General features: G+C 38.0%; 2 protein-coding genes across 6 annotated transcripts; one reads left to right on the top strand and one right to left on the bottom strand.

Moving 5' to 3' along the window:
• Window positions 1–3,080: 3,080 nt before the first annotated feature.
• On the bottom strand, window positions 3,081–135,717 carry SPRY3 (sprouty RTK signaling antagonist 3). Of its 2 annotated transcripts, none has more exons than XM_045995193.1 (2): window positions 135,404–135,717; window positions 3,081–4,149 (listed from the first exon to the last, which is right to left on the bottom strand). In XM_045995193.1, the coding sequence occupies exon 2, from the start codon at window positions 4,044–4,046 to the stop codon at window positions 3,180–3,182; it is 867 nt and encodes a 288-aa protein (XP_045851149.1). In that variant the 5' UTR covers window positions 4,047–4,149; window positions 135,404–135,717; the 3' UTR covers window positions 3,081–3,179. The 2 variants fall into 2 exon arrangements, with proteins under 2 accessions (XP_045851149.1, XP_045851148.1); XM_045995192.1 differs by lacking the exon at window positions 135,404–135,717 and adding an exon at window positions 9,928–10,298.
• Window positions 135,086–225,118, top strand: TMLHE (trimethyllysine hydroxylase, epsilon). 4 transcript variants are annotated; one of them, XM_045995189.1, is made up of 9 exons: window positions 135,086–135,244; window positions 137,624–137,677; window positions 152,453–152,634; window positions 164,498–164,674; window positions 170,849–171,128; window positions 181,823–181,942; window positions 185,601–185,837; window positions 221,947–222,085; window positions 222,721–225,118. In XM_045995189.1, the coding sequence occupies exons 3-9, from the start codon at window positions 152,454–152,456 to the stop codon at window positions 222,850–222,852; spliced, it is 1,266 nt and encodes a 421-aa protein (XP_045851145.1). In that variant the 5' UTR covers window positions 135,086–135,244; window positions 137,624–137,677; window position 152,453; the 3' UTR covers window positions 222,853–225,118. The 4 variants fall into 4 exon arrangements, with proteins under 4 accessions (XP_045851145.1, XP_045851146.1, XP_045851144.1 ...); XM_045995190.1 differs by lacking the exon at window positions 137,624–137,677 and having other exon boundaries at window positions 135,087–135,244; window positions 221,947–222,112; window positions 222,721–222,857; XM_045995188.1 differs by lacking the exon at window positions 137,624–137,677 and having other exon boundaries at window positions 135,089–135,244; window positions 222,721–225,115.
• Window positions 225,119–228,041: the final 2,923 nt, after the last annotated feature.

Genomic DNA, 228,041 nt, shown 5'->3' with positions numbered 1-228,041 from the left:
AAGATGGGCTGGAATCAAAGGAAAACTCTTGACTAAGCCATGTGAAATAAATATATCAAGGAAAAAATATGTGGAAAGTAGTAGAATTAGGGGGTAACAGATGACTTAACTGCAAAAAAATGCTAAGCAGGAAACATCTTCTAAATATTCCTGCTTATACAGTACATGACACAAGGTAGAAAAATAATGAAAACAGACACTTTCTGCAGGATTTAGACTTCTTTTATATATATTTTAAATATACATGTGCAATACATTAAAATATATAGAGATGTGTGAATATATATATTTACACACACACACACACATATATATATACACACACACACATATATGTGTATACATATATATATATAAAATTTCACAGAAGGGTACATACGCACACTCACACATCTGTACACATACCCCAACAGGACCCATCTATACGTAAACCAGATGCAGCCCGTATCAGGCCAACTTGGACACAAGGGAAAGCCCTGACTCAGCAGCAGATTGCACATTGCAATTGCATTTGAGTAACCCTTCAGTTTCTTCTACCAAGTGTAAGGCCATTTAGAAATACACTGAGAAGAGCTCTTCTGGGTGTATGGCAGAGCCCAGGGCCCCTCTGGCAGTGCACAATTTGCCTGAGTAAGGACTGCAGGATTGGGATATCAAGGAGCTGTGAAGGAGGAGGGACTCGTGTTGTTTTGGGCCCTTAAACTAATAAGCAAACATCCATAGAATAACTTTAGCTCCAGGAACAATGCACTAGGGTCATAGAACCCTTATATGTCTCAGCTCTAAGCAAATTTCAGGCATAAGCGGGGAGAAGGGTGTGTTGCTACTCATCACCATCCAGCTGGATCCAGCCAGAGAACTGGGCACAGCTTTTAGGAGTAGATAAGTCAAAGTTCAATCAAGCAGACTCGTTAAGATTTTCAAAAGTTACTTAAAATGGAAGAATCTGAAAGCAACTTAAGAGGTTACAGGTATTGGTTTGGGTTTATAATGTTCCAAGAAGCCAAACCTTATATATGGCACCATTTGCAGCAATATCATTAACATTGTTAATAATCATCATAACATATTTATATATACAAAAATAGAGCAAAGCAATTCTAGAAGAGGAGGCGCAAGTGAAAGCATGGGGAAGATTCAGAGCCGACACAAAGTGAGTGGCACATATTTCTATAGCATATATGCAACAAAGGGATGCGGACGTTCCCTTCTTCCCCCTGTGTATGACTGTACATTTCTCCACCTCGCCACTCTGCAGTACACATCCATGCACACTTTAAAAGAGATGATCTATAAAGGTAGAGTCTGGAAGTCTTAAACTAAGTTGGAGCACCTTGATTTCAAGCAAGTGCCCTCAATCTCTGAATTCCTTAGTGAATTTTGGATTCACTTACAGAGGGAAACTGGATCTAATTCCCCAGTGCAGCCTTTTCCCGTTGAAGTGGATTCACAGCACAGGCTCTTGGTGTACTTTTAAAAGAGAAGTCAGTTCTCTGCTTTCTATGTCATTCATCTCAGTTTTCCAGCTGCTGAAATTTAGGTTCTCAGGCGATTGCCATTGCAGACAAAGCCAGGAGCGAGCACGACATGTGCAGCAAAAAGGAGGCGAAGATACAGCTTGGTTAGGGATTCCTTGTTTTTGTTTTTGTTTTGTTTTCCACACTTGAGCTTCTACAGGTGACAGAGTCAAAGGTGATGTCCACACCTGATAGTTAATTAGCTACCCACCATGCGCTGCATAAAGACCACCACACCAACTTGGCGTGGTTCCAGAAAAATTGAACGACAATGGCTTTCTGTCACTGTTAATAGAGTCCTAAGAGAAAAGTCCCAGGACCTAATGTGATGTAGAGTAGAGAATATTGAACTAGGAGTCAGAAGACTTTTTTCCCAGTCTCAACCCTGCTATGAACTCAGTGTGTGGCCTTGGGAAAAATCCCTTCCTATCTCCAGGCCTCAGTTTTCCCATCTGCAAAATAAGGGCATTGAACTAGATGAACAGTGAAGATCCCTTCCAGCTCTAAAGTTCTATGACTTTTTATGTCCATAATTAAGGCCTGAGCCATGCAGTCTCAGGGCAGTTAGCTTCTAAGAGAGAACAGACCTCTGTAATATCCCTTGCTTTGTTCATTTAGCTATAAAGCACGTCTGCCTTTGGCACTTGGGTCAGACATACAAAGTTATGAGCATCCTGATTTACTATCCTACTCTGCATGCTAGTGGAATCTGTCAGTACTATGAGTTGATTATTGGGAAAGGGAGTAAAACTCCAGCTCCTTAAACCTGGAAATGTAAGATTAATTTTTGCCTCGTGTGTTCACAAACAGGTGAGTGTGGTTATGAGTGCACACACACATGTCAGGATATAGACTATTGCTAGTGATCAGTTCATTACAGTAATCCATTTCCCTTAATACAATTTAGTAAATAGTATAGCATAGCAAAGTTTGGCGTCAAAGGAAACACCTATGGAAAAACAGCACTTTTCGACGTAGTTGAGAAAGGACAGGTAGAGAGAGACAAAGATAGATCAAACAAGATGGAGATACAAGTAGAGAATGGGTCGGTCTGAAAGAGAGAGAGGAAAGGAGTAGAAGGAAGGGAGGGAGAAAGAAATGGAATGAAAAATAAGAATCAGGCTGGAATGAAGGGGGAAGGAACAAAGAACAAGAGGAGAGAGGGAGAAGACGGAAGAAGAGAAGGGCAGTAAACAGGGGCAAGGGGTCGGATTCCCTGGAATATCGAACACTGTTCCACATGCACCCCTGAAAACCGTCTTAGAAGAGAGTTTCCAAAGGCACTGTGGACAGTGGAGGGAAGCTCAGAGCCTGCATCAAGAGGCATTATGTTGGGGAGCCCCTAACCCTCCACGTTGCTGGCTCTGTCAGTCCTCGGTGTTCGAATCTCATGCCTATGTATCACCTGAATTTGCCAGGACAGCCACGTGGCTAAAATGGCAAGGTGTAAGAAGGGTGAAAAGAAGTGGGATAGATACGGTGAGAAAGAACAAGGCATCCTGCGCCAGGATGTACTCAGCCATTCCCTGGCCCTGCAGGAGCAGAACTGGTGAGGCCCTAGCTTTGGCTGCTTCACTCCTTCCCCCGCTCTTCGAAGATGAGGCCTGCACTTTCCTAACGGGCGCAAGAAGGAGAAAGCTCTGGATCCATGTTGCGGGAAGGTCATACGGACTTCTCCTGGGCCTTGGGGAATGGTGCGCTGCCAGAAGAGATTTTTCTGCACACAGTGTTGGTGTGCCTCTTACAGCGGCAGCCTGGTCGCCGGAGGCTGTCGTAGCCCTGCTGGCACAGACGGAGGCAGCCCCGGGTGGGCAGGTAGCAGCACAGGCAAGGGAGGAAGAGGGAGATGAGGCTCATGGCTGCCCAGCGGACGAAGCAAGAGCTGGGCCCGCAGGAGCAGGGCTCGTCAGCGCAGTTGTCTTCGTCGTCGGTGGAGCAGTGGTAGAAGAGGCCCTTGACGCAGCAGAGACAGGTGCCGTAGTCGAGGAGGCTCTCGGCGGAGCAAAGGCAACGCTGGTTGCACAGCCAGCAGGAGGGGAGAGGACGAGCCGCTGTGCAGAGGACACATTTGCAGCGCCCACACTCCTCGCAGATGAAGAGGTGCTCCCCGGAATGCCCTGCGGATGGCTCAGCTTCTCCCTTCAGAGCACCGTCGACCTTTGGGTGGGCCCCTGCTCCGGGCTGCGTTCGGACGATGGACTGGCCCGAGGGCGAGGGCGTAATGCTGGCCAAGAGCCTTTGGTCGGAGGCAGTGGTGCTGTGGGACATGGAGCTGGCGAGGCTGGACTGGCTCAGGTGCTGAGGCAAGGGCTGCAGCTGGTGGCACTGGCTGAGACTGCGGGGAAGAGCAGGAGGCATGGTGGCCAGGGACCAGTCGGACTTGTGAGCGTGCACTGCAAGGGAAGGGCTGGAGAGGGCCTGTTTGCAGGGGACCGGAGGCCGCTCCACGTAGTCATTGCTCGCGTGAGTAGAGCGCAGCTGCTCAATAGGGAGGATCTGTTGGAAGTCGTCGGGCACGGCAGCATCCATTTTCCTTTGATTCTTGAGTTCGGAGTGGCTCGGGGTCAGGGTGGCACTTGCGGTGATAAGCAGCCCTTCTAGTTACGTGGGCCACAGGGCACATCAGAAAATCCTGGAAGAGGAGACAGACGCAATGCATGAGAAGACACAGGCAGGGCTACTTTGCAGGGAACTACCAAAGCTCAGGCCCTAACTCTACCACGACCTTCAGTCACTTTAGGGGTAGGGTTAGGGTGAGGGTTAGGGTTACACCTCTGTTCTGTAGTGGACCTTACCGACTTCTGTACAGGCAAATCTGCTCAACGCATCCGGACTAGAAAGCTCTCTGGGAGCAAAGTTCACATCATCGATTCCTTTTGTATTTCATCACACGACCAGGGTCACGGGAGCAGCTAGACCATTCAGATGCTTGCTAATGGAGAAAATCTAGGCCCTGAGCCTCAAAATTCTAATAAAACTGGAAGCTAATTTCCAATGCAAAGGCTACATCCTGTAGTGATGCTCATGTGAAACAAAAAGAAAAAGCCTCAAAGTCTTCCGTGAGAAGTTACAGGCGTCTGTGTATGAGACATTATACACATGTACATATATATTTTTGATTGATGGGATATAGGTATACATATGCTCCTTTCTGTACAATTTCTGATAAGCATAATAAACAGATGAGAAAGAAATTGCTTGATTCAGTGACTACAAGCAGGCAGGATGCAGTAACGGCAGTGATATGGCAGAGAAACCGAGAGCGCAAATCAGGCTATTTGTAGAATAACAGGAAAAAGCCACCCCACCGTGTATGGAAGCCAAGACTAATCATCCTGCAGTTCTCCTCACCTTTAGTCTGCTTTAACTCCTTGAGGAGATAACTCTTTCTAAGCGGTAGTGCAGCTCCAGAATCAAACACTGGGGATGGGAGAACAATGTAAGATGATCCCTGAATTGTTTGAAATGTCACCTGTATCGGTACCTATTTAAACCAAGTTGAATATCTAGAAAGCACCTACTTGTGTCTCCACGGTACCACAGTCAGGAAGAGTTGGGCGGTCATTCCCTGAAGGATTTGATGGAGCTTAATACTGATAATGGTGACTATGAGGAAAATACGCTACAAACAGTAGATCACTGTATCGCACCTGGAAGACTGACCGGCCAAAAAGGTACACACAAGAAAACCTAAGCACAAATCCAAGAGTCATCCTGGAGGCATTAGGACCTAGGACACTAGCAGGAATAAAGCATATATTTGAAATCCATCATATTTCAGGCCTCCTCAAAATAGATCGATTACTCACACTACTGTATGGAATGCAAAGCTTGAATGAGTAATAGAAATGAACAAGTGAAAGAGGATAGTGCTTGATTAGGGTTCCATAAGCAAGCAAACATGACACCGAAATGTGCCCAAAGCTCAATGACAGGAAAGAGAAGGGTGCCGCTCACAAAGGACTCGGTGGCTAATAATATGACCAGCCTCATCGCCTTTTGAGGCTATATCCCCATGTAAACCTGTTTAGTTGAATTTACATCTGTTCGTTTTTTGAAAAGAAGATTTAATTTGGTTAAAAATAACTTTTCTGGCACATCACGGAAAAGAACCAGTCTGACTATAATTTCACTTTTTAGCTAGTTGTTTTGGTGTTATTTAATGCAAATAAACACTATGGACATTCTAGGACTCAAATATCTATGAAAGTTTTGTCAAATCACTTGCTTTGTTTGGGCCTCAGTTTCACTATCTATATAATTATAGGGGGAAACTAGGTGATTTTGAAGGACTCTGCCCCATTATGGTCTTTAGTTCTATAACTACACAATTTGACAAAAATATCTCTTCATCTACACCTTCTATATCTTCAATTCTTGAGGGTAAATTAAGGTACATGCCCTTTTTCATTTCAGCATTCAAAAGCAAAATTTATGTCTCTTTTTTAAAAACTATTTTATTTATTTATTTGACAGAGAGAGAGAGACAGCAACAGAGGGGACACAAGCAGGGGGAAGGGCAGAGGGAAAAGCAGGCTTCCTGCTGAGCAGGAAGCCTGATATGTGGGGCTCAATCCCAGGACCCTGGGATCATGATCTGAGCTGAAGGCAGCTGCTTAACAACTAAGCCACTCAGGCACCCCATGTCTCTTTTATTTACTTGGACTCACAGCCCCCTGAAACCTTCCATATCTACCTTTAGTGAACTTGGTTGAGATTCATAATCTCAGCATTGGAAAGGAAAAAGTAGTTTTCATTCGAACACCTAAATAAACAAAGACACGGGACATCTGGGTGGCTCAGTTAGTTAAGGGTCTGCCTTTGGCTCAGGTCAGAATCCCAGGGAGCCCCACACGGGGACTCCTTGCTCAGTGGGGAGCCTGCTTCTCCTCTGCCTGCCACCCCCCCTGCTTATGCTCAATCTCTCTCTCTGACAAATAAATAAGTAAAATCTTAAAAAAAAATAAACAAAGACACATTGTTCAGCTCACTTGCAGAGTATGTGCGTGTGGAAACTTTGCATCAGGAAGAGTCTTTTGGCAAATTTATAAGAAATAGATTTATTCCCCATTGATCAGATAAGAATGCACGGGGCCCTTTGTGTCCTTTATAAGAACAGTAACAAACACACTGGAAGCATTTTAGACTCATTGATTTCCCAAAGGAAATTAGACTCAAAACATATTGGAAATTCTAAGAATCAATAACTCAAAGGAAGGCGTACAAGGTCTCAAAGTTACAAAAGATGATCCTCTGGGATTCCAAAGATATCACTAGGTATCTCAGGGACATGCCCAGAAGGTTGAAAAGCTAAGCTTGGAGGAATCTAGGTCATAATAGAAATGACTCAGAACCATGTTCAAAGGGGATCCTGTCTTGGCAGCAGAAGGGTATATGGTGCTTAAGTTGAGAAGGTGTATCTGGATATTGATTAGATTGCTGTAAGACTGAAAAGTTGCGATGCTGGTTGGATAATTAAAGGAAACTTTGGGCAATGGTCTGGGATGATGAGGTACTATCGCCTTGTTTACAAGAGGCTTAACAGAATGAACTCTTGCCCTACCAAATCTTTTATCAGAATGGACTGTGGAAAATCTGCAATATAGGCGGAAGGAGGACCTGGGCAAAATTAGAAGAATAAAACAGGACTGAATGACAATAAAATGTTTGCTGATTTGATCCGGCTAACAGGAGGAACCCAAATAGATACCATAGGGGAAGGTAAGGGGGGGGGGGGACTGAGAAGCAAATAGGCCAGAGAGACTGTTACAGCACATAGATTAGATGAAAAACTACGACTGCATGCATGTTTATGATTCAGAAATCCACCCGCTAAAGGGCAATTCATTGTGAGCAAAACCAGTTAAGAAACTGTGCTGTTGGTCAGTTCCATATTCTATTTAATGAGAGAGAGAATATGCATATCACATATTATTAAATAAGAGCCAAGGTGATTACAAGTCTTGGCTGCACATTGGTGGGATCTAGTGATTTCTGTCACGTAGTGCCTCTGCAGTAATGAATGATGCATTGTAAACCCACTCCCATCTCAGTCCCTCTGGCCAGGTGCTCAGAGCTTTCTCAACAGTTTTCCTGTAGCCCTGAAATTTTCTGTTCAATCTAAACAGAAATTTCTTTTCTTATGCCAACTTAGGGACTAGAGAGCTAACCTATTCAAGAAATTCTGTTTGTTAATGAAAGGAAAATGTATTTACTCCCTGGAACCAAAATCTGCCATGTTGAAACCAAAGTTGAAAACTTCCCTAATCTGAAGTCCTACAATGCTAACAGCCTTAGACAGTTCTGATTTTTCTGGTAAATCCTTTCTGATACAATATGACTCAACCTCAATTTCGAAGAAGAGGAGGGAAGAGAAGGAGAGCTTGGCTCCTGTTTTATCCCACTCCCATGGGTTCAATGCTGTTTTGTACCTTACTGTGTAACAGCTCTGGGGTGTGTTACTTTTTTCTGTGCTCTGCTGTTACATACACTCCTTCTCAGAATAACTGAAAGCAAACATAGGGGGAATTTCTGCTATGGCTTTATATGTTTTCTTAGTTCTACTGTTCCAAAGTCTGCTCTCCAAAAATCCCTCTCTGTGCAAAAGCATTTGCATCTCTATCAAAGCACTTCCCCCTTACAAATACCAAGTTGTATATAGTTTACATTACTAACCTCTCAGCCACTGACTGGGCCTCCCTCCTACCACATACATCTTGCTGGAGCTGCCAGGTTCTCACCACATTTAACTCTTAACTTGTCACTTTGCTACCCTAGCTCTATTCATTACTTTAATAGTTTCATTAAGACTCGAACCAGAGAGTCTAGCAGTTTAAAGACCTTGCATTTTTAAAGATGTAGGTGTTTTAGTGATGAGCAATACAGGGAAAATTGCAATAGCGAATGAATTCACATACTTCTAATCCTGAAGAAAATGCTAGTTGTTCACTTAAGAAGTGGGATTTTCTTTAAATTCATACCCTTTTACAAGATACGTGAAATTTAAGTTCCAGTCTTAACTACTTTGTTGCGTGACTGTGCGCAAATGACTTCTACCCCAAGCCTCAGTTTATCTGCAAAACGAGAGGCACGAAACGGGGGCTTTTAAGGCCCCTTCTTGTTTTGATGCTCTACATTTTTTATACTGGGTTTGTTGGTTGTATTTCTCTGTCTCAAAAAGTCTTTCATGAAGAATTAGTCTCCTTCCTTGAGGTTCTTTCATTCCTCACTACCCAACTCCTCTACCCTGAGTAAAAACCTTCTAAATCCAAGTCACTCAGGTCACTATCTAGATTGTTTCACAGCTAGAGAGACCTAAAAACAGAACACGAAGAAACCAAAATGCATAGAATAAAGTCTTAGTAAATGTTTATTTAGAGATACAAGGAACAAGACTAATACTCCCTTATGGATAAAATGCTAGTCAGTACCTTATTGGTTATGTATATATGCGGCTGACTTGTTGAGAGCATGATTTAACACCTGGTATATCCAAATTCCTGTCATAGCACATTATGTTACAATGAGGTTTTAATGTACCCAAAAAAAGCAACAATAGTTTGCATTTCAAAATAGATTTTCTGTTTGAGAGTTCAAGGTCTGTTTTCTGTTCATCCAACTTGCTTTGCGGCATGCAGAGGTGAGGCTGATTATACTTGGCTAGAGGAATGGCAGGAGTGTGAAGCACTGTAGTAGGTCCTATCAAATGCCTATTGGTTAACTGGACATGGTCACAGGTTCTCACTTTCGACAAAATTTCCGTATGCCACACGGAGACATGTGCACACACACCCAGGCATGGATCCAGAGATTTCTAAATCATTGCTCTGACTCAATGTAAGTAGGGGGTTATGCCGTGTCAGCTTGCGCCATTTCTACCCAGGGCAAGGTGATGTGATGAAATCTGAACGATGCACAGCCCAGACTTGTGAGCCAATAGCAGACTAGCCCCACGCTGACAGGATGCCCGCTGGGCAGCCAGACTGGCCTCAGCACGGGCTCTCCCTACGTCCTCAGCTTGGGTGGTTAGGCTGCGCTATAAGGGGCTTAGGCAAGAACCAAAATGCATTTAAAGGTCAACAGGCTGAAAATTAAATTGACATTTGGCTACGAAAGGGTTATTTTGAAGTTCCATTTTGATTTATAAATTTCTAATACGGATAATTTTTTGCAAAAGCTGATTCATTTAAATGTCATTTAAATGGTTTTCGTTTTATTTTACCCATGCGTTTGCTCTGGTACGCGTGCACACACACGAACGCGCGCGCGCACACACACACGAACGCGCGCGCGCGCGCGCACACACACACACACACACACACACACACACAGGATGGCTGGAATGAATGGCAATATATGCATTGCACAGAAAGAATTCTAGGGTTTTTAAGAGCTAATCTCTATGGCTTACCTTGAGGAAAGGGTTTATCCATGCTGAGGAAAGCAGAAGAACTAATGCCCCATTTGGCTCAAAAGACCTCTTCTTCTCCTGAGTCTTTAGGTTTCTCCACCTCTCTTCGGAAAGTCTGAATGAAAACTCCTTCACTGGCAGTGGAGCCAGAAACAGATAGTTCTGTGTCGGTCTTTCTGACACAGCAGAGAAAACGGAAAGAAAAAAAAAAAAAAGAAAGAAAGAAAGAAAAAGAAAAAGAAAAAACGGTGGTGCGGGGTGGGGGCTGGGGAGGAGAGTCAGACCTGTAGTGGCAGATACTTTGTATAGATTTTACATGGAGATCTCAATCTTGATGCACGTATTCCCCAAAGAAAGCTCAGCGGGGTAAGTTGTTCATCTCCTCCTCCTCTTTCTCCTCCTCCTCCTCTTCTTTCTCCTCCTCCTTCTTCTATTTCTCCTCCCCCTCCTCCTCCGCCTCTTTCTCCTCCCCTTCTCCTCCTCCTCCTTTTTCTTTTCCCCCCCTCCTTCAGCGTTTTCCTTCCCCTCCTCTTCCCTCCCCCTTCCCTCCTCCCCTTCTTCCTTCTTTACCTCCTCCCCCTCTTTCTCTTTTGCCTCCGCCTCCGCCTCCGCCTCTGTCTCCTCCAATCTGACGGATGAACCGAAGCAGCAGAAACTGCAGTTGTAGACACAGGGTATCTCAACAGAGCAATAGATACCGCTAGTGTGTGATTATTTATACAGCTCAGGGTGTGCTGGTATATAATCTGCAGAGACGGGGGGAGGGGAGTGAGACTGCAGTGTGTTCAGCTCAGCTAGCCAGCTGTTTTGTGAATGTAGGTGATTTCTGAAGGTCTTGTGAATGGATTATAGGGCAGGATGGGAGGAAAGGGATTTATTGCTCCTTGTTATAATTTCTTTCTCTCCCTCTCTCTGTGTCGTTGGCTTTCCCGGAGCCGTAGCTCTTAATGCTTAGCTAAGTGGCGTCATCCAGCTGAAATTGAATCGACCCATTAGAACTCCCCATAGGAATCTCTGTATCCGGTCCCTGGGTAATGACTGAAACAAAATTTAAAGGGGAATAGGGGGTGGGGTGGAAAGTAACGATTTTAAGGAGGCCTCATTTAAATATCTCTGCCGAGTGATTGCAGCTTCTATCAGACAGAGCTTCTCCTTTGTTTAAGGGTTTCTCCCACCTCTTACCCACATTCATTCCCACTAACCCTAATAATGATTATCCATCCATCATCTGCTGGGAAACCATTACCCACCTTACTTTCCCTTCCTGCCTTTAGTATGCCATATAGGCAACAACAACAAAAATGTTGTGCCTTCTTTTGCGCTGGGTATTGTGGATTCAATAAGGAAGACAAAATCCCTGCCTTCATGCAGCCTCCTTAGTGCTGCCAGTCTTCTGAAAATAAAGCAGCTTTGGACAATTTCTCTTAAAGTGAAGGACAAAGTTTCTGTAAATTATCCTCAGTCCACTATTTAATTCACTAGGAACGAGTCTTTGTTTTGGGCATCAAGACAGAAGCACTTGGTTGAAAACAAGCCTCATATTTAAAATAAAAGAGATCTGATTTCAAGTCCTGCTTCAATGGACAAGTAGCAGGAGCTTGATCATCAACATTCTTAGGATGCCTTGCTTACCCCATCTATAAAATTGAGATGGTAAATGGTGACAGGTCAGAGTAAAACAAACCTGTGTGAGTCACGAACCTGAGATCCTTAATCTTACTCTAACTCCTTGTGTGACCTTTGCAATTTACTTTCCCTCTAGTGTCTCAATTTCTACATTTACATGAAAAGATCTGATTAGGTAATTGCTAAGGTCCCTTCTAGCTCTGACATTCTGTTATTTACACCTTCTCAAGAGGATTAAGAAAACAGAAGAAAGCATGGGATTAAAAATATATATGCTTGTGTGGGTCTACATACTCATATGTGTATTGTGTGTCAAAGGTTCTCCAAACTCTTTTGTTGCTATGTAGGTATGCATAGTGTATACACACACACACACACACATACACACGTGTGTGTGTGGATGCGTATAATTTCTAAGCAAATCCAGATCTCTTCCTAATCAGAATTTCTAGAGCCATGAGATTTGCCTATGTAAATTTTTCTCTTTCATGGTTCAAACATTTTCTTTACTCTTAATATTGGCTTGAGCTTATCAAGATCATGAAAAACATTAATCTGTAGTTTCATCAGCGGAATAGGATAGATTTACTGATATATTCATTCACCCATTTTTTCAACAGGTATTTATTGCACATCAACTATGTGCCAACTACTGTACTAGCTAGATTTGGGTCAAACAGATCAGGGTTCAAATTTTTGCTCCTAACTTTATGAGCTATCTGACTTTGGGCATGTCACTTTACCTCTCTGAACCTGTTTCCTCCATTCGTCTATAAAATGGAAGTAACAATTGTCCCCACATCACAGGATTGTGCTATTTCCTATCCACTGAATAAGGTCTTGCATATGAAAGGTTTATCACGTGTCTGGCATATAGTAAGTGCTCAATGAAGAGTAAATATGAAAATTAATAAATTGTTCTCACCCTAATGAAGCCCACAGAAAAGGCAGGAGATGATTTCAATGATTGAAATCCTTTTATTACTTTAAGCTCCAGTTTTAAATTTAAGCAGATATATGCCAAATATATCTTTCTTAAATGTGACTTATTTTCATACTTTATTCCTTTGTTCAAAAACTTATTTCTAATTCCTACAGCATTAAGTTTAAATTGCTTTGCTTGTCAATCAAGTTATTCTCTGACTCTATACATTCAATCGCTTCTCAACATATCTTTTAACATAAGAAAAGTTGAATGTTTCACTCTTCTAAAATATCAGCGCACATGGCTACCAATCCAGCTCTCCATATGTATCCTTCACATGATTGTATATATTTATTCATTTTCTACATCAGGGTCCTAATTCCTCTGCGAATACTTCCCTGACTCTAAGGCTTCTTTCTGTTCTATGATAGTTTTTACTAATACCCTAACTTACTTCTACATTTGTAACTCCTATAACACTTTCATTTATGTCCTGTCCTGGTGATTCAGTAGACTTTGTTAAATACTTAACCTTTTTCTCAAAATCTTTTTGACTTAGCTGTCATATCAGAAATGATTTGGGGGCGCCTGGGTGGCTCAGTGGGTTAAAGCCTCTGCCTTCGGCTCCCGTCATGATCCCAGGATCCTGGGATCGGAGCCCCACATCAGGCTCTCTGCTCAGCAGGGAGCCTGCTTCCTCCTCTCTCTCTCTCTGCCTCTCTGCCTACTTGTGACCTCTCTCTGTCAAATAAATAAATAAAATCTTTAAAAAAAAAAGAAATGGGGGCGCCTGGGTGGCTCAGTGGTTTAAGCCTCTGCCTTCGGCTCAGGTCATGATCTCAGGGTCCTGGGATCTAAGCCCCGCATCGGGCCCTCTGCTCGGCGGGGAGCCTGCTTCCCCCTCTCTCTCTGCCTGCCTCTCTGCCTACTTGTGACCTCGCTCTCTGTCAAATAAATAAATAAAATATTTTAAAAATAATAAAAAAAAATAAAAAAAGAAATGATTTGGACAACCAGTTGTTGTAAGTATGGAAGAGTATATTTAATTAATTATAAAACTATAACTTAGAGATTTCTAAAACATAGTAGTAAGGAAGATATTTGGAGGGCAGAGTGATTTATCTGGTGTTCTTCAAGGTTACTTATTTTTTGAAATTGCTGGCTTTTAGATGTAGGTGTGTTGATCTGTGCTAAGACAGTATGTCTAAATTCAGCTGGATTTGAGTTAATGTCAACAAGGTGTCTATAAAGAGAAAAAAGCCATTGGACTGGGAGGCACGAGGCCTGTGTTTGCTTCTAGGCCAACACTTTCACTAACTAGTTGTATGATTTTAGACAATTCAATGAATATGTCTAAATGCGTTTCCTGAAAAGCACACCATTAACTAAAGAGCTAAGAAAGCATGTTTCCTGAAATACACTGATTCTAACCAGTTTGTAAATCAAGTTGTCAGATATCACATAGTGAATTCTGTAATGTCTCAACACCAATTTCTGTATATAATTGTACTATCCCAATATCTTTTCAAAAATCATGAAACTGCAAATAATCTTTCAGAAACACAACAGCTTAAAGCACAAATAAAAATATTTATGTTGATTACCAAGAGTCAGTTATTTATTCATTTAATAGGCAATAATTGAGTAACCAAGTGTGCCACAGCAGCGAAGACAAATATGTTGTGTTATATCTACCTTCAGAGAGATCACTGTCTAGAGTGGGAGACAGATAATTATAATTAAGGGTTATAAAGAAAAGGAAAGATACCTAAACAGTATATAATGACCTGGAATATTCAGGGATATCAAGTAACTTGGAAAAGTTAGAGCAAAAATCCTTGAAGAGATTTACAGATGAGAGGGTTCTCTGGTGTAGTGATTTACAGATGAGAGGGTTCTCTGGTGTAGTGATTAAAAGTTTAAACTCTGAAATGAGTCAACCTGAGTTGAATTCTAGATCAGCCACTTGCCAGCTATATATCTTTGGCCAAGTTACTTAATCTCTTTGGGCCTTGTTTTCTTATTTGTAAAATCAGTACAACTTACAAATATACTTCATAGAATTGTTGTGAGAATTATAATGGGTTAAAACATGTGAAATGCTTAGAACAGTATCTGGCACAGAACAAACATCTTTCCCTACCCACTTGAGTGTCAACTCCGCAAGAGTAAGAAATTTAGTTGTTGAATAATCAGAACTTAGTGAGTGGCCCATAGAAGACAGTGTTGAATGAATGATCATTAACCTAATTATCATTTTTTATGGGTATCATCCTAAGAGGTGAGAAGTTTGAATAATCTCAGTTATTTTCATTGGTGCCTTAATACAGGCTCACAGTATAATAATATAGTAATAAATTAATATATAGAATAAATTAATTCTATGTCATTAATATAGATACTACGTTATATATGCTATTAATATATAATTACTCAATGAATCCCTGGTCTCAAGGGGTTCATAATTTAGTAGGAAAGGTAGCAAACAGACAAGTATAATAAAGGATACGTGTTATGTAAGGGAGCAGAGAGGAAATACACCTAATCCAATATTGAAGGTGTTATTGAATGCTTCCTAGAAAAAGTGATATTTAAAAATAAATTTGAAGGATGGGAAGGACATTAGAGCCAGAGGGCAAAAACCAAGAGGTAAGAGAGGGGATGACAGAATGAAGTGCAAAAAGAACCATCACTGAATCTCCCAAATTTAGCATAATGCCTGGCACAGAGTAGATGCTCAGAAAATATTTGATAAATAAAAGGACGAATGAAAACAATTACAAGCAGATATAACAGAACTAATGAAGATACAAAGATATGAAAACAATATGTTTTATAAACCATTCTAAAAGGGTCCCCTATACTCATAGTCTGAACAAATTAGGAGCAGAAATTTTCTCTAGAAGGCATGGCCCATGTATTTTCTTCATATTCCTAGAATGTACTGAGCTTATTTAGGTTTCTTACTTAGGTCTTACTAAATTGTAGCGAGTAGAAATAGATTATACATAAAGAAAAATTTTGTATGATGGTCCAATATGGTGTCTAAAATAATCATTATCAGAATCTCCATCCATAAATCCAATAAAATATCAATTTCTCTCACTTATAATTATAACCCATACTCTCTTAATTTGTCTACATAAAACACATATTCTACACAAATTCTGAAAGTCTTTCCCCATTCTGTTTTTCCCAGACTGCAACTAAATCCATTTGAGAGCCAGTTCCTACATAAGGCCAGTTTTATCCATACCCTACTGAAATCAAGAGGAACTCTTTATAAATGCCAGATGAAAAGCTGACCTATGGTCATCCTGATTCAGCAGTGATGATGCCAGAAGTAAACAATGCCAAGGAAATACAGATTCTTAACCAAAAGCCTATAGGGATGGTGATAATTATTTTTCCCCATTGAAGCTGGAAAACAAATATAGGAGCAATATGACCAATAATGAGAGAATGGTATAGAAAAATTAGAGACAAAAAGAAATGTGGGAGAGCATAAAGGGGTAGGAGGTAGGTACAAAGTTGTTCTGTGGAAAGAAAACTTGACTAAGAGTAAGGAAATGTAAATTTTAGTTTCTTAGTCTTTGCAGTTTTGGCAGGTCATTTTTCATCTATAGGCCCATTTTTTTCTCATCTGTAACATAGTAAGTTTCAGTGTAATTCAGTAAAACAAACATATACTGAGCACCTACTTAATGTCAGGGAATACACTAGATGTGAAAGATATAGAGATGAATACATACTGGTTGAATGAGTAAATGAGTGGCCTTAGCCTCTCATTACTCACAGTCTGATAGAATAAATGGACATGTAAACATATAAACTACAACATAAACCTGTCACTAAATCGGATGAGAGATAATTGTGGCCTGACTCAAGGTAGGGGCAGTGTGGATGAAGAAAAGCAGATGATATGCAGACTATAGAATAAACAAGACTTAGTGACTCATTAGATGTGAGGTATCAATCATGCCATTTACTGAAATATGGAAGGAACATTAAACAATTAGGTTTGAGAATGTTGGGTTTGAGGTCCCCATGTAGTATCTAAATGGTAATCCAGGCAAAATTATACATGGATTGAAGATATATATCAGTTTGATACTAATTTTAGGATTATTTGTACCACCTCTGTGAAAAATGTTGGTGGTATTTTAGTAGGTATTGCATTAAATGCGTAGATTGCTTTGAGGTAATATAAACATTTTAACAGTATTTGTTCTTCCAATCCATGGGCATGGAATGTTTTTCCATTTCTTTGCGTCATCTTCAATTTCTTTCATGAGTGTTCTATAGGTTTCAGAGTATAGATCTTTAGGTTGATTCCTAGTTGTCTTATGGTTTTGGGTGCAATTGTAAATGGGATCAATTCCTTGATTTCTCTTCCTGTTGTTTCATGATTGGTGTATAGAAATGCAACAGATTTCTGCACATTAATTGTGTATCCTGCAGATTTACTAATTTGTGCATCAGTTGTGGCAGTTTCTTGAAGGAGTCTTTAGGGTTTTCTACATAGAGCATCATGTTGTCTGCAAAGAGTGGAAGTTTGAATTCTTCCTTGCCAATTCGAATGACTTTTATTTCTTTTTGTTGTCTGATTGCTGTGACTAGGACTTCTAGTATTATGTTAAATAACAGTGGTCAGAATGGACATCCCTGTCTTGTTCCTGACAGTAGAGGAAAAGCTCTTAGTTTCTCCCATTGACGATGCTATTAGTATCATTTCTCATATATGGCCTTTATGATGTTCACATATGTTTCCTCTACCTCTACTTTGTTATGGGTTTTTTAAAAATATTTTATTTATTTGACAGAGAGAAATCACAACTAGGCAGAGAGGCAGGCAGAGAGAGAGGAGGAAGCAGGCTCCCTGCGGAGCAGAGAGCCCGATGCGGGGCTCGATCCCAGGACCTTGGATCATGACCTGAGCTGAAGGCAGAGGCTTTAACCCACTGAGCCACCCAGGCGCCCCTTGTTGTGGGTTTTTTTAAAAAAAATATTTTATTTACTTGACAGAGAGAAATCACAACCAGGCAGAGAGGCAGGCAGAGAGAGAGAAGGAAGCGGGCCCCCCGCGGAGCAGAGAGCCCGACCAGGGCTCGATCCCAGGAACCCGGGACCATGACCTGAGCCTAAGGCGGAGGCCTCAACCCACAGAGCCACCCAGGCACCCCTTGTTGTGGGTTTTTAATCAAAAATGGATGTTGTACTTTGTCAAATGCTTTCTCTGCATCTATTAAGGGGATCATATGGTTCTTATCCCTTATTTTGCTAATGTGGTAGGTCGTGTTGATTTGTGAATATCGAACCACCCTTGCAACCCAGGAATAAACCTCACTTGAACGTGATGAATGATTCTTTTGACATACAGTTGTATTCAATTTGCTAGTATTTTGTTGCGAATTTTTGCATCCGTGTTCAGCAGGGATATTAGACTGTAGTTCTCTTCTATTATTGGAATCTTTGTTTAGTTTCAGAATCAAGGTAATGCTGGCCTCCTAGAATGAGTATGGAAGTTTTTCTTTTATTTCTATTATTTCATTTCTTTAAGAATAGGTATTAACTCCTTAAATATCTGGTAGAATTCCCCTGGGAAGCCATCTGGCCCTGGACTTTTCTTTGTTGGGAAATTTTTTATTATGGATTCAATTTCTTTTTTTTAACTATTGTGTTATGTTAGTCACCATATAGTACATCATTAGTTTTTGTTGTAGTGTTCCATGATTCATTGTTTGTGTATAACACCCAGTGCTCCATGCAATATGTGCCCTCCTTAATACCCACCACCAGGTCACACATCCCCCTCCACCCCGTGCCCTCTAAAACCCTCCATTTGTTTCCCAGAGTCCATAGTCTCTCATGGTTCATCTCTCACTCTGATTTCTCCCCCTTCATTTCCCCTTCCTTCTCCTGACGTCCTCCATGCTATTCCTTATGTTCCACAAATAAGTGAAACCATGTGATAATTGACTTTCTCTGTTTGACTTATTTCACTTAACATTATTATGGATTCAGTTTCTTTGCTGGTTATTGAATGGTCTTTCAAGTTTTCTATTTCTTCCTGTTTCAGTTTTTCCAGTTAACATATTTCTAGGAATTTATCCATTTCTTCCAAGTTTTCCAGTTTGTTGACATATATGTTTTCATAATACCCTCTCATAATTGTTTGTATTTTTGTGGTTTTAGTTACTGTTTCTCTTCTCTCATTTGTGATTTAATTTATTTAGCTCCTTTCCTTTTGATAAACCTAAGAGTTTATAAATTTTATTAATTTTTTCCAAGAACCAGCTCCTGGTTTTGTTGACCTCTGAATAGACAAAGCAATCTTGAAAAAGAGAATGAAAGCTGGGGACATCACAGTTCTGGGCTTCAGGTTACATTATAAAGATGTAGTGATCGAGACAGTATGGTATTGGCACAAAAACAGATACATATATCAATGGAACAGAATAGAGAGCCTCAGCTCTATGGTCAACTGATCTTCAACAAAGCAAGAAAGAATGTCCAATGGAAAAAAGACAATCTCTTCAACAAATGGTGTGGGAGAAACTGGGCAGTCACAGGCAAAAGAGTGAAACTGGACCACTTTCTTATGCCACACACAAAAATAAACTAAAAGTGGATGAAAGTCTAAACACGAAACAGGAAGCCATAAAAATCCTAAAGAACAAAGGCAGTCAACATCTTTGACAGTGGCTGTAGCAACTTCTTACTAGATATATCTTCTGAGGCAAATGAAACGAAAGCAAAAATAAACTATTGGGACTTCATCAAGATAAAAAGCTTCTGCACAGTGAAGGACACAATCAACAAAAGTAAAAAAGGCAGTCTACAGAATGGGAGAAGATATTTGTAAATGACAAATGTAATAAAGGGTTGGTATCCAAAATATAAAGAACTTACACAATTAAACACCCAAAAAACAACTAATCCAGTTAAAAAATGATCAGAAGACATGAAGAGACCTTTTTCCAAAGAAGACATCCAGATGGCTAACACAGACACATGGAAAGATATTCAATATCACTCATCATCAGAGAAATACAAATCAAAACCACTATCAGATATCATCTCACACCTGTCAGAATAGCTCAAATCAGTAACAGAGGAAACAAGAGATGTTGGCAAAGATGTGGAGAAAAAGGAACCCTCTTGCACTGTTGATGGGAATGCAAACTGGTGCAGCCACTCTGGAAAACAGTATGGAGGTTCCTCAAAAAGCTAAAAGTAGAAGTACCCTACAGCTCAGCAACTGCACTACCAGTTATTTACCCAAATGATACAAAAATACAGATTCAAAGAGGTACAAGCACCCTGGTGTTTATAGCAGCATTATCAACAATAGCCAAATTAGAGAAAGAGCCCAAGTGTCCATTGACCGATGAATGGACAGAGAATATATATATATATACTAATCTTCACAAAAGCAGGAAAGAATAAAAGAATATCCAATGGAAAAAAGTTTCTTCAACAAGTGGTGGTGGAAAACTGGACAGCCACATGCAAGGGAATGAAACTGGAAAACTTGCTTATACCATACACAAAAATAAACTAAAAGTGGATGAAAGGCAATGGAATGGAATAATATTCAGCCATAAAGAAGATGAAAAATTGCCATTTGCAACAATGTGGATGGAGTTGAATGTATTATGCTAAGTGAAATAAGTCAGTCAGAAAAAGACAAATATCATATGATTTCACTTATATATGGAACTTAAGAAATGTAGCATGAACATGGGGAGGAAAAGAGGCAAACCATAAAATAGACTCTTAACTATGGAGAACAAATTGAGGGTTGCTGGAGGGGAGGCGGGTGGGGGGATGGTTAAATGGGTGATGGGGATTAAAGAGGACACGTGTTGACTAGCACCAGGTGTTGTCTGTAAGTGATGAATCAATAAATCCTACACCTGAAATTAATATTACACTGTATGTTAACTATCTAGAATTTAAATAAAAACTTGAAAAGAGAAGATATGGATCAGGAATGGCAATATGGGCACCAGTAGTACACAAATTTAAGTCATGTGAATGGATGAGCCTAGTAGGAGAGTGTGTGGAAGAGTGACAGAAAGGAAGGCAAACTTTGGAGATCATACATATTTAAGGGACTGGCAGGAAAGAAGTCCATCAAATAGACTGAGATGGGATGGTCAGAAATATGGCAGGAGAATCATGACAGTGTGATGCCTGGAAGCCAAGGAAGTAAAATGTTTGAAGTTGAGTGATCAACTATCAATTCCAACAGAGTGGTCAAATGAAATATATAAAGTATCTGCTGGTTTGGCATTGTGGAGATTACTAGTAAATTTTGTGAAGGTGCATGTATCTTTCAAGCAGTTGTTCTTAACCATGACTGCACATCAGTATGATATGTGGAACTTTATCAAGCTACATATTCCTAAGTCTCACCTCCAGAAATCATATTCAAAAGATCTTGGGTGAGACCAACAAATCTGTGTTTTCAAAAACTCCCACATGGTCCTTGAATATACCATGTTTTCCCTTACCTCTAGACCATTACAAACACTATTATCCTTGCTTGCAGTGCTGGAAACTCCCAAATATGATCCAGACCTCCTAGATGAACTCTAGACCAAGATATATCTAACAGTTTATCAGAAATCTCCACCCATCATCTTTCTTTATCCAATAAACTTGATATAAAGTAAGGCAGCCACTATTTGATGTATGGTAGTCATGGAAAGTCTCTCTCATTAGATGGCATTAGATAAGTCTCCAAAAAAAGTGAGAGAAAAATCCATTTAGCTATATGGGCACAGCATCTCCCACATGGAGGGTAGAGTAAATGCAAATCCCAAAGTCAGAATGTTCTTGGAATGTTCTAGGAAGAGCAAGAAGGTCAGCATGCCTAGACTGCAAGAAATGAGGGGATACTGGTAGCAAAGGAAACCGGAGAAGTAGGAGAAGGCTGGATCCAGAGGAGTTGAAATAATCTGACTAGTAATATTAAAAGTATCTCTCTGGCTGCCCTGTGGGGTACATATTCAGGATAGGGCCTTAGGGTACAAGCTAAGAGGCTGTTGAAACAGTCTAGACTAGAGAAGGGTAACAGGGGAAGTGATAAGATAAAATTGAAACTTAGAATTCTGGAACTCTGGTTGTATTTTCTTCCATGGGGGTACCTGCCTGGCTCAGTCTGCAGAGCATGTGACTCTTGATTTTGGGGTTGTGAGTTTGAGTCCTGTGTTGGGGGTACACTTTGCTTTTAAAGAAGTAGATCTCCCATTGAAATACCTATTTTATCTCGGGGGTTTTTTTTTTTTTCCCATTTCAGTGATCACCTATACTTTCCCAACACAGTGAGTGAGTGTGTGTGCGTATGTGTAAATGCACTTTAAGTCTCTGTCTTTTCCTAATGTAGACTGACCTTGGCCTGTCTGCCATTGTGTATGCATGACCTCTCCACAGGATTTATCTCAATGCTACTTAGAGTGTACCTCAAGTATATCCTCCTATATGGCTTATCATACTTCCTTCTGGGCCCCTATGTTCACATTCATGTATTGTAAGTGTACCATGGAAGTAGCAAATACTGTATTAAGCATCTGGCCACATGGTGTTTAGATTCTGGATTTTATTTAGCAGGACACGTCCCTGCCCCACCATATATACTAACATACATTTCACTTTCTCCAGCTATGCTACTTTTCCCCCACATATTAATCAGAAGTTGAAGTTTTAAAACTTGATAATGGAGCAAAGCAAGTCTTTGTCAATGTCAGGAACTCTGAGGTAGCTGATGTGTCCATGTTCCTCGTTCCCCTGGAAGGGAGGCCAGCTTGCTGCAGGTGACAACAGCACAGAGGATTACATTTGGTTCTGGGAGCAGTTTATTTTCAGAACTGACATCCTACCCAGTACTAAATATAGCCAGTCTCTTCCTTTCAAACAAGGTTTCTTTTCTGTTAAACTTCAATAAAGCTCTTAGCTCTGTATTACAAGGTCGGCCTCCCTCCTCTCTCATTCTCTCTCTCTCTCTCTCACTCTCTCTCTCTCTCTCTCTCCAGCCCCCCCAAACTCATGAACCTTATTCTTGTTCTATTCCCTCTCCCCAACTACCTTGTTTGCTCTATCTGGCCTCCTCAGTTTCTTCTGTTTCTAACTTTCTTCTCTTCCCTATTCCTCTTCTCTGCTTTCTTGGTGTCCTTCACTATCTCCTCTGGGCACTTTCCTCTTCATGTCTCCAGGTTGTTTTTTTTTTTAAAGAACATTTTATACATAGCTGTCCAATTTTCCCAGTTAGAATGGCAAAGATTAACAAGGCAGGAAACAACAAGTGTTGGAGAGGATGTGGAGAAAGGGGAACCCTCTTACACTGTTGGTGGGAATGCAAGTTGGTGCAGCCACTTTGGAAAACAGTGTGGAGATTCCTTAAGAAATTACAAATAGAGATACCCTATGACCTTGCAATTGCACTACTGGGTATTTACCCCAAAGATACAGATGTCGTAAAAAGAAGGGCCATCTGTACCCCAATGTTTATAGCAGCAATGGCCATGGTGGCCAAACTGTGGAAAGAACTAAGATGCCCTTCAACGGATGAATGGATAAGGAAGATGTGGTCCATATACACAGTGGAGTATTATGCCTCCATCAGAAAGGATGAATACCCAATTTTTGTAGCAACATGGACGGGACTGGAGGAGATGATGCTAAGTGAAATAAGTCAAGCAGAGAGAGTCAAGTATCATATGGTTTCACTTACTTGTGGAGCATAAGGAATAACATGGAGGACACTGGGAAAAGGAGAGGAGAAGTGAGTTGGGGGAAATCAGAGTGGGAGATGAACCATGAGAGACTGTGGACTCTGAAAAACAAACTGAGGGCTTTAGAGGGGAGGTGGTGGGGAGTTGGGTGAGCCTGGTGATGGGTATTAAGGAGGGCACATATTGCATGGACCACTGGTGTGGTGCATAAACAATGAATCTTGGAACACTGAAAAATAAAATAAAATTACAGTTTAAAAATTTACTTATCCTTATCAGATACATGATTTGAGAACATTTATCCCATTCTGTGTGTTGTATTTTCACTTTCTTGAAGATATGTTTGGTAGCAAAAAGTTTTGATTTTGGAGAAGTGCAATTTATTTTTTCTTTTGTCATTTGTGCTTTTGTTGTTTAAGGAAGTTTTGCATAATCTAAGTTCATAAAGATTTACTCCTATACTTATTTCTAAGAATGTTCATGTAGCTTTAGCTCATATGTTGTTTTGATAATCCATTTTGAGTTGATTTGTGTATATGGTTTGAAGTAGATGTCCACCTTTATTTATTTATTTATATGCAACTATCTTGTCCCAGTGCCACTTGTTGAAAAGACTATTTGTTTCCCCCATTAAATTATCCTGACACTCTTATAGAAAATCAATTGACCATAAATGTAAGGGGTTATTTCTGGACTCCCAATTCTACTGCATTGATATATATGTCTATTCTTATGCCAGTACACTGTCTTGATTCCTATAGTTTTTGTAGTAAGTTTTGAAGTTAGAAAGATTGAGTACTCCTATTTTGTCCTTTTCAGGATTTTTTTTTTGCTATACTGTGCCCCCTTGAATTTACATATAAATCTTTGGATTCATCAACTTCTGCAAAAAATCCAGCTAGGATTTTGATAGGGATTGTGTTGAATCTGTTGGGGACTATTGCCATCGTAATAAGACTAACAAGTTTGATAAGAAGACTTATTAGGTCTTCTGATCCATGAACACGGACTGCCTTTCTATTTATTTAGGTATTCCTCAATTTTTTTTCCAAAAATATTTTGCATTTTCCAGGATATAAGTCTGTGCATTTCTTTTGTGAAATTTAATTCTAATTATTTTATTCCTTATGATGCTATTATAAATGAAATTTTTTCTTAATTTCATTTTCAGATTCTTGATAGCTAGTATGTAGAAACACAATTTATATACTGATCTTACATCTTGTCATCTAGCTGATTGTGTGTGTATGTTTGTGTGTGTGCATGTGTGTGTGTGTGCGTGTGTGTGTGTTTTAGATAGAGAAGTTGCTCAGGAAGTCTGTTACAAATAATAATCATGGGCTATTGGCAGTGGAGAAAAGCAAGTCATTTGTGTTGTTGAATTTTAATCCATTGTATGGATATAACCACTCCACCACTCATCCCCTGTAATTGGTACAGAATTTGCAATAAAACTAAAAATTATTTGGGTCCTGATGAACTCATATAGTCTAACTGGAGAGTAAAGAGATTATCAATGCCCAATATTCAGAATAAGTAAAAAAAAAAAGTGAAAGCAAAACCCTTTCCAATTCTTTCCTGTTTAACTTCAGTTTTTCTGAATTCTTTCATATTTTGCTTTAGTAAAAGCAAAAGTTAAAAAGAGTACAATCTTCTCAGTCAGCTGAAAGCTACTTTAGATGTACTTATTCTTCCCATTTTTCCTTCCCTCTTTATTTGCTCACCCTGCTCCTTCTTTATTTACAAGTCATGCAATAGATATCAGTCCTACTCTAGGGAAGAGGTATGGCATGGAAGTTAAGTTTGTAAGTTCTGGAACCAGACTGCCTAGGTTCAAATCTCATTTATGCTATGTATTTGTTGTTTGACATGAGGTAACTTAGCTTAGTTCTCTTGGCCTCAGTTGTCCCATCCTAAAATGGAGGTGATTTTGGTGTCTTAACATGGAGGATTTTTATGAAGAATATATGTATCAAGTATTTAGGACAATGGTAACAATACATTGTTAATGCTCAATAGATGCTAGTATTTCATTAATATTATATGTCAGTTTACACATAAAGGGACAGACATAGTTATCTCCAGGCTGGGAATATTTAAAAATGAGTAAATAAAATAACCCATTTTAGCCTTAGGCACCTGTATTCTCTTGACCTACTGAGGCAGGAGTTTCCTAAAAGATTCATTTTTATTTTAATTTTTATTATTTTTAAAATTTTTTATTGTGTTATGTTAGTCACCATACAATACATCATTAGTATTTGGTGTAGTGTTCCAAGATTCATTGTTTATGTACCACGCCCAGTGCTCCATGCAATCCATGCCCTCCTTAATTCCCACCACCAGGCTCACCCATTCCCCCACTCTCCCCAAAAACTCTCAGTTTGTTCTCAGAGGCCCCAGTCTCTCATGCTTCATCTCCCCCTCTGATTTCCCCCAACTCCCTTCTCCTCTCCATCTCCCCAGTCCTCCGTGTTATTCCTTATGCTCCACAAATAAGCAAAACCATATAATTGGATATATTTTTACTAAGATCTATCTAGGTATGCACCATTCTCTCCATCCTTCCTTCTTGAGACTTGGTGGGCTACATATTTATTTAATGTATTTAAAAATTTTTAATTGCAGCATACAGTGTTATATTAGTTTCAGGTGTACAATACAGTGATTCAGCAATTCTATACATTACTCAGTGCTCATCATGCTACATGTATTCTTTTTTTTATTTGTTTATTTTCAGCATAACAGTGTTCATTGTTTTTGCACCATGCTACATGTATTCTTAATCCCCTTGATCTATTTCGCTTAACTCCCCTCCCTCCACCCCTCCCTCTAATAATGGTCAGTTTGTTCTCTATAGCTAATAGTCTGCTTTTGGGTTTATCCCTTTTTCCTTTGCTTGTTTGTTTTCTTTCTTAAATTCCACATATGAGTGAAATAATATAGTATTTGTATTTCACTGAATGATATATTTCCCTTAGCATTATACTCTCTAGATCCATTCATGCTGTTGCAAATAGGAAGATTTCATTCTTGTTTATGGCTGAATCATATTCCATTGTATATATATACCACATCTTCTTTATCCATTCATCTATCAATGGACACTAGGTTGCTTCCATAATTTATCTATTGTAAATAATGCTGCAATAACCATAGGAGTGCATATATCTTCTTGAATTGCTGTTTTTATATTCTTTGGGTAAATACCCAGTAGGAGAATTACTAGATCATATGGTAATTCTTTTTTTAATTTTTTGACGACCCTCTATACTGTTCTCCACAGTAGTTTCACTAGTTCGCATTCCCACTAACAGTTCAGGATGGTTTCACCATCCTTGCCAACATTTGTTTCTTGTGTTTTTTATTTTCACCATGCTGACAGGTGTGAAGTGATATCTCATGGTGATTTTGATTTGCATTTCTCTGATAATGAATAATGTTGAGCATCTTTTCATGTGTCTATTGGCCATCTGTATATTTCCTTTGGAGAAATGTTTTTTCATGTCCTCTGCCCATTTTTAATTAGGATTATTTGTTTGGGAGATGTTGAGTTGTATAAGTTCTTTATAAATATTGGCTACTAATCATTTATTAGATATATCATTTGCAAATATTTTCTCCCATTCAGTAGGCTGTCTTTTAATTTTATTGATTGTTTCCATCACTGTACAGAATTTTTTTAATTTTAATATAGTCCCAATACTTTATTTTGCTTTTTTGCTTTTGTTTCCTTTGCCTCAGGAGACATATCTAGAAAAATGTGCCTATGGCTGATGTCCGAGAAATTACTGCCTGTGATCTTGTCTAGGATTCTTATGGTTTCAGGTCTCACATTTAGTTCCTTAATCTGTTTTGAGTTTATTTTTGTGTATAGTGTAAGAAAGTGGTCCAATTTTATTGTTTTACATGTAGCTCTCCAATTATCTTAACAGTATTGGTTGAAGAGACTTTTTTCTGTGCATATTTTTGCCTTTGTTGAAGATTAATTAACCGTATAATCCCAGGTTTATTGCTGGACTTTCTATTCTGTTCCATTAATCCATTTTTGTGTCAGTGCCATGCTGTTTTCATGACTACAGCTTGGTATACCTTGAAATCTGGGTTTGTGATACCTTGTTTTGTTCTTCTTTTTCAAGGGTGCTTTGGCTCTTCAGGATCTCTTATGCTTCCATACAAACTTTAGGGTTGTTTGCTCTAACTCTGTGAAAAATGCATCATTACTTTTATAGAAATCACATTAAATCTGTAGATTGCTTTGGGTACTATGGGCATTTTAACAATATTTGTTCTTCCAGTCAATGGGCATGGAATATCTTTCCATTTGTGTCATCTTCAGTTTCTTTCATTAAAGTTTTATAGCTTTCAGACTACAGGTCTTGCACCTCCTTGGTTAAGTTTATTCCTACAAATTTTATTACTTTTGGTGCAATTGTAAATGGGATAGATTCCTTAATTTCTTTCTGGTACTTTGTTATTAGTGAATATAAATGCAATGGATTTCTGAATATTGATTTTGTATCCCACAATCTTCTGAATTCACTTATTCTAGTAGTTTTTTGGTGGAGTATTTAGGGTTTTCTATATAGAATAGTATGTCATTTGCAAAGGGAGACTGTATGTCTTCCTTACCAGTTTGGTGTTTCTTTTTGCCATCTGATTGCCGTGTCTAGGACTTCCAGTACTATGTTGATTAAAAGTGGTGATAGTGGACATCTTTGTCTTGTTCCTGACCTTTGGGGCAAAGCTCTCAGGTTTTCATCATTGAAACCCATGATGTTCCCCATGGGTTTTTCACATATAGCCTTTATTATGTTGAGGTATGTTTCCTCTAAGTCTACTTTGTTGGGGATTTTTATCATGAATGGATCTTGTACTTTGTCTAATGCTTTTTCTGCATCCTTTGAAATGATAACATGGTTTCTCTTTTTTATTTATTATTTTTATTAACATATAATGTATTATTTGTTTCAGGGGTACAGGTCTGTGATTCATCAGTCTTACACAATTCATAGCATAATATGGTTTCTCTTGTTAATGTGATCTATCACATTGATTGATTTGCAAATATTGAACCAGACTTGTATTCCAGAATAGATCCTACTTGATCATGGCGAATTATTTTTTTAATGTATTGTTGGATTCAGTTTGCTGATATTTTGTTGAGGAGTTTTGCATCTATGTTCATCAGAGATATTGGCCTGTAGTTCTCTTTTTCTGTAGTGTCTTTATCTGGCTTTGGTATCAGGGTAATGATGGCCTCACAGAATAAATTTGACAGATTTCCTTCCTCTTTTATTTTTTGGAAAAGTTTGAGTAGAGTTAAGTGTTAACTCTTCTGTAAATGTTTGGTAGAATTCCCTTGTGAAGCCATCTGGTCCTGGGGTTTGTTTGTTAGGAGTTTTTTGATTACTGATTCAATTTTATTGATGGTATTCTGTGTGTTCAAATTTTCTATTTCATCCTGATCCATTTTGGGAGGTTATATGTTTCTAGGAATTTGTCTATTTCTTCCAGATTGCCCAATTTGTTGCCATAAAATTTTTCATAATATCCTCATAATCCTTTGTATTTTTGTGGTATTGATTTTTATTTCCCCTCTTTCATTTCTGATATTGTTTTTTGAGTCCTATCCTTTTTTTATGAGTCTGCTTAAAGGCTTGTCAATTTTAAAAATAAAAAAGACTGGGAGACCAAAAAAAATAGACATCAATTTTGTTGATCTTTTTGAAGAACAAGCTCCTGGTTTCATCCATCTGTTCTATTTTTTGTTTTAAATTTCTGTATCATTTATTTTACTCTAATCATCATTTTTTTCCTTCTACTTGTTTTGGGTTTTTGTTTGTTCGTGTTTTTCTAGCTACTTTAGTTGTACGATTCAGTCTTTTGAGATTATTCTTACTTCTTGAGGTAGTCCTGTATTGCTTTAAACTTCCATCTTAGAATTGCTTTTGCTGCATCCTGAAGATTTTGGACTGTTGTGTTTTCATCTTCATCTGTCTCCAGTAATTTTAGATTACCTCCCTGAGGTCTTGTTTAATCCATCCACTGTTTAATAACATGTTACTTAATAGCCATGTATTTGTGTTCTTTCCAGATTTTTTCATGTGTTTGATTGCTAGTTTCATAGCATTGTGATGAAAAGATGCATGGTATGATTTTCATCCTTCTGTATTTGCTGAGACTTGTTTTGTGGCCGGATGTGTGACCTATTACAGAGAATGCTCCATGTGCAATTGAAAAGAATGTGTATTCTGCTGTTTTAGGATGGCCTATTCTAAATATATATTAGACCCATCTGGTCCAATGTGTCATTCAAAGCCACTGTTCCTTGTTGATTTTCTCATTGGATGATCTGTCCATTGATATAAGTGGAGTGTTCAAGGCCCCTACTACTGTTGTATTACTATCAATTAACTCCCTTATGTTTCTTATTAACTGCTTTACGCACTTGGGTGCTCCCATGTTGGCTTCACATTTAGAATTGTTATATCTTCTTTTTTTAAAATTTCTTTTCAGTGTTCCAGAATTCATTGTTTATGCACCACACCCAGCCATACAATATGTGCCCTCCATAATAACCACCACCAGGCTCACCCAACCCCCACCCCCTTCCCCTCCCAAACCCTCAGTTTGTTTCTCAGGGTCCACAGTATCTCATGGTTCATCTCCCCTTTCAATTTCCCCCAACTCTCTTCTCCTCTTCATCTCTCCAGTCCTGTGTGTTATTCCTTATGCTCCACAAATAAGTGAAGCCATATGATAATTGACTCTCTCTGTTTGACTTATTTCACTCAGCATAATCTCCTCCAGTCCCATTTATGTTGATACAAATGTTGGGTATTCATATTTTCTTTTTTTTTAAATTTATTTATTTTCAGTGTAACAGTACTCATTGTTTTTGCACCACACCCAGTGCTCCATGCAATACATGCCCTCTCTATTACCCTCCACCTGGTTCCCCAACCTCCCACCCCCCACCCCTTCAAAACCCTCAGGTTGTTTTTCCGAGTTCATAGTCTCTCATGGTTCATCTCCCCTTCCAATTTCCCTCAACTGCCTTCTCCTCTCCATCTCCCCATATCCTCCATGTTCTTTGTTATGCTCCACAAATAAGTGAAACCGGATGATACTTGACTCTCTCTGCTTGACTTAGTTCACTCAGCATAATCTCTTCCAGTCCCGTCCATGTTGCTACAAAAGTTGGGTATTCATCCTTTCTGATGGAGGCATAATACTCCATCATGTATACGGGCCACATCTTCCTTATCCATTCATCCGTGGAAGGGCATCTTGGTTCTTTCCACAGTTTGGCGACCATGGCCATTGCTGCTATGAACATTGGGGTGCAGATGGTCCTTCTTTTCACTACATCTGTATCTTTGGGGTAAATACCCAGTAGTGCAATTGCAGGGTCATAGAGAAGCTCTATTTGTAATTTCTTAAGGAATCTCCACACTGTTTTCCAAAGTGGCTGTACCAACTTGCATTCCCACCAACAGTGTAAGAGGGTTCCCCTTTCTCCACATCCTCTCCAACACTTGTTGTTTACTGTCTTGCTAATTTTGGCCATTCTAACTGGTGTCAGGTGGTATCTCAAAGTGGTTTTGATTTGAATCTCCCTGATGGCTAGTGATGATGAACATTTTTTCACGTGTCTGTTATATCTTCTTTTTGGGTGTCCCCTTTATGATTATGTGACTTTCTTTGTCTCTTAGTCTTTTTTTTTAGTCTATTTTGTCCAATATATGCATTGCTGCCCCAGCTTTATTTTCACTTCCATTTGTGTAAAAAATGTTTTTCATCTCTTTGCTTTCAATATGCAGGTGACTTTAGTTCTAAAATGGATCTCAGGGTGCCTAGGTGGGTCAGTCAGTTAAGCATTCAACTCTTGGTTTTGGCTCAGGTCATGATCTCATGTGTTGTGGGTTTGAGACTCACATCAGTCTCTGTGCTCAGTGGGGAGTCTGTTTGAATATTCTCTCACTCTACCCCTCTCTCCATTCTTTCTCAAATAAATAAACCTTTAAAAACAATCTAGAATAGGTCTCTTATAAAAATTCAATAAAAAATAATAAATTAAATAAAATAAAACAAAAGGGGTCTCTTGTAGGCAGCATAAAGATGGTTTTTTTCTTTTTTATCCATTTTGTTACCTTATGTCATTTGATTGGAGTGTTTGGTCCATTTACATTTAAAGTAATTATTGATAGGTATGTATTTATTGGCATTTTGTTTCTTATTTTGTGGTTGTTTTTGTAGTTCTCTGCCCCTTTCTTCTCCTACTCTCTCTTTTCACAGTTTGTTGGCTTTCTTTAGTGATATCCTTGAATTTCTTTCTCTTTATTTTTTGCATATCTATTACTGGTTTTTGATTTATGCTTACCATTAGGTATGCATATAACATCTCATGCTTACCATTATGTATGCATATAACATCTCATGCATATAACAGTCTATATTAAATTGAGGGTTGCTTAAGTGTGGACCCCTAATGTACTCCTCTCCCCACCTCCATATGTTAGGTGTATGGTATCATATTTTATATACTTTTATTTTGTGAATCCCTTGACTGATTTTTATAGATATACTTGTGTTTACTGTTTTTGTGCTTCTTTCTTTTCTTACTCCTACTTATGGTCTTTCATTTCCACTCAAGGAATTCACTTTTACATTTCTTGTAGAGCTGGTTTGGTGGTTATGAACTCCTTTAGTTTTTATTTGTTTGGAAAACTCTTTATCTCGCCTTCTATTCTGAATGATAGCCTTGCTGGATAAGGTATTCTTTTGGCTGCAAATTTTTCTCTTTCAGTACTTTGAATATGTTATGTCAATCCCTCTGGCCTGCAAAGTTTTGGTGAAAAATCAGCTTATAGCGTTAGGGGGGTTTTGTATGTAACTATCTTCTTTTCTCTTGTTGTTTTAAATTTTCTCTTTATCATCACTTTTGCCATTTTAAATACTATGTATCTTAGTGTGGAACTCCTTGGGTTGATTTCCTTGGACACTGTCTGTGACTCCTAGATCTGGATTTTTGTTTTTTTCCCCAGATTCAAGAATTTTCCTGCCATTATTTCTTCAAATATAATTTCTGTTCCCTTTTCTCTCTCTTCTCCTGAGATTTTTATAATGTGAGTATTATGCTTGCTTGTGACACTGAATTCCCAGTCTGTTTTCATTTTTTATTTCTTTCTTTCCTCTCTTCAGCATGATTTCTTTCCATTACTCTGTCCTCCAGGTCACTGATCCATTATTCTGCTTCCTCTAGTCTACTATTTATTCCATCTAATTGAAAATGACTGAAATAAAAATACCCAATAAAAATTAAAATAACCAATCTCTGATTGGTTCCTTTTTTATATTTTCTATATCTTTGTTAAGGGTCTCACTGAAGTCCTCCACTCTTTTACTGAGTCCAGTGAGTATCTTTATGATCATTACTTTAAATTCTCCATTAGGCATACTACATTTGGTTTTGTTTATCTCTCTTGCTGTGATTTTGGCCTATTCTTTCATTTGGAACATATTCCTCTGTCTCCTCATTTGGTTTAACTCTCTGTGTCTGTTTCTGTGTGTTCAGAAAGTCAGCTATGTCTCCTGCTCTAGAAAGTAGTGACCTTATAGAGAAAATGTCCTGTATTGTCCTGCAGTATAGTGCTCTGAAGACCCTGGTGCTTCAGGAGTATATACTATGTGTGTCGAGTGTGCCCTTCTGTTGTGGCTGAGCTACATTTTCCTTTAATGAGGCCATCTGAAATGGCTCTCATTGCTTGTTGTGGACAGGGTGTGGTCCCCATGTTGTTTATGGACCAGTCTGGGGTTGCCTTGGGCTTGAGTTTAGTCAGATCAGGCATTTGTTATACATCCAGTAACACTGTACTGCAGGGCATTTTCCCTGAGAAGCTTTTGCTGGTGGGTGGGGCCTGCAGTCAGATGTCTGCACCTAGCCTACTGCTTGGGCTGAAGTCAGACTGGTGTGTGTGGTTATCTTCCCCTCTTCCCAGAGTAGGAGTCACTTTGGCATGATGTTGGCCCCTGTCAGGGTTGCTTGCACACTCCAGGCTTGTGACACTGCTTTGGATGGGCTCTGGCCAAGGGCATATTGGAGGGGACAGGTCTGCAGGAAAACATCAGGGTGGGGCACATGGTGCCATTAAGGTCTATTTCAGTCTGCCTTGGGATGGGACCTGCAGCCACTGGGAACCAAGGCAGGCCAGGTTGGAGGGGGCAGGTCCACAGAATCATGCACATGGGCAGGACATATGGTGTTAGCAAGGTTTGTGCAGATCTGCTGTGTGGGGGGAACTGGAGCAGCTTTAGAAAACATAGGGCCAGAGGGAGCATGTTCACAGGAGGATTTGGGAGTACGGTGCACTTTTAACAAGTTAAGTAGTGAGTGTTGGCACTGTGCTGGTTTCTGCAAGTTCCTGTATCAAGGTAGGGGGCTGGAGAAGGAAATGGCACTGCCAGTTCCTGGAGAAGTCTCCCAGTGATCCCTGTTCCTCCAGCACATGCTCTAAAATTGGTAAATAAATCTCCTTTCCATACCCCCCAGGTGTTTTTCAAACTGCTGCTTTTATGATATATCTCATCAAGTCCATCTATTGTGCTATCTCTTTAAGGGTGGGAACTCAAATTCCTATCACCCTCCCAGCTCTCCCAGAGCAAAACACCACTGATTTTTAAAGTTCCAGGTGTTAGGCCCCACTAATTATAAGAACTCCTGAAATTTGGCCCCTCTGATTTTCAAAGCCAAATGTTATGGGGATTTATCTTCCCCCTGTGGGTTCCCCATGCCTGGGTGCCTGGAGTAAAGGTCTGTTTTTGTCCCATCTCTATGCCCAAAGCATCCCTCCTTTCTATGGGCAGTCTTAAAGACCTATTTAGCTCCTGACTGTATCTCTGCCCTTCCTACACTCTTTGATGTGGTCTCTTCTCTACATTTAGCTATGGAGAGTCTGTTCTGCCAGTCTTTGGGTCATTTTCTGGGTTAGTTACGTTGATGCCGTGTTATCTAGTTGTAGCCAAGGGATGAGGTGAACTTAGGGTCTTTCTGCTCCACCATATTCTCTAGAAGTCCCTTGATGGACCCTTTAAATCTGAAGCTATAAGACATTCTTCAATTTAAGGACATTTTAGTATATAGTATTTCTTTGATTCCTTCTTCCTTCCTTCCCTTTCCTTCTTTCCCTTCCCTTCCCTCTCCCCTCCTCTCCTTTCCTTTCTGTCTTTCTGTCTTTCTATCACTCTCTCCTTCATCTTTCCTTCTGTCCCCTTCCTTTCCTTTCTGGAACTATTATTAAATAAATATTGGGATTCTCATAAAGATCTGCATGTCTCTGAATTTTTCTTATCTTTTTGTTTTTTGCTTTTTTGTGCTGCATCTTGGAAGAATCTCTGTGTTCAATCTTCAACTAAAATATAACTCTGGTTTTAGTTGTATGCATACTCATTCCTTTAGAAATGGGTAAATTTTTGACAATTTTGTTTTTAATTTCTAAAAATATCTATAGTAAATATTTGTCATATTGTGTTTGACCAGCATATCATGAATGGCCTTTTGATATTTGGGAAATTCTTACATTATAATTTTTACCTATCAAATATAAAAGTCAAAACTCAAATTTCTAGTCTGTGTTGAAACTAAGATGTAGGAATATGACTTAGGGTCTACCAATTAGATGCATGACATATGAGAGTTTGATTTGGAATTGGAGACATAAATAAAATGGTACTGTGTGGTTTCTATTTTCTGGAATAGGTAGTATTGAAGGAACTTGGCTTTGAAGGATGGCAGAGACTGCAAGGTCAAGTTCTTAATAAAGTAGTGGCAGCGGGGCTGGCAGCAATAGCTGTTACAGTAAAGTCAATTTGTTGACATATAATGCAGAAGCAACAGTTTTTCAAATCCAGCCAGTTCTGTGGCATTGGCCCTGGGCAATTGTTTCTGGAAACTGAGTCTTAAAATTGGTTTTCCAGCTTTCCTTTAATAAATAACTTCCCTAGGTATACAGCTTCAATTTTAACATCCCCCTTCTCAAGCCATTTTCCCCTATCTTTTTCCTTACTCCTTGTAATACCTCAATTTCAACATTTTCTTGACCTTTCTGGGAACTCCAATCCATTGACCTTTTACTACTACTTTCCTTTTTATAATTTTATATTTCATGGTCCATTATTACAACAACTCCCAGGCATATACTGTTTACTCACTCATATACCGTTTATTCATTATACTCACCAGAAAAAAATAATCTCAAACCTGTTTAAACCCAATTCTTCATTTCTCTGTTTTCATTTTACCTGGTTTGATCTTCCATTAATTTTCATCTTCAAATTCATGACCATTAACCTCAGAGGGCCTTTAGTGTTGCCTAGCAATGCTATGACATTTTCATAACATGTTATCTAGATGACTATTGTATACCATCTACTCTCTTCTTAAACCTCCAATATCTAGGGGGTGTAGGAAGGTAGTAGTGGAGTAGGAGGATCCTATGCTCACCTCATCCCACAACTTGATAACTATCAAATCATCCCAAACTCTCCAGAAATCGACCTGAACACTGACAGACAAAATTCCATAACTAAAGGTAGAGAAGAGGTCATATCAAGAAGGTAGGAAGTGCAGAGACATAGTTTGGGAGAAAAACAGATCATGGCCACTGCAGTGGGGAGGGATCTTCAGTCATGAAGGTGTAGTGAAGACCAGCACACAAGGAAGCACATGGGGAAAATGAATCCCCATAGCAATTGGCTTGGAAAGCAAGAGAATTTCATGAGTTCTTACAATGAGCTGAGCTTAAAGACCTGAGTTTTAAAAGTCAGCAGGCTTGGCTAGGATATAGAACCCTGAGGGTATTATGCTGCTCTTGGAGGAGACAGGGGAAACAGCTCACAGACATACAATGTGGAAACAGCAATTTGAAGAGCACAAGGACACAGTGGGGAGGTAATTTGCACATCTTGGAGCACATCCCAGAGAGGCAGCATTTAAGAGCGACTCCTCTGGGGACAAAGGCTGGCCAGAAACAGTTCCCTCTTACCCTTCAGCATAAGCACAGGCAAGCCACCTGTGGGAACCAGTGCAGCACTGATTCTTACTACCGAACTTGCTTACACCAAGCCCCAACTACTCAGTCTCTGGGCTCCCATAGAACTACCCCTCCCAGTTAGTTTGCCTCAGTCCCAGCATGTAGACCCCCTCCCCAAGACTGTCCCAAACCTCTGTTCACACTACATTTCTTGGTTAAGAGTGGAGCCTCATTCCAGTGGGGGTTACAACAGGTCTCATTTCACAAACAGACCAGAATACACCTAGTTGAAATGTACCACATTCAGACCAGGAACAAAACACTGCCCATAGCAGTCAAAGAGATCCTCTGCAGATGACTGGCCTGAGGGGGAAAACGTCCAGAACAAAGCAGCAGAGCACATGCAGCATACATTAGAGACACTCAGAAGCTCCAGACCCTGGCGAAGAGGGAACACTACAGAGGGAACACTACTTGAGGCCATTACCCTCAAGAACAGGAGACTTAGCTGACTTTCCTAACACAAAGAAACAGGCACAGAGGCTTAGACAAAATGAGAACACAGAGGAATTTATCACAAATGAAAGAACAGAATAAGACCACCACCAGAGACCTAAGTGAAACAGGTATAAGTAAAATGCCTGAAAGAGAATTTAAAGTAATGATCATAAAGACACCCACTGGATGTGAGGAAAGAATGGAAGACATCAGTGAGACCCTTAACACAGAGATAAGGAATAACATAGCTGAGATAAAGAGCTCAGTAAACAAAATAAGAAACACATAAGGGAATGTACAGCAGGTTGGAAGAAGCGAGGAATGAATTAGTGACCTAGAGGACAGAGTAATGGAAAGTGAGCTGAACAAAAGAGAGAATAAAGAATTGCACAAAACAAGAGTAGACAAGGAACTCAGTGATTCCATCAAATTTAATAATTTTAAATAATATAGGAGTCCCAGAAGAAGAGAGAGAAAAAGGAGCAGAATATTTGAAGAAATAATAGGTGATAACTTCCCTTATCTGGTGAAGAAAACAAATACCCAGATCTAGGAAGTACAGAGAAATCAAAATCAAGAAAAGCATATGCACACCAAGATATATTGTATTTAAATTGGCAAAATATAGTGATAAAGACAAAAATTTTAAAGCAGCAAAGAAGACAGTGATTTATAAGGGAAAACTCATGAGGCTTACAAGAGATTTCTTGACAGAAACTTTGCAAGGCAGATGGAAGAAGCACAATGCTAAATGAAAAAAATCGGCACGCAAGAATACTCTATGCAGCAAGGCTATCATTCAAAATAGAATAAGAGATAAGAGTTTCCCAGACAAAAAAAAAAAAAAAACTAAAGTAGTTTATGACCACTAAACAGTTCTGCAAGAAATATTAAAAGGGGAGAGGGAGGAGTCAAGATGGCGGAGGAATAGCAGACTGAAATGACATCAGGTCCCAGGAGTTCAGCCAGATAGTTATCAAACCATTCAGAACACCTGCAAACTCAACAGGCGGTAGAAGAGAAGAAGAGCAGGAATTCTAGGAACAGAAAATCGACCACTTTCTGGAAGATAGGACATGCAAAGAAGTGAATCCAAAGCGATGGGACGATAGACCACGGCAGGAGGGCTGGCTCCTGGCAAGCGGTGGAACAGCATAGCACAAAATCAGAACTTTTAGGAGTCTGCTCCATTGAGGGACATCACTCCAGAGGCTAAGCAGGGTGGGTGGAGCCCTCTCACGGACAGTTTAGTCTCAGGACCCATGGGGTCACAGAAAGACCAGGGGTGTCTGAGTGTGGCAGAGCTCCCAGGTATCAGAGTGGAGAGGCTGACTACTGAGAAGGAGCTGAGGAGTGAGCTCTCAGATCTGGGTTACCTTAAACTGTGATCCAAGGCACGGCTGGGCCACGGCTCTTTGAGCACGGACCCCACAAGTGGCAGATCTGGAGCGACCTCCTCTTTCCTCCTCCAGGAGGAGCAGTGTGGAAGCACACAGCAGGAATCTGCTGGGTTTGGAGACTCCAAACGGGGACATGCGCCAGAGACAGAATGCTGGTAACTGATGGTTACCAGAGGGGAGAGGGGTGGGGGGGGGATGAGTTACACAGGTGATAGGAACTAAGGAGAGCACTTGTGATTAGCACCAGGTGTTGTATGGAAGTATTGAATCACTGTATTGTACCCCAGTATCTAATATTATGCTATGTGTTAAATAAAAACTTTAAAAAAAGAATTTGTAGTATTTCTGAAAATGAATATGAGCATACAGATCAAAAGAGAAGGGCCAGTTGAATATCCACTTAAAGAGTATTTAGAATGCCAAATTTCATCTTTACCTCAGCTGGGTGGATGGTTGCCATGTTTATTCTCACGCCAAAGTCGACTGAGGTTTTATTCTCTGGAGAGGTCTCTGAACTGCAGGACAATAGGCCCATACACTCACACTGACCCTAAACCTAACCCTGACCCTTATGCAAGCCATATGTCAAGCCCTACTCCAAGATCTGAGGAAAGAAAAGACTTGGCGTATATAGACAATGTTATATTACTCAGCCATGAAAAAGAAATCTTGCCCTGTGCAAGACATGGATGGAGGTAGAGAGTAAAAACCTAATCCTAAACCAAACCCTAATGCTAACTCCAAACTGCTAACCACTAATCCCTAACCCTAAGCTCTCACCATGACCATAACCCTGCCCTAAACTTAGCTCTCTATAGAGGTCTCTGAACTGCAGTACAATAGGTCCATACCCTCACCACAGCCCTAACCCGAACCCTTACCCTTATTCCAGACCAACACTGAACCCTACTCCAAGGTCTGAGAAAAGAAAAGATGTGAGATATATATATATATACACACACACACACACACACACACACACACACTGGAATATTATTCAGCCATCAGAAAGGATGAATACCCAACTTTTGTATCAACATGGACAGGACTGGAAGAAATTATGCTGAGTGAACTAAGTCAAGCAGAGAGAGTCAATTATCATATGGTTTCACTTATTTGTGGAGCATAACAAATAACATGGAGGATATGGGGAGATGGAGAGGAGAAGGAAGTTGGGGGAATCAGAGGAGGAGACAAACCGTGAGAGACTGTGGACTCTGAGAAACAAACTGAGGGATTTGGAGGGGAGGGGAGTGGAGGGTTGGGTGAGCCTGGTGGTGGGTATTAAGGAGGGCATGTATCGCATGGAGCACTGGGTGTGGTGCATAAACAATGAATTCTGGAACATCAAAAAGAAATTTAAAAAAATTTTTTTAAAGATTTTATTTATTTATTTGACAGATGGAGATCACAAGTAGGCAGAGAAGCAGGCAGGGGGGAGGGGGCGGGAAGCAGGCTCCCTGCTGAGCAGAGATCCCGATGTGGGGCTCGATCCCAAGATGCCGGGATCATGACCTGAGCTGAAGGCAGAGGCTTTAACCCACTGAGCCACCCAGGTGCCCCTAAAAAAATGTTTAAGTACATAAAAAAACTTTTTTAAAAAAGCCTTTAATATCTAGTATTCCATTCTCACCCTCAACAGATAACCCTATTTAACAAATTACCCTTAAGTTTATAATAACCTCCATATTGCTAATATCAAAGGTTAATTATTAGTCTTCGTCTTAGTTGACCTGTCAGTATTACCTACATTATCAATTACTCCCCCTTTCTTGGAACACTTAATTCATTTGGCCTCCAGGACACCTCTTTACACTTCTCCTATCTCACTGGTTATTTCTCCACCATATCCTCTGGTAATATTTTAGCCCCCAGCTTCAAAATAGTGAAGCAACACAAGACTCAATCCTTGGTCCTCTTCTTTTTTTTTTTTAAAGATTTTATTTATTTATTTGACAGAGAGAAATCACAAGTAGGCAGAGAGGTAGGCAGAGAGAGTGAGAAGGAAGCAGGCTCCCTGCCAAGCAGAGAGCCCGATGCGGGACTCGATCCTAGGATCCCGAGATCATGACCTGAGCCGAAGGCAGCAGCTTAAACCACTGAGCCACCCAGGCGCCCCCTTGGTCCTCTTCTCGTTTCTGTCCCCACTCATTCTTTAGCTGTTATCATCCAGTCTCATGACTTTAAATGCCTTCTATATATAGAGGGCCGTCAAATTAATATCTATAGCTTAAGATCCCTCCCCTGAACTTCAGAATAATATATCCCACTACCTACTCAATGTCTCCACTTGGGTGTTCAATAGATGTCTCCTGCTTAACATGTCCAAAACCTCAGTTCTTCATTCTCCAACAAAAATAAGCCAGTTCTCCTGTAATTTTCTCCATTATAATAAATAGTACCTTAGCTACTCTACTTCCTCAGGCAAAATATTGGAGTTATTCTTGTCTTCTCTCTCTCATTCCCCAAATTTATGTCACCAGCAAATCCTGTCCGTATTTCCTTTTAAATATATCCAGAGTCTGACCATATATCCTCATTCCCACTGGTAACACCGTGCTCTAAGCCACAATCACCTCATTTCCATATCACTATAATAACCTGCTAACTGGTCTCCCTACTTATACTTGTGTTCCCTCTAGCCTATTGTCTATACAGCCACCAATGTGAGACTATTAAAATGTATGTCAGATTACGTCAGTCTTCACCTAGTAACCACACAATGGATTTCCAAATATCTCATTTTGAAACCGAAGATACGATGATTTACAAAATTTTATATAACTGGGCCTGCTCTTACTGCTTTCATTTCAACTCTACCACTCTTTATTCAGTGTGATGAAGACACACTGGTCTTCTTACTATTAATTAAAAACCCCTACACACTCCTTTTCTTAGAACATTCTTCATCTATCCTCTTGGTTCATCTTATCAGTTTCTTTCATTCCTGGCTCAAATATTACCTTATCAGAGAGGTCTGTTCTTGTTGTTCTATCTACAATAGCATACACAATGTGCTCACATACTCATAGACATACATACATATGCCCCTGTCATTTGCTGTCTCCCTTATTCTGCTTGATATCACTACCTGAATCATACGCTTTTAAAAAAAGAGATTTATCTATTCATTTGAGAGGGGGAGGAGCAGAAGGAAAGAGAAAAGTGGGGCCCAATGCAGGGTTCAGTCTCACTATCCTGAGCCAAAACCAAGAGTGAGACACTTAACTGATTGGCTACCCAAGCACCCCTTGAATCATACAATTTTGTAGTCTTTAGATTTTCACTGAAATATAAGCTCTATAAGAAATGAACTTTGTTTTACTTGCTGCTGTATCTCCTATCTCCAATGTCTAAAAGAGTAGCTGGCACATAGGAGCCACTCAATAGCCATTTTCTTATGCTTAGACAAAGCTATATGGATTATATTATATTATTATATTATATTATATTATTTACAAATAAGAACCCTGATTATTTCCTTTTTTTGAACAGGAGTTTATTTTTATTTTATGAATGTGAATTATTTAATGATGTATTCTAAGGGTGATGAAACTTTCTCTAAATACTATTTAAGCATATTTATAGTTCTTTTCTGTTTTCTCCATTTACTATTTCCTTGAATATTAGTTATCATATTAGTTGAGTCTGGTGACTCCCTTTAATGTTTTTACTTTTCAGTAAATACTTCCTTCTCCTAATGTCCTCCATGTTATTCCTTATATTCCACAAGTAAGTGCAACCTGTTAACCTTCAATGTCAGACTTCATTTTTAAAAGTTTCATCCTGAAGCAATCACCAGTGACAGAGGAGGGCAAATCATGTAACTGTTCCTCAGTTCTTTAATTAAATATATCATCTATCATTTTATGGCCCATTCCCCTCTATCCAGGGTTCTGGAAAAATTACTTTTTGGAGGGTCTCTCTTTTGCTTGTGTGGTGATGCCACTTCCTGAACTCTATTTCTGGTGATTACCTAACTGAAAAAAATGATGTTTGATACAACCTACCACCAAGCAAACATATTTTCCCTTACACATATGATTAGCAAAGAGTTGAGAAGCCCTGCATTAGAGTGTCTCAATAATGCTTTTGGTGTGGTGGCATAGTTTCCTTTCTTGTATTACCTTTGTCTTACTCAGGGTTGGCCTTTATGCCAAGGGACTTGGCTGATTTCCAGGCAGTTGTTTCCACATAGTATAATAGCTATAGCCAGTGAACTGAAAGTGCATTTCCTGCCACCATACTATAAAATTATAATTAATGTAATAGGAGAATGCACTTCTGGTTTTGGCACTGATATTTGGGATGCTGCATCAGGGTTGGTAGCTTTAAAGAGCAGACAGTATTTTGGAATATGGATTAATGGAGATAGAACCACTATGAATACTTCCTGTTAAAATGTGCCATATGTGATCCATTTAGAGATAAATGTACAACATTTTGATAGTACAACATTTTAAATGAAAGTAGGGAAATCTTGGGCGCCTGGGTGGCTCAGTGGGTTAAGCCTCTGCCTTCGGCTCAGGTCACGATCTCAGGGTCCTTGGATCGAGTCCCGCATCGGGCTCTCTGCTCAATGGGGAGCCTGCTTCTCCCTTTCTTTCTCTCTGCCTGTCTCTCTGCCTACTTGTGATCGCTCTCATTCTGTCATATAAATAAATAAAATCTTTAGGAAAAAAAGAAAGTAGGGAAATCTTATTTTGGACTATAAATTTTTCCTTAAAGAAAACTTAGGGAGGTGGGTCTTATTTTAAGAAATATTTTTATAACAACTAATAAAGTAGTCTTCCTTACCAGGTAAGTACTCAATTAGAGACTGATTTACAAACTATCATTGATACTGCAATAATGAATCCTTCAATGAGCTGAAAATTAGATTAAGCTCTAGGGCCCTTTTCTCTTTTTTTAAGATTTTATTTATTTATTTCACAGAGAGAGACACACCAAAAGAGGGACTACAAGCACGGGGAGTAGGAGAGGGAGAAGCATGCTCCCTGTGAGCAGGAAGCCTGATGTGGGGGCTCAATCCCAGGACCCTGAGATCATTACCTGAGCCGAAGGCAGTTGCTTAACGACTGAGCCACCCAGACGTCCCTCTAGGGCCCTTTTCAAAGCAAGATTCTATAATTATGCACTGGGGTAATTTAGGCATCTAAGGAAAAAAAAAACTAATTTTGAATCAGGAGCATTAAATGTGAGGACTTGTGATTTGCCTTTAATTTAGAGAAAAATTATCTTATGCTTCAGAAAGGATGCAATGCTGTGGGCAATTAAGGGCTAAAAATTTGCTTGGAGATATATGTGGTCCATAGTTTGGAGCCAAAAGGAGACAATAAATAATTCAAAGCAGTAAATGAAAAATAAAAGTACAGAAATATAGTACCTGGAAACTTTGTGTGTAAAGTGAACATTTCCAGTAGCATTCTTACAAAATTCTGACCATTCAATCATCCAACCTTCAAAAACAATTCCCGTGCTTCTAGCCTAGAATTAGTTGCAGATTATTTGAGAGTTCATTCATTAAGGGTATACAGCAGTCCATTATAAATAACCAGTTTAGTCCTTCCAGAAGTTGAGGGCACTCTAGTGAAGAAAGACTAATGTAGATGTACAGTTATTTATTAATATTAGAGAATGTAATACTCCAAACACAGCAGGGTAAAGTAGAGTGAAAAATAACTGGTCACTATCGGAACCATCTTAAGGCTTGACAAATACATAAGAGAAAATGTTTTTTTCCTCTGTACAATTATAAATTGAAGATTAACAGATATCCAAGTTATTATTGGAGATATGAAATCCTAGAGAATAGAAAAGTTAATTTAAAGTGAGGAGATTTTCCAACTGTTTATAAAGCCTTTGTGTTGTCTTTTGTTCATTAAAATGAAAATATGTAATGACAATATTAGAACAATATTAAAAGAAATATTAGAAGTGTGTTGCTAATGAAACTATTCTCTACTGAAATAATTTCTTAAAATCAAAGCAATAGGAAAAAATTAATGTCAAATTTCCCATAGTGTCTAAACCAGTTCATTTCTATAAATTATTCTTGACCAAATGTCGCAGAAACAAATCAATGTAAAAGATTATTAAGATTTATTTGCTTACAGGTATGAGAGAAAGTAATGTGAAATGCTTTTTGAAGAGAAGAATTTTGTTATGAGCCAATTCATACTGCTGCAAATATCTTGGATCCAAGTCTGAAAGGCAGAAATGCAAATAATGATAGCACTGCTGCCGCTGCCCTAGATTGAATTACAAAACAAGCAGCACATTTAGAAATTTATGCTGGAAAAATCCTTTCAAATGTGTCTGAATACAGAACAGTTACAGTGTTTGTGCAGTCATGCAGTTTGGTCCTGTGCCAAGTGTAACGCTCTTATTCCTGGTCCCACCCTCCTGATGAGGAATCTGAAGGCCAGGTTACAATTCAAGGTCTCTATGGCTGGCTCAAATTCCTACCCAGTGTTTCAGAGCCTTCAGCCCCACTAAATTTGCTAGTGAAAATAATATTAATAACCTTCGGTCCTTACTATGCACCAAGCATTATGCAAGGTTAATTACATATTTTGTCTCAGTTAAGCTTCACAACAAATTTATAAGGTAAACACTCATATTAGGGATATTGATGATAGGGAAATTGATGATCAATGGGGTTAAAAAATCCTCAAGGCCAAATTGTTTTATGTGTTCAAATGTAAGTCTACTGAGATATTAGTAGTCAATTCTGAGGTCAAGGATGATTTTTGTCTGGAAGACAAAGCCAGGTATGTTAGTATAGTAAGGTCTCCTAAGCCTGAACATGTAGTTTCTGCTCTCACAGGTGATCCCTGCTGACTGGAAGTTTTTGTTATTCCTGTTGATTGCTTATACCCAAATCTTTATTTTTTAAAAAATTTTATTTCAATTCAAATTAGCATTTAGTGTATTATTAGTTTCACGGCTATAATTTAGTGATTCATCACTAGCATATAACACCCAGAACTCACCACATCAATCCTCCTTAATGCCCACCACTCACTTACCTCCATCCCCCCATCCCCTTCCCCTCCAGCAACCCTTGTTCTCTATCCTTAAGAGCCTCTTACGGTTTGATTTCTCCTGTTTTTATCTTATTTCACTTTTCCTTCCCTTCCCGGTGTTCATCTGTTTTGTTTCTTAAATTCCACATATTATTGAAATCATATGGTATTTGTCTTTATCTGACTGACTTGTTTCGCTTATAGCATAATACAGTCACACCTTTAAAAAGTTGTCAGTGGCTCTCAATAGCTATGCTTCCTGATGGTCCTTGTACCAGTCCCCAGTCTTATGTGTTCCTCTTTAATAATGTAACTTATTACAACAGGGTCTCTGATGCACACTTACTGACAGAAACAGTTAAGTAACAGGTGAAAGACCCTTTCCACTTTCCAAGAAAACCAACCTATGGAACACCAACTAGCATATCCCTTCTAATTGCCTACTCTTTGATTTAAGCAAAATTTAGGGAATTAAAGTTGGTCTTGGATGAGGTGAGTTTCTCCAGCTTAGAAAAAGATGGTTTTCTCTAGAGCCCTTTCTGAGACTGGAGTTGCATTAGATCTCTCTGTTCTCCATAAGAAATGTTTGAGTGGTGGCAAGAAACTAGGAATTGAAGGGTGTTTCTATGTTCCTTAGACATGAATTCAGACATTATTGGAAGTTGGTAAAGGAGTTTTGCAGTCAGTACTTTGCCATTCTAGTCTTCCTTGATCCCATGTTTTTCTAAAATACAATTAGATCAATCCAATCCAATGAATTGAGGCAGCCTGAAAATATAGGCATTACCTGGAAAGTCTGCCAAGAAACAATCCACAAGTAGAATGGCCCAGGCCAAGCCAAAGGAGTCCATTACTAAGATTGGTACAGCAGATTTCTGTGGAAGACTTTGTTTCCCTCTATAATGTGAGCAAAGATTGTGTGAAGCTGTGGCTCTCTCTGACTTTGGTGTTCTGGGTCTGTACTCGTATCAGACTTTTTTCTTCTTTTTGGTGTGTGTGTGTGTGTGTGTGTGTGTGTGTGTGTAATTCTCTCTGTGGGATTAGTATTTTTCTATACAACATGATACCGAGAGAAACATTTTAAAATGCATCTGCTAGGAAACATCCCTTCCCCTTGGAATCTGAAGTGAAACCAACACCACACTTTGCAGAGATATAGATGGCAGGAACGTTGAAGGGAAATGTCACCCCAACTGCCCTAGGAAGCAGGAGCACTTTGGTTGCTGATTAACCACTTCTTGCCCATTACTGTGGCAGGTTGGCTTCTTTCACACAAATTAACTTAGATCTTCCAGATAATATTGTGCCTGACCTTGCAAGTGCACATTATTATAAGATGTTACCTGTTCACGCTGTTCTTATTTATCCAACACTCTTGCTTATTCATAGCATCTGTCTGGAATTTTTATAGTAGGAACATGCACGCGTGCGCACGCGCACACCCACACCCACACACACACACACACACACACACACAGAAACCAGAGTTTCAGAGTTGTCTGGAATTACGCTTTTTGAATATTGAAGCAAATTTTCCAGACCCTCACTTCCCTTACCTCCAAAGTCCCAGAGTGGCAAGATGACTTGAGTGTTAGGCTCTCTTCTTTCTTCTCTTCTCTGTACCCCTCTCTTGCCAAAGTCACTGGGCTACATAAAATTGCATGCCTTGCTGTGTTGCATTATTTCTGTGGGCAGTCCAGCTCCCAAGAAGAGAAGCGAAAATTGGGCTATGCAAACACACCTTTTCCTTAATATAAATATATAAAATACATAAAATATATAATATAAACTGAAACATGAAATATTGCCCTTTTGTGTCTGGCTTATTTTCCTTAGCATAATGTTTTCAAGGTTCACTCGCATTGTAAGGTGTGTCAGAATTTCATGACTTTTTAAAGCTGAATAATACACTATTATATGGACAGACCACATTTTCTTCATCCATTCATCTGTTCGTAGACATTTAAGTTGTCTGCCACTTTGGGATACTGTAAATAGGAATCCTGTGAAATTTGGTGTACAAGTTTTTGCTTAAAAATCTGTTTTGACTTCTTTTGTGCATATAATTAGGAGTGCAATTGCCATGTCATACGGTAATTCTATGTTTAACGTTTTGAGGAATTGTTAAATTGTTTTTCACAGTGACTGAATCATTTTACATGTTCATGTACATGTACCAGCAATGTGCAAGGGTTCCAATTTCTCCACAGCCTCACCACTTGTTATTTTCCATTAAAGAAATTATTGTGGCCATCCTAGTTGGTATAAAATGGTATCTCATTGTGGTTTTGATCTGCATTTCCCTAATAGAGGAATGAGTGAGAATCAAAGAAAATATAGATATGTTTTTGTTTTCCTTTCATGTAAAATATACCAGGAAGAACTGTTTCTCTCAGAATAGATTAATGAGATAGGAACTATTATTGCTTTTATAAATAAGGAAACTGAACTCAGCTAAAATTATTTACCCAAGGTCACACAAACAGGTGATAAAGTCATGTCACCCATGAAATTTGACCTCAGAGTCTGTATGTTTAACCACAATGCTGCAATGACTCTGAAACTAAACTAAAAGGTACCTAGGAACAGACACCATGTGTCTTCTATGCTTGCTCCACCTCTCTCACAAACTAGACAATACTGGACTTTGCACACAAGAAGAACTCTAGAAATATTTGTTAACCAATCATGAAAATACCAAAAGCCTTGCTGAAGGGCTCAGAATTGTTGAAATGGAAATTGTATGAGTAGAGTAATTGTAACTAGAAAGAGTTTTATTAATACTTCCTGATGCAGTTGTTCTAATCCGAGTGGTTCTTATCTGTTTTCTCCCTGGGAGATATGTTTTTTTTTCCTTCAGGACCTACATTTTTCTGTGTACTGTGTAAATAAAAGAGGAATTCAAAAACCCCATCTTGTGGGAAGACATTCTTCCTGCCTAAAGTTCAAACTTAAAACCAGTCTTGCACTTTTCTCTAGCTTGTATGATAGGAAAAGAATTGAAATAAAAGTACTTACAACTTACACTCCACACTTCCACTTAGAATTATACCCTTGCACACTCTGTTCCTGGACTTTGTTCCAAAGATCAGGATAATGGTTAAGAGAGAGAAATGAAACAAGCCAGGATTTGTTTGATTTATATTGGAAAGAGTAGACAATTACTAAAAGAAGGAAAAATTAACTTGGGCTAGATACCAGTGTTTTAGGTAATTTTGAAAGAGAGATTAGAGTATCTACTATACCATGATGAGTGGGGATTTCAGGAAGTAAGTAGGTGAAATTTTTTTTTAAAGATTTTATTTATTTATTTGACAGACAGAGATCACAAGTAGGGAGAGAGGCAGGCAGAGAGAGAGAGAGGAGGAAGCAGGTTCCCTGCCAAGCCGAGAGCCCGACGCGGTACTCGATCCCAGGACTCTGGGATCATGACCTGAGCGAAAGGCAGAGGCTTTAACCCACTGAGCCACCCAGGCGCCCAATAGGTGAAATTTTTTAAAGATATTTTTCTGTGTGTTGTGAAAGGCATATAAGAGGCAAAAATCAAATGTAATTTTTTTACTTTCTTTTTGGATTTTAGACAAGTGTGTATTTGAACATGACACCATGCTGAAACTGCCACAAGGTGGATTGATTTTTTATAGGTTATATTTGGAAGATAAGATCTAATTTTAGCAAGGGTGTGGGGAAATAATGGAGATACAAATTGGTACAGCCACTTTGGGGTATAATCTGGCAGTTATAGTAAAGTTCAAAATGTTAATCTATGACACATCAATTTATTTCCTCCCCTGAGAAAAATATACATGTGTATTAGAAGACATGTACAAGAATATTTTCTATAACACTGCAAAAACTTGAAAACAGCCTGAATGTCCAATAACAGAGAAATAGTTAAATAGAAATTGTATATCAAATGGAATGTCACAGTCACAATAAATTTATTAAAGCTATATATATATCAGTATGAATATATCTTTTTTTTTTAAGATTTTATTTATTTGACAGACAGAGATCACAAGTAGGCAGAGAGAGGGGAAGAAACAGGCTCCCTGCTGAGCAGAGAACCCGATGCGGGGCTCGATCCCAGGACCCTGGGATCATGCCCTGAGCTGAAGGCAGAGGCTTTAACCCACTGAGCCACCCAGGCGCCCCTGAATATATCTTTAAGATATAACATTGACTAAAAAAAGCAAGCTACAGAATGACACACACCACATGGTAACATTTATGTAGAAAGCATGCAAAAATAATACCATATATTTACACATATTTTTGTAAGTGCATATATGTATGCATAAAATAAAAAAGAATTATGAAATGGTACACACTAAACTTATAGCAGTAATGACTTCTGGGGTGGAGAAGTGAATGTAATCGGAAATAGTGACCAAAAGGGACTTTAGACTTATATGTGATGTCTTAATTCTTTTTCTTTAAAGTCAGTATACCTTTAATATAATACTACCCTTAGTCTCACCTTATATTTCTATATCACATTATAGTTTTACAAATTTTTTCATTTATCTCACAATCTTCATAACAGCCCTCTTAAGTAAGCAGAATAAGAAAAATGGTCGCAGTTTTTTTGGTTTTGTTTTTTAAATTTTTTATTTATTCATGAGAGACAGAGAGAAGCAGAGGGAAAAGCAAAAAGCAGGCTTCCCACAGAGCATGAAACCTGAAGCAGGACTTGATCCCAGAACCCTGGGATCATGACCCAAGCCAAAGGCAGACGCTCAACTATCTGAGCCACCCAGGTGCCCATGACTGCTGTTTTATAGAGAGGGAAAATGAAGCTAAAAGAGATTAAGTGACTTGCCTAAAATCCTATAGTTAATAAGGACAGAGATAAGAACCCAAATGTCATGTCTCCTGACCTCATAAGATCCCACCCCACCACAGGTGTCTCCAGACCTGACATTCTTAAAAGTTGCTATTATTTGAAGCATATTTGGACTTGTCTTTATCGCCTTAAGTGGCAGGTAGTAAATATACAAGAAAATAATCTTAACTGTTCCAAAGCTACATCTTATGTCTGACTTAAAATTATATGTCCCATGTGCTTTATTTACAAGTATAAGACTCTGATGATGCATAACTGTTTTTAAAAATCAGATTGACCTTCAGAAGAGAAATAATCTAAAATATACCTCAGATTATGGTGATATTTTAAAACAGGAGTTATACATTTTTCAATGCTAAAGTGTTTGCATTGATCAATGCAGTTTTTTGTTCAGTTCTCTTTATGACCAAAATAATTTGACATAGTTACAGTTAGAACACAGTAGTTTGTCTTGAGAAAAAAATAATACGTGTCACAACTGAGCGTTGAATTCAAGGTTTTTATTATTAATTTTCTTAAGTGTTTCTTCACAATCTAGGAAAGTATTCTTTTAAAACTTATTTTGAAATGGGAAGCTACAAAAATAGTCCACAAAATTTTGTGAACCCTTCTCCCATCTTCCCCTAATGGTGACATCTTATATAATTTATTATAACATCAAAACCAGGAATCTGACATTGGTAAAGTACTGTAATATCACAGATTTTATTCATTTTTCACCATTTTAAAATCTGCATCTGTGTGTGTTGGTTCTATGCAATTTAATTCCATGCATAGTTTTGTGTAAGCATCACAACAATCAAGATACAAAGCTATTCCATCACCATAAAGGAACTACTTTGTTCTACCTATTTGTATTCTCGCTCACCCCCTACTACACCCCACCTCCATCCCTGTCCCCTGGGAACCATTAATCTGTTCTTTACTTCTGTAGTTTAGTCATTTTGAGAATGTTATATAAATGGAAACATACAGTATGTAACATCTTGGAATTGGCTTTTTCTTTAAGCATAATACCCTTGACGTGCATCTAGGTTGTTGCATGTATCAATGGTCCATTCATCTTTATTGCTGAGTAGTATTCCATAGTTTAGATCTAAAATAGTTTGCTCAATCATTCACATGGTTGAACAGCATTTGAGTTGTTGCCAGTATTTTTGTATTTTTACTTATTATTATTAATACTAATGTGCAGGTTTTTATATGAATATAAGTATTCATTTCTTTGGATAAATGTACAGGAGTATAAATGCTTGGTTTTATGGTAATTGAATGTTTATAAAAACTGCAACAGTGGTTTTCATAGAGCCTTTACTATTTGGCATTCACACCAGTAATGTATTAGACATCTAGTTTCTGTGTATCATCACTAGCATCTGGTATTATCATTACTTTTCATTTGACTATTATAATAGGTCTGTAATGATATTGCATTGTGGTCTGAATTTGCATTGCCCTTATGGATAATAATATTGAACCTCTTTCCATGTGCTTATCTGTCATCTGTATATTAATCATCCTCTTTGGTGAAATGTCTGCTCATGTCTTTTAACGATTGAATTCCAATTGAATTGACTGTTTTTACTGTTGAGTTTTGGGCACACTTTATATATTGTAGATAGAAGTCCTTTGTCAAACACATGGTTTGCAAATATTTTCTTTCAATCTGCACCCTGAGTTTTCCTCTTAACATTATTTTCACAGTGCAAAAGTTTTTAATTTCGATGAGGTCCAATTAATCCATTTTTTCTTTTATGGGTTGTGCTTTTGCTATCTTGTCTGAGAATGCTTGGTCTATCACTAGGTCCCCAAGATTTTATCCTGTGTTAACTTTCTAAAACTTTAAGTGTTACATTTTATGTATAAGTCCATGATATATTTTGAATTAAATTTTGTATAAGGTGTGAGAATAGTTTTATATATTATTTGGATAATTCAAATTGAATTAAAAATAAAATCAGAGGTGGTATTAATATAGGATTAAAGATATCCTTATTTCCTTACTCCAATTCATTTTCCATTTTGAAGGTAGAATATCTTCCCTTTTTTTCTTTAGTTTTTATTTAAATTCCAGTTAGTTAACACCAGTGTAATATTAGTTTCAGGTATACAATTTAGTGACTCAACACTTACATAAAATACCTGGTGCTCATCACAAGTGCCCTCCTTCATCTCCATCACCTATTTAATTCATCCCCCCCACCCATCTCTCCTCTGCTGATCATCAGTTTGTTCTCCATAGTTTTAAGTCTGTTTCTTGATTGGCCTTTCCCTTTCTTTCCCCTATGGTCAACTAATCTTCGACAAAGCAGGAAAGAATGTCCAATGGAAAAAAGACAGCCTCTTCAATAAATGATCATTTCTTTTGTTTCTTAAATTCCGTATGAGTGAAATCATATGGTATCTGTCTTTCTCTGACTGACTTATTTCACTCAGCATAATACTCTCTAGCTTCATCCACATCTGCAAATGGCAAGATTTCATTCTCTTTGATGGCTGAATTATATATATATATATATATATATATATATATATATATATATATATATATGGCACATTTTTTTTCTTTACCCATTCATCTATCAATAGGCATTTGGGCTTTTTCCATAATTTAGCTATGGTTGATAATGCTAACATCAGGGTGCATGTATCCTTTGAATTATATTTTTGTAGTCTTTGGGTAAATATCTATTAGTACGGTTGCTGGATCATAGGATCATACCGGCGCCCAAACAGGGACAGTCTTTTCTACTGTCACCCCCTGCTCCCATTCTCTTGCAGCTGACTTATTTGTGCCTCATTCTTCTCCCATGCACTGTCAGGAGGCGGCAGTAGTTCTATTCTTGACTTTTTGAGGAACCTCCATACTGTTTTCCAGAATGCCTGCACCAGTTTGCATTCCCACCAACAGTGTAGGAGGTTTCTCTTTTCTCCACATCCTCACCAGCACCTGTTGTTTCCTAAGGTTAATTTTGGCCATTCTGACAGGTGTGGTGTGATATATCACTGTAGTTTTGATTTGTATTTCGCTGACCATGAATGATGTTGAGCATCTTTTCATGTGTCTGTTGGCTGTATGGATGTCTTCTTTGGAGAAGTGTCTGTTCATGTCTTCTGACTATTTTTCAATTGGAATATTTGTTTTTTGTGTGTTTAATCTAACAAGTTCTTTATATATTTTCTAAACTAACCCTTTATTGGATATACTATTCGCAACTGTGCAGAGCTTTTTATTTTTACGTACTCCCAATAGTTTATTTTAGCTTTTGCTTCCCTTGCCTCTGGAGATATATCTAGAAAGAAGTTGCTATGGCTAATGTCATAGAGATTATTTCCTGTGATCTCCTCTAGGATTTTAATAGTTTTCTGTCTCACATTTAGGTCTTTAAGCCATTTTTTAATTTATTTTTGTGTATGGTGTAACGAAGTGGTCCAGCTTCATTCTTTTGTATGTGGCTGCCCAGTTTTCCCAACACCACTTGTTGAAGAGACTGTCTTTTCCATTGGATAGTTTTTCCTGCTTTGTTGAAGATTAATTGACCATACAGTTATGTGTTGGTTTCCAGGTTTTCTATTCTGCTCCATTGATCTATGTGCCTATTTTTGTGCCAGTACTATACTGCCTTGGTCATTACAGCTTTGTAATATAACTTGAAGTCCAAAATCATGATGCTTCCAGTTTCCCTTTTTTTTTTTCCCAATGTTGCTTTGAATATTCAGGGTCTTTTGATTCCATATAAATTTTAAGATGGTTTGTTCTAGCTCTGTGAAAAATGCTTTTGGTGTTTTAATAGAGATTGCATTAAATGTGTAGATTGCTTTGGGTAATATAGACATTTTAGCAATATTTGTTCTTTCAATCCATGAGCATAGAATGCCTTTCCATTTCTTTGTGTTATCTTCAATTTCTTTCAACAGCATTTTATAGTTCTCAGAGTACAGATCTTTTACCTCTCTGGTTAGGTGTATTCCTAAGTATCTTATTAATTTTTGGTATAATTGTAAAGGGGATTAATTCCTTGATTTCTCTTTATGTTGCTTCATGATTGGCATATAGAAATGCAACAAATTTCTGTACATTGATTTTTGTATCTTGTGACTTTACTGAATTTGTGTGTCAGTTCTAGCAGGTTCTTTGGTGGAGTCTTTCTGGTTTTCTATATAGAGTATTACATCATCTGCAAATAGTGGAAGTTTGACTTCTTCCTTCCCAATTTGGATGCCTTTTATTTGTTGTTGTTGTTGTTGTTGTCTGATTGTTGTAGCTAAGACTTCAGTAGAGAATCTTTCTGATATACAGTTAAAATCATGTCACTCACCAGTTTAATTTTTTTCAATGGCTCTTTACTTATCTTAAGATGAATTCCATACTCCTTAATATGAACAAGACTTCACATAATTTGGACTTTGTCCAGTCTCATTTCACGACCCTGCCCTCTAGTCCCAGATCACATTGCACAATCCAGCTACAGTGAAATTCTTTAAGTTCCTAAAAATGCGTTGCTAACTATCACCTCCTGTTCTTCAGACATGTTTAAAACTCTTTTTAATTCCCCTTTCCCTGGTTAGCTTCTATTCATCCCTTAGGTCTCAGTTTGGTCATAATTTTCCCAATAAAATCTTCCCTGACTACCTAGTCTGTATTATCTGTCTTTCCTATGTTCTTACATAAAACTCTTTATGATCCTTACGATGGCACTTTTCAGATGGTGTTATAGCTGTCTGTTTAATTGTCTGCATCTTACTTCCAGATTGTGAGTCTCACAAGACCAAAGATTGTTTCTGTTTTGTTCATCATTATTTCACAGGTAACTAACACATTGCCTGAATCATACTGATTTCAACAAGTATTTGTTGAATGAATAAATAATAACATAGAATAATATAATTAATTAACAATGTTGAACAAAGTTAGCATATTTTTAGAAGTTATTTGTAAATGTCTATAGAAAAGTTATAAAATTTATTGTATAATGTGCTATGAGGCAAACTCAAAAATTTTAAAAATAAGAGTTAAGGGACAAATGCTCTGACCACATTTAATTAAGATAAAAATTAAATAAAAAACAAAATGGAAACACCTCGAAGATTTTAAACATCACTTTAAATATGTTGGGCAGACATAGTTCTTAAAACATAATTACATTTAAACAATCATAAAAATTAAAAACACTTCTGGTTTCTGGACTGACATGTGAATAGGTTGGAAGTCACCATTCCTGTTCTCACAACAAGAAAAAAAATCCTGAAAACTGAAAATGAACAACACTTCTTAGATACATCAGAGAATTGAATTCACAGGGCAAGACAACTCCACAAAAACTGGAAAGGCAGAGAAGACAGGTGGATATAGAGAATTATAGTTTAGTGGGAGCAGAAACTACACTGAAGCCAGTATGATATACAAACACAAGTTAATTGGCTGGTTGTTGGAGACTAAACATGGATTAATTTGAGAGATTAAAAAGTTCTAGAGGTCCATCCTTAGGGGAGACTCCACACTTTCAAGGGTTTTACCACTGGGAATCCAACCATGGTAGAGATCAGAGAAAAATCCCCTCGTGTTTCCTTCAGAAGGAGGAGGAAAAATAACTATTTTGAAATAGACCCAGAGTATTCTATACTCCTTAACAAAGTTCTGTCCTCAGGAGAAACTACTTTATCAGAACTACAATGAGATATCACCTCATACCTGTCAGAATGGCTGAAATCGGGGCGCCTGGGTGGCTCAGTGGGTTAAGCCTCTGCCTTGGGCTCAGGTCATGATCTCAGGGTCCTGGGATCGAGTCCCGCGTCCGGCTCTCTGTTCTGCGGGGAGCCTGCTTCCTCCTCTCTCTCTCTGCCTGCCTCTCTGCCTACTTGTGATCTCTGTCTGTCAAATAAATAAATAAAATCTTTAAAAAAAAAGAATGGCTGAAATCAACAACACATGAAACAACATGTGTTGGTGAGGGGAACTATCTTATTTTGGGTGGAAGTACAAACTGGTGCAGCCATTCTGGAAAGAAATATGGAGGTTCCTCAAAAAATTAAGACTGGAACTACCCTACAGTCCAGCAATTGCACTACTAGATATTTACCCAAATAATACAAAAATGCCAATTCAAAGAGATACATGTACCCCTATGATTTTAGCAGCATTATCAATAATAGCCAAACTATGGAAATAGCCCAAGTATCCATGGACTGATAAATGAATAAAGAAGATGTAGTACATGTACACAATGGGAAGTTACTTGATCATAAAAAGAATGAAATCTTACCATTTGCAATGATGCAGATGAAGCTAGGGAGTAGTATAATGCTAAGTGAAATAAGTCAGTCAGAGAAAGACAAATACCATATGATTTTACTCATGTGTGAAATTTAAGGAACAAAATAAATGTACAAAAGGAAAATAGAGAGAGAGAAAGTCAAACCAAGAAACAGACTCTTCATTATAGAGAACAAACTGAGGGTTACCAGAGGGGGATGGTTGGGGGGATGGGTGAAATAGGTGATGGGGATTTAGGAGTGCACTTGTTGTGATGAGCACCAGCTCTTGTACGGAAGTGCTGAATCACTATACTGTACACCTGAAACTAATATTATATTCTATGTTAACTAACTGGAATTTAAATTAAAAGATTTAAAAAGAGAAGCAACTTAACCAGAGTGTAACCAGTGTGGATTTTACCAGAGTCTAAATGATTTGAGGAAAAAGAAATACCAAACTCCAGAATTTTCTATTCTTCCTGGTGGGAGGAGATAAATACCCCATTCTAGGCTGAAGCACTTGTGAAAGTCAGAGCCCAGAAGCACATACTCACTAAAAGACTAAGATGGGAGATTTCTAACATAGCTATATTTGCACATTATTTTCAATATACCATTCAATTCAACTTGTCAATATTTTATTTATTTATAATTTTAAGGCATAATCTATAGGTAAAATAGATTTATAATAAAGTTATTGGTGATATAGTTCTTGGCATTCTGTGTTAGGGTTTTGCTAGCTTCATAAAATGAAGTACCTTTCAATATTTCCTTGTGTTCTGGGATAATTTCTATAGGTTTTGAATTAACTTCCCTTGACATTTTCTAAAATTTATCCAAAAGTTTGTAGGGCTCAGGTCCCCTTTTTCTTTGTTGGTTATTGGTCCATGAATTTTTATATATCTTTACTGAATTTAGGTAATTTACATTCTTACAAAAGATTGTTCCTTTGAGATTTTCAAAAGTATATATTTTTATGTATTGTAATTTTCCCTCTGTATCTACTATATTATTCTTCTTTCCAATTAACTGGAGTTACTGATAATAATCAATAATTTTTTACATTGACTATATTTGCCTGAGATTTGTCTATTTCATTGCCTTTTTTCTAAGATCACCTTCTTGGAATTATTTATAAAACATTTTTTGTTTCATAATTTACCTATTTTGCTTTTTATATTTGTCATTTTCTTCTTTTTGCTTTATTGTATTGTTTTCATAACCTTTTGAGTTGACTTACATTTTGACTTTATATCTGGATAGAGCTTTCATAGTACTTCATGAATTTAATTTAGTTTAATTTTTCAATACTTTATTTGACTCTAGTTTTTAGAACAGTTGTAGATTTATAGGGTCAACTTCAGGAATGAGCACAGAGCAGACATTACTTAACTTGCTTACACCAAGCCCTAATTTCCCATGCCTCAATGGAACCACCCTTCACAGTCACACTCGCCCCAGTTTGAGGGAGACAGACCCCCACCCCCAGAAGACTGGACCAAACCCCTGTTCACATGACATCTCACAACCTGGAAGTTTTGTGAAGCCTCAGTTCTGGCAGGGTTGTGACAGGTCTCATTTCACAAACAGACCAGAGCACACCTAGTTAAAATGTACCACATTCAGACCACAGACCAAACACTGCCCACAATAGGCAAAGAGAGTCTCTGTAGACAACTGGCCTGCAGGATAAAGCAGCCAGGAAAAAATCTGCATGTGCCACATACATTGGAGACACTCCTGGAAGTGCCAGGCCCTGGAGAACAGGGGACACTACATGGCAGGGCAATATAGGACCTCTGCTTCCTAAGTCTATTACCCTTAAGAAAAGGAGATGTAGCCGACTTTTTCAAAACAAAGAAACAGGCACAGCTACCTAGACAAAATGAGAAGACAAGAAATTTATCCCAAATGAAAGAACAGAACAAGACCATGGCCAGAGATCTAAGCAAAACAGATATAAATAACATACCTGATAGAGAATTTAAAGTAATGATCATAAGGATGCTCAATGGACTTGAGAAAAGAGTGGAAGACATGAGTGAGACTCTTCACACAGAGATAAGGAATAGCATACAGAGATAAAAGGCTCAATAAATGAAATGAGAAACACTCTTGGTGGGATGAACAGCAGGCTGGAAGGAGCAGAGGAATGAATTAATGATCTAGAAGCAGAGCAATGGAAAGTAATCAAGCTGAACAAAAGAAACAAGAATTACACAAAATGAGAATAGACTTAGGGAGCTCAGTTACTACATCAAATGTAATAACATTCATAATATATAAGTCCCAGAAGAAGAGAGAAAAAAGGAGGCAGGCAAAACATTTACTTAAAGAAATAATAGCTGACAACTTCTCTAATCTGGACAAGGAAACAGATTTCCAGACCCAGGAGACACAGAGAACTCCATCAAGATCAACAAAAGCAGACACACACCAAGATATATTATAATTAAATTAGCAAAATGTGGTGATAAAGAAAAAAAATAAAATCAGCAAGACAAAAGAAGGCAGTAACTTACAAGGTAAAACTCATAAGGCAAGCAGGAGATTTTTCAGTGAAGCTTTGCAAACCAAAGGGAGTGTCATGCTACTTTCAAAGTTCAGTATGGGAAAAATCTATAGGAAAGAATTCTCTGTTCTGAAAGGTTATAATTCAGTATAGAAAGAGAGATAAAGAGTTTCTCAGACAAATAAAAACTAAAGGAGTTTGTGGACACTAAACCAGCTCTGCAAGAAATATTAAAGGGGACTTCTTGAGTGGAAATGAGAGACCAAAAGTGATAGTATGGATGTAGGAAACACAAAAGCTATAAAATGAGTATTTCTGTAAAAATCAGTCAAGGAACTTGCAGAATAAAAGGATGTAAAATATGACAACATACACCTAAAATGTGGGGAAGAGAGGCTTAAGGATGGGTTCAAACTTAAATAAACATTAGCTTAATATGGACTCTTAAATGCACAAGATTTTGTATACAAACCTAATGGTAGTCATGTATCAAAAACCACTAATATATATATAAAAAATAAAGAGAAAGAAATCCAAAGAAAATACAAAAGAAAACCAGCAAGCCATGAAAGAGACAAAGAAGGATCAAAGAAAATATGAAGGGAAAAAAACAAATAATAAAATGACAATAATACATATCTATTAATATTTAATTTGAATGTAAGTGGACAAAATGCTCCAATCAAAAGAAATAGGGTCACAGAATGGATAAAAACCAAGATCCATCTATATGTTGCCTACAAGAGACTTATTTCAGACCTAAAGTCACCTGTAGAGTGAAAGTGAGGAGATGAAGATCTATCATGCAAATGGATGTTTAAAGAAAGCTGGGGTATCAATACTTATATTGGACAAAGTAGACTACAAAACAAGCACTATAACAGGACATAAAGAAAGACATGGTGTAATAATAAAGGGGACAATCCAATAAGAAGGTATAACAATTGTAATTATATTATACACCCAAATACATAAAACAGTTAATAACAAACATAACAGAACTATTTGACAATAATACAATAACAGTAGGGGACTTTAAAGTCCCACTTACATCAGTGGACAGATCATCTAAACAGAAAATAAACAAGGAAACAATGGCTTTGAATGACACTCTTGAACAGATGGATTTAACAGATATGTTCATCCTAAAACAGAAGTCTATCCTAAAACAGAAGAATACACATTCTTTTCAAGTACACACAAAACATTCTCCAGAATATACCACATATTAACCCACAAAACAAGCTTCAACAAATTCAAGGTGAAAAATCATACCATACACCTTTTGTCATCACAATGTTATGAAACTAGAAGTTGACCAAAAGAAAAAATCCTGGAAGGAAAAATAAAGAAGTTAAATAGCATGCTACTAAACAATGAATGGGTCAACTAGGAAATGAAAGGAAAAAATTTAAAAATACATGGAAACAAATGAAAAGAAAACACAATAGTCAAACCCGTTAGGATGGGTGGTTCTGAGAGTGAAGTTTATGGCAATACATGCCTACCTCAAGAAGCAAGAAAAATCACAAATAAACAACCTAAAATTACTCCTAAAGGAACTAGAAAAATATCAACCAAACCTAAAACCAGCAGAAGGAAGGAAATAATGAAAATAGAGCAGAAATAAATGATATAGACATTTTTAAAAAATCAATAGAACAGATTGATGAAACCAGGAGATGGTTGGTAAACTTCTACCAGATTTTTCAAGAAAAAAGAGAAAGGACTCAAATAAAATCACAAATGAGAGAAGAGAAATAACAACCAACACCACAGAAATACAATTATAAGAGAATATTATTTTAAAAATTGGGTCAACAAATTGGACAACCTAGAATAAATGGATAAATTCCTAGAAACATAAACTATGAAACCTGAAACAGGAAGAAATACAAGATTTGAGAGACTGATAACCAACAAAGAAATCAAATTAGTAACTGAAAAAACCTCCCAAGAAACCAAAGTCTAGGACCAAGTGGCTTAACAGGTGAATTCTACCAAACATTTAAAGAAGTGTTAATACATATTCTCAAATATGCCAAAAAATAGAAAAGGAAGGAAAGCTTCCAAACTCACTCTATGAGGCCAGCATTATTACCCTGATACAAAAACCAGATAAAGATGCCATTAAAAAAAGACAACTGTGCGTTAATATTCCTGATGAATATAGCTATAAAAATGCTCAACAAAATACTAGCAAACTGAATCCAACAAATACATTTAAAATATCATTTATCACACACAAGTAGAATTTCTTCCGGGTTTGCAAGCATGGTTCAATATTCACAAATCAATTAACATAATACATCACATCAATAAGAGAAAGGATAAGAACTATGTGGTCATTTCAATAGATGCAGAAAAAGCATTAAGACAAAGTACAACATTCATTCATGATAAAACCCTCAACAAAGTAGGGATAGAGGAAACATACCTCAATATAATAAAGGTCATGAAAAACCCACAGTAAACATCATCCTCAATGGGGAAAAACTGAGAGCTTTATCCCTAAGGTCGGGAACAGACAAGGATGTCTACTCTCACCATTTTTATTCAACATAGTACTGGAAGGCCTAGCCACAGAAGTCAGAGGAACAAAAAGAAATAAAAGGCATCCCAATCAGCAAGGAAGAAGCCAAACTTCCACTATTTGCAGATGACATGATACTCTATAGAAAACCCAAAGACTCCAAGAAAAAACTGTTAGAACTGATCAAAAAATTCAGTAAAGTCACAGCATACAAAAATCAATGTACAGAAATCTGTTGCATTTCTATATACCAATCATGAAGCAGCAGAAATAGAAATTAAGGAATCAATCCCATTTACCATTGCACCGAAAATAATAAGATACCTAAGAATAAACATAACCGAAGAGGTGAAAGACCTGTACTCTGAAAACTATAAAACACTGATAAAAGAAATTGGAGACATCACAAAGAAATACATTCCGTGCTCATAGATTGGAAAAACGAATATTGTTAAAATGTCTACATTACCTGAAGCAATTTACACATTTAATGCAATCCCCACCAAAATACTAACAATATTTTCTCAGAGCTAGAACAGACCATCCTAAAATTTGTATGGAACCATGAAAGACCCTGAATAGTCAGAGGAGTCTTGAAAAAGAAAAGAAAAGCCGGAGGCATCATAATTCTTGGCTTCAAGTTATATTACAAAGCTGTATTAACAAAAACAGTATGGTACTGCCACAAAAGTAGACACATACATCAATGGAAGAGAACAGAAAACCCAGAAACCTACAACTCTATGGTCAACTAATCTTTGACAAAGCAGGAAAGAATATCCAATGGGAAAAAGACAGTCTGTTCAACAAATGGTGTTGGGAAAAGTTGACAGAAACATGCAAAACCTGAAACTGGACCACTCTCTTACACTAAACAAAAAATAGATTCAAATGGATTACAGACCCAACTGTGAGACCTGAAACCATAAAAATCCTTAGAGACAACACAAGTGGCAGCAATTGTTTTCCAGCTATATCTCCTGAGACAAGGGGAACAAAAGCAAAAATGAACTATTGGGACTTCATCAAAATAAAAAGCTTCTGCATGGTGAAGGAAAAAATCAACAAAATGAAAAGAAAACCTACAGAATAGGAGAAGATATTTGCAAGTGACATACGTGATAAAGGGTTAGTATCCAAAATGTATAAAGAACTTTCAAAACTCAACACCCAAAAACAAATAATCCAATTGAGAAATGAGCCAATTCTATAAACAGAGATCTTTCCAGAGAAGACATACAGATGGTCAACAGACACATGAAGAGATGCTCAACATCACTTACCATTAGGGAAATGCAAATCGAAACTATGATGGGTTGTCACTTCACACCTATCAGAATGGCTATGATCAGGAACACAAAGAAACAACAGGTGTTGGCAAGGATGTGAAGGAAAAGAAACTCTTGCACTTTTGGTGGGAATGGAAACTGATGCAGCCACTCTCGGAAACAGTATGGATGTTCCACAGAAAGTTCAAAACAGAACTACCCTGTGATCCAGCAATCACATTACTAGGTACTTATCCCCAAACTACAAAGACACTAATTCAAAGGGATACATGCATCCTGGTTTTACAGCAGCATTATTTACAATAACCAAATTATGGAAGTAGCCTAAGTGCTTATCAATAGATGAATAAAGAGAAAGTGGTACACGCGCACACACACACACACACACACACACACACACACACAGAGTATTCAGCCATGAAAAAAGAATGAAACTAATATAACACTGTATATTAACTATATTGGAATTAATATTTTAAAAAAGAAAAAGTCTGGGTGGCTCAGTCATTAAGCATTTACCTTTGCCTCAGGTCATGATCCCAGGGTCCTTGGATCAAGCCCCACATCAGGCTCCCTGCTCAGTGGGAAGCCTGCTTCTCCCTCTCCTTCTCTCCCTGTTTGTGTTCCTTCTCTCACCGTGTCTCTCTGTGTCAAATAAATAAATAAAATCTTTAAAAAATTTTTTTAAAAGAAAAAGAAAAAATCTTAGAAGAAAATATAAGAGTAATCCTTACTATCTTGGGTCAGGCAATGGTTTCTTGGATTGATGACCAAAAACAGGTAACAAAATAAAAAAAATCATTTGGACTTTATCAATATTAAAATTTTTGTGCTATCAATGCTACAGTCAAGAAAATGAAAAGAAAACCCTCTGAATGAGAGGAAAATTTTGCAAATCATAAACTGATAAAGGACTTTTTAAAAGTTTTAATTTAAATTCTAGTTATTTAACATACATGTAATATTAGTTTCGGGTGTACAAAAGAGTGATTCAATGCTTCCTTACAATACCTGGTGCTTATCACAAGTGCCCTCTTTAATCCTTTTCACCTATTTAATCCATGCCCCATCCACCTCCCCTGGTAACCATTAGTTTGTTCTCTGTAGTTAAGTGTCTCTTTCTTGGTTTGCCTCTCTTTCTTATTTTCCCTCTTTGCTCATTTGCTTTTTTTCTTAAATTCCATATATGAATGAAATTACATGACATTTGTATCTCTGAGTGACTTATGTCAGTTAGCATTACACTTTCTAGCTCTATACATGTCACTGCCAATGGCAAGATTTCTTTTTTTTTCTCCAAATTTTTATTTAATTCCAGCTAGTCAGCATACAGCATAATATTAGTTTCAGGTGTAGAATTTAAGGGAAGGGAGGGAAATCCAAAGAGGGAAAAATCAGAGAAGGAGATGAACCATGAGAGACTATGGACACTGAGAAACAATCTGGGGATTTCAGAGAGGAGAAATGTGGGTGATGGGTATTGAGGAGGGCATATGCTCTGATGAGCACTGGGTGTTAACTAACGAATCATTGAACATTATATTAAAAACTAATGATACAGTGGCTAACTGAACATAAGAAAATTAAATAAATAAGCAAATAAATAAATAAAAATAAAAATTTGAAACCCATTTGTGTATTTCTTGTCTACAGAAATATAATTGAATTTTCTATCCTGACTTAGTAATTTATGACCTTGCTAAACTCATACGTTAGATCTAGGATCTTTTTTTGTAGATTCTTTGGTATTTTTTTCATTAAATAATTATGTCACCTGAAAGTATAGACAGTTTTATTTCTTCTCTTTCAGTCTCTTACATTTTATTTTTGTTTCCCCTTATTGCATTGATTGGGACTTCCAGTATTTTGTTGAATAGGCATTAATTATAAGAGAGTATTTCCCTGCTTTGTTTTGCATCTCTGAGAAGTATGGTATTAACTGCCAGGTTTGATTGTAGCCCCTTTACCATGCTAAGGAACTTTCCCTCTAGTCCTATCTTTCTGGGAGTTTTTAAAATATCATGAATAGATGCTTAATTTTATCAGATGCTTTCTCTGCAACTGTTTAATCATCATATACTTTTTCTTATATTACTAATATGGTGAATTACATTGATTTTCAAATGTTGAACCAGCTTTTCATTACTAGAATAAACCACTCCCACCCTGGTCATGTTGTATTATGCATTTTATACATTGCTATATTTGATTTGCTAATATTTTATTGAGTATTTTTGCATTTATATTTATGAGAAATATTGGTTTTTAGTTTCTTTTTGGCAATATATTTGATTTGGTATTAGAGTAATGCTTGCCTCATAAGTTGAGAAGTATTTCTTCTTCTATTTATAAAGAACATTATATGACTGAGAATCTTAAATTTATTGAGGTTTGTTTTATGACACAAAGTATGATCAATAATGGTGAACATTCCATGTGCACGTGAAAAGAAATTGTATTCTACTTTTGTTAGGTGGAGTGTTTTATAAATGTAAACCAAGTCTTGTTGTTCAGTTCTTCTTTTTTTAAAGATTTTATTTAGGTGTTTGAGAGAGAGAAAGAGAGACAGAGTACACATGAGCAGGGGGAAGGGATAGAGAGAGGGGGAGAAGCAGGCTACCAGCTGAGCAGGGAGCCCATGTGGGACTTGATTCCAGGACCCTGGGACCATGACCTGAGCCAAAAGCAGATGCTTAACTGACTGAGCCACACAGGCACCCCTGGTCTATATTCTTACTGATTTTCTGTTCACTTGTCCTACCAGCTACTACTAAAGAAGTGTTGAAGTCTCCAACTATTAGATTTATATACTTTTTTAGTAGATTTATATACTTTTAAAAATTATAGTAATTTATGATTTTTCCTTATGGATTCTGAAGCTCCATTGTAAAGAGTGTAAACACTTAAGATTATGTCTTTTGGAGAATTTATTCTTTCATCATGTGTGATGTCCCTCTGTATCCCTGTTAATATTCCTTTCCTGAAGACTTTTTTTGTCTGATAGTGAGGCCACTATAGTTTTATTTTGTTTAATGTTTGCATTATATATCTTTCTCCATCCTTTTACTTTTAACTCATGTATGTCTTTATAATTAAAGTAGTTTTCTTGTAAACAGCATAGTTGGGTCTTGATTTTTTTAAATTCAATATGACACTCTCTGCCTTTAAACTGGTATGTTTAGACTTTTCACACATAATGATTACTATGATAATTGATATTATTGAATTAAAATCTGCCATTTTGTGGCTAACAGACACATGAAAAAATGTTCAACATCACTAGCCATTAGGGAGACTCAAATCAAAACCACATTGAGATACCACCTTATACCAGTTAGAATGGCCAAAATTAACCAGACAGTAAACAACATGAGTTGGAGTGTATGTGGATAAAGAGGAACCCTCTTACACGGTTTGTGGGAATGCAAGTTGGTGCAGCCACTTTGGAAAACAGTGTGGAGATTCCTTAAGAAATTACAAATAGAGATACCCTATGATCCTGCAATTGCACTGCTGGGTATTTATCCCCAAAGATACAGATGTAGTGAAAATAAGGGCCATCTGTACCCCAATGTTCATAGCAGCAATGGCCACAGTCGCCAAACTGTGGAAAGAGCCAAGATGCCCTTCAACAGATGAATGGATAAGGAAGAGTGGTCCATATACACTATGGAGTATTATGCCTCCATCAGAAAGAATGAATACCCAATTTTCATATCAACATGGATGGGACTGGAAGAGATTATGCTGAGTGAATAATCATATGGTTTCAGTTACTTGTGGAGCATAAGGAATAACATGGAGGACATGGGGAGATAGAGAGGAGAAGGGAGTTGGGGGAAATTGGAGGGGGAGATGAACCATGAGAGACTGTGGACTCTGAGAAACAAACTGAGGGTTTGCGGGGGGAGGATGGGAGTTTGGGTGAGCCAGGTGGGTATTATGGAAGGCACATTTTGCATGGAGCACTGGGTGTGGTGCATAAACAATGAATTCTGGAACTCTGAAAAGAAATTAAAAATAAATCTGCCATTTTGATAGCTGTTTTCTAATTGTCCTATGTCATCTCTGTTTCTTTATTCCTCCTTTTCTGCTGTCTCTTCCTTTAGTTGAAAATTTTAAACTTCTATCTTATCTCCTTTTGATGTACTATTTATACCCCCATTTTAATACATTTTTAGTGGTTACTCAGAGTATGATTTTATATTTTAATCAGACTCTACTAGCAAATATTATTTTCCCACTTCACAAGGTGTATAAAACTTTTACAACAGTATATTCCAGTATATTCCTAATTAATCCTTCCTATACTTCATGCTTTAGTTGGAATAACTTCCACTTTTATATATGCTATGAAAACATAATAAATTGTTACTATTTTCCCTAGATGATGAATTATCATTTAGGTCAATAAACATAAGAAAAAATAAGTAATACAATTTTACCTTCATTTATTCATTTTCAGCATTCTTTATTTCCTTCTGTAGTCAGTCCCACATTTATCCACTACAGTATTATTTCTGCATTAAAAACTTCCTTTTATCTTGTAGAGTGGGCCTTCTGACAACGAATTCTCTCAATTTTGGCTTGTCTGATATGGTATTTTACCTTCATTTAAAAAAAATTCTGGGCAAAGAATCCTAGATTGAAAGTTTCTTCTTTCTACACACTAAAATAATCCCTCATTGTTTCCTGACTTGCACGGTTTCCAACAGGCAGTCTGTTGTTATTCTTTTTTCTCTGCCTTCAAGATTTTCTCTTTGTCTTTTGTTTCCAGCTGTTTGAATATCATATGCTTGCTTCTTCATTCCTGTTTGGAGTACTCTGAGTTTTTGGAAAAGTGGTTTGGTGTCTGTCATTAAATTTCAAAAGTTCTAAGACATTATTTCTTTAAACACCTTTTCTGCACCACTCTTTCTCTGCTCTTTCTGAGATTCTAACTAAAATGACGTGAACTGAAGTTTTGTTGTTGTTGTTGTTATTGGTATTGGTGTTGCTGTTGTTTTTTTTTTCTTTTTCTTTCTTCCTTTCTTTTCTGGACAAAATGACAAGACAGAAATTTACCCCAAAAGGAAGAACAGGAGATAGTACTCATTGCCAGGAATTTAATCAATATGAGTAAACTAGAATTTGAAGCAATTATAAAGATACTAGCTGAACTTGAATAAAGTATAGAAGACACAAGAAATCCCTTACTGTAAAGATGAAAGACCTAAAATCTAGTCAGACCAAAATTAAAAATGTTATTACTGAGATGCAGTCCCAAGTGGATGCTATAGAAATGAGGATGAAGCAGGAGAATCTGTGATATAGAGGATACAAAGATGGAAAATAAGGAAGCTGAAAATAAGACAGAAAGAGAACTATCAGATTGTGAAGGGAGATTTGTAGAACTCAGCAATTCCATAAAGTGAAATAATTTCCGTATATTAGGGGTCCCAGAAGATGAGGAGTTGGAGAAAGAGGCAGATTTATGTCAACAAATTATTAGTGGGAACTTTCCTAATCTGAGGAAGGAAACAGGCATTCAAGTCCAGGAGGCACAGAGAACCCCCTCAGAATCAACAAAAATAAGTCAACAGCTTGCAGAAGCTTGCAAATTTCAAAGATAAAAAGAAAGTCTTGAAAGCATCTTTTGACAGGAGGTCCTTAGCCTACAAGGGTAGACACATAAGGCTGGCAGCAGACCTGTCCACAGAGACCTCCCAGGCTAAAAAGGACTGGGATGATGTATTAAATGGGATAAAATGGGAAAAATAAGAAACTAGGAATACTTTATCCAGCAAAGCTGTCATTAAGAATAAAAGAAAGATAAAGTGTTTCTGGGACAAACAAAAAATTAAGAAATTTGTGAACACTAAACCCTGCAAGAAATATTAAAGGGGATCCTTTGAGTGGAGAGAGAGCCCAAAAGTAACACAGATCAGAAAGTAAAGGAGACAATATATAGGAACATTGACATTACAGGTTAATACAATGGCACTAAATTCATATCTTTCAAGAATTACTCTGGGGGCGCCTGGGTGGCTCAGTGGGTTAAAGCCTCTGCCTTCGGCTCAGGTCATGATCCCAGGGTCCTGGGATCAAGCCCCGCATTGGGCTCTCTGCTCTGCAGGGAGTCTGCTTCCTCCTCTCTCTCTGCCTGCCTCTCTGCCTAGTTGTGATTTCTCTCTGTCAAATAAATAAAATATTTTAAAAAATAATTACTCTGAATATAAATGGACAAAATGCTCCAATCAAAAGACATAGGGTATCAGAATGGATTTAAAAACCCAAGACCCATTGATATGCTGCTTACAAGATACTCATTTTAGACCCAAAGACACCACCATATTGAAAGTGAAGGGGTCAAGAACAATTTATCATGCCAATGGACCTCAAAAGAGAACTAGGATGACAATCCTTATAGCAGACAAACTTGATTTTAAACCAAAGACTGTAGTAAGAGATGAAGAAGATCATTATATCATAATTAAAGGGTCTATCCAACAAGAAGTTCTAACAAATGTTAATATTTATGCCCCTAACATGGAAGCAGCCAAATATATAAACCAGTTAATAACAAAATTCAAATTTGTAAGGACCACCAATACATGGAGGTTAAAGAGCATCCTACTAAAGAATGAATGGGTCAACCAGGAAATTAAGGAAGATTTTTAAAATACATGGAGGCAAATGAAAATGAAAACACAACAGTTCAAAACCTTTGGGATACAGCAATGGTAGTCCTAAGAGGGAGTTATATAGAAATACAGATCTTCAAAAAAACAAGAAAAGTCTCAAAAACACAATTTAAACACACACCTAAAGGATCTGGAAGAGAACAACAAATAAAGCTAAAATCCAGCAGGAGAAAAGAAATAACAAAGATTAAAGCAGAAATCAATGACAGAAGTAAAAAACAAACAAAGAAAAAACACAGTGGCACAGATCAATGAAACTAGGAGCCAGTTTCTGAAAGAATAAGATCAATAAACCTCTAGCTAGATTTATCAAAAAGAAAAGAGGATCCAAATAGATAAAATCATGAATGAAAGAGGAGAGATCACAATCAACACTGAAGAAATACAAACAATTATAAGAACATATTATGAGCAACTATATGCCAGCAAATTAGACAATCTGGAAGAAATGGATGCGTCCCTAGTGACCTATAAACCACCATAACTGAACCAGGAAGAAATAGAAAACCTGAACAGACCCATAACCACTAAGGAGATTGAAGCAGTAATCAAAAATCTCCCAACAAACAAGAGCCCAGGGCCAGATGGCTTCTCAGGGGAATTCTAACAAACATTTAAAAGAATACCTATTCTCCTGAAACTTTCCAAAAAATAGAAATGAAAGGAAAACTTCCAAACTGATTTTATGAGGCCAGCATTACCTTGATCCCAAAACCAAAGACCCCATCAAAAAGGAGAATTATAGACTAATATCCCTAATGAACATAGATGCAAAAATTCTCACCAAAATACTAGCCAATAGGATCCAACAGTACATTAAAAAGATTACACACCACAACCAGTGGGATTTATTCCTGGGTTGCAAGGGTGGTCCAATATCTACAAATCAATCAATGTGATACAATACAATAATAAAAGAAAGAACCAGAAACATATGATCATCTCTATAGATGCAGAAAAAGTATTTGACAAAGTACAGCATCCTTTATTGATCAAAGCTCCTCACAGTGTAAGGATAGAGGGTACATACCTCAATATCATAAAATTCATCTATGAAAAACCCACAGTAAATATCACTCTCAATGGGGAAAACCTGAGAGCTTTTCCCCTAAGGTCAGGAACACGACAGGATGTCCACTTTCACCACTGCTATTCAACATAGTACAAGAAGTCTTAGCCTCAGCAATCAGACAACAAAAAGAAATACAGAGCAACCAAATTGGCAAAGCAGTCAGATGATATGATACTTTAGGTGGAAAACCCAAAAGATTCTACCCCAAAACTGCTAAAACTCATACAAGAATTCAGTAAACTTTCAGGATATAAAATTGATGCACAGAAATCAGTTGAATTTCTATACACCAATAGCAAGACAGAAGAAAGAGAAATTAAGGAGTTGATTCCATTTACAATTTTACCCAAAACCATAAGATACCTAGGAATAAACCTAACCAAAGAGGCAAAGAATCTGTACTCAGAAAACTATAGAATACTCATGAACGAAACTGAGGAAGACACAAAGATTTGGAAAAATGTTCCATGCTTATGGATTGGAAGAACAAATATTGTGAAAATGTCTATACTACCTAGAGCAATCTATACATTCAATGCAATCTTTATCAAAATATCATCAACTTCTTTCAAAGAAATGGAAAAAATGATCCTAAAATTTGTATGGAACCAGAGAAGATCCTGAAGAGCCAGAGGAATGTTGAAAAAGAAAACCAGAGCTGGTGGCATCACAATTCCAGACTTCAAGCTCTATTACAAAGCTGTCATCATCAAGACAGTATGGTACTGGCACAAAAGCAGACACATAGATCAATGGAACAGAATAGAGAGCCCAGAAATGGACCCGCAACCCTATGGTCAACTAAACTTTGACAAAGCAGGAAAGAATCTCCAATGGAAAAGACAGTGTCTTCAACAAAGGGTGTTGGGAAAATTGGACAGCCACATGCAGAAAAATGAAACTAGACCATTTCCTTACACCACACACAAAAATAGACTCCAAATGGATGAAAGACCTCAATGTGAGACAGGAATCCATCAAAATCCTTGAGGAAAAGACAGGCAGCAACCTCTTCCACCTCAGCTACAGCGACTTCTTCCTAGAAACATCGCCAAAGGCAAGAGAAGCAAGGGCAAAAATGAACTATTGGGACTTTGTCAAGATAAAAAGCTTTCACAGCAAAAGAAACAGTCAACAAAAAACAAAAGACAACTAACAGAATGGGAGAAGATATTTACAAATGACATATCAGATAAAGGACTAGTATCCAAAATCTAAAAGAACTTATCAAATTCAACACCCAAAGAACAAATAATCCAATCAAGAAATGGGCAGAAGACATGAACACACATCTCTGCAAGGAAGACATCCTGATGGCCAATAGACACAAAAAAGTGCTGAACATTACTTGGCATCAGGGAAAAACAAATCAAAACCACAGTGAGATACCACCTCACATCAGTCAGAATGGCTAAAATTAACAACTCAGGAAACAAAAGATGTTGGCGAGGATGTTGAGAAAGGGGAACCCTCTTACACTGTTGGTGGGAAAGTAAGCTGCTGTAGCTATTCTGGAAAACAGTATGGAGGTTCTTCAAAAAGTTGAAAATAGAGCTACCCTACAACCCAGCAATCGTATTGCTGGGTATTTACCCCAAAGATAAAAATGTAGTGATCCAAAGGGGAACATGCACCCCAATGTTTATAGCAGCAATGTCCACAATAGCCAAACTATGGAAATACCCTAGATGTCCATTGACAGATGAATGGATAAACAAGAAGTGGTATATATCTACAATGGAGTATTATGCAGCCATCAAAAAAGCCCCATGAAATCTTGCTATTTGCAATGAAATGGATGCAACTAGGGTATTATGCTAAGCGAAGTAAGTCAATCAGAGAAAGACAATTATCATATGATCTCACTGATATGAGGAATTTGAGAAACAAAGCAGAGGATCATAGAGAAAGGGAGGGAAAAATGAAACAAGATGAAACCAGAGATGGAAACAAACCATACAAGACTCTTAATCTCAGGAAACAAACTGAGAGTTGCTGGAGTGGAAGGGGTGGGAGGGATGGGGTGGCTGGATGATGGACATTGGGGCGGGTATGTGCTATGGTGAGTGCTGTGAATTGTGTAAGACTGATGAATCACAGACCTATACCCCTGAAACAAGTAATATACTATTTTGTTAATAACAAATAAAAATAAAAATAAATCTTTAAAAAGTTCAAAAAAATCAATAGGGTTTAACTCTGGGAGAGCTGCTGGGCTATAGGAAACTGAGTCTCCATCCTTAAAGAGCCAGATAGCTAAATAACATGGCCCAAAACACAGCACAGAAGAATCAGAACCTGGGGTATACATGAAGGGGAGTTATCAATTAATTTCAGGACATGTGCCAGAGGGGCAGATAGCTGTAGGAGCATTCTCTGGGAACAGGAGTTCCAGTTTTCTTAAGGATAAGGGTCACAATCATCAACCCAGAATTTTCCAATATCCATGTCTTTGGGGGAGTTATATCTTTTACCTAAACCAGGAATTTGGTTGGATTGTCCATACTGCATTTGAACATTATGGGGTAAAACACAAAATAAAGGTTACGGTTTTGTTGGTGATGGCTATGTTTATCTAGCAACTTAAACTTTATTTCATGACAAAGTTACTGTCAAAGTCAATAAAAGTGGGTCTAGACATGGGGATCCTGAGACTACTCTTTCCCCAATTACATTAGGCTTTGATTTGGTTGAGCAATATCAATTATAAGAATATAAAAGATTATAAGAATAGAATTATGAGACTGATTTCAACACATGACTTCTGGGGAAATAATGGTTCACATTTAAAAGATTGCTCATGATATTCTTGGAGTCCGTGTGAATGTATTTTGATCATCTTAGACCTCGATGAATATACTGCTAAATGGTTACACTCAGTCATCTATCTCTTGGGGGTACAAATAGAAATTTCAAAATATCAAATTTACCTTTAAGTCATCAGGAAGATTCTGTGTCTGAACCTTCTGCAACTGAACCTTAATCTGAAGGTTTTCAGATATGGCAACATAAACCCCCTTCTAGACCAATTTTCCCCACAAGCAGCAACTATTAAGTTTAGACCTCTTCACACACATACACAAGAAAACCCTGAGAATCCTGAAGTATGAACAAAATAAGACATATAAAGTAAGGTAGTCAAAACTTAGAAAAGCAACTGGCAATAAGGTGAGTTTCTTGTTTTAGTATCTGATAAAACAAAACATCAACATTCTTCAGATAACTCTAACAGAACCCAGAGCCTCTAAAACATAATGTCCATGATATTCAGGGTACAATCTAAAACTAATGTACACACACACACACGTGACAATGTGACCAATTCTCAAGGGAGAATAAAATTAGCAGAGGCCAACCCTGAGATGACCCAGATGTCAGAATTATCATACAAGGACTTTAAAGCAACATTATAACTATATTCAATGAAATAAAAGAAAATGCATTAGAAATTAATTAAAATTCAGGAAACCTCAACAGGGAAATAGAAAATATTTTTTAAAAAGAACCAAAAGAAAATTTTAGAAATAAGAAATGCAATAGCCCAAACAAAAACTTTATTAGATGAGCTTAAGAAAATAATAGAGTTGACAGAGGAAAGAGAAAATGAGCTTAAATACAGATTTATAGAAATTATACAATCTGGAAAAGAGAACAGCTTGAAAAGATGAACAGATTTTCAGAGATTTGTGGGACAGTATAAAGAGGTTTGGTTTATATCAAAATGGAATCCAAGAAGAAATGAAGAAAATGTGGCAGAAAAAAAATGTGAAAAAGTAATGGCTGAAAGCTTCTTAAATTCAATGAAAGATATAAAATTTAAAATCCAGAGAATTCCAAACAGAATACATTCAAAGAAAATCAATCCTAGGTACATAATAACAAAACTACTGAACAAAGAAAGACAGAAAGAGAGAAAGAAAGAGAGAGAGAAATAAGTAAAGAAATAGAGGGAAGAAGGGAGGGAAGGAGAAAGGAAGAGGGAGGGAGGGAGGAAGGAAGGAAGGAAAGTGAAAGTCTTAAAAGGATAAAGAGAACCATGACACATTAATTACATAGAAACAATGATCTGGATGACTGCAAATGTCTTATCAAACACTGTAGAGACCAGAAGATAGTTTCTTGACATCTTTAATGCATGGAAAGAAAGAAATGCCAGTCCATAATTTTATAACTTGTGAAAATATTCTTCAATAATGGAGATGAAATAAGACATATTCAGTAAGTGGAAAACTAAGAGAATTCATGCCCCATAGACCAGCACTACAAGAAATGCTGAAAGAAGTTCTTGAGGCTGAAGGGAAACATGTATCTTCAAAAACAAGAGCATCAGAAGTGGTAAATAATTTCTCTAAAATACATATGCCTCATAATTTCTCTAAAATACATATGCCTAAATTCTACACTAATGTGTAATATTGATATGATATGATACACTATATGTTAGTACTATAGTGTAGTATTGAAACTAATACTATACTGTATGTTAACTAACTAAAATTTAAATAAAAAGTTGAAGAAATAAAAAATAAAATACATATGTCTATTTAAACAAAAATTATGGGGCACCTGGGTGGCATAGTAGGTTAAGCAACCGACTCTTAGTTTTGGTTCAGATGGTGATCCCAGTGTCATGACATCAAGCCCTATGTCAAACTCCATGCTCAGAGCAGAGGCTGCTTAGAGTTTCTCTCTCCCTCTCCCTTCTGCCCCTCCCCACTCTCTCTCTCTCTAAAGTAAATAAATAAATCTTTAAATAAATAAATAAAACAAAAATTATAACTGTTTTGTCATGTTACCATACAGTGTATCATTAGTTTTTGATGTGTAACTTTTTTTGAAAAACACATTTTTATTCATTTTCATCAATATCAATCATGATGATATATTTCTCGAATGTTTTAGTTGATAAAATAATGATATATATAACTTTAATATCATTTAATCCATTTCCCTTAAAAAAAGCAATTTACTAAAACCTTATTTGACAGTAATGATAAGTCACCATTGTCCCACTTAAGCAGACATTTATAGCCAAATGATATCTTTAAAATAGTACAATTTGGGCTTTTTCCCTAGTCTCAAAAGTTACAGTAAGCCCAGGAAAATAGAACTAAAAACATTGATAATCTTTTTTTCTTTTTCAAGTTTTTGTTTAAATTATAGTTAGTTAACTATAGTGTAATATTGGTTTCAGAAGTAGAATTTTGTAATTCATCACTTACACATAACACCTAGTGCTCATCATAAATGCCCTCCTTATTACCCATCACCCATTTACTTGAAAGTTCTTTAATGTATGTAGTTTTAATACTTCTGAGAACCAGAACATAAAAAAACAATCAGGAGATGTAAAGAGATCTATATATTTCCAAGGTGTCTACATTTTCCAAGAAGGAGTACAATATTAACTGTAAGTGGACTATGAAAAACTGATAATGAATATTTTAATCCCTAGAGAATCCATTAAAATAAAACACATATAGACCACAGAGACCAGTGGAACAGAGTAGAGAGCCCAGATATGGGTCCTCAACTCTATAGTCAAATAATCTTCAACAAAGGAGGAAAAATATACAGTGGAAAAAAGACAGTCTCTTCAATAAATGGTGCTGGGAAAATTGGACAGCTATGTGTAGAAGAATGAAATTCAACCATTCTTACACCATACACAAAGATAAACTCGAAATGGATAAAAGACCTCAACGTGAGGCAGGAATCCATTAGAATCCTAGAAGAGAACATAGGCAGTAACCTCTTCGGTATTGGACACAGCAACTTCTTTCAAGATATGTCTCCAAAGGCAAAGGAAACAAAAGCAAAAATGAATTTTTGGGACTTCATCAAGATCAAAAGCTTCTGCATAGCAAAGGAAACAGTCATCAAAACAAAGAGGCAACCTACAGAATGGGAGAAGACATTCGCAAATGACAATACAAAGGGCTGATATCCAGGATCTGTAAAGAACTCCTCAAACTCAACACATACAAAACAGATAATCATGTCAAAAAATGGGCAGAAGACATGAACAGACACTTCTCCAATGAAGACATACGAATGACTAACAGACACATGAAAAAATGTTTATCATCACTAGCCATCAGGGAGATTCAAATAAAAACCACATTGAGATACCACCTCACACCATTTGGAATGGCCAAAATTAACAAGATAAATAACAACATGTGTTGAAGAGGATGTGGAGAAAGAGGAACCTTCTTATACTGTTGGTAGGGATGCAAACTGGTGCCGCCACTTTGGAAAACAGTGTGGACATTCCTTAAGAAATTACAAATAGAAATACCCTATGACCTTGCAATTGCACTACTGGGTATTTACCTCCAAAGATACAGATGTAGTAAAAAGAAGGGCCATCTGTACCCCAATGTTCATAGCAGCAATGGCCACAGTCACCAAACTGTGGAAAGAACCAAGATATGTCCTTCAACAGATGAATGGATAAGGAAGATGTGATCCATATATACTACGGGGTATTATGCCTCCATCAGAAAGGATGAATACCCAACTTTCGTATCAACATGGATGGGATTGGAAGAGATTATGCTGAGTGAAATAAATCAAGCAGAGAGAGTCCATTATCATATGGTTTCACTTACTTGTGGAACATAAGGAATAACATGGAGGACCTTAGGAGAAGGAAAGGAAAACTGAAGGGGGGGGGGAATCAGAGAGGGAGATGAACCGTGAGAGACTGTGGACTCTGAGAAACAAACTGAGGGTTTTGGAGGGGAGGAGGATGGGAGGTTGTATGAGCCTGGTGGTGGGTATTATGGAGGGCATGTATTGCATGGAGCACTGGGTGTGGTGCATAAACAATGAATTCTGGAACACTGAAAAAAATTAAAAAATAAATTTAAATGTTTTAAAAAGAAAAAATAAAACACATACAGACACACAGACACACAGACAACACATTATCTAAAAAGACCATAAATAAAATTTAATACTTAAAATACTGCAAAAATCTAAAAGAAAACAGGAAACAGAGGAACGACAAAATAGAGGGGACAAAATAAAAATATTACAATGGTAAATAAACTCAGTCATATTAATAATTAATGGTCTAAACACTCTAAAATTCAGAGATTATCCATATGTATAAGAAATATAATTATATTCTACCTCAAAACAGCACATTTTAAATATAAAGATGCAGGTAAGTTGAAAGTAATTGGATGGAAAAGATATATTATACAAGCAGTAAGCATAAGAAAGCTGGCATGGCTATGTTGATATGAGATAAAATAGACTTCAAGTTAAAGAGTAATGCCAGAGATAGAGAGGGACATTTCATAATGATAAAAATAATGATTTATCAGAAGGACATAATAATGATATATGTGTATTCTCCTCAAAATGCATGAAACATATTTTGATAGCAATAAATGGACAATCTCACAATTATTATAGAAGATTTTAACACCCATACTTCAGCAACTGACACAACTAAAAATAGAAATCAGTAAAAATGTATATAACATAAGCAACACTATCAACTACCTTGATTTAATATTTGTAAAACACTATACCAAACAATTGTATAATACACATCATTCTTTTAAAGTACACATGGTACACTCACAAAGGTAGACTATATTTTAGACCATAAGACATGTTTCCATAAATATAAAATGATTGAAATTATATAAAGGAAGTTGTCTGGCCATAGTGGAATTGGGGCACCTGGGTGGCTCAGTGGGTTGGGCCGCTGCCTTCGGCTCGGGTCATGATCTCAGGGTCCTGGGATCGAGTCCCACATCGGGCTCTCTGCTCAGCGGAGAGCCTGCTTCCCTTCCTCTCTCTCTGCCTGCCTCTCTTGTGATTTCTCTCTGTCAAATAAATAAATAAAAATCTTTTTAAAAAAATTATAAATAAATAATAATATACTGAAAAAAATTTAATATTTGAAAATTTAAAACACACTTCTAAATATAAATCATGATTCAAAGAATAAATGAAGGAAATTAGAAAATATTTCTAGCTGAATGATAATGAAAATGCAACATATGAAAAACTGTATAATTAAAATAATAGGTTAGAAGAAAAATTAAAGGTTTAAATTTGGGGAGAAAAGATAAAATGTCTAAAATTAATGATTGATAAGCTAGAAAAGGAAGAAAATGCTAAATGAAATGTCGCTCAGAAAAAGACAAATACCATATGATTTCATTCATATGTGGAATTTAAGAAACAAACAAACAAAAGTGGGGGAAGAGAAGGAGGCAAACCAAAAAAACAGATTCCTTTTTTTAAGATTTTATTTATTTATTTGACAGAAAGAGACAGTGAGAAAGGGAACACAAGCAGGAAGGGTGTAAGAGGGAGAAACAGACTGTGCTCCATCTCAGGACTCTGGGATCATGACCTGACACAAAGTGCTCAACAGCTGAGCCACACAGGCACCCAAAAGGTTATTTTTTTTCTGTCAATTTTTAAATTCTTTTGTGCTTTAGTCTTTTCTTCTTTTAAAAATTTTTTTATTTTTAAAATTTTTTACATTTATCCATTTTATTTTATTTCTTTTCAGTGTTCCAAAATTCATTGTTTTTTTTTATTGCAGTGTTCAATGATTCATTATTTAAGTGTAACACCCAGTGCCAATCACAGCACGTGTCCTCCTCAATACCCATCACCCATTACCCCTTCCCCTTCACCCTCCTCCCCTTTGGAACCCCAAGATTGTTTATCCAGGTCCATAATTTCTAATGGTTCATCTCCCTCTCTGATTTCTCCCCCTTTGGATTTCCCTCCCTTCCTCTATATTCCTCCACGGTACTGCTTAGGTTCCACATATGAGTGAAACCATGATAATTGTCTTTCTCTGTTTGACTTACCTCACTTAACATAATCCTCTCCAGTTCCATCCATGTGGATGCAAATGGTGGGTATTCATAGTTTCTGATGGCTGAATAATATTCCGTTGTATATATGAACCACATCTTCTTTATCCATTCATCTATTGAAGGGCATCTCTGCTCCTTCCACAGTTTGGCTATTGTGGACATTGCTGCTATGAACATTGGGGTGCATGTGCCCCTTCTTTTCACTAAATCTGTATCTTTGTGGTAAATACCCAGCAGTGCAATTGCTGGGTCAGAGTGTAGCTTTATTTTTAACGTCTTGAGGAAACTCCATAATGTTTTCCAGAATGGCTGTACAAGCTTACATTCCCACCAAGAGTTTGTATGCCCCTTCTTTTCACTACATCTGCATCTTTGAGATAAATACCCAGTAGTGTAATTGCTGGGTCACAGGGTAGCTCTATTCTTAACATCTTGAGGAACCTCCATACTGTTTTCCAGAGTACTGTACTAACTTGCACTCCTTCCAACAGTGTAAGAGGGTTCTCCTTTTCCCACATCCTTGCCAACATTTGCTGTTTCCTGCTTTGTTACGTTTTGTTATTCTAACTGTTGTAAGGTGGTATCTCATTGCAGTTTCAAGTTGTATTTCCCTGATGGCTAGTGATGTTGAACATTTTTTCATGTGTCTGTTAGCCATTTTTATGTCATTTTTAGGGAAGTGTCTGTTCATATCTTCTGCCCATTTTTTGACTGGGTTATTCGTTTTTTGAGTGTTGAGTTTGAGAAGTTCTTTATCAATCTTGGATATCAGTCCTTTATCTGTAATGTCATTTGTGAATATCTTCTCCCATTCTGCTGGTTGACTTTTGGTTTTTGTTGACTATTTCCTTTGCTGTGCAAAAACTTTTTATCTTGATGAAGTCCCAAAAGTTCATTTTTGGTTTTGTTTCATGTGCCTTCGGAGACGTGTCTTGAAAGAAGTTACTATGGCCAGTGTCGAAGAGGTTACTGCCTATGTTCTCTGGGTTTTTGATGGATTCCTGTCTTATATTGAGGTCTTTCATCCATTTTGAGTTTATCTTTGTGTATGGTGTAAGGGAATGGTTCAGTTTCATTCTTCTGTATGGAGCTGTTCAATTTTCCCAGCATCACTTATTGAACAGACTGTGTTATTTCCATTGGATATTTTTCCCAATTTGTCAAAGATTAGTTGACCATAGTGTTGAGGGCCCATTTCTGGAGTCTCTATTCTGTCCCATTGGTCTATGTGTCTGCTTTTTGCCAATACCATTCTGTCTTGCTGATTGCAGCTTTGTAATAATGTGATGCCCTCAGCTTTGTTTTCTTTTTCACCCTTCTCTTGGCGATTTGGGGTCTTTTCTGTTTCCACACAAATTTTAGGATTGTTTGTTTCAGCTCTTTGAAAAATGTCAATGGTATTTTAATAGGGATGGCATTGAAAGTGTAAATAGCTATGGGGAAGATAGACATTTTAACAGTGTTTATTATTTTAATGTACTATTGGATCCTATTAGCTAGGATCTTGTTGAGTATTTTGGCATCCATGTTCATCAAAGATATTGGTCTGTAACTCTCCTTTTTGATGGGGTCTTTGCCTGGTTTTGGGATCAGAGTAATGCTGGCCTCATAGAAGGAGTTTGGAAGTTTTCCTTCCATTTCTATTTTTTGGAACAGCTTCAGTAGAATAGGTATTATTTCTTTTTTAAATGGTCTGTAGAATTTCCCTGGGAAGCCACCTGGCTCTGGATTTTTATTTTTTTTGGAGTTTTTTGATTACTGCTTCAATTTCATTACTGGTTATTGGTCTGTTCAGATTGTCTATTTCTTCCCTATTTCAGTCTTGGTAGTTTGTAAGTTTCCAGGAAGGCATCCATTTCTTCCAGGTTGCTTAATTTGTTGGCATATAGTTGTTGGTAATAATTTCAAATAATTGTTTCTATTTCCTTGGTGTTAATCGTGATCTCTCCCCTTTCATTCATGCTTTTATTAATTTGGGGCCTTTCTCTTTTCTTTTGGATAAGTTTGGCCAGTGGTTTTAATGATCTTATGAATTCTTTCAAAAAACCAGTTTCTAGTTTCATTGATCTGTTCTACTTTTTTTTTCTAGTTTCTATTTCACTGATCTCTGCTCTAATCTTTATTATTTCTCTTCTCTTGCTTGAGTTAGTTCTTATTTGCTGTTCTTTCTCCAGCTCCTTTAGGTGTAGGGTTAGCTTGTGCATTGGGGATTTTTCTTTTTTGAGAAAAGTTTGGATGGCTTCGTATTTCCCCCTTAGGACCAACTTTGCAGTACCCCACATGTTTTGGACTGATGTGTTTTTGTTCTCATTGGTTTCTATGAATTGTTTATGTTCTTCTTTAATTTCTTGGTTGACCTATTCATTCTTTAGTAGTATGCTCTTTAACTTTCAAGTGTTTGAATTCCTTCCAAATTTTTTCTTGTGTTTGAGTTCCAGTTTCAAGGCGTTGTGGTCTGATATCATGCAGGGAATAATCTCAGTCTTTTGGTATTGGCTGAGACCTGATTTGTGACCCAATATGTAGTCTATTTTGAAGAAAGTTCTGCGTGCATTTGAGGAGAATGAGTCTTCTGTTGTTTTAAGGTGGAATGTTCTGTATATATCTACAAAGTCTATCTGGTCCAATGTGTCACTCAAAGCTCTTCTTTCTTTGTTGAGCTTCTGTTTAGATGATCTATCCAGTGCTAAGAGTGGAGTGTTAAAACTTCCTACTGTTAATGTATTATTGTCCATCTGATTCTTTGCTTTGGTTAACAGCTGGCTTATGTAGTTGGTTGCTCCCATGTTGGGGGCATAGATATTTACAATTGTTAGATTTTCTTGTTGGATAGACCCTTTAAGAATGATGTAGTGTCCCTCTGGATATGTTATTACAGTCTTTGGTTTGTCTGACATAAGAATTACTAACCCAGCTTTCTTTTGAAGTCCATTGGCATGAAAAATGGTCCTCCGTCCCTTCATTTTCAGTCTGGAGTGTGTTTAGTTTCAAAATGAGTCTCTTACAGACAGCATATGGATGGGTCCTGTCTTTGTATCCAATCTGCAACCCTGTGCTGTTTAATGGGAGCATTTAGGCTCTTCATGTTGAAGGTTACTACTGAAAGATATGTGTTTATTGCCATCCTATTATCTGTACAGTCCCTGTTTCTATGGATTGTCTCTGTATATTTCTGGTCCATATTACTTTTAGAGTCTTTCTTCTTTTATAGAATCCCCCTTAGTATTTCTTGCAGGGCTGGCTTGATTGTCACATATTCTTCTTCTTTTTTTTTTTTAATGTTAGTCACCATACAGTACATTATTAGTTTTTGATGTAGTGTTCCATGATTCATTGTTTGCATATAACACCCAGTGCTCCATGCAATACATGCCCTTCTTAACACCCAACACTGGACTCACCCATCCCCTCTCCTTCCCCTCCAAAACCCTCAGTTTGTTTCCTGGAGTCCATAGTCTCACAGTTTCTGCTGGTCCTAGAAGGTCTTTATCTCTCCATCCATTCTGAATGACAGTCTTGCTGGATAAAGTATTCTTGGCTGCATCTTCTTCTCATTTAGTACCTTGAATATGTCTTTCCAGCCCTTTCTGGCTTTCCAGGTCTCTGTGGACAGGTCTGACTTTATTTTAATATTTCTCCCTCTGCACGTTAGACATGTCTTCCCCCTAACTGCCCTTAGGATTGCTTCCTTGATTCTAAGATTTGTGAGTTTTACTATTACATGCCGGGGCATTGGTCTGTTCTCCTTGATCTTGGGAGGGGTCCGCTCTGCCTCTAGGTCATGAACGCTTGTTTCATTCCCTAGTTAAGGAAGTCTCAGCTAAATTTACTCATATATGTCTTCTAGTCCTCTCTCTCTTTCCACCCCCTCAGGGATCCAAATAATTCGGACACTGGAATGTTTCATGGTGTCACTGATTTCTCTAATCCTGTTCTCATGGATTTTAAGCTGTTTCTTCCAGGCCTCCTCCTTTTCCTTCCTTTCTATCAGTTTATCTTCTAGATCACTAATTCATTCTGCTTAATTTACCCTAGCATTAGAGTATCTAGTTTAGACTGTGTCTCATTCAGAGCATTTTTAAGTTCAGCCTGATTAGCTCTCATTACTGCCCTTAGAGATTCTATGTTGCCATTAATGGTTTTCTCAAGCCTAGCTACTACTGTCTTCATAATTGCTACCCTGAAGTCTACTTCAGATATCTTGCTTATACCCATATCTATTAGGTCTGTGGGAGGCATTGTCACCGGTTCTTTTCTTTGACCCAATAGATTCTTAACCATAGAGAACACACACTGATGGTGGCCAGAGAGGAGGTGGGTTGGGGGGAATGGGTGAAACAGGTGATGAGGATGGAGTGCAGTTGTCATGAGCACCAGGTGTTGTACAGAACTGTTGAGTCCCTAAATTGTACACCTGAAACTAATTACATTGTATGTTCACTAGCTGGAATTTAAATAAAAACTTAAAAAAAAAGAACAAAGTAAACCTGAAGTAAGTAGAAGAAAAGAAAAAGAGGAGAAAATAATGAAATAGAAAACAAACAATAGACAAATAAAAATGATAAATTTCCAGTTAGACACAGAAAATAAAAAAGAAAACTAGCCACTGATCTATGTGTCTGTTTTTGTGCCAGTACCATGCTGTCTTGATGATGACAGCTTTGTAATAGAGCTTGAAGTCCGGAATTGTGATGCCACCAACTTTGGCTTTGTTCTTCAATATTCCTTTGGCTATTCGAGGTCTTTTCTGGTTCCATATAAATTTTAGGATTATTTGTTCCATTTCTTTGAAAAAAATGGATGGTATTTTGATAGGGATTGCATTAAATGTGTAGATTGCTTTAGGTAGCATAGACATTTTCACAATATTTATTCTTCCAATCCAGGAGCATGGAACATTTTTCCATTTTTTTGTGTCTTCCTCAATTTCTTTCATGAGTACTTTATAATTTTCTGTGTATAGATTCTTAGAGCCCAGAAATCGACCCTCAACTCTATGGCCAACTCATCTTCGACAAAGCAGGAAAGAATGTCCAATGGAAAAAAGACAGCCTCTTCAATAAATGGTGCTGGGAAAATTGGACAGCCACATGCAGAAAAATGAAATTGGACCACTTCCTTACACCACACACGAAAATAGACTCCAAATGGATGAAGGACCTCAATGTGAGAAAGGAATCCATCAAAATCCTTGAGGAGAATGCAGGCAGCAACCTCTTCGACCTCAGCCACAGCAACATCTTCCTAGGAACAACGGCAAAGGCAAGGGAAGCAAGGGCAAAAATGAACTATTGGGATTTCATCAAGATCAAAAGCTTTTGCACAGCAAAGGAAACAGTTAACAAAACCAAAAGACAACTGACAGAATGGGAGAAGATATTTGCAAATGACATATCAGATAAAGGGCTAGTATCCAAAATCTATAAGGAACTTAGCAAACTCAACACCCAAAGAACAAACAATCCAATCAAGAAATGGGCAGAGGACATGAACAGACATTTCTGCAAAGAAGACATCCAGATGGCCAACAGACACATGAAAAAGTGCTCCACGTCACTCGGCATCAGGGAAATACAAATCAAAACCACAATGAGATATCACCTCACACCAGTCAGAATGGCTAAAATTAACAAGTCAGGAAATGACAGATGCTGGAGAGGATGTGGAGAAAGGGGAACCCTCCTCCACTGTTGGTGGGAATGCAAGCTGGTGCAACCACTCTGGAAAACAGCATGGAGGTTCCTCAAAATGTTGAAAATAGAACTACCCTATGACCCAGCAATTGCACTACTGGGTATTTACCCTAAAGATACAAACATAGTGATCCGAAGGGGCACGTGTACCCGAATGTTTATAGCAGCAATGTCTACAATAGCCAGACTATGGAAAGAACCTAGATGTCCATCAACAGATGAATGGATAAAGAAGATGTGGTATATATACACAATGGAATACTATGCAGCCATCAAAAGAAATGAAATCTTGCCATTTGCGACGACGTGGATGGAACTAGAGCGTATCATGCTTAGTGAAATAAGTCAATCGGAGAAAGACAACTATCATATGATCTCCCTGATATGAGGACATGGAGAAGCAACATGGGGGGGTTGGGGGATAGGAGAAGAATAAATGAAACAAGATGGGATTGGGAGGGAGACAAACCATAAATGACTCTTAATCTCACAAAACAAACTGGGGGTTGCTGGGGGGAGGTGGGATTGGGAGAGGGGGAGCGGGCTATGGACATTGGGGAGGGGAGACGAACCATAAGAGACTATGGACTCTGAAAAACAACCTGAGGGTTTTGAGGGGTCAGGGGTGGGAGGTTGGGGGAACAGGTGGTGGGTAATGGGGAGGGCACGTTTTGCATGGAGCACTGGGTGTTGTGCAAAAAGAATGAATACTGTTACGCTGAAAAAATAAATAAAATGGAAAAAAAAAAAAAAAGAAAACTAGCCAGCCATATCAGAAATGGAAAAGAACACATCACCACATGTCATATAGACAAAGTGTAACAAGTATATATTGTAAATAATTTTATGCAAAAATATTTGAAAATTTAGATGAAATGGACAAATTCCTAAAAACATACAACCTACAAAAGTGGGCAGAAACTGAAACAGAGAATATGAATGATCTTATATGTATTAAATAAATTAAATTTGTCACTAAAATTTTAAGAAAGTCTTCAGTCCATTTTGAATCTATTTTTGTGTATGCTGTAACAATGTGGTCCGGTTTCATTCTTTTGCATGTAGCTGTCCAGCTGTCCCAGGACCATTTATTGAAGAGACTGTCTTTCTCCCATTGTATATTCTTGCTTCCTTTGTTGTAGATTGATACACTTATAAATGGTATAAGTGTAGGAGTATCTCTGGACTCTCTATTGTGTTTGGTTGATCTATTTGTCTATTTTTGTGTCAGTAACTTGCTGTCTTGATTACTACAACTTTGTAGTATATCTTGAACTCAGGAATTGTGATAGTTCCACCTTTGTTTTTCTTAATATTATTTGGTTATTCAGGGTCTTTTTTAGTTCCATTAAAAAATACTGTTTGTTCTAGTTCTGTAAAAAATGCTGCTGGTATTTAGATGGGGATTGCATTGAATACGCAGATTGCTTTGGGTAAAATGTACATTTTAACAATATCAATTCTTCTAATGCATGAGCATGGCACATTTCCCTATTTATTTTGTTGTCTTCAATTTCTTTCATCAATGTTTTATAGTCTCCTGAGTACAGATTTTTTTGCCTCCTTGGTTAAGATTATTCCTAGGTAGCTTATTATTTTTGGTGCAATTGTAAATGGGATTGTTTCCTTAATTTCTATGTCTAATAGTTTCTGGTGGAGTCTTTAGGGTTTTTTGCATATAATATCATGTCATCTGCAAATAGTGACAGTTTAATTTCTTCTATACTGACATAGATGTCTCTTATTTCTTTTTCTCATCTGATTGCTGTGTTTAGGACTTCCAGTGCTCTGTTGAATAAAAGTGGTGAGAGTGGACATCTCATTTAGTGCTCTTAATCTTAGAGGAAAACCTCTCCATTTTTCCCACTGAGTATGATATTAGCTGTGTTTTTACATATGTGGCCTTTATTGTGTTGAGGTGTGTTCCCTAAAGCTACTCTGTTGAGAGTTTATTTCACGAATAGATACGAATTCCATCAAATGCTTTTTCTGCATTGATTGAGATTAATCATTTGACTTACAACCTTCATTTTCTTCATGTGGTGCATCACGTTGATTGATTTGCAAGTATGAAACCATCCTTACAATTCTGAAATAAATCCTACACGATGGTGGCAAATGATCCTTTTAAAGTATTGTTGGATGCAGTTTGTTAATATTTTGTGGAGGATTTTGGCATCTATGTTAATCAGGTTTATTAGTCCATAGTTTTCTTTTCTTGTGGTGTCTTTTTCTGGTTTTGGTATGAGGGTAATACTGGCCTCATAGAATGTATTTGGACACTTTCCTTCCTCTTTTATTTTTTCAAATAGCTTGAGGAGAAAAGGTATTAACTCCTCTATATTTCATAGAATTTACCTGTGAATCCATCTGGTCATGGACTCTTCTGTTTTGGTGGTTTTTTGATTATCAATTCAATTTCATTAATAGTAATTGGTCTGCTCAGATTTTCTGGTTTTTTTCTTGATTCTGTTTTGGAAGATTGTATGCGTCTATAAATTTATCCATTTCTTCCAGGTTGTCCAATTTCTTGGCATACAATTGTTTGTAGTATTTGCATAATTCTTTTAACACCATAATTTTATTTTTTCAGTGTTCCAAGATTCATTGTTTATGCACCACACCCAGGGCTCCATCCAATATGTACCCTCCTTAATACCCACCAACAGGCTCACTCATCCCCCTATCCCCCTCCCCTCCAAAAGCCTCAGTTTGTTTCTCAGAGTCCACAGTCTCTCATGGTTTTCCCCCCTCCAATTTCCCCCAACTGCTTTCTCCTCTCCTTCTCCCAATCTCCTCCGTGTTATTCCTTATGCTCCACAAGTAAGTAAAACCATATGATAATTGACTTTCTCTGCCTGACTTATTTCACTTAGCATAATCTCTTCCAGTCCCATCCATGTTGATACAAAAGTTGGGTATTCATCCTTCCTGATGGAGACATAATACTCCATTGTATATATGGACCACATTTTCTTTATCCATTCATCTCTTGAAGGATATCTTGGCTCTTTCCACAGTTTGGTGACTATGGCCATTGCTGCTATGAACACTGGGGGTACAGATGGCCCTTCTTTTCACTACATCTCTTTTTTTTTAAGATTTTATTTATTTATTTGACAGAGAGAGATCACAAGTAGGCAGAGAGACAGGCAGAGAGAGAGAGGAGGAAGCAGGCTCTCTGCTGAGCAGAGAGCCCGATATGGGGCTCAATCCCAGGACCCTGGGAAGGCAGAGGTTTTAACCCACTGAGCCACCCAGGCACCCCTACATCTGTAACTTTGAGGTAAATACCCAGTAGTGCAATTGCCAGATCATAGGGTAGCTCTATTTGTAATTTCTTAAGGAATTTCCACAGTTTCCCAAAGTGGCTGCACCAACTTGCATTCCCACCAACCGTGTAAGAGGGTTCCCCTTTCTCCACATCCTCTCCAACACATTTGTTTACTGCCTTGTTAATTTTGGCCATTCTAACTGGTGTAAGGTGGTGTCTCAACGTTGTTTGATTTGACTCTCCCTGATGGCTAATGAGGATGAACATTTTTTCATGCGTCTGTTAGCCATTTGTATGTCTTCTTTGGAGAAGTGTCTTTTCATGTTTTTTCTTTACTTTTTTAGTCTTTGTATCATTTATTTTTGCTCTGATCTTTATTATTTCCCTCCTACTACTGACCATGTGTTTTGTTCTCTTTTTTCCAGTTCCTTTAGGTGTGAGACTACATTGTTTATTTGAGCTTTTTCCTGTTTATTTAGGTAGGTCTGTATTACTATATAATTTCCTCTTAGAACTGCTTTCACTGTTTCCAAAGATTTGGACTGTTGTGCTTTCATTTTAATTTGTCTTAATGTATTTTTTAATTTCTTATTTGATTTTTTCATTGACTCATTTGTTTAATATTTTAGTCTCCATGTGTTCATGTTTTTTTCCAATTTCTTTCTTGTGACTGATTTCTAGTTTCATACCTTTGTTGTCTAAAAAGATGCATGGTATGATTTCTGTTTATTAATGTATTTTCTTCTTGGATTGATCCCTTTATCATTATGCAATATGCTTGTCTCTTGTTCCAGTCTTTGTTTTAAAGCCTATTTTGTCTAAGTATTTCTATCCTGGCCTTTTTTCCCCCAATTCCATTTTCATGGTAAATGTTTTCTCATCCCTTCACTCTCAGACTGTGCCTTTAGGTCTAAGGTGAGTCTCTGGTAGGCAGCATAAAAATGGGCCTTGTGTTTTTATCCATTCTACCACAACACTTCTTTTGATTGGAGCATGCAGGAATTTATAATTGAAGTAATTATTCATAGGTATATAGTAATTGCCATTTTGTGGTTTTCTGGTTGATTTTGTACTTCTTCTCTGTTCCTTTCTTCTTCTCTTGCTCTTTCTTTGTGATGGACTAATCTCTGTACTGTATGTGTGGCTTTCTATTTTTTGTGTATCTCTTACAGGTTTTGAGTTTGTGGCTGCCGTAAGGTTTATATATAACATCCTAAGTATATAGCAGCCTATATTAAATTGACTGTCATTTAAGTTCAAACATATTCTAAAAAAACTGTTTTAATCCCTCCTCCACAATTTAGTACATGCTGTCATACTTTACATCCTTTTATTCATAGTTTTCTTATGTCTACTTAATGGTCTTTTCTTTTCCACTTAGAGAAGTCCCTTTAACATTTTTGTAAGGCTAGTTTAGTGATGATAAACTCATTTTAACTTTTATTTGTCTGGGAAATTCTTGATCTCTCCTTGATTATGAATGATAACCTTGACAGACAGGGTATATTTGGTTGTAGGTTTTTGAATTCCCTTCAACACTTTTAATATATCATTCCACTCCCTTCTGGCCTGCAAAGTCTCTCCTGAAAAATAGGGTTTCTCTTGTAGGTAAGTTTTTGCTTCTTTATTGTTGCTTTTAAAATTCTCTATCTTTTTTTTTTTTTTCTCATTTTATTTTTTTCAGCGTAACAGTATTCATTCTTTTTGCACAACACCCAGTGCTCCATGCAAAACGTGCCCTCTCCATTACCCACCACCTGTTCCCCCAACCTCCCACCCCTGACCCTTCAAAACCCTCAGGTTGCCCCAACTTCCCACCCCTGACCCTTCAAAACCCTCAGGTTGTTTTTCAGAGTCCATAGTCTCTTATGGTTCGCTTCCCCTCCCCAATGTCCATAGCCCGCTCCCCCTCCCCCAATCCCACCTCCCCGCAGCAACCCCCAGTTTGTTTTGTGAGATTAAGAGTCATTTATGATCTTGATGAAATCCCAATAGTTCATTTTCGCCCTTGCTTCCCTTGCCTTTGCCGTTGTTCCTAGGAAGATGTTGCTGCGGCTGAGGTCGAAGAGGTTGCTGCCTGCGTTCTCCTCAAGGATTTTGATGGATTCCTTTCTCACATTGAGGTCCTTCATCCATTTGGAGTCTATTTTCGTGTGTGGTGTAAGGAAGTGGTCCAATTTCATTTTTCTGCATGTGGCTGTCCAATTTTCCCAGCACCATTTATTGAAGAGGCTGTCTTTTTTCCATTGGACATTCTTTCCTGCTTTGTCGAAGATGAGTTGACCATAGAGTTGAGGGTCGATTTCTGGGCTCTCTATTCTGTTCCACTGGTCTATGTGTCTGTTTTTGTGCCAGTACCATGCTGTCTTGATGATGACAGCTTTGTAATAGAGCTTGAAGTCCGGAATTGTGATGCCACCAACTTTGGCTTTGTTCTTCAATATTCCTTTGGCTATTCGAGGTCTTTTCTGGTTCCATATAAATTTTAGGATTATTTGTTCCATTTCTTTGAAAAAAATGGATGGTATTTTGATAGGGATTGCATTAAATGTGTAGATTGCTTTAGGTAGCATAGACATTTTCACAATATTTATTCTTCCAATCCAGGAGCATGGAACATTTTTCCATTTTTTTGTGTCTTCCTCAATTTCTTTCATGAGTACTTTATAATTTTCTGTGTATAGATTCTTAGCCTCTTTGGTTAGGTTTATTCCTAGGTATCTTATAGTTTGGGGTACAATTGTAAATGGGATTGACTCCTTAATTTCTCTTTCTTCAGTCTTGTTGTTGGTGTACAGAAATGCAACTGATTTCTGTGCATTGATTTTATATCCTGACACTTTACTGAATTCCTGTACAAGTTCTAGCAGTTTTGGAGTGGAGTCTTTTGGGTTTTCCACATATAGTATCATATCATCAAGATCAAAAGCTTTTGCACAGCAAAGGAAACAGTTAACAAAACCAAAAGACAGCTGACAGAATGGGAGAAGATATTTGCAAACGACATATCAGATAAAGGGCTAGTATCCAAAATCTATAAGGAACTTAGCAAACTCAACACCCAAAGAACAAACAATCCAATCAAGAAATGGGCAGAGGACATGAACAGACATTTCTGCAAAGAAGACATCCAGATGGCCAACAGACACATGAAAAAGTGCTCCACGTCACTCGGCATCAGGGAAATACAAATCAAAACCACGATGAGATATCACCTCACACCAGTCAGAATGGCTAAAATTAACAAGTCAGGAAATGACAGATGCTGGAGAGGATGTGGAGAAAGGGGAACCCTCCTCCACTGTTGGTGGGAATGCAAGCTGGTCCAACCACTCTGGAAAACAGCATGGAGGTTCCTCAAAATGTTGAAAATAGAACTACCCTATGACCCAGCAATTGCACTACTGGGTATTTACCCTAAAGAATCAAACATAGTGATCCGAAGGGGCACGTGTACCCGAATGTTTATAGCAGCAATGTCTACAATAGCCAGACTATGGAAAGAACCTAGATGTCCATCAACAGATGAATGGATCAAGAAGATGTGGTATATATACACAATGGAATACTATGCAGCCATCAAAAGAAATGAAATCTTGCCATTTGCGACGACGTGGATGGAACTAGAGCGTATCATGCTTAGTGAAATAAGTCAATCGGAGAAAGACAACTATCATATGATCTCCCTGATATGAGGACATGGAGAAGCAACATGGGGGGTTAGGGGGATAGGAGAAGAATAAATGAAACAAGATGGGATTGGGAGGGAGACAAACCATAAATGACTCTTAATCTCACAAAACAAACTGGGGGTTGCTGGGGGGAGGTGGGATTGGGAGAGGGGGAGCGGGCTATGGACATTGGGGAGGGGAGGGGAACCATAAGAGACTATGGACTCTGAAAAACAACCTGAGGGTTTTGAAGGGTCAGGGGTGGGAGGTTGGGGGAACAGGTGGTGGGTAATGGGGAGGGCACGTTTTGCATGGAGCACTGGGTGTTGTGCAAAAAGAATGAATACTGTTACGCTGAAAAAATAAATAAAATGGAAAAAAAAAAAAAAAAAAAGAGTCATTTATGGTTTGTCTCCCTCCCAATCCCATCTTGTTTCATTTATTCTTCTCCTATCTCCTACCCCCCCATATTGCTCTCTATCTTTAATCTTTGTTATTGTATGTCATGGTGTGGACCTTGCTCAGTTCATCCTGTTTGGAATTCTCTGGTGATTCTTGAAACTGGATGTCTAGTTCCTTCCCTAGGTTACTGAAGTTTTCAACTATTATTTCCTCAAGTAAGTTTTCTGTCTCTTTCTTCTTCTTCTGGGGTCCCTGTAATGTGAACATGTGTTTGTTTGATGTTGTCCAAGAGATCCCTTAACCTATCTTCACGTTTCCAAATTATTCTTTTCTCCTTTTGCTATTTGCTTTGGGTGCTTTCCATTACCCTGTCTTCCAGATCACTGGTATGTTCTTCTGTATCTCCTGACGTACTGCTGATTCCCCCTAGCATATTTTTTATGGCAGTTATTGTATTCTTCAACTCTGATTGGTTCTTTTTTATATTTTATATGTCTTTAATAAAGGTTTCACTCAGTTCTTCCACTCTTCTCTTCAGACCGGTGAGCTCTTTACAATCATTACTTTAAATGTTTTATCAGGCATATTGCTTATCTCCATTTCATTTAGTTATTTTACTGATGTTTTATCTTATTCCTCTTAGAGAAATAAGAAATGTTGCCTTGTCTCCACTTTTGTTTAACTTTCTATGTTTGTTTCTATGCATTAGGTGGAACAGCTACTTCTAAAATTGAAGGAATGGCCTTGTGTCTGGTTGCCCCTGTGTAGACTGTGTATGCTACACAGGCTGTGTAGCAGAAATGTGATTTCTGCTAGGTGGCTGGAGCTGAGGCTGGCATGAGTTGGGGGTCCCAGGGCTCTCCACACAGTGAGCACCCTGTCAGAAGAGCTAAAGCTTCAAGTGGGTGCAGGTCAGTATAGTCCCTGGGCTCTCCACAGAGCAGGTGGGTGCTATCCAGGGTATTTTGAGTTTTCCATGTGTGTGTGGGGGTGCCCTGGCAAGGTGGCTGGAGCTGGGACTGTGTGGGCCGGAAGGTCCCTGGGCTCTCCATTCAGAAGGTTCCCTGACAGGATTAGCTGAAACTGAAGGAGATGCAAGCCAGAGGGGTGGGGGGGGGGGGCGGTCCTGGGGACCTATGCAGAGAGGCCTTCTTGGCAGGACAGCTGAAGCTGAAGTGGATATAAACGAGGATGTTCCGGGACTCTGCACAGAGAGTACCCTGGAAGGGCAACTGGAGCTAAGGTAGGGTATGTGTCAGGGGGTCTTGGAGTGCTCCGTGCAGGAAGGCATCCTGGTAGGATGGCTAAATCTGAAGTGGACATGGACTGGTGTGATCCCTGGGCTCTCCCCATGAAGTGTGTCCTGTGGCACAGCTGAAGGTGGGTGCAAGCTGATGTGTCCTGGGGTACTGGATGTAGTGGGTGCCTTGCCCAGGTGAATGGAGCTGAGGCTGGCATGGACAGGGGTGCTATAGGGTGCTCCACACAGGAGTACCCTGGTGGGGCAGCTGGATCCAAAGCAGACATCAGATGGGAGGTTCCAGAGCACTCTGCTTTGGAGGTTCCCTAGCAAGCTATCTGAAGCCAAAGTGGTGTGATGTGATCCTGGAGTGTTCTGGGTGTCTTGCACCTGTGTCACCTTGGCACAACGGCTGGAGCTGTACTGAGCACTAACTGGGGGTATCCCTGTGGGCACTGCTCTGTGGCCACCTTGCTGGGATGGCAGGGCTGATGCGGGCTAGAGGCCTGTGGCTCGCTGAGGCAAAGCAGACCAAATTGGTGCCAAGACTGGGTACTGGTCTGTGCTCTCAAGGTGGAGTGGGGAGAAGAGACCACATCTGTCAGCCTCTCCTACCCAGAGACTGTTCCAGTAGCTCCCTCACCATTTGGCGGAGTTTTGGTGGTGGCTCTTTTATATGCTCAATTATGCTCTTTTAAACTGTGTTTTGTGTGTCTGTGTGTCCCAGGAGTTCAGGGCTGATGTAAGGTAAGGGATCTGGGGCTCAGTGAAACCTCAAACTGGCTGCGGTGTCCAGACTGTCCTTAGGTCAGTGCTTTCAAGGGGAAGGGGGAGCATAAACCAGGTCGCTTATCAGTTCCTCTGACCCAGAGCGTTCCAGCAGCTATTCTGTTGTTTGGTGGAGTTCTAGTTCTATTTTGTGAGCTAGTTTCTCTTTTAAACCATGGCTTTTTTTCTGTGCCCAAGGATAGATGACTGTGCTCCCAGTCCCTCAGCACTGTCTCTCACCACTGCAGTTTGCAGCATCTGGGGTAGGGGTTCCCTCCATTACTGTGTCTCCACCTCTCCTGCTATTGTCTTTTGCTGTTCTATCTTTTTTTGTGAGAAGCTGTTCAGTTGGCCCTCAGTTCCTCCTCAGGAGGAATTGCTCTGTAAATAAGTGTCATTTGGTGTGTTCCATGGAAAAGGAGAGTTCGGGGTCTTCCCACATCACCATCTTGGACTGAAACTATGGGGTTGTTTTCTTAATTTCCTTTTTGGATAGTTTATTGCTAGTGTACAGAAATGCAATTTATTTATGCATGTTGATTTTGTATCCTGCCACTTTACTGAATTTATTAGTTCTAATGGATTTTTTGTGGAGTCTTTAGGACTTTCTACATATAAAGTTATGCCATCCACACACAGGTGATTTTATTTCTTCTTTTTTTTTTATTTGCGTGCCTTTCCTTTTTTCTTTCTTTTTTGTCTAATTGTTTTGGCTAGACTTCTAGTACTATGTTGAATAGATGTGGCAAAAACTGAAAACAGGATCTCAAAGAGATATCTGTACTCCCATATTCACTGCAGTATTATTCACAATAGCCAAGAGATGGAAACAATCCAAACATTCACTGACATATAAATGGATAAAGAGAATTTGGTATAGTGTTCCTTGGTGACTCAGTTAAGTGTCTGCCTTCAGTTCGGGTCATGATCTCAGGGTCCTAGAACTGAGTCCTGCATTGGGCTCTCTGCTCAGCAGGGAGTCTGCTTCTCCCTCTGTCTCTCCCTCCACTCATGCTTTCTCTCTCTCTTGATCTCTCTCACAAAAATAAATAAATAAAATCTTTTTTAAAAAAGAGAATGTGGCATATATAAGTATATGTATATATATATATATATATATATATATATATATATATATACAAATATACATAAACACACACACACACGCAGAGAGAGAGAGAGAATGGAATATTTTTCAGATTTAAAAAAGAAGAGATCCTTGCTTGTTCTTTGCAACAACGTGGATGAAGTTGGAGGATGTTATGCTAATGAAATTAGCCAGTCACAAAAGGACAAATACTGCATGATTCTACATATATGAGATATTTAAAATAGTTAAACTTGTGGAAGCAGAAATTAGAATGTCGGTTGCCAGGGCTGGTGGAAGAGAATAGGTTTTATTCAATGGGTATAAAGTTTCATTCATATGAGTTGAATAAGTTCTAGAGTTCTCCTGTACAACATAGTGTCTACAGTTGGCAATACTTTATTGTACACTTCAAAATTTGTGAAGGGGATAATCTTATATTAAGTATTCTTAACATACACACACACAAACACAAACACAGAGGCACAAGAAAACTTTTGGAGATAATGGATATACATCTATTACTTTAATTGTGGTGATAGTTTAATAGATATATGCATGTGTCCAAGCTCATCAAATTGGGTACATTGAATATGTGTATTTTTTGTATATTAATTTTACTTCAATAAAGCTGCTTTAAAAAATAAAATAAAATGTACTGGAGAGATAAATGTAAAAGATAGAACTGTAGAACTTCCAGAGGAAGCATCAGAGAAAATATTTTCAATTTTGTGGAGGACAATACTCCTTAGATAAGACACACACAAAATCATACACCATAAAATAAAAACTTTACAAGCCTAACTTTATCAAAAGAAAAACATTTGTTCTTTGAAAAACACTAGTAAGAAATGAAGACAGATACAGACAGGGAGAAAACATTCACTATACATGTACTGATAAAGATGTATCCAGAATTGATACAGATACATCCAGAATATCAACAAAATAAGAACGCAAACAACCTAATTTTAAAAGAGGCAAAAGGGGCGCCTGGTGGCTCAGTTGGTTGAGAGACTGCCTTCGGCTCAGGTCATGATCCTGGACTTCCAGGATCAAGTCCTGCATCAGGCTCCCAGCTCCTTGGGGAGTCTGCTTCTCCCTCTGACCTTCTCCTCCCTCATGCTTTCACTCATTCTCTCTCAAATAAATAAATAAAATCCTTAAAAATTAAAAAAAATAAAAGAGGCAAAAGATCTCAGCAGAATCTTCACAAAACAATGGATAATACTCACATGAAAATATGTTCATCATCACTAGTTTATTAGGGAAATGTGAGTTGAAACCACAACAGTGCACCACTACACAGCCAGTAGGATGGCTATAATAATTTTTTTAAAAATTGTAAGAAATATTGGTGAGATTGCTGAGGAACTGGATCTCACACAATTGCCTAAAAGAATGATAAATGTTAAAGACATTTTGGTGAACAGTTTGGCAGTTAAAAATACAAGTATAAGAGTCTCATGCTGTAGCCCAGAAATGGGCCCTCATCTCTATTTTCAACTAATCTTTGACAAAGCAGGAAAGAATGTCCAATGGAAAAAAGACAGCCTCTTCAATAAATGGTATTGGAAAACTTGGACAGCCACATGCAGAAGAATGAAAAAACCATTTCCTTACACACACACAAAAACAGACTCCAAATGGATGAAAGACCTCAATGTGAGACAGGAATCCATCAAAATCCTTGAGGATAACATGGGCAGCAACCTCTTCCACCTCAGCCACAGCAACTTCTTCCTAGAAACATCGCCAAAGGCAAGGGATGCAAGGACAAAAATGAACTATTGGGACTTTATCAAGATAAAAAGCTTTTGCACAGCAAAGGAAACAGTCAACAAAACCAAAAGACAACGGACAGAATGGGAGAAGATATTTGCAAATGACATATCAGATAAAGGGCTAGTATTCAAAATCTCTAAAGAACTTATCAAACTCAACACCCAAAGAACAAATAATCCAATCAAGAAATGGGCAGAAGATATGAACAGACATTTCTGCAAAGAAGACATCCAGATGGCCAACAGACACCAGAAAAAGTGCTCAACATCACTCAGAATCAGGGAAATACAAATCAAAACCACAGTGAGATACCACATCACACCAGTCAGAATGGCCAAAATTAACAAGTCAGGAAATGACAGATGTTGGAGAGGATGTGGAGAAAGGGTAACCCTCTTACACTTTTGGTGGGAATGCAAGTTGGTTCAGCCACTCTGGAAAACAGTTTGGAAGTTCCTCAAAAAGTTGAAAATAGAACTACCCTATGACCCAGCAATTACACTACTGGGTATTTACCCCAAATATAAAAATATAGTGATCTGAAGGGGTATGTGCACCTCAGTGTTTATAGCAGCAATGTTCACTGTTCACAATAGCCAAACTATGGAAAGACCATAGATGTCCATTGACAGATGAATGGATGAAGAAGATGTGGTGTGTGTGTGTGTATATATATATATATTCCATTGTGTATATATGTATATATACATATGTACACATTCCATTGTTTATACACACACACACACACACACACACACACACACACACACACACACACAAAATGGAATACTATGCAGCCATCAAAAATGAAATCCTACCATTTGCAATGATGTGGCTGGAACTAGAGGGTATTAGGCTAAGCGAAATAAGTCAATCAGAGAAAGACAATTATCATATGGTCTCACTGATATAAGGAAGTTGAGAAACAAGACAGAGAATCATAAGGGAAGGGAGGGAAAATGAAACAAGATGAAACCAGAGAGGAAGACAGACCATAAGAGACTCTTAATCTCAGGAGACAAACTGAGGGTTGCTGGAGTAGAGGTGGGTGGGAGGGATGGGTTGGCTGGATGATGGACACTGGGGAGGGTATGTGCTACGGTGAGCACTGTGAATTATGTAAGACTGATGAATCACAGACCTGTATCCCTGAAACAAATAATACATTATATGTTAATAAAAGAAAATACAACTTTAAGGTCCAGAAATTCCCCTTTTAAATGTTTACCAAGAGAAATGAAAACTTATCTCTTCATGAAGAGTTGAATGTGAATGTTTAGCAATTTAGTTTTAATAGCCAAAAAAGAGAACACCACAAATATTCATCAACTATTGATAAAATATTGTGTATAAATTCAATAGAATACTACTCTGAGAAAAACAGAAACAAATGATACTAAAAGTAACATGAATAATCTCAAAAAAGTATAGTAAGTAAAATAAGTGACATATAGAAAACTATATACTGTGTAACTGAATTTATATAAAAGCCTAGTGTATGCCAACTAATCTATAGTGAGATAAAACAGATCCATAATTTCCAGGGTATGGGGTACAGGGATGGAGGGATGACAAATGTACACAAGGAACCTTTTGGGGTTATAGAAATGTTAAGTATCCTAATTTGGTGATAATTTCATATATGTATACCTTTCTCAAAACACTTTAAATTGAATATTTTAAATATGTGCTGTATAAAATGTATCTCAATAAGGGTAATTTTAAAAGAAATTAGAGATAATAGATTTATAGAAAACTAGATGATTAATTGAGAAATGTAAGTCTTAATTAAGCTTTCTATTATATTTAAGGCAAATTATTTGGAGAAACAAAGAGAGATTCAATCCACCACCTGTAAAAGTTTTCTTACTCTTGTCTCCCAGTTCACATATATAGCCTAGTGTCATGTAGAAGTTTGAGATTAAATTTAGATGCCTGGTCTGTTGGAGATCATGTCATTAATATAATGATCTTACATAGTGATTTCCCTGTGCTTGTTCTTGTAGTCCAAAAATCTTCAGGTGGTTTTTCCTCTATGTGCTGAAGGTTTGGGCACCTGCATGCCAATTACTATCTGCACGCCAGTTTGCAACCCTAGTATATTTCTTTGACCTCATCTATGGATCTTCCACTTACTTCTCCCATTTGCCAAATCCTTGGGCTGGGGGGCTTCCTCTCTAATTCATTCATCCACTGAAGAAACATCTGTTGAATGTTGTATCAATTAGGATGGACTAGACTGTTGCTGTAATAAATATCCTCCAAATGACTTTGCCTTAATGCAACAAAAGTTAGTTTCTTCCTCATACCACATATCTAAAAATGGTCAATAGGGTTGTTATCTTTATACAATCACTTAGAGACTCAGAGTAATGAAAGCTCTACCATCATCTAGCTATACTATCTGGAACATGGTCTTCTTGGTTACCACCACAGGGGAGACATAACTGGCTATTTTTACATCAATAATCAAAATTTTGGTGCACTGACAAGAACTAGTCACATGTCCACACTTAGCTACAAGGCAGCAGGGAAACATAATCTTCTCCTATGCTTAGAAAGAGAGGAAAAGTGGAGATTGGGGAATACTAGGAATTTCTAACACAAGTGTCTACTATATTCCAGGCTCTTTTCTAGGTGCTAGAGATATAGCAGAAAAAAGACAAACAAGGTCTCTTCTCTCTTAGACCTTACCTTATAGTTTGGGAGCTATCCAACAAGTAAGTAAACATATTCTAAAACATTATCTTTCCTTGATTTCTCTTGTTACCATATTCTCCTGGTTTTCTACTTCTCTGGATATTCTCTGCAGTCTTTTTTGTAGAATTACTTTTTTTTCTCTATCCCTTAAATTTCAGTGTTCCTCAAGGATCTAGGCTTTCTCTTCTTTAAAAAGAAATTAATACCTAAGCATACATGAACACATTCTCATTGTAACAACCACAAATGTTATAGATAACATAAATGTCTCCTTTTTGTGCATTTTTACTTAAATTCTAGTTAGTCAACATACAATGTAATATTAGTTTCAGGTGATTCTAATACTTCAAAGTGATTCATAGTGATTCAATACTTCAAAACAACACCATGTGCTTATCACAAGTGCCTTCTTAAATACCCATCACCTATTTAACCCATACCCCTACCCACCTCCTCTCTAGTAACCATCAGTGTATTCTCTGTAGTTGAAAGTCTGCTTCTAGGTTTGCCTTTCTCTACGTTTTTTTTAACCTTTTATTATTTGTTTCTTAAATTACACATATGAGTGAAATCATATAGTATATGTCTTTCTGTGAGTGACTTACTTCTCTTAGCATTAATACTCCAGCTCTTGAGATGCCTGGGTGGCTCAGGCAGTTAAGCATCTGCCTTTGGCTCAGGTCATGATCCCAGGGTGCTGGGATAAAGTCCTGCATTGTGCTTCTTGCTCAGCAAGGATACTGCTTCTCTCTCTGCCCGCCACTCCCCCTGCTTGTGCCCTTTCTCCCTCTCTCTCTTTCTGACAAATAAATAAATAAATAAATAAACTCTTTTTAATTTAAATGTTATTCTGCTGCTGCTGCTGCTGTTGCTCCAGAAATCAGACTTTTAGACCTCCAGGTGTAGAATATATCTATTCATTCTTTCTCTCATTATCTATTGCCTCTTTATCCAGTAATGCCACCCTGATTTTACTTACGGAAGATCAACCTTGATGATCAGTGATGTGCTTTGTTTATGTGCTTTGAGTACTAACTTTAGCTTTGGTTTCCAGAGTATACATGTAACACAGGCCAGGCCAATCATTCCAAAGTCACAATATGTGATTAGAATATGGGCACATGACTTAAGTAAACCATTCTGTTTCAATCAGAGATAATACTAGGAACATTGTTCAAGAAAATAGAGAAAGAAATTCTCTCTATTCTGCTGGACTTAAAGTCATGACACTGTAAATGAGAAGTTATTGGTAACCCTCTTGCCATGATGGGGGAAGAAGGTACATGAAAATGAATACAATGTTAGGAAAAACATAACTGAGAAATGGAGAGAGCTCATGTCTTGATGAGATTATGAGGTCCTGGATTAGGTCATATTACCTAAAACTTGATCTATCCCTGGACTATTCTGTTACATGAGCCAACAAATTGCTCTGTTGATAAAGCCAATTTTAGACTGAGTTTCTCACCAGTTGCAAATGTGAGTCATAGCTGAAATACCACTCAGTCTTATGAGTAAAGATAATTATTTCTGTTGGTATTAAGGTATCTTGAGGCCTGCAGCAAGTCAGTCTAGCCTACACTGACAGGTGGAAGGCAGATGGGTCAGAGACTCAGAGTTAAGTAAGCCAGGTTAAATCTGGAACATTCCCTGGTTAATTTCCAAATGATGTTCAGTTGTAAATGTATCATAGAACACCAGAATTTGAAATATCTCAAACCAGCACAACTTTTTTTCTGATATCCCCTCATGAGGGGATTCAATGTAACTCCAAACTCATAAGTGAATACTGTAGTACAAAGAGAGATTCAGAGGAAGTCTGAGTTAAGGAGTAGAAAATGTAATACCTAAGCTCAAGAATGGGGAAATCTCTCATTTTTGCCTCCTTTTATTCCATTAATTTGTGCCCCAAACAACAGGCAATCCTGTGGCTGTAACATTGGCTGGCAAGGGAGGTATATAGGAGCCAATACTCAAAGAGGGGAATATTCCCTTCCTTTGGATGGAATTGTGGATCCAAAAAGGCAGAAATAAATCCCACTACTTTTTTTTTTCCTTTTCTTTGTCTTTTTTCTCCTTGACTCTGGAATGGTACAATCATGGAAGTGAGTGGGTAGGTTTTGGGTGAAAGACTAAAAACAAGATTTCACAACCAAAACCATGAGGTCCAGAAGGAAGTGCACAATCTTTCAAGTGCTGAAATAAAAGAACTGTCAACTCGGAATCCTAAATCCAATGAAAATGTCCTTAATAAAGAAGGTGAAATAGGGGTGCCTGGATGGTTCAGTGGGTTAAAGCCTCTGCTTTCGGCTCAGGTCATGATCCCAGGGTCCTGGGATTAAGCACCACATTGGGCTCTCTGCTTGGCAGGGAGCCTGCTTCCCTTCCTCTCTCTCTGCCTGCCTCTTTGCCTACTTGTGATCTCTGTCTGTCAAATAAATAAATAAGATCTTTTAAAAAATAAAACAAAGAAGCTGAAATAAATATATTCTCAAATGAAGAAAAACTAAGAGAATTTGAAACAGGAGAACTGTTTTAGAAGAACTGCTAAAAAGTTCTTCAGAAAGAAAATGATACCAGAAGAAAAGTTATAACATCAGGAATGAAAAAAAGGGAAACAGAAATGGTAAATACCTGAGAGGGATTTCAATTATGTAGATATAAGACAACTACAGCATAAATATGTGGAAGGTAAAGGTATTTATATGGTGGGATGATTTCTACATTTCAACTGAATTATTAAGATATTGATTTGAATTTATTCTAAATTTATTGATTCTAAATAGTGAAAAGTATACATTTGGTAATCCTTAGAGCAACCACTAAAAATTTTGTTCACTACTTAAAAAATACTACACTATAACTAAATTACAATGCAATACTAAAAAATTTCAAAAATAAAACAAAATATAAAGCAGTAGACATAATTCCAAATATATCAATAATTGCATTAAATGATCTAAACACACCAATTAAAAGAGAGAGATTATAAGGCTGGATCAAAGAAAACATGACCCAAATATATGCTACATGTAAGAACAAAGCAACTCAAATGTTCTTCAATAGGTGAATGGATAAATAGTGATACATCTGTATAATGGAATATTACTCAACAATATAGAAGAACAGCTATCAATTCAAAAACTTGACTGGTTCTCAAAGGTATTATACTGAGTGAAAAAAGCCAGGCTCAAGAGACTACATACCAATTCCATTTATATGGCATTCTGTAAAAGAAGAAACTATAGGGAGAGAACAGATAAGTGGTTGACAGGGATAATGGGTGGGGAAGAGGATATGACTAAGAAAGGGAGAGCAAAAATGAGATTCTTAGGGTAATGGAACAGTACTACATCCTAATTATGGTGATGATTACATGAATCTAGACATGTGCAAATTTTACACAAAAATTGAAAAACAGATTTTAAAAAGAGCACCAATCACAGTATGTGGACTTTATTTACATCCTAACCTTAAAAAACTCCATAAAAATGTTTTACATTTATAAGACAATTGGAAATTTGAATGTATACTATATATTTAATATTAAGTAAATTTTTTTTAGGATTTTATTAATTTATTTGACAGACAGAGATCACAAGTAGGCAGGGAGGCAGGCAGAGAGAGGTGGGGGGGGGGAAGAAGGCTCCCTGCTGAGCAGAAAGCCTGATGCAGGGCTCAATCTCAGAACCCTGGGATCATGACCTGAGCCAAAGGCAGAGGCTTTAACCCACTGAGCCAATCAGGCACCCCTAAATTGATTATTTTAAAATGTAGTTATATTTTAAGTCTTTAAAAATAAATATATATCTTTTATAAATACATATAAGTAAACACTGAAGTTTTTATTGATAAAATTTTTTGAGTACATAGGTGAAGTGTCAACAATAACAAGATATAGAGTCTGCTCACCATCTCAGAGCTCAGCATAGGACCTGCAGGGAGGAACCAGGGTGTCACCAACAGGACAGACTTCTAAATAGCCAGGATTGGAGTTTCCAGCTGAAGCATATGTGTGGTAGGGGGAAGATAGTGTTGGATGCCAGCAGACAGAAAAAGCACAGATAGAGGTGGCCTGCCAGGAAGAGACAGAAAACCCAGGCCACCCCCACCCCACCCTGAGCCTCTGCCTGAAGGCCCAGAGTGCCCACCAGAGTAGCCTCCATAGTAAAGCAAGAAAGAATCCCACACTCACTGGTGAAGAGTTGCTAGATGTAAGGAAAGCCACTGCCAGAGCTACCCAGGAAGATGCTGGCCATGATCCATATAAGGCCCTTCGTGACAACCAGGACCACAATGCAATGAGGGCCTGGAGGCAGGACAGACAGGGTCAAGAACACCTCAGTTGTCAGTGAGCACCTGAATGACCCTAGTACTTTGCCCCCCCCCTCAGAAGACCAGCACAAATACCATCAATACCTGATCTCCCAACCTGCAGGATTTGCATGATCTCAGTTATGGCTATGGCAGAAGTTCTCATTAAACAAGCATACCAGCATATACCTTGTTTAAATGTGCCTCACCTCCACTAGGGACCAAACACTGCCCACAATAGGCAAAAAGAGATTCTTAAGACAACTGGACTGAAGGAAAAAGAGACCAGGACTAAAAAGCAGAACATACACAGCACACATAGGAGATACTCCCTGAAACTCCAGGGCCTGGGGAATAGGGGACACTGCACTCCAAGGCACTACAGGACCTCTTCTTCATAAGGTCATTACCGCCAAGAGCAAGAGACATAGTGAATGTTCCTAATACAGAGAAATAGGCACAGAGAGATAGACAAAATGAGGACACAGAAATATGTCCCAAATGAGAGAACAGGATCAAACCACAGCAAGAGATGTAAGCAAAAAATGGTTATGACTAATACACTCAGTAGAGAATTTAAAGCAATGATCATAAAGATACTCACTGGACTTGAGAAAAGAGAGGAGGACATCAGTGAAAGCATTAACAAAGAGATAAGAGAAGAACCAATCAGAGATGAAGAACACAATATATGAAACTAAAAATGCACTTGATGGAATAAACAGTAGGCTAGAGGAAGCAGAAGAGTGAATTAGTGACATAGAAGACAGAGTAATGTAATCAGGCTGAGAGGAAAAAAAAATATGCAAAATGAGAATAGTCTTAGGAAACTCAGCCACTCCAACAAGCATAATAACATTCACATTCTTGGGATCTCAAGAGAATAAGTGAGAGGAAAGGGAACAGAAAACATTTGCAGAAATAATAGCTGAAAACTTCCTTAATCTGGGGAAGGAAACAGATATCCAGATGCAGGAATTACAGAGATCTCCCCAAAAAAATCAACTCAAGGAAGTCCACACTAAGACACATAGTAATTAAAATGGCAAAAAGTAGCAAATGATGGAAAAACATTCCATGCTCATGAATCACAAGAATAAACATTGTTAAAATGTCTATGCATGGAGCACTGGGTGTTGTGCAAAAAGAATGAATACTGTTACGCTGAAAAAATAAATAAAATGGGAAAAAAAATTTAAAAAAAAATGTCTATGCTGCCCAGAGCAATCTATACTTTCAATGTCATTCCAATCAAAATACCAGCCGCATTTTTCAAAGTGCTGAAACAAACAATCCTAAAATTTGTATGGAACCAGAAAAGACCCCAAATCACTAAGGAAATGTTGAAAAAGAAAAACAAAGTTGGGGGCATCACACAGCCTGATCTCAAGCTTTATTACAAAACTATGATCACCAGACAGCATGATACTGGCACAAACATATAGACCAATGGAACACAGTAGAGAGCCCAGATATGGACCCGCAATTCTATGGTCAAATAATCTTCAACAAATCAGGACAAAATATACAGTGGAAAAAAGACAGTCTTCAATAAATGGAGCTGGGAACATTGGACAGCTATACATAGAAGAATGAAACTTGACCATTCTCTTACACCATAAACAAAGATAAACGCAAAATCGATGAAAGACATCAATGTGAGGCAGGAATCTATCAAAATCCTAGAGGAGAACATAGGCAGCAACCTCTTCAACCTCAGCCACAGCAACTTCTTTTAAGACACGTCGCCAAAGGCAAAGGAAACAAAAGCAAAAATGAACTTTGGGGACATCATCAAGATCAAAAGCTTCTGCACAGCAAAGGAAACAGTCAACAAAACAAAGAGGCAACCCACGGAATGGGAGAAGATATTTGCAAATAACACTACAGACAAAGGGCTGATATCCAAGATCTATAAAGAACTCCCCAAATTCAACACCCAAAAAAAAGATAATCATATCAAAAAATGGGCAGAAGATATGAACAGACATTTCTCCAGTGAAGACATACAAATGGCTAGCACACACACAAGAAAATGTTCATCATCATTAGCCATCAGGGAGATTCAAATCAAAACCACATTGAGATACCACCTTTCACTAGTTAGAATGGTGAAGATTAGCAAGGCAGGAAACAACAAATGTTGGAGAAGATGTGGAGAAAGGGGAACGCTCTTAAACTGTTGATGAGAATGCAAGTTGGTGCAGCCACTTTGAAAAACAGTTGGAGGTGTCTCAAAAAATTACAAATAGAGCCACCCTATGATCTGGCAATTGCACTACTGGGTATTTACCTCAATGATACAGATGTAATGAAAAGAAGGGTCATATGTACTCCAATGTTCATAGCAGCAATGTCCATAATAGCCAAACTGTGGGAAAAGCCTTTCTTGAATGGATAAAGAAGATATGGTCCATATATACAATGGAATATTACTCAGCCATCAGAAAGACTTTTGCACAACATGGATGGTACTGGAGGAGATTATGCTGAGTGAAATAAATCAAGCAGAGAAAGTCAATTACCATATGGTTTCATTTACTTGTGGAACATAAGGAATAACATGGAGGACATTAAGAAAAGGAAAGAAAAAGTGAATTGGGGGAAATCAGAGGGGGGAGATGAACCATGAGAGACTGTGGACTCTGAGAAACAAACTGAGGGCTTTAGAGGGGAGGTGGTGGGGAGTTGGGTGAGCCTGGTGGTGGGTATTAAGGGGAGCACATATTGCATGGAACACTGGGTGTTGTACATAAATACAACTGCATTTTGGAAAATTGCATCAAAAACTAATAATGTATTTTATGTTGACTAACATAACTCAATAAAAAAGTAGCAATAAAGAAAAAATATAAAAGCAGCAAGAGAAAATAAGACAGTTACATACAAAAGAAACCCCATCAGACTATCAGCAGATTTTTCAGGATAAACTTTGCAGGCCAGAAGGGCCTGGCATGACTTATTCAGAGCTCTAAAAGGAAAAAAATCTTCTGCCAAGAATGCTCTATCCAGCAAGGCTATTGTTCAGAATAGAAGGAAAGATAAAGAATTCTCAGACAAACAAAAACTAAAGGGGTTCATGACCACAAACCAGCCTTATAAGAAATATTAAAGGGAACTCTGAGTGGAAGGAAAGACCTAAACTGAGAGCATAAAAGGTAAAAAAAAAAAAAAAAAACACAAAAGCAGTAAAAATAAGTATTTCTCTAAAAATCATTCAAGGGATTCATAGAATAAAAGAACATAAAATATGACACCATATACCTAAAACATGGGAGAGGAGAGAAGAAAAGAATAGGCTCAAACATAAACAACCATCAACTAAATATAGACTTCTATACGCAGAAGATATTACATGCAAACTTAATGGTAAATATAAATCAAAAACCAGTCTAGAGCAATCTATACTTTTAATGCCATTCCAATCAAAATTCCACTGGTATTTTTCAAAGAGCTGGAACAAATATTCCTAAAATTTGTATGGAATCAGAAGGGACCCTGAATTGCTAAGGAAATGTTGAAAAAGAAAAACAAAACTGGCGGCATCACTTACCTAATTTCAAGCTTTACTACAAAGCTGTGATCACCAAGACAGCATGGTATTGGAATAAAAACAGACACATAGACCAGTGGAATAGAGTAGAGAGCCCAGATATGGACCCTCAACCCTATGGTCAAATAATCTTTGACAAAGCAGGAAAAAACATATAGTGGGAAAAAAGACAGTCTCTTCAATAAATGGTGCCAGGAAAATTGGACAGCTATGTGTAGAAGAATGAAACTCGACCATTCTCTTACACCATACACAAAGATAAACTCAAAATGGATAAAAGACCTCAATGTGAGACAGGAATCCATCAGAATCCTAGAGGAGAACATAGGCAGTAACCTCTTTGATATCAGGCACAGCAACTTCTTTCAAGATATGTCTCCAAAGGCAAAGGAAACAAAAGCAAAAATGAACTTTGGGGACTTCATCAAGATCAAAAGCTTCTGCACAGCAAAGGAAACAGTCAACAAAACAAAGAGGCAACCTACGGAATAGGAGAAGATATTTGCAAATGACAGTATAGACAAAAGGTTGATATCCAGGATCTATAAAGAACTTCTCAAACTCAACACACACAAAACAGATAATCATGTCAAAAAATGGGCAGAAGACATGAACAGACACTTCTCCAATGAAGACATACAAATGGCTATCAGACACATGAAAAAATGTTCATCATCACTAACCATCAGGGAGATTCAAATTAAAACCACATTGAGGGGCACCTAGGTGGCTCAGTGGGTTAAACCTCTGCCTTCAGCTCAGGTCATGATCTCAGGGTCCTGGGATCGAGCCCGGCATCTGGCTCTCTGCTCCGCGGGGAGCCTGCTTCCCTCTCACTTTCTGCCTGCCTCTCTGCCTACTTGTGATCTCTGTCTGTCAAATAAATAAATAAAATCTTTTAAAAAAAAACACACATTGAGATACCACCTTATACCAGTTAGGATGGCCAAAATTAGCAAGACAGGAAACAGCATGTGTTGGAGAGGATGTGGAGAAAGGGGAACCCTCTTACACTGTTGGTGGAAATGCAAGTTGGTGCAGCCAATTTGGAGAACAGTGTGGAGATTCCTTAAGAAATTGCAAATAGAGCTTCCCTATGACCCTGCAATTGCACTGCTGGGTATTTACCCCAAAGATACAGATGTAGTGAAAAGAAGAGCCATCTGTACCCCAATGTTCATAGCAGCAATGGTCACAGTCGCCAAACTGTGGAAAGAACCAAGATGCCCTTCAACGGATGAATGGATAAGGAATATGCGGTCCACATACACTATGGAGTATTATGTCTCCATCAGAAAGGATGAATACCCAACGTTTGAATCAATATGATGGGACTGGAAGAGATTATGCTGAGTGAACTAAGTCAAGCAGAGAGAGTCAGTTATCATATTGTTTCACTTACTTGTGGTGCATAAGAAATAACACGGAGGACATGGGGAGATGGAGAGGAGAAGGGAGTTGAGGGAAATTGGAGGGGGAGATGAACCATGAGAGACTATAGACTCAGAAAAACAATCTGAGGGTTTTGCAGGGGCGGGGAGGTGGGAGGTTGGGGAAGCCTGGTAGTGGGTATTATGGAGGGCACGTATTGCATGGAGCACTGGGTGTGGTGCATAAACAATGAATTCTGGGGGCACCTGGGTGGCTCAGTGGGTTAAGCCGCTGCCTTCGGCTCAGGTCATGATCTCAGGTCCTGGGATCGAGTCCCGCATCGGGCTCTCTGCTCGGCAGGGAGCCTGCTTCCCTCTCTCTCTCTCTGCCTGCCTCTCTATCTACCTGTGATCTCTCTCTGTCAAATAAATAAATAAAATCTTTAAAAAAAATGAATTCTGGAACACTGAAAAAAAATAAATTAAAAAAACCAATAACAAATATACAAAGAATAAAGAGAAAGGAATCCAAGTATATCACTAAAGAAAGCCAGCAAAACATGAAAGAGACCAAGAGAAAAAATGATCAGAGAAAAACTACAAAAACAACCAACCACAAAACAAGCAAGAAAATGACAATAATACACATTTATCAATAATTACTTGGAATATAAATGAACTGAACAAGTCAATCAAAAGATAGAGTATGAGAATGGATTAAAAAAATAAGACCCATCCATATGCTGCCTACAAGAGACTTATTTTAGACCTAAAGTCTACAGCAAATTGCAAGTGAGGGGATGGAAAATATCTATCATGTAAGTGGATGTCAAAAGGAAGCTGCTGTATCAATACTTACATTGGACAAAACAGACTTTAAAACAATGAGTGTAATGAGAGACAAAGAGGGACACATACAATAGTAAAGGGGACAATCCAACAAGAAGATATAACAATTGAAAGTATTTATGCACCCAACATGGGAGCACCGAATCCATAAAACTGTTTCTAACAAACATAAAGGAACTAATAGATAGTAATACAATAATAGTAGGGGACTTTAACAGCCCACTTACATCAATGGACAGACCATGCGATCAGAAAATCAACAAGGTAACAATGGCTTTGAGGAACACTCTGGGTCAGATGGATTTAAGAGATATATTCAGAACATTTCATTCTAAAACAGTAGAATACACATTCTTTCCAAGTGCACACAGAACATTCTCCAAAATAGATCACACTAGCCACAAAACAAGTCTCAACAAATCAAAAAGATAGAAGTTAAACCATGGACCTTTTTTCTTTTCATTTTATTTTATTTTTTCGGTGTTCCAAGATTGATTGTTTATGCACCATACCCAGTGTTCCATGCCATACATACCCTACTTAATACACACCACCAGGCTCACCCAACACCCCCCCACTCCCTTCCTTTCCAGAACCCTCAGTTTATTTCTCAGAGAATGTAGTCTCTCGTGGTTCGTCTCCATCTCCAATTTCCCCCAACTCTCTTCTCCTCTTCTTCTCCCAGTGTCCTCCATGCTATTCCTTATGCTCCACATAAGTGAAACCATATGATAACTGACTTTCTCTGCTTGACTATTTCACTCAGCATAATCTCCTCCAGTCCCTCCATGTTGGCACAAAAGTTGGGTATTCATCCTTTCTGATGGAGGCATAATACTCCTTTGTATATATGAACCATATCTTCTTTATCCATTCATCTGTTGAAAGGCATCTTGGCTCTTTCCACAGCTTGGCGACCGTAGCCATTGCTGCTATAAACATTGGGGTACATATGACCCTTCTTTTCACGACATCTGTATCTTTGAGGTAAATACCCAGTAGTGCAATTGCCAGATCATAGGGTAGCTCTATTTTTAATTTTCTGAGGAATCTCCACACTGTTTTCCAAAGTGGCTGCACCAACTTGCATTCCCACCAAACAGTGTAAGAAGGTTCCCCTTTCTCCACATCTTCTCCAACATTTGTTGTTTACTGTCTTCTTAATTTTGGCCATTCCAACTGGTGTAAGTGGTATCTCAATGTGGTTTTGATTTGAATCTCCCTGATGGCTAATGATGATGAACATTTTCTTGTGTGTGTGCTAGCCATTTGTATGTCTGTTTTGGAGAAGTGTCTGTTCATATCATCTGCCCATTTTTTTTGACATGATTATCTGTTTTGGGGGTGTTCAGTTTGAGGAGTTCTTTATAGATATCCATGTACCTTTTTTGACCACAACACTGAAACTAGAAATCAACCACTAGAAAAAATCTGGAAAGAGCATAAATCCATGAACGTTAAAAAAACATGCTACTAAATAATGAATGAGTCAACCAAGAAATCAAAGAACAAATAGAAAATTACACAGAGACAAATGAAAATGAAACAGAACCGTCCAAAATATTTGGGATGCTTTAAAAGCTGTTCTCAGAGGGGAGTTTATATCAATACATGCCTACCTCAAGAAGCAAGAAAAATCTCAAGAATTTAACATTACACATAAAGGAGCTAGAAATACAAGAACAAACAAAACTCAAAACCAACAGAAGGAAGGAAATAATAAAAATTAGAGCAGAAATAAATTATATGGAAACTTAAAAAGCAATAGAACAGATCAATGAACCCAGAGCCCTTCTTTGAAAAGATCAATAAAATTGATAAACCTCTCGCTAGACTCATCAAAAAAAGGAAGAGGATCCAAATGAACAAAATCACAAAGAAAGAGGAGAAATAAAAACCAACATCACAGAAATACAAACAATAATAAGAGAATGTTATGAAAAACTGTATGCCAACAAATTAGACAACCTTAAAGAAATGGATAAATTCCTAGAAACATGTAAGCTACCAAAACTGAAACAGGAACAAATAGGAAATTTGAACAGCCTGATAACCAGCAAAGAAATTGAGTCAGTAAGGAAAAAAACTCCCGACAAACAAAACCAGATGGCACAGGGGAATTCTACCACCATTTAAAGAAGATGTAAACCTATTATTTTCAAACTATTCCCAAAAAAATGGAAATGGAAGGAAACTTCCAAACTCATTCTATGAGCTCAGCATTACTGTGATTCCAAAACCAGATATATACACCAAGAAAAAAGAGAACTACAGGCCAATATCCCTATTAACATAGATGCAGAAATCCTCAACAAAATATTTGCACATCAAATCCAACAATACATTACAAAAATCATTCAGCACACTAAAGTGGGATTTATTCTTGGGTTGCAAGAGTAGTTCCAATATTCACGAATCAATCAACATGACATCACATTCATAAAAGAAAGGATAGGAACCATTGGATCATTTCAACAGATTCAGAAAAAGCATTAGATAAAATATAACATCCATTCACGATAAAAACCCTCAACAAAATAGGTTAAGAGGGAACACACCACAACATAATAAAGGCCGTAAATGAAAAACCTACAGCTAATATTATCCTTAATGGGGAAAAATAGAGCTTTCCTCTCTCCTACGGTCAGGAACAAGAGAGGGATGTCCACTCTCACCATTTTTATTCAACACTACTAGAAATCCTAGTCTCAGCATTCACACAACAAAAAGAAATGAAAGTCATCCAAATTAGTAAGGAAGAAGTCAAATTTTACTCTTCGCATATGACGCTTTGCTCCATTTAGAAAACCCAAAATACTCCAACAAACCACTACTAGAACTGATACACAAATTCAATAAAATTGCAAGATACAAAAATCAATGTACAGAAATCTGTTGCATTTCTATACACTAATCATGAAGCAGCAGAAAAATAATTTAAGGAATCAATCCCATTTACAGCAATACCAAAAATAATAAAATACCTAGGAATAAACCTAACCAAAGAAGTAAAAGACCTGTACTTTGAAAATTATAAAACATTGGGCGCCTGGGTGGCTCAGTGGGTTAAGCCGCTGCCTTTGGCTCAGGTCATGATCTCAGGGTCCTGGGATCGAGTCCCACATCGGGCTCTCTGCTCAGCGGAGAGCCTGCTTCCCTTCCTCTCTCTCTGCCTGCCTCTCTTGTTATTTCTCTCTGTGAAATAAATAAATAAAATCTTTTAAAAAAAAGAAAATTATAAAACATTGATGAAAGAAATTGAAGATGAAGGACAGAAATGGAAAGGCAATCCATGCTCATGGATTGGAAGAACAGATATTGTTAAAATGTCTATATTACCCAAAGCAATCTACACATTTAATGCAATCTTTATCAAAATAACAACAGCATTTTTCACAGAGCTAGAAGAAACTGTCCTAAAATTTGTATGGAACGAGAGAAAACCCTGAATAGCCAAAGCAATCTTGATAAAGAAAAGCAAAACTGGAGGCATCACAGTTCTAGACTTCAAGTTTTATTGCAAAACTATAGTGATCAAAAACAGTATGGTACTGGCACAAAAAAACAGACACATAGATCAATAGAACAGAACAGAAAAACCAGGTTTTTAATTGACAACTCTATGGTCAACTAATCTTTGACAAAGCAGGAAAGAACGTCCAAAGGGGAAAAGATAGTCTTTTCAACATATGGTGTTGGGAAAACTGGACAGCTACATGCAAAAGAATGAAACTGGAACATTTTCCTACACTATACACAAAAATAAACTCAGATGGATTAAAGACTTAAATGTGAGACCTGAAACCAGAAAAATCCTAGAGGAGAACTTATTTGACATTGGCCATAGCAACTTTTTTCTAGATTATCTTGAGGCAAGGGAAACAAAAGATCTTGAGGCAAGGGAAACAAAAGCAAAAAAAAAAAAAAAAAGAAGAAGAAGAAAGAAAGTATTGGGACTACATCAAAATAAATGGCTTTTGCACAGCAAAGGAAATAATCAATAAAACTAAAAGCCAGCCCACAGAATGGGAGAAGACATTTGCAAATGTTATATGTGATAAAGTGCTTGTATCCAAAATATATAAAGAACATTTACAACTCGACACTCAAAAACCAAATAATCTAATTAAGAAATGTGAAGAAGATATGAATAAACATTTTTTCAAAGAAGAAATCCAGATGGCCAACAGACACATGAAAAGATGCTCAACATCACTCATCATCAGGGAAATACAAATCAAAACTACAATGAGATAGCGTCTCACACCCGTCAGAATAACTAAATTAATAACATAGGAAATAACAGGTGTTAGTGAGGATGCAGAGAAAGGGGAACCCTCTTGCAGTGCTGGTGGTAAGATAAACTGGCACAGCCACTCTGGGAAAAAAAAACAGTATGGAGGGTCCTCAGAAAGTTAAAAATAGAACCACCATATGATCCAGTAATCGCAATACTGGGTATTTACCCCCAAAATACAAAAACACTAATCTAAAGTGACACATGCACCCATATGTTTATTACAGCATTATTTACAATAGACAAATTATGGAAGCAACCCAAGTGCCCACTGATTGATGAAAGGATAAAGAATGTGTGAGATACACACACACACACACACACACACACACTGGAATATTATTCAGCCATAAAAAGAATGAAATCTTGCCATTTGCAATGACATGGATGGAGCTAGAAAGAATAACCCTAGATGAAATAAGTCATTCTGGGGCACCTGGATGGCTCAGTTGGTTATGTGGCTGCCTTTGGCTCAGCTCATGATCCCAGGGTTCTGGGATCGAGCTCCGCATGGGGCTTCCTGCTTGCTGGAGAGGCTACTTCTCTCTCTCCCTTTGCCTGCCCCTCTGCCTACTTGTGCTCTGGATCTCTCTATCAAATAAATACAATCTTAAAAAAAAGAAAAACTCATTCAAACAAAGACATGATTTCATTTCATTTCAAACACATATGATTTCATTCATATGTGGAATTTAAGAAACGAAATGACCAAAGGAAAAGAGAGAGAGGCAAACCAAAAAAACAGACTTTTAACTATAGACAGCAAATAGAAAGCTATCAGAGGGAAGGTGGGGGGGGCTGAAATAGGTAAAGAGAATTAAAAAGTATACTTACCATGATGCGCAATGAGTAAAAAATTTTAAAAAGCAAAGAAAACTTAGAAAAAAACTTTGCAAAGACAATAAGGAAAACTAAAACACATCTTAATAAATGAGATTATAGGTTACCGGTTTCTCATCCACATTTAAATGAAATGTAGCGTCGACTGACATGACTTGCACTGTTTGCAAGGCATCACAATTTCCTATGCCTTTCCCGTGCCTCAAGAAGTATTGAAAACATTACCTAAAAACCACTCTTTTTAGTTCTTTAACAGTATAGTTACTCCTCTTCAACTTTTGGTCCATTTTTTGCTCCAAGTGAAAGGGATGATATAGGAGCTTTGGCAAAGGAACACAGACTGTTAATTTGCTAAGTATTTGCTAAGGGATTTCTCTAGCCAGAAAAAAAAGGACATTAGAATTGGATACTTTATAGATTAACATAACAGAATCACAAATAGAAGGCCAGCATCTTACTCAGCATGGTTTTTCCTGTCCCTTCTGAAGGGTACTGGAGTCATTTACTGCAGTGATCAAAGTTTTTTTTCTTTCCTAAAATAAAATTATAGGAAATTTCTCCTAACTGCATTTTAAGAGATTGGGTGGTAGAACATTTTTTTCCTAAATTCAGAGCACAGACAAGGGTAAGGAAAGAGGATTTCTGTTATACTGGAAGATCCCCTTTTAAAACAAGCCCATTCAGTCATAGTCCATTAGAGTCTCTAGGAAGCCTCACATTTCAGCTCAGGCCTTCATTCAATGTGGATACCCCTGGAAATATTTCTTTGCTTTGTTAAAAAAAAAAAAAAAGCCTGCAAGCTTATGTGGAAGGTGCTAGTATAGCCTGGCACAAGTCTAAGGGTTTGTTGTTTGTTTGTTTGTTTGTTTGTCTGTTTGTTGTTTAAGAACCACACCTTGTATGCTGTCTTTCTGGTGGGAGTTTTCCAAAGTTACTGGAGTGTCCAGCACCAAATTGTCCCTAGGTAGGCATTTTAGTCTGTTAACGGAAGTATTGAAAGAGTTTTACATCAGGAGATCCACGAAGTCTTGGCCAGGAAAATAGACATTTGTGTTCTGATAAGACATTCATTGGGGGGGGCCTGGGTGGCTCAGTGGGTTAAGCCTCTGCCTTCTGCTCAGGTCATGATTCCCAGGGTCCTGGGATGGAGCCCCGCATCAGGCTCTCTGCTCCGCAGGGAGCCTGCTTCCCCCTCTCTCTCTGCCTGCCTCTCTACCTACTTGTGACCTCTGTCTGTCAAATAAATAAATAAATAAAATCTTTTAAAAAAAAAAAGACATTCATTGGAATGACTCCCCAGATACATAATAGAGCATGACTGAGGTCCACAGAGTTTGCACTCACTTTCTATGGTTGTTGGAATTCTACTTTCTGATATATGGATTTTAGAGGGCCACAATATAAACCCCCTCTTTCTTTGCCAGAGTTTGGAACCAATTGAAAGATAGAAAAGTCATGCACATGGAGATCAAAACATCATTTTTATTACTGATAAAACTAATATTGGAGAATGTGGGTTCCCTAACATTGATTGAATCAAAGAATCAGTCAGACTTACCCATTCATTTGCAGGCACTACTATACAACCACAGGTACCCTTATGCGAAAGCCTGTTCCTGTAACACTTAAGGAAGAAGCAGACACAAATGTATGTGGGTAGTTGGCAGCCAAAGGAACAGAAGGAGGAAGAGGCTCAGTTGCACATGTTCATTTCTGCTCCCAAATTCATCAGTCGGGAAAGTCACCAGAAGAAGTAGGTGAGGTAACAGACAGGAGCCAGGAGAGAGCAGGGTAATTCTTTCCTCATGGAAACCAGAGGAGAGTGGAAAAGTTGGTCTCTATTACCCAGAACATCTTTTTCACCTGCGACATTAAACATTCTAAAAGTCTCTATCCATAGGTAGGGTAATTAGATATTTCCAAACTTTGCATCAGTATTTTTTATTAATGAGTATTTATTTTTAACTTGATGTTACTGGCAACACAATGGTATCTTTGCAAATGACTCTAATTTGTTGCGGTTCTTATTGTGAACATGCTATGAGAGATGAAACTATGTATTTCTTTGATTCAATTAATATCTATAATCACTGATCTGAATTGGCTGAAATACTTCTAGAAATGGACAGGATTAAAAATAAAGCACAGGGGGTAGGGAAAGAGTGGTTGGGTTATGGACATTGGAGAGGGTATGTGCTATGGTGAGTGCTGTGATGTGTGTAAGACTGAGAATTCACAGACCTCTACCCCTGGGGCTATTAATATATTATGTGTTAATAAAAAATGTAAAAAACAAAACAAACAAAAAAGCATAGGAAGAACACAAAACGGGTCCATGATGTCTTTAGGTATCCATTTCTATGGAAGCTTCATATTCAAATATACCCTTAGAAACACAGAATCTATAAAAGATCTTGGGCATCATTTGCCCCAACTCATTTGATACTAAGGTCCATAGAGGGGAAGCAATTTGCCAAAAATCAAAACAGCAAATATGAGCACAGGGAAGGAAGTGGGATTAAAAATCAGGTATTTTGATTCTCATTACAAGATATATCACCAAGATTTATCCTTTGAGCACCACTCATGTATGCTGATTCAGATGGGGAAAATGCTTGGCCTATATGCCAATATGTGATTTTTAAAAAGATCAGAATTACTTAGCTACCATTTTGCCACAATCTTCTCTGTCGAATATAATAATTTTTACACTAGACATATTACAGTTTTGGAAAGACAGATTTTAAGCCTAATATAGGTGATGAAACAGAAGAAAGTATGTAGTTCACCCAATAGGCTCAAGTCTCCTGACCAGATGAATCATATTCATACTGAGAAAGTTATGGATGAATTTTTTGGTAATCTTTGAAGACTTGAATAGAGAGGCCTCCATATGTTTTCCATAGTGGAAACTACAATATGATCTAGCAATACCGCTTTAGGTGTATATCCAAAAGAATTGAAATCAGGATTTCAAAAATGTATCTGCACTTGCAAAACTCACAAAAGCCAAGACATGTAAACAACCAAAATGTCCATTGACAGATGAATGAAAAAAGAAAATGTGCTAAATATGTACATTTGAATATTATTCAGCCTTATATAGATGGAAATCCTGCCACATGTGACAACATGGATGAACCCTGGGGACATTATGCTAAGTGAAATAAGCCAAACACAGAAGGATAAATACTACATGATTCCACATATATGAGGTATCTAAAATAGTCAAACTCATAGAAACAGAGAGTAGAATGGTGATTTCCAGGGCCTGGAGGAAGGGGAAATGGGGAGCTGTTGTTCAACAGGTATAAAGTTTCAGTTATGCAAGATAAGTAAGTTTTAGAGATCTGTTGTACAACATAGTGCCTATAGTTAGAAACACTGTATTGTATGTTTAAAATTTTGTTAAAAGGGAAGATTTCATGTTAAATGCTCTTACCACAATTTTTAAATGGGTGAAATATCTGAGTAGACACCTCACCAAAGATATACAGATAGTAAATAAGCATATGAAAAGATGCTCAACATCATAAGTCATTAGTAATTGCATATGAGAATTATAAAGAGATACTTCCACACACCGATAAGGATGATGAAAATCCAGTAAGGATGGTCCATTTAGACAATAGAATATTATTCAGCTCTAAAAAGAAATGAGCTATCAAGCGATGAAAAGACATGGAGGAAACTTCGATGCATATTACTAAATAAAAGAAGGCAATCTGAAAAGGCTACATACTGTATGATTCTAACTATATGACATTCTGGAAAAGGCAAAACTATGGAGACCGTAAAAAAGATCAGTGGTAGTCAGGGGTAAGACAGAAAGGAATAAAAATGCAGAGCACAGATGATTTTTCATTCAGTGAAACTTCTATATGATGTTAAAATGGTAGCTAGAGGTCATTATACATTTGTCTAAACCCATAGAATGCACAGAACCAAGAGTGAGTATTAATGTGCATTGTGGACTTTTGGTGATAACAATATGTCAATGTAGGTTCATCAACTGTAACAAATGTACCACTTTAGTGTGGGATGTTATTGGGGTAAATTTGTGCATGTATGGAACAAATATTTTCTGGAAATTCTCTGCACTTTCTGCTTACCTATGCTGAACATAAAACTTCTCAAAAATATAAGGTCTACAGGCGCCTGGGTGGCTCAGTAGGTTAAGCCGCTGCCTTCAGCTCAGGTCATGATCTCAGGGTCCTGGGATCAAGTCCCATATCAGGCTCTCTGCTCAGCGGAGAGCCTGCTTCCCTTCCTCTCTCTCTGCCTGCCTCTCTTGTGATTTCTCTCTGTCAAATAAATAAATAAAATCTTTTAAAAAAAATATAAGGTCTATGAAATAGAGGCTGAATAACACAGTCCTTAGATTCAAAAGAATACAGGGAAATTTCAAAACTTATAAAATGTGATCTCAATGTTAAGTTTAGTCAGGGCTTTAGAATGGATTACTAAAAAAGAATTATTGATGGGAAGAAAAAGAAAAGTGCTGATCTCCAAGAGCTAACATATGTGACCAACAGTTTTGACAGAATAGTCTAATTTCCTACTGAAAACTCCATGCTAATTTTTGATAGAACAAAAGGCCCAAATTAAGTTACTATGAAAACTCTATTTTGGTATATGGTACAGCTAGAAATATCTGTTGTACTGAGGCAAGCAGTTTTCTTTTCCCCTAAGCATCATATTTTGCATATTGTATATCCTTGGCATAATGTTACATTAAGAAGCTCAATTAACAGAAAACAATATGTAACGACATTGTCAGTAGCTGGCATATGTAGCTGGCCAGACACATCTCTCCCACACTGCTTAATTCATAGTCTTTTGGATGTCCTTTGTCTCACTTTTAATGACCAAAGTTGTAGAAAATATTCCTGTTTAGGAACCACCATCTTTGTTTTTCCTAATACCTGAAATCTTGCCCCTCCTACTCTGGTGGGCCTCAACTGACTGCTTTACTTCTTACTTTTGGAATTACTATCATTTCTTTAAACTATGTGGCCACTCTCAAATACTCTGACTTCTCCCTTCCCATTGCTTGATCCCCCCACAAAGTTCCTTTTCTCTTTCCATGCAGAGACATATTTCTGGTTTCCCTTGGAGCCCTTCTCAAACAAGCCAGGGACACATTCCCAAATTCTTCCTGTGTACTCATGGCAAATAATAGCTAATATTCAAACTTATAATTTCACACATTTCCATAGACATGATGAACTTCCTTCTTAAGGTTTACTACATTAGTTGATAAGGTGAATGCTATATATATAGCCCATTTAGTTCCCATTTTTTAAATAAACATCTCATGTGCAACTGAACAACCCAGGCATTTGACAAAGTTGCGCATGAGATGTTTATTTAAAAAATGGGAAGGTGACAATACAATTAAATGGGCTCACAACTAATTGAACAATTACACCAAAACAGTTCTGTTTATTGGATTAATCATAAGCTCCATGAGGAAAGGAAATGCAGGTATTTTGTTCATCACAGAAAAGGTGCTCAAGAAATATTAAATGAGGATATATAAAGTATCAAATACAGGAGACTGGTAGTCCTTGACCTGTTCAATATTTTTGCCAATAAATTGGATAGAGATAAAGAAAGATGAAACAGACCTAGTATTTTAAAACCTGAGATGTAATAATTGGAAAAACCCTTCAAATACACAAGATGGAACAGACTTGGCTTAAGAGCTTCATATGTGAAAATAAAGAGCTTCATATGTGAAAAAAAGATGTAGAAGACTTAGTTGACAGTAAGCCTATGAATCAACAATGTATAATTACTAAAAATAAAAGGCAGTAAAATCTCAGTCTCCACTAGTAAAAGTATAGTATACAGAGGAAGGGTGGTTGTAAACCTTCTACTTAGTTTTACTTCTTACTTAGTTTTACTTCTACTAGTTTGCTCCGACCAAATCCAACCTGAAGGAATGTGTTCTATTGTGAGAGGCAATTTTTACTTTGATAAGAAGAAGAACTATATAACCATTAGACTTAACCCACAATGGAACCAATTTCCTTCCTTGATATACAGTGAGTTTCCCAGCACTGGACATATTCAAAGAGAGAATGGAAATCTGCTTGGAAAGATTTTGTATAGAAAATTCATCTTCAGCATAAGAGGATATTAGGGGAAAAAAAGACATCTCAAAATTTTCCAATTGGTGTGTTGTTTTCAGCACAAATGTTTCTCCACAAATGTACTATAGGTATGCAATATAATATTGATTCCTTTGACCCTTGTAGTGAACAGACAGGGCTTTAGGTAACTGGAATCTCCAGGCCAGTTGCCTATGGCTGCAAGCAACCTTACCTGTTTGTCTCAGTAAGATATACAAATATTATTTTCTATTTGTACCATGATGTGAAAAAGATTTGGATCCAAAATGAACTCTGGTTTCCTTTCAAAATTTAGTTATCAAAAGTGATAAAAGTCACTAATTTCCAGTGACAACTCTAACACTAAATTGTACAATTTAGTTATCACTTTTGATAACTAAATTGTACAAATTAGTGTTAGAGTTGTCACTGGAAATTAGTCCAGGGTTCTTTCTAAATTACAGTACCCATAATAGAGGAAAACATCAATAGAATCTTGAAGCAAAATAAGATAGCTGCTATAAATTTGACTTAGAGAAAGTTGGTAAAGAAGACAAATGGCATAGTCTATAGTTCTAACAGTCTGGCATAGGGAGAAGAAATCTCATTCTTTATGCATTAATTACAGAATTGACCAGAGGTGAATATAATCGCCCTGTATTTAAGTGTATCCTGAATCAGTGCCTATCTCTGAACGGTTAATCTTTCTAAGTCTATGACCTTGAGAAAAAGAGTATAGGTACACTTTGACCAGTAAAAGACTAAATAGAAAACTCCAAGAAGGAACTGCTCAAGAAAGGCAGATCTGGGTGAGATGCAATAGGAAGAGGGCTTGGAAAGCTGGGGGAGAGTTTGAAGGCACTGGAGATTTGAGAGCCAGTAGTCAGGGAGGTTGGAAGGGCACCAAAGAAACATTGGCTGATTTCACACTTTGGCAGCTTTTCTGACAAACTTCCACACTTTGGCAGCATTTCTGACAAACTGGCCAGAAACATCTTCCACTGTATCGTTCCCTTTTGAGAATACCAGGCAGGATTTACTAAAACCAACAAATGTTTTTCACAGAAGCTATATCAACATCTTTTCAAACCTACTTCATATTTAGTGAACAAAGAAGAAAACAATATTATATACATGTAGTAGTTTGAAAGCATACCATGCTCTTAGTCATGTGTTGGGCCTATGACATGAGGTCATTGAAGGTAGAAACTATCTTGAGCTTTTATATTTGCACTCTGGTGCCCAACAGACCACAGCATGATGAATAGAGGATAGATTAAAATGATAACTTAGATAAATAGATTATACATAGATAGATGATAGATGATTGATAGATAATAGAAATAGATAATAGATGGATAGATAGATGAGATATAGATAGATGATAGATAATAGATAGATGATAGGAGATGGAAGGAGGGAAGGAAGGAAGGAAGGAAGGAAGGTAGGCAGAAAGACCATGGATATCTACTCAAAACCAATGTTTGAATGAAATAGTTGGGTAATTGTTAAGAATTGGAATGATACTCATAAGAAGACAGAATGATTTTTCCTAGCCCTTGGCACACCCTTCCTGCTTCCTCACTAAGCCCAAATACCAATCCTCAAAATATTCCCATCCCCCAGACATTAGGAGAAGCAATAACCTTCCTGCAGAAGAAAACTGGCTCTTTGTCTCAGGGATCAGAATGACTCAGGAGATAGAGTGATTAACAAAAAGTGTTATCAGGCTAAAAGATTACTATTTAAATTGTGAGTATCTTAGAAGAAAAACCATTTAAAATAGGTAACTTTCTCCTCCCAGGCCATCATTCCCCTATGTCTCCTACTCCTACATTCCTAAGCCCTCAGCTTCCTCTAAAATAAAGTATCATACCCCAGCAGATTGTGTTAGCACCTTCCAAAACCTCAAAAAGTGGGAGTACAGTGGTTCAGCAGGACATAGATCGAGGTAAATGACAAGTGTGTAAGGTAAAGGTTGTCATGAGCTTACATCTGAGGACAAGGAAAAATCATAGGCTAGTAACTGGTGTGGCTTTCCTCGGGGAACTCTCAGGATGATCAGTGAATCCAGCTACTAAAAGGCTTTAAAAGGCCAGTATGGTAGTATAGATAGAATATTGAAATAGAAAGTTTCTAGCTCTGGTTGTGTCTTGTGTGATTTTGAACAAGTTCTTTTGCCAATCTAGGCCTAATTTTTTTCAAAGATTTATTTTGGGGGTGGGTGCAGAAGGACAGGGAGAGAGAAACCCAAACAGACTCTGCACTGAGCGGGGAGCCTGATGTGGGACTAGATCTCAGGACCGGAGATCAGACCTGAGCCAAAACCAAGAGTTGGACGCTTAACCAATTGTGCCACACGGAGCCCCTGGGTCTAATTTTGAATATAGAAAAATATATATACTTCACTTAACTCACAGGTTATTGTAAGGTCAGATAAGATAGTTCCTATAAAAGAATTTTTTGAACTCTGAAGCAAAATACAAACAAAGGGAATTTGTTACTCTAACCTCTTCATTTTACAGAAGAGAATTCTGAAGCTAAGAGATATGGTACTTGTTCAAAACTACAGATAGTAGCACAGCCAAAATTGAATTCATTCTCCTGACCAAGCCAAGTGCTTTCTCCTCTGCACCATTCTTACCTCCTTCACTAACTTGGTGTATGTGAGAACTCATTGACTGAACTGCAAGCATGGGGTGTCTAATTAATTTAGAATGATAATCTACACATTTGCATTCACACTGCAATGGAATTTACTAAGGAATGTCTAGATATTGTCACTGTAGATTTAATTATTTTTCTATGGATTTTAATTTAGAACAATTTTTGTGGGGCATCTGGATGGCTCAGTAGGTTAAGCATCTACCTTCAGTTTGAGTCATGATCTCAGGGTCCTGGGATCAAGCCTCATATTAGGGGTCCCTGCCTGCTTGTCCCTCTCCTGCCCACCTGTGCTCTCTGTCACTCTCTTTATTTCTCTCTCTTAAATAAATAATTTAAAAATTTTAAAAATATTTAAGAAAAATTTTTGTAATCATAAACATGTCTGGCCATTAATTGAAACAGTACTGTGGTCTGTGTTGTGATTAGCAGATAATGTATCAGCATAGGGATTATAAAAATGCTCATGACTCATCTTTTTAGAAGCTGTGAGATTTTCAGCTTAAGGTCAGTTTCTTTGAAATACAGGTAATAATGTGGGAGATTAATTCAACTTGTATGTATTGTATACCTTAAATACTTTAATGCTTAGAATGTGGAAGGTGAGAGATCCAGGATAAATTTTAAAAGGCTTTATAGAAAATGAATGAGGAATGCCACAGTATAAATGGATAGGATGATGTGAAGGAACAGGACTAGAAGGATAGAGGAAGAATGAGAAAAGAGGGCAAGAGAGATCAGCTTAAAGGTATAAAAGCCATTGATGATTATTTAGAGGCATATTAGAAATTATTCAGTGGGTACTTAAAGCCCCAAAATAATCCCTTTATTACTTGTCTAATCTAGGTTGTTTATCTCCTAAAGCAAATCATTGGAATGAATCCATTATTGCATTAGGGTTACTAATAGCTCACTGTCTATGATAGTCTAATTTTTAAGACACTTAAAGAACATAAGTACCCCTGGGCCCTTGGATATTTGTAACATGGACAATCCTAAATCATGAAATAGGGAAGAGGGCAGAAATAGAATATCTTAGAGCTGATAGTTATGGCTTAGAACATAGTGACTGGAATATTCTATAAGAGAGCTGAAGCAAAACAGGAAGGCGAAAGAGGATCAGTAATCGAACAGAGAAGAGACAGGAACAATATGGGGCCCATGGAGAGGTAGTTATTCTGGAAGCCCCAGGAAAGTGTTGTTTCATGATTTTAAAAAGAGGCTAAAAACAAAGGAGTGAGGAGAGATTTAATATAAGAATTTCCTCAGAACCTTAAGATATAACAAGCATAAGATGCATAAAGAACAATAACCTGGTCTTTTCTGATTCTATATTCCATTTGTCCCTTCCCAGGAGGTAACCCCTATTCTGACTTTCTGCTATCATAGATTAGATTGGCTTTTTCTAAAAATTGATATAAATGGAATAACATAATATGTACTCTTCTTTGTCCAGTTTTTTGTCCAGCAAACTGCTTAGAGTAATACTTTCTAGCTTCATCCATGTTGTGGCAAATGGCAAGATTTCATTCATTTTTATGGATGAGTAATATTCTTTTTTCTTTGCTGCATGCCAGAAGTTTTGGACCATTGTGTTTTCATTTTCATTTGTTTCCATGTACTTTTTGTTTCTTTTTTTTATTTCATGGCAAATGGCAAGATTTCATTCATTTTTATGGATGAGTAATATTCTTTTTTCTTTGCTGCATGCCAGAAGTTTTGGACCATTGTGTTTTCATTTTCATTTGTTTCCATGTACTTTTTGTTTCTTTTTTTTATTCCATTTCTTTGAAGACATTGATGGTAGTTTGATAGGGATTGCATTAAACATGTAGATTGCTTTAGGTAACATGGACATTTTCACAATATTTATTCTTCCAATCCAGGAGCATGGAACATTTTTCCATTTCTTTGTGTCTTCCTCAATTTCTTTCATGAGTACTTTATAATTTTCTGTATATAGATTCTTAGCCTCTTTGGTTAGGTTTATTCCTAGGTATCTTATAGTTTTGGGTACAATTGTAAATGGGATTGACTCCTTAATTTCTCTTTCTTCTGTCTTGTTGTTGGTGTACAGAAATGCAACTGATTTCTGTGCATTGATTTTATATCCTGACACTTTACTATCATATGATCTCCCTGATATGAGGACATGGAGAAGCAACATGAGGGGGTAGGGGGATAGGAGAAGAATAAATGAAACAAGATGGGATTGGGAGGGAGACAAACCATAAATGACTCTTAATCTCACAAAACAAACTGGGGGTTGCTGGGGGGAGGTGGGATTGGGAGAGGGGGAGGGGGCTATGGACATTGGGGAGGGTAAGTGCTATCGTGAGTGCTGTGAAGTGTGTAAACCTGGCGATTCACAGACCTGTACCCCTGGGGATAAAAATACATTATATGTTTATTAAAAAAAAAATTTGGAAGGGGAGGCAAACCATAAGAGACTAGGGACTCTGAAAAACAACCTGAGGGTTTTGAAGGGTCAGGGGTGGGAGGTTGGGGGAACAGGTGATGGGTAATAGGGAGGGCACGTTTTGCATGGAGCACTGGGTGTTGTGCAAAAACAATGAATACTGTTACGCTGAAAAAATAAATAAAATGGAAAAAAATATAAAAAAAAGATTTAAATGTAAGTGCTTAAACTATAAAACTTTTAGAAGAAAACGTAAGTCTAAATTGCCATGACTGGTTATTAAGGCAATAGCTTCTTAGATATGACACCAAAAGCACAAGCAACAAAAGGAAAAAACAGATAAAGTGTACATCATGAAAATTAAACTCTTTTGCACTTCAAAGGACACCATTAAAACTATGAAAAGACTATGCACAGAATGGAAGAGTATTTTGCAAATCATATATCTACTAAAGCCTTGCACCCACAATATATAAAGCATTCTTACAACTCAATAAAATAACAAATAACCAAATTTTAAAATGGACAAAATTTCCCCATAGAAAATATGCAAATGGCCAATATGCACGTAAAACACCTCAATGTCCATTCCTAGGCCTTAGGAAACTGCAAATCCAAAACATAATGTAATATCATGTCACTCCCACTAGGACAGTAACAACTAAAAAAGAGAAGAACATGACAAGTGTTGACAAAAACGTGGAGAGATTGGGACCCTCATAAATTGCTAGGGAAAATATAAAATGATGCAGGTGTTGTGGAAAACAGTCTGACAGTTCTTCACATGGTTAAACAGTATTACCACAAGACCCAAAAATTCTACTATTAGAGAAAAGAGAACACATTTCCACACAAAAACTTGTACCCACATGTTAATAGCACCATTATTCACAAAATCCATAAAGTAGAAACAACCTAAATGTCCATCAACTGGAAAATGGATAAACAAAATGTGGCATATTCTTATAGTAGAACATTATTCAATCATATAAAGAAATAAAGTATTGATACATGCTACCACATGAATCGACCTTGAAAATATTAAGCCAAATCAAAGAATCTAGCCACAAATGACCACACATTGTATCATTTGATTTACATAAAATGATCAGAATAAGCAAATCTTTAGATACAGAAAATGAATTGGTTGCCGGTGTCAGGTTTGGGGGTTGGGGGATTATGCATAAAGAATGCAGTTTCTTTCTGGGGTAACAAAAGTGTTCTAAATGTTATTGTGATGATGGATGCATGCACAACTCTGACTATACTAAAAGTCATTAGACTATATACTTTAAATGCGTGAATTGTATGGTACATGAATTATATCTCAATAAATCTATTTAGAAAACATGCTCACAAATAATCAAAATTGAAACTCTGAACAACTACAGACAAACAATCCTCCAATACCAACAGACACATGAAAAGATACCCAACATCACTCATCATCAGGGAAATATAAATCAAAACTATGATGAGATATACCCTCACAGCTGTCAGAATGGTTAAAATCAACAACACATGAAATAAGTGTTGGAGAGGATGCAGAGAAAGGGGCACCCTCCTACACTGTTGGTGGGAATGCAAGCTGGTGCAGCCACTCTGGAAAACAGCATGGAGGTTCCTCAAAAAGTTGAAAATAGAGCTACCCTATGACCCGGCAATTGCACTACTAGATATTTACACATAGAACAAAAAACAGTAATTCAAAGGAATATATGTACCCCAATGTTTATAACATTACCAACAATAGCTAAATTATAGGAAATGCCCAAATATCCATTATCTGATGAATCAATAAAGAAGTGGTAAAAATATACGTGGAATATTATGCAGCCATCAAAAATGAAATCTTGCCATTTGCAATGATGTGGATGGAGCTAGAGGGTATTACGCTGAGTGAAATAAGTCAGCCAGAGAAAGACAATTATAATGTAATCTCACTGATATGAGGAATTGGAGAAAAAAGACAGAGGATCATGGGACACTAGAGGGAAAAGTGAAACAAGACAAAACCAGAGAAGGAGACAAACCATAAAAAGACTCTTAATCTCAGGAAACAACCTGAGGGCTGCTGGAGTGCTGTGAATTGTGTAAGACTGATGAATCACAAACTTGTACCCCTGAAACAAACACATTATATGTTAATGAAAAAATAAAAAGTATTGATTGATCAAGGCAAAAAAAAAAAAAAAGTTATCTTGGGGCCCCTGGGTAGCACAGTTGGTGAAGTGTCCAACTCTTGGTTCCAGCTCAGGTAATGATCTCAGGATGATGAGATCAAGCCCCGTGATAGAGTCTGAGCTCAGTGAGGAGTCTGCTAAAGTTTCTCTCTCCCTCTTCCTCTGCCCTTCCCTGCGCTTGCTCTCTCTCTCTCTCTCTCTCTCCTCTTTTCTTCTCTAAAATAAATAAATAAATCTTAAAAGAAAAAAAGTAATCTTATGGGTTATGTAGAAGGAAGCTGAGGTCCGGCTTATATAATTCCTTTCTTAGGAAACCTCTGGATTAATCTCATATAGGCATACTTCATTTAATTGCATTTTGCACATATTATGTTGTTGGGGTTTTTTTTTTTTTAATAAACTAAAGGTTTGTGGCAAAAAAAATACTGGCAATACAAAATGTTGGAAAGGTTGCATACAAAATTGATATCTCATGCATTGCTGGTGAGAATGTAAAATGTTTTAGCCACTCTGGAAAACACTTTGGTAGTTTCTTAATATATTAAATATGTAACTACTGTATAATCCAGGAATTAAACTCCTAGGCACTTAGCCCAGAATTAAAACTTGTGTTTACCCAGAAACCTGTGTATGAATGTTCATAGCAACTTTATTCACAGTAGAAAAATCCTAGAGGGGATCCTGCATGGCTCAGTTGTTTCAGCATCTGCCTTCGGCTCCGGTCATGATCCCAGGGTCCTGGGATGGAGCCCCACATCGGGCTCCCTGCTCAGCCAGAAGCCTGCTTCTCCCTTTTCCACTCCTCCTGCCTGTGTTCTCTCTCTCTCTCTCTCTCTCTCTCTCTCTGTGTCAAATAAATAAATAAGATATTAAAAAAAGAAAAATATTGGAAATAGCCTGAATGTTCTTTGAAGTGTTAATTGTTGAACAAACCAAAAATAATAATAATAATAATAAATGACCACATATGTGTAGGTGTACTACTGGATTCTAACCTGTTCCATTCACTTATTCACTGCAAACTCTGATCTGTGCCTCCTGAGCTTAGTGAGACTTCCAAGCTCATCTCTATGTTGGGGTCAGAAAATTGACACCAGGCAAGGAATGGGGTGATTCTGGGAGCTTACATTGTGAGTTTCTCTTCTACTGTAGATCACAGTTGTGTGCTGACTATTTTTCAATACCTGTAAACAGTCTCCTTGCATATTTTATGAGATTTTATGATTTTTGTAATAGCGCGGTGCAAGTCTAGAGACAACAATATAGAATTATTTAACATTTTTTTTCACTTAAATCATGGAGATTCGGCTTCTGTTGCACACAACTAAGAGCCCTGACTAATGCAAGCTCTTACTTTATGTCAGGCTCATGATAGGAGCTTTAGCATTTATTATATGACTTAATCTTCATTGACAGAACTCCTTCCTGTAGAAACCAAAGCAATGGGGAAGAGGCATTTCTCTCTAACAGTGGTAAGAACGATAAGCAGGTTTCAGTGAGAAAAGTATTCTAGATGGATGAAGCATGTATAAATGCACATAGAGAATGAACACGACAAGAAATAAAGTTGAAATCTTTGGCATTGTCAAGGGAATAGTTCTGAGACCTTCATAAATTCTCCTAATGCAATAAAACCACTACACCATTGAATTTTCTCCATAAATGCGGTAAAATATAATTATTTATAGAGTACACAATCCTATAGGATTATCTTAAATGCTTTTCCCATGCCGATTAACATCGATACCACTAAGATAACCAACCTTCCCAGCTTAACCTAGTGCATCCCAGTATGAGCAAAATCTCACATCCTAGGGAATCTCTCAGTCTCAGGCAAAATGGGATGGTTGGTTCCCTTTTATTATAATGTGGCATCACTTACTTAGCTTCAATTAACTGGCCTTGGATGGGCACCAGACTTAAACTTCAGTGATGAATCCCTCTCCCATATTTATGGATATGGGACCATAGTGCCTATGTTAGGTGCCTTTCAGATTTTCTTTCAAAAGAAAACCTGCGGGGCGCCTGGGTGGTTCAGTGGGTTAAGCCTATGCCTTTGGCTCGGGTCATGATCCCGAGGTCCTGGGATGGAGCCCTGCATTGGGCTCTCTGCTCAGAGGGGAGCCTGCTTCCATCTCACTCTCTGCCTGCCTCTCTGCCTACTTGTGATATCTCTCTGTCTGTCAAATAAATATATAAAAACTCTAAAAAAAAAACCTGCTGTGAGTAGTGAAGTCAAACAATAGCCTCTAGGTATGGCATTTTGGGGATACTTTTGTATCATTTGATACAAGGCCGTTCCCATCCTAGGCATTTACAGGCGATTTCTGAGCACAAAGGGGTTACTAGGACCATTTAGGCCCAATGTGGGATTCTTATAATTAGCGATTTTTGCTCTAGGTTCCCAGTTGGGCTGCCTGGGACTTCCGTAGAGTTGCACTGCAAGCTGAGGCACTTCCTACCCATTTCTCCTAAATTTCTTCTCCTTTAACAAGCATCAGACCTGTAATGTGGTCTGAATTCTGTCCCTGCCTACTCCTGCTCTTCCTCTTTATCTTCGTAATCAAACCCACAATAGATCTCTGGACTTGTAACTCCATCTTGGTAACTGCTTTTCAGAGGACCCAATGTGGCATAATGTCTCTCTCCAGTGGTTGAAGCTGTAAGATGAAAATTTAGGAAGGTGTCAATAACCACACTTCCTATTGTATGGACGTGAGAAACAAAGGAGATTGTGGGGGGTGGGGGAGGAGAGAGAAAGAAAGGGAGAGAGAGCGAGAAAGAGGAGAGACAGAGGGTGAAAGAGCGAGAGCAAGCACAAATGTACAGGGAGAAAATAAACTGATAAAATAATGATAGAGCCAGAATGGCATTTGAATACTTGGTTTTGGGCATTCTTGAGGGCGATCTGTACCTTGCCCTTTCCAAATTTTGATTGTTCCACTCCTTAAATTTTGTGAGACACACAATTAATTATCTTTCCACAAACTTCCTCTCTTTCCCTTATATTAGTTTCAGGTAGGTTTTTGTCCCTTTCAACTACCAAAATACCTCTTCACTGCAAAAATTAGTGTACAGGCTACTGAGTTTGTGCTGAGTCATATTTCTGTTTAGTCAGAAATGTTCATACCATGTTCATAGCCTCAGGTGCAAAATAACATACTTTTCAGTTTTTACCAAATTTTTGTCCTTTAGTAGATGCAGAGAATTTTGCATGGCCTAGATAAATTTTGAGTTTTAGCATTTACTTATTTCTGCATGGAATCTATAGAATTGTTGTCATAGACCAAAGCCTCAGCCAAATTCAACATTGCACCATGCCCAGAATATTTATTTTCTGATTAAAAAAGTCACTTTTAGTTATATAATGAAGGTTACTTTTAATATGAATCTTTTTTTCTTTCTTAAGATACTGATAAAACCAAGATATAGATATTGGCCAAAGATGAGAGCTCCTACACATCAGTCTTATATAATAGTCCATACTGGAATGGTGTTAATTTGGTCTAGGGCAGGGTTGGCAACTTACAGTCCGCAGGCCAAATTCTACCTCTTGCCTGTTTTTGTAAGTAAAGTGTAATGGAGTACACTCCCACTCAAATTGCAGTGCTGTCTGTGGCCACTTTTGCTCAATGAACACTGAATCAAGTAGTGACAGGTAGAAACTATATGCCTACAATATTTACTATCTGACACGTTACAGAAAAAAATTGCCAAGCCTTGGCCTTAAGTGGTATCAGTGCAGGAGAGCCAAATACATGAGCAGATTATATTTTTGGAAGTAGAGCAGGAACAAGCCTGGTGTATTCTAGGATCATAAGGCCTGTGTGGCTAAAACATAAAAGGACCCAGATACTACCCAGTCTTTTTTGTTTCAGCACATTAGTGCCTATTGATTTTTATTCACACATTAATTCACTCATTCAACAAATGTTTTTCAAGTTCCCACTCTGCGCTAGATAGTGTTAGCTACTTCACACACACAAGCACATACGAATTGTAACAAGGGGAATCAACAAGTCAACAGTTTAACACAGAATAGTAAGTGCCTGATGTCATGTGGAGGAGATTAACTTTTATTTTACCACCCATTCAATATTTATCTGCTATTTCCCGGTACCTTCCTCCAGCTGCACCTGAACCACATCTTTTCTGGTCGGTCATGCTTCCCTTCCTTCAGTCACTAAAATGCATCGTCATGGTATTCATCATTGTAATCACAGCAGCCAGTACTTGTTGAGCATTTACAGTCACGGCTAGGTACTTTTTTTTCAAAGATTTTATTTGTTTATTTGACGCAGAGAGAGAGATCACAAGGAGGCAGAGAAGCAGGCAGAGAGAGGGAGAGGGGGAAGCAGTCTCCCCGCCGAGCAGAGAGCCTGATGTGGGGCTCAATCCCAGGACCCTGGGATCATGACCCGAGCCCGAGGCAGAGGCTCTAACCCACTGAGCCACCCAGGTGCGCCTGGCTAGGTACTTTGTACACATTTTTCTCAATGAGATTTACCAGAATATTTAAAACTCCTACTACCTCCAGCCTGCCCTTTTTCTGCTGGATTTTTTTAATCGCTCCTCTCATCTTATAATGTTTAATATATACTTTATACTAGCTACTTTGTACACATTGTCTCCCTTAACCATCACAACCTATAGTATAGATAGTATCATCATGTCCATTTGTGAAATCAGAAATTGAGGGTCAGAGAGGTAAAGTCCTTTGCCCAAAGTCTCACAACTTCGTGTGTCTCACAAAGTTGCACTGAAGACATTTATTTTCTTCCTTATCTACTCTGCCTGCTGATCCCTCATGTTATGCTCATCACTGCTTGATGGTATCACCTACCAAAGGCACCACTATCACTGCCAATACCAACAAAGTCTTCCATCTAGGCATTAGTTTGACTCCACGGTGTTGTTTCTTGAAGCTCTTAGTGTTGTTTCTCACAGATACCAAATACCTGGGAACAATGAACATATTTTGTGAAAGACTTCTTTGTGGTTTTTGGTTGTGCTTCCATTATAGTACCTGTCTTCAGGTTTGGAGCCCGATTACCTAGGTTTGAATCTCAGCTCTGAAACTTAACTGCTCTGGGATCCTGGTAAAATTGCTCAACTCATCTGTGTCCCAGTTTCCTTATTCTTAAAGGAAGGATAATAATATCACGTACGTCAAGTGTTTGATATAAAGTCCTTACGCCTGCATTTGGCCTATACGGTAGGTTTAATAAATGTTAGTTACTATCACTAAAGCAACTGGCTTCTTTTTCCAACCCTTCACAAGTTTTATGTATCAATCTCTTGCCTCTTTCTGGATACTTTCTATCTGTTGATTTTACTTTATCTTTATAGATCTTATTCACTCTAATTGCTACTGTCTTGGTCCTTCCTATTACAAGACTGTTGGTCATGCCCTTTGATCGCGGTCCTTGTGTGTGGAATGTCCTTTTCCTGTTTGCGTGGCCAATTCCTATCAGTTCTTTAAGTTACCTAAGGGCGTTGACTCTGTCTGCTTTTTGTTTACCATTTTATACTTGGAGCTGAATCCAGCACCTGGCGTCCGTAGGCGCCAGCATGAGTCTAGAATCTCACTCGCTTTTTAGTTTCTGTGCTAGGGTCTTTGAAAAGAAATTTGAAAAACGCAGTTTTTTTCTGGTCTCAAGAGATTACTTGTTCATTGAAGGACACAGGCATGCAGAGGGGGAAGTTATAACTCCGAATGATAATTGCTACACCGGAGGCCAGTACTAGATCCACTGGGCATATTGAACCCATGGAAAAGAACAGAAACTAATTTTGGAAAATAGAGAATGATTCACGGAGCAGGTAGTATCTAAGTAACCAGCAGCAGTTTCGCGAAAGAACAAGGAGGCGTAGAGCGTGTGACAGATCATTCCAAGGCAAAAGTATGAAGGCATTTGCTTCTTTTGTTGATCCTGACTTCCACACACCCTTTCCTTTATCCCCACCGTCTGACATGACACTGATTACGTTTCAGCTCTAATAACCGCAATAGTGCTGTTTCCCATTTTACAATGTCTGTACAGTGTATTCGTTTGTTTTTGCTCTAGATTTTTTTCCCGTCTGCCTTGGATTTCCATCGTACATACTGTTTCATTGTGGTTCTTGGTCCTTTTTGTATTATGTGCCGTTCTTGAATTTGTACGTGCATTACGATGTGCATTCTAATGACCCGTTCCCTGTTAGCATGTACTGGTATGTGGACCCTGGATCGAAGGACCTGGAACGAATTGGTGGGAGTCCATCCCTGAGCAGTATGTGACTGAAGTTCAAGAAAGTGGTGCAAAGAAGTAGAATTATCGTTCCAGAGAACCTCAATAAGTCGTTATAATTAGGTTTGTTGCAGAAGACCCCAATAAGCAAGCTCGTGAGGGCGAGACTCGGGAGGGGCACTGAACAGGCAAACGAGGAGAGCCAGGTGTCACACTCCGTGTATTTTTGTGGGTCCGTCCATTTTCCTCTCTATGCCCGCGGCTCCAAAGCTCGTAAACGAAGGCGACTGGAGCACCCGACCGCGACCCTCCGGAGTCTAGCTCCCAGCGCACCCCCGCCCAGGTCGCGGTCTCAGGCTCAAGCGGCACCCCCCGCGCTTTGCCGGAAGGAGCGGGGCGGGGCCTCTCGGCGGCTGGGCCCCGGCGGCCTGGGGGAGGGGAGCGTGGGACCGATAGTCTCCGGGAAAAAGCAAAAGGCAGGCGCCGGGCTGCCTCCCGAGATCTTCTTTGCTTGCAGTTCCTCCCGTTTGGCTGAGCTGGAAGTCGCGACCTCCGGCACAGGTGGGTCCTGTTCCACCGATCGGGGAGGGGGTGTCTTTGGCGGCTGCGGTGGTTAGGTTTGCCCGGACACTCGCTTTAAGGCCTGGCGCGGGGTGGAGGGGGGGTGCGCGGGGAACGGCTCCCACCCGGTCTGCTCGGCCCCAGGACGGTGGTACTTACCTTAACCCCCGTGGAGGAGAAGGCCGCTCGCGCCTTGCCGCAGGGCTGTCGTCACGGTTTTCATGCCAGGTGCGCGGGGACAACGGCCCGCGGGTGAGCGCGGGGCCAGACGGGCCTAGCTCTCGGCCGGGTCGGCAGGCGCGGGAGCAAGCCCGCCGCGGGGCCGACGCCCAGCCTGCCTCGTTCCGAGCTCTACGGACCTCCCCGCCCGGGCTCCGGCACCGACTGGAGGTCTCCAGCTGGTGCCTGACCTGCTCGAGCTTCGGTCGAGTGGAAGGTAGCACTCGGCAGTCTGCAGCACTGACTTCTCTCGTTCTAAGATCCACTAGTGTTCTCTGCCCGGATTTTACCCTTTGTCTGCCCCTCCCGAGCGACAGTGCCTAGCAAGAGTCGGGAGCGACTGGGCAGCGCACGGGGTGTCGAGGAAGTGCTCTCCATTACGAAAGCCCCTCCGAAAAACCTTGTGAGCAGTTTTAACGACTGACTGACCCGAAAGCTGGGAAAAAGCGTTCATTACCGTGCCTTGGTTGAATGTCAGCTATGACGACTGCTTTGATGAATTCTTTACTCTTAAAGATTTTAACCAGATGATTAACGAAAACATTGTGTTGAATGAATACAGTACACTGTGCAGCAAAAGTCGCATCATAAAAGACTTGTGTGATTTAACTATTAACCAATGGCTGAAGGAAAAACGAGCTTTCCTATGTAGGAACACTTGCATAATCCATTCCCATATAGCATTCTTTTAGAGTTTCTTCTTAGCTGGCATTGTCTTCTCAGGAATCTCTGTAGTAAAAACTACCATTTATTTTGTAGTAACTATAAAGACAAAGAATTATAAACACTATGGACCAACATTTTGTCATTGCAGTTCACCTCAAGGAACTGCTTAAAAGGGTAATGACAGCCCGATCTTGTGCAAAACTGTCATCTCAACAGTGTTTATCTGTCCTCATACTCTCCCCGGTGACTACGATGATGAAGGGAATCTTTGCAGGTTGCTTCGAGTCCAGAGTTGACGGACTGGGGAGCGGCATCCTTGGCATGCCCCATCCCATTCTCATTTCTGGGAAATCTACACGGGGACAGAGCACATCCGGGTTTGGGTATCTGTACCAGCAGCCAGAAGCCGTTCTGGATCTCTGCTTGTCGCCCCTGGGAGAAGCAGGAAAATACCCAGACTGACCCTTGGAGTCCGTAGTGCTGCTGGCACGGGTACTTTTGGCCTGCGGGCCCGAGGGTGGGGCCAGGGGCCGGATCCACGAAAAGTCTCTCTGGGGTGGAAGCCAAAGTGAACAGAGATCCACCAGCTGGGTGCCGTCCTGACCCTGTTTGGATGACACCAAACGGCCCCTGCGCTCATTGGGGCCGGACAGGCTGCCACTGCGCTCCCCTCAAGGACTCGCAGGATGACAGGCTCTTGGCCAAACCCGGCCTGCGCCACACCTGCAGGTTCCAGGCAAGGGGTGCCTGATAGGGAGTTGGGGGTCCTTCTGGGCATGGGACCTGGTGAGTTTCCAAACCGTTGACAAACTGAGAGGGAAACGGTGACAGACTTCTGCGGAGCCGACCTCGAGGGTGACTTTAGGACCGGCTGTTTGGCAGGCACCGATGAATGCTCTGTTTGGCCACATTTCTACTCTATTCATTTATTCTTTCACTCCAAAGACAATCAATGAATGCTTGCCCTGTGCCAGCATGCTGATCCACTCACGGAGATGAGCAGCAAGGGAAGACAGTAAGTTTGGGAGGAGAGCAGGGACTCCACTTTAAGCACGCCGACTCGGGGGCATCTTCTCTCTTCCTGGTTCCCACAGGAGAGTCCATTCAAAATCTTGCCCCTTCTGCTTCCTGAATATTGTTTTTTTGTTTTTTTTTTAAAGATTTTATTTATTTATTTGACAGAGAGAGATCACAAGTAGGCAGAGAGGCAGGCAGAGAGAGTGAGAGGGAAGCAGGCTCCCTGCCGAGCAGAGAGCCCGATGCGGGGCTCGATCCCAGGACACTGAGATCATGACCTGAGCCGAAGGCAGCGGCTCAACCCACTGAGCCACCCAGGCGCCCCTTCCTGAATATTGTTAAGCCCGTCTGCTTCTCTTGGCCCCCACTGCCACTCCATACTTTGAGCCAGCAACATGGTTTTGTATGCATCCACTTAAAAAGATTTTGTATGTATCATCGAGGGGTAATTGATATACAGCGTTACCTTCTTTTCAGGTGTACAGCATATACTGATTGGACAAGTCTGTCCTCTACTCAGTACTCACCAGGGTAAGTGGAGTCACCATCCGTCAACGCACAGTGTTATTACAATATTATGGACTCAGTTCCCTGTGCTGTACTTTTCATCTCCGTGGCTTACTTGTTTAGTGATTTTAAAGAATTTTTTTTTTTTTTAGTTTTCAAAGATCCAAGCCATTGCTTGACCCTCGGCCCTCATGGGAAAACCACCACTCCTTACCAACACCACAGCAACAAGAACGGTGCACAATGGCCCAGGGAGCTCTGTACGATCCCTAACAAGTTGTGGAAGAGATGAGCTTCCTTTTCTTTTCTCTGCTGCCCAGAGGGTCTTTAAAACTTCTTGTATTGGGACAACCTGGATGCACCTAGAGGGTATGGTGTTAACTGAAACAAGTCAGACAGAGAAAAACAAGGACCATACAAATTCACTTATATGTGGAATCTAAATTAAAAAAAAGAATTTGAGTGGAAACAGATTCTACTTATATGTGGAATCTAAATTTTAAAAAAAGACAAACACAAAAACAGACTATTAAATGCAGGACAAACTGGTGGTCACCAGAGGGGAAGTGGAGGGGAGGGGTGTTGGCAAAATAGGAAGAAATTGTATTGAAGTATAATTTACATACCATAAAATTGACCCATTTTAAGTGTAAACTTCAAGGATTTTTAGTAGATTTATTTTGTTTCACAAACATCACTGTAACCCAGTTTTTGACATTTCCATCACCTCAGTAACATGTCCATTGCCCATTTGCAGTTAATCCTTATTACTGCCCCTAGCATTGGGCAATATAATCCTTTTGTGTGCCCATGAATTTGCCTATTCTCAGACATTTCATATAAATGGAATCATACACTTTTTGTGGTTTTTTGCAACTTGATTCTGAGCATGATATTTTCAAGGTTCGCTCATATTGTGGCATGAATCACTACTTCATTATTTTGATGGGTGGATAATGTGCATTTTATGTATTCATTTATCGGTTTATATACATTTGGTTTATTCCCACCTTTTGACAGTCATGAAGAAGGCTGCTCTGGGCATTGATGCACAAGTTTTGGACATGTTTTCCGTCGTCTTAGGTGGATACGTAGGAATGGACTTGCTCTCCGTCTACACTGAAATCTGTTGTTCAGTGTAACCACCTTTATTAATGATCTGAGCTCGAGCCTCGGGATCCCTTGCTGCTTCACTTTGCACTTGTATGTTACAGACATGCTTCTTTCCTTAAACCTCATGAACGAAGCTCTGCTAACTTCACATTTTCTTCTGCAGCCTTCTCACCTTCCTCAGCCTTTACAGAACTGAAGAGAGTTAAGGCCTTGCTCTGGGTTAGGCTTTGGCTAAAGGAAATGTGGCAGGTTTGATCGTCTTTGAAGATGACTAAAACTTTCTCCACATCAGCAATAAGAGTTTTTTGCTTTCTTATCATTTGTGTGTTCACTGGAGTGGCACTTGCAGGGTCCTCCAAGAACTATTTATTTGCCTTTACTACTTGATATCTGTTTGACACAAGAGGCCCAACTTTCTTCCTATCTCAGCTTTCAACATGCCTCACTAAGCTCAGTCATTTTTGGCTCTTGATTTAAAGTGAGAGACATGAAACTCTTCCTTTCACTTGAGTGCTTAGAAGCCATTGTAGGGTTATCCATAGGCCTGATTTCAGCATTATTATGTCTCAGGGAATGGGGAGGCCCAAGGTGAGAGAGAGAGATGGGGGAATGCTTGGTAAGTGGAGCAGTCAGAACACACATTTATTAAATTCACTGTCTTCTGTGGGTACAGTTCATGGTGCGCCGAAACAGAGTAGTAACATCAAATATCATTGATCACAAATCATAACAAATATAATAATAACGAAAAAGTTTGAACTATTGTGAGTGACACAGAGACATGAAGTGAACAACTACTGTTGGAAAAATAGCTTAATGCAAGGTTTGCCACAAACCTTCAATTTTTAAAAAATGCAGTATCTGTGAAGCACAATAAAGAGAAGGGAAACAAAATGCCTGTATTGGTGGGTTTGGTTGGCCAACATTTTGTTGAGGAATTTTGCATCTATATTCATTCGAGACATTGCACTGTAGTGCACTTTCTTTCCTTAAGATGTATTTGTCTTGTTTGATGTAAGATACCAGCCTCATAGAATGAATTGAGAAGAGTCTCTTTTGTTAACGTGTATTTTACACATCTCTACTTATTATCTCTTCTGGATGAATTGACCCTTCCATCATTATGAAATGTCCTTTTTCTAAGCATTTGCACTGTATACATCTTTTTCTCCTTCTTATTCTTTCAGCCTATTTATTTCTTCACATCTAAACGGGGTATAATGTGGAGGGCATATACTTGGAGTCTGTTCTTTTATCAAGTCTCACAGTCATTGTCTTTTGATTGGACTGTTGGATCTGTTTACATTTATCATAATTAAAATTACTGTAATTCAGTTAACTTGCTGTGATTGAACTTTTGATGTTTTTTACAGTAATTTCTGGAGTTATTTTTTATTAACTACCCTGGGAATTACAATATGTAATCAATGTAATATAATCTATTTTAAATTAATAATTTAATTCTAGTAACACAGTGAAGCTTTGCTCCTCCATCCTTTGTCCTGTTAATGTAATAGGGTTTACATCTTAATAAATTGCAAGACCAACAATATAGTTTTTATTTTTTAAATTTTTTTCTTTTTTTAATTGTTAGTCACCATACAGTACACCATTAGTTTTTTTTTTTAAGATTTTTATTTATGTATTTGACAGACAGATCACAAGTAGGCATAGAGGCAGGCAGAGAGAGAGAGGAGGAAGCAGGCTCCCCGCTGAGCAGAGAGCCCAATGTGGGGCTCGATCCCAGGACCCTGAGATCATGACCTGAGCTGAAGGCAGAGGTTTAACCCACTGAGCCACCCAGGCGCCCCTTTTCTGCCTTCTCTGGTTTTATGTGTACATTTTATGTGATTCCATTTTTATCTCCTTTCTCAAAATTTCAGTTACACTTTTTCAAGTTTTCTTTAGTGCTTGCCCAGAGTTTATGATATATGTATTTTTTACTAATCTGAGTCCACTTCCAAATAAGACTATTCTGCTTCACATGTGGTGCATAAACTTTATAACAGAATACTCCTAATTCTTTCCTTTAATCTGCTATGATTTTTCTTCTAAGCATTAAAATTTTATATGCTGTAATTACCCATCACATTGTTACTTTTATTACTTAAAACTATTATTTTTTAGAACAATTAGGAATAAGAACACCTAAAATATTTTTACCTTTATTTATTCCTTTCCTGATGCCCTTTGCCTCTGAATGGAGACACAAGTTTCTGATATATATCACTTTCCTCTCCCTGAAAAACTTCATTTAATATTTATTGCAGGACATAAACTGCTGGTGATTGAATTCCATCAGTTTTTGTTTGTCTGAGAAAATCTTTCATACTCCTACACTTTTTAAAATTTGTTTTTATTTTTTTGCAGTTTCACGGGTAGAATTTAGCGATTCATCCATCGCATAGAACACCCAGTGCTCATTACATCAAGTGCCCTCCTTAATGCCCATCACCCAATTATCTCTCCCCCCCAGCCTCCCTTCCAGCACCCCTCCCTTTGCTTCCTAGAGTTCAGCGTCTCTTATGGTTAGCCTCCCTGTCAATTTTCATCTTATTTTATTTTTCCTTCCCTTTGCCTGTGTTCATCTGTTTTGTTTCTTAAACTCCACAAATGCGTGAAGTCATACGGCATTTGTCTTTTTCTGACTGACTTATTTCGCTTAGCATAGTTGTGGATAATGCTGCTATAAACATTGGGGTGCACGTATTTTTGTATCCTTTGGGTAAATACCCAGTAGTGTAATTGCTGGGTCATAGGGTAGCTCTATTTTCAAGTTTTTGAGGAACCTCCATGCTGTTTTCCAGAGTGGCTGTACCAGCTTGCATTCCCACCAACAGTGTGAGAGGGTTCCCCCTTCTCCACATCCTCTCCAACACACGTTGTTTCCTGACTTGTTAATTTTAGCCATTCTGACTGGTGTGAGGTGGGATCTCATTGTGGTTCTGATTTGTATTTCCCTGATGCCCAGTGATGTTGAGCACTTCTTCCGGTGTCTGTTGGCCTTCTGGATGTCTTTGGAGAAATGTCTGCTCATGTCTTCTGCCCATTTTTTGACTGGATTTTGGGGGGGGGGGTGTTGAATTTGATAAGTTCTTTATAGATTTTGGATACTAGCCGTTTATCTAATATATCATTTGCGGATATATTCTCCCATTCTGTCAGTTGTGTTTTGGTTTTGTTGACTGTTTCCTTTGCTTTGCAAAAGCTTTTTATCTTGATGGACCGTTGCTTCCCTTGCCTTTGGCGATGTTCCTAGGAAGACGTTGCTGTGGCTGAGGTCGAAGAGGTTGCTGCCGGTGTTCTCCTCAAGAATTTTGATGGATTCCTGTCTCACATTAAGGTCTTTCAGCCATTTGGAGTCTGTTTTGTGTGTGGTGTAAGGAAATGGTCCAGTTTCATTCTTCCGCATGTGGCTGTCCAGTTTTCTCAACACCATTTGTTGAAGAGACGGTCTTTTTTCAAGTGGTTGTTCTTTCCTGTTTTGTCGAAGATTATTTGACCATAGAGTTGAGGGTCCATATCTGGGCTCTCTATTCTGTTCCACCGGTCTATGTGTCTGTTTTTGTGCCAGTACCATGCTGTCTTGGTGATCACAGCTTTGTAGTAAAGCTTGAAATCGGGCAATGTGATGCCCCCGGTTTTGTTTTTGTTTTTCAACATTTCCTTAGCAATTTGGGGTCTCTTCTGGTTCCATACAAATTTTAGGATTGTTTGCTCCAGCTCTTTGAAAAATACCAGTGGAATTTTGATTGGAATGGCATTGAAAGTACAGATTGCTCTGGGCAGTACAGACATTTTAACAATGTTTATTCTTCTGATCCAAGAGCATGGAATGGTCTTCCATCTTTTTGTGTCTTCTTCAATTTCTTTCGTGTGTGTTCTGTAGTTCCTTACCTCTTTGGTTGGGTTTATTCCCAGGTATTTGATGGTTCTTGGTGCTATAGTAAATGGAATTGATTCTCTAATTTCCCTTTCTGTATTTTCATTGTTAGTGTATAAGAAAGCCACTGATTTCTGTACATTGACTTTGTATCCTGCCACGTTACTGAATTGCTGTATGAGTTCTAGTAGTTTGGGGGTGGAGTCTTTTGGGTATTTCCATATAAAGAATCATGTCATCTGCGAAGAGAGAGAGTTTGACTTCTTCCTTGCCAGTTTGGATACCTTTTATTTCTCTTTGTTGTCTGATTGCCGTTGCTAGGACTTCTAATACTATGTTGAACAAGAGTGGTGAGAGTGGGCATCCTTGTCGTGTTCCTGATCTCAATGGGAAGGCTGCAAGCTTTTTCCCATTGAGGATGATATTTGCTGTGGGTCTTTCATAGATAGATTTTATGAAGTTCAGGAATGTTCCCTCTATCCCTATACATTGAAGCGTTTTCATCAGGAACGGATGCTGGATTTTGTCAAATGCTTTTTCTGCATCCATTGAGAGGACCATGTGGTTCTTCTCTCTTCTCTTATTGATTTGTTCCATCACATTGATTGATTTGCCAATGTTGAACCACCCTTGCAACCCAGGGATGAATCCCACCTGGTCATGGTGAATAATCTTTTTAATGTACTGTTGGATCCTGCTTGCTAGGATCTTGTTGAGAATCTTAGCATCTGTATTCATCAGGGACATTGGTCTGAAATTCCCCTTTTTGGTGGGCTCTTTGCCTGGTTTGGGGGTCAGGGTAATGCTGGCAGAAGACTACTTGTTATAAATGAAATGGGCTCAGCAACAGGAAGATGCATAAATTCAAGCCTTAGTGAATATGTAAGACTCAGGAAATATTATTCCCATGATGCCTCACTAAAGAATTTAATGAAAATAAAAAAGCTTCAGATAACCAAGAAATCATGGGAAACATTTGGCGTACATTTGATGGTGATCTGTAACTATGTTTACCTGTAAAGCTAAGAATAAATGATGGTGATGAAATAACAGAAGAGAGGCAAATATTTTATACTCTGAAATGTAGCTATTACACAAGCAACAAAAGTGGGTGTAGAAGGAAGATAACATCATAGATATTAACTAGGAGTAAGAAAATAGAAATTTAGGGTGCATGGGTGGCTCAGTTGGTTGTGTCAGCCTTCAGCTCAGATTATGATCCCAGGGTCCTGGGATCAAGTCATGCGTTGGGCTCCCTGCTCAGTGGGTAGTGCTTCTCCTTCTATCTATGCCCCTCCCCCCAACTCATGTGCTCACTTGCTCTCTGTCTCAAATAAATAAAATTTAAAAAAAAGAAAATAGAGGTTTAAATTAGAGGCTGGGTCAGAAGGAAGGAGAGGCAAAAAGAGAATACTAGCAAATTCCATTATGGCTCATGAGGGACAGCAATAGCAAGTCACCTTTAAAAGGAGGATAAAAGTGTATCTGATACAGTCCCAGCTTAGAACCTTTGCACAAGGTATCTTCATGACTAACTCCCTCATTGGTCAAAAGTCATCTTTCTCAAAGAGATTTACCCTAACCGGCACATTTAAAACCCCTACTACCTGCTGGATTGTTTTAATAGCGCCTATCATTTTATAATGTATTATGTAATTTACTTATGTATTATTTTTATCTTGAATCGTATGCTTCCTCTCACTAGAAGATACACTCCATAAAAGCAGGATTTTTTGTCTCTTTTGTTCACTTATATATCCCAAGTACCTAAAATACTGCCTGGCAGAAAGTTGGCACCCAATAAAGATTTTTTAAATGAGTTGATTAACTAATTAGTTAAGAGTGTCAGAGAAGTTTTCTCCAGTGACTTGATTTTTAATCTTAGACCTGAAGGATGAGTAGAAAGAATAAGAGGGAAAACATGGCAGGCAGAGGAAACAAGGTCATGGGGTAAGATGGAGCCAGTTGTGGAAAGCCTTTGTAAAGAGATGACTCAGTCCTTTTGCCTGCCCTCAAGGAGCTCTCAGCAAATGGGGAGGAAAAAGTAACTAAACAGGGGATTATTACACATGTTGTAAATGCACTAATAAGGGTATACACAAAGAATGATGAAAACATTGACTAGGCAGCTATTAACTCTTCTGAGGGCATTTAGGAAGATTTTACCAAAAAAGGTGACATTTGAGCTAGGTCTCAGGCCAGAGAGTGACATGATGAAAGTGTTTTAAGAAGATTAATCTGGCAATAGTATGGAAAATAGATTGGAATATGGATGGACCAGAGGCAAGGAAACCATCTAGTCTATGGCAGTAGTCCAGGTATGAGGTGATGAAGGCATCTATAGGAATGGAAAAAGAAGGACAAATCTGAGACACATTTGGAAGGAAAAATTGACGGGAGCTAAATGGATTCTTGGCTTTAAGCCTTTCAGGAGGTAATGCTTCTTCCTTAGTAATAACCATGAAGAGATTCAAATTGACCTATTATGTAATTGCCTACTCTGACTAGAATTTCTAGCTATGGCTGTTCTCCAAAAGTTTCCGTTATTGTGATTGATACTTGTTGGACCTTAATTTACATTAAGATGATTTTAGACTCTAAAGGTTGGGAAGCTCTCAAAAACATAATTTTGACTATGAAACAGCAAATTATTCTATTAAAGGAGAAATGAGGGAAACCATGGGACTACATAGGAAGTTTTACAATGAGCTCATAGTTCCTATTTTAAAAGAAGACTAATACAAAAGACGGCAAAGAAGGAGGAATATAGCAGGTGACATGTGCCTAAAGGATTAGCATTTGGAAGCATAAGGTCCAAAATTACCTCAGGCTTATAGAAACAAATATTTGCAAAGACGACAAGAACAACATTCTGCCTATGTTCTCAGAAAGAAAAAGTCTATGTGTCCTGGCGTGGGTAAGCTATAACTCAGATGATATCATTAGACTACTCTGAAAGATCAAAGGAATTAAGGAGAATAAGAGAAGTGCTTCATGACTGGATTTATATAAAACTTCTAAGGGAGAATTTTCAGTCTGCTAATCCGTAAACTAAATATCTCCGGGGTTAAATCCTAGAACAGATTTCAAGAAAGTGTGTACTTAGAAAATTACAAAGCGTTATCAGCAAAGACATTCCACAAAAATGTAATTTTATTTTTAAAAATATTATTAGAGGTAATTTATGGAAATATGGCAGACATAATGTACATTAAATGAATGAATGAAATTTCAGCAAGACTTTAACAAACCTTTTTTTTATTAACATATAATGTGTTATTTGCCCCAGGGGTGCAGGTCTGTGAATCATCAGGCTTACACACTCCACAGCACTCACCTTAGCACATGCCCTCCCCAATGTCCTTAACCCCACCATCCTATCCCTCCCCCTCACCCCCGCAACCTCGGTTTGTTTCCTGAGATTAAGAGTCTCTTATGGTTTGTCTCCCTCCCGATCCCATCTTGTTTCATTTTTCCCTTCCCTACCCCCAAACCGCCCACATTGCTTCTCAAATTCTTCATATCAGGGAGATCATATGATAACTGTCTTTCTCTGATTGAATTATTTCACTAAGCATAATACCCTCTAGTCCCATCCACGTCATTGCAAATGGCAAGAGTTTGGAGTTTTTTGTGGCTTTTTTTTAAAAGATTTTATTTATTGATTTGACAGAGAGATCACAAGTAGGCAGAGAGGCAGGCAGAGAGAGAGGGGGAAGCAGGCTCCCCACTGAGCAGAGAACCTGATGTGGGGCCCGATCCCAGGACCCTGAGATCTTGACCTGAGCCGAAGGCAGAGGCTTAACCCACTGAGCCACTCAGGTGCCCCGAGTTTGGGGTTTTTGATGGCTGCATGGTATTCCATTGTATATATGAACCACATCTTCTTTATCCATTCATCTGTTGATGGACATCTAGGGTCTTTCCATAGTTTGGCTATTGTGGACATTGCTGCTATAAGCATTCGGGTGCACATGCCCCTTCGGATCACTACATTTGTAACTTTGGAGTAAATACCCAGTAGTGCAATTGCTGGGTCTTAGGGTAGCTCTGTTTACAAGTTTTTGAGGAACCTCCATGTTGTTTTCTAGAGTGGCTGCACCAGCTTGCATTCCCACCAACAGTGCAGGAGGGTGCCCCTTTCTCCGCATCTCACCAGCATCTGTCATTTCCTGACTCATTAATTTTAGCCCCTCTGACTAGTGTGAGGTGAGATCTCATTGTGGCTTTGATTTTTATTTCCCTGATGCCCAGTGATGTGGAGTCTTTTTTTCAAGTGTCTGTTGGCCATTTGTGTGTCTCATTTGGATAAGTGTCTGTTCCTGTCTTCTCCCCATTTCTTGCCTTCTTTTCTGGAGGGTCTGGCTAAGAATCCACACATCTAGCTTCATTCAGATTGTTGGCTGAATTCAGTTCCACATGGCTGTGGGACTGAGGCTGCTGTTTCCTTCTCGCACATCATCTGGTTGTCACTCTCATTTCCTTGAGACTGTGTGCGTTACTTGCCTTGTAGTCCCCTCCACTTTCAAAGCCAATGGAGAATCTCCTTCACAGCAAATCCCTCTCTGGCTTCAAATGTCTTTCACCAGAAAGGGCATGTCCATTTCAAGGGATTGCTGGTGTAGGTCAGACTAGCTAGGGATCTTTCTTAAAGTCCTCTGTGTCATATACATTGCCTAATCACTCAAGTGAAATCCCACCTTATTCATACTCTAGAGGAAGGGATTATAATTTGGCAAGGATCACCAGATGTCATTTTAGAATTATGCTTATCATAATCATCAAGTCATAGACTCAAAATGTCCTATAATTCAAAGAAGAATAATACAAAGAAAACCTAATCTAGCTGTATTTTGTAAAAAGTGCTAAAAAATAAAAAGAAGAAAACAAAAGCAGTTAGTTACTTTACAAGGAGCAGCAATTAGATTGGCATTGACTTCCCAGCAAAAACAACATGAAGATATTAGAATGATATCTTCAAAATGCTGGACGGGGTACCTGCCAATCTAAATTTCTATATCCAATGAAAATATCTTAGAAAAACAAACACAGTCTGTGCGAGAGAGACTGTGGACTCTGAGAAACAAACTGAGGGTTTTGGAAGAGGGGTGGGAAGTTGGGTGAGCCTGGTGGTGGGTATTAAGGAGGGCACGTATTGCGTGGAGCACTGGGTGTGGTGCATAAACAATGAATTTTGGAACACTGGGAAAACAAAGTTAATGTGGTGTTTTTACATGGTCCAAAACTTAGGGAATCTGCCACTAAACTCCAAAGGACATATTAGTGATCTTCAAGCAGGAACAAAATGATCCCAAATAAAAGCTTGGAGCTATATGATGGAAAGCAGTACAATGGTAAGGTTAAATATGTGGGTAGATCTGAATGTCCATTGATTATATAAAACAAAGATAATAATGTCATGTCTTGTGGGATATGTGTATGTTAATTAAAATACACAACAGTAGTTGTGGAAAGAGCAGAAATGGAGCCAATGTAAATTTTCTAATTTTCATTATAATTTAATAAATCAAAGATACATGTTATAAGCTGTAGAATAAGTCCTTCTTAAGAGCCAGTAAAAGAATGTATAATTAACAAGTAAACAAAGGAGGAAACGGTAATACAAATTACCTAATCAGTGCAGAACAAAGCAAGATAGGAAAGGTAACAAAACAGGCAAGATAAACGGAAAGAAAACATTGATATAGGAGAGTCAAACTCAAATATATCAATAATTATGTTAAGGGCTTCCTGGGTGGCTCAGTCAGTGAAGCACCTGTGTTTGGTTAGTTAAGTCTTGGGTCCTGGGATCCTTCCTGGCATTGGGTTCCCTGCTCAGTGGGGAGTGTGCTTCTCTCTGTGCCAGCCGCTCTCTCTGCTTGTTCACCCTGTCTCTGTCAAATAAATTAGTAAAGTCCTTTTTTTAAAAAAGCTGTTTGAAACAAAGTGTAGGAAGTGTGTTATACAGTTTAAGGGGCCATTCTGAATCCACGTCGCCAGTGTCCTCGTCATTTCCTCATTTTTCTTTAGAACTTTAGTACCTAGAGGTGCCTTCAGCTCACGCCATGTTCCTGGGGTCTTGGGATCAAGTTTCTCTTTAGGCTCCCTGCTCAGGGGACCCTCTTCTCCCTCTCCTGGCTCGTGCTGTCTGTTGCTGTCTCTGTTTTTCTCTCTCAAAGAAACAATTAAAACCTTAAAAAAATAATGATTCTGTTCAATGTAAATGAACCAAACAGATTAAGGAAATGACAATTATTAAACTGTTTAAAAAAGGAAAATATAAGTGTGCTATTTATAAAAAAAAAGTTACATGTAAAAATATAGGAAGATCCAAAGTAGAAAGGTGTAAGAAGTATACGATGCGAACAGTATCCAAGAGTCAACAGAAGCAAGTACAGTAATGACTGGGAAAAAAGGGGTACCGCTACCCCATTCCCCTTTCCGGGGTCTTTCCTGCACCACGTGGCACTGTGTAGCGCGCTTGTCAAGACACGAAATGATTATTGAGTCCAGTAATTTGGGACAAAGGGAGGCCTGAAGGGGCTATACCCCGTGGCACTAGCAAGAAGGGCAGGCGCCAGGGCGAAGGCCCGGTCTGGTGGGCTCTCGGCTCTATTATCACGGAATGTAAAGTATGCGGAGGGGAAAACAGCTCCAGAGCATGATCACAGGAGGGGCAGCTGGTTGCTGTGTACGTGACTGATACTGCGGACCCTAGTGGGCCATTAACCAGAGGGCGACAGGGCGCGGGAGAACTGGCCTCAGCAGGCCTAGCTCTCGTACGCCCCGTTATCACTGTTTGCAGCGTGGGATATGCCTAAATTCAAAGATCGAACCACTGGGGAAATCTCAGGCTAAAGTGTAGGAACCTTTACTAGAGAGAGGTGTGTTGTGTAATACCCGTCTTGTGGACACAGAAAACTAGATGATATCCTGGGCCATAAAGCAAGTTCCAGAAACCTTAAACAATCAGCTACACTGGTTTTTTGTTTGTTTTTCTTTGGCCACAGTGAAATGAAGTTAGAAAATAGTAATGAGGAAACTAGAAAATCTCCCTAAAATGTGTAGTACACTTTTAAATGACCTGCAGGTCCAACTGTAAAAATCACGATGTAAATTAGAAAATATTTTAAACTGACTGAAGAATGGCAATCTTACATATCAAAATTCATGGCCGGAAGAATTTTTATGGCAGTCAAAAAGTGAGAATAGGCTGTATGAACCTGTGACGACGGCTGTTTGTCCAAAGCCATAGAATGTAGAGTGAACTGTAATGAAAGGAAATCTCTTCTCTCACCCTCAATTTTGCTGTGAAAAAGACTTCTCTGAAGAAATAAAATCTTAATAAAAGAAATGTTTATTGGGCAAAAGAGCTGAACAGATACTTGGCCAAAGAAAAGATATAGATGGTAATTAAGACTATGAAAAGATGTACAACATAATATATAACTAGGGAAATGCAAATTAAAATACTGAGGTATCATGCACAACTATTAGAATGCCTAAATTTTAAAAACTGACTATACCAACGTAGAGCAAGGATGCACAAAACAGGACTTTATGGTTCATCGCTGATGGAATGCAGAATCCTCCGGCTACTGTGGATAACAGTTTCATATTTTTTATAATGTTACATACAGATCACAAGTAGGCAGAGAGGCAGGCAGAGAGAGAGGAGGAAGCAGGAAGCAGACTCCCTGCCGAGCAGAGAGCCCGATGTGGGGCTCGATCCCAGGACTCTGAGATCATGACCTGAGCTGAAAGCAGAAGCTTAACCCGCTGAGCCACCCAGGTGCCCCGAAAAATGTATTTTTGTATGTGCATATGGAAGGTTGGTCCAAACTGTTTATTGTTGATGAGGCTTCTTGAAAGAATGAGAATGACACATATTGAGGAAAGGAGGCTTTCACTTTTCATGTTATATATTTCTGTGTTGATTTGATTTTTCTTTCCTTTTTTTCTTTATACACATGAACAAATATTATTTTGTAAATGAATACAAAACAATGAAACACTTCTACAAATAACAAACATTATGTGGAGTCTGCCCAGTTTTACCAGGCATAGTTAACTGCTTTCTCCTTTGCACTCTGTGTTTGAAAATATCATAAGTAGTGGTAGCTTCTTAAATGGTGGCTGGGATTGCAGAATTATTTATGTTTATTTTCCTGGTACTTAAGAAAGTGCCTGTTATACACACGCTCAGTAATATTTGTTGGGTGAAATAATGAAGGAATGAATAAATATACTTGCTTCAGACTGGTTTTTGTGGGGAGTAATCCAATGTAAGGGAGAAGAGTACGAAGAGTATTTGATTAAGAACTGAGCTTTAGACCAGGGATTGGAAAGATTATGCTTTGAAGGGTCAAATTGCAAATATTGTAGACTTTGTAGGCCACATATGGTCTTGGCTTCATATTCCTTTTTGGTTTTGTTTACAACCCTTTAAAAATATAAAATCTGTCCTTAGCTTGTGGACTATATAAAAAGAGGCATGGGCCATACTTTTCCAGCCTTTGTCTTAGATGATAACTGTACGTAGGAAGTTTGGAAACAAGACATAGTAGAACACATATATGTAACCCAGATGTCAGCAGAGCCCGCTTATTCTCTGCTTCTTGCTTGTACCCATAAAATGTCAATAAATTTGACTTTAGCTCTGTTATTTGGAACCCTCCGCAGGTCATCAGCATACTCTGTTACATCTCTAGCTATGGCCTTTGTGTATACGATTGGTATCATCCCACATCAACATGAAATTCAGCCCTTTCATCAGCTTACACACACACACTCGCACATATGCACTGAACATAAGCCTTTTATGGGTTTAGTGACATTTCAGGGTTATTCACATCAAGCAGCTTCTATATAGTTGCATGCCTTTCTCTGTCTTTTCCCACAGGACAAATTAATTATTTTTTTTAATATTTTATTTATTTGACAGAGAGAAATCACAACTAGTCAGAGAGGCAGGCAGAGAGAGAGGAGGAAGCAGGCTCCCCGCGGAGCAGAGAGCCCGATGCGGGGCCCGATCCCAGGACCCTGGGATCATGACCTGAGCCGAAGGCAGAGGCTTTAACCCACTGAGCCACCCAGGCGCCCCCAAATTAATTATTTTAAAGGTATTATGCAAATGAAGATTTTAAATTAATTTTCCTGAAGCCATAACACTGAGGGAGTCACCAACTCTAATCAGGTTTATCAAGGTACTTTTGCCAACAGATATATTTTATCCCTAGTATTAAGTATTATAATAATTAGAATAATAGCAGCTGACATATATAGGACTTACTATAGGACAGACACAGTTTAAGTACTTTAGTCTTCATACTAAACCCATGAAATAAGTATTATTATTATTCTCATTTTACAAACAGGAAACCAGAGTCACTGAGAGTTTAAGTAACTTGTTCACAATCACACTTCATCAGTGGAAAAAAGTTTCAAGAAGTCATGTGAGGGTGTCACAAGTGAAGAGGCCCAGAAGGATGAGTTCTGAAAAGCAATTCTTACATGTGGTTGGAAGGTTAAAATTAGTGAATTTTGAAAGAACCACTTCAGTTAAATAGTATGATAGAAGCAAGATTATAAGGCATAAATAAAAGTAGCTGGTGAGAAAATGGAAGTAATGGTTATAGACCACTTATGCTCAGCTTTTCAGAATTTTTCTTTTGTTTAATCCTCTGTAGTTGAGGTAATTAATGATATTCTCTTATATAGTTATATCTGTAGTATTATTCCTGCAACCTCATAAAAGTTCTTTAATGTTACTAACTCTCTCTCCTTATTGTCAAATTTTCTAGGATGTGGTGCCACAGGTTGTCCCACCTACAAAGCAGTCTCCAGCACCTGCTGAGGAGAGGAGTCACACGTTGGGCCTTCCGACAGCTCAACTTCAAAAGCTTATTTCCATTAGCCGTACATTGGCACCATACAGCCTCCGAGTCTCTGAATTGTGCTTGGCAGCAACATGAAGATCATTTTGGTAAGATATGTGGGGATAGATACTTTATTTTTTTAACTTTGTTTTAATTTCAGGTAATTAACAGATAGTGTAGTATTAGATTCTGGTGCACAGTATAGTGATTCAGCAGTTCCATGCAACACCTGGCGCTCATCACAAGTGCACTGTTTAATCCCTATCCCCTATTTCCCCCATCCCCCCAGCGCCTCCCCTCTGGTGACCATCAGTGTCTTCTGTATAGTTAAGAGTCTATTTCTTGGTTTGCCTCTCTTTTTTTTTTTGCCATTTGCTCATTTGTTTTGTTTCTTAAATTCCACATATGACTGAAATCATAAGGTATTTGTCTTTCTCTGACTTACTTCGCTTAGCATGATACTCTATAGCTTCATCCATGTCATTGCAAATTGCAAGGTTTCATTCTTTTTCATGGCTGAGTAATATTCCATTATGTATACGCCACATAAATGAAATTTAACATCTTACTCATTTACCCTTTAAAAAAGATTTATTTAGTTGAAAGAGAGAGAGTAAAGGGAGTGGAGGGGGTGCTGAAGAGAGAATCCTCAAGCAGATTCCCTGCTGGGCACAGAGCCTGAGATGGAGCTGTATGCCAGGACTCTGAGTCCATGACCTGGCTAAAAACAAGAGTCGGCCGCTTAACTGACTGAGCCACCCAGGCGCCCCATCTTACCCATTTCCTAAGTGTACAGTTCAGGTGGTAATTATATTTACATTATTGTGCAATATCAGTTACCGATTATGTGGACTGAACATACTTTCTCTGAAGTTTGGAGGACCTCTAGCTGTCAATCTCCAAGATTATCCTACAGGTTGCAAAAAAGACAAAAATAATATTAAGGCAACAGTATAATCTCATCTCAGTAAGGGGAAGGGAGCACTGCTCTACTCCAGTTCCACTCTGTCTCTCTATCTCATATAAAGGGAAAAAAAGAAATAAAAGAAAGCATCAGTATATAGGGAGGTGGGTTTCAAAGGCATAGACTGTGAATGATACAGCCAGGTAAAGTATTAAAAAGTTTTTTAATTATGCCTGTGTATAAGTTTCCTAAAACTGCTATAACCAATTACCATAAACTAGTTGGCTTAAAACAACAGAAATTTATTTTTTCACAGTTCTGGAAACTAGAAGTCTGAAATAAAGGCATTGCCAGGGATGTACTCCCTCCAAAGGCTCTTTTTGTCCCCTTCTAGATTCTGACAGTTGCTAACAATCCTTGACTTGTGGCAACATCATCCACTCTCTGCTCATTGTCACATGGCTTCTTCCCTCTGTCTTCTCACATATCTTTCTTTGTAAGGACACCAGTTGTCAGGTTTAGGGCCCACTCTAGGCCAGTAGGACTTCATCTGATCTTGATTATCTTCCAAGACCCTCTTTCCAAATAGAATCTCATTCACAGATACTAGAGATCAGGACTTCAACATCTTTTGGGGGAATACAGTTCAACCCATAACCCTCGAAAGGGACAAAAACAATTGTGAAGGTTACAATCCAAAGACAGACATAGTCCCACTGTTCACGCCAAAGACTGAGATTTGATCCAAATATTAGATAATGCCCTAACCATCTAATATGTCTCCAGTTAAAGTAACAGCACATTGCAGCTGGGAGAGCTGCAAGAGACAGACTGTTTCTAAGGTGCAGCACAAAGAGAAGGGCCAAGGCCAAGAGGGGAGACAAAAACAAGATCACTAGAGGAATTGATGCCTTTGGTATCCATAGAGACAACAAACGTTAGACGTAATCCATCTCTTGGCCAGACTGGTATAAATACTCACCCTAAAGTCCTGTTTACCTCAGTGTCTACTGCTTTATACAACATGGGTGCATGTTACAAATTACAAATTACAAATTACAAAGCATGCTAAAAAGCAACAAATAACAATTTGAAGAGAACAAGCACCATCAGAACTAGACTCACATGTGACACAATTGTGGAAAATAGTGGTCAGAAAATTAAAATTGCTGTGATTAATATGTTAAGGACTCTAATGGAGAAGGTAGACAAAATGAAAGACCAGATGGATAATGTCAGCAGAGTGATGAAACACTAAGAATTTTTTAAAATCAAAATCACAGTAACAGATTTAAAGAATGACTTTGATGAGTTTATCAGTAGACTTGTCATATTCAAGGATAGACTAAGTAAATGTAAAGGATAGGTCAGTAGGAATTACTCAAACTGAAATGCAGGAGAGAGAGAGAGAAACAGAAAACAAAAATATATACAGTATTTAGAAACTGTGGGACAATACCAAGGGATAGAGAAAGAAACACCATGCAAATAATCAAATTAGTCATAGATATATTTCAGACAAAGCAGTCTTCAGAACAAGGAAGATTATTAGGAATAAAGAGGCATATGAACAGAGTGATAAAGGGGTCAGTTATTTAATGGAACATGTAACAATCCTAAAAATGTAGCACCTAAGAACAGACCATCAAATTACATAAAGCACAAACTGATAGAGATAAAAGTGGAAATAAAAAATCCACAATTGTCCTTGGAGACTTTAAAGCCTCTCTCTCAGTTATTGATAAATTAAGAAGGCAGAAAATCAGTAAGGACATAAATAACCTGAACAGCACTATCAACCAACTTGACCTAATTGACATTTATAGAACAACCCATCCAGCAGAAGTAAAGTACACATTGTTCTGAAATATAAATGAAACATCCACCAAGGTAGACTGCATTTGGGGCCATTAAAAAAGGCTCAACAAACTTAAAAGAATCTAAAACATAGAATATGTACTCTGACCACAAGGGAATCAACTAGAAATCAATAATAGAAAAATAGTTACAAAAGTCTCCAATATTTGGAGATTAAACTATACACTTCCAAAAAATGGATAGGTATAAAGTCTCAAGGTTAAAAATATTTTGAACTAAATGAAAATGAATATATGGCTTATCAAAATTTATGGTAAGCAGCTAAAGCAGCAGTTGGAGGGAAATATGTAGCAATAAATGTATTTATTAGAAAAGAATAAAGGTCTAAAGTCAATAACCTATACTTCTCCATTAGGAAATTAGATAAAGAAGAGCAAGCGTAAAGAAGGAAATAGTAAATATTAGAGCAGAAATCCATGATATTAAAAATGGGGAAGAAAAAAACAAGAATATCAATAAACTCAAAGCTGTTTATTTAAAAATATCAATAAAATTGATAAGCCTCCAACCAGACTAACCAAGGAAAGAAGGGAAAAGAGACAAATTACCAGTGTCAAGAATTTTTACCACTGATTCTACAGATACTAAAAGGACAATAAGAGGAATACCAGAAACAACTTTATGCCCATAAATTTGATAATTTAGATGAAATGGACTAATTCCTACAAATATGCTACTGTAGACTGAATTGTTCCCCCCAAATTCATACTGAAGCCCTAACCCCCCCCCCTCATATTACTGTAATGCAGATAGGGTCTGTAAGGAGGTGATTAAATGAGGTCATAGGGATAGAGCCCTGGCCCAAATGAACTGGTGTCCTTATAAAAGAGGAAGAGTAGTGATAATTTCCAGTGATAGCTCCCAACCCCAACCCTTTTTCTCTCATGAGGACCTGGTAAGAAAGTGGCCATCTACAAATGAAGAAAAAAACTCTCAGCAGGAACTGAATTGGTTGCTGCCGTGCTCTTGGACTTCTAGCCCCCAGAACTGTGAGAAAATAGATTTCCATTGTTTAAGCCACCCTGTCTATGGCGTTTTGTAATGGCGGGCTGAGCAGAATAAGACAGACACAAACTACCAAGACTTACTCAAGAAAAAGTAAATAATGTGAATAGTCCCAAATCTATTCAAGAAATAGTAGTAAAAAAATTAAAAAAAAAAAAAAGAAAACACCTGGCCAAGATGGTTTCGCTCATGAATTCTACCAAACATTTAAGAAAGAAATATCATCAATTCTATACATTCTGTTCCATAAAATCAAATAATGAGGGACACTTCCGAACTTAATTTTTGATATCATCATTACCTAATGCCAAATTTAGACAAAAACAATAAAAGAAAGGAAAACTATAGAGCAGTATTTCGTGAACATAAACACAAAAATCCCTGCCAGAGTATTAAGAAATGGAATCCAACAATATTTAAAAAGGATAATACATCCAGACCCAATAGGGTTAATCCCAAGAATACAAGGCTTTTTCAACATCAAAAAAAAAAATCAGTGTGGTCCACCATATGAATAGACTAAGAAATGCCATATGATCATCTCATTAGGTTCAGAAAAACAATTTAGCAAAATTCAGTACCCATTTATTACAAAAGTTAAAAAAAATGGGAATAGAAGGGGACTTTCTTAACCTAATAAAGGACATATATGAAAATTTTACAATAAGCATCATACTTAATGTCAGGAGACCAGATGCTTTCTCCCTAAGATCAGGAATAAAACAAGGATCTCCCTTTCTCACCACTTGTGTTCAACATTGTTTTGGAAATCCTAACTAGGGAAGTAAAGCAAGAAAAATAAAGACATGCAGATTAGAAAGAAAGAAATATAACTTTTTCATAAATGGTAAGATTATCTATATAGATCTCCCCAAAGATCTACAAAAACTCATGAAAGTTGCATTTTACAAGGTTAACAAACAAAAGTCATTTGCTTTCCTATATAGTAACAACAAACAATGGGAATTTGAAATTAAGAAAGCAGTAACACCAGGGGCGCCTGGGTGGCTCAGTGGATTAAGCCGCTGCCTTCGGCTCAGGTCATGATCTCAGGGTCCTGGGATCGAGCCCCGCATCGGGCTCTCTGCTCCGCAGGGAGCCTGCTTCCCTTCCTCTCTCTCTGCCTGCCTCTCTGCCTACTTGTGATCTCTCTCTCTATCAAATGAGTGAATAGAATCTTTAAAAAAAAAAAAAAGAAAGCAGTAACACCAAAAAATAAGTACTTAGCTTAAGTAGTTAAATATTTTAGAATCTGTATATAGAAAACTGTAAAACACTGATGGAAGAAATGAAAGAACTAAATAATTGGAAAGACATTTCATGATTATGGATTAGAAGACTCAGTATTGTTAAAATGTGAATTCTCAATATGATCTGTAGATTCAGTGCAATCCCACTCAAAATCCCAGGAAGCTTTTTTGTAGGTATCAACAAACTGATTCTAAAGTGTAAGTTGTTGGCATTGGTTGAGTGTCTGCCTTTGGCTCAGGTCACGGTCTCCATCCTAGAATTGAGCCCCACATTGAGATCCCCGCTCAGCGGGGAGCTTGCTTCTCCCTCTCCCTCCGCACCACCCCCAGTCATGCATGCTCTCACTCTCTCTCTCTCCTAAATAAATAAAATCTTCTAAAAAAGTAAAAATAAAATAAAGTTTATATGAAAAAGGAGAGGTTCTTGACTAGCCAATACAATTCTGAAAAAAGTCAGAGGTCTCAAACTACCTGATTTTAGGACTTACTGTAAAGTTACAGTAATCAAAACAGTGTGCTGCTGGCAAACGGATAGACACATAGAGCAGTGGAACAAAATTGAGAGGCCAAAAATAGACTTTTACAAATACAGTCAACTGATTTTTGGCAAAAATGCCAAGTCAAGGGGCTCCTGGGTGGCTGTTGTTAAACGCATCTGCCTTTGGCTCAGGTCATGATCCCAGGAACCCGGGATCAACCCTGCTCAGCGGGAAGCCTGCTTCTCCCTCTCCCACTCCCCCTACTTGTGTTCCCTCTCTCACAGTCTCTCTTTCTGTGTCAAATAAATCAATCTTCAAAAAAATTCAAAGTAAATTCTTCTGAAGATTTTGTTTTCAAAAAGTGATACGGAACAATTGGCTATCTATATGCAAAAAAAATAGAAAGAAAACATTGACACCTCGTACTCTGTGTAATTATTAACTCAGAGTTGATTATATTCCTATGAAAATGCAAAACTCGATAAGTTGTGTAAGAAAACAGGACAAAGTGCTTGTTACCTTTGATTAAGCAAAAAATTATTAGCTACAACTTTAAAAGCATAATCCATAAAGGAAAAAAGGATAAATTGAACTATCAAAATTCAAAACATTTTCTTTGTGACAGGTGCTGTTAAGAGAATGAAAAGAAAAGCCACAGACTTGGAGAAAATGTTTGCAAAACTACATATCTGAGTAAAGACTTGTATGCAGAATATATAAAGAATATTAAAGTTTCTTAAAATTTAAGAAAACAAGGGGCTCCTGGGTGGCTTAGTGGATTGAAAGTCTGGCTCTTGATTTCGGCTTTGGTTGTGATCTCAGGGTCATGAGATTGAGCCCCATGTTGGGCTCCATGCTCAGCATGAAACCTGTTTGGGGTTCTTTCCCTCTCTCTCTGTCCCTCCCCCCATCCTTTCTCTTTCTCTCCCTCTATTTTTCTCTTTCTCCTTCCTCCCTCCCTCTCTCTAAAAATAAGAAAACTACACAGTTTTTAAGAGTGGAGAGATCCGAACAGACACTTCATTAAAAATGATAGAAGTATGGCAAATAAGCATATGAAAAGATGCTCAACATCATTTTCCTTAGGGAAATGCAAAATTAAAGCCAAAATGAGATATCATACACACCTATTGGAATTACTAAAATCCTCCCCAGAACTGACAATACTGAATTCCTGCAAGGATGCAGAACATCAGAAATTCCTTTGTGTTGCTGGTGATAATGCAAAAATAGTACAACTGTGCTAAGTATTTACCTAACTGATTTATAAACTTATGTCCATAGCAAAAACCCACACATGAATAACAGCTTTTTTTATACTTGTCAAAAATGGGAAACTGCCAAGGTATCCTTCAAAAGGTTAATTAATAAACTAGTATAACTATACAATGGAACACTCTTCATCGATAAAAAGGAATGAACTATTAACTCACACAATGGAAACGAATCTTTTTTTTTATTTTATTTATTTGACAGAGAGAAATCACAACTAGGCAGAGAGGCAGGCAGAGAGAGAGGAGGAAGCAGGCTCCCCACAGAGCAGAGAGCCCGATGTGGGGCAATGTAGTGACTAATAACTGCATTTGGGGGGAAAACTATAGAACTTTATATAGATTTAAATATATACAGATTTTTAAAAATCAACCGGGAGGTCAGATCTGAGGATGGACTGCAGCCTGTGATACATGAGTCCAGCTGAAGGGAATGGAGGGGAAAGTGCTGGAAACCATAAGACTGAAGACAAAAGGAACCTACATAAATACTATACTCTAGTTTTTAAAGTTGTTTCTTACACGAACACAGATTTAGAATTCTAAAACTGCTGTGTACAGCAGGTAGTGGGAGCCAGGTTTCTTTACCGTCAGAGATTGTGGTTACAGATAAGCATGGAGGAAGGCTAGAATGCATCACGTTCTTCTGGAATAGAGTTGGAGACGTCAATATGAACTCATGTTTAGCTTAATATAGATACAGATGGATACATACAGAAATAATTGTAGATCCGTTTTTTCACATGGATTAGTATATTTCCTAGCTCTGTCCACTTCAAAAGCCTAGAAGCAGTAACACCTGGAAAACTCTACCTTGGCTAGAAAGGTTAATATCATCAGTAATAAGCCTTATTAATAGCATGTGCCATTGATATGATGTGCTAAGAAGGGCACTTTACTTCTGTAGCCATTCTCCCAAAAATCTACCCAATAGGTTATACTATAATCCCACTTTAACCCTGAGAAAATCAACATGCAAACCCAAATTGAGTAACACTCCTACAAAATGCCTGACCAGTACCTCTTAAAACTATCAAGGTCATCAAAAACAAGGAAAGTGACAGCTCAGAGAAGCCTAAGGAGACATGAAGACTAAATGTAATGTGAGTCCTAGATGGGATTCTGGAATAGAAAAAGGACATTAGGGAAAAACTAATAAAATTCAAATAAAGCATGAAATTTTGTTAATAAAGTATGTGTTGATATTTATTCATTAGTTGGGACAACTTTCCCATACTAATATAAAATAATAATAGGGGAAACTGATTGAGGGTCATGTGGGAACTCTTTGTATTTGCGACTTTTCGATAAATCTAAAACCATTCTGAAACTTATAACAAGTTTATTAAGAGGAAATTGGAGAAGGTAGTGGAAACAAAGCCATAAGTTTCACTGTGAAAGGGAATATAAATGAAGTTGGGTGGTAATGGAAGAGATACAGTGAAGGAGAATATTGTTTTAAGATGGGGGTAAATTACATGTTTGCTGATGCAGATGATCCAGCGGGGAGGGAAATTTTGATAAGCCAAAAGAAGATGGAGCAATTTCAGAAGTATAGTACCTGTGTGGGAGAGGAGAGATAGGATCTAGCTCATAAATGGAAGTGTTGGCGTTGGTTAAGTGCACCGCTATTTCAACCATAGTAACAGGAAGGAAGGTAGAATATCTGGACACCGATGCAAGTAAGTGGGTGGATGTGGAGATTCTTTTTTTTTTTTTTTTTTTGAGATTTTATTTATTTATCTGAGAGAGAAAAGGAGAGCATGAGCAGGGGGAGGGACAGAGGGAGAAGCAGACTCCCTGCTGAGCAGAAAGCCCAACACTGGGCTCAATCCCAGGATCCTGAGATCGTGACCTGAGCTGAAGACAGATGCTTCACCGACCGAGCCCCCCAGGAGCCCCTGGAGATTCTCCTCTAATTGCTTCCATATTCTCTTTGAAGGAGCAAGAAAGGTCACCAGTTGAAAATGGGAAGGGAGAAGCTGTGCTAGCAGTTTGAGGAGATAGGAGACAGTGTGAAATAGTCTTCTTGGAAAGTGAGTGAGTGATTTTACCAGGCAATTATGCAGAATGTTTGGCAGTGGTGAGTACTCATTTGAGACTTTGGTGATGATTTTAAAATGAGAATGGCCATTGCAGTTTAAAAGATTTTCTCTAGCAATATTCAGCTGCTTAGCTGCTTGCTGCAGGCACAGATGAAGTGGGGACTAGGGTTTATTAGGGTTAGGGTTACGGGCTTTTTCAGGGAAGTATGGCGGGGGGGCGAGAGGGTGTTTTCAAGGAATGGATTAAAATGATGGGCCATACAAGCTGGGCCCCATAAGGAGGAAAATGAAGACATTAAAGAAGACAAGATGATGGGATTAGAGCTCTTTGTGGGGGTGAAGGATTATTGGAGTGAGGAGTGCACAAATAATTGAACTGAAAAGGTAACAAGGAGTAGTATAGGATGTTTGAAATGAAAATTATAAAGGTATTGTGATTAATGTTGCTGACATTGCTAAGTATGCTGACAGGTAGGGATGACAGTAAATTGATCTTTATTTATTTATTTAAAAATAGAGTGGCACACCAGATATTTGTTTAGAGAAATGAAGAAGGGTAGAGTTATAGGACAGCATGAGCTTTAGAGGAGCAAGGAGACAACTATCCTACCAGTATACTGTAGCGTTGTCTTGCCCTGCTGGTGGTCCAAAATCTAGAACACTCTTTCCAAAATACAATCTGAATCATGGTTCTGATTTTAAAAATCTCTTTATAGATTTTGGTTAGTATCCAAAATCTATAAAGAACTAATACAGCTCAACACTCAAAAACCAATTGATCCAGTTAAGAAAGGGGCAGAATAGACATTTCTGCAAAGAAGACATCCAGATACACAAAAAAGTGCTCCACATCATTCGGCATCAGGAATATACAGATCAAAACCACAATGAGCTACCACTTTACCCCAGTGAGAATGGCTAAAATTAACAAGTCAGGAAATGACAGATGTTGGTGCGGTTGCAGAGAAAGGGGCACCCTCCTGCACTGTTGGTGGGGATGCAAGCTGGTGAAGACATTCTGGAAAACAGCATGGAGGTTCCTCAGAAAGTTGAAAATAGAGCTACCCTATGACCCAGCAATCGCACTACTGGGTATTTACCCTAAAGATACAAATGTCGTGATGCGAAGGGGCATGTGCACCCCAGTCTTGATAGCAGTGATGTCCACAATAGCCAAACTATGGAAAGAGCCCAGATGCCCTTCAGCAGATGAGTGGATAAAGATGTGGTACACACACACACACACACACACACACACACTGGAATAGTACTCAGCCATTGAAAAGAATGAAATCTTGCCATTTGCAACCATGTGGATGGAGCTAGATTGGATTATGCTAAGTGAAGGAAGTCTGTCAGAGAAGGACAAACAAATACCATATGATTTCACGCATCTGTTGAGTTTAAGAAACAAAACAGATGAGCATAGGGGAAAGGGAAAAAAAAGAGAGGAGCACAATGCCTAAGAGACTCAACTATAGAGAACAAACAGGGTTGACAGAGGGACGTGGGTGGGGGGCTAAATGGGCAATGGGTACTAGGGAGGGCACTTGTGATGAGCACTGGGTGTTTTATGCAGGTGATGAAGCACTAAATTCTACTCCTGAAACCAATGTTAGATTATATGTTAACTGACTAGAATTTTTTTTAAAGATTATTTATTTATTTATTTATCAGAGAGAGAGAGAGAGCAAGCAAAAGAGGGAGCACAGCAGAGGGAGTGGCAGGCAGAGGGAGAAGCAGGCTTCCCGCTGAGCAAGGAGGATCATGACCTGAGCCACCCAGATACCCCAATGTGTAATCGTTTTATTTTTTATATTTTATTTATTTTAATATTTCAAGTTTTTATTTAAATTTTCGTTAACATACAGTCTAATGTTAGTTTCAAGAGTAGAATTTAATGATTCATCACTTACATAGAACACCCAGTGCTCATCACAAGATCCCTCCTTAATATCCATCACCCATCTATCCCATCCCCAACCACCTCCCTCCATCAACCCTCAGTTTGTTCTCTAGCATTAAGAGTCTTTTATGTGTTGCCCCCTCTCTTTTCTCCCTTTCCCTATGTTCATCTGTTTTGTTTCATAAAGTCTACATATGAGTGAAATCACATGGTATTTGTCTTTCTCTGACTGACTTATTTCACTTAGCTTAGCACCCTCTACCTCCAGCCATGTGGTTGAATTGTTGAACACAGCATCAAAAACTAATGATGTACAAAAGTTGGGGAGGAGATTGTGCTGACTGAAATAAGTCAAGCAGAGAAAGTCAATTATATGGTTTCACTTACTTGTGGAGCATAAGGAATAGCATGGAGGAGATGGGGAGAATGAGAGGAGAGGGGTGTTGGGGGAAATCGGAGGGGGAGACGAAGCATGAGAGACTGTGGACTCTGAGACACAAACTGAGGGCTTTGGAGGGCGTTGGTGCAGGGGTGGGTGAGCCTGGTAGTGGGTATTTAGGAGGGCACGGATTGCATGAAGCATGGGGTGTGGTGCATAAACAATGAATCTTGGAACACTGAAAAAATAAAATTAAGATGTTAAAAAAAACAAATGATGTGCTATTACAGTAGCTAACTGAACATAGTAAAAAAATTTTTTAAAAAAATTTTTAAAATAGAATTGTCAATGTATTTTAAAAAATAAAATACTTCAAAAAAATAAAATAAAATACTTCAGTGGTTTCATTTTCCAAATTTAGAACTCTGTTCTGTTTTGAGTTTGTCTTGGATACCTGGTGACAATATGAGGTATGAACCCAATTTTATCTTTTTTTCAAATGGTTGTCTAGTTGTCCCAATACCATTTATTTTAGAATTCATATTTTCTCTAGTGATTATAGCTGTCAGTTTATTAGAAACCAAATTTCTATACACGTTTAGGTGTATTTTTGGACGTTTTATATTCTTTTGTGGTTTTATCTGCTATTCCTATCCCAGCATCATAGAAATTCTACAGTATGTTTTGTATTTGGTGAGGTTAGTGCTCTTCTTCCTTGGTAGAAGAGTTTTTGAAGGAAATTTTCTGATTAATGATTGTCTTTAAGTTTTCCTAAATAAATATTTATTTACTTCTATAAAATTAATCATGTAAAATAATTTCATAAATAATATGAAAGAATGCTTTTCCCTAGAACTGCAATATGCTAACACCGTGATGCGCTTTGATTATGTCTGGCTTCGAGACCACTGCCGCTCAGCATCTTGCTACAACTCTAAGACTCACCAGCGCAGCCTGGATACTGCCAGTGTGGATTTATGCATCAAGCCAAAGACCATTCGTCTGGATGAGACCACACTCTTTTTCACTTGTGAGTAGACAAGGGACTTGGTCTTGGTTGGATTACTCTTCTAAAGAACAGTCATTTTGCAAAAACTGGTTTGCCCCGTTCCAGAATAGGGGATTCTGGTTTCTTTATTGAGGTATAATTAACGTACAATATTTATTAGTTTTAGGTGTATAACATTGATTTGGCAATTCTATACATTACTCAGTGCTCACAATGGTAAGTGTAGTCACCATCTATGACCATACAGTGTTATTACAATATTAATAACTATGTATTCCCTATTCGACACCTTTTATCTCTGTGACTTAATTTTATAACTGGAAACTTGTACCTCTTATCCCCTTCACCTGTTATGTCCCTCCTCCCCCACCACAGAAGCCACCAGTTTGCTTTCTTATTTTAGATTCTGGGTTTTTTGTTTGTTCATTTGTGGGTTTTTTGGTTTTTTGGTTTTTGGTTTTGGATTCCACATATAAGTGAAATCACATGGTATTTGTTTTTCTGTCTGACTCATTTCACTTAACAGTTACCTTCTAGGCCTATCCATATTGTAGCACATGGCAATATCTCATTCTTTTTTTAATGGATGCATAATATTCCATTGTGTATACATACCGTATCTTCTTTATCTATCTCTGGGTCACTTGGGTTGCTTCCATATCTTGGCTGTTGCAAAGCTGCAGTAAACATAGGGGTGCATGTATCTTTTCAAATGAGTATTTCCTTTAGGTAAATACCCAATAGTGGAATTTTGGGATCTTATATTATTTCTATTTTTGTTTTTTTAGGAACCTTCATACTGTTTTGGCTGCACAAATTAATATTCCCACCCACAGTACATAAGTGATCCCTTTTCTCCACACCCTCAGCAACTTGTTATTTCTTGTCTTTCTGATACTAGCCATTCTCACATGGAAGGTGATCTCTCATTGTGGTTTTGATATGCATTTCCCTAATAATGACGGATGATGAGCATCTTTTCATGTGTCTGTTGGCCATCTCAATGTCTTCTTTGGAAAAACGTTTATTTGGGTTCTCTGCCTGTTTTTAATCAGCTTATTTGGTTTTTTCCATGTTGAGTTGTGCAAGTTGTTAATATATTTTTAATATTAGCCCTTTACTGGATATATCATTTGCAAATATCTTCTCCTATTTACTGGATTGCCTTTTTGCTTTATTGATGTTTTCCTTTGCTGTGCAGAAGTGTTTTATTTTGATGTACTTCTAATAGTTTATGTTTGTTTTTGTTTCCCTCACCTCAGGAGACATATCTAGAAAGAACTTGCTAGGATTTTTATGTTTCTCTTCTAGGATTTTTATGATTGAAGGTCTCACATTTAGGCCTTTAATCCATTGTGAGTTTATTTGTGTAGCATGTAAGAAAATGGTCCAGTTTCATTCTTTTGCATGTGTCCAGTTTTCCCAACAGCATTTGTTGAAGAGACTCTTTCCCACTGGACAGTCCTTCCTGATTTGTCAAAGATTAGTTGACTGTAGAGTTGAGGATCCACATCTGGGTTCTCTATTCTCTTCCATTGATCTGTGTATCTGTTTTTTACCAATAACACATCATTTTCATTATTACAACACTGTAGTATATCTTGAAATCTGGAATGATGATGCCTCCAGGTTTCCTCTTCTTTCTCTGGATTGCTATGGCTATTCAGAGTCTTTGGAGGTTTCGTATAGATTTTAGGATTATTTGTTCTAGTTCTGTGAAAAATGCTGTTGGTATTTTGGTAGAGTTTGCATTGAATTTATAGATTGGTTTGGATAGTATGAACATTTTAACAATATTAATTCTTCTAATCCATGAGTATTAGATTTCTTTCCATTTTTTTTGTGTTGTCTTCAATTTCTTTCATGAATGTCTTATAATTTTCAGGGTATAGGTATTTAATCTTCTTGGTTAAATTTATTCCTAGGTATTTCATTCTTTTTGGTTCAGTTATAAATTGGGTTGATTTCTTCATTTCTCTTTCCACTACTTCATTATTAGTGTATAGATACACAATAGATTTCTGTATATTGATTTTGTATCCTGCAACTTCTGGCTTTATTTATTGAATAAATCCATTTCTTTGCAACTTCCTGTGTATGTACAATTATTTCAAAATAAAAGTTTAAAGAAAAATCATTGGAGGGAAAAATATTTACAATTGAAACATTTGACTACTGATTTCTCTACAGTAAAAAAACATACGCCATAGAACGGTTTATTTAAAAAATAACCGATTTGGCAAAATATTTGAAAAATGTATGACAAAGACTAAAAACCATTAATATATAAGGTATTATTGCCAGTTTATTTTTTTAAAAAGCACTAGTTTGGGTTTTTTTTTTAATTTTATTTATTTTTTTAAATTTCTTTTCAGTGTTCCAGAATTCATTGTTTATGCACCACACCCAGTGCTCCATGCAATACACGCCCTCCATAATACCCACCACCAGACTCACCCAACCTCCCACCCCTCCAAAACCCTCAGTTTGTTTCTCAGAGTCCACAGTCTCGCATGGTTCATCTCCCCCTCCAAAAACCACTAGTTTTTCAGTAGAAAAATGTGAAAAAGTAGTGAACAAGCCGATCATTAAAGCATGAGTTAGCAAATATTCTGTAGAGAGCCAGATAGTAAAGATTTTCAGGTTTTGCTGACTGTACAGCCCCTGTCACAACTGTTCAACTATTCAGTTCTTCAGTGGTAGGGTGAAAGCAGACATAGACAATAAGTAACCAAGGGGGTATCATGTGTTCCAAAACAGGTGTCACAAAGACACCAGGCAGATTTGGCACATGGGCCATAGTTTGGTAATCCGTAAGTTTAAAAAAACGTATGTCTGTACAGTGGCTAAGAGACACATGAAAAATGCTCCACATCACTGATCATCAGGGAAATACAAATCAAAACCACAAAGAGATACCACCTCACACCAGTCAGAATAGCTAAAATCAACAACACAGGAAACAACATGTGTTGGTGAGGATGTGGAGAAAAGGGAACCCTCTTGCACTGTTAGGAATGCAAGCTGGTGCAGTTACTCTGGAAAACAGTATGGAGGTTCCTCAACATGTTAAAAATAGAAGTACCCTATGACCCAGCAATCACACTACTAGGTATTTACCCCAAAGGATACAAACATAGTCATCCAAAGGGACATGTGCACCCCAAACTATGGAAAGAACCAGATGTCCATGGATAGATGAATGAAAAGATGTATATATATGATGGAATACTATGCAGCCATCAAAAATGAAATCTTGCCATTTGCAACGATGTGGATGGCACTAGAGGGTATTGTGCTAAGTGAAATAAGTCTGTCAGAAAAAGACAAATACAATATGATTTCACTGATATGTGGAATTTAAGAAATAAAACAAATGAACATAGGGGAAGGGAAAAACAGAGAGATAAACCATAAAACAGACTCTTAACTATAGAGTACAAACAGGATTGCTGGAGTAGAAGTGATAGGGAGGTGGGTTAAATGGGTGATGGGTATTAAGGAGGACACTTGTGATGCGCACTGGGTGTCATATATGAGTGATGAATCACTAAATCCTCCAGCTGAACCTACTATTACACTATATGTTAACTAACTGGAATATAAATAAAAACTTAAAAAAATAGTAAAAATAAAAAACATGTCTAACAAATATATCTAACAAATGCTATTAGCTTATTACTAAGTGACTAAATTAAAATTATTACAATAAGAGAAGTTTTACTTACCAAATTGGAAAACACATATTTAAAAAATAAGAATACTCAGTTTTGATCAGCACACATACATTGTTGGAGAGAATGAAAATTGATAGACTTTCTAAAAAAATAATTTAGCTAAATGCATCAAGACTCTTAAAATTTTATAGCTCTGACATGGGAGGGTTGCGGGTAGGAAAAGAATAAATGAAACAAGATGGGATCAGGAGGGAGACAAACCATAAGAGACTCTTAATCTCACAAAACAAACTGAGGGTTGCCAAGGGGAGAGGGGAAGGGAGAGGGTGGTTGGGTTATGGACACTGGGGAGGGTATGTGCTATGGTGAGTACTTTGAAGTGTGTAAACCTGGCGATTCACAAACGTGTGCCCCTGGGACTGATAATACATTATATGTTAATAAATTAAAAAAATTTTTTTAAGTTAAAAAAAAGTTTATGTCTCTGGGTTTAACAATCCCACCTTCTATGTTTCTATTCTAAGAAAATTATCAAAATATAGAAAAGTGGAGTACTTGGGTGACTCAGTCAGTTGAGTGTCTGGCTTTTGGTTTGGGCTCAGGTCATGATCTCAGGGTCATGAGATTGAGCCCCGTATCTGGCTCTATGCTAAATACAGAGTCTACTTTGGACTCTCTTTCCCTCTCCCTCTGCCCCCTCCCTGCTGGGGTCTACCTCTCTTAAAAAAAAAACCTTAAAGGGGCACCTGAGTGGCTCAGTGGGTTAAAGCCTCTGCCTTTGGCTCAGGTCATGATCCCAGGGTCCTGGGATTGAGCCCCACATGGGGCTCCCTGCTCAGCAGGGAGCCTGCTTCCCCCCCCCCTTTCTCTCTGCCTGCCTCTCTGCCTACTTGTGATCTCTGTCTATCAAATAAACAAATAATCTAAAAAAAATCTTAAAGAAAAAGAAAAGAGGGGCACCTGGGTAGCTCAGTCCATTAAGCATCCAACTCTTGATTTCAGCTCAGGTTGTGATCTCAGGGTTGTGAGATCTAGCCCCACATGGGGCTCTGTGCTTACTACAGAATCTGCTTGAGATTCTTTCCCTTTGTCCCTCTCCCCACTTGCATGTTCTCTCCCTCTCTTAAATAAATAAATAATTCTTTTTTAAAAAGAAAAGAAATATAGACAAGTATGATCATTATTAAACAATAAGGAAATTTTAAAAAATAACGCTACTTGCCCCAGAACAGACTGGTTAGTTAAATCTTGGTAGTCCATATTTTGTAAATTATAAGAGTTGATGTTTATGAAGATTTAATTTTTTTAAGCTTTAAATTCCAGTTGGTTAATATATAGTGTAACTTTAGATGCTGGTGTAGAATTTAGTGATTTAAAGTTGCATACAACACCTGGTACTCATCACAAGTGCCCTCCTTAATACCCATCCCCTATTTCACCCACCCACCACTCACCTCCATACTGGTAACCATCAGTGTGTTCTCTATAGTTAAAAGTCTGTGAATTTAGGAAACAAAACAAGTGATCTTAGATGAAGATTTAATTTTTTAATGATATAATGAATCTTAAAATATTAAGTGACAAAGGCAGGATACAAACTTCTACAGTAAAAGAATGCATGGAAACAAGTGGAAGGAATGATGCCAAGCTATTATTAAGGGTTTCATCAGTGTGATAGAATGGTAAATATAAGTGATTTTTAAAAATTTCCTCATACTAGGGTGCCTGGGTGGCTCATTCGGTTAAGCATCTGATTCTTGATTTTGACTCAGGTCATGATCTCATGGCGGTGAGTTCAAGCCCCACATCAGGCTCCATGCTTGGCCCCTCCCCCCACTTGTGTACTCACTCTCTCTTTCTCTAAAATGAATCTTACTAAGGAGGGCACGTGTTATGATGAGCACTGGGTGATATACTTAATTAATGAATCATTGAAAAGTACATCAAAAATTAATGATGTACTGTACAGTGGCTAACTGAACATAATAAAAAATAATTTTAAAAATTTCCTCATACTTTTTTATGCTTTACAAATTACTTATGATACTTTCATTGTCAAGGAGTAGGAAGCCAAAACAGAGACAGAAAAGTAAAAAGTGAAAGAAGAGATAAGATGCCAGCAAAGCTTTTCACTCCCCTTGCTGTATCCTTTGCTTATCCTGAAGATTTTCTAATGTTATTTTAGAGGGGGGATTTTTTTTTTACTTTTTTTTGGCATTTCACTTATGAAATCACTTTTTCATGTTTATTGATGTCATTTCATTAGGTCAAACTTCCCCAGTTCATTTAGTCCCTTCTAGTTGGTGAGATTTATTTGTTCATTGATTCACTTATTAGTCCATACTACTCAACTTACAAATATTTCTGTTTCAGGAATATTATAGGCACTCATTTTAATTTCATTTCATAAACAATATAGCACTGAATAATTGGTTGCTAAAAATGACTTCCTTAACTGTAAAATTATTGGCAGTAACTATATCTATTATTTTAATGCCTTTTATTTTTCCCTGTAAAGGGCCAGATGGTCATGTGACTAAATATGATTTGGATTGGCTGGTGAGAAACAGCTACGAAGGGCAGAAACAAAAGGTCGTCCAACCTAGAATCTTATGGAATGCTGAAATCTATCAGCGAGCCCAAGTTCCATCTGTAGATTTCCAAAGCTTCTTAGAAACCAATGAGGGATTGAAGAACTTTCTGCAAAACTTTCTGCTGTTTGGAATTGGATTCGTAGAAAATGTCCCTCCCACTCAAGAAGACACAGAGAAGTTGGCAGAAAGGATCAGCTTGATCAGGTAATTTATCAGTTTCTGATATCTATGGTAATTGATTTGTAGAGCATCAACACCAGTAAAATAAGTTAACAGGGTATGGTCACCCTGTTTTTAATCCAGAATATTTTGTGTCCTGAATAAGGGGATTCCCACTTATAGTGCTTTATTTGAGGCCCAGATTTCTAATCTCTAAAGACACTTACATGTTAAATATGATGACTTCAAAGTCATTGGTATATTTTTTGTGCCTAGTGGTCCTCAAAGTACCAGGTACCATTGTACACTCATGACTAGCACTGACTTTGAGTAAACAGAACCAGGTAGTAGTCTAAGTTCTACCCTCAAGCAATTATGTGAACATAGACAACTCCATTACATACAAACCTGGACCTTCCACCTGCAGCCCTGGCCTCAATTTTCCCATCTGATCAGTAAGAGGGTCGAATAAGATGCTGTCTAAAGATCATCCAGTTTTGACCTATTATGATTCCCAAGGCTTGATTCAGACACTAGTTATTAATAATGTTGCCTTATACTATATAGCATTTAACCAACATATTCACACCCGTATTTTATTCCCTGTTCTGCTGATGAGCCACTTGAGACACATATAATAAGTAAGTGGCTTGCCCAGGATTGCTCTGCTAGTAAGAAGTAGAACTGGGATTCACCGGGGACCTAAGCTAGTGGTATAGAAGGAGGATCCTCATCCCTCAAACACAGCTAATTAACTATCAATTCATTCTGAATACCCAAGAAATTGACCTGAGGACTGATAGAACAAACTGCACAAGTAGAGGGAGAGAAGAGGCCACATCGAGGAAGATAGGAAGTAAAGAGACATGATTTGGGGAGAAAAGAATAGTGAGTGCTATGGAGGGGCAGGAGCCCTGGTTGTGGAGAAAAGCAAGGGAAGTGGAGTGCACACAAGGATAAGCACAAGGAGAATAGTTCCCCAAAGCCATTGGCTGGGAAAACAAGAGGGGCCAATTTTCATGAGTTTCTGCAACCAGAGGTCTCAAAGACTTGTTTTAGAGGTCTACAGGCTTGACTGGGCTACCGACCCAACGGCACTGCTCCTGGAGAGAAGGCAGGCAAACACTAGAGCAGACAGTGCAATCTAATGATTGCCTAAGGCACACAGGGAGAGACTGTTTGCTCTTCTTGGAGCATATCTGGGAGAGGTGGCTTTGCTACTCTGGGGACAAAAGAGCCACAGGCATCATTTCTCTCCCCCACACCTCAGCATAGGTCCAGAGACACCTGCTGAAGGCAGCTAATCCAAACACTGGCTGTTTAATCTGCTTTACTCCAAATTCCATGCCCCTGTGCTCTGGCATGACTGCCCTTCTGGGTCAAACCTGCATCAGTCCCAGTATGGCGAGACCATCCCCCAAAAGACCAGCTCAGATCCCCACCACACCTGGTCCCTAAAGATTGGAGTTTTAACAAGTCAGTAGGCTTGGCTGGTATAGAGCCCAAAGTGCACTATGCTGCTCCAGGCAGGCAAGGAACCCAGGGACAGTGTAGAAATACCGATCTGAAAAATACCTAGAACACATGAGGGTAAACTGTTCACTCTTCTAGTAGTGCTTCGCTGAGAGCACGGATTCCTCTCTCCGAGGACAAAGGAGCTGGCTGGCACCATTTCCCTCTCCCACCCCTCCATGTAGACCAACTTCAGTAAATACCCCAGTGCCTACACACTGGCTACCTGACCTGCTTACTGTACATCCCACACTCCCACCCCTGCACTCTGCTGGTATTGCTTTTCTCCTGCAAGCATGCCTAAAGACCAGTACAGCAGGTCCCTTCCCCAGAAGACCAGCAGAAACCCTTGCATGTACCACGTCTACCAACCAGAGAGTTCTGCAGGGCTTCAGTTTTAGTGGAAGTGGTATCAGGTCTCATTTAACAAGCAGACCAGAACACACCTAGTTAAAACTCACACATTCTGGTCAAGGTCCAAACACTGCCAACTACAGACAAGGAGAAACTCTGCAGAAGACTGACCTGAGGGATAGAGCAGCCAAAACACAGTAGTAGAGTACATACAGCACAAACCAGAGACATTCCCTAAAACACCCAGCCCTGGACAATATATGACCTCTTCTTCATAAAGCCATTACTCTCAAGAGCAGGAAACATAACAGGCCTTCCTAGCAGAGAAGAAGACAAAGACCTAGACAAAATGCCAAGACAGAGGAATTCATCCCAAAAAAGAACAAGAAAATGTCACAGCCAGACATCCAAGTGAGATACATATCAATAACATGCCTGATGGAGAGTTTAAAACAAAAATCATAAGGATATTCGCTGGGCTTGAGAAAAGAATGGAAGACTTCAGGGAGGCCCTTACCACAGAGATAAAAGAGTTAAAAAACAACCAGTGAGGAATGAAAAATGCAATAACTGAGATTCAAAACTGGATGTAATGACCACAAGGATGGAAGAAGCAGAGGAATGAATAATGATATAGAAGACAAAACAATGGGGCACCTGGATGGCTCCAGTGGTTAAACATTCAACTCTTGTTTTCAGCTCAGGTCATGATCTCAGGATCATGAGATTGAGCCCTGCATAGGGCTCCTTGCTGGGAGTAGAGCATGCTTAAGATTCTCTCTCTCCCTCTACCTCTGCCTCTCCCCATATCTATGTATCTATATGTCTCTCTCTCTCTCTGTCTCTTTCTCTCCCCTCTAGAAATGATTTTAAAGAACACAAAATAATGAAAAATAATGGAGCTGAACAAAAGAGAGAAAGAAGAATTATGGAATAGGAGAATAGATTTAGGGAACTCGGTGATTCCATCACGTAATAATATTTGTATCATAGGAGGCCCAGAGAAGAAGAGAGAAAAAAGGGGGCAGAAGAGGAAATAATAGCTGAAAATTTCCCCAATCTGGGGAAGGAAACAGACATTCAGATCCAGGAGGCACAGAGAATTCCAATCAAAAGCACCCAATACCAAGCACTACCCAATACTGTAGTTACATTTGGAAAATGTAGTGATAAAGAAAAAAATCCTAAAAGCAGCAAAACAAAAGAAGTCCTTAACTTACAAAGGAAGACCCCTAAGGTTAGCTGGCGATCTCTCCACAAAAGTTTAGCAAGCCAGAAGAGAGTGGTGTGATGTATTCAGTGTGTTGAATGGGAAAAATCAGCAACCAAGAATACTCTATCCAGCAAGGCTATGATTCAGAATAGGAGAGATGGTTTCCCAAACAAATGAAAACCGAAAGAGTTAGTGGCCACTAAACCAACCCTGCAAGAAATATCAGAGGAGACTCCAAAAGTGACAAAAACAGGAAAGGATCAGAGAAAATCTCCAGAAAAAAAGATAAAACAAGTAATAAAATGGCAATAAATACATATCTGTTGATAATTACCTTGGATATAAGTGAACTAAATAAATGCTCCAGTCAAAAGACATAGAGTGTCAGAATGGATTTTTAAAAAAAAGCAAAACCCATATATATGCTGCCAACAAGACTCATTTTAGACTTAAAGACACCTGAAGATTGAAAGTGGGGGGATGGAGAACCATTTTTCATGCTAACAGACATGAAAAGAAAGGTAGACTAGCAGTACTTATATCACAAAAACAACACTTTAAACCAGACTATAACAAGAGATGAAGAAGGACACTCTATCATAATAAAGGGGACTACCCAACAAGAAGATCTAACAATTGTAAATATTTATTTGCCTAACTTGAGAGCATCCAAATATAGAAAACAATTAATAACAAACATGAAGGAACTTATTGATAATAATGCAGTAATAGTAGGGGACTTGAACACCCACTTACAGTAATGACCAAATCATCTAAACAGAAAATCAACAAGGAAACCAGGGCTTTGAATGACACGCTGGACCAGATGGACTTAACAGATGTATTAGAAAGATTCTATCCTAAAGCAGCAGAATACATATTCTTTTCACATGCACATGGGACCGTCTCCAGAATAGATCACATACTAGGTCAGAAATCAGGCCTCAACAAATACAAAAAGATTGAGATCATACCATCCATGTTTTCTGACCACAACACTATGAAACTTTAAGTCAACCACAAGAAAAAATTTGGAAAGACCACAAATACATGCAGGTTAAACAACATGCTACTAAATAATGAGTCAACCAGGACATCAAAGGAGAAATTTAAAAAAATAACTGGACAAATGAAAATGAAAACATGATAGTCCAAAACCATTCAGATACAGCAAAAGTGGTCATAAGGGGGAAATATATAGCAATATAGGCCTACCTTAACAAGCAAGAAAAATATCAAATAAACAACCTTATACCTAAAGGAGTTAGAAAAAGAGAAACAAATGAAGCCTAACACCAGCAGAATGAGGGAAATAAGAACAGAAATAAATGATATAGAAACTAAAACAATAGATGAGATCAATGATAATGGATCTGGTTCTTTGAAAAATTAATACATGAAAATAAGGGCCATATGTTCATAGCAGCAATGTCCACAATAGCCAAACTGGAAGGAGCTGAGATGTCCTTCAACAGATAAATGGATAAAGAAGATGTGGTTCATATATACAATGGACTATTACTCAGCCATCAGAAAGGATGAATACCCAACATTTGCACTGACATGGGACAGGAGGAGATTATGCTGAGTGAAATAAGCAGAGAAAGTCAATCATCATATGGTTTAACTTACTTGTGGAACATAAGGAATAGCATGGAGGACATTAGAAGGAAGGGGGAAATGAAGGGTGGTAATCAGAAGGGGAGAAAAACCATGAGAGACTGTGGACGCTGGGAATCAAACTGAGGGTTTTAGAGGAGAGGGGGTGGGGGGATGGGTGAGCCCGGTGATGGGTATTAAGGAGGGCACAGATTGCATGGAGTTATCCACAAACTATCATAGAACACTACACTACATCAAAAACTAATGATGTACTGTATGGTGACTAAAATAACATAATAAAAAAATTCCAAAAAGAAAAAGAAAAATTAATACAATTGATAAATCCCTAACCAAACTTAAAAAAAGAAAAGAGAAATGACCCAAATAAATAAATAAAATCACAAATGAGAGAGGAGAAATCACAACCAACACCACAGATAAACAAACAGTTACAAGAGAATATTATGAAAAATTATATGCCAACAAATTGGACAACCTCAAGGAAATGGATAAATTCCTAGAAATGTATAAACTACCAAAACTGAAATGGGAAGAAATAGAAATTTTTAAACAGACTGATAATGAGCAAAGAAACTGAAACTGAATCAGTAATCAAAATCTCCAAACAAAAGTCCAGGGCCAGATGGCTTCCCAGGGAAATTCTACCAAACATTTAAAGAAGAGTTAATACCTATTCTTCTCAAACTATTCCAAAAAATAGAAATGGAAGGGAAACTTCCAGACTCATTCTATGAGACCACCATTACCCTGAATTCAAAACCAGACAAACTCCACTAAAAACAGAATTATAGACCAATATCCTTGATGAACATGGATGCAAATATTCTCAATAAAATACTAGCAAACTGAATCCAACAGTACATTAAAAGAATCATTTACCACAATCAAGTGGCATTTATTCCAGGTTGCAAGTGTGGTTCAGTATTCACAAATCAACCAATGTCATATACCACATTAATAAAAGAAAGGATAAGGACCGTACGATCCACTCAATAGATGTAGAAAAAGCATCTGACAAAGTACAGCATCCATTCTTGATTAAAAACCCTCAACAAAGTAGGGAGAGAGGGAACATACCTCATCATAATAAAGCCCATATATGAAAAACCCACAGAAAATATCCTCAAAAGGAGCAAAACTTAGAGCTTTTCCTCTACAGTCAGGAAGAAGACAGAGATGGTCACTCTGACCACTGTTATTTAACATAATACTGGAAGTAAGTCCTAACCATAGCAATCAAACAACAAAGAAATAAAAGGCATCCAAATCAGAAAGGAAGAAGTCATACTTTCACTATTTGTAGATGATGTGATGTGCTATGTAGAAAACCCAAAAGACTCCACCAAAAAATTGCTAGAACTGATACACAAATTATAAAATTGCAGGGTACAAAAGCAACATACAGAAATCTGTTGCATTTCTATACCCTAATAATGAAGCAGCAGAAAGAGAAATCAGGGGATCAATTCCATTTATAATTGTTCCAAAAACAGTAATGTACCTAATAATAAACCTAACCAATGAGGTAAAAGATCTGTATTCTGAAAATGATAAAACACTGATGAAAGAAATTGAAGATGACACAAAGAAATGGAAAAACATTCCAGGCCCATGGATTGGAAAACATTGGTAAAATGTCTATATTATCTCAAAGCAGTGTACACATTTAATGCAATCCCTATCAAAATACCACCTGCAATTTTCACAAAATTCGTATGGAACCATGAAAGACCCTGAATAGCCAAAGCATTCTTGAAAAAGAAAAGCTGGAAGCATCATAATTATAGACTTAAGTTGTATTACAAAGCTATAGTGATCAACATGGTATGGTACTGGTACAAAGTAGACACAGAGATAAATGGAACAAAATAGAAAACCCAGAAATGATTCATCATTTTCACAATCAGGTGTCTCGAGGTCTTTCTAGATGCTGTGATCATGGGGGGAGACCTTTCTGCCTCCAGGACTTGAATGCTGGTTCCATTCGCCAGATTGGGGAAATTTTCATGGAGAATTTGTTCAACTATATCTTCTAGTCTTTCTTCTTTCTCCTCCCCCTCAGGGATTCCAATAATTCTGACATTGGAACGTTTCCTGGTGTCATTTATTTCCCTAATTCTGTTTTCATGGCTTCTAAACTGTTTGTTCCAGGCTACCTCCTAATCCTTTTTCTCTATTAGTTTGTCCTCTAGATCACTAATTCTATCTTCTGCCTCAGTTACCCTAGCTGTTAGAGAATTTAGATGAGATTGGAACTCATTGAGAGCATTGTGAACATTATCCCTGGTGGCTTTCACTTCTGCCCTAACCGATTCCATGTTGTCATTAATGGTTTTCTCCAACCTAGCCATTGCCTGGATAACCGTTACCCTGAATTCCCTTTCTGACATACTGTTAAAAAAAAAAAAAACAGAAATGAACCCACAACTCTATCAATTGTCAAGTAATCTTCGACATAGCAGGAAAGAATATCTGATGGAGAAAAGACAGTCTCCTCAACAGATGGTGTTGGGAAAACTGACAGACCCATGCAAAAGAATGAAACTGGACCACATTCTTACACCATACGCAAAAATAAATTGAAAATGGATGAAAGTTCTAAATGTGAGACAAGAAACTATTCAAATCTTAGAGGCAACACAGGCAGTAACCTCTTTGACATTAACCATAGCAACTTCTTACTAGACAAATCGCCAGAGGCAAGGGAAACAAAAGCAAAAATGAACTGTTGGGACTTCTCCAGGATAAAACCTTCTGCAGAGCAAAGGAAACAATCAACAAAACTAAAAGTGAGCATTCAGAATGGGAGAAGATATTTGCAAATGACATCTCTGATAGAGGATTAGTATCCAAAATCTACAAAGAATTGTCAAACTCCACACTCAAAAACCAAATAATCCATTTAAGAAATGGGCAGAAGACAATGAATAGACATTTTTCCAAAGACATCCAGATGGCCAGGAGACATATGAAAAGATGCTCAACATCACTTATCATCAGGGAAATACAAATCAAAACTACAGTGAGTTAGCACCTCCCACCTGTCAGAATAGCTAAAAGCAACACAGGAAACAACCGACGTTGGCGAGGATGTGGAGAAAGGGGAGCCTCCTGCACTGTGGGCGGGAATGCGAGCTGGTGCAGCCACTCTGGAGAACTGTATGGAGGGTCCTCAAAAAGTTCAACATAGAACTACCGGAGCGCCTGCGTGGCTCAAAAGCCTCTGCCTTCAGCTCAGGTCATGATCCCAGGATCCTGGGATTGAGCCCCGCATTGGGCGCTCTGTTCTCAGCAGGGAGCCTGCTTCGCCCCCCTCCCCCCGCCTGCCTCTCTGCCTACTTGTGATCTCTGTCTGTCAAATAAGTAAGTAAAATCTTTTTTAAAAAGTGTAAAATAGAACTGCCCAGCAATTTGCACTACTAAGTACTTACACATAGAATGCAAGAGTACCAATTCAAAAGAATACATGCACCTCAATATTTACAGCAGCATTATCAACAATGGGCAAATTATGGAAAGAGCTCAGATGTCCATTGATGAATGAATGAAAATATGTGTATATACACAGTGGAATTTTACTCAGCTATAAAGAAGAATGAAGGGGCGCCTGGGTGGCTCAGTGGGTTAAGCCACTGCCTTCGGCTCAGGTCATGATCTCAGGGTCCTGGGATCGAGTCCCGCATCGGGCTCTCTGCTCAGCGGGGAGCCTGCTTCCCTCTCTCTCTCTGCCTGCCTCTCTGCCTACTTGTGATCTCTCTCTGTTAAATAAATAAATAAAATCTTTAAAAAAAAATAAAAATAAAGAAGAATGAAATATTGCCATTTGCAATGACGTGGATGGAGCTAGAAAGTAGATTTTGCTAAGCAAAATCAGTCAGAGAAATAAAAGTACCATATGAGTTCAATCAGTTGTAGAATTTAAGAAACAAAACAAATGAGCTAAGTGGGGGAAAGGGAGACAAACCAAGAAACAGACTCAACTATAGAGAAGGCACTGATGGTTACCAGAAGGGAGGTGGATGGGGGATGGGTGAAATAGGTGATGGATGTTAAGGAGGGCACCTGTGATGAGCACTGGGTGTTGTATGGAAGTGTTGAATCACTATACTGTATACCTGAAACTAATATTAAAATGTATGTTATCTAACTGGAATTTAAATAAATATAATTTGACAGAGAGAGAGAGATCACAAGTAGGCAGAGAGGCAGGGAGAGAGAGAGGAAAGCAGGCTCCCCGCTGAGCAGAGAGCCCAATGCAGGGCTTGAACCCGGGACCCTGAAGTCATGACCTGAGCCGAAGGCAGAGGCTTAACCCACTGAGCCACCCAGGTGCCCCTTAAATAAATACTTTAAAAATCTTTAACAAATAGTGTGGTGTAGGGGCACCTGAGTGGCTCAGTCAATTAAGTGTCTGACTCTTGGTTTTGGCTCAGGTCACCATCTCGGGGTCTTGGGATCAAATTCCCCTGTGGTGGGCTTTCTGCTCATCAGGGAGTCTGCTTCCCCTTCTGCCCCTTCCTGTGCTCATGTTGTCTCTCTGTCTCTCAAATAAATAGACAAAAAAAAATTGAAATGGTGTGGTACATATAACAGCACTAACAGAAGATGTTCGCTAATAAAATGTTCAGTTAGGGAAAAGGAGAAATGTCTGGGTGGCTCAGTCAGTTAAAGCATTTAACTCTTGGTTTCATCCCAGGTCATGATCAAGGCCGTGAGATTGAGTCCTGTGTCAGGCTGTGCACTAGGCATGGAGTCGGCTTCAGATTCTTTTTCCCTCTCCCTCTCCCCCTCTACTCTCCGTCTTTCTCTAAAATAAATAAATAAATCTTTTTAAAAAAAAATTAAAAAAAAACTAGGATTCAGATAGTTCATGTTTCAGTACTTTCCTTTTACTTAATAAGGGCCAGATACAGCTCATTGTATAGCAAATAGAATGCTGGGTCATTTGCCTTATCCTGGTACAGCATAATCAACATTTTGTACCATTCAGTCTCAAACAGGTTTTAAGAACTTTCAAGGGCTGGTAAGCAGTCAGTTGAGAGGGCTGTAGAGATTATAGTTCATGAGGAAAACCATTTCCTGTTTGGACTTCGAGGGTTTGGAAAATAAGATGAACTCTGAAGGCTAAAGAATTACAGTGACCTTTGGTGAGATCTGAGCCACCAGGAAAATAAGTATAAAATAAAAATCTATGATGTATACCTTAAAGAGAGATACGACAGTGATACAGCATCTCATTAAATACTTGCTAACATAAACTATCCTTTTCTCTTTTCCTTATTCTTCCATGTCCAAAAGATGGGTGAGGATCTACATTAATCACTTCTAAAAGCATCTGCATAAAGGGATCTTTTTCTATGCAAGGAAGGTGAGCACAGGAAAAAACCATGAATGTGAAAGCTATTAGAAGTAGGCACATAAACAGAGGGGGATAATTCCCTAAGCTTTCAGACTACATTATACAGTTGACCTTTGAACAATGGGGGCATTAGGGAAACTGACCTCTCCCACCCCCACATAGTTGAAAATTCATGTATAACTTTTGACTTCCCGGAACTTAATTAGTAATAGCCTACTGTTGACTAGAAGCTTTACCAATAACATAGTCAACTAGCATGTATTCTATATGTTGTATGTATTCTATACTGTATTCTTACCATAAAGTAAGCTAGAGAAAAGAAAATGTTATTAAGAAAGTCATAAGGAAGAAAAAAAATCATAAGGAAGAGAAAATATATTTATAATTGTATTTATTGAGAAAAAAATCCATGTATGAGTGGATCCATGCAGTTCAAACCTGTGTTATTCAGGAGTCAACTCTACTTGCACAGTTTTCCCCCAACTTCCTAGGATATTAATCAGTGACAGAATTGTTACGACTGGTGGGATGTTCAGCTATCATCTGCAACTTATAGATGGAAATCTGTAGCCAAAAAAATCTATTGTGACTTGTGAATAGTTAAAGAAGTTATTCAAGTTGTGAAAGACAAGAATAAAACTTTCAGTTAGTTAAGTCTCCCTTCATTTGATTGGACAGAGAAACCATCTATGGGAGGATGTGGTATTTCACTTCAGACTTCTCCAGGGGTGACACCGCATACACCAAGCTGGCTTTGGATCGGCACACCGACACTACCTATTTTCAAGAGCCCTGCGGGTAAGTGAAGTAGAATTTTCCTTATTAGGGTCTTTACATGTGATGGCCTTGAATAAGTTCTTATTTTCTTAAATTCCATTAGCCAACTTATGGGACATCATTAGTTTCAGATGCAGTATTCAGTAATTTATCAGTTGCATATAACACCCAGTGCTCATCATATCACGTGCCCTCCTTAATGAATAATTCCTGTTTTCTATTTGAACCAAGATATTATCTGCTGCTACTGATATGTGACTATTTCTTTTTCTTCTCTTAGAAAGATGATCATTTTGAAAAATCTTTAGCTCAGTCTTCTTTGGACTTATAAGAATAAATTTTTTTGAAATGATTGAAAATACACCTTACTATATAAATGGATATAAATTTTGTTTAATTTGCATTTTTGTCAAAGTAATTACCAACAACTTACCAAAAAAGTCTAATCGTTAATTTTGGAATTGCACAATTTTCTTTTATTTAGTTATATTGCAAAGGGGTCAGTCTTTTAAACACAGCTTCTTTGGGTCGGTATTAACGGGAATTTGAATCCAAATTGTAAGAAGTTGTAGAGGAGGAATTAGTGAAAAAAACCTTTTTTTCACATGGAATCAGAAGCTGCTGAGCCAAAGCTATACCATATTTCCCCCAGCTTTATTAATATGTAATTGACATATAACATTGTATAAAGTTAAGGTGTACAATGGTTATATATTATTATTACCACCATAGCGAACAGAAAATAGATCTTAAATGACTCCCCACGAAAATGAACTGATAATTATGAGACACAACGGATAAATACTATACTCACATACTGTTTACCACTTACTAGAGATGCCTGTAGTTATTTTGTTATTGATCTTGCTTCCGCCTTTAGACAATGAGCCTGAGGCACAAAGATATTATTAAAGTGAGTGAACGCATGCATTTGTAAAGACAGTATGAGAGGGTGATAATATGCAATTGATTGTGATGACATTGATTTTCTTTAAGGGTTTGGAACGGGGGAGGGGGGCTTAGGGAGATAGGAAAAGAATAAATGAAACAAGATGGGATCGGGAGGGAGACAAACTAAAAGAGACTCTTAATGTCACAAAACAAACTGAGGCTGGCTGGGGGGAGGGGTGTAGGGAGAGGGTGTTGGGTGATGGACATTGGGGAGGATATGTGCTATCGTGAGTGCTGTGAGGTGTGTAAACCTGGCGATTCACAGACCTGTACCCCTGGGGCTAATTAGTGCAGAAGGAAGAAAGAGGAAATAGGATGGGAAGCATTTGGACAAAGGTTGACATTCAAATATTGAGTATTCTTTCCTCTTTGACCACTACCAAAGATAAGCAGTTAAGTTGTCTTTGCCTTTAATTAAACCTTTCTAATCAATGACAAGGACCAAGTAAGTACATGAGCAATATAGTAAGAGTGGTTAAGAGCTCAGGCCATGTCTTTAAGAGATCTGGATCTGTATCCCAGCTGTAACATATATTAGCTTTGTGATCTTGGACAAATAACTTAATTTCTTTATGCCTCAGTTTCTTCATTTGTGAAATGAGACTAGTAATAAGACCTGTTCATTAGTATTGTTTAGGGATTACATTACGTGATGTATTTGAAGCATATTTAAAGCATACTGCCTGACACATAATAAGTGCTCAGAAAATGCTAGCTATTACTATTAGTATCATCACTTTAGCCATTATCATCATCATCAACAACATTGTTACATGCCTTGTCCTTTCAAAAGTTACCTTTGCCTGGATCTAATCTTCTCCAGCATCGTTGGAGATTGCTCTCTCCTACATCTTCACCCTTTCATACCTATTGACTCCTTCCTGTCAGCTTCTCATATCTTCTTTGGACTCTTTCTCCCTCTAGCTATAGCCTTGCTTTATTCCTCCCCTTCTCAGCTAAACTTATTAAAAGAATCATCTACATTCAGTGTCTTCATTATCACTTCCCATTCATAGTCAGCTAGTTTATCCAACCCCTTCAATTAAAATTACTTTCTTTAAGGTCATCTGGGTGGCTCAGTGGGTCAAATATCCAACTCTTCATTTTGATCAAGCCCCACATGGGCTCTGTACTTAGCGGGGAGTCTGCTTGAGATTCTCTCTACCCTCTCCCTCTGCCCTTCTCCTACCATATGCTCACTCTTAGGTAGGTAGGTAGGTAGGTAGGTAGATAGATAGGTAGATAGATAGATGATAGATAGATAAAACAAAGACAAAATCTTTCTCTCTAAAGTCACCAGCAACTAACTTACTTCCATACTCAGTGTGTTCCTTTCAGTCTCCCTCTTACTTGACCCCTGGGGCATGCTGTTAACCACTAGCTGTTCTTAAGTATCCTTTCTTTTTTAGTTTTCCTTCTAGATCTCCGATCACTTTTCTTAAGCATCCAGTGCTGGCTTATTTTCGTCTGTCCATGTCCTAGATATTATTGTTCCTCAAGATTTCCTATTTGTCATTCTTTTCTTACTTGAAATGATCTCTCCAAATGACTTTTTCCATGCTCTCAGCTTTAGCTATCACCTACAAACTACAAAATCCACCTGTCTTCTGAGTTAAAAAGTCTTGAGCTAGAAGTTTCACAGAAAACTCAACAGTCCAGAACTGATGTTTCTCATTTTAATTGTATTTATATTAGGTTCTCCTTGATTTTATTCATTCTCTCTGCATTCATTTTTTTTTACTTATTTTACTTTGTTATTTACTTCTATTTTTTTCTAAATTACTATTAATTTTATTTTCCCCTTGTTAATTTGAAACTTCTGCTGTAGTTTTCCAGCCTTTTAAATCCCTTTCCTTTCTCTGTTAACATTTTCAGCCACATATGACTCAACTATTTCCACATAGCCCCTAAACTGAACTTCTTCCTCAAACCCTCACACCCCCCCATTAAGATCAACTACACTTTTGTCTGCATTCTCCATCCCAGCAAATGACAAGCTGCCCGAGTGAAAAACCCAAAATCATTCTAGATTTGCTTCTTCTTCCTCTACTACATTTAATCAGTTATCAAATCTTGTCAGTTCTACTCCTATGGTATCTCTTTGGTGTGTCTTTAATAACACCCTTCTCTAAGCTCAAACCCTCAGTACTTTTGTCTATTTCAGCTACCACGTTGTTTTCTACATTTTTTATCATCTTGCTTCCCACTAGTCCATCACCCATACTATCATCATAATCTAGTCTTAAAAAAATGTTAATGTGACCATAGAGTTTCCCAGTTTAAAATCCTTTCATGAGTCTCTGTGCTATGCTGACAGGTGCTTCTTTCTCTCTTCCTTAAATATATTTTGTAGATTATGGCCTCTCTATATCTTATACAACTTTATTATAGTGCCTATCATATGTTACTGGTATTCATTTCCTTCATATTTACCTACTAGACTGTGGGCTTTTTTAAAAGTTGGCAGAGACTATATCTTATTCATGCCTTTATTCCCAGGGTCTGCGTGCACATATTTTAATTCATATTGAATATGTTTACAAGAAACCTGTAGTGGAATTAATATTTAAAAGCATAAAAGTATAACTGAGTATAAGGAAAAACAATTAACTTGGAAATGAAAATGATATAAGTAGATTCAATTATTATTTCATATATAATTTTCTAATATTCTGATATATTCTCTTTTCTGCACTAAACAGAAGACTTTAATTTTTTCCCTGTTCAGCATTCAAGTGTTTCACTGTCTTAAGCATGAAGGGACAGGTGGCAGGACATTGCTGGTAGACGGATTCTATGCAGCAGAACAGGTACTTCAAAAGGCACCTGAGGAATTTGAACTCCTCACCGAAGTGCCACTGAAGCATGAGTATATTGAAAATGTTGGAGAATGTCACAACCACATGATTGGGGTTGGGCCCATCTTAAATATCTACCCTTGGAATAAAGAGCTGTATTTGATCAGGTGAGTACCGAAGAACCATCTGCCAGTGTAACGTACTTACCAATTATTAGCCTTCAAATGATTAGCTTAATGAAAATGTCTACGATCCTTGTATTGCCCACATTTTAATCTTGCTATTTTGAAGCCTTTATTGGTATAATTTCTGTTCTATTATACTTCCCATGGAAAAATAAATAGGCCAACAGATAAATAATATTAGATTTGGAGGGAACAGATGTTTGAGATAGTATGTTAAAATGAAAACACTATTGAAATCACAAACAGTTATTAAACTGTGCTCACTGACCAAACAGGTAGAGTACCCAAAGACATGAAAACCACAACATTTGTAGCCCAGATTTATGCAAATCTCCTGACCTGTATATCTAATAGTCTACGAGATGTTGCACTTAAGTATCTTGTAGGATCATAAAGCACATCATACTCAAAATTGAACTCATCATCTTCACTCATTTCAAGCCTGCTTCGGCACACCCAGTTGCGAGGATAAAAATAAATTGTTGCCCCAGCCTATGCCCCAGGATTGTAATATGAACTATGCAAATACTAATTCCCTTCCACTGGATAACCTTCTCCAAAAACCTCTACCTTAGTGGGCACCTGGGTGGGTTAAAGCCTCTGCCTTCGGCTCAGGTCATGATTCCAGGGTCCTGGGATCAAGCCCTGCATCGGGCTCTCTGCTCAGCAGGGAGCCTGCTTCCTCCTCTCTCTCTCTGCCTGCTTCTCTGCCTGCTTGTGATCTCTGTCTGTCAAATAAATAAATAAAATCTTAAAAAAAAAACTCTACCTTAGTCATCTCTTGTATCTCTGTTGCCTAGAACAGTGAGTAGATATTCAGTATTTTTTCCAACATTTGATTATAAACACTTTAAACATATCGAAAAATTAAAAGCATTTACAGTAAAACCCATAGACCTACCACCTAGATTCTACCAGGAAGGTATTACTATGCTTGTTTTATTACCTGTCTATCTACTTTATCTATCTATCTATCTAGTTAATCTTATTTTTGATGCATTTCAAAATTGTACATTGTACGGTTATACAAAATACGTTGTAGCTATGATTACATGTCCCCCTAAATACTTCAACATTTATATCTTTAAGTAGAGTTCAGTATCTGTTTACAAATGTTTAAATTTGAAATGAAATTTACATGTAGTTACTTTTTAAAATATCAAATATATACTAGTTGAGTTTTGATAAATGCATAGATCTATGTAACCTAAACCCCTGTCAAGATATAGACTATTACCATCATTGCAGAAAGTCCCCTTGTACCCTTTCCCAGTCCAACCTGTACACTGACCCCAGAGGAGATCACTATTAGATTTTTGCCACCATAAATTAGTTTTTCCTGTTCTAGAAATTCATACCATAGAATAAATCAATTTTTTATGAATAAACACCTAATTTGGGGTTATTATGAATAAAAATGCCATGAGCATTCATAGAGAAAAGTATTTTTGTAGATACGTGTTTTCATTTCACTCAGGTAAATAGCTAGGAGTGGAACTTCTGAGTCATGAAACAGGTGAGTATTTGTCATAAAACAACTGCTGGAACTTTTACAAAAGTAGTTGTTTCATTTTACATTGTCATCAACAGTGTATAAAAGTTATCACTGCTCCATTTTGTTGCTAATACTTGGTGCTGTCAGTCTTATTTGTTTTAGCCATTATAGCAGTTGTCTCTTTGGGGGTTGATTTGCATTTCTTTTTTTTTTTTTGATGACCGATGATGTTGAGCATCTTTCTGTATGCTTACTGGCTATTTATATATCTTCTTTTCTGAAGTATCTGGTTTAATCTTTTGCCCATTTTTTAGTTGGGTTGTTGTTATTGAGGTCTAGGAGTTCTTTATATACCCTGGTCACTATTTCTTACCTGATATATGTCTTAGGACTGTTATTTTCTAATCTGTAGCTTACCTATTTCTTTTTAACAGTATGTTTTTATGAGCAGAAATTTTTAATTTTCATGCAATTTAATTGAGTAGTTTTTTCTTTAATGATTATTGTTTCTATGACCTGTAAAAGGAATCTTTGACTGCCCCCATGATGTGATGACATTCTGTGTTTTCCAAAGGTATAATAGTTCTGTTTTTTACATCTAAATTTGTGATCTATATCAAGTTACTTTTCTGTGTTATGAGGTATGGGTAGAAGTTCATATTTTTTATAGATGGATATCCAGATATTATAGCCTCATTTGTTGAAAAGACCTTCCTTTCCCCCATTGAATTGCCTTTGCAACTCTGTCAAAAATAAAATGACCAGGGGCACCTGGGTGGCTCATCAGTTGAGCATCTGACTCTTGATTTCAGCTTAAGTCATGAGCTCAGAGTCACAGGATCAAGCCCCACATCAAGCTCTGCACTCATCAGGGAGTCTGCTTGTGGATTCTTTCTCCCTCCCCCTCTACCCCTCCCCCTGCTTTTGCTAGCTCGCTCTCTCTCTCTCTCTCTCTCAAATACATAAATACACAAATAAACCTTTTTAAAAAAATCAAATGACCATATAAACGTGGGTTTGTCTTTGGGAGCTCTATTCGATTCCATTATCTATTTGTGGTTCCTTATCGCAGTTCCATACTGTCTTGGCTACTGCAGGTTTACAGTAATTTTTGAACTCAGATAATATGTTTGTCAGCTTTGTTCTTTTTCCAAGATTATTGTAGATATTCTAGATTAGGGGTCTACAAATTTTTTTGTAAAGGGCTAGATAGTAAATATTTTAGGCTTGTGAGTCACACGGTCTTTTTTAAAGATTTTATTTATTTATTTGACACAGAGAGAGAGAACACAAGTAGGCAGAGCAACAGGCAGAGGGAGAAGTGGAAGCTCTGCAGGGAGCCCGATGCGGGACTCCAATCCATGACCCTGGGATCATGACCTGAGCCAAAGGCAGATGCTTAACTGACTGAGCCACCCAGGCACCCTAGTCATATGGTCTTTATCGCAACTACTCTGTACTGTTGTGGAAGCACAACAGCAGCTCTAAACAATATCTAAATGAATGAGTGGGCCTGCATTCCAATAAATATTATTTACAAAAATGGGCAGTGGGCTGGATTTGGCCCACAGGCCATAGTGTGCCAGTCCTGGTTCTAGATTCTTTATATTTTTATATAGATTTTAAAATCAACTTGTCAGTTTTTAGAAAAAAAAGCCTGTAGGGTTATGATTGGTATTGCTTTGAATCTGGAGACCATTTTGGTGATAACTAACAAACTAAGAGTTTTGAGTCTTCCAACCCATGAACCTAATCTATCTTTCTATTTATTTAAGTCTTTAATTTCTCTTAGCAGTGTTTCATAGTATTGAAGATAAAGATCTTATATATCTTTTGTTACTTTTATTCCTAAGTATTTTTATATTTTGATGGTATTATAAAATTTTAATACTATTTTCAAATTATTTGCTGCCATTATATTAAAAAAAAAGATTCCTTTTTAAATTTAGCATTGTATCCTGTAACCTTGCTAAAGTAATTGATTAGTTCCAAGTTTTGTTTTTTGGATTTCTTAGGATTTTCTATATAGAAAATCATGTTGTAAGGATAGTTTTCTTTTTTTCCTTTCCAATCTGTATATTTATTCATTTGTTTTTCTTACCTTACTACACTGGCTAACGCCTCCAATATGATCTTAAAAAAGAGTGGTAAGAGCAGACATCCTTAGGATGAAAGTGTTCAGTATTTTGCCAGGTAGCATATTAGCTATAAGAGTGTCGGTGGGCACTTAGGTGGCTCAGTTGGTTAAGTAGCCAGCTCTTGATTTTAGTTCAGATCATGTCTCCGGGTCCTGTGATCTAGCCCCATGTCAGGCTCCACATTGAGTATGGAGTCTGCTTGAGATTCTCTCCCTCTTCCTCTCTCTTTGTCCCTCCTCCTGCTTATGTGCTCTCTCTCTCTAAAATAAATAAAATGAATCTTTTTAAAAGAGTGTTGGTGATGTCTTTTATCTGCTGGATGAATTTCCCTTCCAGGTTCCCTGAGATTTTTTTTTGAATCACAAATGGGTATTGAATTTTGATAATGTCAATTATCAGTAAAAACAATTATGTCATTTAACTTCTTTATTCTGTTAATACATTAATTACATTAATTCCAAATGTTAAGCCAACCTTGTACTCTGAGAATAAACTGTACTTGATCATGATTTATTACTATACGCACAAGTGTATGTGTGTGTGTATGTGTCTGTGTGTGTGTGTGTGTTAATAGTGTGGGTCCAATCGAGAAATAAATATCACACAATAGTTTCTTTTTGTTGTTAATTTTTAAATTTTAATTGCAGAATAACATATGGTGTTGTATTAGTTTTAGGTTTACAATATAGAGCTTCAACAATTGTATAAATTACTCAGTGCTCGTCATCATGGAAATACAACTCAAAACTACAAGGACATATCGCCTCATACCAGTCAGAATGGCTAAAATTAACAACACAGGAGACAAGCCTTGGTGAGGATGTGGAGAAAAGGGAGCCCTCACACTGTTGGTGGGAATGCAAACTGGTGCAGCCACTCTGGAAAACAGTATGGAGGTTCCTCAAAAAATAAAAATAGATCTATTGTATGATGCAGCAATTACACTAGTAGGTATTTACCCAAAGAATACAAAAATACTACTTCAAAGGGATACATGCACACCAATGTTCATAGCAACATTATTTACAATAGCCAGATTATGGAGAGCCCAAATGTCCATCCATCAACTGATGAATAGATAAAGAAAGTGCAGTATGTGTATGCAATAGAATATTACTCAGCCATTAAAAAAATGAAATCTTGCCATTTGCAATGATGTAGATGGTGCTAGAGAGTATTATTCTAAGTGAAACAAATAAGACATGAAAGAGAAATAGCATATGATTTCACCTCTATGTGATTTAAAGAAACAAAACAAATGATCATGGGGGAAAAAGAGAGAGGAAAACCAAGAAACAGACTCGTAATTATAGAGAACAAATTGATGATTACCAGAGGGGTAGTGGGTAGAGGGATGGGTGAAATAGATAATTAGCATTAAGGAGTGCACTTGTTATGATTAGAATTGGGTGTTGTATGGAAGTGTTGAATCACTATATTGTATACCTGAAGCTGATATACTTTATAACTAACTGGAATTTAAATAAAAACTTTTAAGGGGGGGGGGAGATGTTCCTACCACTGATGTCATAGAAATTACTACCTGTGCTCTGTGCTAGGATTTATATGGTCTCAGGTCTCACATGTAGATCTTTAATCCACTTTGCATTTATTTTTGTGTATAGTGTAAGAAAGTTCTCCAGTTTCATTCTTCTGCATGTGGCTGTCTAGTTTTCTTAACACTATTTGTTGAAGAGACTATCTTTTTTAAACTGGATGTTCTGTCCTGTTTTGTCAAATATTAGTTGACCATAGAGTTGAGGGTCCATTTCTGGGCTCTCTATTCTGTTCCACTGGTCTATGTGTCTGTTTTTGGGCCAATACCATACTGTCTTGATGATTACAACTTTGTGATACAGCCTGAAGTCCGGAATTGTGATGCCTCCCACTTTGCTTTTCTTTTTAACATTCCTTTGGCTATTCAGGGTCTTTTCTGGTTTCATACAAATTTTAGGATTATTTGTTACAGCTCTGTGAAAAAAGTTGATGGTATTTTGATAGGGATTTCATTGAATGTATAGATTGCTCTAGGTAGCATAAACATTTTCACATTTGTTCTTCCAATCCATGAGCATGGAATGTCTTTCCATTTCTTTGTATCTTCCTCAATTTCTTTCATGAGTGTTCTATGGTTTACTGAGTGCAGATCCTTTCCCCCTTTGGTTAGGTTTATTCCTAGGTGTCTTACCATTTGGAGGCAATTGTAAATGGGACTGATTCCTTGATCTCTTTCTGCTGCTTCATTATTGGTGTGTAGAAATGCAACAGACTTCTGTGTGTTGATTTTATACCCCACCACTTTGCTGAATTCCTGTATCAGTTCTAGCAATTTTGGGTTGGAGTATTTTGGGTTTTCCACATAGAGTATCATGTTATCTGCAAATAGTGAGAGTTTGACTTCCTCTTTGCTGATTCGGATGCCTTTTATTTCTTTTTGTTGTCTGATTGCTGAGACTAGGACTTCTAGTACTGTGTTGAATAGCAGTGATGATAGTGGACATCCCTGCTGTGTTCTTGACCTTAGGGGAAAAGCTCACAGTGTTTCCCCCATTGAGAATTATATTCACTGTGGCCTTTTCTTAGATGGCTTTTATGATACTGAGGTATGTTCCCTTTATCCCTGCACTGTGAAGAGTTTTAGTCAAAAAAGGATGCTGTACATTGTTAAATGCTTTTTTTGCAACTATTGAGAGAATCATATGGTTCTTTTCCTTTCTTTTATTGAGTTAGTGTATCACATTGATTGATTTGCAGATGTTGGACCACCCTTGCAACCCAGGAATAAATCCCACTTGGTCATGGTGAATAATCCTTTTAATGTACTGTTGGATCCTGTTAGCCAGTATCTTGGTGAGCATTTTTGCCCACATGTTGATCAGGGATATTGGTCTGTAATTCTCCTTTTTGGTGGGGCCTTTGTCTGTTTTGGGGATCAAGGTGATGCTGGCCTAATAGAAAGGCTTGGGAAGTTTTCCTTCCATTTCTATTTTTGAAACAGCTTCAGAAGAATAGGTATTAATTCTTCTTTAAATGTTTGGTAAAATTCCCCTAGGAAGCCATCGGGCCCTGACTCTTGTTTGTTGGGAAATTTTTATTATTACTTTAATTTCTTTGCTTGTTATGGGTCTGTTTATGGTTTTCTGTTTCTTCCTGTTTCAGTTTGGTAGTTTATACATCTCTAGGAATACATCCATTTCTTCCACATTGCCTAATTTATTGGCATATAGTTGCTCATAATATGTTCTTAAAATTATTTGTATTTTTTCAGTGTTGTTTGGGACCTCTCCCCTTTCATTCATGATTTTATTAATTTAGGTCCTTTCTCTTTTCTTTTTGATAAGTTGGCAAGGGGGTTATCAATCTAATTAATTTTTTCAAAGAACCAGCTCCTAATTTTACTGTTCTTTTGGTTTCTATTTCATTATTATCTGCTCTGATCTTTATTATTTCTCTTCTCCTGCTGGGTTTAGGATTTATTTGCTGCCCTTTCTCCAGCTCTTTTAGGTATAAGGTCAGTTTGTATATTTGAGACCTTTTTTGTTTCTTGAGAAAAACTTGTATTGCTATGTACACCCTCTTAGGACCACTTTTGCTGCATCCCAAAAGTTTTGAACAGTTGTGTTTTCATTTTCATTTGTTTTCATGAATTTCTTTTAAATTCTTTAATTTCCTGGTTGACCCATTCATTCTTTAGTAAGATGCTCTTTAGTCTCCCTGTATTTGAGTTCCTTCCAAATGTCCTCTTGTGATTGAGTTCTAGCTTCAGAGCACTGTGGTCAGAATATATGCAGGGAATGATCCCAGTCTTTTGGTACCAGTTGAGACCTGATTTGTGACTCAGTATGTGATCTATTCTGGAGAATGTTCCACGTGCACTTGAGAAGAATGTGTATTCTGTTGCTTTAGGATGGAATGCTCTGAATGTATCTGTGAAGTCCATCTGGTCCAGTGTGTCACTGAAAGCCCTTGTTTCTTTGTTGATCTTCTTCTTAGGTGATCTGTCCCTTGCAGTGAATGGGGTGTTAAAGTCCCCTACTATTACTGTATTATTATCAATGAGTTTCTTTAATTTTGTTATTAATTGGTTTATATAATTGGCTGCTCCCATGTTAGGGGCAGAAATAGTTCCAATTTTTAGATATTCTTGTTGGATAGACCCTTTAATTATGATATAGTATCCTTCCTCATCTTTTACTACAGTCTTTGGTTTAAGATATAATTTCTCTCTTGATATCTATTAGCATGATAAATGGCTTTCCACCCCCTTACTTTCAATCTGGAGGTGTCTTTGGATCTAAAATGAGTCTCTTGCAGACAGCATATCAATGGGTCTTGGGGTTTTTTTAAATCAAATCTGATACCCTATATCTTTTGATTGGGGCATTTAGCCCATTTACTTTCAGAATAACTATGGAAAGAAATGAATTTAGTGCCATTGTATTACCTGTAAAGTCACTGTTTCTGTATATTGTCTCTGTTCCTTTCTGTTATTTGTTACTTTTGGGTTCCCTCTTTGCTTATGGAATCTGTTTTATTATTTCTTGCAGGGCTGGTTTAGTGATCACAAATTCTTTTAGTTTCTGTTTGTCCTGGAAGCCCGTTTTGAAGCTTTTTATTTTTCCTTCTATTTATCTTTCCTTCTTTCACTTTCCTTCTATTCTAGCTGGATAAAGTATTCTTGGTTGAATATTTTTCTCATTTAGCACACTGAATATATCATGCCAATCCTTTCTGGCCTGCCAGGTCTCTGTGGATAGGTCTGCTGCCAATCTAATATTTCTACCCTTGTAGGTTAAGGATCTCTTGTCTTGAGCTACTTTTAGGATTTTCTTTTTGTCTCTGAGATTTGCAAGTTTCACTATTATATGCCAGGTTGTTGACCTGGTTTTATTGATTTTGAAGGGGGTTCTCTGTGCCTCCTGGACTTGAATGCTGTACCTTCTGCCTCTCTCTCTCTCTCTCTCTCTCTCTCTCTCTCCCCCTCTCTCTTTCCCTCATTTCTGGGATCCCAATTTTTCTAATATTGTTTTGCTTTATGGTATCACTTATATTTCAGATTCTCCCCTCATGATACAGTAACTGTTTGTCTCTCTTTTTCTCAGCTTCTTTATTCTCCATCATTTGGTCTTCTATATCATGAATTCTCTCTTCTGCCTCATTTATCCTAGCAGTTAGAGCCTCCATTTTTTTTATTGCATCTCATAATAGCCTTTTTAAAATTTTGATTTGACCAGATTTTCATTATTTTATTTCTCCAGAGAGGGACTCTCTAGTGTCTCTTATGTTTTTTTCAAGCCCAGCTAGTATCTTTATAATGATTATTCTGAACTCTAGTTCTGACATCTTACTTATGTCCATACTGATTAGGTCCCTGGCAGTCAGTACTGCCTCTTGTTCTCTTTTTTGAGGTGAATTTTTCCATCTTGTCATTCTGTCCAGAGAAGCATAGATGAATGAGAAAACAAAGTACTAAAATGGTAACAATGACCCCAGAGAAATATACACTAAAAAAAAAACAGAAAAGCCTCCAAATGGAAAATAAATTTTTCAATTAAAAAAAAAAAAAGAGAGATAATGTAATCAGAGAGGTGAACAGAACAGAGCGATACACTGGATCCTGTGTGTATGTTGGTCTGTTTGTTAGAAAACTAGATCCCAAAATTGTAAAGAAAGAAAAACTGATGTATGTACAAAAATAAAATTAAATACAATGAAAAGATAGACTGTAACTCTAAAAATGAAAATTAAAAGACAAAAAAGAAGAAAAAAGGAGGAATATAAACAGGTGAACAGAACACAGCAATAAACTATATCCCGAGTATATTTTGGTCTGTTTGTTAGAAGAAACTACATCCCAAGATTGTAAAGAAAGAAAAACTTACATATATGCAAAAATAACATTGAATATCCTTTCAGTACATTGGAAGGATAGAATGTAGCTGTAAAGATGAAAATTTAAAAAGACTTAAAAAATAAGACGAAGAAAAAAGAGAGACAGTATGATTAGACAAGTGACGAGAACAGAGCCATACACTAGATTCTGGGTGTATTTTTGGTCTGTTTGTTAGAAGAAACTAATCTTAAAATTGTAAAGAAAGAAAATATATTTTTTAATATTTAAATAAGTATAATGAAAGGATAGGATGTAATTATAAAAATGAAAATTAAAAAATTTTTTTAAAAAAAGATGATAAAATAAATTATTTGAAGGAAAGAGAAAAAAATTAAAATTGAAAGTCTAAAGAATCATGGGGGGAAAAACGTGAATTCTGTATACTATTTTCCCCTAGTGCTAGAGTTTTGTAGTTCTCTGTGATCGGTAAACTTGGTCTTAGCCAGATGTTCTTGCTGATCTGGGCAAGGGGCCTGTTGCGTTGATTCTTAGGTGTCTTTGCCTTGGGCAGGATTGCACCACTTGCCAGGGGCCAGGCTAAGTAAGCGGCTCAGGATTGCTGTCTGTCGCTTTTGTTCCCTGAAGGCTTTCCACGCTGCTTTAGAGGATTAGAATGAAAATGGCGATCTCCCAATCTCCAGCCCCTGAGCCAAAAGCTCTGGCCCCACGCCTCAGTGCACCCTCAGGGAAAAGCAGGTAATCACTCCTCTCTCCCTGGTCTCTGCACTCCTTGCTCCCCCAGGCTATGATAGAGTCTATCTCAGGCACATGACCCCCTTTCAAGTCTACACACTGCAAACTCCTATAGCATGCGCCCGAGGCACATCTCCTGGGTGAGGAAGGGGCTGTCTTGCCATGGTTCTACCACTTGCTGTGCTCCTACGCAGGGAACAGTCACCTGACTGCTGTGGTTCCCAGTTTATGGCAACCCTGAGCTGAGAGCTCACTCTTGGGGTCACTCTGCAGCCAGCTTCCGTGCTCTGATGCCTGGAAGCCACTACATTCAGGCACCCCAGTCTTCCTGTGACCCCAGGGATCCTGAAACCACACTGTCCCACCTAGGATTCCACCCCACTTCACCACCTGAGCACCTTTCAGGCAGGGTTGTCCCTCACCGGGGCAGACTTCTAAAAGTTCTGATTTTGTACTCCGCTGCTGGATCACTTTCTGGTAGCTGGGTGATGGAGGCTCCCTCCTCCTGCAGTTTATCTTCCCATATATCACCGTGGATTCATTTCTCCACACCACCTACCTTGCAGAATGTGATCGCTTTTCTATTTGCAGAGTTGCAGCTATTCTTTTCTTACCTCTCCGGTTGAGTTTGCAGGTGTTCAGAATGATTTGACAGCTGTCTAGCTGAATTCCTGGGACCAGATGAAACTAGGGTCTCCTACTCCTCTGCCATCTTGGACTATCTCTGGGATTGTTTTCTTCATTTCACTTTCTGCTGCTTCATTAATAGTATATAGGAATGCAACAGATATTTATACATTGATTTTGTATCCTGGAACTTTACTGAATTCCTCTTTCATTTCTAGTAGTTTTTTAGTGGAGTCTTTAGGGATTTTGGGGGGAGGGGTTATTTGGTTTTATTTTTCTTAAAATTTTTTTAACATTTATTGTATTTTTTCAGTGTTCCAAGATTCATTGTTTATGCACCACACCCAGTGCTCCATGCAATATGTGCCCTCCCTAATACCCACCACCAGGCTCACCCATCCCCCCAGCCCCCATCCTCTCCATAATCCCAGTTTGTTAGAGTATATGTCATCTGCAAAGAGTGAAACTTTGGTTTCTTCCTTACTGATTTGGATGCCTTTTATTTCTTTTTGTTGTCTGATTGCTGTGGCTGGAAATTCCAGTGCTATGTTATATAAAAGTGGTAAAAGTGGACATCCTTGTCCTATTCCTGAGCTTAGGAGAAAAGCTCTCAGTTTTTCACCATTGTGTATGATGTTACCTGTGGGTTTTTCAAATGTGACCTTTATTATTTTGAGGTGTGTTCCTTCTAGACCTATTTTGTTGAGAGTTTTTATCATGGATGGATATTGTACTTTGTCAGACGCTCTTTCTGCATCTATTGAAATGATCATATGGTTCTTATCCTTTCTCTTACTGATGTGATGTGTCACACTGATTGATTTACAAATATTGAACCACCACTGCATCTTGGGAATAAATCCCACTTGTGTGTAGTGAATGATTTTTTTAAATGTACTGTTGGATTTGGTTTGCTAGTGTTTAGTTGAGGATTTTGCATCTATGTTCATCAGAGATATTGGCCAGTAGTTCCCCTTTTTTGTGGTATCTTTATCTGGCTTTGGTATCAGGGTGATATTCACCTCATAGAATGAATTTGCAAGTTTGCCTTCCATTTCTATTTTTTTGAAAAGTTTGAGAAAAATGGGTATTAACTTTTTTTTAAATGTTTGGTAGAAGTCTCCTAGGAAACTACCTGCCCTGGAGTTTTGTTTGTTAGTTTTTGATTATTGACTCATTTTTTTTTGCTGCTTATCAGTCTGTTCAAGTTTTCTATGTCTTCCTGTTTCAGTTTTGGTAGTTTATATGTTTCTAGGAATTTATCCATTTCTTCAACGTTATACAATTTGTATGGCATACATACAAGAGAATAACATTCTCTCTTTTTTAAAGATTTTATGTATTTATTTGATAGAGATCACAAGTAGGCAGAAAGGCAGGCAGAGAGAGGGTGGGGGAAGCAGGCTCCCTGCAGAGCAGAGAGCCTGATGTGGGACTCGATCCCAGGACCCTGAGATCATGACTGACCTGAGCCAAAGGCAGAGGCTTTAACCCGCTGAGCCACCCAGGTGCTCCAAGAATAACATTCTCTTATAATTGTATTTCTGTGATGTTGGTTTTTATTTCTCCTCTTTCTTTGTGATTTTGTTTATTTGGATTTTCTCCCTTTTTTTGATGCGTCTAGCGAGAGGTTTATCAATTTTGTTGATCTTTTCAAAGAAGAGCTCTGGGTTCATTGATTTGTTCTATTTTTTTTAAGTTTCCATATCATTTATTTCTGCTCTAATTTTTATTGTTTCCTTCCTTCTGCTGGTTTTGAGTTTTGTTTGTTCTTGTATTTCTAGCTCCTTTAAGTGTAAAGTTAATTGTTTACACCCTCTGGGCTTTCCAGTTTTTTAAATTCCACACTTTAAGTCCCGCTGGTTATATGAACTCATGAAATTGAGCCCTTCTCATTTCCAAAGCCAAATGTTATGGAGATTCATCTTCCCTGTGTGGGCTTTCCAGTGTGAAGTCTGTTTTTTTGGCCTTCTGCCAGCCAGTGGCTCCCTTCCCACCACAGATGACTGTGCCCTGTTTTGTTCCCTACCATATCTCCACCCTTCCTACCCTCTTCAGTGTGGCCTCCTCTCTATCTTTAATTATGGATGGGGCGCCTGGGTGGTTCTATCATTGAGCATCTGCCTTCACCTCAGGTCACGATCCTAGGGTCCTGGGCTCGAGCCCCACGTCGGGCTCCCCGCTCAGCATGAAGCCTGCTCACCCTCTCCCATCCCCCCTGTTTGTGTTCCCTCTCTAGCTGTGTCTCTCTCTGTCAAATAATTAAATAAAATCTTTAATTATGGAGTTTGTTATGCCAGTCTTCAGATCCGTTTTCTGGGTTATTTACACTGATGTAATTGTTACCTAGTTGTATCCATGGGAGGAGACAATCTTAGGCTCTTTCTACTCCTACATCTTCCCAGCTGACTGCCACACAGTAGCTTAATATACACAATCATAGGGTTATAATAAAAGAATAATTATAAGATACAAGGAAATTCAGTATAGTAACCTAGGTCTGAGGCAGAATATCTAAGGATGAATAAACCTAGTAGGGGCTCAGACCTCGAAGAAAACATGGTTCAGCCCCTGATATCAGAGAAGTTTGCTGGTTTGGTTAGGTGGGAACTGGACTAGAGTTGCTGAGTAAACAATAGGCCACCTTTCAGAGCGCAAGCAGGGGAGCAGACAATCAGCAAGATGTGAATATCCGAAAGAACTCTGGGTGCCAGTGAAAGGAGGAAGAACTAAGAGCACATACAAGATGAAAGTGAGGGATGGGAGCTTTTGCAGGATGACTATTTAGTGTGTGTCTCTATGGAACACATGTGGCAGCCTACCTGCAGGTCATTTGGGAGCCCCATGTTGTGAGGGTTGTGGAAGGGTTATCACCAGGCTGAGGCTGCAAGGCCACAGAGGCACCAAATCCTGGGCCCCAAGGTGCTGACACTACCTGATACCTTCACATCTATGCAGTAGACTCCTGGCCAGGTCCAGAGAGACTAGCAAGAGAACCTCTTTCTCCTGTCCCTCTAGCGACCTCTACTGAGAAAGTTTAAATATTGTGCTCACTCTAAAGAAGAAACACTTAAAAGGATCCTTATACATATACTATATATGGAAAGATGCTTTGGGAACTAAGAAGCAGTAAATAGGTAGCTAACACATACACGGCTGGTTTTGGCTTAATAATATCAGGTTGAAAAGTATTTCATCTAGGTTCAAGAGGGACATTGTACTGCAATTTTCTTTTTTGGTAACTTATTGAATATTTTGGTATTATACTGTCTTTGTAAAACTCTGGTTTAGCAATGAATCTGTATAATATTAGTGTTATTTCCATCTTAAATGTTTGCTAGAATTTACTAGGAAACCTGTCTGGGGATGGAGTTTATTTTATGGGATGGTTTTGAATATTCACTGTTTGTTGTAGATATAGAGCTAAGTAAGATTCTGTTTCCTCTTTAGTGTTTCTTTCAAGAAATTTGTACATTTTACCTAAGTTGTCAAATTTGTAGTCATAAAGTCATTCCTAACATTCTTCAATTCTTCTATTCTTCTAAAGTCTGTAGGCTCTAGTGATATCAGATGCTTGGTATTGGTAATAATTGCTCTCTTTTTTTCTTGTTGAGTCCAGGAGTTTAACAATTATATTGGTCCTTTCAATAAGCTGTCTTAATGGTTTATTCATTTTCTCCATTGTTTTCAACCTTATTGATTTATGTTCTTATCTTGATTTTTCTCTTATTTTTATGTACTTTTGGTTTAATTCTCATTTTTCTAGTTGCCTAAGGTAAAACCTAAGGTCATTGATTTTATACATTTAGTCTTTTTAAATTATTTTTCCCTTTTATTTGTTTTATCCAAGTATAATTGGCCCAGTGTTCCATTAGTTTCAGGTATATAACATAGTAATGGCCACGTCTTTGGGTTATGCCATGCTTAGCACAGGCATAGCGGCCATCTGTCACCATACCGTGCTATTACAGTACCACGGACTCTGTTCCCTATGCTGTGCCTCCCATCCATGGGACTTAAATTCATCCCATAACTGGGAGCCGGTATGTCCCACTCTCCTTCACCCATTTTGCCCATCCCCAAACCCCTGCCCTTTGGCAACCAGCAGTTTTACATTTAGTCTTTTATAATCATTTAAAGCTATAGTTTTGCCTCTAAGCCTTTTTTGCTATATCATACAAATATTGATATTTTGTTTCCGTGATCATGAAGTACAACATATTTTCTAACTTCCCATGTGTTTTCTTTTTTCAACCATGTGTTAACTAGAATTATGTCCTTTAATTTTCAAGTTCTGGGGTTTTTGTAAGTATCTTATTATTATTTCTAATTCTATTCTATCATCTCCAGAAAACATGCTATAAAATTGAACTTTCAGAATTTTATTGTGACTTAGTTTTTGGCCCAGCAGATGGTCTTTCTTGGTGAACATACCACGTGCACTTGAAGAGCATGTGCGTATGTTCTGCATTACTTGGTGTACTATTTTATAACTATCATTTAAGTCAAGGTATTTGATAGTATTATTTGATATTCTGTGTCCTTTCTTATTTTTTGTCTAATTGTTCTGTCAAGTGCTAAGAGAACAACATTAAAATACACAAATAATACTGGAATTTTTTTCTCTTTCTCCCTTTAATTCCATCAGTTCTTGCTTCATATAATTTGAATACCTGTTATCAAGCACATAGTTATTATTTTTATACCATGATGACATTTTGTCATCATGAAATGTCCCTTTTTAACTTTGTTTTGCAGTCTTTTTTATCTGAAATTAATGTATCCACTCTAACCATCTTAGGCTTACTTTTTGCATTCTTTTTTTTTTTAATTTTACTTATTTATTTGACAGAGAGAGAGAGAGAGAGAGAGAGACAGAGCACAAGCAGGGGGAGTGGGAAAGGGAGAAGCAGGCTCCCCACTGATCAGCGAGCCCAATGTGGGGCTTGATCCCAGAGCTCTGGGATCATGACCTGAGCTGAAGGCAGACACTTAACTGACTTAGCCATTCAGGCGCCCCTAGTTTTTGAATTCTATTTAATGTTCCATTCTTTTTTCCTAACTTATCTATAGTTTTATATTTAAAGCATGGCTTTGTAAATATCATAGTCTTGCTTTTTTATCCTAACAATCTCTTTGAATTGAGATATTTAGTGCATTAGCATTTTTAAAGCTTTAAAACATTTTTAAAGTTTTTATTTCTATACCATAAAATAATGTTTTAAATAGGCAATTCAATAATTATTAGTATACCTAGAAAGTCATGGAACCATAATCACAATCCAGTTTTTGGCCATTTCTATCACCCTAGAAATTACCTTATGCCCTCTAAGCAGTCACTCCCCATTCCTGAGCCCCACCACATACAAAGCCTTCGATAGTTACTAATTTAAATTCTGAATTTCAATTTAGATTTTAGACTTTTTATATAAATAGAATCATACAATATATGGCCTTTCGTGCCAGCTTTCTTTGACTTAGCATCCATGTTGTAAATGTATCAGTTTAGTTGCTGAGTAGAATTTCATTATAAATATATCACATTTTGTTTATACATTCCACAATAATTAATATTTAGGTTATTTCTGGTTTGAGATATCCCTAATAATGCTGCCATGAAGATTTGCATACATCTTTATATAGACATGTTTTCATTTCTCTTTGGTAGATTTCTAGGAATGTAATTGCTAATTCATATATTAAATCTATATTTATACATTTGAGGAACTGCCAGACTTTTCTAAAATGGATACACCAGTTTACATTCCTGCTAGTAATGTATGAGGACTTCAGTTTCTATACATACTCACCAACACTTGTCATTATCTGTCTTTTTTATTATAGCCATCCTAGTGCATATGAGATAGTATCTTGTGGTTTTGATTTGCAATTCCCTGATGACTAATGATGTTGAGCATCTTTTCATACACTCTTGACCACTTGTCAAATCTTTTGCCTGTTTTTAAATGGTATAATTTGTCTTGTTGGTTTTGAGTTTTTTTAATATTCTGAATACAAGTTCCTAATTGGATATATTATTTGCAAGTATTTTTCTTCCTTTCTATGGCTTGTCTTTTTAATTTCTTGAGTGTGTCCTTTGATGTGCTAAAAGTTTTAAATTTTGATGAAACCCAAATTGTCTGTATTTTTTTGTTGCTTTATGCTTTTTGTTTTTTTTTATTTTTTTATTTTTTTTCTTCCATTTTATTTATTTTTTCAGCGTAACAGTATTCATTCTTTTTGCACAACACCCAGTGCTCCATGCAAAACGTGCCCTCCCCATTACCCACCACCTGTTCCCCCAACCTCCCACCCCTGACCCTTCAAAACCCTCAGGTTGTTTTTCAGAGTCCATAGTCTCTTATGGTTCGCCTCCCCTTCCAAATTTTTTTTTTTTAATAAACATATAATGTATTTTTATCCCCAGGGGTACAGGTCTGTGAATCGCCAGGTTTACACACTTCACAGTACTCACGATAGCACTTACCCTCCCCAATGTCCATAGCCCCCTCCCCCTCTCCCAATCCCACCTCCCCCCAGCAACCCCCAGTTTGTTTTGTGAGATTAAGAGTCATTTATGGTTTGTCTCCCTCCCAATCCCATCTTGTTTCATTTATTCTTCTCCTATCCCCCTACCCCCCCATGTTGCTTCTCCATGTCCTCATATCAGGGAGATCATATGATAGTTGTCTTTCTCCGATTGACTTATTTCACTAAGCATGATACGCTCTAGTTCCATCCATGTTTTGTATCTAAGAAGGCTTTGCCTAATCCAAGATCATGCAGATTTACTCCTATGATCTATACTAAGAGTTTTATAGTTTTTAGCTCTTACATTTATTTCTATAAATGTTTAGTTAATTTTTGTTTGTTTATGGTGTAAGGTGAGGCCCAGCCTCATTTTTTTTGTATATGGATGTTCATTTGTCCTGGCAGTATTGTTGAAGAAATTATTCTTTCCTTTGTTGAACAGTCTTGGCGCTCTTATTAAAAAACAACAGTACATAGATATATGGGCTTATTTCTGATTCTCAATACTATAATATTGACATAATGTCTCTCCTTACTCCTGCTCCATTAACATTTAATATAAATATATTTTGATTTGTAATGTTTTGTTTTCTCTTTGCCTGATCCATTTATTTTCGCTGTTCCTTCTTTCATATCTTCTTTTTTTTTAAGATTTTATTTATTTATTTGACAGAGAAATCACAAGTAGGCAGAGAGGCAGCCGAGGGAGGGGGGAAGCTGGCTCCCTGCTGAGCAGAGAGCCCAATGCGGGACTCAATCCCAGGACCCCAGGATCATGACGTGAGCCGAAGGCAGAGGCTTTAACCCATTGAGCCACCCAGACACCCCCTTTCCTGTCTTCTTATGGATTGCTTTAATACATTTTCGTTTATGCACCACATACCTTTTTTTCTGGCAGCTTTTTAGATTTTCTCTTTATGTTTGGTTTGCAACAATTTGACTGTAATATTCCTAGGTATGGTTCTTTTTGTATTCATCCTAATAGGAATTTTCTCTGAGCTTCTTGAATCTGTAAGTTTATGTCTTTCACCAAATTTTGGTCTTTATAATTTCAAAAATTTTTTCTGCCCCATTTTTTTCTCTTCTATTTCCAGAACTCCAGTTATATACATGTCAGACCTTTTAATATTGTCCCACAGGTCCCTGATGTTCTGTTCAGTTTCTTTTCAAATGTTTTTCTATCTTTAGATAGATCAGATGAAATTACTATTTCCAAATTAACATATCTTTAGCTGTTAACATTAACCTGTTATTGTTAAGCCCATCTAGTAAATGTTTTAATTCAGATATTGTATTTTTCATTTCTAAAATTTACAATTCATTTTTTATACTTTTTGTTTCATTGTTAAAAGTTTCTATCCCTTCATTACAAGCATATTTTTCTTTACCTCATTGATTTAGAAAAAAATACCTGCTTTAAAGTCCTTGTCTGATAATTCCAACATATGAGACATCTCAGGATTGAACTTTGTTGTCTTTTCCCTTCATAAGAGATCACATTTTTCTGGTTCTTGTTACATTGAAAAATTTTGAATTATAATTTGGAGAATGTGAATATTATGTTGAGACTCTAGATTCTGTTCTATTTCTCCAAAGAATGTTGGCTTTTGTATTTAAAAAAAAAATACTGGGTATTTACCTCAAAGATACAGATGTAATGAAAAGAAGGGCCATCTGTACCCCAATGTTCATAGCAGCAATGGCCACAGTCACCAAACTGTGGAAAGAGCCAAGATGCCCTTCAACGGATGAATGGATAAGGAAGATGTGGTCCATATACACGATGGAGTATTATGCCTCCATCAGAAAGGATGAATACCCAACTTTTGTATCAACATGGATGGGACTGGAAGAGATTATGCTGAGTGAAATAAGTCAAGCAGAGAGAGTCAATTATCATAGGGTTTCACTTACTTGTGGAGCATAAGGAATATCACGGAGGACATGGGGAGATGGAGAGGAGAAGTGAGTTGGGGGAAATTGGAGGAGGAGACGAACCATGAGAGACTGTGGACTCTGAGGAACAATCTGAGGGTTTGGAGGGGTGGGAGGTGGGGGATTAGGTGAGCCTGGTGGTGGGATTAAGGAGGGCACATATTACATGGAGCACTGGGTATTATAGGTAAACAATGAATCTTGGAACACTGCATCAAAAAGTGATCTACTGTATGGTGACTAACTAAACAAAAGTTTAAAAATTAGGCAATTAATTTAGTTGTACTCAAAATTCAAACTCTGTTTTTGATAGCTCAAATTCTGGAATTTAGGGGGTCATCCATTCAGGTATTTGAGCAGAGTTTATTTAAACATAGAGTTTGGTGCTCTCCTTCTCTGATTCCTTTCCAGGATTTTCTCTTCACTTTTTGGTGTCTGTGATTGCACCAAACCTATCCTCTGGTTTTTCAGGCCAGAAAAACTGAGCATTCTTTTGGGGTTTCAGCTGCCCAATATGGTGCAGGTTGTGGCATGAAAATGGGAAACTTACCCAGTACAGTTCCTTCCTTCTAAGTGTCAACCCAACTCCAGAGTCTACTTCTACAGTACCTTCAGGTAGATATTTTTTGTATTTAATCCAGAGTTTTTAATTGTCACCTGTGAAAGGAAGGGGTGATCCAATAGGAGTTTACTAGTTTACTTAGCCATTACCAGAAGCAGAACACAGTGCTCAGTATTGTTTAACAAAATAAAAATATAGCATGCTTTGTATATAAGTAAGCTTACGTATTGCAATATTGTAACAGATGCAATGACTATTCAGATTTTAAAATGTATTAAACTTTAGAACAAAGGATATTAAAATACAAATATTTAGATAGAACTATTTGCCTGTCCTTCAGCCATTATTATTTAAAGCTTAGTCTGACCCTTTCCTCCAAGTCTGAATATAGCTAACTCACTGTGAAGACTTTTATGGTTTCTAGGGCTTGTTTTTATAGTTTGAGAGAGCTAAATAGTGTTTATTTTAGCTAACATTATAGACCTTCTTTGTGTCAGGCACAGTGTTAATGCTGTGTTACATAATCCTGATAACTACATGAGATTGTTGTTATTATTCTCAGTTTTCAGATGAGGAAACTGAGGGTCAAAGAGAACAAATAACTTAAGTCACACATTTGAACTTAGATTGTAACAGTGATCTATCTGACTACAGTCATCTTTCACTTATACCACAGTACTGAAACCCATCAAATGCATTTTCCATTCAATCACTGAGCTCTCTTTACTTGCAAAATATTTGTCAAGTCATAATAGGAATAGCTTCATTAACCATTCCTAGCTTATTTTATCAAAAAAGCATCAGCTTGGGGCACCTGGGTGGCTCAGTGGGTTAAGCCTCTGCCTTTCGCTCAGGTCATGATCCCGGCGTCCTGGGATCAAGCCCCGCATTGGGCTCTCTGCTTGGCGGGGAGCCTGCTTCCTCCTCTCTCTCTCTCTCTCTGCCTGCCTCTCTCCCTACTTCTGATCTCTGTCTGTCAAATAAATAAATAAAATCTTAAAAAAAAACATCAGCTTTATTTACTCTCCTGTACTTCTAGGTCTTTCTTGCATCATATCAAAGAAGAAAAAAATTTTAAATTGCACAATAATATAATAATGTCATCGTGTGCAAAAATCCAGAAATCATTTTATTCTAATCAGAAGAGCATCACAAATCCATTTTACTAATCTGTAATAAACTTTTTCTGCTGCTTTCTGCTATTGTAATCCCTTAGAAAACAACATAATCTAATATAGTGGATACCATATCCCATGTGACCATGGACAAATCACAATGCCTTATTGTTTCATGTTTATTATCTATAAAGTAAGATAATAATTGATAGCTGTGTAATACTTACCTCATAGGATTATCAGATTTCAAAACCACTCTGCTGCTTATAAACTGTGTGGCAGGTTTAATCTCTGTTTCACTTGCCTTACATGTAAAAGGAGGCTAAACGACTTTCCCTTCTAGAGTGATGAAAGGATTAAGGATTAAGTAAAATAGCTTTGTGTAAGTGCAGTAACATACCATTGAGGGTTTCTAGAAGGGACAATGTCAAGACCCTGGTAAATATGCTTCCTAACCCCATTTCCCTATCATGTCTCCTTGAAGCCTGGGATAATGGACTGATATGCATGCTTTGATTTGATTCTTAAAATAGCTCTGTGAGATAAAGTAAACAGATATTATGTTCATTTTACATATGAGAAAACTAAGAACATTGGCTGTAATTGTGCCATGTACTATTTAACAGTAATGAATACTATCTGATGTCCAAAAAGGATACCATTAAATGTTTATTTTTCTTTAAAAGAATACCTTTGGCAGTATCTATTAAAGCGGAGCATACACATACCTTATGATCCAGAAATTCCATCCTTAAGTTTATGTTATAAATGACTATATATGTTCACCAAAAGACAAGTAATAGAATGTCCCTAGCAGCGCTATTTATTTTTTCCAGTTTGATTGACATATAATTGACATAAAACATTGTATTAGATTAAGTTGTACTACATAATGCTTTTGTATGTGTATATATTGTGAAATGATTACCACAGTAAGTTTAGTTAATATCCATCACCACATAGTTACAATTTTTTATTTTTTATCATGACAACTTTTACAAACTACTCTATTATCAACTTTCAAATATGCAATGCAGCATTGTTAACTGTATTCACAATGCTGTACATTATATCCCCAGAACTTACTTATTTTATACCTGGAAGTTTGTGCCTCTTGACCTTCACCTATTTCTTACATGCCCCCATCCCCACCTCTGGGAACCACCAATCTGTTCTGTTTTAATGAGTTCAGGTTTAGGGAGTTTTTTAGTTTGTTTGTTTAGATTCCGCATATAAGTGGAATCATACAGTAATGTCTTTCTCTGTCTGACTTATTTCACTTACCATAGTGCCCTCAAGGTCCATCCATGTTGCCACAAATTGCAAGATTTTCTTTCTTTTTATGGCTGAATAGTGTTCCATTTTCTTTATTCATTCATCCATTGATGGATAAATAGGTTTTTATGTCTTAGCTCATCATAAATAATGTGGCAGTGAATACATGTATCTCTGAGATAGTGATTTCATTTCCTTCAGACATATGGTCAGAAGTGGAATATCTGGATCATATGGTAGTTTTAGTTTTTAAGAATTTTATTTTGAGGGGTGTCTGGGTGGCTCAGTGGATTAAGCCTCTGCCTTTGCCTCAGATCATGATCTCAGGGTCCTGGGATCGAGCCCCACATCAAGCTCTCTGCTCAGTGGGGAGCCTGCTTCCCCCTCTCTTTCTGCCTGCCTCTCTGCCTACTTGAGATATCTCTCTCTGTCAAATAAATAAATAAATAAATAAAATCTTTTTTAAAAAGAATTTTATTTTGAGGGAGGGAGAGAGAAAAAGAACATGCATGCACGTACAAGTGGCAGGGACAAGAAGCAGGGAGAGGGAGAAAGAGAACCAATGTGGAGCCTCACACTGGGCTCAATCTCATGACTCTGAGATCATGGCCTGAGCCAAAATCAAGAGTTGGTAGTTTAACTGACTGAGCCACCCAGGCACCCTGGTAGTTTCATTTTTTAATTTTTTTGAGGAACAATCACGCCGCTTTTCATAATAGCTGGGAAAATTTACATTCCCACCAATAGTGAACAAGGATTCCCTTTTCTTCATATCTTCATAACACTTGTTATGTCTCATCTTGTTGATTACAGCTATTCTAGCAGGTGTGAGGTGATATCTCATTGTGGTTTTAATTTGCATTTCCCTGATGGTTAGTGATGCTAAGTACCTATTCATGTACTTGTTGGCTATTTGTATGTCTTCTTTGGAAAAATGTTTATTCAGTTCCTCTGCCCACTTTTTGTCAGACTGTTTGTGTTTTTTGCTATTGAGTTGTACAAGTTCTGTATATATTTCAAATATTAACTCCCTATCAGATGTATGACCTTTTTTTTATTTAGATTCAATTAGCCAACATATTGTACATCATTAGTTTCAGATACAGAGTTCAGTAATTCATCAGTTGCATATAACACCCAGTGCTCATCACATCCCATGCCCCCCTTAATGCCCATCACCCAATTACCCCATCTCCCCCACGTCCCCTCCAACACTCAGTTTGTTTCCTAGAGTTAAGAGTCTCTCATGGTTTTTCTCCTTCTCTGGTTTCTTTCCATTCTGTTTTTCCCTCCCTTCCCCTATGATCCTCTGCACTGTTTCTTATAGTCCACATATGAATGTAACCATATGATTGTCCTTCTCTAACTGACTAATTTCACTCAGCATAATATGCTCCAGTTCCAACCACGTTGATGGTCCCTCCACCAGAAGACAGACTGGAAGGAAAGGTGAATGATACGCTTATTTCCCATAGGACTATAAAACTCCAGCACCAGGAGAAAATAATATAGGGAGCTCCAGGTGTTCCCTCACGACTTGCTTACACTTCAAGCTAAATTTTTTTTTAATATTTTATTTTATTTATTTGTCAGAGAGAAGGAGAGAGAGAGAGAACACACAGGCAGGCAGAGAGGCAGGCAGAGGTGGAGAGAGAAGCAGGCTCCCTGCCGAGCAAGGAGGTCATGCGGGACTCGATCCCAGGACCCTGGGATCATGACCCGAGCTGAAGACAGCGGCTTAACCCACTGAGCCACCCAGGCGTCCCCAAGCTAAATTTTTGTATTTCTTTTTTAGTTTCTTATTCTTTCTTTTTTTTTCACCTGCTTCCGTTTCAAGTAGATTAGTGTTTCCCAACCTATATTTTGAAATTTCCTAACTTTTATTTTCTTTTTCACATATATGTTTTATAGATTTATGCCCCATACTAACCCATTTTCCACTTGATTCAGTTTTATCTTGATATATACATGAGTTCTGATTTCTTTGCAATTTGGGGATTTAGTGTCTTCTAACACAGAGACCAAAAATCAAGCAGGAACAGACAGATAACCCTGCTGTGTCCACCCTGAGAGATTATACTCTCTCTTCCCACCCCTCTCCCTTTTTTTCTCTTTTCTTTTTTCTTTCTTTTTTATTGTTTTGGATCATCTTGGCTTTGATGGCATATATGTGGTAGATTTTGACCACTTTAGATTTTTTCTCCCATTCTTTAAGTTGCCTTTTCATTTTATTGATGTTTTGTTATGCAGAAGCTTTTTAGTTTGATATAGTCCTGCTTTTTTTTTGCTTTTGTTTTCTTTCCTTTACTCATCAAATCCAAAAAAGATCATTGTGAGGGTGTGTACCCCCTATGTTTTCTTCTAGAAGTTTTATAGTGTCAGATCTTATATTCAGATTTTTAATCAGTTACATACAAAGAAAACCCCATATGTTAATAAAAATAAAAATAAAATAAATTTTTAAAAAGACATAAGGTTACAGAGTGGAAAAAAACACAAGACCTATCTATATACTGCCTATAGGAGACTTGTTTTAGACCTAAGGACATGTACAGATTGAAAGTGAGGGCATGGAGAAATATTTATCATGCAGATGGATGTCAAAAGAATACCAGAGTAACAAAACTTATATTGGACAAAATAGATTTTAAAACAAAGTCTATGACAAGACACAAAGAAGGTCCCTATATAGTAATAAAGGGACAATGCAACATGAAAACATAATAGTAGTAACTATACATGCACCCAACATGGGAGCACCCATATATATAAAATACTTAATAACAAATATAAGGGAACTAATCAATAGTAACACAATAATAGGAAGGACACTTAACACCCCATGTATATTAATGGACAGATCATCCAATCTGAAAGTCAACAAGAAAACAATGGCTTTGAATGAGCCACTGGAACAGATTAATTTAACATAAATATATCCAGAACATTCCATCCTAAAAGGGCAGAATACACATTCTTTTCAAGTACACATGGAACATTCTTCAGAATAGATCATGTATAAGGCCACAAAGCAAGTTTCCACAAATTCATAAATATCAAAGTCACATCATGCATCTTTTCTGGCCACAATGCTATGAAACTAGAAATCAACTGCAAGAAAAATTTTGGAAAGCGCATAAATACAGGTAGGTTAAATAACATGCTACTAAACAATAAATGGATCAACCAAGGAATCAAAGAAGAAATCAAAAAGTACATGGGAACAAATTAAAATGAAAACACGACACTCCAGAACCTTTGGGATGCAAGAGGAAAGTTTATAGCACTACAAGCCTACCTATAGAAGCAAGACAAATCTCAAACACTAAAGGAGATGGAAAAAAGACAAGCTAAGTGCAAAACTGGCAGAAGGAAAGAAATAGTAAAGATTAGGGCAGAAATAAATGATATAGAAACTAAAAAAATAATAGAACAGATCAATGAAACAGGGAGCTGGTTCTTTGAAAAGATCAACACAATTCATAAAATTCTAGGCACAGTCAGCAAAAAACAGAGAGGACTCAAGTAAATACAATTACAAATGAAAGAGGAAAAATAACATCACAGAAGTACAAATAATTGTAAGAGAACATTATGAAAAACTATATACCAATAAATTGGACAACCTAGAAAAAATGGATAAATTCTTAGAAATATATAGCCTACCAAAGCTGAAGTAGGAAGAAGTAGAAAATTTGAATAGACTGATTACCAGCAAGGATATCGAATCAGTAATCAAAAAAACTCCCAATGAACAAAAGTTGAGGACCAGACAGTTTCACAGGCAAATTCTACCAAACATTTAAAGAAGAGTTAATACCTATTCTAGTTGAACTATTCCCAAAAAATAGAAGAGCAAGTAAAACTTCCAAATTTCATTCTATGAGGCCAGCATTACTGATACCAAAACCAGATAAAGATGCCACTAAAAAACAGAACTACAGGTGAATATCCCTACTGAACATAGATGCAAAAATCCTCGACAAAATGCTAGCAAACATAATCCAGCAATACATTCAAAAAATCGCTCACCACAGTCAAGTGGGATTTAGTCCTGGGATGCAAGAGTGGTTCCATATTCACAAATCAAAGTTATGCATCATATCAATGAAAAAAAGGATAAGAACCATACAATCATTTCAATAGACACAGGAAAAGCATTTGACAAAGTACAACATCCATTCATGATAAAACCCTCAATAAAGTGGGTTTAGAGGGAATATTACCTCAACATAATAAAGGTCACATATGAAAAACACACAATGAACATCATACTCAATGGGAAAAAACAACTTTTCTCTTAAGGTCAGGAACAAGAAAGGGATACCTACTCTCACCACTTTTCGTCAGCATAGTACTGGAAGTCCTAGCCACAGCAATTAAACAACAAAAGGAAATTAAAGGCATCCAAATTGGTAAGGAAAAAGCTGAACTTTCACTCTTTGCAGATGACAGAATACTCCATATTAGAAAACCCAAAAGACTCCACCAAAAAAAAAAAAAAAACCTACTAGTACTAATAAAGGAATTCAGTAAACTCACAGGATACAAAATGAATGTACAGAAATCTGTTGCATTCCTATACACTAGTAATGGAGCAGCAGAAAGAGAAATTAAGAGAACAATCCCATTTACAAGTGCACCAAAAATAATAAGATACCTAGGAATAAACCTAATCAAGAGATGAAAGACCTGTATTCTGAAAACTATAAAGCATTGAGAAATTGAAGACAACATAAAGAAATGGAAAGACATTCCATGCTCATAGATTAGAACAGATACTGTTAAAATGAATATACTACCCAAAGCAATCTGCACATTTAATACAATCCCTTTCAAAATACTAACAGCATTTTTCACAGAGCTAGTACAAACCAATACTAAAATTTGTATAGAACTACAAAAGACCCCAAATAATACAACATTTTAAAGGAAAAGAAAAGCTAGAGGCATCACAATTCCAGACTTCAAGTTATGTTACAAAGCTATAGTGATCAAAACAGTATGGTACTGGCACACAATAGACACTAGATCATAATAGTGATCACTACAACATAATAGAAAACCATGAGATAAACCCTAAATTATATAGTCACTTAATCTCTGACAAGACAGAAAAGAATATCCAATGGGAAGAAGACAATCTCTTCAACAAATGGTGCTCGGAAAACTGGACAGCAACATGTAAAAAAAAGAAAAAAGAAAGAAAGAAAGAAACTCAGCCACTTTCTTTCACTGTACACAAAAATAAATTCAAAATGGATTAAAGACTTAAATGTGAAACCATAAAAATCCTAGAAGAGAGCACAGGCAGTAATGTCTATGATACTGGTTATAGCAAAATTTTTCTAGGTATGTCTCCTCAGGCAAGGCAATTAAAAGCAAAAATAAACTATTGGGACTACATCGAAATAAAAAGCTTCTGCACAGCAAAGGAAACAATCAACAAAACTAAAGGCAGCCTACAGAATGGGAGAAGATATTGCAAATGACATATGCAGTATGGTTTAGTATCCAAAATATATAAAGAACTTATATAAGTCAACACCCAAAAAAACCAAATAATCCAATTTTTAAATGAACAGGAGAAATGAGCAAACATTTTTCCAAAGACATACATACAGATACAAACAGACACATAAAAAGATGCTCAGCATCACTCATCATCAGAGAAATACAAAGCAAAACTACAATGAGGTATCACACCTTACACGAGTCAGAATGGCTAAAATCAAAAACACTAGAAACAAGTGTTAGTGAGGATGTGGAGAAAAAAGAATGCTCTTGCACCATTGGTGGGAATGCAAACTGCCACAGCCACTGTGGAAAAATAGAACTACCCTACAATCCAGCAGCTATACTACTGGGTATTTACTCCCCGCCCCCCAAAAAAACTAATAATTCAGAGGGATGCTTGCATCCCAGTGTTTATTGCAACATTATTCACAATAGCCAAATTATGGAAGCAACCCAAGTATCCATTGATAGATGAATGGATAAAGAAGATGTGGTATATGTGTGTACTATATATACACACACACACACATACACACACACAGTGGAATATGATTCAGCCACAAAAAGAATGAAATCTTGCCTTTTACAACAACGTGTACAGAACTAGAGAATATAATGCTAAGCAAAGTAAGTCAGTCAGAGAAAGGCAAATACCATATGATTTCACTCATATGTGGAATTTAAGAAACAAAGCAAACAAGCAAAGGAAAGAGAGACAAACCAAGAAAAAAGACTCTTAACTATAGAGGACAAACTGTTGGTTACTAGAGTGGATGTCAGTGGCAGGATTAATGAAATAGGGGATGGGGATTAAGGAGTGCACTTGTCAAGATGAGCACTGGATAATGTATGGAATTGTTGAATCACTGTATTGTACACCTGAAACTAATATAACACTGTATGTTAACTATATTAGAATTAAAAAATGAATGAATGACACTCCCAATAAACAACGTCCAGGACCAGACAGCTTCGCTGGTTAATTCTACCAAACTTTCAAAGAAGATTTTAATATTTATCCTCAAACTCCTCTAAGAAATTGAAGAAGGAATGTTCCCAAACTCATTTTATGAGGCCAACATTACCCTGACCCAAAGAATAAACAAAGACATCAGAAAAAGGAAAGAAAGAAAGGAAGGAGGGAAGAGAGTTACAGGTCAGTATCCCTATGAACATAGATCCAAAAATGCTCAACAAAATATTAGCAAATTAAATTCAACAGTATTTTAATAGAATCATACTCTATGATCAAGTGGAATTTATCCCAGTGATCCAAGGATGGTTCAATATCTGCAAGTCAATCAGCTATTTGTGGGTGACAAGATTTAATATATGGAAACCCCTAAAGACTCCACCAAAAAAAAACTGTTAGAACTCATAAACAAATTCAAGGTGTATGGTTCAAAAGTAATATAAATAATTTGGTTGCATTTATATATACTAGCAATGAACTATCAGGAAGAGAGATTAAGAAAACCCCATTTAAATTGTATCAAAAACAATAAAATTCTTAAGAGTAAATTTAACCAAGAAAGTAAAAGAATTATACACTGAAAACTATAAAAATTGATGAGAGAAATAGAAGAAAGCACTAATGGAAATACATTCCATTCTCGTGGATTAGAAGAATGAATAGTTTAAATTTCCATATTAGCCATAGCAATATACAGACTCAGTGCAATCCCTATCAAAATTCCAATGATATTTTTCACAGAAATACAAGAAACGATCCTAAAATTTGTAATGAACTCCAAAAGACCCAAATAGCCAAGGCAATCTTAAGAAGAACAGATCTAGGAAGGAGAAGAAGATGGTGGCAGACTAGGAGGACCCTAACCTTGTCTCACCCCACAAACCCAACTATATAACTACCAAATCACTCTAAATCCCTGTGAACTGACCTGAAGATTGACAGAACAAACTACACAACCAAAGGGAGAGCAGAGGCCACATTGAAGAAGGTAGGAAGTGTGGAGATGTGGTTTAGAGAAGAAATGGATTACTGGTGCTGTGGAAGAGAGGGAGCTGTGGTCATGGAGAAAGGTGAAAGAGAGGAGCACACAGGGGAAGGCACAAGGAGAATGTTTCCCCAAAGCCATTGACTTGGAAAATGAAAGGGGCTTAATTGCATGATTCTTGCAATCAGCAAGGCTTAAAGACTAGAGTTTTAAAGTTCAGCAAGCCTGACTACAGTAGAGCCCAGAAGGCACAGCCCTGCTCCTAAAGAAAAGTCAGGCAGACAACCTGGGGAAGATAGCATGGAAACAGCAACTTGAAGAGTGCCTGGGACACACAGGTGGGGAAATATTATTTGCTCTTCTCAGAGCCCATCCCTGATAGGCAGCATTCAGGGAGATACCCCTCTAGGAACAAAAGAGCTGGCTGGCGCCATTGCCCAACCCCATCCCTCAGCATAAACAGAGTCACCAGTGGGAAACAGTGCAGCACTGACACAGGCTCCTAAGTTGCATGTACCAAACCCCAAGCCCCTGCACTCTGGCAGGACTGCCCTTCTCAGTCAAGCTTGTTTCAGTCCCAGCATGGCAGACCCCTCCTCCAAAAGACCAGCTCAAAGCACTGCCCACACCACATTTCCCCACTCCAGAGCAGACATAGTTAAAATTCACTACATTCAGGCCAGGGACTAAATACTGTCCACTGCAGGCCAGGAGAGCCTTTGTACATGACTGGCTTGAAGGACAGAGCAGCCAAAACACAACAGCAGAGCACACACTACACACACCAGAGACAATCCCTGAAGCTCCAGGACCTGGACAGTACATGACCTCTTCTTCATAACGCCATTACTTTCAAGAGCAGGAGACATAACTGGCTTTTCTTTTTTTTTTTTTTTTTAAGATTTTATCCATTTATTTGACAGAGAGAGAGATCACAAGTAGGCAGAGAGGCAGGCAGAGAGAGAGGAGGAAGCAGGCTCCCCGCGGAGCAGAGAGCCCGATGCGGGGCTCGATCCCAGGACCCTGAGATCATGACCTGAGCTGAAGGCAGCGACTTAATCCACTGAGCCACCCAGGTGCCCCATAACTGGCTTTTCTAACACAGAGAAGAAGGCAGAGACTTAGACAAAATGCCAAGTTGGAGGAATTTATCCCAAATGAAAGGACAAGATAAGGCCACAGCCAGAGACATAAGTAAAACAGATATAAGTAACATATCTGATGGAGAATTTAAGCAAGACTCATAAGGATACTCACTAGGCTTGAGAAAAGACTAGAAGATTTCACTGATACCCTTACCACAGAGATAAAAGAATTTTTTAAAAATCAATCAGAGATGAAGAATGCAATAAAAGAGACTGGAAACAGGCTTGATGCAATGAACAGCAGGCTGAAAGAAGCAGAGGAATGAATTAGTGACCTAGAAGAAAAAATAATGGAAAACAATGAAGCTGAACAAAAGAGAGAATGAAGGATAAGGCAAAACAAGAATAAACTTAGAGAACTCAGTGACTCCGTCAAACATAATAACATTCATATTATAGGAGTCCCAGAAGAAGACAAAGAAAAGGGGGGATAATTTTTATCTCAGAAATAATAGCTGAAAACTTCCCTTCCTTTTCTGGGGAAGGAAAAAGATATCCAGATCCAGGGGCCACAGAGAACTCCCATTAAAATCAACAAAAGCTGACCAACACCAAGGCGTATTGTAGTTAAATTTGGAAAATCTAGTGATAATGAAAAAAATTTTTAAAGCAGCAACACAAAAGTCCTTAATTTACAAAGGAGGACCCATAAGGTTAGCTGTAGAAACTTGGCAAGCCAGAAAGGAGTAGCATGATATAACCAACATGCTGATTGGGAAAAATCTGCAGCCGAAAATACTCTCTAGCAAGGCTATCATTCAGAATAGGAGAGAGAGTTTCCCAGACAAACAAATACTAAAGGAGTTAGTGACCCTATAAACCAGCCCTGCAAGAAATATTAAAGGGGACTCTGAGTGGAAAGAAGAGACCAAAAATGACAAAGACAAGAAAGGATCAGAAAAATTCTCCAGAAACAATGACAAAACTAGTAATAAAATGGCAACAAATACACAGCTATCAATAATTACTTTCAATGTAAGTGGACTAAGCACTCCAATCAAAAGGCATAGGCTGTCAAGAAACAAATAATCTGGTTTTTTTTTAAAAAGGAGCAGAAGACATGAATAGACATTTTTCCAAAGAAGATATACAGATGACCAACAGAGACATGAAAAGAAGCTGCTCAACCTCACTCATCATCAAGGAAATATAAATCCAAACCACAATGAGATCCCACCTCACACTAGTCAGAAGGGCTAAAATTAACAAGTCAGGAAATGACAGATGCTTGTGAGGATGCAGATAAAGGGGAACCCTCCTGCACTGTCAGTGGGAATGCAAGCTGGTGCAGCCACTCTGCAAACAGTATGGAGGTTCCTCAAAAAGTTAAAAATAGAGCTACCCTGTGATCCAGCAATTGCACTATCATATACTTTTTACCTTGTGTATCCACTAACAAATCATTAGTGTTATAAGTGACTTTACTACTTTTGTCTTTTAACCTTCATTTATAGATTTATAAGTGATTACCCACCACTATTACATTAGAATATTATAAACTTAATTATTTACCATTACCAGTGAGATTTGTACTTCTCATGTTTTGTTGTTCCTAATAAGTGCCTATTTTAGCTTATAGCAGTCACTTTAACATTTCTTATAAGGCCAGTCTACTGGTGATCTTTAGCTTTTGCTTTTCTTAAAAACTCTTTATCTCTTCTTCAATTCTGAATAACAACTTTGCTGGGTATGGTATTCTTGGTTGGAAGGTTTTTTTTTTTTCTTTCATCCCTTTGAATCATACCACTCCCTTCTGACCTGCAAAGTTTTTGCTGAAACATCTGCTGTAATCTTATGGGGGTTCCCTTGTATATAACAAGTTGTTTTTCTCTTCTTTTAAGATTATCTCCTTGTCTTTAACTTTTGAGAGTTTAATTATATTGTGTCTCAGGGTAGGTCTCTGGAGTCCTCTTTTGGAGATTCCATGGGCTCCCTGGATGTGGCTGTTTCTTTCTCTAGTTTAGGGTACTTTTCTGTTAGTTTCTTAAATAAGTTTTCTGCCCCTTTCTCTCTTCTCCTGGAACCCCTATAATGTGAATATTGGTCTGCTTGATGGAGTCTTATAATTCCCTTAAGCTATCTTCACTCTTTTTCATTACTTTTTTCTTTTTGCTTCTCTGATTGAACCCTTGCTTTTTGTCTTTGAGTTTGCTGATATTTTCTTCCACTTTATGTAGTCTATTCTATTGACTTTTTCAACTCAGTTATTGTCTTTTTCAGCTCTGATTCCTGCTTGGTACTTTTTAATATTTTCTATCTCATTGTTGAAACTCCCACTTGTCATACATTGGTCTTCTGACCTTTGTAAGCATCTTTTGACCATTATTTTAAATTCTTTATCAGATAAATCATTTATCTCCATTTTATTAGGGTCTGCTTCTGGAGTTTTAATCTTGTTGTTTTGTTTAGAACATATTCCTCCGTTTCTTCATTTTTCTTTCTCTCTGTGTGGTTTCTGCATAGTAGATACAATAGCCACCTCTCCCAGTCTTGATATAGTGGGTCTTGTGTAGGAGATGAACCTTATCATTCAGCTCAGCCTTAACTCTTGGCTGTCTTTGTAAACCTTTGTAATTTTCTAAGCCACTTTCTGTGGTTTTAGTGGCTCTCAGTAGTTGAAGGTGTGTCAAGACCTGTCAGTCTCTCAAAGGGGAGAATCTTAGCACCTAGATGCAGGGTGATTAGAAGCAAGATCCTTGGTTAACAGCTTTTAAAGTATACAAGCAGACTTCTTTCCAAGAAAGACTGGGAGCTGGCATTTCTGTATGTTTCCTTTGCGATGAACCTTGGGTATATAGCCAATTAAGAAATATTTCTTTGTTTGTTACTGTCCTATAGAATCGGCCCTAAAGCACCACTGGCTGCTGAAGCCAGGTGATCAAGGGGGTGTATCCCCTGGACAGCAGCCACAAAAGTCAGAGGGAAATGTGGGAATGGTGCCCACTGGCTTTCTTCATCTCCAGGGAGGAGTGCAGTCTATCCCTAGATGTGTGCCAAAATAGAAGCCTGACCTTCAGGAAGCAGCTTTTAAAGTATGCAAATGGGCTTTTATAGAGAAAGACTAAGATATGGGTGTTTCTGTCTGCTGTCTCTATACTAGGCCTGAGGAGTTTTCCACAGTGAGTCTTCATAAGCCCATTGAGAACTGTTTTCTTTGTGTTCTATAACCAGGTGGGTCTCCTGGATGAAAGCCTCATTGTCTTCTAAAGCTAGGTGTTTGGGGGGGCCCATCCCTGATGCAGATCTTTTTTTAATATTTTATTTATTTGCTTGACAGAGAGAGACACAGTGAGAGAAGGAACACAAGCAGGGGGAATGGGAGAGGGAGAAGCAGGCTTCCCACCAAGCAGGGAGCCCAATGCGGGGTTTGATCCCAGGACCCTGGGACTATGACCCAAGCTGAAGGCAGAGGCTTAATGACTGAGCCACCCAGGTGCCCCTCATGCAGACATCTTAAAAGTTCGGGCACTAAGTGTTGAGTCCAAACTCTTCACTCCTCAGGGAGTTGTGAACTTCCTTCTGATTGCTGCACCAGGGGCGGGTATATGATAAGATTGTGTTTCAGCATTTTCTACCCATTTGATATGGGTTTTTTTCTTTATTTATCCAATGTGTAGGAGTCACTCCACTAGTTTCTGGATTTCTTTCAGAGGGAATTGTCCCATGTGTAGCTGTAGATTTGGTACATGAGTTTTGGTACAAGAGGTGAGTTTGGCAGATTCCCATGTTGCCATCATGGACCAGAATCACCAGCATTATTTGTAATAGTCCTAAACTGGAAACTACCCAAATATCTATCAAAAGTAGAATAGATGAATAAATCTATCTATATAACACAACAATGATGAATCTCCTAAATATATTAAATGAAAGAATCCAAACACAAGCGAATATATACTGTAGTATAATATTTGTAAAAAGTTTATAAACAAGCAAAACTAATCTTTGGTGACAGAAGTCATGATGGTAGTTATCCTTGGGTTAGGGGACAAAATTGAAAAGGGGGACAAGGGAGTGTTCTAGGGTGTGGGTAATGATCTATTTATAGGCCTGGATGCTAATGATATGGATGTGTTCACATCATGAAAATACATCAAGCTTATGATTTGTGTACTTTTCTGTATATGTACTATACTTTAATAAAAGTTTAATTTCCTTTAAGTAAAAAAGAAAGCCTTTAGCAAAGACTTTTCAATGATTTCCCATAGTACTCAGCATAAAACCCAGAATCCTTACTATGGCCCATAAGGCTATCCATGATCTGGCCCATGGCTACTTCCTCCACATTATTCCTTACCATTATTCCCCTCGCTTACTCAGCTCCAGCCACATGGTCTTCTTGCTGTTCTGCAAACATAGTAAAACTCCTTTCCACCCTAATGCTTTGTACTTACTGTTCCCTTTGCCTGGAACACTCCTCTTAGCTTGTCACATTCTTGGTTTCTCCTCATATAGGTAGCAGCTCGAATGTCACTTCTTCAAAAGAGTCCTCACTCAACATACTCCCTCTGAAATAGACTACCCAGTCACTTTTTATCACACTACAGTATTTTTTCTTTATAACATCTGTAACTAGATATGTATTTATTACTAGTTCATCATTTGTCTTTCTTAATAGAACGTAAACTCCCCAGAGGCCGGGATCGTGTCTGCTATGTTCATCACTGTATCTTTAACACCTGACACCATTGAGCACATAGCAGCTGCTCATGTAAATGTAAGATTTGAATGAATGAGTGATGATCACTGGGTAAACTGTCAGGGCTATAGCTTGGATTTTCCCCACAAAGGGAAACACCTGAGAAGTTTTAAATCATCCTGCTGAAAAGAAAGCCTTGTTAGTATAACCTCTCTTTCCCACCTTAGCTTGTGAATAGAAAGCTCAGATCTTTCCCCATTGTAAAATTTGACAAAGAGAATGTTACTTTAGATAAAACATCATATCCTAAAATGGAAGAAACCAGCTGGAACTTACTTCTATCTCCTACCTCCAGATTCTCCAAAGGAAAAAATATATATATGGTCAATAGGCAATAGTGCTCCTTTCTGCAATCCTGTAATTCCCAAGAGAACATTAACTTATTCTCACCTTATCTCTAGGACAAGTAATGAATATAGGCAAAGCTTTACATAAAATTGCTCAGTAAGCAACAGGTGTCTTTAACATATGTTTGAGGATATCTTTTCTTCTCATGATTTCATCTTAGATACAACAACTATGACAGAGCTGTCATCAATACTGTTCCTTATGATGTTGTCCATCGTTGGTATGCAGCGCACCGGACTCTGACAGTAGAGTTGAGGAGACCTGAGAATGAGTTTTGGGTCAAACTAAAGCCTGGCAGGGTGGGTGCCGAGTGCTAAAGATGTCAAGTAAGCTTGTTATACTGAAGTAGTGAATGATGGGTAATTCTTTAATATATGAATCATAGTCTTGCAAAGGTAAAAGTGAAAAGAGTCCCAGGTATTGGATCTGGTCCTGCCATTCACTGAATTATCTGGAAGCATGTCCCACAATATATGTAGGCATCAGTGACTCAGTGGCTCTATATGTATAATGAGGGGGTTGAACTTATTTTTTGCTCTTGTTATAGCCTCTGAATGAAGAATATCTTCAGCTTAGCATAGAACATAAAGAATTTAACTCTTTGAGAAAGTATATATTAAAAATTAAGCAGAAAAGAAAATGAAGCCAGTTATCTGATTTGCTTTGATAAGAGAATAATTACTCAAGAAACATAAGCTCCTCAAGTGCAGGGCCTAATTACCTGCTGTTGCCTTTGTAACTTCCATGCAGCCTACTACAGGGCTATGTACATCCTAATTTCCAAATGTTTAATCTCAAAAAGAAAGATACCTCATTGAATGTAACTAGAGAACAACCTAAAGGTTTTCTTTTAAGTGATATTTTCTGATTTAGAGTTCTTTTGGTCTGATTTTGTTCTGATGGTGTTTTTTTCTCTCTTTTCGCCCATTCACAGGTCCTATTTATAGACAACTGGCGTGTCCTACATGGCAGGGAATCCTTCACTGGCTACCGCCAACTTTGTGGGTGCTATTTAACAAGGGATGATGTATTAAACACTGCTCGTTTCTTGGGGCTTCAGGCTTAAAATTGACAGCATTAAGATTATGAACACACCTGGTACCCTGACTACCAGAATTTCATATCAGCAAAATAATATTGTGTCAAAACGTACCTCAAATTGTCTCCTCATCTCATCACACAAAACAGAAGTTGCAACTAGAACTAGTTAGAAGGAAATGCGTTTTAGGAACAAAAGTCTTTATATAAAAACAGTTTGCAAGATGCTTAGAACACCTTAACATTCTTAAAAGTCATTGAGGACCCCAAAGTGTTCTTGGATGTGGGTTATATCTATTGATACTAACTGTAATAAATATTAAGACTGAAAAATGTTTTAAATTCACACATCCCTCCGTATCAGAGAGATGGCATCATCACATGCTATGTAGCCTTTGGAAAAGCCCTCTGTACATTTGTGAGATAATAAGAGTGAAAAAGGAAAATATCATCTTAGTGTTATTATAAAAAATATTTTTAACCCACAGGCCCACTGAAAAGGACTCAAGGATCCCTCCAGGTGTTTTCAGACCACACTTTAAGAACCATTGGGCTGGAGGATACCTTAGGACAGTCTTGTACATAGATTATGGATGAAAGAGTTTAGCTGAATCCCTAGATTTATATCTACGGTGTCCTAGAACTACAGATATTATAGAAATTGCTTGATAGCACAAGCTTAGTGATAATAGTAACTAAATATAAACAGTGTTTTATCTTACAAGAAAGATTATCTCCATCCAAGACATCTCTTGAAGAGTTAAACTAGGAAGCCACGATAGCTCCTGTGGAATAAGTCCATCAGTTCAATAATTGTGTGAAGGATTATTGCAGAAAATTTTTAGAGACTTCTGAGGTTCCATATGATAATGCATATATACACACATACACCACAAGACAGTACAGAGGGTTAGTATATAAGACTGTTGAATGAACTCATCTTGACAAATGATGTGCCTCCAAAGAACTGGAAATTACTATCCAACCTTGCATTTTTGCTTTTGATGAAATTTAAGACGCAGTCTATTTCCCCATTTCTGCTAATCTTTTTTTTTTTCTTATCTTAAAATATTATACATGTTAGGGGCGCCTGGGTGGCTTTGTGGGTTAAAGAACTCTGCCTTTGGTTCAGGTCATGATCCCAGGGTCCTAGGATCGAGCCCCGCATCAGGCTCCCTGTTCAGCAGGGAGCCTGCTTCTCCCTCTCCTCCTGCCTGCCGCTGTACCTACTTGTACTCTGTATCTTTATGTCAGATGAATAAATAAAATCTTTAAAAAATATATCATACATGTTAATTGCTAGGATTTGACTGGGTTAAGTATAATACCTTATTTCTTTTATTTTTAATGGCTCCCTTCATATGTGGATGCAGAGACAGAGAGATGGGTATGAGGCTTATTTTCCCCTAGCTTTCATTTAAAGTGAAGCTGTACAATAACTGCTTTGAGCACTATAGAATGATGAAAGCCAATCTAGGCTAGGATGTGCAGAAGAGGGGAAAAAGCATCATTAGTGAGGCTAGAAATCATAAAGCAAAGTCAGTACTCTAACAGAGAATAAAGTCTAATCTGATATTCACAGAGTCCCTAGAACACATTTAGTAGTTTATGCATCATCTTATTGACTCAAAGTATTTCTGCATTTTGTTTGTACTATATAGGAATCTTTAAGGGTCCTCATGAAATTTGTTGTCCTTGGTCAAAGGATTGATAATTAAGCCTAGGTCTTAAAGAATATACCCATTAGCAGTCAGAACAGAAGTAATATTTTAACATGCAATCTATTCTCCCTATTGCTATGTACTCCTAAAATATGTCACTATTAGTCTTCCTCTGGATATTTACCCTTTCTGAAATTTTCCTTAACTTAGCCTTGAAAATTGCATTTTAACTGTGGTCAGCATTGATTTATAACAAGGAAAGGACATATTCAGTTTCCTGGAGGGATAAGGATACAGATCAATCTTCTTCCTCACCATTATTGTTTCCCCTGGGACCTTGATTCATTAATTATTTCACCCTCAGTTTCCTAAATTTTCAATCCATACTTTCCTATAATGTACTCCCTTCATAGGAATAAAAAGGGAAGGGAGTTATTTGAGTGCTGATCATGGGGCATTGAAAACTTTCTTTGTAAAATATTTTTTTACATCTCTTTCTGGTGTCCCTGAGTATGTAAGCATGGGTCTATGTCTACCAAACTCAGTGTTGTAGAGTTCCTTTTACCTTTTGCTAAGGTGGGGTGGGATCAGTAGGGTCAGGAGCACAGCACCTAACATAGTCATGTCATTACACATTTGTTGGAATAAGAATAAAATAATGAATCCTTTTCAAACAAATTTACCAGATATTACCATGTTCTCTGTAAGGATGTCCTTTTGTGTTTAGCATTTAACCAGCACTGAATTTTGTCTACCTTCATCTAGAGTGACAAACCATTCAAGTGTGTTCAGACTGAGGGGTTTTCTGGGCTGCAGAACTTAACTGTTAAAACTGGGAAAGTCCCACATAAACCAGGGCTACTGGTCTCCCCATTTTCTTGCTGCTAGCAATGTCCTTTTCTTTAGTGTTCATCGGTGATTCCCACTTTTGTCCAAATGCTTGTGAATCACAGCCTCACAATCTGTGCAGTCTACAATGAAAAGGAAAACATACATATGTGATGTGTTGTGGTGGTTCCCAAAATAGTCCGGCGGCGGCAGCAGCAGCATTTGAGCACTTGTTAGAGACGGAAACTCTCGGGCCCCAAGCCGGACATACTTAATCAGAAACTGAGGTATTGCAATCCAGCAGTTTGTGTTCTTAGCATGCCCTCTGAGGATTATGTTGCCTTCCAAAGTTTGAGAACCACTGAAGGGAAGAGCCTTGTTGCTGAGCTCTAGGCCCTATTTTGAGCTACAGTTTGTTCTTCAGTTTTCTCTTCTTCATTTTAAAATGGAGGCCTTGGACAGGGCAACATCTAAAGGCTCTGTCACTCTAATTTTGTTTGACCTCATAGCTTAAATTTTCTCATGAGTAGGGTAAGGAGAATACCTACCCCACAGGTTTTCCTAGCAAATTTGTGATTATCAAATAAGATGTTTGCAGCACATAGTGATAACCAATAATAATAGCTAACTCTTTCATGGGGCTTTCCATGTGCCAGACACTGTTATAACTGCTTTTAATCCCTACAGAAAACCTACCCCTATTTTATAAATGAAGAAATAGAGGCAATGAGAAATTAAGTGGTTTAGCCAAGGTCATATAGCTAAATAAGTGTAAGTGTTTGGATTAGAATTTCCCGAAAATCTGGCCATAGAGACAGTGCTTTTAATTAATACGCCATATTCCAAAATAAATATTAATTCCTCCCCTCTTGTCCATATTCCAACAATATTTACATTCTAGCTGACCATTCATTAATCATCATCTGCACTACTAAGTTCCTTCCAATAAAACCTTAAGAGAACCATGATAATATCTAGATGTTTTGCAAATAGTTTATAAATACCCACCAACTCCCCCAACTTTTTAAAAACAGTGTTCTTCACATTTTTTTAAATTTCTTTTCAGCGTAACAGAATTCATTGTTTTTGCACCACACCCAGTGCTCCATGCAGTACGTGCCCTCCCTATCACCCACACCTGGTTCCCCCAACCTCCCACCCCCCGCCCCTTCACAGGTAATTTTACTTTTTCCAAAGGTAGAAACTTGTTGATAGAAAGAAATCAATCCATTCAGCATTTTTCCTTCCTTCCACACTCTTGGAAAATATGTCAGCTGTTAGGATCAAAACCATTTTATAGGATATATTCATATCACTGCCCCAGGAAGCTCTTGGGCATATTGGAGGTCCAGTCACACAGCCAGCTGGTGGCTTACTTGTGAAATCAGGCCATGTCTGTGTCCTTGCCTCCTTAGGACTACAGCTTACCAGAGCCAAAGACCCTGGTGGATATGGTTGTACTTTCTTGTCAGATCTACATTCAAAGCTTGGTGGTTTTGTGTGTAGTTTATCCTACTCTTTGGCTTTAAGCAGTGGGCCTGGCTTTTGGCCTTCATCTTGCACAGAGCACTTTTGGACCACTCAGGATGTAAAGCCTTAGCTTGACTAATGGAATCCAAGCTTCCTTTCTGGAAAACATCATCTTAAGCCCTGTTGGTGTGTATCAACAGGGTTGGTGTATCATATAGTTTCATAGTGGTGTTCTAACCTTTTTTATGGGTAGATAAGCATGGTAATTTATCCTGTGCCTAAGTAAATCGCAGGGTCAATCCTACGTGAACCTGTGAAGTCAGTGAAGGTTTTTCTCTGCTAGCCCCACCTTTCTCTATGGCCTATCCTTTGTCCCACTGATGATGGCTACTCCCTCCAATTCAGGTACTCAGTATACTCTCACCTTCTGCTTTCTAGATCCCTCTCTGATGCCTTCACTGGGTCAGTGTCCTGTCATATAAAGAGCATGGCCGTGGATCAAACTGGACTTGAACTCCATCTTTGCCTCTGACTAGCTTGGCAAATTTGGGGAAGTCAGTTTCCTTCCTTGCGCCTATGTTTCTTCATCTGCAAAGTAAGACTTATAAATGTCATCTAGCTGCTAAAGCTGTGATGAAGAATGAAATGAGGTTGTGTGAAAAAAAAAGAAATGAGGTTGTGTGCATAAAATGTGTACCACAGTGAGCAGCACGTAAACACTCAGTAGTGGTTTATTTTTGTCACCAACATCATTTGAGCAAATAGGAGGGAAGAAGCCTAGTCTGTGTGTTTGACAGAAATCAGCATTCTACTTAGATGGAAGGAGAAAAGCAATGAGAGTCAGACTTGGAAAAGTGTGTGGAAATGCCAGGAGTCAGGGAGAGTAGACAGGTCATGAAATGTACACATACTGGCAAAGCCTTCAAGCCCAGCCTTGGGGTTGATAGGCAGGAAGCTGGGGTGAGTAGGTGCTGTAGGAGGTGACAGCTGAAAGGGCAGAACATATCAGAGGATGGAGCAGAGAGCAGGCACCGATGCCTGCTGTGATGTCTAGTTAAGATAGAACACATACTTACACATGTAACTTCACCGTCTCCCAAAACCCCAGTGCAACTACTATAAAATGATATTTTAAAGGATTGGAAGGGCAGGAAAGAAGGCAACAACTAAATTTTGAATGCCGAAAAGCAGATGGATGAAGAGTAATTGCCTTAGCAGTGAATCTTAAACCCTTAGTGAGAGAAGCCAAAAACCAGCC

This window comes from Meles meles, chromosome X, assembly GCF_922984935.1.
Source record: "Meles meles chromosome X, mMelMel3.1 paternal haplotype, whole genome shotgun sequence".
Lineage (NCBI taxonomy): Eukaryota > Metazoa > Chordata > Mammalia > Carnivora > Mustelidae > Meles > Meles meles.
This window is presented reverse-complemented; position numbering and strand designations above follow the sequence as displayed.

Coding starts and splice junctions, on each gene's coding strand:
- SPRY3 (XM_045995193.1), bottom strand. CDS start 4,046: ATGGATGCTGCCGTGCCCGACGACTTCCAACAGATCCTCCCTATTGAG.
- TMLHE (XM_045995189.1), top strand. CDS start 152,454: ATGTGGTGCCACAGGTTGTCCCACCTACAAAGCAGTCTCCAGCACCTG. Junction 171,129..181,822: donor GAAAGGATCAGCTTGATCAG/GTAATTTATCAG, acceptor TTGATTGGACAG/AGAAACCATCTATGGGAGGA. Junction 222,086..222,720: donor TCAAACTAAAGCCTGGCAGG/GTGGGTGCCGAG, acceptor GCCCATTCACAG/GTCCTATTTATAGACAACTG.